Source organism: Zalophus californianus, chromosome 11 (assembly GCF_009762305.2).
Source record: "Zalophus californianus isolate mZalCal1 chromosome 11, mZalCal1.pri.v2, whole genome shotgun sequence".
In the NCBI taxonomy this organism is placed as follows: Eukaryota; Metazoa; Chordata; class Mammalia; order Carnivora; family Otariidae; genus Zalophus; species Zalophus californianus.
Genome location: NC_045605.1, coordinates 104,923,857 through 105,192,552, shown reverse-complemented (window position 1 = coordinate 105,192,552; position 268,696 = coordinate 104,923,857). Strand labels below are relative to the sequence as shown.

General features: G+C 43.9%; 6 protein-coding genes, 3 long non-coding RNA genes and 1 pseudogene across 21 annotated transcripts in view; 7 read left to right on the top strand and 3 right to left on the bottom strand.

Annotated features, from left to right (window-relative positions):
• Positions 1-7,992, bottom strand: part of SPINDOC (spindlin interactor and repressor of chromatin binding) — an 11,309-nt gene extending 3,317 nt beyond the window's left edge. Inside the window, exons 1-6 of one of the 3 annotated variants that reach the window (XM_027581468.2) lie at positions 7,849-7,992; positions 7,606-7,746; positions 3,939-4,268; positions 3,689-3,838; positions 3,421-3,558; positions 3,052-3,252 (exon numbers count right to left, since the gene is read on the bottom strand). In XM_027581468.2, the coding sequence (XP_027437269.1) occupies positions 3,052-3,252; positions 3,421-3,558; positions 3,689-3,838; positions 3,939-4,268; positions 7,606-7,732 (946 nt within the window). In that variant the 5' untranslated portion in view covers positions 7,733-7,746; positions 7,849-7,992. Of the gene's footprint in view, positions 1-3,051; positions 3,253-3,420; positions 3,559-3,688; positions 3,839-3,938; positions 4,269-7,605 lie in introns of all 3 variants that reach the window. The other 2 variants (XR_003517668.2, XM_027581467.2) reach the window with 2 other exon arrangements.
• An 83-nt stretch (positions 7,993-8,075) lies between these two features.
• LOC113915469 lies at positions 8,076-10,496 on the top strand. 2 transcript variants are annotated; one of them, XR_003517669.1, is made up of 3 exons: positions 8,076-8,211; positions 8,402-8,639; positions 10,314-10,496. It is a non-coding gene; the product is annotated as an uncharacterized LOC113915469 (long non-coding RNA). The 2 variants fall into 2 exon arrangements; XR_003517670.1 differs by lacking the exon at positions 10,314-10,496 and adding an exon at positions 9,887-10,006.
• A 46,775-nt stretch (positions 10,497-57,271) lies between these two features.
• On the top strand, positions 57,272-62,635 carry C11H11orf95 (chromosome 11 C11orf95 homolog). The gene is given in 6 exon segments (XM_027581277.2): positions 57,272-57,410; positions 59,613-60,110; positions 60,668-61,054; positions 61,290-61,853; positions 62,093-62,196; positions 62,198-62,635. Coding segments are annotated over 6 exon segments (2,049 nt in total). The 3' UTR covers positions 62,555-62,635.
• A 4,423-nt stretch (positions 62,636-67,058) lies between these two features.
• On the bottom strand, positions 67,059-128,541 carry RTN3 (reticulon 3). Of its 3 annotated transcripts, XM_027581279.2 has the most exons (9): positions 128,224-128,536; positions 113,869-113,925; positions 102,438-104,789; positions 74,942-75,149; positions 72,497-72,635; positions 71,968-72,037; positions 71,126-71,172; positions 69,594-69,652; positions 67,059-68,104 (listed from the first exon to the last, which is right to left on the bottom strand). In XM_027581279.2, the coding sequence occupies exons 1-9, from the start codon at positions 128,360-128,362 to the stop codon at positions 68,059-68,061; spliced, it is 3,117 nt and encodes a 1,038-aa protein (XP_027437080.1). In that variant the 5' UTR covers positions 128,363-128,536; the 3' UTR covers positions 67,059-68,058. The 3 variants fall into 3 exon arrangements, with proteins under 3 accessions (XP_027437080.1, XP_027437082.1, XP_027437081.1); XM_027581280.1 differs by lacking the exon at positions 102,438-104,789 and having other exon boundaries at positions 67,224-68,104; positions 128,224-128,533; XM_027581281.1 differs by lacking the exons at positions 102,438-104,789; positions 113,869-113,925 and having other exon boundaries at positions 128,224-128,541.
• Positions 109,019-126,475, top strand: LOC118356110. The gene is made up of 3 exons (XR_004819442.1): positions 109,019-109,412; positions 121,696-121,767; positions 126,421-126,475. It is a non-coding gene; the product is annotated as an uncharacterized LOC118356110 (long non-coding RNA).
• Positions 126,534-130,314, top strand: LOC113915393. Of its 4 annotated transcripts, none has more exons than XR_004819441.1 (5): positions 126,534-126,633; positions 128,904-129,053; positions 129,208-129,308; positions 129,593-129,763; positions 130,004-130,314. It is a non-coding gene; the product is annotated as an uncharacterized LOC113915393 (long non-coding RNA). The 4 variants fall into 4 exon arrangements; XR_003517644.1 differs by lacking the exon at positions 126,534-126,633 and adding an exon at positions 128,650-128,788 and having other exon boundaries at positions 128,875-129,053; positions 130,004-130,313; XR_003517642.1 differs by lacking the exon at positions 126,534-126,633 and adding an exon at positions 128,704-128,788 and having other exon boundaries at positions 130,004-130,312.
• Positions 130,315-135,330: 5,016 nt separating this feature from the next.
• ATL3 (atlastin GTPase 3) lies at positions 135,331-193,634 on the top strand. 2 transcript variants are annotated; one of them, XM_027578741.2, is made up of 13 exons: positions 135,331-135,654; positions 148,656-148,870; positions 149,011-149,154; positions 165,289-165,393; positions 165,880-165,930; positions 173,634-173,690; positions 175,530-175,622; positions 176,532-176,670; positions 185,134-185,261; positions 185,880-185,936; positions 187,668-187,739; positions 188,091-188,522; positions 189,277-193,634. In XM_027578741.2, the coding sequence occupies exons 1-13, from the start codon at positions 135,609-135,611 to the stop codon at positions 189,361-189,363; spliced, it is 1,626 nt and encodes a 541-aa protein (XP_027434542.1). In that variant the 5' UTR covers positions 135,331-135,608; the 3' UTR covers positions 189,364-193,634. The 2 variants fall into 2 exon arrangements, with proteins under 2 accessions (XP_027434542.1, XP_027434543.1); XM_027578742.2 differs by lacking the exon at positions 135,331-135,654 and adding an exon at positions 136,032-136,154.
• Positions 193,635-197,044: 3,410 nt separating this feature from the next.
• On the top strand, positions 197,045-228,840 carry PLAAT3 (phospholipase A and acyltransferase 3). Of its 4 annotated transcripts, none has more exons than XM_035722669.1 (6): positions 197,045-197,166; positions 197,619-197,696; positions 204,210-204,251; positions 216,098-216,200; positions 222,655-222,923; positions 228,178-228,840. In XM_035722669.1, the coding sequence occupies exons 2-6, from the start codon at positions 197,682-197,684 to the stop codon at positions 228,277-228,279; spliced, it is 531 nt and encodes a 176-aa protein (XP_035578562.1). In that variant the 5' UTR covers positions 197,045-197,166; positions 197,619-197,681; the 3' UTR covers positions 228,280-228,840. The 4 variants fall into 4 exon arrangements, with proteins under 4 accessions (XP_035578562.1, XP_035578564.1, XP_035578561.1 ...); XM_035722668.1 differs by lacking the exon at positions 197,045-197,166 and adding an exon at positions 197,180-197,400; XM_035722671.1 differs by lacking the exon at positions 204,210-204,251.
• A 20,795-nt stretch (positions 228,841-249,635) lies between these two features.
• LOC113913759 (phospholipase A and acyltransferase 3-like) lies at positions 249,636-253,587 on the top strand. Its single transcript, XM_035723107.1, has 4 exons — positions 249,636-249,775; positions 250,661-250,769; positions 251,533-251,801; positions 252,925-253,587. The coding sequence occupies exons 1-4, from the start codon at positions 249,680-249,682 to the stop codon at positions 253,024-253,026; spliced, it is 576 nt and encodes a 191-aa protein (XP_035579000.1). The 5' UTR covers positions 249,636-249,679; the 3' UTR covers positions 253,027-253,587.
• A 9,981-nt stretch (positions 253,588-263,568) lies between these two features.
• On the bottom strand, positions 263,569-265,644 carry LOC113914455 (annotated as a pseudogene).
• Between the last annotated feature and the right edge of the window lie 3,052 nt (positions 265,645-268,696).

Sequence of the window (268,696 nt, the reverse complement as noted above, 5' to 3'; positions counted from 1 at the left end):
GACTTCGGGACTGCTCAAAGCAACAGAATGACGTACCAACTGTTTCCGGGAGTACGGAGGGCGGAGGTGAGGGTAGGTGCGGGAGCATCAGGACAGTGAAGCCTGACATGTGAGGCCCTTCCAGAAAGCAGGCGTGGTCACAGCCCCAGGGCCGTGAAAGAGCAGGCCAGGAGGATTTATCAGTCTGGGGACAAGCTGAGCCCCTTCTGCACTCCAAACCCAGGGCTGGCCCCCTCCCTCCTGGGAAGCCCAAGCCCCTCTGCTTCCCCAGCTCCATTCCCCCTTCCTCTACATCTGTGTATGTGTGTACAAGCACACACCTCCAGAGAGTGGGCCCGAGTCTTTTTCTCTTCTCATTAAGGCTTGTTTCTGATTGGCGACTGAAAATGTCACCACCATGTGACAAGTGAAGGTAGCCACTATCCACCCTTCTTTCAGTAAATCTTTACGGAGGGCTTTCTTTGTGGCAGGCATGGTACCGGGTGCTGAGGATACAGCAGTCCACAAAACAAAGACCCTGTCCCTTGCGAAGCTCACACATGCACACACACACACGTTTTCCTTGGTCCAGCCTGGAAACATACTGAGCCTGGCTGAGGTATCCTAAGAGCCGGCTCTCTAGGTCTCACTCAAATTAAATAGTAGCAAGACCAAGAGCCTCTCTGTCTCATGATTTGTGAATGGGGTCCTCAAGGCTCACCTCTCCTGGCTTGGACACCTCCCCACCCTCGTTCTGCAAGGCCCTTGGAAAGTTCCAGAAAGTCTTCTCTGCTTCCCACTCATATCCATCAACTCAGCTGACTTCACCACAGTGACCTTTTCCAACTTCCAAATCCTTGACTTTTAAACTTTTTTAAAGGATAGAATCTTTACTCAAAATCTTCCAAGAACCTCAATACATAAAGCAACCCAACATGAAGACATTCTGGTTGAAGCCTCACAGGGTCTTGAGAAATCTGTCCAAACTCTGGGATCCTGAAACAGTCTGCGACCACGCTCCGGAGCCTTTGCCCTGCACAGAACTCGGGTGGCTGCGTCACTGCCCCCGACCTGTACCCCCCCAAACAGACAGTAAATTTCTTGGGGACAAAGAAACTCTACTTTGTCCTCACTCATGTCATTTTCCAGAGTGCTTCCCTCGGGGCTGAGCCACTGTGGGTTCCAGCCACCTCCTAGCTCCCTAGATCCTGCCCCTGCTGAGAAAAACCCTCTCATGTCAATCAGACTGGTGAACCCTAAGGCCTCAGACTTTGCCCATGCACCCCAAAGAGACCCGAGATCTCAGGGACTTCCTTCTCAGCTACTCACCACTCCAGATAGGTGGAATTTGGGCACAGGGTATCCCAGGACTCAAAATGAAGGCTCCCTTTCGAGAATGAAACCAGAAGACCCATTAAACAGTGGAAGCAGTTAGCCATTTAGAGCAGTAAGACGCCGAAGACAACGAGGAAGCTTGGGGAATGCTCAAGTCCAAGCAGAGCGCACTGTTCTCGGAGAGGCAGGACTGGAATGTGGCTCAAGGTGAAACTTGAGACAGTTAAAACCGGTGATCTACGTGAAGGGCTGACGCCTGCCTCAAGAGGAGAAAAAGCGGAGCCCGTTTTGGTAAAATATGATTAAGCGAAAGTGCACGTGTGCACATACACACGCACACACCGAGCTTTGCAGAAGGTCTCAAGGATACAAACTGAACTATTAACAGCGCTCACCACTGGTGGAGGGGGGCAGGAGATGGCGCACATTTGCTTTTTTCTTTATGCAAAAAGCCTACCTCCTTTTTGAGAGCCCTGCTCTGGGGAGCCCCTGGTACCTCCCGCGCTATCTGTCCCTGGGCTCTAACTCCGAACGCACATTTCAGACAGGCCGGGACAAGGTGCCGTGTGTCACTCGGTTACTCCTTCAAGAGCCATTTCCCGAGCCCGAGATGCCTGGCATGGAGAGATGAAGAGGAACCAGGCTCAGCCTCTGCCCTCCCAGAATGCATTCTGGTCTAATCTGAATTCTGCCACTGCTTGGCTATGTGACTGTGTTGCCTAAAGATGTCCATACCCTCATCCCCAGGATCTGTGACTGTGGTTATGTTATATGACAAGGAAGAATTAAGGGTACAGATAGAATTAATGTTGCTGATTAATCAGCTGACTTCAAACTAAAAAGATTGTCCTGGATGATCTGGGTGGGCTCCATGTAATCCCAAGGGTCCCAGTGGGGAAGAGGGAGGCAGAAGAGTCAGGCCAAAGATAGCATCCTCAGAAGGACTCTCCTGGAGGCTGCCGGCTTTGAAGATGGAAGGAGACCAAAACCCAAGGAATGCGCGCAGCTTCTAAGAAGCTGGCAGGACAAGAAAATGGACACCCCTCACCCCTGCCCCCAAAGCCTTCAGAAAGGAACATGACCCTGCCCACATCCAGATTTTAGCTCAGTGAGGCCCATTCCTGACCTCTGACCTCTGGAACTGAGAAGGAATAAAGCGTGTTCTTGTAAGCCACTAACTTGTTATAGCAGCCACAGGAAACGAATACAAGGATCAAGGGAAGGAGTACTCAGCTCTGAGACTCAACCTTCCCACTTCCTTCTCCCCTGCAGAAAACAGACTTTTCTAAAGGCCGGATGAACCATGTATAGAAGTTTCTGGAAATCAGTTAAACACAATACAAACGCAAGCGCTTACTGCTATCATTAGACAAGTCACTGGACTGCTTTCTCCACGGAGGTGCCTGTCGAGTTCACCACGGGTCTGTTAAGGCCCTTGCTCCAAAAGGGTGAGCTGGGCACCTCAGGTATCAGGTGGACTCAGCCTTAAGTGTGGTGCTGGGTGTCTGGTTTTGGGGAGCACTGGTCTAGCCCAACCTAACGACCAATTCGTTAGCAGCTCAGCTTTCTGGCCAGTCCCTGTCATTCAAGTCTGCCTGTCCTTGGCCCCGTCTCTCAGGGGACCCGAGTGCTAACCACCTCTACCCTGGGCTCTGCTGCAGAGCAGCCTCAGGGAGGCCAGACCCCAGGGATGCAGCCTGCCTGACGCTCCCTTGTCGTCCCCTCTCAGGAGCTCACCTGGAGAGGGGCTTTCCGGCTGGGGAAGGCCTCCTTCTGCAGCTCTCCCCTCTCTGGGTGAGTCCTTGCTGTCTGAGGCCCTGAGCTGGGTGTGGGAGAAGAGCTGGAGGACGAAGCCCGGCGGGAAGCTGCCGTCAGTGAAGTGTCGGACCTCAGCAGGAGCAGCAAAAGTCTCCGTGGGTGAGCCGGGCGACGGGGGGTCTGGAAGGAAGGACAAGATGGACCTGTGAGTCTGGGAGGCTGAGCTGTCTATCCTCCCTGAAGCCAGAATCCAAGGGCCTGGACCAACCCCCCTCCCCTGCTTGGCTTTCCTCTAGGAGCACTGCGGCCGGAGCCCATGCCCACAACCTGCATGGGCCTCCCTCTCACCTGGGTCGGGGTCTGGGTCCAGGTCCAAGTTTTTGGTCATGGGTCTGCCTCTTTTCTTTCTGACCGGCTCTTCCCCAGGGGGCTCCTTCCATCTCTGACCACGGGGCTTCCTATTTCCTGGCTCTGAGGCAGGAGCAGCTGCAGAATGAGAAGACCCCAGACCTTTTAAAGGGGCCACGCCTGAGCCCCACAGCCTCTCTCCACACAGAACACAGCGCGCACGTTCGCCTCTCCCCAGCTCAGTCTCAAGGGCTTCCAGAAGACTGACCAGGAAGCTCGAGGGGGCGGAGCCCTCTGGGCCGGCTCCTTTTCGGGAGAGATGGGTTGTCCTCAGAGTCGAGGAGAACGACAATCTCTGCTGGCATCTTGGCAGGGTCTGGGTCGGAGTCCGGGTCAGCTTCGACGTCCTGGCCTGAGTCTGAAGACGGCAAACACCCAGTGAGCTCCAAGTCCTCTGAGAGGCCGACTTTTCCCTCCACCCTCCACCCCTACCGCCCCCCCTCCCCCGCCATCCCTACCTGAGGTGGGTGAAGAAGGCTGCTCAGCTCTGATGTCTTGCAAGAGGGCCACCCCCTCACTCCAGGCCTCCAGGATATTGCTTTTCTCTGAAGGGCTCAGGTCCAGGGTGTGAGGATGCTGTTCCAGGATGTGCATGCGCGCTGTGTCCGCAGAGGGGGACCGGATTTCGGCCCCACACACCATGCACAGTGCCCGCCCACTGCCTCCTGGGCTGTTTCCCACCAGGAACTCCTGCTCCCAAGACACCTGCTGCTTGGGCTCCTCACAGCCATCGCCACCCGCCTCCAGCAGGTTGGGCCTCGGCGGTGGGGTCTTCTCCTGTTGGGCCACTACAGAGGGAGAGGTGCAGGACGTGTTAGCCGTAAAGGTGCCCACGACCTAGAATACTTACAACTTGATTCCCCAAACTGGGTGGAGTGCTGGGGGGGCGGAGGGAGGAACATTGCCGCCGAAAGTCTTTCTCTCCCTTCCCCTGCAGCCCATGAGACGCTGTGTGCCTGGGCATCCCACTATCTCCCTATCTCCTCTCAATCTGGGCTCGGACCACAGGTCCACATGCTTTTCTGACAAGCTGTGTTTTTGCAGGTCTTCAGTCTTGGCATGTCCGTCCAGACCATCCTGATCAGTCCGATAAATTCCTATACTTCCTTCATGGCTCCGCTCACATCGTCACTCCTGGGAAGCCTTTCTGATCTCCCACCCCTGGCGGGGGATTATAACCCCATCTGACTTCCAGGCCACACTGCATACTTTCTTGAGAATAAGAATGGTACGTGTGATCATCTATCGTCCCCACAGGGCCTGGCACGCAGGAGATGCTCAGTGAGCCTTCAGTCAGCGAATGACGGGCATGTCTGTTTCTCCATCCGGCGAGGCCCCTTTAACAGGCCACCACACCCCGACACAATCTGTTTCCCATCTCCCAGAGAAACTGCAGGTGTGATCTCATGCCCAAGGGTCTGCCTGGCATCTGCTTTGTGCGCCTGGACCACAAACTCTGGCAGGGCAGGAACCCTTTCCAACTCGACAAAGAAGGCAGGCTGAGACCCACACAGCCTGGCAGCTCAGTGTTTCTGCGGAGTCTCTCTGATCTCTCATGGCCACCCCTCTCTCCCACCTGAGAAGATGAAATAAAATATGGGGGGGGGCCTAATGCCTAGGAACTGATGGGGAGGTGGCATTTAAAATGAGCCTGAGAATTGGTCAGGACTCAGAAGATCCAGGTCCCAGGCTGGGCTATACCTATCTCTCACGTGACCGGACCCTTGACCTCTTGGTTGCCGTCAGACTTTCTTTCCCACCATTCCTCCAAAACAGCTCTCGCCAGGGTCACCGATGTCAAACCCGGTGGTCAGTTCTTAAACTTCATCATTTGACTCATCACTTCTTCCATCTTGATTTTTGTCGCTCGGCTTCTAGGCACCATCTCCCATTGGTTCGTCTCTTACTTCCCTGGGGCTCTCTTGGGGTCACGCGTGCTGGTTCCTCTCATCTATTCTCAAAGCTCTCTCACTTCTTTCAGGGCGTAGCTGAAGAACCATCTTCTTGCAACGGCTTTCTCTGCCCCCCCCTGCAGAAAGCGGGGCACCCCATTCCCCGTCCCCCCTCGTATCCTCCTTAGCTCACACCGCCACCAGGCCTAACATGGTGTCACTTGTGCCCCGTGTCTCCCCGCTGCATGGCAGGCTCTGGCACAGCATGACTTTTCATCGTCCACACCTCGACCCCCAGCCTCAAGAACAGCGCCTGGCAGGTAGCGGCATTCAGAAATCTCTGATGAGGGACCGACTCCATCTCCAACCTGCAGTCACCGGAGAGGGTTCCACAGCTCCGTTCTTAGACCTCTTCTGTCTGCCTCCTTCCTCTGACGGTCTCCTCCCGTTGCCTGCCTGCTGACGACTCCCGTATTTCTACCTCCAGCCAGACTCTCCCCTGCATCTAAACACACGTGTCTGATGCCTATCTGGTCATGGCACTTGAATGTGTCACAGGCATGTCAAACTCACCCCGTTCAAACCCTAACTCCCGACCTGCACACGCCTGCACCCTAGCCCTCTTGTCTGTTTCGTGGGAGGCCTGTCCTTCTGGATGCCCAGGCCAAAGAATTTATCAAGAATATATCAAGAATTTATCCTTTCCCCACTTACCCCAAATCTTTCAAAAAGCTTCTGCTTCAAGACATTTATACTTGCTATTCTCTCTGCCTAAAATGCTTTCCCTCCCATTACCCACAAGTTCCATTCTCTCGTGTCCTTTGGGTCTGTGCTCAAAATCCACATTAGAGAAGTCTTTCCTGACCACCTGATATTCCAAATAAAACAACCCCCCTTCTCCTCCCTTTGCTCTGGTGTTCTCTGAACCACATATCGGCACCTGACACCCTATGCATTTGATCATATTTGTCTTTGGTCATTCATTTATACACATATATTCCAGAAGGGATGTTTCACCTGTTTATAGCCATTAGCACGCCCAGCCTAAAACTGCCTGGCTTACAGTAGGTGCCTAATGAAGACCTGTTGAATGAATTAACTTCTCTGGACTTCTGTTTCCTCATCCCTAATGGGGAATAGGGCCTCTCTTGCAGGGTTGTTGAGAGGATTAACTGAGACAGCCTGGCATCCAGCACTCAGTAAATACTAGCACAAGTAGGGAAAGAACCTCTGTCGGATGCAAAGCTCTGAGAAGGGTAGCAGCCTTTATTTCCCTAACTTGTTTTATAGCTCTCCAAATTCCAAAGAGGATGAGAGGCAGTGCAGGGAGATAGCGCGTGCTGCTGAGGTTAAATAAATGGCCTTGCTCTCAACCTCTTTGGGGTACAATCCCCCCTACGGGAAGAGGTATTTGAGAATAAAAAGATATTTGCATTTCCGTGAAAAATTTTCTGGCATTTTCATGAGTATTAAGTTTTCCACTAAGAAGGCCCTTTGTTTTCTAATGGTCTGCAAGGTCCTGCGGACTCAAGAAATTGGTAAAGGGGGAGGGGAAGACAAATGTTCCCAGATTGTTCCTCGAATCCCTTCCAAAGGCCCATCTCCTTCCAGCGTGGCAGAGGATACCCCTAGCAAACACTTCTCTTCCGAAACGGAGTATGCTGTATGCCATCCCATTCACCCCCGAAGCGCTAGAATCTGACACCTGTGGCTTACGCAAGTGGAAGGCCGGGGATGCAAGGGGAGCTGGGGGGCAGGAAAGGTTTCTGCGTAGAGGGCCCTGAAAATCCTCCTCTTGGCGGGCGGCATTCTCCGATCTCTCCGGACACCAGGCTGCCGCGCCCAGAGGCCTTGCTGCCCCTCGGCCTAAAACACAGCTTGGCCCCTGCGCCAGCCTCCGTCTCCGCGGGGCGGGAGACCGCGGCCGCCGGTGCGGGGCCCGGGAGAGGGGACGCTCGGGCACCGGAAGATCCGGAGCGCGCCGGGTGTGGATCGAAGGCTCCAGACCCCAGACGGGGGCGGGGGAGAGGGAATTCGGGGAGGCCCCAGATTCCAAACCCTGGAAGGGGCGGAGCGAGAGCGCGCCCGGGCCCCAGGCCGGAGGGGGAGGGGGAGGGGGCGCCCGGGTCCCAGGCCGGAGGGGGAGGGGACGCTGGAGCCCCTGACTGCGGAGGGGGAGGGGGCGCCCGGGCCCGGACCGTGACGCGGAAGTGGGGTCCCCTTCCATCCTCACCTCTGAGCATCGGCTCGGGCCGCGGAATTACGGCCACCACCATGGCCTCCTCCTCGTCCTCCCCTTCCTCGCATTTGAGCGTCACCTCGAAGCAGTCGAGCGCGGCGCCCTCGGCCTTTAGGGCCATGGTGCGGCCGGTGTCTATGGGGGGGGTATCGCGGTGACCCGACGCTGGGGGCCGGGCGCGCAGCCAGGGGCCGCCTCCCGCCCTGCACAGCCCCCTCCCCGCCGCCCGCCGCTCACCGCCCGGCCTGCGACGGGCGCGTCCGGGCCTCCCCGAGACCGAGCGCGTCGGGACCCCGGGCGGGGAGGGCTCAATCCGGGGCCCCAAGCCCCCGCCGCTCCCTTTTATGGAGGCTCATTGTCGGCGCCCGCCCGGCCGGCCCGCCGCGGGCCCGCCCCCGACCTCGCGCGGCCAATCGCGCGTGGCCCCGCCCCGGGCACGCGGCTCCGTTAGCCTCCCGGGGACCCGCAGGGCGGCGGGGAGGGCCGCGGGCTCCCGGCCGGCCTCCGGCGCGGAGGCGGGCCTTGCCGGCCGGCGGAGAAGCCCCCAGGCCCGGCGGGCTGCCGATCGGGCCCGTTGGCGGGCGTCGAGAGCGCTACCAGGTGCCCTGGGGTTTTGCTGGGGGTCGCCTTTGCCTTTCCTGAACGAGCCTTCCTCCGCCAGGAGATGCCCCGGGCGGGAACAGAACTCGCTGGGCAGCGAGAAGGGCCTTGGCGTGGGAAGGGGGGGAGACGGAATTCCTTCTGATATTTCGCAGCTCTTTGACCTTGGGCACGTTATCTGTTTTCTTAGACGACCTCATCCTTTCTCAGAAAACACTGTGGAGCCTTCTGGATAAGGGGATGCGAAGATGGAAGAGCCAAGTGGAATGTGGCACAGGCAAACCACCCCCGATGGTTTTGATTTCCATGTTTTTTTTTTAAACGTGAGTCTAGAGATTTTGAGCCTCCCCAGGGGCACACAAATCCTTGAAAGCCCCAAGACCAGAGTCCAGTTACCATGACACTGCTACATCCTAATCCTGCTCCAGGTGAGCTTTTACCTCCATGACATAGAATGGGCATCTCCCCCTGCTGTAGAAGCTTTCCTGAGGTTTCTGTTGAGAAAATGTCTGACACTGGAAATCCATCTCAAAATGCTACCCTATCAGACCAGACACAGGAGTAATTCAGAATAATGCCTGTAGTGGGTTCGGGGCTGGAGAGCAGATGGGAACTCTCCAGGCCCCAACTAGTGGGTTGGGGGCTGGAGAGCAGAAAGACCTATGGTATCTGGATTGTCGTAGGTCTTTAAGTGAATAATTTTGTTACTTTCAAGTGTATCCAGTACTTTAAAGGTTTTACAGATAAAGGAATTACCAAGCTGGTTTCAATCATTTCTATCTCAGGATCACCCGGTAACCTTTGCAGGGATCCCTTCCTTGACCTTCTGCTCTCGCTCTACTGCCCTGCACGGTGCAGATCCTTAGGCTCCTAGGACTGGGGCCCTCAGGTCTGGGTTTGGCCAATGGGAGACAGTGGCAGGAGACTGGAAGATAGGAGAAAGGATAAAGCCAGTGTGTTTCTTCTCTTTCTCTCGCTTGTTCGGGCTTGGGCAGGTCTCCAGCCATAGATAAAGCTCCTCTTTGGTTCCAGCTCTTGCTGGGTAGGCTGCCTCGGTTCCAACTTCTGGGGGATGATCCTCACTTCCAGGCTACATTAATTCCATCTCCTCCATTTGTCCCTCCGGTTTAGGAGTGGTAGGGAGTGTCCTGCGTTTGCTAATCTCTGGGTTGCCTCTCTGTCCCCTGTTGGGACTACTCAGCCCTTCCTCACCCTTGTCGCCAGCGTCACCAATACCTTGCATTAAATTCTTTGTTTTACATACTTAGAATGGTTCCTATTTCCCCCCTTGGACTCTGAGTGATACACCCAATATTATACCAGGCACTGTGTCCTCATAAGTCTTAATGTGGTAGACTGTATTGTTCCCATTTTATAGAGCAGGAAGTTGAGGCTTAAAGGGGTAAATTACTTGCCCAAGGTAATACAGCAAGAATCCTATTTCATCAAATCCAAGATGAGTGTTTTCTCTACATTTTAACATCCTTGGAATGGGGATACTTTAGCGGACATCACTGTGAACTTTTAGGAATATCAAGAGTGTTCAGGATCGCCCTTCTGATATTCAGACCATGACGTTACCAGCAGAAATAAATCACGCTCAGAATGAGACATAGGTGAGGCCCCTTGGTGACCACAAAAATGACTCTGAGTGGTTGCTGCTTCCTTACCATAGGTAACTCCAGCCCTGCTTGCATCCTCCTGCCTCCTAGATGAACGTTATAAAGATACCCAGTCTCGGGGCACCTGGGTGGGGCTCAGTTGTAAATTGTCTGCCTTCAGCTCAGGTCGTGATCCCAGGGTCCTGGGATCGAGCCCTGCATCGTGCTCCCTCTCCCACTCCGCCCACTCCTCTCGCTGTGTCTCTCTCTGTCAAAAAAATAAATAAAATCTTTAAAAAAAAAAAAAAGATACCCAGTCTCTAAGTTGCCCCTGCTTTTTGACAACATTCAATCCAGAACTGGTTCCCCACTTCCCTAATCCCTCCACAGAACCATGGAATGCAAGCCCGAATTTAAAGAGACTCACATGAGGGTTTTCCCTAGGGTACGTTTTTCCTTTACGGAAGCAAGTTAAATAAACCTAACTTTTTTTGACAACAGCAGTGTTCCTGGTGGTCTTCGGTCAGAGGGCTTTGACAACCTTAGCCAATTTACTTTGCATACATTTCATCTTTATGTATATGAAGAGTGATATACAGGAATAGACATTTTTCCAAAGAAGACATCCAGATGGCCGACAGACACATGAAGAGACGTTCACCATCCTCATCATCAGGGAAATACAAATCAAAACTGTGATGAGATAGCACCTCACACCTGTCAGAATGGCTAAAATCAACAACACAGGAAACAACAGATGTTGGGGAGGATGCAGAGAAAGGGGAACCCTCCTACACTGTTGGTGGGAATGCAAACTGGTGCAGCCACCCTGGAAAACAGGATGGAGATTCCTCAAAAAGTTAAAAATAGACTACCCTACAACCCAGCGATTGCAATTCTAGGTATTTACCAAAAGGGTATAAAAATCCAGGTTCAAAGGAGCACATGAACGCCAATGTTTATAAGCAGCATTATCAACAATAGTCAGATTATGTAAAGAGGCCAAATGTCCATTGACTGATGAATGGATAAAGATGTGGTATGGGGCGCCTGGGTGGCTCAGTCATTAAACTTCTGCCTTTGACTCAGGTCATGGTCCCAGGGTCCTGGGATCGAGTCCCACATCGGGCTCCCTGCTCAGCGGGGACCCTGCTTCTTCCTCTTCCACTCCCCTGCTTGTGTTCCCTCTCTCGCTGTGTCTCTCTCAAATAAAATCTTTAAAAAAAAAGATGTGGTATGTGTGTATATGTGTATGTACGTGTGTGTGTATATATATATATATAATATATATATATATAATGGAATATTAGCCATCAAAAAGAATGAAATCTTACCACTTGCAACAACGTGGATAGAGCTAGAGTGTATTATGCTAAGTGAAATAAGTCAGTCAGAGAAAGACAAATACCATATGATTTCACTCATATGTGGAATTTAAGGAACAAAACAGATGAACATCGGGGAAGGGGAAAAAAAAGAAGGAAGCAAACCATAAGAGACTCTTAACTACAGGAAAACAAACTGAGGGTTGAGGGAGGGGAGTGGGGGATGGGCTAAATGGGTGATGGGCATTAAGGAAGGCACTTGTTATGATGAGCACTGGGTGTTCTATGTAAGTGATGAATCACTAAATTCTACTCCTGAAACCAATATAGCACTATATGCTAACTAACTAGAATTTAATAAAAATTTGAAAAAAATAAAAAAATTAAAAATTCAATTTTGAATTAGAAAAAAAAAGAGTGATATAATAAAGTCTATGTCAAGGGGCGCCTGGGTGGCTCAGTCGGTTAAGCGTCTGCCTTTGGCTCGGATCATGATTCCAGGGTCCTGGGATCAAGCCCCACATTGGGCTTCCTGCTTAACAGGGAGCCTGCTTCTCCCTCTCCCTCTGCTGCTCCCTCTGCTTATGCGTGCTCTCTCTCTCTCTCAAATAAGTAAATAAAATCTTTAAAAAAATAAAAAATAAGTCTGTCAAAATATCAGTAAGTCTGGAAGAGATCTTTAACTATAAAATACAATGCAAAGAGATAAGAAATTGTGTCAGAATTTGGCAGTTTTTTTTTTTTAATAGGCTCCACACCCAATGTGGGCTTGAACTCATGACCCTGAGATCAAGAGTCACATACTCTGCTGACTCTGCGTCAGGCAGGTGCCCCTTGGCAGTGCTGTTTCTTAAGGGTACATAAGATGATGGCTTCTCTTGCAATCTGTGATATTTCAGATTTAATGAAATATGGTTAGTTGCAAAAGCAAGACTCTGCTCTGGCTCTGCGTGTCCCCTGTCCTTGCTCTTTCCATTACAGTTCTGCTCTGCTTCTCCATGAACTCGAAGTCCTCATTAAATGCACGAAAGGGTAGATACTATTAGCTCCAATATATACATGAAGAAATCCAATCTGAGAGAAATCAGTCCTCGGAAATCGAACAACTTGCAAGTCACAGAACAATTCTGTCTCGCTGCAAAACCTGGGCTCTTTCCCATCACGCTGGCTGCTGAGCCAGCCCTCTCTGCCCCGAGGACCTGAGGGGGAGCTCCAGACCATCTTAGGTGGAGTTCCCACCCACTGGCTACATACATAGCGTGTTGCTGAAGGAATGGAATCTTTTTTCTTTTTCTTTTTCTTTTCTTTCTTTCTTTCTTTTTTTTTTTTTAAGATTTATTTCCTTGAGAGAGAGAGAGAAGGGGCAGCGGTAGGGGCAGAGGGAGAGGGAGAAATGAACTCCGGGCAGAGCACGGAGCCGGACGTGGGGCTCGATCCCGGGACTCCAGGATCATGACCTGAGCAGAAGGCAGACGCTTAACCGACTGAGCCACCTGGGCGCCTAGAAGGAAGTGGAATCTTAATTGTCGAGCTAGCGCCCTGTGGAGGAGAGAGGGTAGGTTTCCTAGACAAGTACATCTGTAACTCGTCTTTTGACTTTGTAAATTTGGCTTTGGAGTATGAGATTCCTAAAACGGGAAGGACAGCCTGGAGATGAGAGAGATGGCAACGGATGGCCCGTTCCAGCAATCAGCTGCTCCAGGCCACTCTCCATAGTGTCCCCTGGGCTGGAGGCCCAAGCTGGGATGAAGCATTTCCTCTTAGTACAGCTTCTACTATTGACGTTTTAGGGCCTCAGCGATGACGCAGACAGTGAGCAGAATGCTGCAGGAAATAAAGCTGTCTGAAGCTCTAAATGTGGAGAGGGCTGTTGAAGGCTAAGTAAGAGGGTGGATGCATGGCTTCACTTCTAACTTGCTTGGCATTTTGTAGTGATCTTCAGCAAAAGCCATAATAAATACCTGTCCATGCTCTTTGGCTCGATAATCCTATTGCCAACAGGGCACCTGGGTGGCTCAGTCAGTTAAGTGTCCGACTCTTGATCTCAGCTCAGGTTTTGATCTCAGGGTCGTGAGGTCAAACCCTATATTGGGCTCCCAGCGTGGAGCCTGCTTAAAAAAAAAAAAGTTACCCTGAAGTCACCCAAAAGAAGAAAAATAATGACCCAACACAGATATCATAGCAGTGTTTGCCCCTTAAACTACTCATTCCCTGACACTTAGTATACTCTCACTCCTAGGTGCTGGGTGAAATGTTACTCAGTTCTTGCATGTAGTCAGAGGTCCCCTTCTCTTGGCTCTTGGTGGGTTGGGACAGCTCTCCTATGAAACCGGGCATAGCACACTGATGATTTGTTTGCATGTCACAGTCCCCTGTGGTCTCCGGGCTCCTGGAAGGCAGGTCCATTTTCCTGTCCATCTTTCTAGTTCCAGCACTGGCCCAGGGGCTGGGGTGTTAGCTCTGGCTTGGTGCCTGCACTTCAGGGCTCTCGTTGCAAAAATGTCAACTCAAAGTAGCTCAGACAAAATGGGTGATTTGTTGACTTGTGGATTTCAAGGAAGTGCTAAGCACCCAATCCTGGGAAGGGCAGGGACACAGGCAGGCTTTGGGAATAACGGGACCCAGGACATGAATGTTACGAGGACATTCTTTTCATATCTGGTCTCTGCCTCTTTCTGCAGAGAAGCCTTATTTTCTCCATGTCCATGGGCTTTTCCCACATAGCAGGCGGCGTGGCCGCTCTTTCCCTGGACTAGCTTCTAGCTCCGTACATTTCAAACCTCGTTTCTCCTCCACTGCCCGAGTGAGCTTCCGGGGCTGGGCTCTATATGACACACTCCTGACCTCTGGCCCTGTGCTTTGGTGCCAGAAAATGAGCCGAATCAGCTTAGTGGGCAGTGGGAGAATCTCTGGAAACCATTCCTACTGAGGACAACTATCACCCACTGTGTAGGAAAGTGGCTCCAAACTATGTAAATCTAGGGCAGCGAACTTCTCTTACTGACCTGCTAAACTACTACTGAACTCAACAGTTGGAAAATGCCAGAAACTGGCCCACCTCCGCCCCATAGGAAGGGAAGAATGGTGGAAAAGAAGGCAAAACCAGAAAATAATCATAACCCCAGCCAATCAATGCCATAAAAATTTATGGGATGAATGAATATAACAGTAAAATACTAGCAATAACCACAATGTCTAACAACAGGAACTGGCTGACAGATGATTGTGTGTTAGCACCAAAAAGAATATCCAGACCGTAACAACATGGAAAAGCCTTCATGAAATAATGTTAAGTGTGCAACTCCACAAACACGTACGCGATGATTATGTTGAAGCAAAAAATGGAATAACATTGCTACAGATCGAAAGTAAACATGAGAAATGGAAATAAATGTGTCATGATAGCAGAATTATTGATGGAAAGTGTTTATAAACACATGAAAGATGTGGTAACTACCATTAAGATTCATACGAACATGAGAAATAATGATCTAGGGCGCCTGGGTGGCTCAGTTGGTTAAGCGCCCAACTTTTGATTTCAACTCAGGTCATGATATCAGGGTCATGGGATAGAGCCCCACGTTGGGCTCTGTCCTGGGCGTGGAGCCTGCTTAAGATTCTCTCTCTCCCTCTCCCTCTGCCCTTCTCCACCCCTGGTCGCTTGCTCTCTCTCTCTACAAAAATAATAATGATGATGATTTATTGATTTATTGGTTTTTAAGATTTTATTTATTTGACAGAGAGAGGCACGGCGAGAGAGGGAACACAAGCAGGGGGAGTGGGAGAGGGAGAAGCTGGCTTCCCGCCGAGCAGGGAGCGTGATGCGGGGCTTGATCCCAGGACCCTGAGATCAGGACCTGAGCTGAAGGCAGATGCTTAACGACTGAGCCACCCAGGTGCCCCATGATCTATGTTTTTGTATAGAAAGGTATTCTTGAAATTTTAACTGACAATGGAGATTACAAAACTATATATATATATATATCATGATCCTGATTATGTTAAACATAGCATCAGTGTGATATATATATATATATATATATGTAAGAAATTATATAAGAATGAACACGAAGCTATTAACATTGTCTAACCCTGAATGGTGGGATTTTGGCTAATTTTTACATTTGAACATTCTCTGTATTGTCTGATATTTTTACTTTTATAATCATAATTTTATTTTATTTTTAAGATTTTATTTATTTATTTGACAGAGAGAGACACAGCGAGAGAGGGAACACAAGCAGGGGGAATGGGGGAGGAAGAAGCAGGCTTCCCGCAGAGCAGGGAGCCCGATGCGGGGCTTGATCTCAGGACCCTGAGATCATGACCTGAGCTGAAGGCAGACGCCTAACGACTGAGCCACCCAGGCATCCAATCATAATTTTAAGTATAGTGATTTCTATTAAAGAAAAAAAGATCCCCATGCAGCAGACATTAGACAAATGTCTCATAAGGCAGGAATGACAAGTATGTGGTCCAGTAGTTGTGGTAGATTGGCTTGTTTTCAACTATTCCACTCCCCCTGTAATAAGATTACACGCCCAGCCCCATTACCTTGAGAATTTTCAGTGCCTCTTACTAGGCAGTGAATATTTTCCCATCCCACTGACTTTGGGCTTGGCAACGTGGCTTGTCTTGGCCAATAGAGCGTGAGCAGGCGTGAAGTAAGCTATATCCTGGCTGAGGCTTTATGGATATCTGCATGGTGTAGGTTGGCCTCTCTTAGAGTGCCGTCCACCACGAGAAGAGCGTGCCCCAGGGTGATGCTGCTCCTGCAGCCTGGGTCCTCCGATGGGAGACACCCAAGTCCGCCTGAGCCCAGCTGGCCCGCAAGAGGCTCAGTTCACCCACAGATCTGTGAGCGAGGAATAAAGGTTTGCCTTTGTACACAGCATTACCACAACAAGTTTATACTCCAGGCCCTGCGTTCTCTCCCCAACCTCCTTGTTATTATTTTTTATAATGTTATATGGCTGCGGGTGGCACGAGGGGGATCAACCCTCCTGGTTTGCCCGAGTGACCAAGGGGTTTCCTGGGACACAGGACTTTAAGGTTATTTATTTATTTATTTTTAATTTTATTTTTATTTTTTATATTTATTTATTTTTTTAAGATTTATTTATTAGGGGAGCCAGACCTGGGCCTGATCCCAGGACCCCGGGATCATGACCCCAGCCAAAATCAGGAGTCCGTTGCTCAACCGACTGAGCCGCTTAGGCGCCCTAGCCTTTCAGGTTATTAAAAAAAATAGCTTTATTGAGGGGCGCCTGGGTGGCTCAGTCGGTTGAGCAACGGACTCCTGATTTTGGCTGGGGTCATGATCTCAGGGTCGTGACATCGAGGCCCCCTGTTGGGCTCCATGCTGGGCATGAATTCTGCTTAAGATTCTCTCTCTTCCTCTGCCACCCCCAACCTCTCTCTCAAAAACAAATAAATAAATAAAAATAGCTTTATTGAGATCGAATTTACATTCCATACAATTCACTCATCTAAAGCGTACAGTTCCATGTACAACCAATATCACTACAATGTGATTTTAGAACATTATCATTCCTCCTAAAAGAAACTCTCTACCCATTAGCAGTCACTACTCATTGTCCCCAGCACCACTCCCATCCCATAGCAACCGCTCACCCATCTACATTCTGTCTCTATACATTTGCATATTCTAGGCATTTCATATAAATGGAATCATACAATATGGCCTTTTGTGATTGGCTTTTAATTAGCATAATGTCTCCCAAGTTCACTCATGTAACATGTATCAGTACTTCATTTCTTTTTATTGCTGGACAATAGTCAATTGTACACACACACCGCATTTTATTTATCCATTCATCAGTGACGGACATTCAAGTCATGTCCATCTTTCGGTTATTGTGAATAGCGCTGCTGTGAACATATATATACAGGTCTTTGCTTAGACACCTGTTTTCAGTTCTTCGGGGTATATGCCTAGGAGTGGATTTGCTGGGTCTTAGGCTAGTTCTATGTTCAACTTTTTGAGGAATTGCCAAAATGGTTTTCCGCAGTGGCCGCACCCTGCGTTCCCAGCAGCAAAGCGGGAGGGGTCCTCTTTCTCCACAACCTTGCCCACACTGGTATTGTCCATCGTTTCTATTACAACCATCCTACTAGATGCTCAGTGGTCTAGCAATCACACAGCTTATTCCATGAATCCTCTTGTAATGGATTGGACTTAATGGAGTGGACCTGAGAGTTCAGGAAGCAGACTGTCCAGGAGCTCTCTGTGGGTTACTTCAAATCCTCTCAACCATGTCTCTTTTTCAGGATTTTTAAAAAAATTTATTTTTATTTTTTAAATTTATTATTATTATTATTATTTTCTTTTTCGAGTTCTGTGCGGGCTTTGTCAACTTCGTGTTAGTACAACCTGATGGCCCCTCTTCCACACCTTGTACCTTTCACACCTTGTACCTTTCGCTTTTTGCTCTGGGGTTTCTCCGACAGCGCAGCACGGGCTGCTTGTGGGAACCTACTCAGCACGAACACACGTGCATCCTAAAAGTGGGGGGACTGTGGAGCCATCATGGACCAGTAGGGACCAGAGTTAACCAACGAATAAATGTGTTTCCCCAAAGGATACCAAAAGACAGGGTGAAGGATGCTGAACAGGCATAAACAACAGCTTCCACTCTTTCTACAAAATCAGAATCTATAGAAGGATTCCAGGAATCTGTATTTGTAACAAGCCCTATAGGTGATTCCTGCACATGCTAAAAAATTTGCAAGACACTAAATTAGGCCGGTTTCAGAAGGAAGTTACATGATAAAAGGAGCAATGATTATAATTCTGGCTCCCTTGCACATTCCCTTGTATCACGCAGAAAAGCACCATAGGACTTGAGACTTCTTTCCATCTTCATCCTCATGGATGCTTTTCTTCTGATTGCTTTCTGGTCCTTAGGCTCACCCTGCACATGTACGTGAACTTCCTTCTTGGTCTCTAAATAAGACAACTGCTCTCTTCCTAAGGAAGACTCCACCCCTTTCCACAGGAGAGTTTTGCCTCTGTTCCTTCCTGCATCCTGTTGTCTAGAGTGGATCTTGGGCTTCAGCTGGAAGGTCACTGATGCTCACTTCCTGCTGGGCCAGCAAGCTCTGGGTGATGAATGGCCTCCAGCACCCAGAGTAAGGATGAGCATGGTGAACCCACCAATTTTAACTCAGTTGAAAGAGTCAAAGCTGCAGAGCCTGTTGGTTCCCTTATTAGGTTTCTTCTTACATAAGCATATCTTTCAACCCCCGCCCCCAAAGTTTCTGGAAGCAATAAGTATGTATCTAAAAAGACATTCCCCTGCCCATTTGCATGGCTCTCAACTTATATTTTCAGATAATATTCCTTTCTGCACTGCCTGGGTCTTGGGGTGTTATAAATCCATACATGCTTTTTTTTTTTTTTTAAAAGATTTATTTATTTATTTATTTGACATACACAGAGAGAGAGAGAGAGAGCGAGAGAGCACACAAGCAGGGGGAGCAGGAAAGGGAGAAGTAGGCTCCCTGCAGGGCAGGGAGTCTGATATGGGACTGGATCCCAGGACCCTGAGATCATGACCTGAGCTGAAGGCAGACGCTTAACCGACTGAGCCACCCAGGCTCCCCTCCATACATTTTAATGGCAGATTGGTTTATTACCCAAGGGGTGGTACCAACACTCATTAAGGTCTTTTGATTTAGATTCTACCTCTGATAAAGTTGATAGTGGTGGGATTTGGGATTTGCGGACCAGTATAATGGAGTGGATCTGGCTTTGGCCTGGGGCAGAGGGATGGGCTCTATAATTTCTATAACAGGGACCATGTTTTTCCCCTGCTTAAAACCCCTCCATGGTTCCCAGTTACCCCAGTATAAAGTCCAAACTTAGCCTCACATTCCAGTCTTACATGATCTGACCGCTCCTTGTTTCCTATATCGCTTATGACTCTTCCATTGCAGACGATAGAAACCAAATGCCAACTAGGTCAAGTGAAAAAGAGAGAGTACTGGCCCATGGATCAGAAAGCCCTGAACTACATTGACTTCAGACACTGCTGGATTCAGGAGCACATATGATCGTTTCAAGAATGTCCTTTCTCTCCATCTCCAGGCTCGGTCTTCTGCAGTGGGTTTGTTTTCAGGCAAAATCCACTATGTGGTGGCAAAGATGAACACCATAGCTGATGTGGAGAGCAAAGGCAAAAGAAAAAAATTAAACTTCCTTACAACTTGTAGCCCACTGACAAGTACTTAAGACAGGCAGAGTGACCTTCCTCAAGGAGCTTAGCAGCCTAGGGGCGCCTGGGTGTCTCAGTCAGTTAAATTTTTGACTTTTTTTTTTTAAGATTTTATTTATTTATTTGTGAGAGAGAGAGAGAGAGCACAAGCAGTGGGGGGGCAGGCAGAGGGAGAAGCAGGCTGCCTTCTGAGCAAGGAGCCCAACGCAGGAATGGAACCCAAGACCCTGGGATCACGACCTGAGCCGAAGGCTGATGCTTAACTGACTGAGCCACCCAGTCATCCCAAGCTTTTGATTCTTGATCTCAGGGGCCCGAGTTCAGTCCCCACACTGAGCTTTATGCTAGGTATGGAGCCTACTTAAAAACAAAAAGGAGTTTAGCTGCCTCAATAGTAATACTTTGAGAGAGGCAAAAGGCAACCTTAGCTTGATATTAGCCCGACCTCCAGGATCCTCTAAAAAAAATCCCTTTGGAAACTTCCTTTATCTCTACACTACCCCCCGCCCCGCCCCGCCAAGGTACATGTTAGCGATCATCATCATCCTCTAAACATATGGTCCACTGATATACATCTGTAGGGTCTCATGATTAAGGTTTTACTAGACAGGAGTACATGACCTTTTCCTAACAATGGCTAGCCCCATAAAGTGCTGGAAACCTTGAAACCTCCCTTCTAAATTCCTTAGAGACTTACGCTATCCCTAACTCCCTCCCAATTTGAAAGTATATAATCAGTCACTCCTCACAGCCCCAGTGCAGCTTTTCCTGCCCACGGGTCCCGTCCCTGTGCTTTAATGAAAACCACCCTTTTCGCACTGAAGACGTCTCAAGAATTTTTTTTCTTTTTCTTTCTTTCTTTCTTTCTTTCTTTCTTTCTTTCTTTCTTTCTTTCTTTCTTTCTTTCTTTCTTTCTTTCTTTCTTTCTTTCTTTCTTTCTTTCTTTCTTTCTTCTTTCCTTCCTTCCTTCCTTCCTTTCCTTCTTTTTTTTTTTAAGATTTTATTTATTTGACAGAGAGAGAGACACAGCGAGAGAGGGTACACAAGCAGGGGGAGCGGGAGAGGGAGAAGCAGGCTTCCCGCGGAGCAGGGAGCCCGATGCAGGGCTCGATCCCAGGACCCTGGGATCATGACCTGAGCCGAAGGCAGACGCTTAATGACTGAGCCACCCAGGTGCCCCTCAAGAATTCTTTCCTGACTGTTCGTTCCAGACCCCAACATTTCACATCAATAGCCATCTCAAGTTTACAATCTGGTACTTTAGTAAGCTCAACAGATAGTAAATGCATCTTGTCCAGGAAATTCCAGAAAAGTTCAGAGGATACCTCTTATGAGTGAGACTAGGTCATATGCCCATCCTTGAACCATCACTGTGACTCTTGGGGTCGTCCCCCTGAGGCTTGGGGGGTAGGGTCATCCCATTTGAACTACTTTTTTGAGAGTGATGTGTGGGAGTTTCCAAAGTATCTGTGGGATGGTGTTACTATAGAAGAAAGACGTGGCATACACCACCACCTGTGCTAATAAAGTCCAAATTCTATTCAGTAGCAACATGCTAAGGGAAGGAAAGCCCTTTGCTCAGCCTCAGATAAACAGTAATTGGTCTAACCCAGGCACCAGAATTCCATTTCTTTTGTAGCTTCTGGTATATGTGATGAGGCTCTAGCCAATGAGATTCAAAGGGACAGTCTGCTGGAGGGCTCTTGGAAGGGTTTTCTTCCCTAAGAAAAGGATATTGTCATGAGAGGATGGGAAACTTTAAAGCTGTGGCAGCCATCCTGAAACCATGAAGAGGAAACAGAGATCCCCGGAAAAGCTAACTTGTCAATTTGCCTTTGTTGAGAAGCTGAATTATCCAACCTTAGAACTTCCTTTCAAAAAAAAAAAGTGCTGAAATACACATAACATTAAAGTCACCATTTAAACCATTTTAAAGCCTATAATTCAGTGGTATTCAGTCCATCCACAATGTATGAAACCATCAGCATAAGCTAGTCCCAGAATATTTTTATCACCCCAAGAGGAAGCCCTCGTGCCCATCAAGCAGTCACTCCCAATTCTCCTTGCCCCGGCCTCTGGCAACCACTCTATTTTCTATCTCTCTGCATTTGACTATTGTGACTATTTCATATAAATGGATTCATGCATATAATACGTGGCCTTTTCTGTCTGGCTTCTCTCATTCGACATAATGTTTTCAAGATTCATCCATGTTGTAGCATATATATCAGTACTTCTTCCTTTCTCTCTTTTATTTGTTTATTTTTTTAAATGGAAGTGTTTTTTTTTAAGATTTTATTTATTTATTTGACAGAGAGAGACACAGCGAGAGAGGGAACACAAGTAGGGGGAGTGGGAGAGGGAGAAGCAGGCTTCCCGCGGAGCAGGGAGCCCGACGCGGGGCTCGATCCCAGGACCCTGGGATCATGACCCGAGCCGAAGGCAGACGCTTAACGGCTGAGCCACCCAGGCGCCCAATTTGTTTATTTTTTTAAGTAGGCTGCACACCCAGGGCAGAGACCAAAGTGGAGCCCCATGCGGGGCTTGAACTCACGACCCTGAGATCAAGACCTGAGCCGAGATCAAGAGCCGGTCTCTTAACTGACTGAACCACCCAGGCACCCCAGTACTTCATTCTTTTTTAAGGCTGAACAATTTTACATTGTATGGACATACCCTCATTTTATTTATCTATTCATCAGTGATGGATTTTTAGGTTGTTTCTACCTTTTGACTATTATGAATAGTGCTTCTATGAACATTCATATACATGTTTTTTTTTTTAACACTTTCACTTCTGAGGATATGCCTAGGAGTGGAATTGCCAGGTGATGTGGTACTACCATATTTAATTATTGAGGAATTGCCAAACTGTTTTCCACAGTGGCCACACCATTCTGTATTCCCACCAGCATTGTAGGAGCGTTCTAATTTCTCCACATCCCCACCAACATTTGGCTATTTTCTGTTTTTGTGATTATAGCCATTCTAGTGGGTATGAAGTAGTTCATTATGGTTTTTATTTTTATTCACCTAATGACACCGAGCCTCATTTCATGTGTTGTTTGGCCATTTGTATATATTCTTTGGAGAAACGTCTGTTCAACTCCTTTGTCCATTTCTTTTTAAAGATTTTATTTTATTTTACTATTTTAATTTAATTTTTATTTATTTTTATTTTATTTATATTTTAAAGCCCAGCATGGAGCCCAATGTGGGGCTTGAACTAACAGCCCTGAGATCAAGAGTTGGACATTCAACTGACTGAGCCACACAGGCACCCCTAAAGATTTTAAGTAATCTCTACACCCATTGTGAGGCTTGAACTTGCAACCCTGAGATCAAGAGTCTCATGCTCTGGGCGCCTGGGTGGCTCAGTTGGTTAAGCGACTGCCTTCGGCTCAGGTCATGATCCTGGAGTCCCGGGATCGAGTCCCACATCAGGCTCCCTGCTCGGCAGGGAGTCTGCTTCTCCCTCTGACCCTCTTCCCTCTCGTGCTCCCTATCATTCTCTCTCTCTCAAATAAATAAATAAAATCTTAAAAAAAAAAGAGTCTCATGCTCTACCGACTGAGCTAGCCAGGTGCCCCATGCCCATTTTTAATTTATTTTTATTTTTAAAAAAAATTTAAAAAGTTTTTATTTATTTATTTGAGAGAGAGTGAGCATGAGTGGGGGGAGGGGAAGAGAGAGAGGGAGAAGCAGACTCCCTGCTCAGCAGGGGGCCTGATGGGGCTTAATCCCAGGACCCTGGGATCATGACCTGAGCTGAAGGCAGATGTTTAACTGGCTGAGCCACCCGGGCGCCTCCTCTATGCCCTTTTTTTAATTGGGTATCTTCTTTTTGTGGTTGAGTTGTAAGAATTCTTTATACATTATGGATACAGACTCATCAGATACATGATTTGCACATATTTTCTCCTACCCTATTGTCTTCCCACCTTCTTGAGAATGTTTTTTGAGTTTTTAAAAATTTTGATGAAGTCTGATTTGTCTATTTTTTCTTTTGTTGCTTGTGTCTTTGGTGTCAGATCTAAGAAAACATTGCCAAATGAAAGGTCATGCTGATTACCTGTATGTTTTATTCCAAGAGTTTTATAGTTTTAACTATTTATTATATATTTATATATAGTTTTAGCTTATATTTAGGTAACTGATCCATTTTGAGTTACTTTGTGCATATGGTGTGAGGAAAAGTCCAACTTCATTGTTTTGCTTGTAGAAATCCATTTGTCCCATCACCATTTGTTGAAGAAACTATTCTTTCCCCATTGAATATTCTTGGCATCCTTGTCAAGAATCCACTGACCTAGATACCTAGGTTCCTTTCTGGACTCTCAATTCTATTCCATTGATCTAGCTGTCTTTCCATATGCCAATACCATACTGTTTTGATTACTATCATTTTATAGTAAGCTTTGAAGTTGGAAAGTATGAGTTCTACAACTTTGTTCTTCTTTTTCAATATTGTTTTGGCTATTTGGAACCCCTTGAGATCCTACATGAATTTTAGGGTGTGTGTAAGTATCTGTGGTTAGACTCCTGATGTTGAGCGTGACCCACTCCCCTTCTCTTCTGCTGCAGTTCACAGTAGGTATGACAGCTGGTGTCCTAGGAGTGGCCTGGCTGTTGCAGCCCTCACCAGGAGCCAGAAGGAAGCGGAAAAAGCAGTAAGTCCAAGGAATTGTCCTGATAGCAACCACTTAGTGTGGAGAAATCTTGCTTAGCCAGCTGGTATGGAATTCAGTTTATTGATTTCACTCTGTTTTGTGGTCACTTAGGCTTATTTTAAGGGAGCTATGTAAAAGCACAGAAAGATTTTATTTGGGGAAATGCAGAGTAATGTGGATTCTATATTAGTTGGGCTCTGTTATGAACTGAGTATGTCCCTCCCCAGAAATTCATGCTGAAACCCTAACTCCCAATGTGATGGGACTTGGAGGTGATGCCTTTGAGAGGTAAATAGGAATAGATGAGGTGAGAATGGGGCTCCCATGATGGGATAGTGTCCTTATAAGAAGAATAAGAAAGACAAGAGTTCTCTTCCCCTCACCTCCTTGCAAAAACGCGGTAAGAAGGCAGCTGTCTGCAAGCCAGGAAGAGGGTCTTCACCAGGAACTATATCAGCTGACACCTTGATCTTGAACTTCCAGCCTCCAGAACAGTGAGAAGATAAATTTCTGTTGTTTAAGCCACCCAGTCTGTGGCATTTTTTATGGCAGCCCTAGCTGACTAAGACACCCCTGATTTCCAGGGGAGTAATTCTAATATTTCTCCTTTTAGGATGAGGTTTTCATTTAATTTAATTTTTAAAATTGAGGTTAAATTTACATACAATGAAGTGTATACCTTGATAAATTTTTACATATCTATACACCTGTGTAAACAAATCAGATCAAGACATAGAACATTTCAAATACTCTAGAAGGTGCCATCATGTACCCTCCCAGTCAATACCCATTATTCTTTAAAATTTTTTTTAATTTAAATTAAATTTAGTTAACATATAGTATATTATTAGTTTCAGGGGTAGAATTTAGTGATTCACCAGTTGCATATAACACCCAGTGTTCATACATCATGTGCCCTCCTTAATGCCCATCACCCAATTACCCCATCCCCCCACTGACCTCCCCTCCAGCAACCCTCAGTTTTTTCTCTATCATAAAGAGTCTCTTGGGTGCCTGGGTGGTTCAGTCATTCAGTGTCTGCCTTTGGCTAGGGTCATGATCTCAGGGTCCTGGAATCAAGCCCCACGTCAGGCTCCCTGCTCATGGGGAAGGCTGCTTCTCCCTCTCCCACTCCCCCTGCTTGTACTCTCTCTCTCTCTCTCTCTGTTAAATAAATACATGAAATCACTATTTTGGTATCTTTTGGATAAATACATAGTAGTGTAATTGCTGGGTCACAGGGTAGTTCTATTTTTAACTTTTTGAGAAAATTCCATATACTGTTTTCCAGAGTGGCTGCACCAGTTTGCATGTATAAGAGGGTTCCCCTTTCTCTGCATCTTCACCAACATCTATTGTTTCCTGAATTGTTAATTTTAGCCATTCTGACCTGTGTGAGGTGGTACAATACCCATTATTCTGACCTCTATTCCATAGGTTATTTTTGTTTGTTTTTAAATGTAGTATCTGTGAAATAAGCAAAAATAAAAGATGATAAAAACTACTCTTTGCATCTGACCTTTTTAAAAGGTTTATTTATTTTATTTTTATTATTTTTTAAACATTTTATTTATTTATTTGACAGAGAGAGACACAGTGAGAGAGGGAACACAAGCAGGGGGAGTGGGAGAGGGAGAAGCAGGCTTCCTGCGGAGCAGGGAGCTCGATGCGGGGCTTGATCCCAAGACCCTGGGATCATGACCTGAGCCTAAGGCAGATGCTTAATGACTGAGCCATCCAGGCGCCCCTATTTATTTATTTTAGAGAGAGAAAGAAAAAGCATGTGAGTGGGAGCGGGGGCAGAGGGAGAGGGAAAGAAAGAGGGACAGAAGCAGACTCCCCACTGAGAGGGGAGCCCTACATAGGGCTCGATCCCACCACCCCAAGTTCATCACCTGAGCTGAAATCAAGAGTTATATGCTCAACTGACTGAGCCACCCAGGTGCCCCACATCTGACTTTTTTTTACTTGACATGATGTGTATAAAGTTCTTCCCCAGGTATGGACCAAAATTTCAGTAAGCTGTGAATAACAAAGTATGATTAATGCAATGTGGTGATCTGGGTTTTAAAAAAGAAAGAAAAAGAAAAAAAGATGTGTGTGTATGTGTGTGTTTCTTTTTTTTTTTTTTTTTATGTGTGTGTTTCTGAAATGAGTAGTGCTTCTTCAGAGAAACTTGGATTTGTAATTTTATTACAAGAGAATTCTACAGAAGCAATCTCATAATTAAGAAATAAATATATAATATCAGTGTTACGTGATTGTGGGCAAAATATTACCTTCCAATTGCTTCACTTAATAAAAATGTCTTTTTTTTTTAAAGATTTTATTTATTTATTTGACAGAGAGTGAGCACAAGCAGGGGGAGTGGCAGAGGGAGAGGGAGAAGCAGGCCTCCCACTGAGCAGGGAGCCCCATGTGGGACTTGATCCCAGGGGGGGAGAGAATGTGATCAGGCAGGAGACTAGAACAAAGCCAGATCATGACCCGGATCATGACCTAAGCAGAAGGCAGACGCTAAACCGACTGAGCCACCCAGGGGCCTAGAAGGAAGTGGAATCTTAATTATTGAAATCCTAATCCCCGATGTGATGGCATTAGAAGGTGAGGCCTTTGGGATATGCTTAAGTCATAAGAACAGAGCCCTCATGAATCTGACCATGCTTGCACCTTTATCTTAGACTCCCAGTCTCCAGAACTGTTGAGAAATAAATTTGTTGTTTATAAGCCACCCACTCTATTGTATTCTGTTATAGCAGCCCAAATGGACTAAGATAGGCCCATATTTTAATCAGGTTGTTTGTTTTCTTTAAAAAGATTTTATTTATTTATTTGACAGAGAGAGACACAGTGAGAGAGGGAACACAAGCGGGGGAGTGGGAGAGGGAGAAGCAGGCTTCCTGCCAAGCATGGAGCCCAATGCGGGGCTCAATCCCAGGACCCTGGGACCATGACCCGAGCCGAAGGCAGATGCTTAACGACTGAGCCACCCAGATGCCCCTCAGGTTGTTGTTTTCTTATTGTTGAGTTTTAAGAGTTCTTTGTGTATGCTGGGTAACAGTCCTATATTAAATATTATTTTGCAAATATTTTTTCCCAGTTTGTGGCTTGTCTTTTCAGAGAGAAGAAATTTTTAGTTTTTTTCTTTCAGAGGAGAAGAAATTTTTAGTTTTTTTCTTTCGGGGAGCCTGGGTAGCTCAGTTGGTTAGGTGTCTGCCTTCAGCTGGGGTCATGATCCTGGGGTTCTGGGATCGACCCCACATTGGGCTCTCTGCTCAGTGGAGGGGCCTTCTTCTCCCTCTCTTCCCCACTCATGCTCTCTCTTGCTACCCCTCTCTCTCTCAAATAAATAAATAAAATCTTAAGAAAAATAAAGATTTTCTTTTCTTTTTTAAAGTAATCTCTACCCCCAATGAGAACTTTTTAATTTTAATGACATCCAGCTTTTCAATTCTTTCTTTCTTTTTCTTTCTTTCAATATTTTATTTATTTATTTATTTGACAGAGCGAGACACAGTGACAAATGGAACACAAGCGGCGGGGGGGGGTTGTGAGAGGGAGAATCAGGTTTCCCACTGAGCAGGGAGCCCGACGCAGGGCTCGATCTGAGGACCCTGGGATCATGACCTGAGCCAAAGGAACACGCTTAAAGACTGAACCACTCAGGTGCCCCTCAATTCTTTCTTTCATGGATTGTGCCTTTGGTGATATGTCTAAAAAATCATTGCCAAACTAAAGGCCATCTAGTTTTTCTCCTATGTTATCTTCTAGGAGTTTCATAGTTTTGCATTTTACATTGAGATCTGTGATCCATTTTGAGTTAATTTTTGTGAAGAGTGTAAGGTCTGTGTCTAGATTTATTTTTTGTTTTGTGGATGGTCAGTTGTTCCAGCACCATTTGTTGGTAAGATTATCTTCTATCCATTGTATTGCCTTTGCCTCTTTGTCAAAGATGAGTTGACTACATTTATGTAGGTTTATTTCTGGGCTCTCTATTTCATTCTATTGATCTAGTTGTCTACTTTTTCATCAATGGTACACTGTCTTGTTTAGTGTAGCCGTATAGTAAGTCTTGAAGTTGGGTAGTGTCAGTTCTCCAACTTTATTCTCTTTCAATATTGCATTGGCTATTTTGGGTATATTGCCTTCCCATATAAACTTTAGAATTAGTTTGTTGATATGCATAAAGTAACTTGCTGGGATTTTGACTGGGATTGCATTGAATCTATAGATCAAATTGGGAAAAAACTAACATCTTGACAATATTCATTCTTCCTATCCATGAACATGGACTATCTCTCCATTTATTTAGTTCTTTGATTTCTTCCATCAGTTTATAGTTCTCCTCCTATAGATTTTTTCAATTATTTTATTGTGGTAAAACACATATAACTTAAAATTTATCACCTTTTTTATCATCTTTTTTTTTTCATCTTAACTATTTTTAAGTGTACAGTTCAGGGGTATTAAATACATTCATCATAATATTGTGTAGCCATCAACACCATTCATCCCTATAACCCTTTTCACCTTGTAAAACGGAAACTCCATACCTATTAAACAATAACTACCTATTTTCCCATCCCCCCAGTCCTTGGCAACCACCATTCTACTTTCTGTCTCTATAAATTTGACTACCCTAAGTACCTCATATAAGTGGAATCATACAGTATTTGTCTTTTTCTGACTGGTTTATTTTGTAGCATATGTCAGGATTTCCTTCCTTTTAAACACTGAATAGATGTTATTTAGACCTATTGTGGTGATCATTTCTCAATGCATACAAATAACAAATCATGCTGTACACCTGAAACTAATACATTATATGTTAATTATACCTCAATTAAAAACATTTTTTAAAAAGACTAAACAAGGGGTGCCTGGGTGGCTCAGTAGTTAAGCGTCTGCCTTCGGCTCGGGTCGCGGTCCCAGGGTCCTGGGATCGAGCCCCACATCGGGCTCCCTGCTCCATGGGAAGCCTGCTTCTCCCTCTCCCACTCCCCCTTCTTGTGTTCCCTCTCTCGCTGTGTCTCTCTCTGTCAAATAAATAAATAAAATCTTAAAAAAAAAAGACTAAACAATATCCCATTGTACGTATATACCATATTTTGTTATCCATTCACCTGTTAATGGACACTTGGGTTGCTTCCACACTTTAGCTATTGTGGATGATATGGCTATGAACATGGGTGTGCAAATTTCTCATCAAGACCCTGCTTTCAATTCTTTTGGGTATATACACAGACATGCAATTGCTGAGTCATATAATAATTCTATATTTAACTTTTTGAGGAAATGCCATACTGTTTTCTACCACCACTGTACCATTTACATTCCCACCAATAGTTCCAATTTCTCCACATCCTTGCCAACAATTGACTATATGATTGATTACATTAATTTGATGTGATAGATTACATTGATTTTTGAATATTGAGCCAGTCTTGCATACCTGGGATAAATCCCATTTGGTGGTGGTATATAATTCTTTTTGTACATTGTTTGACTTGACTTACTAATAATTTGTTGAGGATTTTTGCATCATATTCCTGAGAGATATTGGCCTGTAGTTTTCTTTTCCTGCAATGTCTTTGGTTTTGGTACTATGATAATGAATGAGTTAGGAAGTATTCCCTCCGTTTCTGTCCTCTGAAAGAGATTGTAGAGAATTGGCATCATTTTTTCCTTTAATATTTGTTAGAATTCACCAGTGAACCCATCTGGGCTTGCTGCTTTCTGTTTTGGAAGGTTATTAACTACTGATTCAATATCTTTAATAGATAAGTGCTTTTTGGATTATCTATTTCTTCTTGTGTGAGTTTTCGGGCATTGTGTCTTTCAAGGAATTGGCCCATTTTCTATAAGTTATCAAATTTGTAGCCATAGAGGTGGCTATAGCATTCCTTTATTTTTCTTTTAATGTCCATAGGATCTGTAGTGATGTCTCCTCTTTCATTTCTGATATTACTAATTTGTATCCTAACCTTTTTTTTCTTACCTAGCCTGGCTAAAGGCTTATCAATTTCATTGATCTTTTCAGAAAATCAGCTTTTAGTTTCATTGGTTTTTCTCTATTGATTCCTGATTTCAACTTCATTGATTTCTGCTCTAATTTTTATTGTTTTGTTCGTCTGTTTACTTTGGATTTAATTTGCCCTTCTTTTCTAATTTCTTTTTTTTCCTTTAAATTTTTATTGTTATGTTAATCACATACATTACATCATTAGTTTTTGATGTAATGTTCCATGATTCATTGTTTGTGCATAACACCCAGTGCTCCACGCAGAACATGCCCTCTTTAATACCCATCACCAGGCTAACCCATCCCCCCACCCCCCTCCCCTCTAGAACCCTCAGTTTGTTTTTCAGAGTCCATCGGTTCTCATGGTTCGTCTCCCCCTCCGATTTGCCCCCCTTTTGGAGGTACAGATCTGTGATTCAACAGTCTTGCACAATTCACAGCGCTTACCATAGCACATACCCTCCCCAATGTCTATCACCCAGCCACCCCATCCCTCCCACCCCACCCCCACTCCAGCAACCCTCAGTTTGTTTCCTGAGATTAAGTATTCCTCATATCAGTGAGGTCACATGATACCTGTCTTTCTCTGATTGACTTATTTCACTCAGCATAACACCCTCCAGTTCCATCCACGTCGTTGCAAACGGCAAGATCTCATTCCTTTTGATGGCTGCATAATATTCCATTGTGTATATATACCACATCTGCTTTATCCATTCATCTGTCGATGGACATCTTGGCTCTTTCCACAGTTTGGCTATTGTGGACATTGCTGCTATAAACATCGGGGTGCACATACCCCTTCGGATCCCTACATTTGTATCTTTGGGGTAAATACCCAGTAGTGCAATTGCTGGATTGTATGGTAGCTCTATTTTCAACTTTTTGAGGAACCTCCATACTGTTTTCAAGAGTGGTTGCACCAGCTTGCATCCCCACCAACAGTGTAGGAGGGTTCGCCTTTCTCCGCATCCCTGCCAACATCTGTCGTTTCCTGACTTGTTAATTTTAGCCATTCTGACTGGTGTGAGGTGATATCTCATTGAGGTTTTGATTTGGATTTCCCTGATGCCGAGCGATGTTGAGCACTTTTTCATGTGTCTGTTGGCCATTTGGATGTCTTCTTTGGAAAAATGTCTGTTCATGTCTTCTGCCCATTTCTTGGTTGGATTATTTGTTCTTTGGGAGTTGAGTTTGATAAGTTCTTTATAGATTTTGGATATAGCCCTTTATCTGATATGTCATTTGCAAATATCTTCTCCCATTCTGTCGGTTGTCTTTTGGTTTTGTTGACTGTTTCTTTGGCTGTGCAAAAGCTTTTTATCTTGAGGAAATCCCAATAGTTCATTTTTGTCCTTGCTTCCCTTGCCTTTGGCAATGTTTCTAGGAAGAAGTTGCTGCAGCTGAGGTCAAAGAGGTTGCTGCCTTTGTTCTCCTTTAGAATTTTGATGGACTCCTGTCTCACATTTAGGTCTTTCAACCAATTTGAGTCTATTTTTGTGTGTCGTGTCAGGAAATGGTCCAGTTTCATTCTTCTGCATGTGGCTGTCCAATTTTCCCAACACCATTTGTTGAAGAGACTGTCTTTTTTCCATTGGACATTCTTTCCTGCTTTGTCAAAGATGAGTTGACCATAGAGTTGAGGGTCCATTTCTGGGCTTTCTATTCTGTTCCATTGATATAATGTGTCTGTTTTTGTGCCAGTACCATACTGTCTTGATGATTACAGCTTTGTAATAGAACTGGAAGTCCAGAATTGTGATGCCGCCAGCTTTGCTTTTCTTTTTCAACATTCCTCTGGCTATTCGGGATCTTTTCTGCTTCCATACAAATTTTAGGATTATTTGTTCCATTTCTTTGAAAAAAGTGGATGGTATTTTGATGGGGATTGCATTGAATGTGTAGATTGCTCTAGGTAGCATTGACATCTTCATGATATTTGTTCTTCCAATCCATGAGCATGGAACGTTTTTCCTTTTCTTTGTATCTTCCTCAATTTCTTTCATGAGTATTTTATACTTTTCTGAGTACAGATCCTTTGCCTCTTTGGTTAGATTTATTCCTAGGTATCTTACGGTTTGGGGTGCATTTGTAAATGGGATTGACTCCTTAATTTCTCTTTCTTCTGTCTTGTTGTTGGTGTATAGGAATGCCACTGATTTCTGTGCATTGATTTTATATCCTGTCACTTTACTGAATTCCTGTATGAGTTCAAGCAGTTTTGGGGTGGAGTCTTTGGGTTTTCCACATAAAGTATCATATCATCTGCAAACAGTGAGAGTTTGACTTCCTCTTTGCTGATTTGGATGCCTTTGATTTCTTTTTGTTGTCTGATTGCTGTGGCTAGGACTTCTAATACTATGTTGAATAGCAGTAGTGATAGTGGACATCCCTGCCGAGTTCCTGACCTTAGGGGGAAAGCTCTCAGTTTTTCCCCATTTAGAATGATATTTGCTGTAGGTTTTTCATAGATGTCTTTTATGATACTAAGGTATGTACCCTCTATCCCTATATTCTGAAGAATTTTGATCAAGAAAGGATGTTGTACGTTGTCACATGCTTTTTCTGCATCTATTGAGAGGATCATATGATTCTTGTTCTTTCTTTTGTTAATGTATTGTATCACGTTGATTGATTTGTGGATGTTGAACCAACCTTGCAGCCCAGGGATAAATTCCACTTGGTCGTGGTGAATAATCCTTTTAATGTACTGTTGGATCCTATTGGCTAGTATTTTGGTGAGAATTTTTGCATCCATATTTATCAAGGATATTGGTCTGTAATTCTTTTGGATGGGGTCTTTGTCTGGTTTGGGGATCAAGGTAATGGTGGTCTCATAAAATGAGTTTGGAAGTTTTCCTTCCATTTCTATTTTTTGGAAGTTTCAGAAGAATAGGTATTAATTCTTCTTTTAATGTTTGGTAGAATTCCCCTGGGAAGCCATCTGGCCCTGGGCTTTTGTTTTTTGGGAGATTTTTGATGACTGTTTCATTTTCCTTAGTGGTTATGGGTCTGTTCAGGTTTTCTATTTCTTCCTGGTTCAGTTTTGGTAGTTGATACATCTCTAGGAATGCACCAATTTCTTCCAGGTTATCTAATTTGCTGGCATAGAGTTGCTCATAATATGTTCTTATAATTGTATTTCTTTGGTGTTGGTTGTGATCTCTCCTTTTTCATTCATGATTTTATTGATTTGGGTCATTTCTCTTTTCTTTTTGATAAGTCTGGCCAGGGGTTTATCAATCTTGTTAATTCTTTCAAAGAACCAGCTCCTAGTTTTGTTGCTCTGTTCTACTGTTCGTTTGGTTTCTAGTTCATTGATTTCTGCTCTGATCTTTATTATTTCTCTTCTCCTGCTGGGTTTAGGCTTTATTTGCTGTTTTTTCACTATCTCCTTTAGGTGTAGGGTTAGGTTGTGTATTTGAGACCTTTCTTGTTTCTTGAGAAAGGCTTGTATTGCTATATAGTTTCCTCTTAGGACTGCCTTTGCTGCATCCCAAAGATTTTGAACAGTTGTGTTTTCATTTTCATCGGTTTCCATGAATTTTTTAAATTCTTCTTTAATTTCCTGGTTGACCCATTCATTCTTTAGTAGGATGCTCTTTAGCCTCCATGTATTTGAGTTCTTTCCAACTTTCCTCTTGTGATCCACTTCTAGTTTCAAACATTGTGGTCTGAACATATGCAGGGTATAATCCCAATCTTTTGGTACCGGTTGAGACCTGATTTGTGACCTAGGATGTGATCTATTCTGGAGAATATTCCATGGGCACTAGAGAAGAATGTGTATTCAGTTGCTTTGGGATGGAATGTTCTGAATATGTCTGTGAAGTCCATTTGGTCCAGTGTGTCATTTAAAGTCTTTATTTCCTTGTTGATCTTTTGCTTAGATGATCTGTCCATTTCAGTCAGGGGGTGTTAAAGTCCCCGAATATTATTGTATTGTTGTCAATATGTTTCTTTGCTTTTGTTATTAATTGCCTTATATAATTGGCTGCTTCCATGTTAGGGGCATAGATATTTACAATTGTTAGATCTTCTTGTTGGATAGACCCTTTAAATAGGCTATAGTGTCCTTCCTCATCTCTTATTACAGTCTCTGGTTTAAAATCTAATTTGTCTGATATAAGGATTGCCACCCCAGCTTTCTTTTGGTGTCCATTAGCATGGTAAATGGTTTTCCACCCCCTCACTTTCAATCTGGGGGTGTCTTTGGGTCTAAAATGAGTCTCTTGCAGACAGCATATTGATGGGTCTTGTTTTTTTTTATCCAATCTGATAGCCTGTGTCTTTTGATTGGGGCATTTAGCCCATTCACATTCAGGGTAACTATTGAAAGATAGGAATTTAGTGCCATTGTATTGCCTGTAAGGTGACTTTTACTGTATATTGTCTCTGTTCCTTTCTGGTCTGTGATGCTTTTAGGCTCTCTCTTTGCTTAGAGGACCCCTTTTAATATTTCTTGTAGGGTTGGTTTCGTGTTTGCAAATTCTTTTAGTTTCTGTTTGTCCTGGAAGCTTTTTATCTCTCCTTCTATTTTCAATGACAGCCTAGCTGGATATAGTATTCTTGGCCGCATATTTTTCTCATTTAGTGCTCTGAATATATCATGCCAGTCCTTTCTGGCCTGCCAGGTCTCTGTGGATAGGTCTGTTGCCAATCTAATGTTTCTACCATTATAGGTTACATATCTCTTCTCCCGAGCTGCTTTCAGGATTTTCTTTTTGTCTCTGAGACTCGTAAGTTTTACTATTAGATGTCAAGGTGTTGACTTATTTTTATTGATTTTGAGAGGGGTTCTCTGTGCCTCCTGGATTTTGATGCCTGTTTCCTTCCCCACATTAGGGAAGTTCTCTGTTATAATTTGCTCCAATATACCTTCTGCCCCTCTCTCTCTTTCTTCTTCTTCTGGGATCCCAATTATTCTAATGTTTCATCTTGTGGTATCACTTATCTCTCGAATTCTGCCCTCTTGATCCAGTAGTTGTTTATCTCTCTTTTTCTCAGGTTCTTTATTTTCCATCATTTGGCCTTCTATATCGCTGATTCTCTCTTCTGCCTCATTTATCCTAGCAGTTAGTGCCCCCATTTTTTATTACACCTCATTAATAGCCTTTTTGATTTCGACTTGGTTAGATTTTCGTTCTTTTATTTCTCCAGAAAGGGTTTCTCTAATAACTTCCATGCTTTTTTCAAGCCCAACTAGTATCTTTAAAATCATCATTCTGAACTCTAGGTCTGACATCGTACTAATATCCGTATTGAGTAAGTCCCTGGCAGTCAGTAGTACCTCTTGCTCTTTTTGTTGAGGTGATTTTTTTCCGTCTTGTCATTTTCTCCAGAGGAGAATAGATGAATGAGAGAACAAAATGCTAACAGGGTAACAACGTCCCCAGAAAATATTCTCTAAACAAATCAGAAAAGACCTGAAACCAGGGGAAAAGAAAGGGAAAGAAAGAAAAAAGAAAGGGGGGAAGAAAAAGAAAAAGAAAAAGATAAAAACAAACAAAAACAGAACAAAACAAAAAAAAACCCAGAATATGATCAAGTATGATCAGGCTGGTGCATAGATCAGTGCCACACGCTAGATTTTGGATGTATTTTCGTCTGTTAGAAGAAAGTGCCTCCCAAAATTTTAAAGAAAGAAAAACTTATATATATACAAAAATAAGGGTTGATACGATGAAGGGATGGGATATGACTGTAAAGATGAAAATTATAAAAAATTTTATAAAAGGAATTGATAAGAAGTTGTTTGAAAAAAGAAAGAAGAGGATTTAAAAAAAAAAGAAAGAAAGAAAGAAAAGGGGGAGAGAATGTGATCAGGCAGGAGACTAGAACAAAGCCATACACTAGAGATTTAGGATATATTTTGATCTGTTAGAAGAAACTGTATCTCAAAATTTTAAAGACAGAACAACTTATATATATATGCCAAAAATAAGGGTAACTACTATGAAGGGATAGAATATGACTCTAAAAATGAAAAATAAAAAAATTTTTTAAAAAGGGATTGATAAGTTGTTGGTTGAAAAAGGGAAAAAGAAAAATTCAAAAAAAAAAGACAGTTAAAAAAATAAGTTTGAAAGACTAAAGAATCATGGTAAGAAAGCCATGAATTCTATGTGCAGTATTCCCCTAGCGCTGGAGTTCTGCCGTTCTCAGTGATCGGTAAACTTGGTCTTGGCTGGCTGTTCTTGCTGATCTTCTCGGGGAGGGGCCTGTTGCTGTGGTTCCCAAATGTCTTTGCCGGAGGCGGAATTGCCCCGCCCTTGCCGGTCCGGGCTAAGTAATCTGCTCGGGTTTACTCTCGGGAGCTTTTGTTCCCTGCAAACTCTCGGTACAGCTTTGGAGGACGACAGTGAAAATGGCAGCCTCCCAATCTCCGCCCAGAGGAGCCGAGAACTCAGGGCCCCGCTCCTCAGTGCGCCCCCAGAGAAAAGCAGCCAGTCACTCCCATGTCCCCGGTCTCCGGCCGCACTCCGTGCTCACCCGGCCTGTGACCGAGCATTGCTATCTCTGGCACCCGACCCCGTGTGGAGTCTCCAAACCCAGCAGATCCCTGCGGTGCGCTCCCGCGCCGCTCCTCCCGGGGGAGGGAGGGGAGTCTCCCCGGCTCTGCCGCTTGTTGGGTCCCTGCTGCAGGAGCAGTGGCCCGACTGGGCCGCGGATCACAGTTTATGGCAACCCCGAGCTGAGAGCCCGCGCCTCGGCTCCGTCTCTGCAGCCGGCTTTCCCGCTCCGATACCTGGGAGCTCTGCCGCACTCAGGCACCCCGGTCTTTCTGTGACCCCGAGGGTCCTGAGACCACACTGTCCCGCGAGGGTTCCACCCCCCGCTTAGCCACTGGAGCGACGTCCCTCAGCGGAGCCGACTTCTAACAGTTCCGATTTTGTGCTCTGCAGCTCTATCACTTGCCAGAAGCGGCCCCCGCCATCTATCCTCCCAAATATCGCCTCGGATTCACTTCTCTGCACGTCCTACCTTCCAGAAAGTGGTCGCTTTTCTGTTCAGAGAGTTGTTGCTACTCTTTTCTTCAATCGCCTATTGAGGTCGTAGGTGTTCAGAATGGTTTGATCCCTATCCAGCTGAATTCCTGGGACCAGACGAAATTCAGGTCTCCTACTCCTCCGCCATCTTGCTCCGCCTCCCCCTTTTCTAATTTCTTAAAATGGAAACTTCGATTACTGCTTTTAAATCTTTTTTCTTTTCTAATATATGCATTCAATGTTCTGAATTTCCCACTAAGTATTATTTTTGCTATACTCCACAAATTTTGATAAGTTGTGCTTTCATTTTCATTTAGATCAAAATATTTTTTAATTTCTGAGATTTCTTCTTTGACTGATGTGTTATTTAGAAATGTGTTGTTTAATCTCCATGTATTTTGCAAGTTTTCCAGTTACTTTCTGTTACTAGCTTAATTTAATTGTGGTCTCAGAGTAGACATCATGATTTGTACTCTTTTTTTTTTTAAGATTTTTTTGTTTATTTGGGGGGGAGGAGGGCAAGCACACACACGTGCAAGCAGGGGGGAAGGTCAAAGGGAGAGGGAAAGGGAGAGAATCCCAAGCAGACTCCATGCTAAGCATGGAGCCCAACACAGGGCTCCATCCACTACACTGAGATCATGACCTGAGTTGAAATCAAGAGTCAGATGTTTAACCGACTGAGCCACTTGGGTGCCCTTATGTAGATTCAAATTTTTGACCTATATTTTTTTTTTCTTTCTGAAGAACTACTTTGTCAGCATTTCTTAAAAGAAATGGCAGGTCTACTGGCAAAAAATTCTCTCAATTTTTGTTTGAGGAAGTCTTTATTTCTCCTTCACTTTTGAAGGATAATTTCACAGGGTACAGAATTCAAGGTTGGTTGTTTTTTTTTTCCTGTCAATGCTTTAAATATCTCATTCTACTCTCCTCTCTTGCTTGTATGGTTTTCTGAGAAGTTGGATGTAATTCTTCCCTTGTTCCTCTATAAGTAAGGAGGTTTTTTTTTTCCCTCCTCCAGCTTATTTCAGAATTTTTAATTTATTTTTACTTTTTTGTAGCATAAATGTGATATGCCAGGGTATAGGTTTTTGTTTTTGCATTTATCCTGCTTGGTGTTCTCTGAACTTCATGGATCTGTGGTTTGGTATCTCTGTTTTCATCTGTTTCTCCAGTTTGTGAGGCAGCAGTTTGCTGCCCTCACTTCTGGGACTCACTGCACATGTCCTTATCACTCTGAGACCTTTTATCACTTGCTGTGACCTCACTTCTCTTACAAATCTAAGAATTGTTGATTTTTCAGGTTGTGCACCTTTTTACTTGTTATCACAGAGAGGTAACTTCCAAGCTTTGTACATAATGGACCCAAAGAACCATTGTCTTTTATACAGATGATTTTATCTCCCACCAGAGAATGTTCTACTTGTACTCTTTTAGGCTCATGCACTAAGAAACTGATCACATCCATCCAGTAAGGGATGGAGCTGGACTGGGGATGAGATCCAGTTTTACCAAGACTCTACCATTGTTCCATCCTCATTCTCCAGGCATGGTCCTTCCTCAGGTCTGGAAGCTCTTTCTCAGCCTGTGGGCTGTGGGAGATTTTATTCTGAGTATTGGAGGTTTTGAGTTTAACTCTCCTGCCTCCTGCCCCACATATCTTCAAAATCTGGCAAATATCCTTTGTTTCAGGCAGGCTCTTTCCCGAATTGGACTTTGTCTTCTCAACACCATGAGACTGCTGAAGATTTCACTTTTTTATTTAGGAGCTTGCAGGAACCTGTAGCTCCTCACGGCCATCAAAATCTCCACTGATTTCTCTTTCTCCCAGTAGAGTCCCTTTGCCTGAGCTAAACTTTTTGTGCCCAGAATTGGCAATTGCCCCAGGGAAGAAGATTTGGGCAGTGATCCTCAGTTCATTCAAGGAGGAAAGCCTCTTCACTCTCTGAAATTTTAGTTCATCTCATTCATTCATAGCATTGCATTTATATTGCATTTATATATATATTGCTCTCTGCTATCTTTAAAAAGATGATTCTTGCAATTTTTCTGTTTTTTTTTTCTTTTTCCCTTCTAATTCTTGCAGTGGGAGCACTGACCTGCTGAAAACTCTGTATCTTCGTTGGAAACAGAGCCTTAAAAAAAAAAAACTTATTTAAATTCTAGTTAGTTAACATACAGTGCAATATTGGTTTCAGGAGTAGAATTCAGTGTTTCATCACTTACATACAACACCCTGTGCTCATTAGATCAATGCCCTCCTTAATGCCCATCACTCATCTAGCCTATCTCCCACCTCTCTCCATCAACCCTCAGTTTGTTCTCTATCATTAAGAGTCTCTTATGGTTTGTTTCCCCCTCTCTTTCCCCCCATTCCCATATGTTCATCTGTTTCTTTTCTTTTCTTTTTTTTTTTATTAAAGATTTTATTTATTTGACAGAGAGAGACACAGTGAGAGAGGGAACACAAGCAGGGGGAGTGGGAGAGGGAGAAGCAGGCTTCCTGCTGAGCAGGGAGCCTGATGTGGGGCTCGACCCCAGGACCCTGGGACCATGACCTGAGCCGAAGGCAGATGCTTAACGACTGAGCCACCCAGGCACCCCCATCTGTTTTGTTTCTTAAATCTCACATATGAGTGAAACCATATGATATTTGTCTTTCTCTGACTGACTTATTTCACTTAGCATAATACAGTCTAGCTCCATCCACATTGTTGCAAGTGGCAAGATTTCATTCTTTTTGTTGGCTGAGTAATATTCCATTGTGTGTGTGTGTGTGTGTGTGTGTGTGTGTGTGTGTAGTGGGATTGAGCCCTCTGTTGGGCTCATCGGCAGGGAGTCTACTTGGGATTCTTTCTCTCCCCCTCCCTTTGCCCCTCCCCCCACTTGCACACTCTCTCAAATAAAAATAAATAAATAAAATCTTAAAGAAAAAGAACTTCTGGTTTTAATGGGCTACTAAAGAATAATCAGACTGCTATATTCATTCATATGTTTATTGAATCCTTACCTTGTGCCGGGTTCGGCTGTAGGAGTGAGGAATTTAATCACCATCTATAAAAGGAGGATTGCCAATTTAAGCCTCCAGCTCAGACCCATATGGGCAACAGCCTACTTGACATCAGAGGAATCTCAAACTCAACACATACAAAATTGAATCAGGGATCTTCCTCTAATCAGGATTCTCTTGGAGGTGAGTGGCAGAATTCCAGGTCAAACTGGTTCAAGCCATAAAGGAAAGTTATTGGCTCAGTTAACTGAGAAGTTCAGGGTAACTTCAGGCCTGGCTGATAGTAGGGGCTCACATGATACTGACCAGACTCAGTATCCATCTTTCTATCTCTTGCTTCTGCTGGCTTCGCTTTCAGGTCTATGTTCCTCACATGGTCGCCAGCAGCCCCAGGCTTACATTCTTCCAGCTCAAGCAACACCAGAACACAGAGATCTCTCTTCCCGATAATTCCATCATTAGCCCCATGCTTGATGCTTGCTGACTTTGCTTGGGTTTTGTGTCCAGCTATGAATCAAGCATTGTAATTTGAAGGAATATTCAGATGGGCCAGATATGAGTCTTGAGCACACTCCTGCAGCTGGTGTTATTTTCTGCTACCCTTGCAAACTGGTGAAAGCCTCTTTTCTGAGAGCTCCATCGAATGTCCAAAGGAGAGCCATCATCAGCCTGGCTTAGGACTCATGGCCTTTTCCAAACCAACCTCTGTGTCCTCTTAGTAGGCCTGGGTCTAGAGCTGCCAGATGTAGTAAATAAAAATAGAAGACATTCAGTTACATTTTAATTTCAGATAAACAATGAATAAAGTTTGAAGATCAGTATGTCCCAAGTATGCTTCCTGTACTTTATTTGGCAACCATACCTGACTTACACTGACTCTTCGATGTGGGGGCTGAGACCAGTCACACCCAAATCACTTGGTTGGAGTGTGAGAAGAGGAAGAATTTCAAAAGGGAAAATGGCAGTGCTGTTTCCAGAAAGAAGCATGGATGTGGGCTGCACAAATATTTGTCCTTGCTCCTCCATGTACGTCTAGCTCATAGCAACATTTTAGCCCTTCCCCAGCTCCTTTACCCCGGAACCTCCCTCTCCTTCCCCAGTCCATCCCCTTGTTTTGTTGAACTTCCTCCTGCAGGAACTCTGGAATCTGCCTCCTTTCTGCATTTCCTCCCACCAGCACTGTATTCCCGGTGGCTACTCATTTCTGTCCTGGTCCAATTCCATAGACCTCTATCCAGTCTTCCTGCCTCTACTTTTTGTTCTTCTGCAATGTATTTCCACAGTTATCTTTTCAAATTATAAATCTGATAATCACACACGCAGTGCTTAAAAACCCTTCAGTTACCTCCCCTTGCACTTAGAAAAAAGATCGAAATCCTTAACAGAGCCTTTAAAACCCTGCATGTTTGGCCCTGCCTCACACCATACCTCATCCATGCTACTTTACTTTTGTTTTGTTTTTAAAGATTTTATTTTGACGCAATCTCTACACCTAACATGGGGCTCAAACTCACAACCCTAAGATCAAGAGTTGCATGCTTTACTGACTGAGCCAGCCAGGTACCTCAGTACTTTCTTCTCCTTTTTTTTTTTTTTAAGATTTTATTTATTTATTTGAGAGAGAGAGCATGAATGGGGGGGTAGGGTTGGGGAGATATGGGAGGGGCAGAGGGAGAGGAAAAGGGAGAAGCAGACTCCCCGCCGAGCAGGGAGCCCACCACAGGGCTCGACCCCAGGACCCTGGGATCATGACCTGAGCCTAAAGCAGATGCTTAACCTACTGAACCACCCAGGTGCCCCAGTACTTCCTTCTTAATTGGAGTCTGTTCCCTTTGCACATGCTAGAATGCCTGGAATGATCTTCCTCACCTGCACTCACCTGATCCTCTCCTGCCCTGCCTTTAGATCTCTCCATTACTCTGACTTTCTCAGGTGAGTCTTTTTCTGACCACCTAGACCCATGGCTGGACCCACTTTTTCAGAGCTCAACAAACTTCTCCTTGAGTACAATCCCCAGAGACCTTCCCCAAGGCTTCCAAGATCTCTGAAGTGTCCATAGGCATCTTTTCCCTGCCTCCTCTGGAATCCTGTCAGAACTGCCTTCAACTCCTGAGATCCTTCCCTTCTGGAACAATCCTGCTACTCTGCTTCTATTAACCCAAGCTTTCAAACTCAGTGGCCTGCTAATTCTCCCACAGCACTGAGAACAAAAAACAATACACCCTCTCTCCCTGAAAAAATGTTGTTAAAATCAGTTTGAGGGGCGCCTGGGTGGCTCAGTCGTTAAGCGTCTGCCTTCGGCTCGGGTCATGGTCCCAGGGCCCTGGGATCGAGCCCCGCCTCGGGCTCCCTGCTCCGCGGGAAGCCTGCTTCTCCCTCTCCCACTCCCCCTGCTTGTGATCCCTCTCTCGCTGTGTCTCTCTCTGTCAAATAAATAAAATCTTAAATAAATAAATAAATTAATTAATTAAAAAAAATAAAATCAGTTTGAGTTGGGTTTTCTGTCATTTACCACAGAAGTATTCTGACTCATACTAAGAGCTAGGATTAATGAAGCATTAAGCAACCATCGGCATGCTCTGCGTCAGGTGACAGGTTAGAGAAAAGGGACAGAAGAATCCCAAATGGCCAGTTTTGACATATTTAAAGAGGGTCAGGAATGAAGTCCTTGCTAGTCAATTACCCCTTGTTCTCCATTTCTGCTTGTGGCCAAATCAAGGAGTTGGACCATTGTGGGACTTGTCCTGAGTAGGGTGGAGAAGCACTGGGAAGACGAATATCCTCAAATGTTTATGTCAGATGAGGAAGAGTAGGACACTGGGACCATCTTGGAGACATCCCTGCAACCAGGAGCAGGGGACCCAACAGCAGGCCAGCATCTGAGGCTCGTTCTGAGGACCTTTGAATGCATCCATCCAGGCTTTCTGCACTGGTGGGAGCCCAGGTCACTTGAGCCCTGGCTCTTAGGATTATCTTTCCCTTGGATAGGGGCATGTAGGTTATCCTGTATTTTCTCAATGATCATGTTGCCCCAATTAATTGTATAGTGTGCTTCATTGGACCAGGTCCTCTGGTAGCTTAATCAGAAACCGGAGAGCCAGAGCTAGGGTTTTTATCTGTGAGTCAACCTCGGTGGCAATATCTGTAACAGATGTTCAAGAAACAAGAGTTACATGAAAGAGTAAAAGAAAAAATGAACGTGTTTGAGAATAAACCGTATGGTGTGGGGGACGTGCAAGAAATTTGGAAAGTTCCAGGATTAACACTATAGAGGGATACCATTTATTTAAACCTTACAAACATGAAAGTCATTGATTTATGTTTTTTTTTAAAGATTTTATTTATTTATTTGAGAAAGAGAATGAGAGAGAGAGAGAGAGCATGAGAGGGGGGAGGGTCAGAGGGAGAAGCAGGCTCCCTGTTGAGCAGGGAGCCCGACGTGGGACTCGATCCCAGGACTCCAGGATCATGACCTGAGCCGAAGGCAGTCGCTTAACCAACTGAGCCACCCAGGCGCCCCTGATTTATGTTGTTGATGGATACCTGGGCAGTGACAGTATTCGAGTGGTATGGGAATGACAAGCAGATCATAGGATGGGTTCACTTGGGGAGGAGGGAGAGAGGGTAAGGGAGCAGGAAGGCTTGCGGAGGAGCTCAACTGTCTCCGTAATATTTCTTTTCTTAGCAAATCTTATGCAGCAAATTTGTCAAAATGTTTAGGGGCACCTGGGTGGCTCAGTTGGTTAAGCGTCTGCCTTTGGCTCGGGTCAGGATCCCAGGGTCCTGGGATCGAGCCCCACATTGGGCTCTCTGCTCAGCAGGGAGCCTGCTTCTCCTTCTTCCTCTGCCTCTCCCTGCTCATGCTATCTCCGTATCTCTCTCTCACTCTCTATCTCAAATAAATGAATAAAATCTTTAAAAAACAAAAACTTCCTTTAGGAACATTTTCCAGCTCCTCTGTTCCAGTTATCAGCCAGGCTCTTCCTTCAATGGGACTGCCCAAGGAGGACCTGAGGCACTGGGAATGGATGGCTCCAATGTGCCCTGAGTGACCCTGGCCCTTGCAGGCTGGGACCAGACATCCCAAAAGGAGCCTGTGCTGACTGGAGACACAACACGGTGGACGAAGGATCCGAGTCAGAGAATCAAAGGGAAGAGACAAGGTGCAATAAACGAGGGGTTCTGGATTTGATAGAGGCTCCAAAGTTTCCAGCTTGTGACCTGTTCACTGAATTAAACATGATGGCCGTAGACGGAGATGGCTCTATTAGAGCGGCACCTGCATAAGCAAACCTAAACCCAAGCCTATAAGTCCCTCAAGGTTATGAAAGCAAAACCTAAGAACCGCCACTCAATAGCCAACTAGGATGTAAGCTATAGCCAATCAATAATTTCCTCCCTTTGCTTCTACCTCTTCCCCATAAATAAAGTTTCTCCCATCTCCCCCTGACGGAGTGCTTCTAACTCATGTGGAGAACAAAGGTAAAAGAAATACAGAAAAAAATTAAACTTCCTTACAACTGACAGCCCAGGGCGCCTGGGTGGCTCAGCTGGTTAAGCGACTGCCTTCGGCTCAGGTCATGATCCTGGAGTCCCAGGATCGAGTCCCACATCGGGCTCCCTGCTCAGCAGAGAGTCTGCTTCTCCCTCTGACCCTCTTCCCTCTCGTGCTCTCTAACTCTCATTCTCTCTCTCTCAAATAAATAAATAAAATCTTTAAAAAAAAAACTTTTAAAAAAATAAAAAAGAAAAATAAACAACTGACAGCCCATTGGCAAGTATCTGGGGCAGGAAGAGTGACCTAGTGACCTTCCTCCAGGGACTCAACTGCCTCTATGTTAACACTTGGCTAGAGGCAAAGGCAACCTTAGCTTGACATTAGCCCGACCTCCAGGATCCTTGAAGTCTCCTTTAACATATGAAAATCCCTTTGGAAAGGTCCTTCATCTCTACCCACCCCCACAAGATACATGTTAGCAATCATCCTCCAAGCATATGGGCCACTGAACTCCATCTGAAGGGTCTCATGACTAAGGTCTTATTAGAAAGTAGTAAATGACACCTCAAGGTCCTGGAAACCTTAGAGACTTACACTCTCCCTAACCCCCTCCCAACTTGCAAGTCACTCCTCACAGCCCCCGTGCAGCTCTCTCTGCCCACAGGTCCTGTCCCTGTGCCTTAATAAAACCACCTTTTTTTTGCATCGAAGACGTCTCAAGAATTCTTTCTCAATTGTTTGCTCCCCGACCCCAACGTTTCACATCATTACCACTTTCACTTCAGTGATACCCAATTCGAATTGATTTTTGCTCAAATAAACACCTAAAATTGTAATATGCCTCAGTTTATCCTTTCACCCTTGTGGTCAGCAGGGGGATCCGAAGGAGACCCCCAAAGGCCCAGGAGCAGCGAGCAGCCAGCCGCATGGGCTCATTGAGCTCATTGCTTTCTCCCTGGCTCTGGAGGGGGTGGGGTCCCTCTCTGATTTGACCTCCTTGGGTTTTTGCATTTAAAAAATCTCTCTGAATTTCTTCATGTTTCTTTCTCCAGGCTGGGTCCGGGGTCAGCTAATGTAAAACAAACTGGACTGAGTCCAGGATCAGACTAGGTCCAACTTAGAAACTGGACTGGGTCCAAGGTCGGACCAGGTCTGAATTAAGCTGGATTGGGTCCAGTGCAAGGCCTCGGGTAACAAGGGGGAAAAAAAGAGAGAAAAAATTATGTTCCTCTGAATCCAAACAATCTGGGCCTCCTCCATCTGGGACCCCGGCTAAATAGAGGTATAAAAATTATGGGCCCAGAACCTGTGTTTTTTTGAACCAGTGGACTAACCTTACTAAAGATAATCTGGAAATTCCTCTAGAGAAAAAGGATCTCAAATTTTCCCCAAAACAATGGGACACATTTTTTTTTTTTTTTATGGGTATGAAGAAGCTGCTAAGAAACTAGGTGAATAAGGGCGCCTGGGTGGCTCAGTTGGTTAAGCGTCTGCCTTCAACTCAGGTCATGATCTCAGGGTCCTGGGATCGAGCCCCACATTGGGCTCCGTGCTCAGTGGGGAATCTACTTGTCCCTCCCCCTCTGCCTCTTCCCTCCCTGTGCTCACACCCTCTCTCTCTCAAATAAATAAATAAAATCTTAAAAAAAAAAAAGAAGCTAGGTGAGTAAAAAACTGCATCTTTAAAAGATTCTTTACAAAAGCCAAATGAAAACCTTAAGCAACAAGCTGATGGTGAATCTATGGTCCACACTGACTAACTTGTCTGAGAGCTCCTTCCCTTTACCTCCTCTCTCTAAATATTCTGAACCTACGAATCCCTTTACTCAGTTGCCTTTTCATTCAGAAGATGGCTAGAGGTTTTTTTTTAATCTATTTATTATTTTTTAAGATTTTATTTATTTGAGAAAGAGACAGACAGAAAGCACGTACTGGAGAGAGCACAAGCAGGGCAGAGGGGCACGGGGAGAGGGAGAAGCAGACTCCCCGCTGAGCAGGAAGCCTGATGCGGGACTCGACCCCAGGATCCTGAGATCATGACCTGAGCCTAAGGCAGATGCTTAACTGACTGAGCCGCCCAGGTCCCCCCGCCATCTACTTATTTTGGAAGTAAACTCTATCCCCAATGTGGGGCTCAAACTCATGACCCCAAGATCATGACCCTACATGATCTGCTGTCAGCCAGGTGCCCCAGGAATTTAGAATTCTAATTGGAGCTTACCATCTGGGGCTCCCGGATCTCTGCCAATTTATTAATATGACATTAAGACCTGGTGTCACCCAAAAATGGATGCCTGAAGCCAAATGGGAAGACACTGAGAGCGATATTAAAGACCCACATAGTACTCGCTCTGCTGAGGATGGGCCAAAACACACTAGAAAAATAGCCCAAGACCTATTTGAGAGGATTGATAAAGTATTTCCTCAAAAGACTGATGGTTCTATCATCCGATCTTGCAAACAAAGGAAAGATGAACCAGTCTCAGACTATAAGACAAGATTGGAAACACTTTTTGTGAAACACTCTAGGCTTTATGACACACAGGCACAGAAAATGCTCTGGCTTCCTTATTCATTAGCAGGCTCGGGTCCAAACTCAGTGGCCTGATAAAGGGACAGAAGCTGGGCTGCAAAGCCACCCTTCTCGCTGAGCATTTTGAAAAAACCTCAAAGCCAGATATAATGCAAAAGCCAATATACTTATGGCCCTGAAGATACATAACAGCTCCAAGGGCGGAAGAACCTCCATGCACACATGTCAGGTCAGAACCTAGAGGTCCCCCACACAGGAATACTGCACCCCTAAATGTCTGCCTACCTGCCTTGTAAACGACCAGGGGCATGGTTGTTAACACCCCCTGTCGAACCCATCTTCTCATAGACCTTCATCTATGAATCCAGATTGTTTCTCCACTGGGGGAAGTCTTGCAAAATTAGATCACCAAAATAATCATAAGCATTGATGGGGCTCCGAGGGCTCCTCAGGTAAATTGCTCCCCGCAATGCCTCTAAATGAGCAAGGGGATGCTACAGTAAACATTCACGGAGGAGCCTGTTTAAAACCGGTGGAGTCCAGAGCCACTTTATCTATGCAAGACCCTGCTTTCATAAAGGGGCAAACCCCTCGGAGTAAAGAGAGGATTTCTGTCGTGGGGATTTCTTTTTTTTTTTTTAAGATTTTTTTTTAATTTATTCATTCGAGACACAGAGATACAGAGAGAGAACATGAGCAGGGGGAGAAGCAGAGGGAGGGGGAGAAGCAGGCCCCCCGCTGAGCAGGGAGCCCAATGTGGGGCTCGATCCCAGGACCCTGGGATCATGACCTGAGCCGAAGGCAGATGCTTTACGGACTGAGCCACCCAGGAGCCCCTGTAGTGGGGATTTCTAAGCAAATTCAAAGTGTGCCTGTATCTAAACCAGTCCAGATGACATTAGGACCATTTTTGGGGACCCATACGCTCCTCCTTTGTGGCCCTGTCCCAGTAAAACTGTGAGGACGAGATCTGCTTTCTAAATTGAGGAGTCCTAGAAAATTTAACTCAGAAGGAGAAATGACCTTCGGGGAGCCCGGGTGGCGCAGTCGGTTAGGTGTCCAGCTGTTGATCTCAGCTCAGGTCCTGATCTCAGGGTCGTGAGATCGAGCCCTGTGTGGCATTCACCACTCAGAGTAGAGTCTGCTTGGGATTCTCTCTCTCCCTCTGCCTCTGCCCCTCCCGCTGCTCTCGTTCTAAATTAATTAATTAATTAATTAAATCTTAAAAAATAAGAAGAATTTAAAAAATAAAATAAAAAAGAAAGCATAAGAGCCCTGATCTCTCAAAAGTGCCTGAATGCCTATGGGCTTTTTCTTCAACCAACAAAGGCAAAATTAAGAGAGCTGAACCCGTACAAATATTCCAAACCCCTGCCTCAATTGACTTAATATCCACTAAAACCAGAAGGCATATAAGGGCTCTCACCAATTGGAGAAGACTAAATGAAGCAAGGACTGGCTCTTGCAACACTCCCATCTTACCCGTTAAAAAAAATCAAACAGGGGCGCCTGGGTGGCTCAGTCAGCTCAGGTCATGATCCCAGGGCTCTGGGATCCAGCCCGGCATTGGGCTCCCTGCTCAACAGGGGAGTCTGCTTCTCCCTCTCCCTCTGCCTCTGCTCGTGTGCTCTCGCTCACTCTCTCTTTCAAATAAATAAATACAATCTTTAAAAAAAAAATCAAATGAACGAAGTTGGAGTTTTGTCCAGGAGCTGGGTGTAGTCAGTAAAATTGTGACTCCAGGGTTCCCTGGAGTTCCAAATGCCCAACACCTTGCTGTCTAATGTAACTAGAGACTTAAAAAATGGTTCGCAGTGGTGGATCTCAGTTCTGCTTTCTGTAGTAGCCCAGTTGACAAGAAGAATCAATATTTATCCACCTTCACTTGGAAAAACCAGCAATATACCTGGATTGCTGAAGGCCCTTCCTTATTTTTCACAGGTTTTATTTACATCAGGTCTTGGCAAACTTACAGCTCCCTAACAACTCTACAGTCACTTGACATGTAGATGACCTACTGGTACGTTCCCTGCCTAGGAGGGAGGCCTAAGAAATAAATTTGATTTATCTATTATGGCAATTAGCTTGCAAAGACCATAGGCTTCCAAGGAAAAACTGCGGTTCCCAAAAGGCAAGGCCCACAACGTTAGGACATGATTTGACTGCAAAAGGCAGTCTCTCTCTCACCTGAAAGAATAAAGACTATCCAAGACTTCCCCAGACTCACAACTAAGTGGCAATTAAGGAGTTTCCTTGGACTTGCAGGATATCGTGGATCTTGGGTTCCAAAATTTTCTCTGATCACGACTCCCCTGTATGAGCTTACAAGGATCCCAATTCCAGAGCCCTTACCCTGGGAAGATAATCGTGCCAACTAACATTAGTCCTGCAACAAATTCTCGCCCTAGGGCTCCTAAATTATACTAAATCTTTTATCTCATTTGTCCACAGCATGATCAGCAGGCTCTAGGAATTCTAACAGAGCAGCATGGAAGAAAACATAGACCAATCGCTTACTATAGCTTACAGTTAGACCCAGTAGCCAGACCATATCCAAACTGTTGGAAAGCACTAGCTATAACCGCCAGACTGGCGGAACTGGTATTAGGACATGACTTATACTTACAAGTACCCCATGCTCTCTGATCAGGTTCATTGTTTCTCAGCAGGCAGACTTATATCTTATGAGAACCTTCTCCTCTCACCTTCTAACCTCCATCTTAAGCGGTTGGCAACTTGTTCAGCCAGCTCTGCTACTCTACTTCCCCTGCTTGACAACTGTACGGACCACCATACCTGGGTGGGCGTGAGGTCGTGGCTCGCACTGACTCACAGGACACACTGGAAAACCCAGATGTGATATTCTTGGTCGATGCGTCCCATGCTAAGAATTCACTAGGGAAATACCGAGCGCGATATGCTGCAACACCTCAATATAAACTATTGGAAAGGGGGGTGCCTGGGTGGCTCAGTTGCTTATCAGGTCATGACCCTGGGGTCCTGGGATCGAGTCCCGCATTGGGGGGGGTCCCTGCTCAGCAGGGAGCCTGCTTCTCCCTCTCCCTCTGCAGCTCCCCCTGTTTGTGCTCTCACTCTCTCTCTGTGTGCGTCAAATAAATAAATAAAATCTTAAACTGTTGGAAAGGGAAATCTTCCCCAACTTAAGTCAGTGCGATGAAGCAAAACCACATGCCCTCCCTCAGGCTTGTCAGCTATCCAAAGTAAAATCAGTAAGCATTTATACTGATAGCAGATATATCTTTGGGATGGTCCATGACTTGGGCATGTTATGGAAACAGAGAGGGTTCCTCACTTCTAACAGAACCCCCATCAAAAGTGGGCCCCAAGTAGTAAATGAACCACTCCCTGCTATTCTATTCCCTAGCAATTTGCAATGATTAACACTAAAGTTCATACTAGAAAAACAGAAGCTGAGTATCAGGGAAGTACTCTAGCAGACTTCTGTGCTACATCGGCCAGCACTAAAATTATTCCAATGGGCAACTTGAATGAACGAGGGTGCAAATGTAATACTAGATGAGGACTCAGAGGGCTGAGGGCCCAGAGGGCTGCCAGGTTCTTTTTGAATGCCATCACCAAAAGCCCTACATTCTGCAACTCATCGTGGGACAGATAAAATGATCCAAATTATGAAAAAGTAGGGGTGGGGTAACTGCTCCGATGTCGCATAATTGGTTTACCAATTTTGGTTACCAAATTGGTCAGCCAGTTTCTGAGCTGATTTGTCCAACCCATAATCCTGGAAAGACTGTTAAGGTAGTAGATGGAGCATTCCCACCACCTACTGGGCCATGTGAAGATTTACAAATGGATTTCATTCAATTGCTCCCTGCAATGGGTTATCAATATGTTCTTGTGATTGTATGTTCTTGGGATGTATTAAAACCTTCCCACGCAGAAGGGCTGACACCACAACCATGACTAAGAAACTTTTAGAAAATGTATTTCCTTATGGAAATATGGGTTATTCCATATTTGGATATGGGGTATCCAAAGAGAGATCTCCAGTGACAGGGGAACCCATTTCACTGGGTAAATAAGTAAAGAATTAAATAAGGCTCTGCTGACACAATGGCATTACCATCGTCCTTACCACCCTCAGTCATCTGGTAAAGTTGAACGGACAAGTGGTTACTTAAAACTAAAGCTACCTAAATTAACAAAACCAACTGGATTGCCACAGCCAAAAGTTCTACCATTGGCTTTGATGGCAATTAGATCAACACCTATGGGAAAGCATAAAGTAATGCCTTATAAAAGAAAAGTAACAGGAAGACCCATGCCGTTGGCTGATAGAAACCCATGTGTTTCCTGTACTCACAAATTCTGATATGACTCAGTATTGTAAAGTTTTAATTTCATTATGCCAAAGTGTATTTCCACCAGGTAAAGGAAGCTTTCTGTGATCCTCCTACAGAGAGTCAAAACTTCCACAACTTAGAACCTGGAGAGTGGGTCTTCTGGAAACAACACCTAGAAAGATTGCCCTTGAACCTCGTTGGAAGGGGCCACACCAGGTTCTCCTCACTACCCAGGTGGCAGCCAAACTTCAGGGACTTGAAACTTGGGTCCACATCTCCCAATTGAAAAGGGCTCCTCCAGACTCTTGGGACTGCGTTCCAGCAAGAGATGTAAAATTAAAACAGACTGGGGAGATTCCTCCCCAGAAGCAGTCAACATCTTAAGGCGGACAGCTCTCCCGAGATCACTGATCAAGATCTTCATCTCCAATATGAAATCTTTATCCCTTTTGTCTATTTGCTATTGGCTTTTCTATTAATGCATGGGAAGACAGCACTATAATTAGAATTTCACAAATACTACTACTGCAGGAAACTTCGCTAACTGCTGGGTTTGCCATGCCATGCCACCATCAGGACGTAAAGGGAGAAACCCCCTTAATTCACCCTATAAATAACTTCATTGACATCCCACATGCCACTGTATGCCTAAACTTCCCACAAGCCCCTTTTATAAAGTTAAAATGCTAAATCCACAGACCCTCAGTCTTTGCCTCAATTTAACCTAACCCTGGGATGGGAAAATGAGATCTGTTGGAGAGGAAAAAAAAGAACAAAAATATATATGACATTGCAGAACAGTCAGTGTTAATCAGACCGTTTTTAGACTTGCTTTCAGGCCCATATATTTCAGTGGTCTTTCAATATGCGATAATACAGTATTTAAATCTTGGTTGAATGATGCTAACACCTCTATACCAACCAATGGGTCCACACATGCTAATACTTATGAGGGAGCCCTAGGTACACCCTCTGGTGTTCTGTTGACCCTTCATCATATCTCAGAAACTCAACATTGGTCCACTCCTTTGAATTTATACTATTGACCAAAAAGAAGTTTACCAGCAGATGTATCCCTCTGGATAGGTGTCATTTGGACGGTCCCTTCTTCCTTCACCTGAAATTAGTACAAACAAATATGTGATTAAAAACTTATCCTTAACCTTGACAACCATCGCCGAATCTACTGCTAAGGCCATGGTTGGACAACAGACGTCCCTACACTCTCTTGTTAATGGGGTTTTAGATAACAGAATTGCTTTCGATTACTTGCTGGCTGAAAAAGGAGATGTCTGTGCCACAGTAAAAACCTTCTACTGCGCCTGGATCAACACTTCTGGTTTTGTAGAAATTCGAATAGGAGAAATTAATGAACAAGCTACCTAGCTAGAACAGGTTGATACCTCATCAGGTACAAGCTTTGACTTAGGTGGTTCCAATTGAATTGGCTCATGGGGGCCCTGGCTAAGAGCAGACTTCAGCCTCTCATCCTACTCATAGTCAGCATTTATCATCTCTCTGGTGCACTGAGTTCTCTCCGAGATTGTCCACGAATGTTTGCAGCCATCAGCACATCAGACAGTCTCCCCACGCTTGGAGAAACAAGAAACAAGACTCACAACAGGGGTGCCTGGGTGGCTCAGTCGGTTAAGCATCTTCCTTTGGTTCAGGTCATGATCCCAGGGTCCTGGGATTGAGCCTGCTCAGCGGGGAGCCTGCTTCTCCCTCTCCTCCACGCTCGTGCTCTCTCTCATTATTGCTGTTGCTATCTCTGTCTCTCTCGCTCTCAAATAGAAAAACAAACAAAACAAAACAAAACAAAAAAACAAAAAACGCACAACAGACGAACGGCCAAAGCAATTCTTCAATGGATTTGACATCATAACCACGAGTTTCACGATAAGGTAAGAACAATTTAACTCTGATGATGACTGAGAGTGGTACCAATACCGAATTTGTGGTCAATCTATTACCATGCAAGGATGACCAAATGGAAACAATTGTTAAATTAATTCAACAAGGAGGCCATTAGACTGAGGTGGCTCTCACCCCCTGGCGCCTATGTAAGCAAATCCAAATCTAAGCCTGTAAATACCTCAAGGTGACTAAAATGAGACCAAAGGACAATGGATTGCCGACAGCCACCTAGGGTTCAAGCTATAGCCAATCAATACCTTCCTTATTTTGCTTCCGCCTCTTCTCTATTAAAGTTTTTCCCCAGCTCCCGTTGATGGAGTGCGTCTAACCACTTCTGGTTTGGCGCTGCCCCACTTGAACTGATTTTGCGCAAATAAATTCCTAAAATGTTAATATGCCTCAGTTTATCGTTTACCAGACCTCGTTCTGTCTCCGCCTTCCAAATCTGTTTCCTTTTATATCTCTGTCCCCCTGCTCCCAAGGCTTGGAGTTAGCCTGGGCCTTTCTCTGATCAGCACGGTGAGCCCTGCACCAGGCCCTGTGGATTCTACCCTCTTGTTGGCTCAATCAAGGACAGCAGCTAGCCTCTAAGGGGGCCTTTGTTAAAAATTAGTGAAAAGGGCCCCCCTTGTGGCTAGTGAATTCCCTCTGAGCAGAAGCAGCTTTCAGGTGCTTGCCTAACACATTGCTCCTTGGTGAGAAGAGGTATCCTCTCTTCCTGGCAGACACTGAGGTGCATGACTCAGCTGGGGGCACAGGGGCCCCTTGTGTGCTGGGAAGATTGCACGCACATACCGTGGCCCCGCTTGAACCTTTTGCCTCCCCTCCATTTGCCCTGCAGCAGCTGCCTCAATGTTATTCGTACCGCAGGCGTGGACTGCTTGCCAGGGTCCCCAACTTTCTCTCCTCACTCCCTCCCTCGTGGGGGGGATGTGAATCCTGTGAATCCACAGGACGAGCAGGGCTGCCTCCAGAATGCCTTGCGCACTGGCTCCAGGCACTCCTCATGCTTTCAGGACAAATGCAGACTCTTAGCCCGGCACCCAAGGCCCTGGCCCTGCTCATTCCTGTTTCCTTTTCTGCCTCTCCCACTGGAAATCCTCCATCACTCGGCACTTCCCTGGCCTTGGCTAGGAAAGCGCTAGCTCCTTTCTCCTCTTGGCAACCCGTCCTGACCTTTCAAGACTTGTCTCAGTATCTTCCCTCGAAGTCTTCTCAGATTGGGTGGCCTGTCTCTTGGCTCTTAACACCCTATGTTGCAACTAAGCCTGGCTAACCATTAGGCACCGAGGACATAGCGCCTAGAACCCATGAGATCTATAGGGGCCCATGGAAACAATTGAATTTACTTTAAAATCAGAAGAGAAAGGTGACATTCAAGGGTCAGAGAAGAGGCATTAATTTTTCTCACATCAGAGAAAATAAAGAAGTTTGTAGGGCCCACAAAAATCTATTAAATCTTTTTTTTTTTTTTTTTAAACAGAGGAAGATACCCATGGAGGCAAAAGTCCCTAGGTCCCATGGAAAGCCCCAGGGTGGTCCTGGTTACCACTGTTTCCCCATCCCGCAGTAGACCCGGTAAAGGCAAAATCTGCTAGGAAGGGTGGATGAAACATTCCCCCCCCCTTCCCGGCCGTGTTAGGTAATTTTTTCAGTGATGAGAGTGAAGCTTCATCTTCATAGGGTAGCTGTGAGGATCACTTGGTGAGAATGCTTCAGGACTACAGAGCTGGGAGCTGTTTCTGGAGCCGTGCGGGATGCGCGCAAGGAGAGAAGCACCACACATTAAAAAATGGCTCCAGGTGGCTTTGATACCTTTCTTTTGGTAACAAATAAAATGATCCTACTTAAGGGCGCCTGGCTGGCTCATGGATAGAGCGACTCTTGATCTGGAGGTTGTAAGATCGAGCCCCACGTTGGATGTAGAGATTACTTAAAAATAAAGTCTTAAAAAAATTATCCTATTTATACCGGTAGAGGAAGATCTGGCAGGACATATAACCAAAGTGTCTCACAGTGGCCAGCCCTGATCGTGGGTTCCCTTTGTGATTTTTTTTTTAAACCCATACTTAGGAGCATTTGAAGGTCAGGTCTGTATCTCATTTTCCCTTTGTGGCCCTGGGCTCGGCACAAGTGAAGGACATAATGAACCTCCCGGCAAGCATCAGCACCAGGGCCCCGAGTCCTGAGAGGCTGAAAGGAGTGCAGCTCTTCCTTGAAAGCAAGGCCAGCGGTGCAGAGAACAGAGCTGTAGGGCCGAGACTCAGTTTACCCAAGGTGATATCTCTCGCGGGTCATCGTGGGGACAACAGCTCCAAGTGGTGACAGACACCTGCAGGCACTTAAGAAATTTTGGTTCTGGGCCGCTCTTCGCGAACACTTAAGGGATAGGCTTCCTGTGTTCCAAGTAATTTAATCTATCCCATGGCTCCCGAAGGGCTGGAATTGTTTCATTTTTATAAGCGGTCGCTGCCTGTTAAGTCATAAACAGTATCAGTCTTGTCTGTCTCGTTCACAGCCCAGCGCCTACAAGCGTGTTCGCACACAGTAGGTGCTGGGTGGGTGAACGAGTCTGTCCAGGGTTACTTCTTTAACGGATCGCTGGGTACCTCCCCAGCGAAAAGCATAAAACCCACCTCTAGATAATAAGACCCTGCATGGCCTCCGCACCCTGTAATTTGGATCTCTAGGAATCGCCTTTGTTGTGGGCGACCAACCCCAGGCAAAGCAAGCACCTGCTCCTCCAGCCGGTCCTCGCGGAAAGACCCCAGGCTGCCGCGCCCCTGGCTGCTTCTCCGGGTCCCTTCTCTCCGCTTCCTGGGAGCTGGGGCCCCCGAGGCACCCCGGGGCTTGCGGCCAGGGTGCGCCCCAGCGCTTCGCAGCCGTGGGGGCGCGCGTCCCGAGGTGCCCGACACCCCGCCCGGGGTCAGCGTTCTTCGCCTCCTCGGGCCGGGCGGGGGTTCTGGGGCTGCGTCAAGGGTCTCTTCTGGCACCCCGCAGGCCTCCGGGGGCCGGAGCCTGAGTCACCGCGGCGCACGCCCTCTCCTCCCGGCTCTCAGTCTGGGGCCCCCTCCGTCCCGCAGCGTCGGGCCCCGGCACAGCCGGCTTTCCCCGAATCTACTGCGAGCCCCCTCTTCCCAGCCCGAGTCTCTGCGGCCGCGGCCCCCGCTCCCGGCCGGCTCTCGGGGAGCTCCGCGCGTCCGCCCCTCCAATGGAGGAGCCCGAACTCCCGGCGCTCCGGGGCGGCTCCCGCGGGAGGGGGCGCGGCCGCCCCCGCGGCTCCACCCTCTCGGCGGGGCCGCGGCCATCTGGGGCCCCTGCCAGTCGCGTCCGCTCTGGGGCCCGCGCCGAGCTCGCGCGGGAGGAGGCACCCCGGCTGGGACCTGGGCCTCCCACCAGGCGGTCCCCAGCCGGCGCCGGTGAGGGGAGCCAGGCGCTGAGATGCCCCGAGGGGGCAGTGGCTGCGAGCTGAGCCCGGGTGGAAGCGCGTCGCAGCGGACGCGGGCGCCCCTCGCCACTTCGGTGACCCTTCAGGAGCCGGGACCGGAGCCCCGGAGGCGGCGGCGCGGGCCCGCGAGGGCGGCGAGGTCTGTGCTCCTAACGTCCGGGGCGGGCGCCGACTGCGGAGCCTCGGGCCAGCTCGTCGCCTCCCGCCTCTCCCCCCCAGCCCCCCGCGAGCTGGCAGGAGGAAATAGCGCGCGGCCCCTTTAAATTTACCCAGGAGCCCTTAAAGGAGCCCCAGGGGCCCCAGACAGGAGTCCCCACCCCGGTCCAGCCCGCGCCGCCGAGCGAGCAGCCAGCCGTCCGTGCGGCCAGCCGCCCCGTGCATGCGCCCCGCGCCCCGGGGCCCCGAGCACCGAGCGCCCCGCGCGGGCCGCCGCCGGCCCCGCGGCCCCGCGCCCCGCCGCCCCGGGGCCCCGCTCCGCAGCGCAGCGCATGGAGCCCGGCGGGGACCACCGGAGCCGGAGCGGCGGCGGCAGGGGCGGCCCCGGGCCAGCAGCGGCCTCGGCACGGGGCCGACGGCTGCCGCCCGCCGGATCGAGCGGCGGCGCGGAACCCGAGGAGGACGACGGCGGTAAGAGCTGGGGCCGGCGGCTCGGGCGGGGGCCCCGGCATGGGGGGAGGGGAGGGCTGCGGCTCCGGGCTCCGGGCCCCTCTCCGCCGCCGAACAAAGGGGGGGACGCGGGCAGGGCGGCCGGGGGCGCCACCTGGCGGGCGCGGATCGCGGCTGCAGGGCCAGCGGGGGAGCCCCCCGCCCAGCTCCCGGGGTCCGCCCGCGGGGCTCGGGCGGATTCCCTCCCCCTTAAAGGGCCTCGCGGCCCCCGCCTTAGAGGCCAGGCCGGAGGGTCCCCAAAGGGCCTGGCCCGGCGCCACGGGGCGCGCGCTGTGAGCTGTTGGACTTGCGCCCCCGCCCCTTTCTCTTTCAGACTCCCAGGTGGTCTCCCTTATCCGGCTGTCTCTTAAAAGTCTGCCCAGACTGGGGGGGTCCCTTTCGGGGGGCTTCCCCCCCAGAGGAGCTGAGCTGGGAACTCCGCTGCTTTAAGTCGTGCTGCTCCTCCCCTCCCGTGGCCTTGCTTACAGACAGGAAACCTTTCTCTCCCCCCCCCCCCCGCCCCCCGGCACGTTCTTTCTAGGAAAGCGCATGGCTTGCGCCTCGGGGGCCCACCACTACCTTAACCCACCGCGGGTAGTTTTTAAAGGGATGGGCTCGCTCACAAAGGCAGATACCCTCTCCTGTCCGCGCGTTATCGCCTCCCTTCTTTTCAGAAATTTTTGCCACAATTTGTCAGCTATAGTAGGACCAGCCCGTCCCCCCGTTCGCTCTCAGAGGACGCTGTTTCCTCATTCCCCTGCTGCAGGGTCACCGCCTTAAGACCCGTGACGGTTCTGTCCGGGCTAGGGAGACTGCCCTGATCTCGGAGCTCCCCTCCCAGAAACTCCCCATCCCCTTTTGTTTTTAAAGAATCTCAGCTCCTCCCCTTTTTTTGGGCTCTTAAAGGGCCAATCCACCTTAGACTAGCTTAGATCCGGCGCTGGAAGGATGCTTAGAGACCAGCTAGCTATCCAGTGCCTTTTCAGACAAAGAGTCTGAGGCCCAGAGAGCCACATGACTTATCAGAGATCACAGAGCAAGTCACCAGTGAAACCATACTGGAACCGAGGTCTCTGACTTTGAAGTCAGTGCTTTTTGCTTTGGATCTACTTAAATCAAAACAAACAAAAAACCACAATGGTGACAGGAGTCCTCTCTGGTCCTGTCTTTTGTTTCTCTGACCCTGAGATTCTCCAGTGGGAGCACGACCACACTTGTCCATTCAGCTTACGTGGCCAGGAAACCCTTTTCTAAATAAAATAGGGTCCAAACTGCAGGGAAGGTGGGGGACTGCTTGGGGTGTCAGCCTGTTTGGCAAAAGGGCACAGCGCTGGGTTAGTGTGCTGTGCTTGGGCCTCTCCATGCCTGCCCCTTGATTGCTGGGCAGTGGCCGGCTCTCTGCCAGAGCAAAAAATAAACCCCCAGAAAGACTTAATGGGCTCCAGTGGGTGGTGGCCACTCCCTTCCTCAGAATCTTCAGTAGCCACTCCGGTGGCCCTCCTGCCATCCCCTTGCAGGGTCATCGGCTCTCCCAGACTCTAGGGAAGTCAGGGTCCTAGAAACTCCTTTCCCTGGAGGTGTTGACAGCTTTGTCATGGGGATCCCTCCCATGGGTGCCTGTATTTGGGGAACTGACCATGCTTAGCACTGGACTCTCAGAAGGCTGCCTTTGAGGCATTATTGGAAAAAGGGAGAAGATGTTTGGGTGGGGCCCTCCTGGCTGGGGCCTCAGACGGGTGGGTCCCGTGTGCAGCCCTGGATGCAGACAGATGCCCCCTTTGTTCTGCCACTGCCAGCTCTGCTCTGGCCGTAAGGGCCCGGCCTGCTGCTCTCCTGGCTTTCCCCTCACAGCCCGCCGCCAGAAAGGGGGCTGAACAGAGCTGGCTGCTGCCTTGGCCTTCACCTTATTTTTTTAAAAAGTCAGAGCTAGTCCCTCAGCAGTGCTCTGCATCCTTTTGTTCTTGGTCCTCTCTTAAAGGGTCCTCACTCTCTGTAAAGGGCCAGTGTTTTGACTCCAGGCTCTCCCACATCCCTTTTATTGCTGTTGTCATCCCTTTCCTCCCCCTCAACCCCCTGCCGAACGACCCCTCCCCCACCTCCCTTTCTCTGCAAAATCCAAGCCCTGGGTTTATTTCCTGGCTATCGGGCATTGAAAACTGTCTCCCCTTTTCCCCCCCTCTTCAGGGCAAGATCTTCAGCTGGAAGGGGGTGCCTTGGGGTCCTGGGGGAGTGCCCCCCTGCCCTCCTCCAGGGCCAGGGGCCCAGCACCTTCAGGCAGGAAATACTCAGACCACTGTGAGGCCCGGGCCTCGAGGCCCGGAAAGAGCCGCATCCCCGGCCGTGACCACCGACGCTACTACCACGACCACTGGCGGCTGGAGTACCTGATGGACTTCAACCCTGCCCGCCACGGCATGGTGTGCATGGTGTGCGGCAGCTCGCTGGCCACGCTCAAGCTCAGCACCATCAAACGGCACATCCGCCAAAAGCACCCCTACTCCCTGCACTGGAGTCCCCGGGAGAAGGAAGTCATCAGCAACAGCTGGGATGCCCACTTGGGGCTGGGGGCCTGTGGAGAGTCCGAGGGCCTGGGGGCCCAGGGGGCTGAGGAGGAGGAGGAGGAGGAAGAGGAAGAGGAGGAGGACGGGGCCAGCCTGCAAGCTTGCCCGCCTAAGGGCCCAGGTAACACAGGACACAGAGAGGCAGGGGCCTGGGTGGCGGGTGGGGCCCGGTGGGGCCAGCCCTGGCTTCTCAGCCAACAGCCTCATTTTCTGGAGCGAGTCACTGCTCTGTGTGGGGTGGGGTCTACTTATTGCCCTTACTGTACAATATCGGGGGGGGGGGGACAGTGAGAGGAAGGGGTCTGCAACCTCTCTTGATATTGTTGGCCTTCCGTGGTTTTAGAAGCATCCAGGAGAGTGGAAGTGAGGGGGTTGGGGGGGAAAGGCTGGGAGTAGAGGGTGCTGGAAAGGTATGGCTTGACAGTGAAGTCCAGGGAAGGGGCTAGAATCTGGGTGTCAGGGAGGAGTGGGCAGAGCTTCAGGTTTGTGTGCAGGACGGCCGGGAGGTGGAGGAGTTCAGGCCTGAGGAGAGAGGAAGAACAGGGCAAAGGTTAGGCTGGGAGCTCAGAGTCAAGAGTGAGGGAGAGGCTTGTGGAGGACCTGGCTGTGGCGGGGTGGGGGGCGGTGCTCCCTGGAGGGCCAGCATCTCAGTTCCTTCCCTCCCTCCAACCCTTTCAGGCAAAGCCCCAGCTGGTGAGGGCAGCCGATGCCAGCGGCGAGGGGGCCCAGTGGCACCCCGGGCTCGGTGTCGGCGCCTCTCAGCCTCCCGGAGGGCCGGGGGCAGCAGGGGGCTGGGGGCCCGGCGGCTGGAGCGGAGGCTGAAGGAGTCCCTGCAGAACTGGTTCCGAGCAGAGTGTCTCATGGACTATGACCCTCGGGGGAACCGGCTGGTGTGCATGGCCTGTGGCCGGGCACTGCCCAGCCTGCACCTGGACGACATCCGTGCCCACGTGCTGGAGGTGCACCCCAGCTCCTTGGGGCTCAGCGGCCCCCAGCGCAGCGCCCTGCTGCAAGCCTGGGGTGGCCAGCCCAAGACACTGTCTGAGCTCACTCGGTCCCCACCAGGTGCGAGGCCCCTCCCAGGGCCGAGACCCACCCCCCATATTAGGGCTGCAACGCGGGGTCTGTGGCCAAAACCGGGAGGGACGCCTCTCTACACCCACCCACGCAGAGACACACACCACACACCCCCACACCGGCTGGGGCCTCTAGATTGGGGCTGGGGTGAGGACCCCTCTGCGTGGGTAAGGGCAGCCCTGCCACCAGGCTGAGCCCGTCTCCCTCACCCCTTCCCCAACAGACGATGACCTCGTCCCCCAGGACCTGACCAGAAAGAGCCGGGACCCCGCCCCCACTGCTGGAGCCCTGTCCTCTCAGGATCTCAGTCCCCCAGACGTAAAAAAGGAAGAGGCTGGCTGGCTCCCTGAGAGGCCCGGGCCCGCAGAGGAGGAGGAGGAGGAGGAGGAGGAGGAGGAGGGCGAGAGGGTGGGGGTTTCGGGCCGGTCGCCGCGGGGCCGTGACCGCCGCCGCCGCTATCAGGAGCGCTGGCGGCCGGAGTACCTCATGGAGCTGGACGGCGGCCGGCGCGGCCTGGTGTGCATGGTGTGCGGGGGCGCACTGGCCTCGCTCAAGATGAGCACCATCAAGCGGCACATCCGCCAGCGCCACCCGGGCTCCACGCGCCTCAGCGGGCCTGTCAAGGCCCTCATCGCCCAGGAGTGGAGCGAGAAGGCCGCTCACCTGCTGGCCCTGGGGCTGCCCAGCCCCGAGTCCCCCGGGGACCCTGCCGCCCCCGGCACAGCCGCAGCCTCCGAGGAGGGGGGAGGGGAAGAGGAGGAGGAGCCAGAGGAGGAGGAGTGGTGGGGTGAGCTGGCGCAGGGCCAGAGCAGGTGGCGCGGGAGAGTGGGGGCAGGGACCCGGGCCAGGCAAGGGGCAGAGGGCTGGGAGTGCTTGGGTGGAAGCGGGTGGGGAGAGTCGAAGGTTGAAGGGGAGATAGGGGAGGACGGGGCAGGAGGGCCAAGGTGGGCGGCTGTGGAGCTGAGGCGCGAGACGCGGGCGGCTTGCCCTCTGCCGGCTCCAATGCGGTCCTTTGTCCCTTCCTAGGCGATGTCCCGCTTTCCCCAGGGGAGCCGTCGGAACGGCCCGCCGAGGACGACGAGGACGAGGAGGACGGCCAAGAGCCCGGGGGACTCGCCTTCCCGCCGCTGCCCCCCCCCCCCGCCGCCGCCGCCGCCGCCCCCGCCCCGCAGCCGAGAGCAGCGGCGGAACTACCAGCCGCGCTGGCGGGGCGAGTACCTGATGGACTACGACGGCAGCCGGCGCGGCCTGGTGTGCATGGTGTGCGGGGGCGCGCTGGCCACGCTCAAGGTCAGCACCATCAAGCGGCACATCCTGCAGGTGCACCCCTTCTCCATGGACTTCACGCCCGAGGAGCGTCAGACCATCCTGGAGGCCTACGAGGAGGCGGCGCTGCGCTGCTACGGCCACGAGGGCTTCGGGCCGCCGGCCCCCGCGCCGCGCGACGGCGGCGCGGACCTCAAAGCGGGCGCCGTCTGTCGGGCTTAGCGGGCTCGCGGGGCGGGCGGGGCGGCCCCGCCCTGTGCTCCGCCGGCCCTCGGGCCCGGACACCCTGCTTCCCGCGGCCCTGGCCGCCGCCGCCGCTGTCCCCCGCCCCGCTGGCCGGGCCGGGCGGAGATAGGAATTGGGTGGGGTCGCCGGCTTCCGCTCGGAGCCCCGGAGCCCCCCGGGCTGGTCGGTGCGCTGCGGGGAGCGCGCGCTCCCCTCGGATGCGGAGCCCTGGCCCTCCCCGCGCTGGGCCCCACGTTTCCCGAGAGGCCACCGCGGCCTCCAAGCGTGTGTGCACCTAGGGCCTCCAGCCCCCGCCCGCGCCGGGCCCGGGTGGGGGTTGCCGACAGTCAGTATTAGGGCCCCAGGGGCTGGGGGAGGGCAGGAGGGCCGCGCCGGCCCGGGCCTCAGGCCGGGGCCCAGGTCCCTGCGGCGCTGCACGCCGGCAGGCACGGCCCCCGGGTCGGGGGCGGCTGCTGCTGGGTCCTCATTGGTATTCGCGGCCGCTCGGAGGCCTGGACTGCGGACGAGGGCCTCCAGCGGAGGGCGGGGCGGCGGGGCTCGGGAGCCCGCCGGGGCAGGGAGGACGCTTGGACTGCGGGCGGGCAGCCCGGAGGCGGGGGCGGAGCTGGGCGGGGGCCCCCTCCCCCGGCAGCTGCGCCAGCCTCCCAGGCGGGCTCTGGGGACAGCGCGCCCCGCGGCCCCTTCCGCCTCCCCCGCTCCTGCCGCGCCTTCCCGGACCCCGATCTTGTAAAGGGATTAGCACTTTTCTCCTTTGCTCCTCTCCTGCTCCGAAGACCTCCGTTTTCCCCTAGACCCAGGCAGGCACTCCTGCTCTATCGTCCCCGTCGGTCCGAGCCCGGGGCACTGGAGGTCCCGGCAGTTGGCGTTCTATTCCCGTCCCCTCCCTGTCCCCCTTCGTACACGTTGGACGTGCCACCCATTCTCAGTCCCCAAGGGCCTGGGGCCGGGCCTCGGCCTTCTTTTCTCTTCCCCGCGGCAGCGCCAGGCCCGGTGGGGCCGGGAAGGGGCCCCGCGATCTCCCAGGCAGGTCCGAGTGGGATGTGTAGATTCATTCTCCTGTGGAGAACAGGTGGCCCCGAGATCAGGCCCTTTTTGCTCTTTGTATTTTATTTTGAAACTGTATTTAATGCTTTTATATGAAAGGGGGAGGGGCGGGGAGAGAGCTGTCCCAGTCACCCTTATGTGCAAATGTCTTATTTATTATACGTGTATCAGAGATAAGCTGTGAGGTGGTGGAGGAAAAGGAGGGAGGAGTGAGTACAGAGGTGGGGATGGGGCGCCCCAAACATCCCACACTAATGTGTGACTCTCCAGGCCTCTCTGGGCCCCCGTGTCTGTTCTTCACATGGCCAGGCCGGTTCCTGTGGTCTTACAGCCTGAGAGTGGGGAGGTGGGACTTGAGGGCGAGGCCAGGAGGCAGAGGGGCCCTGGCACCTGGGGCCAGGGGCTGCCTCTGTGGGCGGGAAAACAGCAAAAAGGAAGCCCTTCCTCATCCCAGCACCCCCAGGCCAGAGCCCACGGTTCAAGTGCCTCAGGCCCAGTCCCCTTCACTCTTCCTGATTGGGAATTGGATTTTATACCATGGATTTTATAGCATTTTTATATAACTCAAGATTGTCAAGAGTTGGAATGACCTTGGAGATCAACCAGACCCCGCCCCCTCGACCCCTTCGACAGACAGGTAGGGAAGTTCGGAAACGATCACACACAGCCAGGTAGGAGCAGTATAGAACTAGAATAAAAAGCTCAACTCCCGACTCAGTGTTGTTTGCACTACACCACACTGCCTCCCAATCTCTGGTCAATTATTAAAGATTTCTTTTTCCCATGGGGCTTGCCGAAGGATGGCACGCTCTGGGTGCCACAGTCCGTTAGAGCACAGTGACGCTCCGGGGGATGGCAAAGACCTGCACGCCTCCCTGGGATCAGTGTCGTCCAGGGCAGCTCTGGCTGCCACGGGCTACAGCTCCAGGGTTCCGGCAGCAGCCTCCTCCCTCAGAAGTCCAGGAGCAGGGCTGACGGCCACCCATCCCATGACCTCTCCAGGAGGCCAAGGGCTCTGGCATTATGTTTTCTGTTGTAGGTGCCACCAGGGACAGCATTCCCTGAGTAGTGAATTCCATGTTTGAACCTCCAGGGGTTTTGAGTATTAAGTTTGAGAACAGGGATTATGGATGGCACCTGGCTGGGCACTGCCATTCTTTTATTTTCCTTCATGCATGTTATTTTCAGATCCAGAATGAGTCTTTTATCACTTTTTGCTACTTGCCTGTTCAAAAACAGGAGGCAGATTGGGGTGACCTATTCTGGTCACCCAAGCCCACTGCCAAAGTTCAGGTAAGCCAGGACAGAGAGCTGGTTAGGAATGGCTTTTCCTTTTGACAGACAGGGATGGAGGCCTTGGGAAGACAGGAATGAATGTCTTCATTGAGAGGCAGCCCCAAGCACTCCAGAGGGTTCTCAAAGTGTGGCCATTGGACCAATAGCATCACATTCGGAAACTACTAGAAACACAAATCCTTGGGCCCCATCTCGATGAATCAGAAATTGGGGTGGCACCCAGCAATCCTTTCTGATAAGCCCTCCAATGATCACAAAGCTGAAGATCTGAGCAGGAGTGGGCTCAGTGACACTGCAGTGATTCCTGCTTTGACTGCCCCTACAGCCTCTTGGGTTGGGGGGTCAGGTGGTCCTCCTCTCTCTGTGCCTCCTCCTTGCCTTGGGAGTCTGACATCAACAGGTGAAGTTTCTTCATGAGTTTTTTGTTAATGGTATGCTTGCTATTATGGCCAATATGTAAATGTTACTCTGAATCCATATTTATATGCCACGTTAGAGACATTACTCGAACATTTGTATGTGTATTTGTGAAGTTGTTTGCTTCAGTTATTTTTAAAAAACTTCAGCCTAAGTTTTCTAAGAGGTATGTTGAATAAATTTTTTAAAATCCAGCTTAAGGGTCATGGCAGCCTTAGTTTGGGGGAAGAATAAATCTGAAGGGATAAAGTTCTGATGTATGTGGTCTCCACTTTCCACGGTGACTGATGTATAGGCTGCTTCCCGCTGCAGGCAGGTGACCCTCCGAGGTTGGGGTGTGGCTGAACTGGGACAGCAGACCCTCTGGCCCCTTCCACTCCTCATCATCTTTCTCCTGAGGTCACCTCTTAAGAGGGTCTCTGTGATCTTTCAGAAACCAAACACACAGCTTTGCTCTCCTACGGAAATTCTGCAATCTCGGGAATCATTACCTATTCTCAACTATTAAGTTGCTTTTTAAAGCCTCAAAAGTGGAGTGGGGATGGGGGCCGGTGGAAGCCTGGTTCTTACTTTACCCAAACTGTATGTATAAAGAATAAAGTTAGCAGAATGACACCACAGTCACTGTGTTTTTTTTTTTTTTAATTTTAATTAATACCACATCAGTTTGCAGTTTTACAGGAACCAAGATTCAAGTTCCTTAGGTGCTACTGTATCTTTATGTTGCACGCAGTACACGCACACAGTTTCATTAGTAATAGTTCATCTATAGGTTTTTCTTAAAAAAACAAAAACAAAAACTCCTGTGTGGCACAAAGATCTGTCCAATTACCTAAACACAGCAGTAACAAAACAAAAGAGCTAGGTGTGGAGGCTTCCAGCGCAGAAAAGGGTCCTTTGGAGGGGAAGCCCAAAAAGTCGATCAGTGCACTGACTACTTGGGAGGGCATAAGATAGGATGGACAATGTGAAATCAGCTTAAACGTTAAAAAGGAAAGGGAGCTAAGTAAATAGGAAAATGGAGTAAGGCAAGGGTACCTTTTACCTATCTAAATGGCTGAAGTAACTTTTCCAAAACAGTAGAAAGAAAACTTCCACTACCTTCTACAGAGTTGCAGTGCTTTGGGACCGTCAAAGACTGTAGCCCTTACTTTAAAGTCACCAGCACACATTCCCTCTGGATTACCATGACACCAAGTTTTACAACCTGAAGGAACTCACAGATGACTTCTTTCAAGTTGACTGAATTTTCATGTTGGAAAGGGAGAAAGACACTTGTCTCAACAGGAATCAGATTCCCGACCCCCCCTCCAACTGATGTCTGTCTGGGTTGTTCCTGTTTATCTTTTAATTGCACACGGAGCCCATCCACACAATCTGGTCCTGCCTGGTCGCCCTCACCTAACACTTCTTGGAAAACACTCAAAAGGAGCACCCTGGGCCAGGACAGAGGTGCTGAGACATTTAATGTGCCTGAGGATGAAAGGAACCCTCAAAACATAACACACACCCGTAAGCTAGCCTCAAAGTTAAAACTCCGTATGAACCACAGAACATACTTTCTTACACTAATTTGTGGTCTCTTAACCACAAACACACACAAAATCTCCTCTCAAGCCAGCTTGGCTTTGGTCCTTAGGATACAATGATGAGCATAAGTTGAAGATGTAGCATGTGAAGGAGGAAGCTGCGGAGAAAAGATAAAAGCAAAAAAGGCCTTTTATGTTTCTGTATTCACCTCTTGAGAATGTTCCCCCCACCATGGACTGAGACAGGATTACAATAACTCAACAACTGAGGAGCCCACATGCAAATTATTTTTTTCTCTAACAAGTTTACAGCAGTGTACAGCAGTTACAGACATTTATTTCATAATAAGAAAAGTACAACCATATTTATTAAACTCGAGGTGAGGTGGGCAGGGAAGAGGGAGGAAAGCACATTCAGGAATGAGTTCTCAAACTAAAGCTCAGAACTGGTGCCTATGAGAATAGACGCAGGCGCCACCCTCCCAAATGGCAGAGACTTTCCTTTCTTAGGGGTGAGCAGGAGGGGAGGGTCGTCCCAGCCCCACCTTCCATTTCCATTCTTGGTTCCCAGATGGCATTCTGGGAATCAGGAACTTATCACCTACGGGTTATTCATAGAGTTGGAAGTTATAGCATTACGTGAAGAAGAGGAAGATTAGGAGTAGCTGCTCACATTGTGGGGCAGGAAGATGGGATCAGAGGGCTGCCAGAAACCCCATGGGAAGGAATCCCACTCTTGTCCCCAGATAATTTCCTCATAAGTTAATCATTATTTAACTTAAAAATAAGGGTAAAACTCTGATGGGAAGCTGTGTAAGACTAGTCCTTGAGAACTGGATAGCAGAGTCCAAGAGCAGTGCTTTATCTTTCATTTTCTCCTTGACCTCCAATCTCTCCCCTTTTCAAGCTACAAGTAAAAGCTCCACCACCATTAAGGTACTGATTTATCCTATTAATTTGACTCTCTCTGTATTCTTTTGGGTCCTAAGATATCAGTTCTTTTTTTAGTCCAACAATTCTTGTGCTTGATACTGAGGGTAAAGGGAAAGGAGGGGAGAAAACACCAAATTAAGAAAAAGAAGCTTGGAATGCAGGCTCGAGCTGACACTGAGCACTTCCTTCATAGTACAAGTAATAACGTTATAACTATTAAGTGGTGTTTTAGTAACTGTTGCATTTCTGGTTCCCATGTACTTATTCTGCCTTCTTTTTTGCGATTCCAGGGAGTTTTGCTTGTATCCTATTGAAGAAAAAAAAAATAAGAAAAAGGTGAAAACAGACATTAGTTGTAGGTTTTTACTTTAACAGTGACACTGAAAGACAGCCTTGGGCTTGCCGGAGCAACGTGACAAATAATCTCCCATTTCCACAGGGCTTATTCTGGATGAAAAGAGGCAGGGGCTGAGTGTGGTCTGGGATGAGCCCAGGGGTCCGCAAAGACCCCTCCCCTCTCCCGGCCACCGTGCCTGCGGCCTGTCCTCTTTCACTGCCTGCACCTCTTGCGTCCCTCACGGGGGGCTCCAGGGAAGAATAAGGGCTATGTGGGCATAACGTCTGCGGTGTTCCACACACTGGCAGTGTAAGAGTCCATTTCTCTGGGAATGCTAGTGACCCACCAGGGCCACAAAAGGAACCAGAAGTCAAGGGTCAAGGTGACAGATAAAAAGACTACAGGAGCTGGCAACAGTTTCCGGCCCCTCACAGGACACCAAAGCTACCCTTCATTTGGTGCATTAAGGTTACCCATCGCTAAGGTCATTCACATACCTCTCAGCCAATGTCAAAGCCACTCCTCACAAATCCTAGATCCCACAGCAGGGTCTGACCAAGACATTAGTTTTAAAGCTAAGCTATGTCCATATTTCACAATCAGGAGTAAACAGCAACCAGATACGTATTTGTGCTAACTGTCCTTGCCTGGTTTTAGCTCTAATGTATACCTGAAAAAGCAAAAGAGCAAGTAAAGACCCTGTCATCAAGCCAGAGCAGTGGGCGTATATTCATAGTTTCCACTTATCAAAACTGGAAAAAGCACTAAAATCGGACGTGTGAAAGGGACTGGGGCGGGGGCGGCAGGTGTGTGTGTGCGTGCGCACGCACAAAAGAGATTTAGCTGCTTGTGGTTTATTTTTTAAATATCTGAATATGAAAAAATGTTAACATCTCAAAAAGAACTGTGGGTTCCTTAGTATCTGCCATAATTAAAAAAAAAACCAAGCAAAAAAACAAACAAACCCAAAAAACACAAAAACACCAAACAAAAAACCCCAAATGGTTCCTTGGTAGACAGAGTCATAAAAATGTCTACCAATATTTTATTACTTGATTTTAATATTAAATTGTTTCAAGAAAAAAGAGAAAACAGGGATTTGATAGTTTCAGGAAAGGTAGCATTGTGCCTTGAGTCATTTATTTAGTAAAAGTCTGATTTCTGAAAAGGGAAGGAAGAGTTTGCCTTAAAATTGATGCATGCAGGCAGGCAGCTGCATACACTTACAAGGCCAATTCAGAAAGGCAAAGCTTCTAATTCCATCAACCTTAAGACACAAAGGATGTTTTTTAAAGAAACAGGATGAAATAATTTGTAGTAAAATCAAACTAGTAACCATCATTTTTCTTCAGGATGAAAATTCCTTTCTTTGAATCAGTATTTTATAGAGGAGGCTAAAAATAATTGGGGAAGAAAAGCAACACGTTCTGATAAAATGTGGAACCTAAAGCATACTTACTTTTCAACAATCGACTTGGTCTGATCGCGGGCGATGCCAACATAGTGATCAATCTGGGTCTTTAAGGAAGGGAAGAGACTTAGTTATGGCAACACAAAGATTAACAATTTTCCTGAAGGTAATGTTCTGTTTCCTAGTGTCAACCATTTTTTAAAAACACTATTGCATATTCTGGGAAATGAAAATAATGCCAGTTTTTAAAATTTATTATTATTTTTTATTTTAAGTAGGCTCGACACCCAGCACAGGGCTTGAACTCACGACCCTGAGATCAAGAGTCGCATGCTCTACTGAGATTGAGCCCGCCAGCTGCCCCCATAATGCCCAGTTTTTATGAGTATTTTAAAAAACTTCAGGTATTGGGGCGCCTGGGTGGCTCAGTAAATCAAGCCCCAACACATCAGGCTCACTGATCAGTGGGAAGCCCGATTCTCTCTCTACCCCCTGCTTGTGCTCTCTTGCTCTCTCTCTCAAATAAAATCTTAAAAACAAACAAACAAAAACCCAAAAACTTCAGGTATTAGGGGTACCTGGGTGGCTCACTCAACTCCTGATCTCAGCTCAGGTCTTGAGTTCAAGCCCCACGCTGGGCTCCACGCTGGGCTCCACGCCGGGCGTGAAGCCCACATAAACAAAACAAAACCCAAAAAGACCTTCGGGTTTCAGACTTTAAATTATGCCATAAACACCTTATAATACTCTGCTGAAGTAAAAATCACTCATTTCTTTTGCTAAGGTCTTACTTGTTAGGTATTTCCTTTATAGATACTGGAGTAAAGCATTTTGTGAATACTAAAAACGGTCTATCTAATCTATATTCTGTAATCACAAATGTGTTTTGGCTCCTAGGTAAGACTAATTCATTTAATACCAAAAGGCAAAATTAAGCCTGTTGACTAATGACTTAATCTGTAAAGAATAACCTCATAGCATCTAGCAAGGCTTTGCATTCACCATTCCACAATGCAAACATCTCTTCACATAGATGGATTCCCGTAATAATAGCCTTGATAGTTTAAATTTCTTTTCAGACACCAGCTTTTATTTAAGCATTTTTTCAATTTATTTTTTGAACGGATAATGCATCCACATGAAATACTTAAAAGACCCACAACAAGGCATAAAAATATACCTTCCTACCCTTCTCTGTCCTAAACATTCAGTTTCTTTTGGTGCAGGAAACCACTATTTCTTACAGACTCCTGACTTACAAACTTAGACTGCAGACATGGTTACAAAGTGATTGCTCACGGGGCCCCTGGCGGCTCAGTCAGTGAAGTGTCCAACTCTCGGTTTCAGCTCAGGTCCTGATCTCAAGAGTCGTGAGATCAAGCTGGGCGTGGAGCCTGCTTGAGAGTCTCTCCCCTCCTCCCTCTGCCCCTCCCACTTGTGCACTCTCTCTCTCAAATAAGTAAATAAATCCTTAAAAAAAAAAAGAAAATGATCACTCCAAAACTTCAATGCCTAAAAAATAAACTAAAGCTAGTCATACATCAACAGGCCTATCTGATTCGAAACAGACAAGCGCTCACCTTGTACTTCTCATAGACAATGGGGACACTGAAAATGAGCAGTTCGGCTGTAAGAGAATCACAGGACACGGCAAGTGTAAATGTGAGATAGTCAAAAAGACCCAAGACTCAAGTAACACACACATTTTTCCTCATGAAATATAGGGAAGCACAGATCTTCAATATGAGAAATCCTACCTAGGGCTCTCATTTAAGGATAGTTAGCTATAGGTACACAGGCTTTCTTTGTATCACAAATAATTTCCAAATTATGAAAATGATTTCTATAAGATCCCCATATTTAAACCAAATGTAGACAACTCTCCTTTATTTCTGGGTATTTTGATATTTCTTTATAGAATTAGGACCTTTCAAAAAACCTAAGGCCACAAACACAGGTTCTTCCAACATCTAATTCAAGGTTTATGGATGTTAAAGGCTGGGCCACATGGAAGGAGTGGAGACATGCTGGGCATTCTCTTGGCTCCTACTTTTACCAATTACAGATGACCCCTGAACATCGTGAGGATTAGGGGCACGGATACCCCATGCAGTCAAAAATCTGCATATAACTTTTGACTCCCCCCACCAAACTTTACTAACAGCCTACTGTTGGCCAGAAGCGTTACCAAGAACAGTCAATTAACACATATTTTGTACGTTATATGTATTATACATTGTATTCTTATAATAAAGTAAGCTAGAGAAAAGAAAATGTTAGTCAGAAAATCCTAAGAGAAAATACATTTACAATACTGTACTGTAAAAAATCTGTGTATAAGTGGACCCCACAGTTCAAACCTGAGTTGTTCAAGGCTAGTTGTACTTCAAAGAGCATGGAGACATTTTCCTTGTCACCTTACCAAGAATCAGAAGGGTGATTCCATTGAAAACGGCACCAACATAGGTCATAAGCCACATGAAGACAGCCAGCTGTGAAGGCCGACATCAGAGGGTTAAGCAGGAACAATCATAATGCAAAATTTAGGTTAACTGATACCATTCTCCTCTTGCCAATTAAGTCTGCATAAATTTAGTGATGTATGCCATACATAATTATAATTTCACAATGAAGGTTACACCTCGTCTGCACCATACATTGGCAGTGCGCATCAGAGAATTCTGTAGTCCTCTCAAGCTCAAAGACAGACTGTGATTGCATTTCTGTCAATGACGTTGCCCTTGTTGGGAGGGCACTTAGTTCTACAGGTGTAGGAGAGGTCTTCTCTACTGACTCCTATCCCCATTTTTCACAGGTTGATTGAGATAAGCATACATTTGTTTTTATGCAAAATACATTTGCATACATTTATTTACTGTTTTTCCTCTGAATTATAACCTAGTCCCTGGTTTTCCTCAGCCTCACCACCAAAAGCTGTAGAAGCAACTAACCTTCAAGGAGTCAACCAAATCTTCCACCAGAAAGAGACGAATAATGAGTTTCAGGGCTCTGTTGATGTGCACCATGGCAGCATTTACATAATTATGGAAAGCTTCTGAGGACAGAGTAATGTCTACATCCAGGTAGGCTCTTCCAGAAGAAAAAAACAACAGTCATACATTTGACAAGGAAGAAGATCTCTTTCTGTTAGTTGAGCAGTTATTTAGAGTGTGAAATTCCCCTAAGGGCACATTTTAGAAATCTGTAAGGGCATTTTTTGCTTTCATGGGCTGGGGAGAGGGCGCCACTGTCTTTCAGTGGGCAGAAGCAAAGATGCTAGATGTCTGCAAAGTGTGGGACATCTTTCCTTTCCTATGTATTAAGAAAATATTTACTACCAAATACAAAAGTTATAAAAATTAGATGCTGTAATTCATACAACTTGACAAAACACATTTTATAATCCATAACAGTGTCCTGCAGAAGAGGAAAAACGCTAAGACATCTGAGCTTGTAGCTAAAGTCACATTTATTCACTCAGTGAACAATAAAGAATTGTTCTATGCCCTGCATAACTTTTACTGCCTCACAGGATATTCATGAAGGTGAACTAACTCACTTACAATTATCAAAAGCCCAGAACATATAAAAACAAGGTATTTTCCCCAGTTTTAACATATCCTGAATTTTCTAAAAAAACTGTATTTTGTTTATGCTAAACTTTACTAAGCTATTTCACACTACTCTGGAAAATCACATCTGTACTGGAGATTATACATCTAAGTACAAGGATCTAATGTCTCTATTGTTTTGTGTGTGTGTGTAGTCATATCTAAGCAGTTAAATATTGACAGGAATATATATTATTTTACTATAAATGACTTTCTATCTTATTCCTTTATATTACAATTACAGTCTATTTTTGAAATTTTGTTAATAGAGATCTATGAATTCCATTTCAAAATGATAAAAGAGGCATTATAAAATTTTTGTTAACAAAAGAAAAAGGAGGGTGGAGATACTGAGTTTGATAGGGTGGACAACTATAGAAAAAGACAGAAAGACTTGGGTTCTGTTTGCAGATGCACTACAGAATTGAGATACAACCACGTGCTCATAACTTGTTCATTCACTCAGTACTTACTGAGTGCCTACTGAGTATCACACCCTCTGCTATGCACTGGCATATCAGGAAACAGAAGACTGCTTTTGCCTTAAAGAGCCTATAAGTCTTGTGGAAAAAACAGAAAAGGAACAGGCATGCTTTCCTATCCTATTAAGAAAATATTTACTACAAAATACAAAAGTTATGAAAATTAGATGCTGTAATTCATACAACTTGACAAAACACATTTTATAATCCATAACAGTGTCCTGCAGAAAAGGAAAAACGCTGCTAAGACATCTGAGCTTGTAGCAAAAGTCACATAATTTATTCACTCAGGGAACAGCTACTGATTTGTTAAAATTAATTCGCGGTAACTTTTTAAATGCCACATATAGTTTAAATTGTCTTCTATTTTCACCAAGACAAAATAAAAGGACCAGAGCTGCAGCCAGACACCTATTCCGTCATAGTCTTGAGAAGTCACAGAAGAGTTTCTTTCCCTATGAGGAAAAGGTTTTGAAAAAAGTCATTTGTGAATATTAAAATTGTTTATGGGCTAAGATTTCCAAGAGGAAAAGTGTGAGGAAAACATTTGTTAAAGTTACAGCACAGAAAGCTAGCAAGTGGATTCTAGAAATGCATGACCTACTGACCTCAAGACTTGCTCCTGGTATTAAGAAAACTAAAGGGGAAAAAAAAAAAAGAAAACTAAAGGAGAGATAAGAAGGAAATCAGTAATAAAACTAAGAGCAAACATATCAAATTTTGATATTGCCAAGAGCACAGCCTCAATACTGAGATTTCAAAGTTGTTTTAAGGTTTAACTGTATGGGAGGAGGTGGGTGGGGGGGATGGGGTAACTGGAGGTTGGATATTAAAGAGGGCACGTGATGTATGAGCACTGGGTGTTATATATGACTGATGAATCACTGAACTCTACCTCTGAAACTAATAATACACTATGTTAATTAACTGAATTTAAATAAAAAAAAAGTTTAAAAAATCAAAATCAAAACCAAACCAAAACAAAAAGATTTAACTATAATAGGGAACTTAAGCATGTCCTTGGGACCCCATCTAACCGGGTGCTGTCCTGGAGGCCCTGCTCAGGAATTCAGACAGTCTTCTTTGATCTTAAAGTGTGAGCCCCTAGTTTGTCAAAAAGTTCTTGGCTCCTAACTTGGTCACTTTTGAAGTGGCAAGGTTTCTAGTTGACGGTTCATGCAAGGGATCAGCTGCATTAGGCTCTACAATTCTTCACTTAGTCAGGTCTGATTGGTAGACCTGCCCAGCCTCGGCAAACCCCTTCTCTAAACTGTCGAGTGTTACTTGTGATACTTCCACTCACTTGAACGGATGGCCCTCTTCTGATTTCTGTACAGCTTGGATGACAGACTTGTAGACCCTGAAGCTGATGGTGACAGAGAGAAGAGCCAGGATGAGGTAAGAAACCACACTGATGACACTGAAAGCTGCCAGGGAGAGCAGCATGATCAGTGTGGTGCCAAAGACAAACCCAGTCTTCTTCACATCTCGCCAGAAAATCAGATCGTGCACTGCCAAAAGAAAAGGGAACACAGGTTACATGTGGCCACGTGGGCAGGACTGCTCTTTGGCTGTGTCCTGCATACCTGAGAAGCATTACACTAGCACGCAATTACAAGCGCACCCCTCCTTAAGAGAATCTGATAAGTGAAAATCAAATTGTATGTCAGGAGTGAGGACTCATACTGTAAAAGGTTGTGGTTTCTGGACAGGTTCACAAAAACTTAGAAATTTATTTTTTTAGAGATGGCTACTGAAGTACAATGGGATAAAGTGTCAATTTCGTGAAATGTTTTAGCAGAAAGGATGTAAAATTAGTGTGATAAAATCTTGTTAATTGTTGACTAAATTAAGCAAACCATGCTGATAAATTCATTTGGTCACTATAAAACCAAAGTTAATGTATGTATAAATTGGGTGGAGGCAGAAGAGAGTGGTGGATAAAAACAAACCAAACTCAGGGCGCCTGGGTGGCTCGGTTGGTTGGGCGACTGCCTTTGGCTCGGGTCGTGATCCCAGGCTCCTGGGATCGAGTCCCGCATCGGGCTCCCTGCTTGGCGGGGAGTCTGCTTCTCCCTCTGACCCTACCCCCTCTCATGCTATCTCATTCATTCTCTCAAATAAATAAATAAAATCTAAAACAAAAAAAACAAAAAAAACACAACAAACCAAACTCTATTAGCGTTAGCTACAACGAAACACCAGTCTCTATGTTAATCTGAAGGGAACTCTCAGGAAGGATGATGGGTAGGGGACCACATCATTACCTAAACCGCTATACCTCTGAAAATGAATGGGGACACTATAACTAACTGTTAGGAAACAGGTATAAACCGAAACTGTCTCAGGGAAGTAGGTCTTATGATGTGGGACAGTCAAACTGGAAAAATTTAAGTTATTCTACTTAAAGACACCTCAAGAACTGTGTGTAAAAGTTTCTAGTAATCACCTTCAATCTAGCAATGACACTATGTTTGAATTTTCAATCTGTGAAGGTTAACTTCGACACTAATGGTCCTATCGCAGGTTTTTTCTGTTCCTAAAGAAGGGCAAGGGCTTTGGAGTTGGAGAGACAGATTTGAGTCCTGGTAATTTTTAGCCATATTGTCTTAAATGACCTTTCTAAACCTTTGTTTTTTCTTTTGTAAAATAAAGAAAGTAACATCTATTTCCTAGAGTTGTTTTTATAGGAGGCCAATGCAATAAAATGCTTAGCATTCTAAATGACATGCAGTAAACACTCAAATTTTAACTACAACTAAAATATGATAGGTCTGCAAGACTGTGATCGAGGGTAAAATGAACTTGAATCTGTTCAAGTGGACCCCCTGGCATATATCTTCCCCATATTCCAGCTACAATACTCAACTCTGAAGCCTAACCTTGCTGGAGCCAATGGAACCTAACTTGAAACTTTCACACTAAAGGTATGCTGATTGTAGAGAAGAAATAATCACTGGTTCAGAGATTCCAGGAAAGGGATGTGACACTAGGAGAAGTAAGAGGCATTATGATTCCTGATGGGAAGCTGAGAGTCCTAGATAGTGACAGTGCAAAGAAGAGAGAACTGGGAGTCAAGTCAGGCTCACCTGGTTGGACAGGAAAGCCGAACAGAGTGCTGCCCTCTTATGGAGCAAATACTAAGCAGGATTCCTACAGTCAGAGTCCTAGTATATAGATGTCACTGTTCCTAAGACCACAAGCACAGTTTCAACACAGAATGCTTCGGAATGGAACAGATACCATGTGCCTCTTGGTGTAATGCATGGAGGACACAACATCACTTCTGTGGTATTCTTGCCAAAAACATAAAACCTAGATCTAATAAGAAAACACCAGACAAACCCAGACAGAAATTTACAACAACATGGATGGACTTAGAGGGTACAACACTAAGTGAAATAAGTCAGAGACAAATGTCGTATGATTTTGTTCATATGCGGAATTTAATAAACAAAACAAATGAACAAAGAAAAAAGACAAAAAAACAGACTCTTAACTACAGGGAACAAACTGGTGGTTGCCAGAGGGGAGGTGGGTGGGGGTGGGTGAAATAGCTGAAGGGGGTTTAGAGTAAGTACACTTACTGTGATGAGCACTGAGTAATGTACAGAACTGCTGAATCATTACATTGTACATCTGAAGTTAATGTAACATTGTACTTATTCTTCAATAAAAAAATAGCAAAAATAAAGGAGATAAGATTTGACAACACTTAAATGCCAAGTGTGATGATTATAGACTGAACACTGGATAAAGGGGTAAAAACGGCTCTAAAGGGGCGCCTGGGTGGCTCAGTTGGTTAAGCATCTGCCTTCGGCTCAGGTCATGATCCCAGGGTTCTGGGATCAAGCCCCGCGTTGGGCTCCCTGCTCGGCGGGAAGCCTGCTTCTCCCTCTCCCACTCCCCCTGCTTGTGTTCCCTCTCTCGCTGTGTCTCTGTCAAATAAATAAAATCTTAAAAAAAAAAAAATGGCTCTAAAGGACACCACTGGGACAACAGACAAAATTTGAACGTGGACTATATAACTGATAAAAGTACAGGTGATCCTTGAGCAACACGTGTTTGAACTGCATGGGTCATTTTCGTGGATTTTTTTCTGAAACAGTATAGTACTTGTAAATGTATTTTTTCTTCCTTTTGACTTTAATAACATTTTCTTTTCTCTGGCTTACTCTAATACAGTACACAATGCATATAACATACAAAATGTGTGTTAGCTGACTGTTAGCGGTAAGGCTTCTGGTTAATAGCATGCCATTACTAGTTAAGTTTTTCGAGAATCAAGAGTTCTGTGGGAATTTTCAAACTACATGGCGCTCAGTGCCCCTTACCGTGATGTTCAAGGGTCAGCTATGCTGTATCAATATTAAATTTCCTAAATATAAGTGTACTGTGGCTATGTAAATTCTTGAATAAAATTCTTGTTCAAAAACGAAGACAAAAGGGTGTAAAGAGGCAGGATGTTTGCAATGAGCTCTTTTTTTAAAAATTATTTATTTATTTATTTGAGAGAGAGAATGAGAGACAGAGAGCACGAGAGGGAAGAGGGTCAGAGGGAGAAGCAGACCCCCCGCTGAGGAGGGAGCCCGATGTGGGACTCGATCCCGGGACTCCAGGATCATAACCTGAGCTGAAGGCAGTCGCTTAACCAACTGAGCCACCCAGGCGTCCTGCAATCATCTCTTACATAGTTCAGGAAAAAACATACATTGGGGCCTGGGTGGCTCAGTCAGTTAAGCATCAACCTTCAAAAAAAAAAAAAAAAAAAAAAAAAGCATCTGCCTTCAGCTCAGGTCATGATCTCAGGGTCCTGGGATAGAGCCCCGTATCAGCCTCCCTGCTCAGCCAGAAGTCTGCCTGTCCCTCTCCCTCTGCCCAGCTCATGCTCTCTTCCCTCTCTCTCAAATAAATAAAATCTTAAAAAAAAAAAAGAAAAAAGAAAAAACATGGATCTATGGAGAGGGGAAGGGAGAGATAAAGCAAAAGTAGGCAAATGTTAACAACTGTTGAACTAGAGTGAAGGTTATATGGGAGTTTTTTTGTACTATAATTGCAATTGTTTAAGTTTGAAGTATTTGAAAGAAAGAAAGAGAAGAAAGAAAAAAGCTTACAGGGTAAGATTGGGGCCCAGAGAGAAAAAGACTTGAATGTATCAAAGAGGGGTAATGACACTAGCCTATGTGTAAATCTAGATTAGCAAAAGCCACCCTGTCCTCATGAATCTTGCTGCCATCTGCTGGAAAACTGTCATAAGAAATAGTCAAACCTACAATGAGTACACATGTGAATGGTGTCCCCTAGAGGTGTGCAGTACACAAACTGCACAACAGTATTAAGGCCCTAGGCTGGGTCTTAAAAAAATCAATGGTAGAATTATGGTTTGGTCTAGAAAAGGGACACACTGATTAAAGGGGGGGCGGATAACAGAGGGAAAGGAAAAGCTGGTTAATCCCTCAAACCTCTGTCTGGGATGCTCTTCCTCCACAAAAGTCACATGACTTGCCCCTTCACCTCATTTGGGTCCTCGTTCATGGGCTACTTCCCTCAGACTGCCCACCCCACCTAACATCCCCATCCTTTGATCACACTCCATCTCCTTATTCTGCTTTATTTTTCTTTAAATCTGTTCATAAGTGCTTAAAACATGGGCTAATATCCACAGTTTGCATTTGTTTCCTGACGATCTCTCTCAATCTATGAGAGGCCAAGTTTCTGCACCTGGAGCCTATCAAGTACAGCGGACCAAGGATTCTGAGCATACATTACCAAAGAAAGGAACTTGGCACAGTTTGGAAATGCTGTCCTCTGATCGTGGAGGAAGAGTTAGGAGGACCAACCACATGAAGAAAAAGGCAAGGGGGCACCTGAGTGGCTCACTCGGTTAAGCGTCTGCCTTCGGCTCAGGTCATGATCCCAGGGTCCTAGGATCAAGACCCGCACTGGGCTCCCTGCTCAGTGGGAGCCAATGCTTCTCCCTCTCCCTCTGCCACTCTCTCGCTCAAAAAATAAATAAAATCTTTTTTTTTTTTAAGATTTTATTTATTTGACAGAGAGAGACACAGCAAGAGAGGGAGTGGGATCCCAAGACCCTGGGATCATGACCTGAGCCGAAGGCAGACACCCAACAACTGAGCCACCCAGGTGCCCCAAATAAATAAATAAAATCTTAAGAAAAAGAAAAAGGCAAGAAATGAGGCAGCTGCTGGAAGTTTAAAATGATGTAGCCTCTAGACTTGGTTTTAGTGTTTGCTTCACAACCAGGAAAACACCAAGAGGATGCAATGGTTTGGTTCCACACAATGTTTTTTCTTCTACTTTTCATTCATCTGCTCCTACTACTTCAGTAGAGAACTTTTTTAAAACAGGAAATTCCTTATTTTTATTTTTTGAGAGAGTGTGTGTGTGTGTGTGCGGGGCGGAGGGGGGGTGGTGGGCAAAGGGAGAGGGAGAGAGAGAGAATCTTAAGCAGGCTCCACACTGAGCACAGAGCCTGATGCAGGGTACAATCCCATGATTCTGAGATCATGACCTGGGCTGAAATTAAGAGCTGAATGCTCAGCAAGCTTTAATTAAGTGCCTACTGTGTACCAGGCAAGTACTAGGAACTGGGAATATAATATAACAGTGAGCAAGGCAAATAAGATCCTTACTTTCTGGGGGGGAAGAGAGGCATGAATAACAAACAAGCTAAGTGTTGCCTCTACCAGAGGCTCGTAAGATATGAATCCATTGTGCCACGATGAGAATAAGGTGTGTGTACACAGGCATGACCGAAGCTAGCGGTCAGGAAAAGCCTCTTGGAGGACTGACATGAAAGGTGAGATATGAAAAATGAGGAGCTGGCCATGCAAAAGGCCAGAAGGGTGTGACAAGGCTGGAGACTGGCAGGAGCCAGATCATGGAGTACTTTCACAGAGCAAGGTAAGGAGCTTGGATTTTAACTTCAGGTGAAATGGGAAGCCACTAAAGGTCAAGCAGGGGAATAACATGGTATTTTGTATTTTAAAAAGAGGTACACCTTCACTGCATAGAAAATGGATTGGGGTGGGGTAAAAGTACAGGCAGAGAGACTTTGTAGGAGGCTAAAATGGAGATTCAAGTGTGAGACGATGGTCATTTAGATTAAGATGGGGGCAGTCAGGATGGAGAAGAGTGGACAGATGTGAGCTATATTTTGGAGCAGAACAGGGAGAACCTGGTGGTGGACGAGAGGTGGGAGATGATCGACAGGAAGAAATATGGATGAACCATAGGTTTGGGGCCTGAACAAATGAATGGCTGTGGTGTTATTTAATGAGGTGAGGTAAGGAATAGCAGAGCACAAAGCATATTAGTTTGGGGATGGATGTTAGAGATGGCCACCAGTGTACAGCACACAGGCCAAGTCTGAGCAGGAGATACACATTTGGAAGTCACAAGCACACAAACAATATTTAAAAGTCATAAAAATGGATGAGGTTACCTAGGACTGATAGGGAAGCAGGCCTAGGCCTTAATTCAATGGCACTCTAATATTTAGTAACTGAATAAAACTAGAGGAGCTAGCGGAAGTGAATGGAAACAGTAACCAGGGAGGGAGGGGAGAACTAAGAGAGTATGGTATCACAGAAGTGGAGAGAGAAGTACTTTGAGGAGAAGGTGTGGAAACTGACGAATTCTGCTGAGCTTGAATAAGGAAAAAGGTAATCATGAACTTGGCAACATGGAGAGAGTTGGTGATCTGATTAAAACTATTCAATGGAGGGGGAGCCTGGGTGGCTCAGTCGGTTAAGCGTCCGCCTTCGGCTCAGGCTCACGATCTCACGGTCTGGGATCAAGCCCCACATCGGGCTCCCTGCTCTGCGGGGAGCCTGCTTCTCCTCCCTCTCCCCTGCTTGTGTTCCCTCTCTTGCCGTGCCTCTGTCAAATAAATAAATAAAATCTTAAAAAAAAAAGATTAAGTTGTTGACATATTAAAAAAAAACAAAAAAAAACTATTCAGTGGAGAGGCACCTGAATGGCTCAGTTAGCTGGGTGCCCGGCTCTTGATTTAGGTTCTGGTCATGATCTCAGTCAGGGTCGTGGGACTGGGATTCTCTCTCCCTCTGCCCCTCCTCATTCATGCTCTCTTTCTCTCAAAATAAAATAAAATCTTAAAAAAAAAAGCTGTTCAGTGGAGTGATGCAAACACAAGTAATTGAAGGGAGCGGAAGAGGAATTAGTGATGAGATGTGGAAGCAGTGGGAGAGGAAATGCCTATGAAGTCTAGCTGTGAGGGGGAGTAGGGACATTTGGGGCCAAGGGACAGTTTTTTTTAAAAGGTGGGAAACACTAAAGCATGCTTATATGCTGACACAAGCAGAAAGAGCTGAAGGGGGCAGAAGTAGTTCAGGAGAAGGGAGGGATAGAGACCCAGAGCCCAGATGAAGTGGCTGACAGTTGTTAGAGCAACACAGTGAAGAAGATGAGGAGGGACAGGCCCATTCATAGAGCTGAAGACTGCAAGAAGAGGGATTTCTTTCTGAATGCTTCTAGTTTCTCAACAAAGTGTTGAGGTCGTCAGCTGAGGTGGGGGCAAGGTGGTGAAGAAGGTTTACAGAGAAAGAAAAAGATAAATGGTTGTTTCAGAAAAGTGAGAAACTGTCTTAAAACTCTTAGAAGAAAAGAGGAATTAAATAGTTGACAGAAATGAAGGAGTGCACTTGCAATGAGCATCAGGTGATGTACAGAACTGCTGAATCACTCTATTGCACACCTGAAACTAATATAACACTGTATGTACTGTATGTTAACTAACGAATTAAAATAAAAACTTAAAAAAAAGAAAGAAAACAGGAGTAAATCTTTGTGACCTTGAGGTAGGCAATGATTTCTCAACCAAAAGCACAAGTGACAAAGATACAACAGATAAATGGTACTACATCAAAATTACAAACCTTTATGCTGTAAATGGTACCAAGAAAATGACAAAAGTTACAAAATGAGAGAATATATTTGCAAATTATATATCTGATAAGGTATTTGTGTCCAAAATATAATAATATATAAAGAATTGTAAAACTCAGTAATTAAAAAATAGCCCAACTGAAAAATAAACAAGGGATATGAATAGACATTTCTCCAAAGATTACAAATGCCCAATAAGCACATAAAAAGATGCTCCACATCATTAGTCATTAGGGAAGTACAAATCAAAACCACAATGAACCCACTAGGATAGCTATCATAAAGAATACAGTTACAAATATTGGCAAGGACGTGGAAAAATTGGAACCCTCTAACATTCCTAGTGGGAATGAAGAATGGAGCAGCCACTTGGGAAAACAGTTTGGCAGTTCCTCAAAAAGCTAAACTTAGACTTATTATATGACCCAGGAATTCCACTCTTAGGCAAATGATCGAGAAATAAAAACATACAACACAAAAATGTGTGTACACCAATATTTATCAGAAACATTATTCATAATAGCCAAAAAGTGGAAACAATCCAAATGTCCATCAACTGATGAGTAGATGAATAACACGTAGTATATATCCATACAATGTAATTATTATAGAGCAATAAAAAGGAGTGAGGTTCTAATGCTACTTGCTATGACATGGCTAAAACTTGAAAACATCAGGCTAAGTGAAAGAAGCCAATTTTAAGAGACCACATATTGCATGACTCCACCTATATAAAACATCCAATATAAGCAAATCTATAGGGACAGACAATATATTAGTTGTTGTTTAGGGCTGTGGTGGTGGTGGGAAATGAAGAGTGAATGCTAATGAGTATGGGGTTTCTTTTCTGTAGGGGGACTAAAATGTTCTAAAACTGGACAGTGATGATAAAATACATTTAGCTGCACACTTAAATGGATGACCTGTATAGTGTATGTGAATTGTACCCCAATAAAGGTGAAATATATATATAGTTAGGGATTTCAACATCTCTCTCTCTCAATAATTGGTAGACTAAGTAGACAGAAAAATCAATAAAAATATAGAAGACTTTACCAGCCAATATGACCTTCTTGATATTTATAGAACACTACACAAAAAAACAGCAGAATATACATTCTTTTCAAGTACATGTGGAACATTCACTGAAATAAACCAAATCCTGGGCCATGAAATAGTCCGATACATTTTAAGATTAGTTATTTATTTTGAGAGAGAAAGAGTGCACACGTGCAAGGAGGGGGAGAGGCAGAGGCAGAGGGAGAGAGAGAATCTCAAGCAGATTTCACGCCGAGCGTGGAGCCTGACATGGGACTTGATCTCACATCCCTGAGATCATGACCTGAGCCAAAATCAAGAGCCGGATGCTTAGCCTACTAAGCCACCAGATGCCCCCCAATACATTTTATTTTATTTTATTTAAAGATTTATTTGACAGAGAGAGCACAAGCAGAGGGAGAGAGAGGGAGAAGCAGGCTTCTTGCTCAGCAAGGAACCGGATGTGGGACTTGATCCCAGGATCCCAGGATCCCAGGATCATGACCCGGGCCAAAGGCAGCCACTTAACTGACTGAGCCACCCAGGCATCTCCCCCCCACCGAATACATTTTAAATGATTCAAGTCACTTTTATGTTTTCTGACTACAAGGTAATTATATTAGAAACAATAACAAAAGATACTGGGAAACAAAGATATTGGGGAAACCTTCAATATCTGTAAACTAAACACACTTCTAAATGAATCAAAGAAGAAATCATCAGGGAAATTAGGAAGTATTTTGAACTGAAAGAAAATAAAAACTTGTGGGATCTAAAGAAAACCCACTACCACCACTACCAACAACAACAAACAAAAAGTGTGGGATCTAACTAAAGTAATACATTGTATGAAAGTGCCTATGTTAGAAAAGATGACAAATCAGTGATCTCAGCTGCAACCCTAAAAAACTAGAAAAAGAACGTGAATCCCAAGTAAACAGAAGAAAGTAAATAATAAAAGAGCAGACATCGGGGCATTGGAGTGGCTCAGTCAGCTGAGTGACTTCAGCTCAGGTCATGATCTCAGTGTCCTGGGATCAAGCCCCATGTTGGGCTCCCCGCTCAGCAGGGAGTCTGCTTCTCCCTCTGCCTGCCCCTCCCCCCTGCTCATGCTCTCTCTCTCAAATAAATAAATAAATAAAATCTTTAAAAAAAATCAGAGCAGACATAAATGAAATAGGTAACAGAAAAATAAGAGAAAATTAATGAAGCCAAAGTTCTTTGACAGTATCAATAAAATAGATAAAACTCTAACTAGATTAATCGAGAAAAGGTGAAAGAGTAGAAAAACTGCCAGTACCAAGAATGAGAGAGGTGACATCACTACAGATTCTACAGACATTAAAAGGATAATAAAGGAGTATTATGAACAACAATATGCCAATAAATTAGATAATTTAGATAAAATGGACAAATTTTTCGAAAGACACAAACTACCAAAGTTCATTCAAAAAATAAACTGACTAGTCCTGTATCTATTAAAGAAGTAAAACATAAATAAAATGCTTCCCACTCAGAAAATTCCAGGCCTAGATGGCATCACTGGGGAATTCTGCCAAACATTAATAAGTAATACTGATTCTACACAAATTCTTCCAATAAAATGAGAAGGTAATGTCTTTTTAGAAGGCCAGTATTACCTGGACTCCAAAACTATACAAAGACATTACAAGAAAACTACCAAGGAATATTGCTCATGAGCAAAGATGCAAAAATTTCTTTTTTCTTTAAGATTTTATTTTCTTTAAGATCTTGCAGGTGCAAGAGAGCATGAGCAGAGGAAGGGAGAGGGGCAGAGGGAGAAGCAGACTCCCCGCTGAGCAGGGAGCCCAATGTGGGGCTCAGTCCTTAGGACCCTGGGATCATGACCCAAACTGAACGCAGACGCTTAACCAACTGAGCCACTCAGGCACCCCAGATACAAAAATTTCTTTTATTTTTAAGATTTTATTTATTTATTTATTTGACAGGGGTAGGGGTAGAGCACAAGCAGGGGGAGTGGCAGGCAGAGGGAGAGGGAGAAGCAGGCTCCTGGCTGAACAGGGAGCCCAATGTGGGGCTCAGTCCCAGGACCCTTGGGATCAAGACCTGAGCTGAAGACAGATGCTTAACGACTGAGCCACCCAGGTGCCTCCCAGATGCAAAAATCCCTTAACACAATTTTAGCCAATCAAACCCAACAACATATAAAAAGAATACACTATGACCCAAGTGGGGTTTTTCACAAACATGCAAGATTGGTTTAACATTCATAATCATTTAATTCAGCATATTGATAAACTAAAACTAAAAAAAAAAAAATACCATACGACTGATCATCTCAAAAGATACAGAAAAGGCATTTAAGAAAATCTAATATCCCTTCTGATAAAACCTTTCAACAAGGTTTCAACAACTTTTTAAATAGTAGCAAACTACTAGGTTATAGAATTTCCTCAACTTGATAAAGGGAATCTACAAGAAACCTAGGGCTAACATCATATTTAATGAAAAGAGGCAAGGATGTTCTAGCCAGTGTAATAAGTCAAGAAAAAGAAATAAAAGCATTCAAATTGGAAAAGAAGTAAAACTATTATTCCCAGATGGCACAATTGCCTATTTAGAAAATTTGATGCAATCTACAAAAAAAGCTGCTAGAATAAGTGAGTTTAGCAAAGTTGCAAGGGTCAATATACAAAATCATTTATATTTCCATATATTAGTATTAACCAGAAATTGAGCTGAGAATACCATTTAAAATAGCATGAAAATATAAGATACTTAAGCATAAATTCAACAAAAGATGCAGCCAAAATGTTCTACCACTAAGCTATAGCCCCTGACAAATCTGACATAATCTGTATATTGAACTATATAAGAGAGCTGAGAGAAACTAATGAAGACCTAAATTAATGGAAAGCTATACTGTTTTTATGGGTTCAAAGACTCAAAATTGCTAGTGTTAATTGTCCCCAAGTTTATCTATAATTTGATATAATTCCAATCAAAATTCCTAAGTATTTCTGTAGAAATGGACAAAGTGATTCTAAATTTCCTAAGGAAATTCAAAGGACCTAGAAAAGCCAAATTGACTTGGAAAAAGAACAAAGCTGGAAGACTAACACTATGTAATTTCAAGACTCTATAAAGCTGTCATTATCAAGATGGTATAGTGATGGCTTATTGAGAGATGAGAGCAATGGAACGGTATATAAAGTCTAGAAATAGACCCATGCATATATGAACAAATTATTTTTTCACAAAGTTGCAAAATCAATTCAGTGGAGAAAGAAATCTTTTCAACAAATGGTGTCTGACCTGGATACCCATACGCAAAAAAACCCTGAACTCTGATCTGTACCTCATATGATATGCAAAAATGAACACAAAAGGATCAGAGACTTAAATGTAAAATCCAGAACTACTAGAAGAAAATAAACATCTGATATATCATAGAAAAAACTGATAAATTGTACTTTATCAAAATTAAAAATCTGTTTTTTTTTTAAGTTTTTATTTATTTGACAGAGAGAGACACAGCGAGAGAAGGAACACAAGCAGGGGAGTGGGAGAGGGAGAAGCAGGCCTCCGCAGGGCTTGATCCCCGGACCCCGGGACCATGACCTGAGCCGAAGGCAGATGCCCAATGACTGAGCCACCCAGGCACCCCAAATTTCTGTCCTTTTTGAAAGACACTGTTAAAGAATAAAAAGATAAGCCAGAGACTGGAGAAAGTATTTGCAAAGAATGTATTTGACTTGTGTCTAAATGACTTTTTATATATATATGGTGTACATATATATATATACATATATATATATAATGGAATACTACTCAGCATCAAAAAAGTGAAATCTTGCCATTTGCAATGATATGAATGGAACTAGAAAGTATTATGCTAAGCGAAATAAGTCATTCAGAGAAAGATAATTATCATATGATCTCACTCATATATGGAATTTAAGAAACAAAACAGAACATCATGGGGAAGAGAGGAAAAAATAAAACAAGACGAAATCAGAGAGGGAGACACACCATAAGAGACTCTTTAATCATACGAAACAAACTGAAGGTTGCTGCAGGGAAGGGGGGTGAGGGGACGGTGTAACTGGGTGATGGACATTAAGGAGGGCATACGATGTAATGAGCACTGGGTGTTCTATGCAACTGATGAATCACTTAACTCTATCTGAAATAATACATTATGTTAATTAATTGAATTTAAATTTAAAAAAATTTTTAAATGTTTATCTCTTGACCACATTAAGGAAGCCACCTGCAGTACCCTCCTTATGCCAAAAGAGGGCACTAACACATCCAATGGCGAGCTCAAGGCTAAGAAAAAAGAAACTGGTACCTGTCCATCCAAGTGAGAACATCAGCAAATCTTGTTGAGTCCCTACCTGATTTTTATTACTAAATTTGGGGAAAGGTCCCGGTTTGACTCTAACTTCAGCCCTTCCCCAAAGTCAACTGACTGTACTCTCCAAAGTATACACCTCAAAGGAAGAAAAGAAAGGCTGTTGAAATGCTTATTCTGAAAAGGAATAAATAAGAAATTTTAGGTTTTAGCAGTTAATCAACTTTAACTTCAAATTTAAGAATAAATCTCCCAACTCAGGGTGCCTGGGTGGCTCAGTCGGTTAAGCGTCTGCCTTTGGTTCAGGTCATGATTCCGGGGTCCTGGGATCAAGTTCAGCAGGGAGTCTGCTTCTCCCTCTCCCTCTGCCCCTCCCCACCACTTGTGTTCTCTCTTGCTCTCTCTCAAATAAATAAATAAAATCTTAAAAAAAAAAAGAATATAGCTACAACTCAAGAGTCTATACAACTTGTTCTATATTCATTAGTTTTTCAAAATTTATAATATACATCTCTAAGAAAATTTAAATGTGAAATAACTAAAGGAAAAAAAAGCCAGGCTTCACGACAAAAGGGAAACTGTTCATTAATAAAGAGGAAACAGGCAGTTAAGTTTTTTTTTGAACATTTACGTAAAGAAAAATATGTAGGTATTTTCACACTGATTATTTTCTTTGATTACTTTTACATTAATAGCTCATAACAAATAAAGCCACTTTTTGAGTTTTAAAAAATACTGGATAATGTGTTTATATATTCAGATCCAAATTTTGTTACTGCTGAAATGGGTTAATAGTCTGCTCTGCTACAGATTTACCCTTAACCGAAGACATTCCCTTCGAAAAGGCACAGGATCACTACAGAACACAGAGCTGTTACTGTCAAAGACAGATGCACATGCCTTCGGCCATGAACGCACCTGGCAGCGGGCCAAAGAAATTTGTAGGAATCCCTTTCAAACTAGCACTCCTCAGACTGTCAAGAAAAAATAGTTTTTCGTTCATTAAAATAACCTAAAATTCCCTTTGCCCTTGATTTCAGATTTATAAAACACACAAAACAGCATTGATTACCTCTCCATACACATAGCTAGGTGGATCTGAAAATGTCAACTTCTGAACTTAGTTACCTAGAGAATATAATCAAAGATAATAAATGCAGTGCTGAATCATGATGGAATAGACACAAAACTCTGATTTTAGTTTTCTATTCTTTTTTTCCCTTCTAGATCTGGCTGATTCTTTGCACATGTTAGACAACTACTAAATTCTCCAATTAGGAAAAGTCTGGGGCGCCTGGGTGGCTCAGTCATTAAGCATCTGCCTTCGGCACAGGTCATGATGCTAAGGTCCTGGGATTGAGCCCCCATCTGGTTCCCCGCTCAGCGGGAAGCCTGCTTCTCCCTCTCCCACTCTCCCTGCTTGTGTTTGCTCTCCCACTCTCTCTCTGTCAAATAAATAAATAAAATCTTAAAAAAAAAAGTCTGAACTAAGTCTGCAGAAGACATCAGACCCAATCTAAAATTGAACAAAGCACTAGTTAATTGCTAATAATGGTAAAAGCCAAACCAAATTTAAAAAGTAATTTTATGCCTTTTGCACGCATTTATTTCTAATTCTACCTTCCATGCTAATCAGGTTATGGCACACTATTTCTGCCATAGTTATTGATATACTTGGACTTGGAGCTTCTTTGATGATCTGGTAAGCAATACAGGTAAGTGCTGTGGCTTCAGACTTGAACAGTACATGACATAAAATTCTCTTCTTCTAAAAAAGCTGACAATCTCTAAAATCTCTGTCAGTAATAAGTAAAAGAAATTTTAAAAATAAAATAAAGTGTTAGGTCATGCACATACTCTTGACTTTTGAGATCTTATTCTCTCCATTTCCCTAGCAGCTCTATTGTTTCCCCGGCGGAAATAATACGAATCTATTGTGTAACTGGAACAGCTTGTCTCCCCCCCTGCTTTATTTCCCCCCAACATATTGTAAAGCTGAAGAGTTCAGAGTGAATACCCATATAAATACTACCTACAATTTTACTGTCTTACTTTTATTTTTTATCATGGTAAAATACACATAAAATTTACCATCTTAGCCATTTGTAAGTATTCAATTTGGTGATGTTAAGCACATTCGCATTACTGTACGACCATCACCACTATCTACTGATGTTTTACTATACAGGTATCCCCTGCTTTCCGAAGGTTCACATTAAGCCACTTTGCTTTTACAAAAAAAACCTACATTAGTGTGGTCGTGGCTTTTTTCATAAAAGCAAAAATCCTCTTTGGATTTCTTTCAGGTGGAAACTGGTACTAACGTAGGTCTTTCGTAAAAGCAAAGTGGCTTAATGTGAACTTTTGGAAAGGGGGGGATACTTTCCATTTTGGTTCATCGAAGTTTTATAGGAATGCTCTAATTTGGATAGTAGGGGAAATCTGTACAAAAATACATACTATCCCTCATATCTGTCCATTAGTCCATTTCACTCTTTTAAAATGTATTTCAAAGTAAATCACAAATAGGAAATCTACTTCAGCTTCAGCTGAAGTGCGATATTTACTGTTTTTCTTTTGATGTAAAATCTATATACATGAAAATACATAATACATTCACTGATTCTGGAGACATGCATACACCTATGTAACTCCATCAAAACACAGAATATTACCTTCACCTCAGAAAGTTTCCTCATGTTTCTATCTAGCCAACATCCCAAGAAGTAACAACTGCTTTGATTTTTTTTCCTACATAGATCAGTTTGCTTGTTCTAATTTCACCTAAATGGAATCATGCAGTACGAATTTTTTGTATTGCTTCTTTCACTTGACATAATTTGAGAATCATCCATATTGCTGCAAGTATCAAAAGGTAACTAGCTATATCACAGGTTATCTACTCCCTTGTTGATGGACAACTTCACTATTTCCAGTTTTCAGCTATGATGATTAAAACTGCTATGAACATAACAACTTAACAACAGTTATACAAACTTTTCATTTCTCCATAGTGGAGTTACAAAGTCACAGGGTAGCTGCAGGTTTAGTTTGGTAAGAAACTGATCAACCTTTCTCCAGAGTATTTGTACATTCTTACCAATAATTTATTAGCATTTAAGTTGTTCCACAACCTCGCCAACATTATGTGTTGTCAGTCTTTAATTTCAGCCATTTGGGTGGATGTGCAGTGATATGTTTTGATTTTAATTCTGGGAAGACTCCATTGCTGAACACATTTTTACTGGATTATTGGTCATTTGTACATCTTCTTTTGTGAAATGTCAGAATCTTTTCTGCTCAGTTTATTGTTTGTCCTTTTATTGTTGAAATATAGTTTTTAATATTTCATAGATGCTAGTCCCTCATCAGACATGTTTTGTAAATACTTTCTCCCAGTCAATGCTTTGCCTATTATTAGCATCTTTTAATGAGCAGATTTTAATTTTGATGAGGTCTAATTTATCGAGTTTTTATGGCTAGTGCATTCTATGGTGTAAAAAACTTTTGCCTAAGCCCCCAATTCATGAAAATATTCTGTGCTTTCTTCTAAGTTTTATAGTTTTAGTTTTTATATTCAGGTCTCTGATCCATTTTAAATTAATTTTTTGCATATCGTGTGAAGTAGGGACTGTGTAAGGCAGAATGCTAAGATGACTGCCAAGACTCTTGCTGACTGGTTAGAGGTCCTATATAATACTTCCTCCTGCCCCAATGTGAGCAGAACCTGTGAATATGATGGGACAGTAGTCATTCTTGTGTTTGTATCTGTTATGTGACATCTGGTAGTGGACCGGAGAGAAATTCTCCTGATAGCTTTGAAGAAGTAAGCTACCACGCTAGGAGAGGGCTATGAGACTATGAGCGGAGTATGATCCTCAGCCCACAGCCAGCAAGAAAATGGGGATCTGGTCCTAGAATGTCCAGGAATTGAACTCTGCCAGCAATCCATGAAGAGAACCCTGAGTCTGAGATAAGATCACAATCCTGCTCACACCTGCTATTTCCAGGGTACACTTTACTTCAGCTAACCTGTGCCCAGACTTCTGATCCATGACAACTATGAGATAACTAAAGCGTTGATTTAAGTACCTAAATTTGTGGTAAGTTTTTCTGAATTCTCTGTATCTTAGATCTATTTGTTGACTCCCTTGCAAGTGCCACAACGTCTTTATTACTGGAGTTTTATGTCTTGAAGTGAGTATTCCAAGTCCTCCAACTTTGTTCTTTTTCAAAATTGCTTTGGATTTTCTAGGTTGTGTGTATTTCCATAGACATTTTAGAATAAGCCTGTCAATTTCTATAGAAAAAAATCCTTCTGGGATTTTGAATTGAATCCACGGATGAATCTGGGTAGGACTGACATCTTAACAATAATGAGGCTTCCAATCCATGAACACAGCATAGCTTTTCTCTCAGACCATTCGTAAGCTTCTCTTTGCAGTTTTGAGTATAGACGACTTATCTGCACATTATTTTGTTAAATTCATTCCTATCTTATGCTTTTGATGCTGTGTTTTAAAGTTTTGTTTTCTGGTCTCCCTTAGCTCTAGCACCATCTTCTTGGAAACCTCTGCACCATGAGAACCAAGTGGAGGAAGAAGCAAATGTGCAGGCTGAGGCTTCGGAAAAGAAAACCACAAGTAAACCACTAGCATGTGCACCCATGGAAGTCACAGGAGCAGAAATAAGGAAAGCCAGAGGTCAGGGATTCTGGTACAATTTGTTGGACTGCATGCCTACTTTCTAGAGCATGATTCAATGGATCTAGAACATCCCTCACCATCCATGATCAGTCATCTGATCATGATGACCTATGAGAGACCCACCTTGCTCACACAAAACAGTCCCTTTTGGTCCTTTGCCCAGGACTTGTGACTTTCGGGACTAACTGTTTTCATTTGTGGCTGAATGTAACAGGTGTACAATAAATCATCTCTTCTGCTATCTTAGCTGAGGAAAAGAAATTTTAAAAATATTTCATTTTCTGATGATTTGCTGCCAGTACATAACAAATCGAGTTTGGTGTATTAACCTAGTATCCTATAACCTTGCTAAATCCACTTATTAGTCCTAGTGATTGTTTTATAAATTCCTTAGAATTTTCTGTTTAAACAATCATGTCAACTGCAAATGAAGACAGTTTTAACAACTTCTTTTCCAATCTTTATTCCTTTTATTTCTATTTCTTGTCATAATTCAATGGTAGCACCTCCACAGTGATCTTGAATACAAATGGTGAGAATGAGCATTCCTGCCTTACCCCTAATCTCAAGGGGAAGGCTTTCAATATTTTGGCATTAAGTATGTCAGCTTAGTTTTCAATAAATGTCATGTATTAGGACTGAGATTACCTTCTATTCCTAGTTTGTTGAAAATTTTATCAGAAAAAGGATGTTAAGAGTTTTCAAATGCCTTCTCTGTATTGACTAAAATAATCACAGTTTTTCTATTGTATTAATGTGGTGAATTACGCTGATGGATTTTGCAGTCTTAAAACATGCTTGTATTCCTGGGACAAACTGTACTTAGACATGGAGCATTAACCTTTAGATACATGGCTGAATTTGATTTGCTAATATTTTGTGAAGGATTTCTCATCTTATTATGCTCATGAGGGGTATTAGTTTATAATTTTCTTTGCAAGGTCTTTGTCCAGTTTCAGTATTACTACAGACTTGTCTAAGAGTTGGAGAGTGTTCTCTCCTTTTTCCTTAAATGCTTGAAAGAGTGCCAGTAAAACTCTGGACTTGAACGTTTTTGTGTGAGAGATTTTTGATAATGAATTTAACAGAAATTGTGTTAGTTTCAGTAAGTTGTATTTTTCAAGGAGTTTGTTCATCTAAGTTGATAAATTTACTGGCATAAACGTGCTCATAATATTCTATTATCCTTTTAATATCCATAGGATCTGAAGTGGTAACCCCTTTTTCATGTTTGATATTGGTATTCTGGTTCTCTTCTTTTCTTGATCAGTCAAGAAATCAATTTTGTTGATCTTTTCTAGGAATCAAATTTTGGCCTTGTTAATTTTTTTATTCCATTGATTTCTGCTCTTATTTAATATCTCCTTCTTCTACTTACTCTGGTGCTCTTCTTTTTCTAGATTTGTTTGAAAAGAGTCTATTATTTTTTTAAAAGACCCGACATGGAACTCCAACTTACAACCCTGAGATCAAGAGCTGCATGCTCTACCAACTGAGCCAGCCAGCTGCCCTTTTTTCTAAGTTCTTAAGTTGAAACCTTAGATCACTGAATACAGATATTTTTCTTTTCTAATACAAGCATTCAGAGCTATGAATTTCCCTTTTAGCACTGCATTCCAAAAGATTGATATACTGTATTTCCACATTCAGTTTAAAACAATAAAATTTTTTTCCTGTGATTTCTTCTTTGAGCTATGCATTATGTGAAAGTAGCCTGCTTAATTTCCAAATACTTAGGAATTTTCTTAGGTATCTTATTTTTATTGTTTAAAAATCTAATTTCATTATGGTCTTAGAACAGATTTTATATGTTTTTAATCTTTCAAATTTACTGTTTTTTTTTAATGGTCTAGCATATGGTAAATGTATTTCTTGTCTAATTGCAAAAGAGTGTGTATCCTGCCATTGTAGGATAGTGCTCTATAAATATTATCTAGGTCAGAGTGATTGATTGTGGTGCTCAGTGTGTGTATGCATATGTGTGGGTGGGTCGATCAATTGCGGAGAAAGAGGTATTAAAATCTCCAATTATGACTTTAGAATTGCCTGTTTCTTTCCTTAATTCTGTCAAATTTTGCTTCATGTATTTTGCAGCTGTTACTAGGCACATACACATTTATGACTATGAAGATTTCTTGAGACCTTTTATCATGACAGCACATCATTTTTCACTTCTGGTAACACCCTTTGTTGTCTTATGCTTAACTTTTGCATGGTATTCATTTATATATTTTTTGGTATATATTTTCCCATCTGTTTAATTTTTACCTCTCAGTGTCTTTAACGTGCACCTTTTATAGTGAGGATATAGTTGGGTCTAGCAGTTTATGTAGTCTGCCGCTCTACTGACTGTAGTGTTTAGTTCACTAACATTGATAGAGTTCACTTAAGTCTCCCCTGCCCCCATTTTTTAAGAGAGTGAGTGTGTGCGTGAGCAGGGATGGGGACAAGGGGAAGAGGGAGACAATCTTAAGCAGGCTCCATGCTCAGTGTGGAGCCCGATGTGGGCGGGGCTCAAACTCATGACCCTGAGATCATGACCTGAGTGGAAACCAGGAGTCAGGAGCTTAACCCACTGAGTCACCCAGCACGCACCACCCCAAGTAAGCTCTACACCCAATGTGGGCTTGAACTCACAACCCCAAGATCAAGAGTCATATATTCTAAGGACTGAGCCAGCCAGGCACCCTGAATAAATAAATCTTTAATATTGTTTCAGATATTTAGCATTTCTAATGCTCTTCCTCCCGGAAGGTCTGAGTTTCTATCTGGTATCAATTCCCTTTAATCTTTAGAACTTCCTTTAGTGTTTCTTATAGTGCAGATCTTCTGGTGACAAACTCTTAATTTTCTTACATCTAATAATGTCTTTATTTTGCCTTCATTCTTGCAGGGTATTTTTGTCCAACAAAGAAATCTGGGTCAATGACTTTTTTCCCTGTTTGGCACTTTATGTTATTTCACTGTCTTCTGGCATTTGTCGTTTCCGGTAAGAAGCTAGCTCTAATTATAATGGTCATTCCCTTTTACGTGTCATTGTTCTCTAGCTACTTTTAATATTTTCTCCTTATCGTTGACTTCAGTAATTTAACTACAATACCGTGTAGGAAAGGGTTAACTCAATAGGCCTTAAAATGCTCAAACCCTGCACAGGCCAAAAAAAGGTCTGTCTTTAGGACTGGCCCTTGGCTGGCTCCTGGGAGATGTGAACTCTGAGACCTTGAAATACTCTGGCTGATAAGTGTTTTTGCATGCCTGAGGACTTGAGCCATGCTGTACCAGTGTGACCAGGTAAGCTTGCCCTAACAATGTGATTTATGACAAACATCTGTTTTTGCTCTGGGGGGGTCTGAGTAGCTGAGATCAGTCATGTGGGCACTGCGTGGCGTTCTGACACCAAACACTGAGCGAGCTTCCCTTGTTGGCAACACTGCACATGTTGTCACATCACTGATGGGAAAATTAAGGGCATCCCTGTGTGACTCCACTGGACACCTGGAAGCTTGGACCTGGTTTCTCCTGGACTTTATCCCATGTGCCTTTCCCCTTTGCCAATTCTAATGTGTCCTTTTGTTGCAATAAACTGGTAACTCTAAGTATAACAGTTTCTGAATCCTGTGAGTCCTTCTAGCAAATCATTGAGCCTGAAGGTGGTCTTGGGGACCACTGACACATGTACCAAGGTATGTTTTTTTCTTTGTCCTTATCCTAATAGGGGTTGCTAAGCTTCTTTAGTTGGCAAATGTATTTTTATAAAATCTGAGAAATTTTACTATTTTATCTTCAAATACATTCTTCTCTCATTTTCCTCTCCTTCTGAAACTTCCAATTACATGACTCTGATCTTATAATAATGTCCCAAAGGTCCCTGAGGTTCAGTAATATATTTTTCTTTCTGTTCTTCAGGTTGGATAATTTTCTGTTCATCTATCAACAAGTTCAGTGACTCTTCCCTTTGTGATCTCCATTTTGCTATTAAGTCCACTTGGTGAATTTTAATTTCAGCTGCTGTATTTTACAGTTCTAGAATTTCCATTTGGCTCTTTTTTGTTGCTATTTCTCAATTGAGATTTCCTTTCTTTTCATTCAAGTGTATTTTCCTTTATTTCATTATAAAGCTGCCTTAAAACCCGTTTCCCAATTCTAACAAATGATTGTCTTTTTTCTTCAGTTTGGGTCATATCTTCCTGGTTTTTAAAATGTGCAGTTTTGCATATCTTGGACATTGTGAATATTATGTTGTACATAATGGACTCTGGACTCCATTATATTCCTCTGGAGAGTGCTAATAAATATTTGTTTCAGTATGCAGTTAAATTTGGCTGGATCCAAACTGCAAACTCTTGTCTCTTGGGCAACATCTCAGTTCACTTCTTTTCTCTTTAGCTGAGCTGCTTGTAGTCTTCCATGCACATGTGTAGTTCAAGGATTAAACAGAGGTGTACATAGAGTATGTACACAGAATTTTAGGTTCTCATTCTCTGGATTTCTCCCTTCCAGGATTCCTCCAACCCTTTCCAGTGGTTGAATCGGCTGTGGCTGACCCAAATTCTGTCCTCTTACAAGTTTTCCATGAAAGTTTTAGCCAACCTGCCAAGTGCCAACTTCAGCCTGTCATCTGGCTAAAAGCAGTTAAAATGGAGAACACATTCCATGCTATCTCTTCTAAAAGTGTCAGCTCCTTTTCAGAATCTGCCTAATTGTTCATTTTCCAGTATGTTCAGTTCTTTTTTCTTCCAGTTTTGTCCAGAATATATAGTTATATGCAAGAAAGGTCAGTTCCAGCAAAGCTCACTTGACCATACTGCAAGAAAAACCATTGTGATGTTATTTTTTTAAATTTACTTCAGCTTCACTGTGTATGGACATATAGATATATCAAAAAAAATTTTTTTTTCAAGTTTTATTTATTTACATAATCTCTACACCCAACATGGGCCTCAAACTCATGACCCCAAGATCAAAAGTCACATGCTCTTCTGACTAAGCCAGCCAGGCACCCCAGTATAGGTTCACTTTTCTTTTTTAAAAAAAGAGAGGGGGCGCCTGGGTGGCTCAGTCGGTTAAGTGTCTGCCTCTGGCCCAGTCATGATCCCAGGGTCCCAGGATTGAGCCCCGCGTTGGGCTCCCTGCTCAGCGGAGAGCCTGCTTCTCCCTCTCCCTCTGCCAGCTGCTTCCCCTGCTTGTGCTTGCTCTCTCTCTCTGTCAAATAAATAAATAAAATCTTAAAAAAAAAAAAAGAAAGCATGAGTGGGGGAAGGGGCAGAGATTGAGGAAGACAGAAATCTTAAGCAGATTCCATGCTCAGCGTGGAGCCGGACATGGGGTTGAATATCATGACCCTGAAATCGTGACCTGAACTGAAACCAAGAGTCAGATGCTCAATCAACTGACTGAGCCATCCAGATGCCCCTAGATTCACTTTTAATAATTATTCTGAATACTTTCTTTTCTAACTTGTGTTTTCCTACTGTAATCATTCATCATATAACAAAAGCTCTGCTGGGGGGTTCAATAATATAGTTTTTATTAATAAATTATGAACATCTGGCTGGCTCAGTCGTACAATGTATAACTCTTGATCCTGGAGTTGTAAGTTCAAGCCCCACATTGGGTGTAGAGATTATTTAAAAAAAAAAAAGAATTGTGAACATTTTCACATAATAGCAGGAACTCCAACTTTGACAGCAAATTGACAATAACTAGAAAAATAATGCACATTCCTAGAAGTTAAATTGATAAGCAGTGGCACTTATGACCCTAGAGAAATATCTGTATATGTGTAAAACCAGACAAGTACAAGGATGTTAACTCCAGCACTGTCTGTAAGCATAAAAAATGGAAAATAATCCACATCCTAATCAAAAGGGAAGTAACATAGATAAAATGGATTACTGTATGTATAGCTGCTAAAATGAATAAATTGTTCACTTAATTCAAATTTTATATATTTCAATGTGGAAAGAGTTAAAAAAAAAAACCCTAATGTTGAATGAAACAAGTTGCATAACAAAGATGGTAATATTAATAAAGGTCTGAAAACACAAAACAATACTACATACACATACATTTAAAACAAGCTGCAAGGATTTATCAGGTCCATGATGGTGGTTACCTCTGGGGAAGGGAAGAAGGGAGTTAAGTGGGTCAGGTGGTAATCAAAGGGTTCTTTAGTTTGGAAGCAAATATGACCATTAATGTTAATTCACAGAAGTTAATTCTACATAAAGAAATACGAGGGCGCCTGGGTGGCTCAGATGGTTAAGCGTCTGCCTTCGGCTCAGGTCATGATCCCAGGGTCCTGGGATCGAGTCCCGCATCGGGCTCCCCGCTCAGCGGGAAGCCTGCTTCTCCCTCTGCCTCTCTCTCTCTCTCTGTCTCTCATGAATAAATAATCTTTAAAAAAAAAAAAAGAAATACGAGTATGTATCTTTTTGTACTTTTCTATATTTTTCCATTTCTTAAAAAAAACCAAACAAGCTGTAACAGCTCCAATGGCTGCATTAAATTCGATTGCACAGATAGGTAGTAAGACATGGAGATACCTGCCAATATTTTAGACAGCACTACAAAAAACATCTTTGTAGGGGCACCTGAGTGGCTCAGTTGGTTAAGCATCTGACTCTTGATTTTGGCTCAGGTTGTGATCTCGGGGTCGTGTGAGCCCCGAACCTGGCTTCGTGCTGGGCATGGAGCCTGCTTAAGATTCTCTTTCTCCCTCTCTCTCTGCTAGAGCTCTCTAAATAAAATCTTTAAAAAACAAAACAAAAAACCCCCATCTTTGTAGTTGTTTTTGCACATAATTTTTTTTCCTTAGAATAAATTTCTAGAAACAAAACTGCTAGATTAATTCTAGGACTCTTGCTACATACTGCCAAAATGCCTTCCAGAAAAGTTGTAAAAACTTACATCTACCTATCACCAAAATATATACCTGCCTATTTCCTTGCATTCTTGCCAATCTGGATACTAAAATCCAAAAACCTGTCTTCACCCAATTAGCTATATATGAGCAGGATCTAAATTTTCCCCAAACAATTAGTTATACCATAGATCATACCATAATTATTGAACTATAGTATCATCATAAAGGAAATGAAAACTTATGCTTCATTACAAACTTGTATAGAATATACCGTAAGACAGCAAAAGAAAAAATACCATTAATATTTTTCATTGTTTCTTTTGCCTATTTTCCCCAACAATTTTAGGCAGAACCTAATTACAGAACTGGTTTTACTTTAAAGGGAAGACTATTCAGATGTACTACTTAGAACTAGAGACTGACGTATTTTGCTGAAGTAGTTATATTTTAAAACATTTATTCATAAAGTAAGACAATTTAAAAAGGTTTTCTATTTTGAAGCCTGCAAAGGAAGACCTTTTAGCTTCTTGGTCTCATTATACTGGTCTTTAATTAGCATCTAAAAATGTCTACTAATGATAGAATTTGGCCAGTGACAAACATCCTAAATTTCCATAGCCCATTTCACCTCTCACAACAGATTAAATAACTCAGTTAAGAATTACTAATAATTAGTATTTACACAGTACTTTGTTTACTACAACACTATAAAGCAGGACAAAATAATTATTACCATATTAACAAAGGAAGATGCCAAACCAGTTAGGTGAGTTATCTGAGGTCACACTAAAGCAGGAATTTGCCAAAATTAGACACTGAAGTTCTCGTAGCCTAATTCCTATATGCCTTATCATTCAAAAGAACAACCTGCAACAATTATGACAACAACTCACAAAGAAACCTAGAATATACCAGAGTCAGAGAATCGTATTATTAAAATGATATTGAAGATCATCTCCTTCAACATCCTCACTTTACAGATAAGGAAACTGAGGCCCCAAAAGGTGACATAACTTAATTGTTCAAAGCCTTCTAGATGCTGTAAAGCAACAATGAAAATTCAGCACTCCTCAATCCAAGCTCAGCAATCTTCAATTACTAGAGTGTAACAGCTATCCTTAACTGCCACTTCAAATTTTTTAGTTTATAAAACAGTCTCAATGTTTTCACTGATACTGAACAATTCATTCACTTAACAATGAATAATTATCCAGTACCTACTACATGCCAGGTCCTGTACTTTGTGCTAAATGAGTATTTATTATATGCTAAGCACTGCATTACCTGCATGTCCACATTTGATCCCCGTAATATTATTAGAAGGTAAGCACAATTATCTCTATTTTATTTTATTTTTTTAAGATTTTATTTATTTATTCATGAGAGAGAGAGAGAGAGAGAGAGAGAGAGAAGCAGAGGGAGAAGCAGGCTCCCAAGGAGCAGGGAGCCTGATGCAGGACTCGATCCCAGGACCCTGGGATCACGACCTGAGCCGAAGGCAGACGCTCAACCATCTGAGCCACTCAGGCGCCCAATTATCTCTATTTTAAAGATTAAAATTTAGAAAGACTAAGTAATCTGCATGTGGTCTTCAGTAAGGAAATAAAAAGTAAAGGGTGCCCTTCTGCCGCAGCTGAAGAGCTGCAGCCACGGCTCTGCAGACCCCATGGTCATGGACCTCAACAAGGGCCACAAGGTGACCAAGAACGTGAACAAGCCAAGGCACTGCTGCGAGCATGAGCACCTAACTGAGCACCTAACTAAGCATATCTCATCAGTGCAGGACAAGATCCGAGAGGTGTGCGGTTTCACTCCTTTTGAGAGGCACTGCAGCAGGAGGAGCTGAGCAGCGTTCTGGCTGCCACCAGGATAGAAAAGTGGCTGCTAAGGGCTGGACCTCCTCCCCATTCTGTGCATAATAAAATGTTTATAGAAAAAAAAAAAAGGAAATGGTATAATCAATTTTATAAGTTTATCCTAACAAAAAAATCTTATTTTTATTTTAAATATTGTAACTCTGTATATGATTTCATTTGAAAAAAGGGATCTACTGTCAAAGAAGCCTGGAAAACCATAGACCCCTACATAGCACTTAAGAGTGACCGTATAGTGAGTGCAGATCTTAGAGATTGCGGGTCCCTTTTGGAAGCCTTTAAATGTCCTTTTTTTCTTACCCCTTCCAAGATCCCAGAACAGACAGCATTTGCAGTAATTTAACTGAAGGCTGATTTCAAGAAAAGTAATCATTCAAATAAAGAGAAGACAAAGGAAAAGGCTTCTAGTATAATAGGCATAATAAATTTGGCCTGAAGAGTATTCAGTAGGGTCCAAAGTGGAAGAATGCATGATTTCTCTTAAGCAATACTCACAAAACAGTACTACAATACAATACTGGTTACCTACTTTCAGAGCATAAAATCTCTGTAGTATAAGATCAAAATTAATTAAAAGTTTCATTTGCTGTCATTCCCAGCAGGAATTCCTTTATCTTTGATTGCTAAATAGATTTCACAAGGCCCAAAGCAAAAAACCCAAGTGCTAAGCAGTGCTACTATTATGGAGATTTAAAAGTAAGCTTTGTGAATAAATAAATGCCTGATGATATTCTTAACGCAGCAACTGCTCTAGGGCCAACCTGTAAGGAAAGGAAAACCTTGAGAAAAAAAAAAACCAAAAACCAGAAACCTGAAGCATAAAAAATGTTTTAAGGAGAAAATTTTAACAAGTGGTCTATATTTGTATAAGAAAAACAAATCAGGCAACCACGAAAAAAAATTCTACCTTTCCCCATTATGCAGTGTTGTTTTTATTCTAGCCATAATTTTGGTGATATAAAATCAGAGACTTAGAAAAATGACACTCTGATAAGTAATCAATCACAGCAGAATTAATCACATGTAGTATTTCTAATGTAAATGATTACCTGAGAAGTTTGTGAGAAGTCTTGCTAGGACTTGCTTGTTTACCACTTCAGTCTTACTAAGGCTCGAAATAGTATCTACCCTAGGAGTTTCTTTGCTAAATGTGGGCTTCCTGGAAATCCCAAGATCAGATCCAGTATTAACTTCTGTGTGTTCTAGGACATCATACGATCTCTGAAGCCAAGAAGATTCTGGATCACATGTGAAAGTCTGCTTGAGTATTTTTTCAGGAGGAGATTCTACATTATCCAGTACAGAAGCTGACTTCTCAACCTTCCTTTCACTCAGTTCCTTAAGGGCTTTGATTGTGAGCTGTTCCTGTTCTAAGTCAAGAGATGCTGCTGGAGTACCTTGGGCAGGGAAAACATCTAGAACCATACTTTCATTAGTTTCTTTGCTTTGTTCAGTGCGTTTGCTTTTTCTGTCTTTAATTTCAGAACCACCTGATTCATTTTCATGCAAGACTTCCACAGCAAGAGTTGTTTTAAAGTCCGCAGTCTTCTCTGATGTTGCCTGAAAGGCATTTCCTGCACCTTTATCTACAATTCCTTCCACTCTGGTTTCTGTAAAGGCTGCTATCAGGTCCTCTGGGGAAGAATCATCTGCATCTTTAACACTTTTTTCATGTAATGACTCCAAATAGGCAGAGGCTGTCACATTTAGTGAGAATTCTGTCTCCATAAGAACACTTGGAGACAAAGCTGAAGAAAGTTTGCGATTCTCGGTTGCAACAGGCTTTTCAACTTCACTCATTCTACCCGACTGCTCCACCTCTTCTGACATGCCATTCAGATCAGGTACTTGTGAACATGCTGCCTCACCAGCTGGACTCCTTTCAAGAATATCAGGCTGAACTTGCGCTGCCTCAGAGCCACTGACTGGCCCTTCAAAGTTTTCAGATGTTTTATTTTCCCTATCGCAATTGAAAATCTCTTTGATTTCTCTTTCATCTCTTTTTACAATAGCACTTGGAATGGAAACAGGTTTTTCAGCCTGAATTTTGTTACTTTCAAATGAAATACTGGTTGTAATGTCCTCTATTACTGTGTCATCAGACTCACCAGAACTATCAGCCTCTGTGGCTTCTCCTAACACAGAGCTCTGCCAATTCATTTCACCTTTCACGTGGCCATCAGGTAAGACCACTTTCCCAGTGGCCACTTCAGAACCTAAAGAGACACTTTTCTCAAAAGGAGATCCAGGTAACTCTGAAAGTGTGTTATCTTGTTTCTGCACACTGCCTCCCACACCTTTGATATTGATTTCCTTTGTGGAATGGAGACAGTCTGGCATAGGTTTTTCAGTGACAGCATTTTCTTGTGGGAGAGATGCCTGTGCCCAATCAACTGCTGATTTAATGATGGGAGTGCTCCCATTAATAGAACATACAGAAAATTTCTGGTGAGCATTAGTTTTAAGATTTACAATTGGGATTTCTGAATTATATTCACTCATATCAAGTCCTGTAGTTTTTGTGTAGTCAGATTTATTGCTCTCTTCTTTCACTTGGGGAACCAAATCCCAAGTCAATATTTCATTAGTAAAGTTATGCATATCATTCACACATCTAGACACTTCTTCCAATGCTGCAGTTGTGTGCGAAAACTGTCTAGTGAGCAACGCAGAGGTTGGGTAACGCCCTGCCTCTTTACTTCTCAGTGGAAATAATTTGTCATTAGACTCCAAAATGTCTGCAGATGATTCTCTATCAATGTGCACTGCCCAGCTACCAAAATCATTTGTGCTCTCCTTACACGCATCTTTAAATTCTTTGTCAAATGCTTCTTTGTCAATAATTACTTCAAATGGTGACTCAGGGGAATCCTTTTCAATAATACCACCTCCTGAAACTTCAAATGGGGATAAGGAATATGTACAAATGCCTTCTGCCTTAGGCTGCTGGGTGAGTGGTTTCTGGGCTGTTAGCAAAGTGAACTTGTCATCAACATCCAAGTCAGTTTTATCATCCGTACCTGGTACCTCATTTGGGCTCTTGGACTCCTGATTTTTATTTATTTGCTGTTCCATTAGACCAACTTCCTTTGAGAGAAAAGCAGGACGATCAGGGAAACTGACCGGAATGGAAGGACGGTTACACTGAACTCCTTCTCCAACAGAAACTGGGGAGTATGCTATGTCTTTACTAGTCCCTTGAGGCTTTTCCATCTTTTTCACATCTAGGAGATCCAAATAGTCTTTTCCTTCTTTGGCTAAAATAGGCTGGCTGCCTAACACTTTGCTTTTTTCTCCAGGTAGTACTGTAAGGTCAGTGTTATGCATTTCAGAAGACGAAAAAAGGGAGGAAGTCATAATTTCTGAAGGTGGCTCATCAGAGCAAAGAGACCTCAATCCCTCTATGGTCAGAATTTGAAAGAAAAAAGTTTGTTTACCAGGTACAATCACACATTAGCTAGTCAGGCCAAGCAGCATGCTTTTCATTTTTCAAGTTACATATATATATAGACACACACACACACACACACACACACACACGATGTATATATACATACACACACGTAAATATGTAACAAAACAATGATCAACAATTAACCTATAAAACATGCATAAAAGTGCCAAGAGTGAAACAGAAAAGCTGTATCATGCCACAAATTGCAGATGACAAAAAATTTTCATGACAAATAGTTTTCAGTCTACTTTTTCCATTGTAAAAGTAGAGCATAAAGAAGTATAATGAGATTGGGAAAACTGGGGAAATTTTTTTTCTCCCCCCGCCCCCCGGTAGAGCTATTCAATGTAATCCATATATAACAACTCAATATTATGAAGTACTGATATGTTCTCATCTGTAAGCTGCATAATTCAGTACACAGAGTTTCTACAAATCCACTGTTATAGTCTGACAGTTTGAGAAGGAAAAAAAAAGTGACCACAGTGCTTTTGATTCTTAGGAGATACAGTGGATCCCTCCTGAGCCTAAGAATCAGACTAGAATTATTCTATTCTATCCACAGGGAAGACTGGTCTCAGGTACAGACGGCCTCATTTTAAACTAAAGAGTATGAAATGGTTGGCCTGCTCCAAAATCTCTTGCACCAACTTGCCAATTTAACCAACACTGAACTGTGCAAACTGGTAAGGTCTGTTCTGTGGTTAAGAAGAGTTAACGCCAGAAATCCTTTTAAAAGAGAAAATATCCTTCTAAAAGTAATACATTAATTAAATCTTATCAGTTATTAATACTACAGCAGCCAGTGATTTATCATATAGTTTTCCAACTTTCCAATCTAGCAAGTTTTTCCAGAAGAAAAGATCAAAACTGTCCCAAGGTAAGTGCTGTCTCTCTTGCACATTGTTGTTATCTCTGGAGTTAGAACAAAGTCAGTCTTAAATAAATAGTTCCAAATGAGTGAATCAAAGACTGTTTGGTCAGGTGAGACCTAAGCAGGCTCAGGACAGCACTGCCTTGAGTGTGAATGAGTAACTGTGAATTTATGAAAGAGAAAAACCTTTGGGATTACTTTTATTCAGCTTATATTCTTTTTCATGTGAGAAGCTGAATAACAGAAGCAAATCTGTGACTTTATTCAAAATCATTTCATAAGACTGAAAAGAAATAAAAACTAAATATCTTACTCCAAAAAATAAAATTTAACTATTACAAAAATGCTTCTAAATGCCAGATAAAGTTCCTCTATTTCAACACATCACTGAAATTTCATGTAATAGAATATGACCTTTAGAACAGTTTAACTGTTATCTGGGTATTGGGGGAAAAAGGTTTTGTAAATTGAGGAAAAACAGTTGGGTAGTACAAACTGTACTAGTGGGACAGAAAATATTTGAAGCAAGCTGTAATTCACATTTACTGACTTTTTTTTTTTTAAAGATTGTATCCATTTATGTGAGAGAGAAAGAGACAGCAAGAGAGGGAACGCAAGCAGGGGGAGTGGGAGAGGGAGAAGCAGGCTTCCCGCTGAGCTGGGAGCCCAACGCAGGGCTTGATCCCAGGACTGCGGGATCATGACCTGAGCAGAAGATAGACACTTAACGACTGAGCCACCCAGGCGCCCCAATTCACATTTACTTCTAACGTAGTAAAGATGGTTTGCATCTATCATTATATAGTATGATACAGTATCGTTATTTAGTATTCAGCAAGACCAGATTAAGGAGACAATATAAATGAAGCTCAGCAATATAGATTAAAAGGTTCAAAAACCCTGAAATTTAAAGAACTACATTTTTAGTAGTTCATTTGTAGGCTACATTTAAATCAGAAATATTCCATGATCTGAGATATGTATTATTACTGAACCTATTGGTTACTGTTTCTATCATGAAACATTCAATGGATTAAATCTGGATTAAGGTAAAACTGGGAATCCTTCCCTTCAAACATGAATGGAACTCTAACATGATCAAAAGTGACTCCACCTTACAGGGAATGCTTGGCTTATATATTTTATAGAGACTGAGATATCAGGTAATTCAGACCAGTCATCTTATAGACAAAAGTGGACAAAATGAATTAGTAGTAATTCCACAAATATTAATCGAGTGCCTATCATGTGCCAGACACTGCCTTAGAAACTAGATTAAAAGCGGTGAACAAAACAAAAGATCCTTGAGTTTGTGGTGCTGTAAGAGTACCTGCACCCAGGGCAGGAGACAGACAATAAGCAAAATCAGTAAGTAAAATGATGATGTGGTGGTGGTGGTGGGCCTGAAGAAATGAAAAAGAAAGCAACAGGGGCGCCTGGGTGGCTCAGTTGGTTAAGCATCTGCCTTCAGCTCAGGTCATGATCCTGGGGTCCTAGGACAGAGCCCCGCATCGGGCTCCCTGCTCAGCAGAGAGCCTGCTTCTCCCTCTCCCTCTCCCTGCTGCTCTGCCTACTTGTGCCCTCTCTCTGTCAAATAAATAATATCTTAAAAAAAAAAAAAAAAAAAGGAAAAGAAAAAGAAGGCAACCTACCCTGAATGCTAATAGAAGAATGTGCACATTACTGGGGGAAAATGCATGGTGGAACCATTCTAACATGATTTGTCAGGACACAAACTTGTCAGTTTTCCAAGCCTTGTTTCTCTCCTTTCTTCTCTGAACTCTTAATACTCCAAAAGTTTTAAGTTAGGTATATAATAATCTGAGGTAAAACTAGAAGATTAGGTTAGAAATCTTATTCTCAGGATACCAGCAAGTCCTGCAATAAATAAAACTTAGAACATTCTTTAATTAAGACTCTTTAATATGTCACTATTATGCACACACAAATAACTTTAGTCATATTCCTAATAATGATTTTTGTGACAATATATGGAGTGGATAGTGCTTTCTGGGGGGTTAGCCTAGGGCACAAACAGAGCTCAATGCTGCATTAATTTCTCTGAGACTGTGAGATACAGGCGCTAGCTCTCACCATTGTCAATCAAGTTTTCCCACATGTAGCAAAATTAGTTAGCATCCTCATCTGTGCTTCAATTTTAATTATCATGTTTAGAATTTCAGCAAATGAAAGGAAGTTTCTTTGGCTAGCTGAAACCCTAACAAACTTGGACAGAGCTGACTTGTACCGAGACAATGGAAAAAACTGGGCTGGAAGTAAAAAGTTTATAAAGGCATGAAAACATTAAATAGAACGGGACCAGAATCTACTAAGCCTTTTTTAGAACAGCTCCCATAAGCAAAGACTCTTCCAATTAGTGAGTATGGCACTTAATAGTCACTGGTGTTGTCCAAGTCTGCAAAACAGCAGAAAACGCCAGGGAGTTTGAAGGTTGTTAGTTTTTAAAATACCATACACTGTAAAACTGCCTGATAGAGTAACTCTGGATCATCTTACATCTCAGAAAAATGTCCATTCCCTTTCCCTTTTCAAAAGATCCAACTGTTCACATGCACTACAAGAGACTTTCAACATTACTCAAAACCAATGTCTGTCAAAAAATGCCCTCATTGTATTTTCTAGTTATTTGCTGTAATAGGATTTAATGTGCATCTTCATTTTCAAGAATTCTAATTACTTAAAAATATGGTATGGCTCTATACACCTAATAAATTTGTTAAAAAAGGGAATTATATATGGTAGAGGTGAAAAATGTCATAACCCCAAAATAATCATGAGAATGTTCCCAAATTTAAGTGGTTGCTTACCCACATCTTCCTAAGGTCTAAATACCTGTAAGTCTCCACTTAAGTGAAGTACACTATCTGAAATAAGACGAGGAAATTAAGTTGGCAGTCTAAATTTCTAGACCGCTCCCAGACCTCAAATTCCTATTAAAAGATGCAAAATCATTTGATCACACTTACTATTCGTGTGGCCTTGACAAGTTGATTAATCTCATCTAAAAAATGGTGATACTAAAGCACCTAACTTGAGAATTGCTGTGAGGATTAAATGAGTTAATACATGAAAAGTTCTTAGAGCACTATCTGGCACTTAGTAAATCCTCAGTAAATGTCCCCAGACACCACCTTCTCAAAAAAAAAAAAAAAAAAAAAATTCTCCTGACATAGAGACTCCAGATCATACGCTTTTTTGATAGGGGAGAGTACATAAATCCTCATTCAGAGTTTTAGACACTTTTCCCTCCTACCATTCTCAAATAAGAGGAAGTAGTTTAAAGAGGTTTTATCTATTTCAAAAATTTGGGTGATGCAACTTCTGAATTAGTTATTACAAAACAAATGCCTATGGCATTCCAAGAATCATGCTGGATTCTATGTAGGCAAAGATATTTAAGACAGCCCAACACATAAAAAAATTGAAGGCAATGTTAAAAGAAAAAAGAACTTTTTCTGAACAAAATGTTTCATTTTACCACCATCAAGGCCAAAGTATATTTTAGTTCAATGTACAACTAGCTGAACAATATAACAACCTGGCACAAAAAGTCTTGGATGCCGTCTTTTACACTCCCTTTCAAACTTAAGAACTACCAGTACGTCATATATTATCTCTGCCTTACTGACTCAGAATTCCCTGAAATGGATGGAATCTGCATTACAAGTTTCCCAGGTAAGGAACCTGGTTTGAAAACCACAGCTTTACTGCACTTTATGAATTTTAGAAAGGTAGAAAAATTGAGCTGTACTTCAGAACTCTAGTCTCGTAAAAATCCCACAGGAGAGGAGCCTGACGCTTTTCACTCTCACTCTTGCCCCTGTCCTTGTCCAGAAGCACAGCTTACAGTTTAGTAGGGCATGGGTGGTCCTTTTGTGCCTACTTCAAATACTTCTATCTACTAACTTTAAAGTATAGTAACTCGAAATTTTGATTGGAATAAGGCAAAAGCTCCATTTGATTGGAGAATAAGGTGTGGGAATTCAGGAAGAATTTTCCCTCTTCTATGCCTGCAGTATTTTATCTCTCAGAACAAGGTGGGGAGTTAAAAATGACATGATAAAAAATCAATTTCCAAGTGAATACTGTGTTCACATCAAGTAAATACAACTCTAATTGAAAAAAACCTCTTCATATACTGTTTATCCTTCAAAATAGTTTCTCTTTACTTTGTTTCTTGTCCCCCAAACTACCTTTTCAAAAAAGACTTAGTATTTTTATTCAGGTGTTGGTAATTTAATTACTGAAAACAATGTGATCTAGAAATAAGTAATTAATAATGAATATCATATCCTATTATCAGAGTACTTCCTAAAAAGAGTGAATAGCTTAGAATCCTGTTTTAGATACCATTTGATTACTTTCCAACCCTCCTCACTAAGGAAATTCATTACTTTTGATTAAAAGAATAGCTGTAACATGGAAAAACCATACACATCAGCAAAGAAATACTATGCATATTCATACAAGGGAGGCTTGAAATATTCAGGTATAGGTTTTCCTACACTTGAATTTTCTTATGTTCACAAAACAGGAAGGAAAGACAAATTCTCGTGCAAAACAGTATCAGCAACTTTCAGCCACAGCATCAAAATAGGAAGTTAGCCAGCAGACACTTTGCAGCCAAGCTAGATCCGAAACAAAAAGTCTCTTCTGTACAAAGAAAAATGTTTTGCTTTTGTTAAAAAAAAGGCTGTAACTGGCAAATTTTTTCCCTCAAATGCCTGCCCCAAAGTTCAGTGTTTAACTAACTTCCTATTCCAAATGCCTACTGCATTACTCAAATTGAATGCAAATGTTCATTACTGCAAAGATGCTTCCAGTTCTTCACGTTCCTCTCTTTCCCATCTTATTTTTACCTACTTTTCTTCCATGTTTTCTAAAGAAAATCAGCGTATTTTTCAGCCTCCACTCTTATCAAAGGTTTCAAAAGTAGAAACCAAATTTCAGTTTGATTTTGTGCTCATGGAGGGAGCAGAGCCCCCTGATACTAAATTTACATCACTAACAGCAGTAATATGGTTAAAATAGAATTTCTGCCTCTTCCCCTGCTCTTATGATTGTAACATTAACCCTCAAAATGACATCTCTAAAAACATCTGCAAACACTAAAATACAACTAATATACTTTATCATAGGCAGTGTTTATGAGCATGGACTTTGGAGTCCTACATGTGTCACTTATTCACTCTGTGATCTTGAGCAAGTTACTGCACCATTTTAAACCCGTCAACTGGTAAATGAGCCAGTACCTTTCCTCCATAAAACTGGCTGTGCGTATTGAAACAATTCACATAAAGTACTGAACACAGTAAAAGCTCAATAAAAACGAGCCACATCCTACATGTATACCTCTGTTAATATCTTTATTTTACATTACAGGAAAACACCATTAAAATTTATTCCCCTATTTTGAAACACTTAGTGATTAGGCTGAAATTAAATTCTGCTTGATAAGAAAGAAGGAATCAATAAGAAAAGACTACAAAGGACCTACTCAGGAATACAACTTATTTAAAAAGAAACTGATTATTCTATTAATATTGTCATTACAAATATATTTAATAGCTGTCAAAAAGTTTGCTTTGCTAACTTAAATAGCTGTCTACTTCAAAGTAGTACAATTCAATAAATATTACATAATTTTCTTTTGAAAAATTTAACCTCCCTTCCTTTATTCAGTCCAAATTAATGGCAGTTTTTTGTATATTCATCTCCCTGAAGGCCAATAATAACTATTTCAGGATTGAAGAGGTCATTCTCAAATATGAAAATGTCCTATTTAATAATTGCTATATATTGCTTAATATGGCTTAGATATATACAAGTAAGGCATAATTCTCCAAGGCTAAATAAGTGGCTAAGAGTTATGAAAGCCAGAGACAGAGGAGTTAGTTGGGTTAATGCCAGTGATGGACTCAAGGTTCTTCTTGGTGGCAGCACTCTGAAAGCCCTGCATTGGGCCAGACTGGTCCCAGCAATTCTCCCCAAGGGATTAATCCAGTTAAACAAGGACACCAACATCCTCTTTCCTTATTTTTATAAGGCATACGAGAAGCTACCATTCTTGGCTACTCTAGAATGCACCTCATCACTTGCCAAGGTGTTTCCTCAAACAGGCTGATCTCTAGACCTGCCAATGAAGTGGAGCACCAACTGGGTTACTTTTCCATTATGTGTTTTTTTGCAGGAGAAAAATGGTAGTAGTAATAGAGGCTAGACTGGAACACCTTCAAGGATATGGCTTTTTTAACTGCCTCTTTATAATACTCTTTTAACAATAACATTATCCTGAATCTGCACTGCCCTAAATAACTCTTTTTAAGCAAAAGGGAAAAATGGCAAATCTGTTTTCTTTTACAAACTTTCATACTCACTGTGACACTGAAGCCTACTTAAACGTTGGTTTTTAATTAGCAAAATCCTTCTTATTTACCTCTATTCTCTTTGAATGTGTGATTTTTCCCAACAGGAACGAAACAGTTTTTTAAGCTATAACAGTTATCTTGTCAACATTCCATACATTAGTTATGTTGTATTTGGCTTGCATTGTTACACTATTTAGGATATCGATTATCCCCCTTCTGTATGAAAAAAGTGGGTGAAAGTTCTAACCATGAAGAATTGTATTTTAAAAGATCTAAAATATTTACAAGAGAAAATGTAATGATTTGTTCCATCTACATTATGCTACTTTTACCAGTTTATCTTCCAGGGTAGATGACATGTAATACCTACTTGCCTAAATTATTAAATTCCTCATAAGGAAAAAAACTCTTTAAAAAATCAATCTGGTTGGATTTCAGATGTCGAGTCACTTTATAGGTTTGAGTTATTTTTCTAATATTCACAAAATATCTATCTTTTAATGTAAACACTTAATTTCAAAGGTCATGATGTGACCCACAAGTTACCCAAATTCACACGAGACACATTACAAAGGGGCTGGGGGACCTAATATTATCAGTCTGATTTAAAAGCAACAAATTATCTACCATGTTTCATAAAAAATATGCTACATTCATTTTATCCCATTATGTTTTTATTCTTATAAGATCAAAGTCTTGGGGCCCCTGGGTGGCTCAGTCGTTAAACGTCTGCCTCCAGCTCAGGTCATGATCCCAGGGTCCTGGGATCGAGCCCCGCATTGGGCTCCCTGCTCAGCGGGAAGCATGCTTCTCCCTCTCCCACTCCCCCTGCTTGTGTTCCTGCTCTATCTCTCTGTCAAATAAATAAATAAAATCTTGAAAAAAAAATAAGGTCAAAGTCTTCCTTCCAAACCAGCATCCAGACTTTGCATCTAGAGAATTCCAGCTGGGACAGTAATCTGTTTGCACAGGGCTTCTCAGACCTATCTAGTGAGTTTAATTACCTTTTTTTAAAATAAGGGTTTTCCACTGACCTATATTTTAGATTGAGTACACCAGACAAATGAAACTGTGCTTATTATTAGTGTGATTCGACAGAGCACATAGTGCTCTCTCTTGCAGATTCTTGATAGTGCTACCCCCCACAAACATATAGCTATCACACTCGATTCCCTTCTTCATTGGCTGGCAGATTAAACAAACAAACAACCCCACAAAGCCACAGCTTAATCTCTAGGAAAACAAGCCTTGCTTGCCAAAAAGTCAACTGACTTGTTCAGTGTTCCTAGGCATTTTGGAACCAGCCTCGCTCTTGGGACAAATCTCAGATAAATTCACACTAAAGTACTCTAGCTAAGTTAGTGTATTAGTAGTTCAGTGGAAGCACACATTTATACTGTTTTTTCCAAATCTACTTTCTCTCCAAACCAGTGACATAACTGCAAATCAGTAGGTTAAATGCATCCTGCACTGGGTTGTTTTATGAGCCACAACTGTCTGCTCTAAATTCTAATTTTTAAGAAATGCTCAAAACTGCACCTAAAGCTTATGTGCTGTTAAAGGGTTCACTTACCTAGTCTTACCCTATTTTATTAACCTTTACAGGAAATCCAATGCAAACTACTAAATATGAAGGACTGGCTTGTAGTTTTTATTTCAAGGGGTTTGGGAGCAATAGAAAACTTGCACCTCATATCCCCAGTTACAGCCTCTTTCTCAACATTTTTCTTTTATTAATGCACACAAAAAAATGACAGACTTGCCTTGTGAGGTCGAAAATAGAGATACAGGCTGAGAGGAAGAGGAAGAAACAAAGGAATCTGAAAGAAAATATACAGCATGAGAATTTGACAACCTCACACAGGAATTTTAACTTTAACTCTTCAATTCTCCTTTTTTTTTGGCCAAGCATCATAATTTCATTGGGTTTAAACAAGAGGGGAAAACTCCACTCACCTGGCAGCAAAATCTTATTTCATTTTCAAGATGCATTTCTAAAAGTTAATCAATTCAATTTTTTTGGTCAAATATTCTCACCTTCAAAGAAAAGAGGAACCTCTAGCATCTTTAAACAAGTATAACCTCAAGAAAGAGGATACTCCCCTGCAATTCTTTGTGGGAAAGAAAAAATAGGTACCTGAGTACTAACTGATACTTGCTTTTAACCATTACCAACTGCCTTTTGAAGAGCTGGTCACTAACACAAGCATTTGAAGTTATAAACTTGGCAAATATGCAAAGCTGACCCTGAACACTTGAAAAAAAAAATCACAAATAATCCATTAGGAAAATAGGACCGCACAAGACATCTTCCACCTTCTAAAATTATAGTCCTCTAAATTTGGCAACATTTATCAAAATTGTAAATGCATGTACTGTCCCCACCAGTAATAGTTATTCTTTTAATTTGGCCAGTTATGCCTCGAGTAATTTAACCTACAATATTAGCATAGAGTACAAACCTGTGTATATGAGAATATTCATCAGAGCACTGGTTATGAATATTAGGAATACTCTAAGTGACCATCAACAGGAAACTAAATAGTTACATCCAAACAATGGAATACTTGCTGCTATGAAAACAGGAAAGTGCAGCTATGTATGTTGATACAGTCGATAAATTAAAAAAGCAAAGTGCAGAAGTATATACTTGTGCCCCCCTTTGTTGCTAGCAAAAGGAACTCTGAGGTCTGAAATGGGGGAGATTTGCTTTTCACCACCTTTGGCTCTTAAAAAAAATACAAACCAAGCATATAATTCACTAAAAATGGAAAAAATTAATAAAAACAGAATGTGAAAAGCAGGCCCCCCCCAAAGTGCCCCTAAATATACTGGCCTTAACTCTTTTCCTTGCAACTATAAAAATGTTTTCACAAATATTAAAAATATACTTAAAATAGGGAGATTGATTGCTTTAAAGGACTGGGCTATAGCTTGTATCGATAAATACAAATTTATTTAGTCAATAGACATGAAGCACATTAACAGCAACAGAGTTTAGTAGGCCACAGGCACAGTTCAGTAACTCAGGACCAGAATTTAAAAATCCACTACTTCTTAATTATCTTAAGATGAAACATCACATTTACTACTACAAACGAAAAACCATTCTTTTTTGGTTGTTTTTGTTTTGTTTTTAGTAATCTCTACCCCCAACTTGGGGCTTGAACTCTCCACCCTGAGATCAAGAGTCACACACTCCAACTGAGACAGCCAGGTGCCCCATCTCCTTTCCTTTTTTAAAGCAAGCATTTCTGCTTCTTTAACGTTTCCAGATGGGTTCATCCCTATATTTACCTTCAACATTAAATCTCTGCCAGATGATGAGTTTAAATCTGAATAAACCTGAAAAACCAAATGTTAATAAGTTCAGCCCAACACCAGAAAGGATCCTATGAACTTGACTATCCACCTCCACCTAACACCCCCTCATAATGGAAAATTTCAACATACAAATTCTAATACATAGCATCTATTCTGATACAAAACACAGATAACAAGTAACACTTTCCAACAATATTGCATGAGATCTTCTAACTCACAAAACCACACTGTATTCATATTCCATACTTATGCCACAGGAAACTAAACTCAAGAATGGTGATCTTAGGGCGCCTGGGTGGCTCAGTTGGTTGACTGCCTGCCTTCGGCTCAGGTCATGATCCTGGAGTCCCTGGATCTAGTCCCGCATCGGGCATCGGGCTCCCTGCTCGGCGGGGAGTCTGCTTCTCCCTCTGACCCTCCCCCCTCTCATGTGCTTTCTCTCTCATTCTCTCTCTCAAATAAAGGAATAAAATCTTTAAAAAAAAAAAAGAATGGTGATCTTAATTCTCAAATGCTATTAATTAAATCAAATTATCATTAAGTAATAACAGTAATCATTAGCTAGGTCCAGGCACTGTATCAGCACTGGAATACAGAGATGACAACTATGCCCACATAACTGAAGGAGAAATACAAGCCAGTAAAACTGCATGAGTTGTGGGAAGGCAGCAGGGGCAGGTCAGTAGGGTACATTGCAGAAGAGATGGTAAACTTAGTCTTAATGGTCAAGTCACCACGGCAGGGGAAGCCATTCTGGAGAGAAGGAATAACTTGCCACATTCCAAACGACTTTAAATGTCATGTAATGAAATTTGGATTATATCCTACATGTGATGAGGAATCACTGAAAATTTTAAGGTAAGGGACAGACAATATCACATGTGTTTTAAAAAGAACTATGGCAGCAGGTAGAGCATAGACTTAACTGAAAAGCTACTGCATAATCTTGGCATCAGTTTTTTTATTTGGTTAGTAAACTTAGCAAAGATCTATTAGAGACTGGTTAAATAAGTTTCCATATATCCATACAATGGTATACTATTCATTAAAAATTGTGCTGTGGATAGGAATTTACTGACACTAAAAGATGTTGATAGGACAGGGTGCCTGGGTGGCTCAGTCGTTAAGCGTCTGCCTTCAGCTCAGGTCATGGTCCCAGGGTCCTGGGATCAAGTCCCACATCGGGCTCCCTGCTCAGCAGGAAGCCTGCTTCTCCCTCTCCCACTCCCCCTGCTTGTGTTCCCTCTCTCACTGTCTCTCTGTCAAATAAATAAATAAAATCTTAAAAAAAAATGTTGATAGGACACTGAATAAAAAAGAACAGTATAAAAAAACTTAAACAACATGACCCCATTTTGGTAAAAAATACAAATTCACATAAGATGAAAAAGGGATGATATTTATTGAGTAGAGCGATTATGAAAATTAAAAAAATATTTTTTCTGTGTTTTGAGATTTTGAAAATAATGAACTTGTATTCTTATTTCAAAAAAGCTTATCATTTTGTTACAAATGAAAGGATATATATGAAAATGTTAACTTGGTGGTTGTACTTGCTGATTTTTAATTTTCTTTGTACTTTCATTTTCCTAAATTTTGTTATGGACGTACATTTTTCAAGAATTTTAAATTCCTGGGATGCCTGGGTGGCTCAGTCAGTTAAGCATCTGCTTTTAGCTCAGGTCATGATCCCAGCGTCCTGGGATCAAGTCCCGCATCGGGCTCCTTGCTCAGCAGGGAACCTGCTTCTCCTCCTGCTCCCCCTGCTTGTGCTTGATCTCTCTCTGTCAAATAAATAAATAAATAAAATCTTTAAAAAAAATAGAATTATAAATTCCCAACACATACCTATTCCCCTCTTCTACAGGGAACAGGTTAGCAACCTTTGAAGAGAAAAAGGACACCTAAAATGGGATCTCTTACCAGGTCTTTCAATAAAACTTGAGTGAATAATCTTTTTAGTCTTTACACCACTAGACTTTCAATACTTGTAAGACTCTCATCTGCAAGAAACTGTCAAAACTATGCCCCCTCCCCGGGCCAAAAATCCTGCCTTTTTGAAAACAGGTCCTTCCATTTACTGAGTCCTGAATATCTGTGATAGACACTGAGCTAAATATTTATGTACATATTAAATGAAATCCTTACAAAACTCATTTAAGATTTAAAAAACCCCACGAAAACGTGAAGCTTTTATCAGTACTTAAATCTGCACTTTTCGGGGCACCTGGGTGGCTCAGTCATTGTGTCTGCCTTCGGCTCAAGTCATGGTCCCAGGGTCCTGGGATCGAGCCCTGCATCGGGCTCCCTGCTCGGCGGGGAGCCTGCGTCTCCCTCTCCCACTTCCCCTGCTTGTGTTCCCTCTCTCGCCATGTCTCTGTCAAATAAATCTTTAAAAAAAAAAAATCTGCACTTTTCTTGAAAGTCTGTGCCTTTCTTTTTCATTCTACCAGTCATATCACCTGTCCTTATATTGCTGATCTGAAATGTGTATGCTACTTACCTAAAAATTTTCTAGTCAGGTCTACATTTTAAAAGTCAGTAAGTTTGGGCGCCTGGGTGGCTCAGTTGGTTGGATGACTGCCTTTGGCTCAGGTCATGATCCTGGAGTCCCGGGATCGAGTCCCGCATCGGGCTCCCTGCTCAGAGGGGAGTCTGCTTCTCCCTCTGACCTTCCTCCCTCTCATGCTCTCTCTCTACCATTCTCTCTCTCTCTCAATAAATAAAAATCTTAAAAAAAAAACAAAACCTCAGTAAGTTTTACTCAGACCAGTAAGATCTTGTCTCCTTACCTCTTCACCCTTCTCTCCAGCTGCATTTTGAGTGGGTGAGAAGTGGAAAAACAGGAGGAAAAAGACCAAATGGTCCACTACTGTAGGTTTTCAAATTTGTGTCAAGCCTCTGCTAGGTACTGTTGGGGGTAGAGGGGAGAGGAAGAGAGGTGCACTGGATTGGACAGGAGACTCAAGTTTTGATTGAGATGGGGGGAAAATAAACCAAATAAATGTTTGAATTTTCTAACCCCCAGTGAATATACTTTTCCAATGAACTGTTCATTTTAGTGATAACTGTCCTTCAACACCAGCAGAATACAAACTATATACATATATATTTTAAGATTTTATTTATTTATTTGATGGGGGGTGGAACAGAAGCAGGGGGAGTGAGAGAGGGAGAAGCAGGCTCCCAGCTGAGCAAGGAGCCCGATGCAGAGGGGTGTGGGGGGGTGGGGGTGTCGATCCCAGGACCCTGGGACCATGACCTGAGCCAAAGGCAGACGCTTAACAACTGAGCCACCCAGGCGCCCCTACAAACTCTATTTTTTAGAAAAGCAGCAAAGTTACTTTTAGGAACAACTTTGTACAATGAATGACCTCTACATTGAACCTCAAAATGTCTGCCTTTTTGTTAGTTTCTATAGATTAAAGCATCTTCCAATACATAAGGAAAAGGAGTGTTTGAAATTTTATCTAAAATTAATATAATGAAGATTAGAAATTCATTAGCTCTTTCAAACATCTTTTCTTTCTACTGTTAAAAGAAAAGATTTTTGAAACGGGGCGGCTGGGTGGCTTAGTCAGTTAAGCAACTGCCTTCGACTCGGGTCACGGTCCTGGGGTCCTGGGATGGAGCCCCACGTAACTCCCTGCTCAGCAGGCATCTGCCTTCTTCTTCTCCCTCTATCCCTCCCCGCCACTTGTGCTCTTGCTTGCTCTCAAAAATAAAACAAACAAAAAAACCAAAAAACTAAAAGATTCTTGTCACTTACAGTTTTCCTTTTGGCCTATAAAGCTAGGCTCTCCGAAAAGGGTTTTTCCACTCTTTCCCATGACCACAATTCCCGATGGCAACTCATATCATTTCCGTAGAAGCTCCTACACTGAGCCAATACCCACTGTCCTATTAGAATTCCAGGGATAGGCAGACCAATTTCCCCCCCAGCAAACTCTATGTCATTTTTTCCCTTATATTTTTGTTAGGACCTCCACTGTATTACTGAATATTAGTGGTGAAAGTGGACCTCCTTACCTTGTCCAAAGCAGTTCTGATTTCATGATTAAGGCTTTTTTTAAAAAACAAAGAAACTTTTTATTTTAGAATAATTTTAGATTTACAGAAAAGGCCCAAAGGTAGTAGAGTGTTGCTTTATATCCAGCACTCAGTTTCTCCCATTGTTAACAAGTTACATTAATATAGTAGTACATTTGTCACATTTAATGAACACTGACACATTACTAATAAGTAAACTCCATACTTCATTCAGATTCCATTAATTTTTCCCTAGTGCCTTTTTTTCTGTCCCAAAATCCCATTCAGGACACCGTATCACATTTTGTCATCATGTCTCCTTAGCCTCTTTTGGACTATGACAATTTCTCAGTCTCTCCTCCTTGCTTTTAATGATCTTGATAGTTTTGAGGAGTATTGGTCAGATATATGAGGAATATTGGTCAAAATGTCCCTCAATCTGAGTTTGTCTCATGGTTAGAATGGAGTTTTGGGGAAGATTACCACTTAGGTAAAGGGCCATCCTTGTCATAACATATCAAGGGTACGTGGTATCAATATGACTTATCACTGAAGATAGTAACCTCGATCCCCTGGCTGAGATGGTTTGCCTGGTTTCTCCAGGTAGTATTTTTCTCCCATCCTTCCACACAGTACTCTCTGGAAGCAAGTCCCTAAGCACTTCCCACTGTAACTCTTCTGAACCCTAAAAGAGTTGGAAGGCTTTTTTTGTACATTTATGGAGTAAATGTATATGCAGTCTGAGAGGAAGAACAAGCAGAATTCTTGTTGCAAAAGAAACACAATTAGTAAGTCTAACAGAAAGAAATAAAATGGACTGTGTAAATAGGAAATTGGTTACAAATATTTTAATGACTCAACTTTTTTTAAATATTTTATTTATTTTATTTGAGAGAGAGAGAGAGAGAGATAGCGACAGAGAGCACAAGTGGGGTGGAGAAGGAGAAGCAGGCTCCCCGCTGAGCAGGGAGTGCTACATGGGGCTCAATCCTAGGCCCCTGGCATCATGGACATCACGACCTGAGCTGAAGGCAGACTGCTTAACTGAATGAGCCACCCAGGCTCCCCTTAATGACCCAACTTCTAAAATAGTGCATATACTTTTAGAAATGTCTTACCCTTTTCCAAATAATGTTCAAGATCAATGTACTGAATCAAAACCTCAGATTTTGTTAGGAATAAGATGGAAATTAAACTTATTTTAACATATTTAAAAATCCTGACACATCAGACTAGCCTACCACTGAGTCCTTATTAGAAATGGAGTCTCTTTGTAACATACCAAAACGTGGCATTCAAGTGATTAAAAAAAGAAACTTTTTTGGATTAAAGCCATTCGTGGAAAATACCATGAGTCCAGAAGTAAACAGAATAGTAAAAGAAACCAATCTTACACATAAGATATATATATCACAGATACAGTTTTATGGGCTTACATAAAAACTCTCGTGGCTGTCAATTTCCATAGGGGTTAACTTTTTGCAAAACTTGTAATTCAATTTTCAAAAACCAAACATTCTTAATCGGCAGTCTATGAACAATTTTGTAGTTCATGCACTATGGACTTTGTGAAAGCGTATGCAATACTTTGTTTATACGCATGTTTTTCTGGAAATAGAATTTCTCCATTCATTCCATAAATATTTACTGAACACCTATTATGAACCAAGGACTAGTTTTAGTTGCTGAATAAAAATGATTAGTTGCTCATTCAAAAATATCTGAGAGCCTGCTTTGCACCAGGTCCTGCTCAGACATTAGAAATAGAGCAGTGAATAAAACAGCAAAAACCCCTACTCTGGTGGAACTTATATCTAGTGTGGAAGACAGACAATAAACAAAGTAAGTCAGATTACATACCATATACATGTAAAGATAGGAAGATTATGACAGATGGTAAGAAAAATAAAGCAGGGGATACCTATAAGGTATTTTTTTCTTGTGCAATTTAGATAAGGTAAGTCAAAGACCTAACAAAGATGAGAGAGAGAAAAGCTGCAAAGATAAATGGGGAAGAGCATTCTAAGCAGAGAGAACAGCAAATAAGACTCTGAGGTGTGAAGAACAACAAGGGAGCCAGTGTGGCTAAAGCTGAGTGAGTAAGAGGGAGGTTGAGGCCAGATATCATAAGGCTTCAAAAGCCCTCTAAGGACTTTGGCATTGACTCTGATGAGTGTGATCGGAAGCTACTGGAACATTTGCCCATGAGTGACATGATCTGACTTATTTTTTCACAGGCTTACACCAGCTGTTGTATGGAAAACAGAATGAAAAGAGGCAAGGGATAAAGTTTTAAGACCAGTTAGCAGGTAAGTGCAATAATCCAGGAGAGCTACAACAGCAACCTGGGCTAGGGTGGTAACAACGGAAGTGGAGAAAAATGGTTAGACACTGGATAGATTCTGAAGATAGAATCAATAGGATTTGCTGATGGTTGTATGAAGGAAAGAGAGGAGTCAAGGGTACTCCAAGATTTTTGATTTGGGCAAGAGATGGATGACGAATGACCATTTATTGAGATGCAGAAAGTGTGTGAAGAATAGATTTAAAGGAAAGATCAGGAGTTCAGGTTTAGACACAGTTAAGTTTGAAATGCCCATTAGACATGAAGACTAAAGATAAAGATTTGGAAGTCACCAATTTATAGATGGTATTTCAAACCACAAGATGGATATCATAAATGAGACCAATGCAAAGAGAAAAGTTCTGAGAAGTGTGTCCTGGAGTACTCTACATTTTAGAAGTTGGGAAGACAAAAAGAATTATAGCAATATGAAATACCAATATGAAGGAAATCCACAGAGTCAGAAGGATTAGTGGTTGCCAAGGAATGGAGGGAGGGAGGAATGGAGAGTGATCACAGGTACAGAGTGTCTTTTTTGGGGGGGTGAAAATGTTCTGGAACTAGACAGACTTTAAAATGGTGCCTTTTATGTTATGTGAACTCTTAAATTAAAAGAAAAGAAGAAGAACTAGCAAAGGACACAGGGGGAGCAGCCAGTGAGAGTACGTGGTGGTGTGGAAGACAAACGAGAAAGGTATTTCAATGAGGAAGCAAGTGATCAATTTTACCAGAAGCTGCTGACAAGGCATTTAAGATGAGGTCTGAGAAGTAGCCACCAGACTTAACAATGTGGAAAACAGCTAATGAATGTGACAAAAAAGTTTCTGTAGAAAAGTGGAGCAAAAAGGCACCTGGCTTAGGAAGCATGGGACCAGAAATTAAAATTTTTAACTTCAACCAGTAACTGCGGTGAAGAGGGTGACTGAATGATTTTTATCACATGCTGTTTCAAATTTTAAAGACAGGCAGTATATATATTTGGAAGAGACCTGAATTGGGCCCTCAATCCCTTAGTTTTATCCTACCCTCAATGTTACAGCAACAAACCTTTAGGCATGTCAATCTCTCTGAGCCTGATTTCTCATCTGTAAAATGAGGCTTATATCACTACCTATGTCACAGATAAACATAACATAAGGCTTTCTCCTATTAAATACAGCCTCCAGAGATCTAGATGATCTGTTTTGTTTTCCTATTTTCCAAAGAGCTTTACTGTATGCTCAAACATTTGTTAAATTAAGTTAATGGATAGGCAAAACTTAAACCATAAAGCAATACACAAATATAAGACATAAAAATCAAATATTTCTACCTCCTAATTAAAATGAAGACACTTCTTTCTCACTGTTGAAATGCTTTCAGGTAACAGGACAAAAGGGCCTCTATCAGTTTTGCTTAAAAAATTTTCCCCAAATACCCTTCAATATAACCTAAGGGCGAGCGGCCAATGAGGAACATGTCAGAAAGCTCACACTTCTCCTGGTTAGGTTATGATGATGTGCTTACAGGGAGAAATAAAACAGTTGATTGGAGAAAAGAGAGAAGTACATTTCTCTGAAATTTAAAAAAAAATCATGAGTGGGCTACCTACTGACAATTACACCCTTTCCTAACAAAATAAAAAAACAAATCCTATACAGTATTTAAAGGGATTCTCTCTGAGAATTGCAGTTTCACAGAGAAACATGTCTTACATACATCACGGAAATACAGCAAAAGACTTCAATAATGCAATCACAAGCAATACTGATTATAGCTAAAATTACTTGGCATACACAATTTTTCAAAACATCTTTAGCATACCCAATGACCAAAAATAATTCTAGAATTAACAGCTGTTATAAATGAACTGAATAAAAGGTAAGTCAGTTTCCTGGGCAACTTCTGAATGAGATAATTATATGAACATAATGCCAACTTGATAATTTTTACCTAAAAAGTTTTATTATGAAATTTATATATTTTTCACAAGTTTATACAGTTTAGGAGGCAGTTATAAATTCACCATTAACAATAAAGTCAAACACACAAACTATAAGCTAATTACATCAACAAATATGCATAGTTATTCATTTATTTGGAGACTTTATAATTCCACTTGGAATTACAAAAACGGTAAGTTCCAGGATTACTACTAACGAGTAGTGCTTTCTATACAACAAACAACCTCAAAACTGGAAAATTTAACTTTCCCTAAACTTCAATGACATGTCACCAATTCCTTTACTACCAAACTTCATTTACAAGTGCTTGAAACATGAACAGGATTAAACAGGTGAGTCGTTCCCCCCCACCCCAAAACAAAAACAGTGAGTCCTGTATCAGGACAAATATATAATTTCCTTACCACAGAATACAATAAAAGCAATGATATTCATTTTGTTTTGTTTTCAGACCATCTCTAAAATCATAAAAATTAAAAACAATGCACTTACCAGCAATTTAATAAACAATCCTCTAGAGATTTCTTTTTTCTTTTTTTAAAGATTTTATTTATTTTTATATGACACAGAGACAAAGATAGAGAGCATAAGCAGGGGAAGCGGCAGGCAGGCAGAGGGAGAGGGAGAAGCTGGCTTCCCACCGAGCAGGGAGCCCGATGTGGGGCTCGATCCCAGGACCCTGGGATCCCGACCTGAGCCGAAGGCAGCCACCCAACCGACTGAGCCACCCAGGCGCCCTCCTCTAGAGATTTCAATTTAAGGTTAAGGTATACCTGTCAAATGTATGAGACTGGTTTGTTCGATCAGAATGGTTAAATTATTTGTGAATGTGACTCTAAGAGGAAAAAAGCATTAAAAGAAACCTTTTATTCTGGGGGAACAAAAAAACCCAACTCAACAGGCAAATGTAAAACATACTGACACGACCATTCTTGCTGTCTCCTGTACTCTTGCTTCCAGTGACAGTAGGTTCTTAGTGCATCAGAACTACACTTATGGTTAGAATGCTGTAGACAATACTTAAGCATACCTTTTTTAAACATTTATTTACTTAAGTAATCTCTACACCCCACGTGGTGTTCAAATTCACCACCCCAAGATCAAGAGTCCCATGCTTTTTCCACTGAGTCAGCCTGGCACTCCAATATTTAAGCATATTGGTGTCATGTCAAGCTATCTACAAAACACTTTGGCTACCCCCCACCTCCCTTCTAATAGACTAGCTGAATGAAAGGGCTGGTAGCTTTGAGACATTAATGGGAAAGGTCAACAGCTGAAATAGATTCACTTTTAAAAAGAAGAAGTCCTACCAGATCTTACTTCATCTTGAGGAAGATTATGATTTCTCACTTGTAATTCAATTGCTATTTTGTATGTATGTGCAAAGTTTATAAACTGCGAACACATGTATCAAATATTAGATATTTTTACTCAATGAGAGTTCGGATTTTAGGGCACAAAGCAAATTTGCCTAGGTCATATTGCTGAGGCTCACGATATGCACAAGGTCATACAATTAAGAGAATTAGGCTTGAAATCTTTGTGCCTCTGGAGCTCAAATCTGTGTGTTTATCACCATGTTATATTGCCACTGACAATCTGACATGAATATAATAATGTCAGTGCTGAACAAATAGATTTCTAAGGGTTAAGATGAAAAATGCAAATTACATACTCACATTTGATTGACATAATAGGACAAAGTGTGAAATGGTGCCATAAAAACTACACAGGACAAGTTTCATGAGTAAGGAAAATAAGTATTTAAAGCAAAAACTTTTTTTTTAATTGTGCAAGCTGTTTTTGCTTTGAGTTAATTTCCATGAACAGATAAAAGAAATGCAGCTTTATTCTGGCATCATGATTTTCATAGCAATCATAAAGAACAGTTTCTGGCAAGTTACAGAATTTCAAATGCTATAAAAACAGTAAACTTTTAAAGTTCAGACAACAGACATGTACCTATACTTGATGCCTAATAAAGGCAATTCTCTTCCTGAAAAGAACACCAAATATTTAAGTTTCTCTTACCTTAATCTCAATTTTCTGCCTTTGAGATCTTTGATTTTCTTCAAAGGCAGAAATCTGGAAAGCCAATTCTGGCACTTGACCTCCTTCTCCAAGCATATTACAATGCTGGCTGCACCAGTACCCAAGGCACTAGACCAGGGAGTGCGGACACTCATTCTCTACCTTTAGTAGGAACTAATATTTCTCAAAGCTGTTACTGGATAGGTCAATCGAGACAAAACTTTTTCCTGCAGGACATCAAGCAACCACTTCTTTTACTTTTTGAAAGTCTCTAAAACCAAGCTGAGTTTGGTGAAAGAATGTGAAGCTGAAGGTTGATGTCAACACTTGTAGTTTTTTTAAGCAATCAAGATAGATTTTTAAATATCCATTTTAAATAGGTTAAATTGTGGAGTAACAAACTTCACCTTATTTTCATAGTGCAGAAGCCTAGGACATTTCCTCTGAGGTATGGAGAAAATATTCTGCAAGGGGAAGAGCTTCTCCAATGGAATGATAACTACACATTGCAGTATCTTAAGCTAAACTTTTCAAGTAGTGACCTGACAAATGAGGCCCACCAAAACTGTATTAATGCTTTTTTAGATAATATTAATACACATCTACAATAGATAAGAATTTAAGACAAAGTATCTATTTTTCAGGTGAATCAAAAATTTAAAATCAAGAAGTATCAAAAGCTACATACAAAAAGGCCAACAACCAAAAGTATCAAAAGCTACATACAAAAAGGCCAACAACCAAACGGAGAAGTGATTAAATCCAAAACACGAAGTTGCTAAGTTAGAGGGAAGCTGCTGTTCATCTGGACCTTTGCCCAGAACACAAAAATTTGGAGGAGAAACGCTGGTTTAAAGGTAACAAGAGTTCTAAATTTGCGACCTCATTCCTCTATCTGGACAGCTAATCTTGACCTTGCAGAAGCTTCCTTTGATACTGTTTCTACTGAAATGGCCAAAATCACAGTGGAAAATCCAAAAGGGTACCAAAGCTCTTATGTGGAAATCCACTGTTCAAAAAACACCTACAGAAAAAGGGGCACCTGGCTGGCTCAGTTGGTGAAGCATCCAACTCTTGATCTCGGGGTTGTGAGTTTGAGCCCCACCTTGGGTGTAGAGATTAATTAAAACAAAAACCAAAACCCAACACCTAAAGAATGTATTTAAAGTGAAGATCAGAAATTCTACATTCCTTACATCAACCTAAGCTTCTGGCAAAGGAGACAGTGAAGTATTTTAAAACCCCTCAAAATCCTTTAAGGTAACTAAATAAAGGGCAAAATTATCTGTACTCTCCCGGGCTTATGGCCCACTTATTTTGACAAAAAGGTTTTCTTCTTTTCTTCAAAGACTGAGTTCCTTTAAGAACCACCACCTGCTCAGGGTGCATTTTTTTTTTCCCCCTCAAGAAGGCATCTGCACTGCAGATCTCTGCATGAGGGGAGCTTGAGCTTGCCAGCCAGCTCCCACCAGCAGGCAAACGCGTATACAATGGAAACTAAAAGCGGCCTGCAGCTTCCCTCCTAGTCTTTCACAGAGATAGGAGAATGGGGTTCAACCAGCTCCTGCTTTGTCTAATTTTTCTCCCCTCCCCCTTTCTGCGCTAAACATCCCCTTTTGTTACAATGGGATCAATAACAGCCCACAGAGAGCATGAAATCAAAATGTGTTGATGGCTTGGCATGACATTACTGTCTTCTAGAATATAAGCAACTGATTGCTTGTCCCCACCCCCACGCCGCGCCAGTGAAGAGCAAGCGGTGCTGCAGATGCAGCCACGGATCCATCTTGGACCATCAGCTGCTCCCTCCCAAATCTTCCTGAGCTATTCTCATCACGCCTCCTCTTACCTCAGAGCCTAAGAAAAGCGGGCATTTAGAGAGTCTAGCCACACACACACACACACACACACACACACACACACACACAAGCAAATAAAAAGGGTATAGAAAACGGCTACCATGTTTCCATGAAACTTCCTGATCCTCCCCACGGGAAACCAAAAAAAAATTTTTTTGCAAGACTACCATGAATTTGATTATGTCAACATCTGTCCGCAAACCTGCAATGCAACCCTTTCACCATTAACCCCTCAAAATCGTAACTAGTTCTTTCTCCTACAACCAATCTGCCCCAATCCTCTCGATCTCTCTAATCCTCCACTAAACCCCCGTTCAGCGGACGACTCCCCCAAACTGCTGTTTTTCCCCACCTACCCTGCCTCGGCGTTAACGCCCACTCCCTAGAATATCTCCCCGCCCCCAACCTGTTTGCCTCACACCCCGTTATTTCCTCACCGCCTGCACCACCTTACGCTCCCCTCCCCCTTAGCCCATTTTCCAGACGCTCGTTCCCGGGGGCTGAAGCCTCCAGTAGGCGAGGGTGATTTGCCTTCCCCGACCCCAAAAACAAGCCCCTCGAAGGCGGGGTTCCCCCGGCGCGCCTCACCCGCACAGGAGGAGCCGCAGCTCTTCGCCCCCAGGGCGGGGCAGGATCCAGGGCTCCCGCCGCCGGGCGCTGAGGGTTCGGCCCCGGAGGACGACGAGGAAACGGACGGGGACTGAGTGGCCGCCGACGGTTCCGCCATGGCTGCGCGAGCAAGGGCAGGAAAGGGGTGAAGAGAGATGTGGGGCGGGAGAGAGGGAGGGGAAAGAAAATTATCGAGCAGCAAGCTCTCAGAAGCCCCTTCGCTCCTCCGGCTCCGAGGACAGACTCCGACAGACTGACTGACTCAGCCGAGCGCAGCGAGAGGGCGGGAGCGCGAGCGCGCAGGCGCACAAAAAGCTCTCGGGCGGGCGTCGGTCGCGCCTAGGTGCCCAGCGAGGCAGGGCGCAAGCGCAAGAACTGTCCCTCCGCGCTCCTGCGGGGAAGGAGGGGCAAAACTGGCTTCACGCTGCGTCCGCGCGGGAGGCCGGGGTGGGCCGCGCCCCTCCGGGAAACCAGACGCAAGGGGGCGTGGCCAAGCACCAAGCTCCGCCCACCACTGCGGCCGAAGTGGGAGGGGGCCCTGCAGGTTAGTGTCTCTTTACAACTCTTGTGAATGCTTTAGGGGCGGCGGATTATGTGTTTTAACGATATTAGTTTTTTTGCTTCCATTAGCTGGAGTATGTCTTTCCCATAAATTCCAGAGCGGATGTCTATTGTCTGATGCGTTTCTGCCTGTGACTCCAATGAAAAGTGAAAACCACGATGTGGATAGGCCCACAAGGTGCTTTATGAATTTTTCTGGATGTGTCGTAATATCACCATGAGGCAGAGATGGCACTGTCTCCCGTTCGGTAGGTGGAGCGAGATGCTAGACAGAATGAAAAGCTATTATTCATTCCAGTCACATTGCAATGCAGCTGTAGAACCTGCTTCATATTCTTATGTTGTTTCTGTTCCAAAGAGGGGTCCACCTTGGGTCTTAAGGTTGTCCTTTCCTCCAAATAGGCTATCAGGTAAAGAAGACATATTTTGAAGAAAAAATAGCTGAGCTAAGGAGGAAAAAGAAGAGCCAGGAGATAACATCCTGGCTGCGGTCATGAAGGAGGGTAAGATGCGGTATTAAAAATTGAGAATAGGGCACAAAATACACATAACTGAATTTTATTAATAGCCTAAATGGAGTCCTTTTCAGAGAATTTACTTGAAACCAGATATCTAGCTTATACTGAATTTTTTTTTTTTTTTGTCTTCTCTTTGGTTGGATTGTGAAATAGAAAGCCTTCTCCATAGGCCTGGTTAAAATATTTGAAATGTGCATAATTCTTTTAAAAAGGGGAACGTAAACTGGCAATGACCATGATCAAAACTGTTGCCCTTGTTATTGCTAAAGCAGCAATCGATGACCTGAAGGGCAACTGCAAGATCAGCAGATCCTGTAGAGATGCAGCCTCATGAAGGGGGAGGTAGTAAGCCAGGCAGCAACACAGAGGAAAAGCGATCTGAGCAGTGGAAATCTTCTAGAACAGGAAGTGGACGACATCTGCCCTTGACAGTTTTTAAGGTCAGGTAAAGCTCAAACAGGAAAAAAACTGGCCATTGCAACCTTCTGGAAAAAAGGCACAGAAAATATTTCCCAAAATAACTTCGTGGCAAATATCTTACTCTGACACTTACAGCATCACTTGATAATGCAGCAATCTGTCCTTTAGATGACAAAGGGAAATACAAGCCAATCTGATAACCAAGCCAGTTATCTACTCATTCTAATAAATGCATAAACTTTAAAAATGTATGTTATTAGGAGCTGGATAAGGAAATGAACGATGCTGGTCCCTAGCCCTGACAGCGATTGCTAGGATCTGAAGACCCTGCTTGGAAAGGAAGCCTGTCTTCATGGTAACTAGAAGCAGAGAAAAGAAGCTAAAAATCAAGATACTGATGTTGTCTTGGTGGTCCTTTCATACTCTTAAGGTTTCTTACATCAGAGGCCTTGTGCCAGGTCCAATTCCTGAAGCTGCCTTTCCTTCCTGCTCCCTCTTGCTGTACCAGTAAATTCCCTGAGACTGACTCTTGCTTGAGATGTTATTTGTATATAAGGTTTGTTCCACAAATGTTTACTGATCACCTGCTGAGAGAATGACAGTCTCCTGGGAAATTTGAAGGAATCCAAAAAATGTTTGTCCTGTCTTCAATGAGCTTACAAGCTAGTTGGGGCTTAAAACATACTCATAAAGATAAAAATTAAATAGCAACCGAAACAACCCCCAGCAACACAAAGCTATAGTGTTCTGCTTAGATGGCAAGTGAATTATATGGATTTAAAGGGAGAGGGAGTCACTATGGAGTTGTAGTGGCTTGCGGAGGTTTTTTGAAGAAGCGTGAAGTCAGATGGGAGTTTGGATGGTAAGGAGGTCATTAAAGGCAGAGGAGAATGGTATGGGGCAAATGCCAGGGGCTGCTTTTGTGCACGTGTACAATAAGACTTCCTTCTGGGCAGACAAGTCACAGAAGAGCACCCCTTCCTCCCAGCCCAACCCATGATGCACTTCAATGCAGGCTTGTTTAGCAGAACTTGGCCTAGATTTGATCCTCTCTTGCCCCTCCCCTCCACAGCTGCCTTAGACCTACACATAGAAAGCACAGCCATCTGTGGTGGCTAGAGGTTCCGAGTGTGACCCTGGGTAAGGTGTTTTGGGTGTGGTTAGCCCAGGTTGGCTAGAGCCAAGGGCTAACAAGATGGAGATAAAATGGGGAAGATGTGTTGGGGCCAGAGTGTGGAGAAGAGGTAATATAGCACTAAGGAACCAAGGCTTCCTTTTAAGGCGAATGGGGATTCAGTGAATGTTTGCAGGCAGGGAAGGGCTCAGATGGGATTTTTAAATGCTCACCGGAGCATAGCCACTTCTCAGTTCTGTGGAGCAATTTTTACTGCTGAGGCACTGAGCTGGGCCTCTTCCTTGGCCCTGTCCTTGTACGACTGGTATTTACACTGGTATTTACAGTCCTTATAGGACTGCTAATTTCCCCACTCAGCTTCTGGGCCATCTCATTATCCCATCTTTTTCTTGACTATCAGAAAAAAGTATTTTTTAATTAAGAAATCTCTTCGAATATATTTGTATGTCATATATATATATGTTCACATATATATGAGTGTATATATACCTTAAAGTTTTCTTCTGTTATTAACCCCTCTCCAGCTCCTAGTCTCCCCCTCTACATACACATAGGTAAATACCGTTAGGAGCTTTTTGTGGCAAATGCAAAGGTGAATATAAGCAAATCTTTATCCTCATTTGCTCTTTTTTTTAAATATATATTTTGAGATTTTACTTATTTGAGAGAGAAAGAGCATGAGCAGGGGGGAGGGGCAGAGGGAGAAGCTGACTCCCCCAACCGAGCAGTGAGCCCAACTTGGGGCTCCATCCCAGGACCCTGGGATCATGACCTGAGCCAAAGGCAGACATTTAACTGACTGAGCCACCCAGGTGCCCCTTCGTTTACTCTTTTTTTTTTTTTAACACAAATGATAGCATGCTATACAAAGGTATGTTGCTTCCTTTCCTTAATTGTAAATTCTAGTGATCCTTTCTAGTATCCTTTTGAAGAGACAGAGAGCCATACTGTTAATAGAATAATAATGAAGCAGCTGGTAGGTCTTGAGCTCTTAGAGTATTACCACCATGTTGAGGGCCTGATATCCAACTTTATAACAGTCTGTGAGTTGGGGTTGACTATTTTTTCTTTTCTTTTTTTTTCAGAGAGAGAGGCAGGGGAGGGGGAGAGGGAGAGAGAGACTCTTGAGGAGGCTCCATGCCCAGCGCAGAACCTGACTCAACTTGGGACTTAGTCTCACAGAGTCTTGGACCCCAAGACACCAGGTGCCCAGCTGGGCATCATTTAAATATTTGTATATTAAGTACTTAAATATTTGCTCTGTGTATAGAATGAGCTATTGACTTGGTGTCATAGTTTATAAAAAGAAAATAGTCGGGGCGCCTGGATGGCTCAGTCAGTTAAGCATCCAACTCTTGATTTTGGCTTAGATCATGATCCCAGGGTCCTGGGATCTCAAGGTCCCATGTGGGTCTCCCCGCTCAGCAGGGAGTCTGTTTGAGGATTCTCTCTTCCTCTTCTTCTGCCCCTCCCCACCTAAAATAAATAAATAAATTTTTTTTTTAATGATGCCCAGGGATGCCAGTGGTCCAGTCTGTCCCTTCTGAGGCCCCAGACTGTTGCTTAAACATGGATCCTATGAGTAGGTGCTAAGAGAAAAGGCTGAACTGAGGCCCAGCACAGTCACAGGGAGTGATAATTATTTACTTGGCTGTTTATCCCACAAGACTGTGAGTCTCTGGAGGACAGGTATATGTGTTATGCGTATGTCAGCAATACTGCCTAGCACTATGCCTGGCACATAACAATTTTGGAAAGCTATTCTTGGAAAGCTTTGAAACCTGAGTCACAGTGGATGTCACTGCAGAAAACAATTTTATTATTACTGTGCTTCATAAAATACTTGATTATCTTGAATATTTATGACTTTGTTTTGGCTTTCCAGAATGAATATGATTACCAGTTTTTGAACACTAACTATGCATCAGTCATAATTGCCAAATACTTAGATCTATTTTAACCCACAACAACTCAAATCATTTGGCAACAGACAATGAAATAAGTTCAAAGAGGTTAAGTAAGTCACCCAAGTTTGCACAGCTAGTAGCATCGAAGCCAGAATTCAAAGCCAGGTGAGTCTGATCCCAAACCCTGTGGTCTTAACCACTCAAACATGTCTACATGTCTACATGTCACCTGCTTCTGGAAAACCACAAAGAAAGCTCAGCCTCTGGTCATACCACATGACTCAATTCAGAGTGAGATGGCTGAAGGCAGACTGTAATCAGTATTATCAATATTTAGCGTTTTGAATATCCACTGTTTTGATGACCCTGGTTATTTGAGAAGGAAACAACACTAACAACAAAACGTATTTCTCATTTACAGGAGTAGCTTTCTAGGCTGTGACTAATCCTAAAGTCTACCTATAATTTGTACTGTGTTGTTCTGAATTCCAAAAACTTCTACAAGGTATGGGGAAGGCTGATGTGCTGACACTGACTTTGATGCAATTAATTGAGACAGATGTAATGTCAGTGTTTGCTGGTCACTTCTTGACAGGATGGATTTCAGTGGATCTCTATTGGGAGCCCTTAAAATAGAACAGTGTATTTTGTTCGAAAGCAAAAGTTAGGGACTTAATATTAAGGGAGCAAGAAAGTGAGTGAGCAGTGTTAGGTGTCTCATATCCCTTCTTTATCCAACCGTTCAATGAATATTAGAGTTTCTACTATCTGCCTGGCATTGTCTGAAGCACTGTGGATATAGCAGTAAACAAAAACAGACAAAAATTCCTATTCTAGTGGGAAGAGAAACAAAAAGATTATGTTTTACTTAAAATGTAAGTCAGGGGCGCCTGGGTGGCTCAGTCAGGTAAGAGTCTGCCTTCAGCTGAGGTCATGATCCCACGGTCCTGAGATCAAGCCCAGCGTCTGGCTCCCCGCTCAGCGGGGAGTCTGCTCCCTCTGCCCCTCACCCCACTCGTGCTCTCTCTCTCTCTCAAATAAATAAATAAAAATAAAACATAAGTCAAATGGTAAGAAGTCTAATGAAGTTGGACGAGGAAGGGGACTAGAGAATTCTGGGATGTGTGTGCAATTTTAAAATTCTTACACTGTGTGTTGCAATTGTGTCAAGTCATTGGCCTTTGGCCCCTGTCTCTCTCTGAGCATGCCACATGATGGCCTGGACTTGTGTCACATCCTGTAGGTCTTGCCTTCTGCACACCTAGTGTGAAACTCCAATAACCACTTGCCCTGATGTTCATGGCTGGTTTCTTGCTGGCCTGAGTGGACTAGATGTAATCTATAGACTCTTAAATCTAAAGCCTAGAGGAGGGTATTCAAGTAATCTTGAGAATTTGGGGAGAATAAGAAGGCAGAGGTAAAGAAATCAAAACAGGATTTCTTTAGATAAGATTAGGCAAAATTCTCTCTCTCTTCATCTCTGTCCTAATCACTCAGGAAGTAAGAAAAAAACAAAACAGCTCAAAGGCTTGGCAGGGCCAGGAGGTGGCTGGAAGGAGGTTCTGGGTAGATTATAATAGTTAAGGCAGAGGCAGAAGTGGGGTGCCTTGCTGGCTCAGTCAGAAAAAGTTAGAGGTAGAAGAAAGTATAATAATTTGTCTAATGAATGAGGGAATGATGATGCCAAGACGTGGTGGTGATGGGATGGATGGATGCTTTAGCCTCCCATAAGCTCCATCAGCTACTTATCTCCAATAACCGCCCTTACCCCCAACAAATCCAAACTAACAAGATTCTTCACAACTGACATTTTCTTAATCACACGTGAAGTGTGAATAAAAGCATTTTCGGAGAACCTTATTTTGTATTGACCTAATACACAGTTTAAGTAGGGTGTGCTTGCAAAAGTAGCTTCAAAGCAAGCCCTATAAACCCGATATTTACAAAACATGGCCATGGCTTAGGCTGGACAGAGCCTGTGGAAGGAGTTTCCCTGGAAGTTCTTAGCTGTTAAGAGTGGTGGTGATGGTCCACCACCAGGCTTGGCCAGGCATGCGATTGTGGGGTGAAACTGATGATCGTGGTGATGAAGTCACGTCCTCATCTCCTTGTGAAGTCAAAATCGTTAAAAATCCAGTGACGCTCACGTCATCCAGGTTTGAGGCCTCCCTTTGGTCCTTTGGTCCTTAAGCCTGAAACTGCCAAACGCGGCAGAGAGGGGCTAGAGGCGGGTTATACCAAGTCCTCCGCCCCGGGGCCGGTCTCAAGACTAAGATCTCGGCGGGGCCGGCTGGCTGGCCCCGGCCTGAGCCGGCCCGCCCCTCCCTTCCCCGCATGGCCTGCTGGGAGTAGTAGTTCAGTCGTCGAAGAGACGCGCCAAGCCCCTTCCCTCTCTTCCGTTTCCTCTCCGCCCCGGAGGAGTGCGCAGAATAGGGACCGCAGGCGGGGGGGGGGGGGGGGGGGGGGGGGGACCCAGAGAGTTTGGGACTACAATTCCCAGCGGACCGCCTTCCCTAGTGCGCAGTCCCAGGTAGCCGGCGGCTCGCTTGCGCGCAGGAGCACACGCGTGGGGCGGTGGCGGGATTTGGCCGCGTACTCCTTCCCGCCCCTGCCCGCCCAGCGCCCGCCGCGAGTAGCGCGGTCCGTCCGGCCTCGCAGACCCGCCCTGTGTTGGTTCCCTCCAAGCTCTGCGAGCCCCTCCTCCTACCCAGTTTCTTCTAGAGCCCAGGCCCCGCCCGTTTCCCACCTCCTGGGCCCGGTTCGTTCCCGACTCAGCCCGTCCCTCTCTGCGCCCCTGCTGCTTCTGCTGAAGGCGGAGGCTCCATGTTGTCCCCTCAGCGAGCGGTAGCGGCTGCCTCGGGAGGAGCAGGTGAGGCGCCCAATTTTCCCCGGGCCCGCTCCGTGGCCCCTCCGCCGCCCTCCCGACTATAGCCCCGAGGAGAACGCCCGCACCGCCGCCCGTTCCTCGTCCCAGGGCTGGGACCCTGCGCCCCTCGCCTGGGTACCCTCGGCCCGCGAATTCGGGGCCGGGGTCTCTTAGTGAGGCCTGGCCGGTCGGGCGCGGGCGGCGCTTCCCTCCGTTCCCGGTGGGAGCGGCAGCCGTCGGCGGCCGGGCCCTGCGCCCGCGGGAGGCCGGCGGTGTATTAGAACGCGGGACGGGCGGCGTGCCGGCCCCGCCCTGACCGAGCTGCGCGCTCCGGGGCTGCGGCTCCCTCCTTGCCTGGCGCTTCGCAGGGTCGCGGGCCGGGAACTGGGAACTTAGATGCTTTACTTTCGGTTTTTGACAAAGCGCTGGACGGCTGCGAAGTGTTTCGGAGTTGGAAGCTTAATTTTTTATCCTAACGACCTCGAGGCGCTGACAAGCATTAGGAAAGTTGATTATAAGCCCACACTTCTTTCCATAAACGAGATAAAAGAATGTGGCTCAAATTGCTTTTTTAGGAAGTTCTTTTAGTACGTTTGGCATCGTACGTTGTTCTCTTGCTTCCTTGAAGACAAAAAATGGTAAAAGAATTAACTAAGTAGAGAGTCATCAAAAATTGAAGGATACTTCATCTGTCATTTTACTTGGCTTTATTCTTGCTTAATGTGTGTGCTCTTGAAATCGCCAAAAGTTTCACTTGCGAAATTTAAAGGCAAAAAAAGAACATTGAAGAATCTTAAGAGATAAATCCCAGCCCTCAAATTTGAATACGAAGTTGGGTGGAATGTTTTGTGAAAGGGAGAAAACTAACGGACGAAAAACGCAGTTTCGCATTTTGGCTTGCCTTTGGAGAAGCAAAACCTACGTGGTTTTAATCCATGTCAAGTGTTCAGTATTGCAGGGAACTGAAATTCAAATTAGTGCTTTTCTTTTTCCACTTTCCACAGAAACTAGCTTGTAGTCTAGAAATCCCTGTTTCTGCTTTACCACCTGTAAAGAAAAGACTTGGATGAAAAGAATCTCTATATAATGAAAAATTAACATTGGTACAGCACATTGTTTTATTAGCTACCATTTACTATCTCATTGGAGTAATCATGAAATTAGGAAAAATGACAACAAAGGATAAATATGTGTACTAGCATACTTTTTGTAGTTTTCACTCAATAGTTTAGAATAGGCTTTTTGAAATTGGTGTTCTATGGTGGAGCAGGTGTGTTTTTCATTTTTATGATTTCTAAATCTTAGAATAAAGGATAGATGCACACTAATTTAAAATGAGATAATAGAGAATTGTAAGAAGCAAGAAATTAATATAAAGTTTTCTCTACCTCCCCCAACCCCTGGTGCTAGGTCACTTAACAGTTTGGCTACATAATAAGATTCCAATGAAATAGGGAACCCCAGGTTGTGTGAACTTGTTGAGAACTAGAATTTGCCTATAATGACTAGGCATGCCTGTTAAAGTGTCTATGGCCTTGTGAACTGAGAAATTGTTCAAATAACACAGCTGCATTTTAAAGTTAATATGAATTTTAAAACATTTTCCCAAGTTATCTTGAGGTTTTGGGAGAATATTCTTTAAAGAAGCATCAAGGGGAAAAAGTGAGGAGAAAGCTTTTATTTAAAGGAAAAAAAACCCCTCTATTTGGGCTGTGGATCTCCATTCTGCTGCCTGATTAGAACAACCTGCGGTATTTTAAACCTGACAATGCATGGGACCCACAGATCCTGATTTAATTCGCTGAGGGACCAGGCAACAGTTAAAAAAAGAACACTGAATAATTCTGATTTGCATACTAATATAAAATTTCCCTATAGGTGGTTGCTTACATTTGAATTGATTTGCTACTTAATAGGAAGTATAATTTATAATATCAATGTATTGAGAAGTTGATGCTCTTCGCAAATTTGTAAAGAATGCTTTTTATTAGCATGTATTTTGATAGAACTTGTTGATATATTTCACAGCTAAAGTATATTACAAGTTAGGAAATAGACTTTACTGGTATAGTCGGTGAAAAAACAAAGTAGATGAACTGTATTTATGTCTTGAAATCATAAGGAATCCAAGTCATATTGCCAATTAACTGCGTTCGCGCTTTCCCCTGGTTTTTTAAAAAAAAGAAGAAAGCCTGTTCATCTGGAGCACAAAACCTTCAGGTAACCAAATTGATTTTGGTGATTTTTTTTTAAAGATTTTATTTATTTGACAGAGAGAGACAGTGAGAGAAGGAACATAAGCAGGGGGAGTGGGCGAGGGAGAAGCACGCTTCCCGCTGAGCAGGGAGCCCGATGCGGGGCTCGATCCCAGGACCCTGGGATCAGGACCTGATCCGAAGGCAGCTGCTTAACCGACTGAGCCACCCAGGCGCCCTGATTTTGGTGATTTTTTATTTTTAGGGCTGAGTCAAATAAGATGAATATTGAACTCATTCTATTAAAAATAATTTTTTTTCTATAGCATAGCCTGGCATCATTTTTAGATTCAACCTAGTCTCTGCGTTTCTGAATCTTAAGTACTGTTTAGTTATAATTGGTCTTTATAAAACTATAAAGCACTACAAAATTGACAAAATATGGTTTTGTTCAGCATTCTGTGCTAAAGTATGAAGATTTCTTTTTTTTTTTTTAAGATTTTATTTATTTATTCATGAGAGACAGAGGAGGAGAGAAAGAGGGAGAGAGAGAGAGAGAGAGAGAAGCAGAGGGAGAAGCAGTCTCCCAAGGAGCAGGGAGCCTGATGCGGGACTCGATCCCAGGACCCTGGGATCATGACCTGAGCCAAAGGCAGACGCTTAACCATCTGAGCCACCCAGGCGCCCAAGTATGAAGATTTCTTATGACAGATGAATTGAGAAAAAGTTTCCTCTTAAACCCTTTAATTGATTCTAATGTAAATTTCCCCCAATATTCTCTTCTCTTGGGCATAAGTAGTATTTTTATTGAAACAACTTTAAAAATGTCTGTGTATCTACCAGTATATTTACTGCCTTAAGACAATAATAGACTGTATAAAAGCACTCCCCCCATCAGTGGCATGGAACCACACCCAGCTGTTTGAGTTGGCTGAGGGCTTACCATCATATATGATGATGTGTTTTCTCTGGCCTTGCCTGAATTAGGAACTTTGAAGACTGCTAGCGAGAACAAGGCATGAAATGGTATGCTTCTGTTTTTGGGTGTGTTGTTCTTGCCCTTTAGTGAATGTGTTTCAAAAGGAAAGTGGAAAACTCAGGTCATAACTTTATCCTGAGTCATTCACTGTACTCAGTGAAATGTTTCTGAAACTGTAGTTTATTTGCTTTTTGGAACTCTGAATAGTAAAGATGAGCACTGGGTCTGGCTCTGCCATAGTGGTTCTTAACCCAGGGTGATTTTGCTGCGGTGGGACATTTAGCAATATCTGCAGACATTTTTGGGTCTTACAACCAGGAGGTAGCACTACTGGTATCTAGTGGGTAGAGGCCAGAGTCGCTGCTAAATATCCAACAATGAATAGCCTAGCTCCCCACAACAAAGAGTTATCCAGCCCAAAATACCAGTAGTGCCGAGGTTGAGAAACCCTGGTCTGCACTGTTCATCAATTAAATTCTGTATGAATATTCTGAAATAGCATTTGTAACTGCTTCCAGTTAACTAGTTTCATTGAATTTATCACTGTTCAGATGGTCTTTTCAAATATTTGAGGGGAATTTAAGCTTTTTTTCCCCATAATGTTTTTTGATAGAATTTATTTCTTAGAATGTATGTTTTCCATAGGACTGAAAAGGCCAATTATGATTAAGTAGTCTCACGGACTTTTATTTAGCCTATGCAGCTACTTTTGAATTTTTAAAAGACTTTTTTTTTTTTAAGATTTTATTCATTTATTTGAGAGAGAGACAGCATGAGTGGGAAGGGCAGAGGGAGAGCGAATCTCAAGCAGACTCCACACCGAGTGCGGAGCCCAATGTGGGCCTCAATCCCAGCACCCTGAGATTGCAACCTGAGCCGAAACCAAGAGTTGGATGCTCAACCAACTGCACCACGCAGGTGCCCCTAAAAGACTTTTTTAAAAGTAGCTGCAGGGGCTCTCGGGAGGCGCAGTCAGTTGAGTGTCTGATTCTTGGTTTCAGCTTAGGTTGTGACTTCGGGCTCATGAGGTGGAGCCCCGTTGGGCTCCTCAGTCAGTTCAGGGTATGCTTGAGATTCTTACATCCTCTCCCTCTGCCCCTCCTGCTCGTGCGTTCTCTCTCTCTCTCTCAAATAAATAAAAAATCTTTAAGACAAAAATTCAGCGTTAGGTCATTCTAAAAGAGTTAATGCTGTAATTTGCTCAGATCTCTACAGTTTTCCCTATGATAATTAGTTTCACCTCTTAGTCTCAACGTCTTTCTACTTGGGTTGTCTGTTTTTGTCGTTTTAGTGCAGAGCCAGTCTATTGAATGCAGTTATTACAGAGATTATTTGAGCAGGCATATTTAAACCTATTGGTTAGTCTGGGTTAAGGTGTATTGTGCCAAAAGTAAAGGCTAATCAGTACTTTAAAAGTAATTAGAGGGGCTCCTGGGTGGCTCAGTTGGTTGGGTGTTGGGATGAGTCCCGAGTCGGGCTCTCTGCTTGGTGGGGAGCCTGCTTCTCCCTTTCCCTCTGTTCCCCCTACCCCACACATGCTCTCTCTCAAATAAATAAAATCTCTAAAAAAGTAAAAGTAATTAGAAAAAAGGTTGTAGCTTCCACATAAACTGTTGAAAGGCTTTTTAATTATCCAAATATTTTCAGCACTTCCTACATAACTGAAATGAAGGCTGATTCGGTGTTACCATTTGCTATTTACACCAATAATCAGAATTGGCAGTATGATACAGTATTTGTTCTACTCATCTTTTTTTAAAAAAAAAAAAAACAAAAGGTTTTAAGTTCACTTATGTGGATATGGATGACAGATGTGACTATTGTCAGGCCATATCTTTGTGTACCAAAATGTCTCATCTGTTATTCATATAAATGAACATAGTACAGCATTAACTCTTCATCTAAATAAGCATTAACTGTTCATATAAATGAGCATTACTGTTGTCTCAGAGTAGATATCTAGATCTTGGGAAATAATTGCTTCACTAAAGGGAGAAGCATGTCAGATTGTCACCTAAAGTTTTTTTAATACCATTCCTGGAGGTTAGATCTCTAGAGTTAAAATTCCTGAGGAATGGAAGTAATTTCAGTGCAATTAAGAGAAACCCCTCCCCCCTCCCCCTAAAACCCTCAAAACAAAACCCCAAACCTCAAAAGCTTTTGTGTGAGTCCTTACTGAGCAAGTTGCTTTAATGTTTTTATCATTATAAATTTTGATCTATTCTTTAGCCAGGCCTATAAAATTTAAATTAAGCCAAGGGATGCATAGGTTACCTAGCCAGTTTGGCCAATTTAGACATCTAGGAAATTTTCAATTGTTAAAGAGTCATTGAATCTTAGAGCTAGAAAATAGCTTTACCTAACTGCCTGGTTTTGTTGAGGAAACTGAGACCCAGAGAAGTAAAATGATTTACTCATATGGTTGTACAGTCATTGTACAGCTGGGCCCTGAGTGTTCGGGAAGGCCTTTCTCCTGTACATTCTGCCTCACTAGAGAGTAACAACTTTTGCCAAAACAAGCTTAAGTCATAGAAGGAGGAAATGAGAGGTGCTTGGGTGGTGCAGTTGGTTAAGCGTCCAACTCTTGGTTTCAGCTCGGGTTGTGGTCTCAGGATCATGGGATGGAGCCCCGAGTCAGGCTCCACACTCAATGCGAGCTCTGCTTAAGATCCTCTCTCCCTCTCCCTCTGCCCCTCTACCCCTGTGCTCGCTCATTCTCTCTCTTTCAAATCTAAAAAAAAAAAAAAATAGGAAATGACTGGATTTGGAGGTATATAGGGAGATAGAGTCAGGGAAGATGTGGAGGCTGAGAGGTGGAGATTTGAGAGAAGTGGAGTATCTGAGAGGATTCAATGTGATGCTACCACAAATAGACATAGAAAGTGTTAGTACTGGAGGGCTTCTAGAAGTTAAATCTTGACTCATTTCACTCTTGAGCCTGAAGACTAGACATGCCCAGAATCCCATAGGCTGTCAGTGGTAGAACTGGAACAGGAACTCGTCTCTTGACTCTTACACCCATATATTTCTACATATTACTCCTGAGAAGGAGGTGATAGTGGAATATCCAGGTGCATCTGTCCCTGAGGCAGTTGTATGTTTGGACCTGAATGCAGGTTAGAAATTAATGAAGTTGCATCACCAAAAGAGGGTATAGTGAAATTATAATAATAAAGAGCCCATTGAGGGAGTGAGAGAACTGCAAGACTGAAGCAGAGCGCTGGTGGAGCTCGCAGGAGGCTGAGGAGAAAAAGAAGCAGTGGAAAGAGCTGGTGAAGAGGCTGGGAGGGAGCTAGGAATGGGTACTGTCACTGAGACCAAAGGTTTTCAGGAGTTTTAGAAGCAGGTGGCAGTTGTGTTTTGTCTTACAGAGAGGGTTGAATGAGGATCAAGAAAGGGCCATTGGATTTGGCAAGAGAGGTCATTGATAAACTAGTGAATAGTTTCAATAAGAAGATTGAGAGGAAAATCAGGTTGCAAGGCAATGAGAAGGGAATGGGTAGGTAGGTGGATGAAGACATACCTTCAAGGAGTTTGGCCGAGAAAGAAAGGAGACTGCAAGTGGGAAGGGAAGAAACTGGTTTTTATTGAGGTGCTTAACAAGTATTACTGGTTTTAGTTTTCACAATACTAGGAAACTGTTATTCTTCCTTTTATTTTTATTTAATTTTATTTTATGTTCAGTTAGCCACTGTGTAGTACATCATTAGTTTTTGATGTAGTGTTCAGTGATTCTTTAGTTACGTATAACAGCCAGTGCTCATCACAGCACGTGCCCTCCTCAATACCCATCACCCTGTTACCCCCTCTCCCCATACCCCTCCCCTCTAAAACCCTCAGTTTGTTTCCCCGGGGTCCATAGTCTCTCACGGTTTGCCTCCCTCTCTGATTTCTCCCCCTTCAGATTTCCCTCCCTCCCCCTATGGTCCTCTGTGCTATTGCTTATGTTCCACATATGAGTGAAACCATATGATAATTGTCTTTCTCTGCTTGACTTACTTCACTTAGCATAATCCCCTCCAGTCCCATCCATGTCGATGCAAATGGTGGGTATTCATCCTTTCTGATTGCTGAATGATATTCCATTGTATATATGGACCACATCTTCTTTATCCATTCATCTGTTGAAAGGCATCTTGGCTCCTTCCACACTTTGGCTATTGTGGACATTGTTGCTATGAACATTGGGGTTCATGTGACCCTTCTTTTCACTACATCTGTATCTTTGGAGTAAATACCTAGTAGTGCAATTGCTGGGTCATAGGGTAGCTCTATTTTTAACATCTTGGGGAACCTCCATACTGTTTTCCAGAGTGGCTGTACCAGCTTGCATTCCCACCAGCAGTGTAAGAGGGTTCCCCTTTCTCTACATCCTCTCCAACATTTGTTGTTTCCTGTTTTGTTAATTTTTGCCATTCTAACTGGTGTAAGGTGGTATCCCATTGTGGTTTTGATTGTATTTCCCTGATGGCTAGTGATGTTGAGCATTTTTTCATGTGTCTTTAGCTATTTTTATGTCTTCTTTGGAGAAGTGTCTGTTCATGTCTTCTACCGCATTTTTTGACTTGATTATTTGTGTTTTGAATGTTGAGTTTGAGAAGTTTTTTTGTAGATCTTGGATATCAGCCCTTTATCCGTAATGTCATTTGCGGATATCTTCTCCCATTCCATGGGCTGCCTCTTAGTTTTGTTGACTGTTTCCTTTGTTGTGCAGAAGGTTTTTATCTTGATGAAGTCCCAGCAGTTCATTTTTGCTTTTGTTTCACTTGCCTCTGGAGACGTGTCTTGAAGTTACTCTGGCCGATGTCGAAGAGGTTACTGCCTATGTTCTCCTCTAGGATTTTGATGGATTCCTGTTTCACATTGAGGTCTTTCATCCATTTTGAGTTTATCTTTATTCTTCCTTTTAGATGCTGGGGCTGAACGTGATAGTTTCCCTACTCCCCAGAAGTTCTCAGTTGGGTGGTAAATCATGATTACAAATGAGAATATTATAATGGGTGGGATAATAGAGTATGTATGAGGTTTTAGTGGAAATAGGAAAGTGGGACCACTTTATTGAGTTCCTAATATGTGTTAGACTCTGGGCTTTGAGAGGAGTATTCAATTACTAAATGAACCTACAAGTGGTTAGGATTTTATCCATAATCACATTGAGACTAAGTGGTGGAGTTTATTCAGTTATTCCACAAATATTTATTGGATATCTATTATGTGTGGGCACTGTTCTGGGATCTTGGGGGATATAGCATTGAAGAGAAGAGACAAAAATTCTTGCCCTCATGGGGGCGCCTGGGTGGCTCAGTCATTGGGCATCTGCCTTCAGCTCAGGTCATGATCCCAGGGTCCTGGGATCAAGTCCTGCATCAGGCTCCCTGCTTGGCGGGAAGCCTGCTTCTCCCTCTCCCACTCCCCCTGCTTGTGTTCCCTCTCTCGCTGTGTCTCTCTCTGTCAAATAAATAAAATCTTAAAAAAAAAAATCTTGCCCTCATGGAGCTTACATTTTAGAGGGGAGAAGGTAAGCATTCAAGCCCTGCTGTATCTTGATTCCAGAACCTGTTTTCTTTTTAGTATACCATGTAAAGTGATAGGCAGAGGATGGGGACAGAGGGAGGGTAAGGTGGGTGTTGAAGGGTCAGTGTTTGGCCTGGAGTTGGGGGGTGGGGAATGTGCATTTCATGCCATGGGAACAAGTGGCTGAATAAGTTGTACGTTTGAAATTTTGGAATCAAGGCAGGACAGGACCCGAATCCTAAGTTTCTTCAGTAGAAAGACCAGTGAAAGTAAATCTTCCTGAGAGGATGAGGGGGATAAGGAAGAAGAGGAACCAAGGCAGTGGGGAGAATGGTGAAAGGCTTTGACTTAGAGGATGGAGATTTAGCTTTGAGCCCTTGATCCATAAAGTGTTTTTGCTGCTAGCCCTTATGTAGTTGCTGTCGTGATGTATTTATGTACTATAATGAAGGAGGTCAGCCCAAAAGGATGAGGTCGCATCATTAAAGCAACCCTTGGGGATGGTTCCTAATGGGTGTGAAAGATTGGGAGGTGGTAAGGCCTGAGGGAGAAGGTCCTGAGGTTTTGATTAAGGGATTGGGGAGCCTGAGATATGGGGATAAATCAGCAAAGGACATTTATTTTTTATTAAATTTTTTTGTTTTATTTATTTAAGTAATTTCTACACCCCGTGTGGGCTCGAACTCATGACCTCAAGGTCAGGAGTTGCATACTCTTCCAACTGTGCCAGCCAGGTGCCCCTTTTAGCAATTTTTTTAAAGAGCAAAGGGCAATTATATGACATCTGGAAAGGGGTGAGTAGAAATAAAGTTTTTGCTTGGAAGATCAGTGATACCATTGGGGGCAGCTGGCTGGCTCAGTCAGTTGAGTGTCCGACTCTTGGATTTGGCTCCTGTCAAGATCTCAGGGTTGTGAGATTGAGCCCTGCATCAGGCTCCATGCTCAATGTGGTGTCTGCTGGAGATTCTCTCCCTCTCCTTCTGCCCCTCCCCCTGCTCGCTCGCTCTCTCAAAATAATATATCTTTTAGAAAGAAAAGATACTGTCTTGTCTTAGGAAATGAGAGAGAAAGATGATATGTTGAAAAGTGAGCAACTCAGTTTAAATTGAATTATTGGTGATGTGTGCAGTTCACAATGATTTTTCCCTTAAGTGGACGGAAACCAAAGGAATAAGATCTTTTTAAATCCAGTGTGCCCAATAAACTGTTTGAAGAGAAATGCAAGATCATCCCAGCTCCTCCAACTAAACGTAGCCTGGTTCTCTCTTCCTTTTCACTGTGCTGTAGGCAGAAAGAGGGCCTTATCACCTTTTTCCCCCCAACTGTCCTCAGTGGTCTTCATCTTCTCTTGAAGTACAGTTCATTGTGCACAACTGCATACATTCTTGTCATTGGATTATCCCATCTTGTCAGTAGCCCAGGTAACCTTATCTTTTGTGCCTTTTGCTCTGGCAAAACCACCTGCATCCTCAAGGTTGTGGCCTTCAACTATATTACAGTACATATGATTCATTCTTTTTATGATTGTTTATTGTGTGCCTGCTATGTGTCAGTACATTGACCTGCTCAGTAAACTTTAATGGTTTAATAGATGAAATGGAAAGAGCCAGTATCATGAACTTAATGGTGAAGTCCTGGGGGACTGTTGTACTGGTTACTGGGTTTGGCCGTACCTGATAGAGCCTTCAAATTAGTTATCTAAACAAGGTAGACATTTATTTATGTATTTCACATAAAAGTGAGCCAGCAGGGCAATTCTGCTACATGAAGTCCTAGGCCCTACCTCTTGTTGCTCCACTATTTCTGGGGCGTTGCCCTCGTGTGCCTGGTGCAGGATGACTCCCTCCCGTGAATACATCTAGCTAGCAGGAAAGGGAAAAATGCGTGCCCCAGAAGTTGCTATATCATTTCCAGAGTTAGAACTTAGTCACACAGTGATACCCCTGCTACAAGGTTGGGTTGAAAATGGGTTTCTTTGGGGCAGGTTTTATGCCCAGCTAAAAATCAGTTGCCATAGCAGGAGGGGAAAATGAATAGTGTGGGAGCAACCAGCCATCTCAGGGTCTTTGGAATTGCTCTTGAGTCTTGCACAGTACTTGACTCTGTGGCTTATCCATAAGATCGTTTGTTCTTTTATATGAAAGATTGAAGGTCTTTAGGTCCTGGATTCACCTGCTTTTGTGGCAATAAAGAACTGTTAAGAGATTATTCACAGAAATATTTCCTTTTTATCCGGGCAGTAATGGGAAAGAAAAATAGTAATATACATTTATTACAATGATACTGTGACAGTTAATGTATACTTATAACTTGTTTTCCACTAGTTTGATAAAAATATAAAAGTGGCAAGAACCCTTTGTTGCTTTCTGGTATAAAAAGTGAGCAGCAATTCCCATAGCTTAATGGGTAGAGTCTGGCAATCAAGCTGTTTTGTTGACTTTGTCTACTATGATCATGCAGCCTTCAGTGTTTCCCAGACAGAAGTAATTTGGGGACCGTATTTGTGGTTTTTGCCATATCTGCTTACCTTACTGTGCTTTACATAGGATTTGTTTTTCAATTTACTTTGAATTGATTCACCTTTTAAACTTAGCATCCTTCCAAGTAATAATCCATTAAAACATGGTTTTGTTTCCTTGTATACATTAAAATACATAATTATTAAAATAAATGTCCTTTTAGTACATGAAAACATCTTTAATACCAGTGGTACATACACTTAGGGAAATAGTGCTTTGCTTCTAGGCTTTACTAGGCTACACTGGTAGTTTTTCGTAAACTTTCCATAAATCCATAGCTACTGAGTGGCTCTGTGAATTTCAAAGAATTGATACCTTTCTGCTTTCAACTCTGGTAGGGAAACTATTAGTTAGTGCTTTATTTTGAGCTAAAGAATTAATTGCCCCTAAAGTGTTGACTAGGTTATTAGGAATGATCTGCAAGTCCTAGCCACCTAAAGATCCTTTCAAGCTTTTCTCCAGAACCGGTTGGATAAGATGTTTAACTTTTGTAAGCCCTAGTTTCCTTATTTTTAAAAATGAGGCAGTATTATTTACCACATGGGGTGGTTCTGAGGATTAAACAAAATGTATGTAAAAGGCTTAGCAGTGGCAGGCACCCTCTCTACTGCTGATAGACATTTGGATTGTTTCTAGTTTGGACTATTTTGAATAAAGTTGATGTGAACTTTTTTTTTTTTTAAGATTTTATTTATTGGGGTGTCTGAGTGGCTCAGTTGGTAAAGTATCTCCCTTTGGTTCAGGTCATGATCTCAGGGTCCTGGGATGGAGCCCAGCCTGGGACTTTCTGCTCATCTTTATTTATTTGAGAGAGAGAGAGCATGAGCAGGGAGGAGGGCCAGAGGGAGAGGGAGAAGCAGACTCCCCGCTGAGCAGGGAAGCCCCATGTGGGGCTCCATCCCAGGACCCTGAGATCATCATGACCTGAGCTGAAGACAGCTGCTTAACTGACGAGCCACCCAAGCGTCCCTGATGTGAACATTCTTGTATTTATGTCTTTCGGTGGGCATAAGCACTTATTTCTCTAAGTTATATACCTAAGAGTAGAATTGCTAGATTATAGGTATGTTTAGTTTTAGTAGCTACTGCCAAGCAGTTTTCCAAAGTGGTTATATTCCTGTTAGAATGTGTGACAGTTCCAGCTGTACCACAGCTTCTCTCACAGTTGATATTGTCAGTCATTTCAATTTTAGCCCCATTCTGATGGGACAGGTAGTGGTATCTCAATATGGTTTTATTTCTATTTCTTTGGTAAGTAATGGTATGGAAGCACCTCTTCATAGGATTATTGACCATTTGGGTATCCTTTTTTTAATGAAGTGCCTTTTGCTTATTACTATTTTGAAAAATTTGAATATTTGTCCTTTTCTTATGGATTTCCTATTGATTCTGGGTGTGAGTCTTTTGGATATAGGTATTGTGAATATTTTTTCCTGGTCTGTGGCTTTTATTTTACTTTCTTTTGATGGTGTCTTTTAAAATTTAAATTCAATTAACATATAATGTATTACTGGTTTCAGAGGTAGAGGTCACTGTTTCATCAATCTTATGTAACACCCAGTGCTCGTTACATCACATGCCCTCCTTAATGTCTATCACCCAGTTACCCCATCCCCCCATTAATGATGTCTTTTAATAAACAAAAACTCTTAATTTTAATGGAGTCTAATTTGTCATTTTTTCTTTTATGGTTAGTGTTTTTGTGCCATTTAAGAAGTTTTTGCTTTTCCCATGTTCAAAAATACAAATTTAAAAAAGATTTGAAAGTGATTTTTTTTTTTCTCTGCAACAATCTAGGTGATGCCATGGAGAGTGGAAAGCCTGGCCCAGTGCAGGTTGTTTTGGTTCAGAAAGACCAGCATTCCTTTGAGTTAGAAGAGAAAGCCTTGGCCAGCATTCTCTTGCAGGACCACATCCGAGACCTTGATGTGGTGGTGGTGTCGGTGGCTGGTGCTTTCCGAAAGGGCAAGTCCTTCTTCCTGGACTTCATGCTACGATACTTATATTTCCAGGTAAGCTTGGATTATTTCATTTCAAATTGGAAAATGAGACTTCTGTGTCCAAAAGAGCAAAATAAGCTTGTGGATTATCCTTGATAGGTAAAATTACTCAAAATTTAAGATTTAATGGAAATTTCTTATTTTTCCTATAGAAGGAAGGTGGCCGTTCAAATTGGTTGGGTGACTCAGAAGAACCATTAACAGGGTTTTCATGGAGAGGGGGCTCTGACCCAGAAACAACGGGGATTCAGATCTGGAGTGAAGTTTTCACTGTGGAGAAGCCGGGTGGGAAGAAGGTAAGGAAGAAAAGACTTGTAAATTAACAAAAACAACAACAGAACGAGAACTTTAATGTGTATTCTGATAATTCAATTAAAAATAATTTTTATCAAAATGATGTAAGTGCATGGTTTAAAAATAACATGAGTATATTTTAAATGGTCAAGTAATAAGATTTCTTTTTTTAATTTAATTTAAAAAATTTTTTAAAAAAGATTTTATTTATTTGAGAGAGAAAAAACGCATGAGCAGGGGGAGGAGCAGAGGGGGAAGCAGGCTCCCCGCTGAGCAGGGAACCCCACGTGGAGCTCCATCCCAGGACCCTGGGATCATGACTTGAGCGAAGGCAGATGCTTAACCGACTGAGCCACCCAGGCACCCCAGTAACATAAGGTTTCTAACAAAAAATAGCTATCAAAACCAAAAAGTAGCTATCAAGTGCCCTGTTCTTCCCTCTGCTTGTTTTCACTTCCCGGGTGTTAATGATCTCAACTGTTTCAGATGTTACTTCTGTTCTTTACTTTCTTACTCCTGTGAGGGTGACATAGACTTGGCTGCCAGTCTTCTGGGAGCTGAGCAGATACAGGACACTAGGGCATCTCACATGCAGAAGGTGAGCATCCTCCGCCTGCCGCTGGGGCAGTCATCAGTAGATCTCTTACCCCATCTCTTCCGTGCCTAGTAAGCTACAGTCCTACAGCCTCCCCTACATTTTTTTGTCAAAGGTGAGTCATGTGTCTTCTCAAAGTGGCAGAGAGGATTTGGGGGTATCATTGTTTCTTAAACAGATTTTAACCCAGTCCTTCTGTTTTTAGTTCCATCCTAAAGCATGCTTTCACAGCTGTTGGTGCCTCTCATTCTCGAGTCTTTCTAGGGCTTAAGGTTTCAGGTCCCCACTTCAGATTGTTCGGTTTCAACCTTTTCTTAAATGCTACGCTATTCGATATTTTTGGGAGCTGGAGAGTTGATGCACAAGTCTTGATTGCTGTTTCCACATCTTTTATTCTTTTTCCTTATAAATTTCCTCATTAAATCTTTCATAATTTTCTTTCTCTTTCTCTTTTAGTGAGATTCCAGGAGAAAGGTATATTGGAAAACCCTCTAATTTTTGGGAGGGGATTTTATTTATTTATTTGACAGAGAGCAGGAGAGAGAATGAGAGAAAGCACAAGCAGGGGGAGCAGCAGAGGGAGAGGGAGAAGCAGGTTCCCCACTGAACAGGGAGCCCGATGTGGGGCTTGATCCCAGGACCCTGGGATCATGACCTGAGCTGAAGGCGGACACTTAACTGACTGATCCACTCAGGTGCCCCTTTAATTTTTTTTAATGCATAGATGCACATATAAAAAATATGTGGCAAAATGAAGAGGTTATCACATATTTTTTAAAGAAAGAGAATCTAGGAGAATAAGAAGTTGTAACATTGAAATACTACATTATAAACTTTTTCTTTGGAGGGTCTACCTTTAATTATTTAACCACTTTATTGAGATATAATTGACATTCCATTTCTCCCTTCCTACCTTTTGGGCTATTGTCACATAGTTTACTTTAATAACATTGTATTTATTTTTTTGTTTAAACAATTCCTGTTAAAACATTCAGTTATCTTTTAAAGATATTTAAATAATAAGAAAGAAGCCAGGGACACCTGGGTGGCTCAGTTGGTTAAGCATCTGTCTTCAGCTCTGGTCACGATCCCAGACTCCTGGGATTGAGGCCTGTATTGGGCCCCTCCTCAGCAGAGTCTGCTTCTCCCTCTGCCCCCCGCCCCATCAAGCTCACACACTCTCTCTCTGTCTCTCTCTCTTTCTCTCAAACAAATGAATAAAATCTTTGAAAAAAGGAAAGAAGCCATATATTTACCCATGTAGTTATCATTAACTGTGCTCTTCATTTTTGGGTGTCCATATTTCTATTTTTGTGTCCATTTTTCCTTCTGCTTAAAGGACTTCCTTTAATATTTCTTGTAGTGCTATTCTGCTGGTGCTGACTTCTTTTAGTTTTCATATATCTGCAAAGTGTTCATTTTGCCTTTTTTGGGAAAATATGCTGGGTATGGAATTCTAGGCTGGCAGTTTTTTCTTTCTGTGCTTTTTTTTTTTTTAAAGATTTTTATTTATTTATTTGAGAGAGAGAATGAGATATAGAGAGAGAGCATGAGAGGGGGGAGGGTCAGAGGGAGAAGCAGACTCCCCGCTGAGCAGGGAGCCCGATGCGGGACTCGATCTCGGGACCCCAGGATCATGACCTGAGCCAAAGGCAGTCGCTTAACCAACTGAGCCACCCAGGCGCCCCTCTTTCTGTGCTTTAAGATGTCAGTTCTTTGCCCTTTTCCTGATTGTTTCTGATGACAGATCTTTTATCCTTATCTTTGCTCTTGTGTGTGCTTCGCATGTGGTTTTTTTTTTTTTCCTGGTTGCTTTTAACAGTTCAGCATTTTTTTGTTTTTTGAGCAGTTTGGTTATGATGTGCCTTAGTGTAGTTCTCTTCATGTTTCTTGTGTTTGGATTTTGTTGAGCCTCTTGAATTTACAAGTTCATAATTTTTATCAAATTTGTGCATTTTTTGGCCATTATTTCTTCAAATTTTTTCTCCCTTATTCCTTTTGGGGCCTCCTATTACACATACGTCAGGCTGTCCCATAGCTCATTGAAGCACTGTTCATTTTTTTAATTTGCTTTTCTCTCTGTTTCCTTTTGGGCAGTTTCCATTGCTAGGCCTTCAAGTTCCCCAGTCTTTATAATCCAGTCTACTTTTCATTGCAGAAATGTGATTTTCGTCCCTGGAAGTTCAGGTTAGGTCTTTTTTATGTCTTTCATGTCACTACGTAACTTTTTGAATATATGGAATATAGTTATACAGAATGCTGTTTTAGAGTCTCATTTTCTGTTAATTTTAACGTCTGTATCTATTCTGGGTTTTTTTTTTTTCCCTTAAGTAGTCTCCACGACCAGTGTGGAGCCCAAAGTGGGGCTTGAACTCACAACCCTGAGATCAAGCTCTGAGCTGAGATTAAGAGTCCAACGCTTAAGTCCAAGTGAGCCACCCAGGTGCCCCTGTTCTGGGTTAATTTTAATTGATTTTTGATTGAATTTTCTCCTCATTGGGTTGTACTTTCTTGTGTTCCCTGATTTCCCCCATTTCCCATATTTTCCTTGACCTTATTCTATTTTTTAAAAAATATTTTTATTTATTTATTTGACAGAGACACAGCGAGAGAGGGAACACAAGCAGGGGGAGTGGGAGAGGGAGAAGCAGCCTTCCCGCGGAGCAGGGAGCCCGATGCGGGACTTGATCCTGGGGCCCTGGGACCATGACCTGAGCTGAAGGTAGACGCTAATGACTGAGCCACCCAGGCGCCCCTCCCTGACTTTATTCTAGGATGCAGTTAAGAAATTTGGAAACAGTTGGACCCTTTTTGTTCTGGCTTTTAAGTTTTCTTAAACGGCACCAGAGCAGTATTTAATATAGAGCTATTTATTCCTCACTACTGAGGCAAGTACTCTTCTGAGTACTCTAGAATTATGGGATTTTTTCAGTCTGGTTGGAGGGAACAGGCCTGTTCTTGGCCCTCTGTGAGCACCAGGTACTGCTCCCTCTAAACCTTTTGATTGGTTGTCTCTAGCCTCAGGTAGTGTCCTCATGTGCATGCGCTTGTCAGTACTCAGCTGAACTCTTGATGGGGATCCTCTGCAGATCCCTGGGGTTCTTTGTCTTTGTATCTCTCTCCTCTCAGACGCTCTGCCTGAGAATTCCAGTGTCCTTGGTCTCCCTGACTCTCAGCTGTGTCTCCTCAACTCAGGGAATCCGTTGAGTTCTGCCTGGTTTCCCCTCCCCACGCCTTAGTCAGTAAGCTGGGACAACAGAAGGGCTCACCTCATCTGTTCCTTTCCCTCAAGGATCGTTATCCTTTGTTACCTGATGTCCAGTGTCGTGAACTGTTGTTTCATGTGTTCTGTCTGTTATTTTTTGGTTTTAGGTGGGAAGGTAAGTTCAGTCTCTGTTACACCATTTTGACTGGAAGTGGAAGTCTAGTCTTTTCATTTTGGAGATGTTTGGCATCTCTAAACTGCTGTATTACCCATAGCAGTTAAGGCCTGCTGTGGGTAATACAGCTGCTCTTAGATCTGGCATTACAACAGGCCCTACAATTTTCATTTCAGTCCTGTTTTGTATCATTGCTCTCTTCTATTTCTCTGGTAGTGTGTGGTAGATGCTTTCATAATTTTCTTTTTAGGAATAAATAATTATTTTTGACTAGATGATCCCTTTGTATAGAACTGGTAGACCTGATTTTTATTTTTTGGGGCAATTGATATATTTTCATAATAGTTTAGGAAATCTCTACAGTCTTAGTAAGCAAGCTTTGCTTTTAGTTATCTAACATTTGTAGTGCCGTCATTTTTTTTATCTTGTTGAATTGACTCCTCTATAAAGCTCAATTTTTTTTTTTTTATGATTTTATTTATTTATTTGACAGAGGCACAGCGAGAGAGGGAACACAAGCAGGGGGAGTGGGAGAGGGAGAAGCAGGCTTCCCGCCAAGCAGGGAGCCCAATGTGGGGCTGGATCCCAGGACTCTGGGATAAGCTCAATGTTTTTTGACATCATTTTGGTTTCCTGACCTTTAAAAAAATTGATAGACTTTATTTTTTAGGACAATGTTAGGTTTATAGGAAAATTGATTGGGAAGTGCAGAGTTCTCACATGCCCCTCCCCCTGCCAGTTTCTCCCTACTATTTATATCTTATATCAGTGTGATGCATTTGTTATAATTAATGAACCAATACTGATATATTGTTATTAGCTAAAGCCCATGGTTTACATCAGGGTTCCCTCTTTGTGTTATATGTTCTATGGGTTTTGGTAAGTGTGTCATGATATGCAGCTGCCATTGCTGTCTCCGACAGAATAGGTACACTGCCCTAAAAACCCTCTGTGCTCCACTTATTTGTTCCTGCCTCCTTCTCCTGCCTTCTCCCTGAACTGGCAACCACTGATCTTCATACTGTCTCCATAGACCTGCCTTTCTAGAACGTCATGTAGTTGGAATCATACAGTATGTAGCCTTTTCTATTGGCTTCTTTCACTTAGCAGTGTACTTTCATGGATCCTCACATTTTTTTGCCTTGATAGCTTATTTCTTTTTATTGCTGAATAATATTCCATTGTCTGTATGTACCACAGTGTATCCGTTCACCTACGGAAAGACATCTTGTTTGCTTCCAGTTTTGACAATTATGGATAAAGCTGCTGTGTAAGCATTTGTGGGCAGGTTTTTGTGTGGACATAAGTTTCAACTCATTTGGGTAAATACCAAGGAGCATGATTGTTGGATTGTATGGCAAGGTGATGTTTAGTTTAGTTTTTTTTTTTTTTTTAAGATTTTATTTATTTATTTGAGAGAGAGAGAATGAGAGATAGAGAGCACGAGAGGGAAGAGGGTCAGAGGGAGAAGCAGACTCCCTGCTGAGCAGGGAGCCCGATGTGGGACTCGATCCCGGGACTCCAGGATCATGACCTGAGCCGAAGGCAGTCGCTTAACCAACTGCGCCACCCAGGTGCCCGGTGATGTTTAGTTTTGTAAGAAACTGCCAAACTGTCTTCCAAAGTACCTGTATAATTTTGCATTTTTTCCAGTAATGAATGTGAAAGTTCCTGTTGTTCCACATCTTTGTCAGCATTTGGTCATTCCAGTAGACGTGTAGGGATATCTCGTTGTGTTTCCTATCCTTTTTTTTATTTAAGATTTTATTTATTTATTTGACAGAGAGAGAAAGACAGAGAGAGAGGGAACATAAGCAGGGGGAGTGGGAGAGGGAGAAGCAGGCTTTCTGCTGAGCAGGGAGCCTGACGCGGGGCTTGATCCCAGGACCCTGGGACCATGACCCAGGCCGAAGGCAGACGCTTAACCGACTGAGCCACCCAGGCCCCTGTTTCCTACCCTTTTAAGAAATACTATGTTCAGGCATTCAGCGGGATCAGGAGTGCTTTAAAAAATCAATATAATATTGGATAAATGCCATACTAATAAGCAGTTCTTTAGAAGTTACCCAAATGAAAGTTTCACATGATTGTTTTGTTATTTTTATTTTTAATTTTTTAAAAGATTTTATTTATTTGAGAGAGAGAGAGCAGGAACACAAGCAGGGGGAGTTGGAGAGGAAGAAGCAGGCTTCTCGCCTGAGCAGGGAGCCCGATGTGGGGCTCGATCCCAGGACCCTGGGATCATGACCTGAGCTGAAGGCAGACACTTAACGACTGAGCCACCCAGGTGCATTGATTGTCTTGTTTTTTTTTTTTTTTAATGTTTTATTTATTTATTTGAGAGAGGGAATGAGATAGAGCATGAGAGGGGGGAGGGTCAGAGGGAGAAGCAGACTCCCTGCCGAGCAGGGAGCCAGACGCGGGACTCAATCCTGGAACTCCAGGATCATGACCTGAGCCGAAGGCAGTCGCCCAACCAACTGAGCCACCCAGGCGCCCCTGATTGTCTTGTTTGTAATATACCTGGTGATATTTTAGCTTAGAATATATCTGGCTAAAACAGTAGGTAATTTGGGGGGGGGGGCACCTGGGTGGCTCAGTTGGTTAAGCATCTGACTCTTGATTTTGGCTCAGGTCATGATCTCAGGATCATCAAGTCAAGCCTCTGCTTGTCCCTCTCCCTCCCCCTGCTTGCACATTCTCTCTCTCTCTCTCTCAAATAAATAAATAAATAACATCTTTTTAAAAAAGTAGATAATGTATTTGTTTTTACTTTTTTTAATAAAGATTTTTATTTATTTATTGAGAGAGAGAGAATGGTAGAGAGAGAGCATGAGAGGGAGGAAGGTCAGAGGGAGAAGCAGACTCCCCGCCGAGCAGGGAGCCCGATGCGGGACTCGATCCAGGGACTCCAGGATCATGACCTGAGCCGAATGCAGTCGCTTAACCAACTGAGCCACCCAGGCGCCCCTTGTTTTTACTTTTTAATTGAAAAACTACAGTCTTAAATATGTGGCTCCAGTTTATTCTTTTTAACTGTTATGTGGTAATCATTATATGAATATTCTTATTTTATTTTGCCCATTTACCGACTGGTGGGCATGTGGATTGTTTCCTTTTTAATTTTTTTTAATTTTTATAATCCTTCCTACAGTGAACAATCTGGTAAATGTCTCCTTGGGGAATTGTGCAAGCGTGACTCCAGGCCACAGTTTTTTGAACTCTGTCCATGACCCATTAAAGGTAGAGAAATCAACTTATTGGCTCATGACCAATATTTAAAAAGAAAGAACTAGAACAGTGTAGAAAGTGTCAGACTGCAGTATGCAAATTTAGTTTCAGCTTTATATATGTGTGTATTTAGTTAGGATGTTAAGTATATTTCTTTCTCTGCGTTCTGGAGTCCAACAAAACGTTAGAAAGCCACTTGGAAGTGGAATTGCCAGGTCTGAGAATGCCCATTTCCCCTTTTTCTAGCTCCTGCCCAGTTGTTCTTGATAGTGTTGATGGCAGTTTATCATTTCACTATGTGATAGGAGAACACCATTTCCCCCAAATACCCAGCACTTCATCTGAGTGTATGTATGACTCCTATTCCTCAAGAGCTTATTTCCCTGATACAGCCTCATTTTTCTAGTTAGTAAATATATGCTAGGATGAGCTCTTTTTCATTGAGAGCGAATTCACATATCATAAAATTTATGCTTTAAAAGTATATAATTCAGCAGTTTTTAGTATAGTCACAAGGCTGTGCAAGTAACACCACCGTCTAATTCCAGAACATTTTCATCATCCCAGAAAGAAACTCACTACTCATTAGCAGTCATTCCCCATTTCCCTCCTATCCCAGCCCCTGGCTACTATTGATCTACTTTCCTTTTTTTTTTTTTTTAATGATTTTATTTATTTGTTTGTTAGAGAGAGCAGACAAGCAGGGGGAGCGGCGGGCAGAGGGAGAAGTAGGCAGAAGCAGAAGCAGTCTCCCTGCTGACCAAGGAGCCTGATGTGGAACTCGATCCCAGGACCATGGGATCATGACCTGAGCTGAAGGCAGACGCTTAATCGACTGAGCCATCCAAGCGTCCCTGATCTGCTTTCCTTCTCTACGCATCTATTTGTCTATTCTGGACATTTCATACAAATGGAGTCATATAATCTGTGGTCTTTGCGTCTGGCCTCCCCCACCCCCCTACCCTCCCAGCCCATTGCCCTCCAGATCCATCCATGTCGAAGAATGCATCAGCACTTCATTTCTTTTTGTGGCTGCATAATACTGTGTTGTGTGGATGCGTCACACTTTATCTTTTCATCATTTGAAGGACATTTGGGTTATTTTTACTTTGTGGTTATTACGAATCATGCTACCATGAACATTCACATACAAGTGTTTGTGTGAACATATCCTTTCTTTTTCCCTGTTTTTACTGTGGTAAGAGCACTTAACATGAGATCTACTCTCTTAATAAAATTTCAAGTGCACAGTATAGTATTGTCAGCTGTAGGCACTATGCTGTGTAGTGGATTTTGAAAACTCATCCATCTTGCATAACTGAAACTTTATACCCACTAAACAAGTCCCGTTTCCTCTTCTCCCCTGCCAACCACCATTCTACTCTCTGTTTCCCTGAGTTTGACTATTTTAGATACCTCACATAAGTGGAATCAAGCAGTGTTTGTCCTTCTGTGACTGTCTTATCTCACTTAATATCCTCCTGATTCATTTATATTGTCACATATGACAGGATTGCCTTCCTTTTTAAGGCTCAGTTGTATTCCATTGTAGGTAGATACCACATTTTCTCTATCCATTCATCAGTTGACGGGCATTTAGGTTGTTTCTATATCTGGGCTGTTGTGAATCTTGGCGCAGTAAACATGGGAATGGAGATATCTTGAGATACTGGTCTGAATTCTTTTGGGTATATACCCAGAAGAGGAATTGCTGGATTATAAGGTAGTTCTATTTTTAATTTTTTGAGGAATCTCCATACTATTTTCCATAGCAGCTGTATGATTTTGTATTCCCAACAGTGTACAAGGGCTCTGATTTCTCTATATCCTCGCCAACACTTATTATTTCTTTTTTTCAAAATAATCTCTGCGCCCAACATGGGGCTTGAACTCCTGACCCTGAAATCAAGAGTCACATGCTCTACCGGTTGAGCCAGACAGGTGCCCCTATTTCTCTTGTGTGTGTGTGGTTTTTTTTTTTTTTTTTGATAATACCCATTTTAATAGGTGTGAGGTGGTGTCTCATTGTGGTTTTGATTTGTATTTTCCTGTTGATGAGTGATAGTACCTTTCCACATACCTGTTGGCCATTTATGTTGTCTTTGGAGAAATGTCTGTTCAAGTCCTTTGCCTATTTATTTAATCAGATTATTTCCTCCCTCCCACCCTCCCTCCCTTCTTGTTGAGTTATAGGATTAAGCATGTTTTCAGTACTTCTGGGTATATACCTGGGAGTGGAGTTTCTGGGTCATATGGCAACTCCATATCTAACCTTTCGAAAAACTGCAAAAATGCTTCCCAAAGCAGCTGGCGCACCCTACATTCTCACTGGAAATGCAGGAGGCTCCCATTGCCATATGTTTGCCACCCCGATCTTATGTGTCTTCTTGATTATAGCCAGCCTAGGTGTGAAGTAGTATCTCATTGTGGTTTTATTTTTCTAATTTAAAAAAAATTTTTAAATTATTTTTTAATTCTTGAGGTATAATTGGCATAGATATTACATAACTGTTACATTAGTTTCAACATCCTTTTTTAAAATTTAAAAAAATTTTTTTATTTTTAAAGATTTTGTTTAGTTATTTGACAGAGAGACACAGCGAGAAAGGGAACACAAGCAAGGGCAGAGGGAGAGGGAGAAGCAGGCCTCCCGCGGAGCAGGGAGCCCGATGCGGGGCTCGATCCCGGGACCCTGGGATCATGACCTGAGCTGAATGAAGGCAGACGCCCAATGACTGAGCCACCCAGGCGCCCCTAGTTTCAACATCTTGATTTGATAGTTCTATACATTATTCATTGCTCACTGTGATAAGTGTAGTCCCCATCTGTTGCCATATAATGTTATTACAGGATCGTTGATTATATTCCCTATGCTGTACTTTTCATCTTCTTGACTTACTTATTTTATTACTGGAAGTTTGTACTTCTTAGTCTCCTTCACTTATTTTATCCATCCTCCCATCCACCTCCCTCTGGCAACCACTAGTTCTCTATATTTAAGAGTATTTTTCTTTTGTTTTTTAGATTCTACGTATAAGTGAAATTACATTTGTCTTTCTAAGTCTGACTTATTTCACTTAGCTTAATAGTAACTGGGTCCATCCATGTTGTTGCAAATTGCAAGATCTCGCTCTCTTTTTTTTATGGCTGAATAGTAGTCAAAGATGTATACCACATCTTTATCCAGTTTACCTACTGGTGGACACTTGGGCTGCTTCCACATATTGGCTCTTATAAATATGTCCCAATAAACACAGGGGTCCATGTATCTTTTCAAATTAGCGTTTTTGTTTTCTTTGGGTAAATACCCAGTAGTGGAATTATTGGATCATATGGTGTTTCTATTTTTAATTTTTGAGGGGCCTCCATACTGTTTTCCAAAGTGGCTGCACCAGTTTATATTCCCACTGACAGTGCATGAGCGTACTTTTTTCTCCACATCCTCATCAGTACTTGTTATTTCTTATTTTTAATTTCTTTTTTTAAAGATTTTATTTATTTATTTGACAGAGAGAGACACAGCAAGAGAGGCAACACAGGCGGGGGAGTGGGAGAGGGAGAAGCAGGCTTCCCGCTGAGCAGGGAGCCCGATGCGGGGTTCGATCCCAGGACCCTGGGACCATGACCTGAGCTGAAGGCAGACACTTAATGACTAAGCCACCCAGGCGCCCCTTATTTTTAATTTTTTGAGGAAATTCCATACTGTTTTCCACAGTGGTTACACCAATTTACATTTCCACCAACAGTGCATGAGGGTTGTTTTCTTCACATTGTCACCAACACTTGTTATTTCTTTTCTTTTTTCTTTCTTTTTCTTTTTTTTTTTTTTAAAGTAATCTCTACACCCAATATGGGGCTCGAACTCATGACCCCGAGATCAAGAGTTACATGCTCTACCAACTGAGCCAGCCAGGTGCCCCTTGTTATTTCTTTTTGATACTAGCCATTCTGACTGATCCTCATTGTAGTTTTGATTTGTATTTCCCTGATGATTATTGAATGAGGTTAAGCATCTTTTCATGTGTCTGTTGGCCATCTGTATGTCTTCTTTGGAAAAACGTCTATTCAGATCCTCTGCCGACTTTTTAATCAGATTATTTCCTTTTTGGTGTTAAATTGTATAAGTTCTTTTTATATTTAGCTATTAACCCCTTACTGGATATATCATTTGCACATATCCTATTCAATAGTGCCTTTTTGTTGTGTTGATGGTTTCCTTTGCTGTGTAAAAGCTTTTTTTTTTTAATTTAAGATTTTTAAATTTTGTTCAAAAGCTTTTTATTTTGATTCTTTGTGGCTTTGATTTGCATTTGCATTTCCTCAACGACTAATAATGTTGAGAATATTTTTATGTACTTATTAGCCATTTGTATATTTTCTTGGGAGAAGTATCTGTTCAAATCAAATTCATTTTTTTAAATAATTTTTTATTGTTATGTTAATCACCATACATTACATCATTAGTTTTTGATGTAGTGTTCCATGATTCATTGTTTGTGCATAACAGCCAGTGTTCCATGCAGAATGTGCCCTCTTTAATACCCATCACCAGGCTAACCCATCCCCCCACCCCCCTCCCCTCTAGAACCCTCAGTTTGTTTTTCAGAGTCCATCGTCTCTCATGGTTCATCTCCCCATCCGACTTACTCCCCTTCATTCTTCCCCTTCTGCTATCTTCTTCTTTTTTTTTTCTTAACATATATTGCATTATTTGTTTCAGAAGTACAGATCCGTGATTCATCAGTCTTGTACAATTCACAGTGCTCACCATAGCACATACCCTCCCCAATGTCTATCACCCAGCCACCCCATCCCTCCCACCCCCCACCACTCCAGCAACCCTCAGTTTGTTTCCTGAGATTAAGAATTCCTCATATCAGTGAGGTCATATGGTACATGTCTTTCTCTGATTGACTTATTTCACTCAGCATAACCCCCTCCAGTTCCATCCACGTCGTTGCAGATGGCAAGATCTCATTCCTTTTGATGGCTGCATAATACTCCATTGTGTATATATACCACATCTTCTTTATCCATTCATCTGTTGATGGACATCTTGGCTCTTTCCACAGTTTGGCTATTGTGGACATTGCTGCTGTAAACATTGGGGTACACGTACCCCTTTGGATCCCTACATTTGTATCTTTGTGGTAAATACCCAGTAGTGCAATTGCTGGATCATATGGTAGCTCTATTTGCAACTGTTTGAGGAACCTCCATACTGTTTTCCAGAGGGGTTGCACCAGCTTGCATTCCCACCAACAGTGTAGGAGGGTTCCCCTTTCTCCACATCCCCGCCAACATCTGTCGTTTCCTGACTTGTTAATTTTAGCCATTCTGACGGGTGTGAGGTGGTATCTCATTGAGGTTTTGATTTGGATTTCCCTGATGCCGAGCGATGTTAAGCACTTTTTCATGTGTCTGTTGGCCATTTGGATGTCTTCTTTGGAAAAATGTCTGTTCATGTCTTCTGCCCATTTCTTGATTGGATTATTTGTTCTTTGGGTGTTGAGTTTGATAAGTTCTTTATAGATTTTGGATACTAGCCCTTTATCTGATACGTCATTTGCAAATATTTTCTCCCATTCTGTCGGTTGTCTTTTGGTTTTGTGGACTGTTTCTTTTGCTGTGCAAAAGCTTTTTATCTTGATGAAATCCCAATAGTTCATTTTTGCCCTGGCTTCCCTTGCCTTTGGTGATGTTTCTAGGAAGAAGTTGCTGCGGCTGAGGTCGAAGAGGTTGCTGCCTGTGTTCTCCTTTAGGATTTTGATGGACTCCTGTCTCACATTTAGGTCTTTCAACCATTTGGAGTCTATTTTTGTGTGTGGTGTAAGGAAATGGTCCAGTTTCATTCTTCTGCATGTGGCTGTCCAATTTTCCCAACACCATTTGTTGAAGAGACTGTCTTTTTTCCATTGGACATTCTTTCCTCCTTTGTCAAAGATGAGTTGACCATAGAGTTGAGGGTCCATTTCTGGGCTCTCGATTCTGTTCCATTGATCTATGTGTCTGTTTTTGTGCCAGTACCATACTGTCTTGATGATGACAGCTTTGTAATAGAGCTGGAAGTCCGGAATTGTGATGCCGCCAGCTTTGCTTTTCTTTTTCAACATTCCTCTGGCTATTCAGGGTCTCTTCTGGTTCCATACAAATTTTAGGATTATTTGTTCCATTTCTTTGAAAAAAGTGGATGGTATTTTGATGGGGATTGCATTGAATGTGTAGATTGCTCTAGGTAGCACTGACATCTTCACAATGTTTGTTCTTCCAATCCATGAGCATGGAACGTTTTTCCATTTCTTTGTGTCTTCTTCAGTTTCTTTCATGAGTATTTTATAGTTTTCTGAGTACAGATCCTTTGCCTCTTTGGTTAAATTTATTCCTAGGTATCTTATGGTTTTGGGTGCAGTTGTAAATGGGATTGACTCCTTGATTTGTCTCTCTTCTGTCTTGTTGTTGGTGTATAGGAATGCCACTGATTTCTGTGCATTGATTTTATATCCTGCTACTTTACTGAATTCCTGTATGAGTTCTAGCAGTTTTGGGGTGGAGTCTTTTGGGTTTTCCACATACAGTATCATATCATCTGCAAAGAGTGAGAGTTTGACTTCCTCTTTGCCGATTTGGATGCCTTTGATTTCTTTTTGTTGTCTGATTGCTGTGGCTAGGACTTCTAATACTGTGTTGAATAGCAGTGGTGAGAGTGGACATCCCTGCCGCGTTCCTGACCTTAGGGGAAAAGCTCTCAGCTTTTCCCCATTGAGAATGATATTCGCTGTAGGTTTTTCATAGATGGCTTTTATGATGTTGAGGTATGTACCCTCTATCCCTATACTCTGAAGAGTTTTGATCAAGAAAGGATGCTGTACTTTGTCAAATGCTTTTTCTGCATCTGTTGAGAGGATCATATGATTCTTGTTCTTTCTTTTGTTAATGTATTGTATCACGTTGATTGATTTGCGGATGTTGAACCAGCTTGCAGCCCAGGGATAAATCCACTTGGTCATGGTGAATAATCCTTTTAATGTACTGTTGGACCCTATTGGCTAGTATTTTGGTGAGAATTTTTGCATCCATGTTCATCAAGGATATTGGTCTGTAATTCTCCTTTTGGATGGGGTCTTTGTCTGGTTTTGGGATCAAGGTAATGGTGGCCTCATAAAATGAGTTTGGAAGTTTTCCTTCCATTTCTATTTTTTGGAACAGTTTCAGGAGAATAGGTATTAATTCTTCTTTAAATGGCTGATAGAATTCCCCTGGGAAGCCATCTGGCCCTGGGCTTTTGTTTCTTGGGAGATTTTTGATGACTGCTTCAATTTCCTTAGTGGTTATAGATCTGTTCAGGTTTTCTATTTCTTCCTGGTTCAATTTTGGTAATTGATACATCTCTAGGAATGCACCCATTTCTTCCAGGTTATCTAATTTGCTGGCATAGAGTTGCTCATAATATGTTCTTATAGTTGTTTGTATTTCTTTGGTGTTGGTTGTGATCTCTCCTCTTTCATTCATGATTTTGTTGATTTGGGTCATTTCTCTTTTCTTTTTGATAAGTCTGGCCAGGGGTTTATCAATCTTGTTAATTCTTTGAAAGAACCAGCTCCTAGTTCCGTTGATCTGTTCTACTGTTCTTTTGGTTTCTATTGCATTGATTTCTGCTCTGATCTTTATTATTTCTCTTCTCCTGCTGGGTTCAAATTCATTTTTTAGTTGGATCATTTGTCTTTTTATTGTTGAATTGTTCTTTATATATTCTGGTACTAGACTGTTGTCCAGATAGATAATTTGCAATTATTTTCTTTCATTCTCTAGGTTGTCTTTTTATTTTCTTGATAGTGTCTTTTGATGTGCAAAAGTTTTAAATTTTGTTGAAGCCAGTTTGTGTATTTTTTCTTTGGTTGCTTGTGCTTTATGTGTCATATTAAAGAAACTATTGTCTAGGGTGCCTGGGTGGCTCAGTTGGTTAAGCATCTGCCTTCAGCTCAGGTCATGATCCCTGGGGGTTTGGGGATCCAGCTCTGCTTTGGGCTCCCTCTTCAGTGGGGAGTCAGCTTCTCCCTCTGCTGCTCCTCTCCCCTTGCATATGCGCTTGTGCGTGCTCTCTCAAATAAATATAATCTTAAAAACCACAACAACAACAGCAAAACCATTGCCTCATCCAAGGTCCTAAAGATTTATACTTCTGTTTCCTTCTAGGGTTTTATGGTTTTAGCTCTGACATTTAGGTTTTTGATCCATTTTGAGTTAATTTGATCCATTTTGTATATGATCTGAGGTAGAGATCCAATACTATTCTCTTGTGTCTCAGCCATGATTGGTGCTGATTACTTGTTTAGTTTGATGGTATCCTCTTCACAAAATGGATAAAGTGTGGAAAGGATAAAGCCTTCATGTCTGTCATTAGGTTTCAGTGTATTGAGATTGGCTAGAAACTTTATTTGGTTTGATTTTATCTTTTCTGCTTAATACTTTCTTTTGTGTGGATTTATATCATATCTCTTCTACCACAGTAGTGGATTGGGGGTATGAAAATAAACTCAAAAATGTAGTATGTGATTAATGGGACTTGATATGTAAGTTACATAAAAGTGATAATCATATTATTACTTCTGTGAATAAAAATATCCGAATGACGGGCTTGGTAAGTGAGCTAATTGGTCCCATCATTTAATTGGTGAGGCACTTTCCCCATCTATGCATATTGCTCTGCGGGTTTCTGTTTCATACATCTCATCAGGTCAGAGCAGATAATCTCCTACAGGAAACTTCTCTGATCAAGACAAGGCATTTCAATAACTACTTTTCTGTAGAACTACAAACAGGTGCCAAAACCTCATTTAATTGTTACCTGTACTGTACTTCTCGACTTCTTTTCTACATTTTTCCCCTTCTCACTCTTAACATATTTTTGTTGGTATTTGTCTTTCCTTTAGGTTGCAGTTGTTCTGATGGATACCCAGGGGGCATTCGACAGCCAGTCCACTGTGAAAGATTGTGCCACCATCTTCGCTCTCAGCACCATGACTAGTTCTGTTCAGGTATCACCATTTGATTAAGATAAAAGTTTGCAGAGGAAATGAGATAAAGGGAGTACAGCTGTTTTCATTGTTCTGTTATCAGAATTCCTAGGTGATGTGTAAATGTTCTTTTTAGGCTATAGATATAAGTTAAGCTCAAGAAGGAGCTTTAACTATTTTTCCACTTTGGTCATAAGTATGTATAAAATACTTCAAGAAAAGTCTGAAAAGTGGAAATTGAAATTACATTAATTACATCACACAGGAAATGGAGATTTGGTGAGAACTCAGGAAAACTGATTTTAAGCTATGAAGGAAGAATTAGGTGATTTCAACATTATATGCATAGTTTTCCAAAAGACAGCTGATACTACTATTTGAACAGACCTCATGTTCTTATATGTAAACCTTTAGTTGTACACAGCTTCTCTTCAATGCTTTAGGCTTATTTGGGACTCCTTTGAAGTGAAGCTAGAGTGATTGTCAATCTGGATTTTTGTTTTCTAGATTTATAATTTGTCCCAGAACATTCAGGAAGATGATCTTCAACAGTTACAGGTATATATTCATCATAAAAAGTTTAATGTCATAATATATCATTTAAAAGTTTTAAGCCTAAGAGAAATTTTATAGCTGAATAGGTTTAGCAGTAGATTGAACTATAGGGGATGGTTTTTGGCTCACAGCAGTTCTGTACCCTGTTCCTGCGGGGTAATCAGGGAAGGCCTTACTGAATTGAGCACAGAACCCAAGAAAGTGGGTAAGTCCTGCAGTATATCTGGGGGAGAAGTAGTATAGGAGAGGGGGCAGCAAGAAGAAAGACCTGAACTGGAGGGTGCTTGGCAGAATTGAGGAACAGCAAGGAGGCTAGTGGTTAGGACTAGGAAGTATGACAGGAGGAGGCTTTTTTTTTTTTAAGATTTTATTTATTTATTTGACAGAGAGAGACACAGCGAGAGAGGGAACACAAGCAGGGGGAGTGGGAGAGGGAGAAGCAGGCTTCCTGCTGAGCAGGGAGCCCGATGCGGGGCTCGATCCCAGGACCCTGGGATCATGACCTGAGCCGAAGGCAGACGCTTAACGACTGAGCCACCCAGGCGCCCCCCCCCTTTTTTTTAAGAGAGTGTGTACACGATGGGGAGGGGCAAAGGGAGAGAAAGAATCTTTTTTTTTTTTTGAGAGAGAGAGAAGGAGAGATAGAGAGTACAAGCAGGGAGGAGAGGGAGAAGTAGGCTCCCTGCAGAGCAAGGAGCCCGATGCGGGGCTCCATCCCAGAACCCTGGGATCATGACCCAAGCCGAAGGCAGACGCTTAACCCACTGAGCCACCCAGGTGCCCCAGAGAGCGAGAATCTTAAGCAGATTCCCGCTGAGTGTGGAGCCCGACATGGGCCTCAATCTCACAACCCTGAGATCATGACCTGAGCCAAAATCAAGAGTCAGATTCTCAACCACTGAGCCACCCAGGTGCCCTGTGACAGGAGGAGGCTTAGTGATAAAGTCAGAGAGGCATTTAGGTCCTGTTGATGCTTGGCCTTTGCCAAGGGCTCAGGCTTTTCCTCTGGGGAATGGATATAGGAGCCATGTTTTGAGCATAGGAGGGACGTTATTTGAGCAGAGGATCACTCTGGCTGTTTAGAATAGATCTTTTAGGGACAGGTGTGCATTCAGTGAGACTGGTTGTGAAGCTGTTGCAAAAATCCAGGTGAGGGTAAATAAATCAGTATTTATAAAATGCGTAGCATTATGTGCCTAGAAAAGAATATAAGCTTAATACCTGTGAGCCATTATTTAGTATTACTATTACTACTACTGCTATTAGTCATTGTCTTCTGTTCTCCATGCAGCTGTTCTTACGTGTTATTCCTGTAAAATACTCTTCCATGGGTATTCCAGAGTTGAATGCAATTCTTGACATGCCTTTGTGATTGCACTTGTCCTGTTGACATTCAAGAAAACAGATCAGTGTGCAAAGGAATGAGCATGTCCTTTATTATGGGGATTACTTTGAGTTAGTTCTAATTTCTATTCCTTTAAAAAGCAAGGAAAATAATTCCTCAACTTTGGCTCTTCATGTTACTGTTGGCAATAACTTGTACTCTCTGACTGGTGGTTCTGCTCTGGTGTTATGACTCCGGAGTTGGGAGCTGTTGTTCCTGAAACATTTAAATCAAAACTAAAGTTTGACACCTTTTCACCTGAAAATTATTCTTTTTTAGGGTCTTTCCTTTCACACATTTTTTTGAACACCTAGCTTGTGTGAGGCAGTGGACTCTGTGCTGTGGACACACTCATGTTTGAAGTAGACCTAATTCCTTATGGATCGTGCCATCAGTCAGTGAAAGGTCATCACGAGTAGACCCGGGTGATGTGTGAGGGCGGCTGTAACCAAGTACCACGGACGAGGGGGCTTCGGACAACAAAAACTTACAGTCTCACGGTTCTGGGGTCTGATAGTCAGAACTCAGGCTGTCCACAGGGCCACACCCTCTCTGAGCCTGTGGGGAAGAATCCCTGCTTGCCCCTTCCTCATTCCTGCTGGTTTGCTGGCCGTCCTTGACGTTCCTTGGCATTAGCTGTAGGCCTTCAGTCTCTGCTTCTGTCTTCCCTGTGTCTCTTTGTCTTCACGTTGCACTCTTCTCCCTGCGTCTGTGTTGCTTTTTCTTATAAGGACGCCAGTCACGTTGGCTTAGGGCTCACCCTGATGGCCTCATCTTGACGTGATTACCTCCGTGAAGACCCTGCTTCCAGTAACGTTTCCTGGTGGGAGATCCCCCTCCACTCTATGCCTTCTTCATAGAGGCTGAATTTAGCTCTCTCAATTAGTAATATGACATCTGTCACTCTAGTCATTTCTGTATTTTTAAAAGTTAATAGCATAATCATTATGAAATTAGAAATGATGTTGTTCTTGCAAAAAACTGGGACACCTTGGATAAAACTGAAGTCCCCCTTCCCGGTCCCCAGAGGTAACCACATATCGGGTTTGAATATATGTTTTCTGTTCTCTTTGTAAACAGATAGATATCCCTATAGGAAATAGATAACATGTGACAGCAAGCCTTACTCCAACCCTTTGAGACTACGTGTATTTTGGGATTTGAAATTTTTTGGATTTTAGATGGACGATATCAAAAGTGCGTGTAAGCATGAGGTCGAGGACAGGAATGGGCGTTCAGGTAACATCTCCTGATGAAACACGCTACTGTTTCTGCAGGTAAAGGCATGACCGATTCATGAAATGGGATAAATAAAGCTTATAAAAAGCCTCATATCCGTTCAAGGCAGGTTTTCCTTCAAAGGAGTTTGCCACCTAACTTGGGTTTTTAGAGCTTTTTGGATTTCAGAATTACAAAGAGAGACATCATGGGTTTTGTACAGTTTTGTATGTGTGTTTTGTTTATATACAGTATTTTATATGTGTTTCTTTTTCTTAAGCATCATTTTATTTTAACAAAGTAACATACACATACACACATACACACAGTATAAAAGTCAGTAATATTGCAGTGTTCATAATAAAAAAGAACATCCTTTCAACCTCCTACATGCTTTCTCCAGAGGCAGTCACTTGTCCTTTGGGCTGTATCTTCTGCTATTTGCTTCATAATTTTTCAAGAAGATGGTTATGCTGTTTCTTCTGGATTTTTATATTTGAAATAGTAATAATTTCTTTTACAAAGTTAGGGTTTAGCATCTTTACCACTCTCCCACCCTCACCCGCAGCTTCCTTTCCCTCATCCTTCAACAGTTAGATCACAGTTTTTGACTAAAAAAGTATTCGTAGTTGCCTTATTATATGGGTATATTTATATGTTCTTCCTTACTGAGGTTTCTTGTGAATTATGATTGCATTTCTTGTAATGAATTACCTGTATCATGTTTTTTGGTAGTTTTAGTGTTCACTAATGTATCTCAGGGGATAGACTCGTAAAACCTCTCAGTATGGTCTTCATACTTCAGGTTTTTTTTTTTTTTTTTTCCTTGGGAGCATCACTCCTGGGCATTGTGTTCTCCTTTACCCTGCACTGCTTCCTTTAGTCCTGGTGCACAGCTGTCTCACTGGCAATTTCTTTCTTTAAAAAAAAAATATATTTTTTCCCTTGTGATGAAAACATTTAAAGATCTACTGTCTTTGCAACTTTTAAGTATTATTAACTATAATCACCATGTTGTATCCCCACGACTTATGTATTTTATAGCTGGAAGTTTGTACTTTTTTTTTTAAGATTTTATTTTTAAGTAATCTACATCCAATGTGGGGCTTGAACTCACAACCCTGAGATCAAGAGTCCTATGCTCTTCTGACTGAGCCAGCCAGGAAACCCTGGAAGTTTGTACTTTAACCCCTTCACTTTTTTTCCTCTACCCCCCACTCCACCTCTGTATCCATATGCTTGTTTGTTTTTTAAGCGTTTAAGTTTTTTTTTTTTTTCCAGATTCTACATATAATTGAGATCATACGGTGTTTGCCTTTCTGCCCCTCGCTTAGTAACACTTGGTACGTTGCCCTCAAGGTCCGTCCATATTGTTGGAGATGGCAAGATTGCCGCCTTTTTTATGGCACATAATATTCCACTGAATATATGCACCATGTTTTTTGTACGCATCCACCGATGGACACGAAGTTGCTTTCGTATCTTGGCATTTGTAAATAAAGCTGCATTGACCACGGGGGTGAATATGTCTTTTTGAGTTGCTGTTTTCGTTTTCTTCAAGTAATTACTTGGAAGTGGAATTGCTGGATCGTCTAGTGGTTTCATTTTTAATTTTTTGAGGACCTTCCATACTGTTTTTCTTAATAGTTGCACCAGTTAAATTTCTGCCAGCAGTGGACAACGGTTCCCTTTTTGCCACATTCTCACCAACACTTAATGTTTCTTTTCTTTTTGATAAATATTCATTCTAATAGGTGTGAGGAGGTATCTCATTATGGTTTTTATTTTCATTTCCCTGATATTATTGATGGTGAGCATCTTTTCACGTACCCATTGGCCATGAAATGCCAAATGGATATATCTTCCTTACAAAGTGTCTATTTAGATCCTCTGCCCATTTTTTAATTGGATTGTGGGTTCTTTTCCCCCTGTTGAGTTGTATGAATTCTTTATATACTGTGGCTGTTAACCTTATCTGATAAATGATTTTTAAATATTTTCTCTCACTTGGTAGGTTGCTTTTTCATTTTGTTAGTGGTTTTCTTTGCTGTGAAGCTTTTTAGTTTGATGTTGTTCTGCTTGTTTATTGTGGCTTTTGCTCCCTTTGTTTTTGTTTCCAAATCCCAAACAGTTGTTGAGACTGACATGAAGGAGCTTACTGCCTATGTTTTCTTCTAAGAGTGTTAGGGTTTCAGGTTTTATGTTCAAGTCTTTGATCCATTTTGAGTTAATTTTTATGTGTGGTGTAAGGAAGTGGTCCAGTTTCATTCTTTTGCACGTAGCTTTCCAGTTTTCCCAGCACCACTTATTGACGAGACTGTCCTTTCCTCATTGTATATTCTTGGTTTCTTTGTCTTAAAGTCAATCGCTCATATATGCAGGGGTTTATTTCTGGGAGAATAAAAAGCTATTCTATTCCATTGATCTGTGTGTCTGTTTTTGTGCCAATATCATACTGTTTTGATTACTATAGCTTTGTAAGATAGCTTGAAATCAGGGCCTGGGAATTTCTTTTCAGTTCCTTTTGCAGTTGGATCCATTTTAATCTTTTATTTATTCTCTCTCTCTCTCGGTTTTTTTTTTTTTTTTTTTTTGGTTTATTCTCTTAATTCTAAACATTCTACATTAGCTTTCTGAGAAAGGATAGAATGGATGTATAGCAGATAACTTTTTTGAGTTCTTGTAAGTCTGAGAATATTTTAATTTTATCCTAGAATTACAGGATAGAAACAATTTTCTTTTAGAATTGAGGGCATTGCTTCATTGCCTTCCAGCTTCCAGTGTTGCTGCTGAAGTCCCACACCATCTGATTCCTGATCCTTTGTATGTGACCTTTTTCTCTCTGAAGCTTTTAAGATCTTCTTATTCTTGGCATGAATTTTCATGGTAATGTACCTTAGTGTGGGCTTTTTCTTCATTCTTTGTAAATGCATATGGTCAGAAAGATAATATGTTGCAGCTGTTGCAACCAGGAAAAAACAGGATGCTGTTAAAAAGCAACATTCAGAAAACAAAAGCTTGGAAATGAACACTGTGTCAGTAAAATTGGAAACTTCAGTAGAGAAGGAGGTGGAAGCTAAATTGGAGAAAATCTCCCTGGTGGGCTGAATGAAAGGGCAGAGCAGAAGTCAGACCAGAGGGAGGGAATGAAGCAGAGAGAGAAGAGCGGGGCGTGGGGGGAGAGAAGTGGGAAAAAGGGAAGAGAGGAGCGGGAGAGGTGGAGGAGAGGGAGAATGGGGGGACACAGCCAACAAGGAAAATTTGAGCGTCAGTTTAGGAGAGGTTACACCTGTTAATAATGAGAGGTGTTTTAGTAAAACATAACAGAGAAAATGGAGGGAAAGAAACTATAAAAGGAATAATATAAGATGATGTTCTGGAATTGAAGGACACAAGTGTTTTTCTTTCCTGCTAGTAGCTTCTCTCAAAGGTCTGGTGTCCTTGGCCATGTGTATTTAAGAGTGAGCTGTTAAAAATCTGACGGGGACCTTTGGTAAGAGGGTGGGCCTGGTGTACTGCTTTGGATCACAGTGAGGTGACGGGACAAGTATTTGGGTATTTTGTTGCAACCCCTGAATGTCTATTTGCAGCCTGTTCTTGGGCTGTCATTTTCCCCAGAGAAGAATTCTTTAAACTCCTGCCTGGGTGGGTAGAAGCTTGCTGTGTCTCCAGCAGAATGGGAGGCCAAGGAGTCTCACTATTCAGTATGTAGACCTTGATCTAAGTGCCCATTTCCAGTAAAGTAGGGGACTTACCTTACTCCTCTTGGCTGGGTTTGGTATCAAAGTATAAGTTCTTTCTGGTTTATCTCCAGACAGTACACTTTCCATCTTCTGTGGGGGCAGGAAGAGAATTTGGAGCACAGTGAGGGAGCAGGATCTGGGAGTGTAGGTGCTCTCTCCGAAGACTTGCAATCGTTTCTTTAGTTGTTAGCCCCGCTCCCTCACCCCCTCCTTCATGGTGATGGGTGCTTCTAATTTCTGAGCCTTTCAGGGATTCTGCTGGGAGAATCTGCTTGTTTCTTGTTGGCCTGTCACAGATAAGGCAGAGAAAGCCAAAACCTAAGATAGTTTTCATTTCTGTTTTCCTTCCAGAGTGTTTTTGACAACTCTTCTTTGTTGCCATATCATTTCTCATCCCCTTTGACCTGTGAGTTTATAACTTTTAAACTTCATTTTGCTATATTTTTAGTGAGAGGCTTCATGAGGACATAGAGATGAATGTCTGTGTAAACCCTGACCTTAGAGAATGTGGTCATTTGGTCGTTTGTGTGGTGTACACGCTCTTGGCCCAGTGCTCCTCCTGCTGCCAGAGATGCAGTAGTGCAGGGAACAGACAAACACCCTTGCCCTCCTGGAGCGTAAATTGTAGTAGAGAAGACAGGCACTAATCAAAATAAGTAAAGGTATAGTATGTTAGATAATGAGACGGGTTAAGGAAGGATATTTAAAAGAGATGTGGGAGTAAGAAGAATTGTGGGGGAACTTGTAATCTTTTGAGGCAGATGGTTGGGAAGGCTTCTTTGAGAAGGAGCCATTTGAGTGAAGACCACAAAAAGTGAGGGAGCGGATTGTGCCGTTATTTGGGGGGAGGACCTTACAGGCAGAAGGAGGAGTCAGAACAAAGGCCCTAAGGTAGCAGTGTGCACAGCATGCTTGAGGAAGAGCGAGGAGGGCCACGGTGGCCAGATCTCCCTGGAAGGGGCCGACTTTTCTACTATGAGGTTGGAGGGTTTTAAGCAGAGGCATGATGTGGTCTAAGTACTCTTGTAGCAGAGCCATCGTGGCTACTGCCCTGGGAATAGTCTGGGGGCGCAGCAAGGGCCGAGGCAGGGAGCCCAGTTAGGAAGATGTTGTAATACTGCAAGCTACGTGGAGGCTGTGAGTGGTTGGATTCTGGGTTTACTAATGATTTGGAATATGGATGTGAGACAGAGGAACAACAGATTATTTTAAGGTTCATGGCTCTCCAGGCTTTTGAAACTGTAGAACTTGGGCCTCATAAGTAGCATTGAGTCTGTTAAATGAATTCTTTGCTAAATAATAGCCATAGAAATACTTTAAATAATTTTGCCTAACAAACCATTAACTCTTCTTTTTTAAAGCTCTTCACAGAATATGGTCGTCTGGCAATGGATGAAATTTTCCAAAAACCCTTCCAGGTAGAATGCTAACTGTAAATGTAATTCATGTCTTTGTTCTGTTTTTTTTTTTAAAGATTTATTTATTTATTTATTTTAGAGGGCGCACATTCAAGTTCGGGGAGGGCAGAGGGAGAGAGAGAATCTCAAGCAGACTCCCTGCTGAGTGCAGAGCCCCACATGGGGCTTGGTCTCACAACCCTGAGATCATGACCTGAGCCAAAACCAAGAGTTGGATGCTTAACCGACTGAGCCACCCAGGTGCCCCTCATGTCTTTGTTTTAGTTCAGAGATCAGCAAACTGCAGCCCGCAGGCCAAATCAGGCTAGCTGCCTGATTTTATATGACCTGTGAGTTAGGAATGGCTTTTATATTTTTGAATGGTTGCAATAAAAAAAGCAACACTATTTCATGACGTGTAAATTAGCCGTGGACACAGACATTTATTTATTTATTTATTTATTTATTATTATTTATTTTTATTTTTTATTTTTATTTTTTTTTAAAGATTTTATTCATTTATTTGACAGAGATACAGAGAGAGATACAGCAAGAGAGGGAACACAAGCATGGGAAGTGGGAGAGGGAGAAGCAGGCCTCCCGCCAAGCAGGGAGCCCGATGCGGGGCTCGATCCCAGGACCCTGGGATCATGACCCGAGCCGAAGGCAGACGCCTAACGACTGAGCCACCCAGGCGCCCCTATTTATTTATTTTTTAAAGGATTTTATTTATTTGACAGAGAGAGACAGCGAGAAAAGGAACACAAGCAGGGGGAGTGGGAGAGGGAGAAGCAGGCTTCCTTCTGAGCAGGGAGCCCGATGTGGGGCTCGATCCCAGAGTCCTGGGATCATGACCTGAGCCGAAGGCAGATGCTTAATGACTGAGCCACCCAGGCGCCCCGACACTGACATTTAAATTGCAGTTTTATTGGAACACAGCTACACTCATTTGTTCATAGCTGCTGCTTTTTTTTTTTTAAGTATTTATTTATTTGAGAGAGAGAGTGCGTGCACAAGCAGGGGCAGAGGGAGAAGTGGACGCCCTGCTGAGCAGGGAGCCAGATGCGGGGTTCGATCCCAGGGCTCTGAGATCATGACCTGAGCCAAAGGCAGACGCTTTTTTTTTTAAAAGATTAAAAAAAAATATTTTTTTTTATTAGAGAGAGAGAGAGAGTATAAGCAGGGGGAGCAGCAGGGAGAGGGAGAGGGAGAAGCAGGCTCCCCTCTCAGCAGGGAGCCCGACGTGGGGCTCGATCCCAGGACCCTGGAATCATGACCTGGGCCGAAGGCAGCCGTTTAACCGACTGAGCCACCCAGGGGCCCTCCATAGCTGCTTCTTGTTATGACAGTCTAAGATACTTACTCTTAGGTCCTTTATGAAAAAGTTTTCTGGCCCCTGCTTTAGCTAGTTGCTTCATAAGGATGAGAATGTATAGTAACCTCAGTAAGATTAGAGGAGTTTTAAGTATTATTATTTAATTTAGTTTTCCTTTCTAACATTAAAAGTAGATCTGATTTCAGGATTAGCTGGTACCATGTTGTTTTCTTGTCCTTTACCACATTCCTTGTGCTTGCCTTTAGAGCATAGCCCTGAATTTAACATCTCCTCAATCTCTTCCTTCTGCTCTTACCAACCCATGGGAACAAAAATAGCCGATAGGATATATTCACCTCACATTTGACTTAATACATGTCCTTCTAGTATTTATAAGGTTTCTAAAACTTTACAGAAGAAATAAATCCTTCACAATTTCTTACCCACTTTGAAGAAGTTGGCACTATGCAAAGAAGTGTTTCAGTTGTTATTTTGAAAATGAATTTGTGCAACCTTATAATACGTTCTATTCTTTTCCTAAATAGACACTGATGTTTTTGGTTCGAGACTGGAGTTTCCCTTATGAATACAGCTATGGACTACAGGGAGGAATGTCCTTTTTGGATAAGCGTCTACAGGTAAGAAGAAATAGAATCTTCTGAAGAATTACCTACAAGGAAAGTAGTGGTAACTTCCTCATTTGCCTTTAGCTGTAGTAGTTAAAGCAGATTATGGAAAATTCTATCAAGTGTGTTAAATACTTATGAATATTAGCGCACTAATGGTATTCACATAGGAGTGAAGAGCCTGGGTATGGAGTGCACAGGGATTGCAGAGGACTCTGGCTTTGAAGGACTTCTGAAGGACTCTTGACTCTGGCCCAAGCTTTGATTGTGGTTTCCGTTTCACATTTTGCACCAGGTTCTATATGTGCCTTTAGAATGTCATATTCAGAATTTTAGTTCTGTTCTTCTTCTTCAGAATTCTTACTTGTTTTGGGGTGGATATAAACAGGCTTAGCCTGTTGTCCAAAATTAAAATATGGGAGTCCTTTGTCAATCACTACTAACTAGTTAGATCCTCCTTCATGACCACAAACCTTCCCTTGTTCTTCTAAAGTACTGTGTGATACTTTTTTTTTTTTAAAGATTTTATTTATTTATTTGACAGAGGAACATAAGCAGGGGGAGTGGGAGAGGGAGAAGCAGGCTTCCTGCTGAGCAGGGAGCCCCATGTGGGGCTCGATCCCAGGACCCTGGGATCATGACCTGAGCCGAAGGCAGTCGCTTAATGACTGAGCCACCCAGGCGCCCCTGCAATACTGTTTTTTAAGAAACTCTTTAGTCCCTGTTCTTTGGTTGCTATGGGAATCAAACCATGGTTAATCAAATGTATGCATTTATTGTTTCTAGGGTTCCGAGTTTTCTCAGTGGACACAACGTAGGTTGCTATGATCCATCAGAGTTGGGAAGTCTTTGTCCTATACTAGTGGTTCCTAGTGAAGAAAAACAAATGGTCTTTTGTAAATTGTTGGTCTTCATTGGCAGGTAAAAGAACATCAACACGAGGAAATTCAGAACGTCCGAAACCACATTCACTCCTGCTTCTCCAACGTCACCTGTTTTCTCCTACCACACCCAGGACTCCAGGTGGCCACAAGCCCTGACTTTGATGGGAAATTGAAAGGTGTGTTACAAATGATGTTATTTTAGACTGGTGATTTGATCTTTGGAATTAAATAGTGATCAGAAAATGTCAATTATGGATCCAGTGAATGCTGAAGAGGAACGGCGGCGTGTTCTCTTAGAAAGAATAGTATTTAGAGTCCACTTCATTTTTTTGCTTCTGCCTTTCTGTGACCATTAGAGTTCACCTTAATTTTTCCATCTGAAATGGTAGTGGTCATATTCATCAGTGATCTTTCTAAGAGGCATGTTTTGATTACTGGTTTACAAGAGATAAAAGCACTAAATAAAGGAACACTAAACATTGGTCAGCTGATAATTATCAAGTACAATTAAATTCTCAGAGGAAGGTAACATGATGCATGGCATGGCTGTGTGTTGTGATTAGCGCAGAGCCTGGCGCTGGGTCATGTGTGAGTATTAGGAAGTGTTGACTAGGTGTAAGCTTAGAGTAATTATGAGTCGGGAGTCTTGGATTCCATTATCTTATTTTTGTTCCTTATTCATTAAGACCTTGTGTCATGTAATGCCTAGCCTTCAGTTTATACATGTGTTAAACTAGCATGTTTGTTTATAAACTTACCTGAGCTTCTCAGGTTCCCAGTAAAGTAGGAATAAAAATAGCTGCCCATTTCTCCAGGCTCTGCTGTATTTCCCATTGCTCATCTCTTTGGGCTGCTATAACAAAATGCCATACATTTGGGTGGCTTATCAACAACAGAAATCTATTTCTCATGGTTCTGGAGGCTGGAAGTCCAAGGTCAGGGTGCCAGCATGGTCAGGTAACGTCTGTCTTCCTGTTCTCAGACTTCTGGTTGTACCCTCATGCATGGAAGGGCTAGGAAGCTCTGTGGGGTCTCTTTTATAAGCGCCCTAGTGCTGTTCACAGGGCTTCTGCCCTCATGACCAAATCACCCCTCAAAGGCCCCACCTAATACCATCACCTGTAGGGGTTAGGAGTTCCACATACAAATTTGGTGGGGACACAAACATTCAGACCATAGCACCAACACTGCTAGTTTACTTTCCTACTTCATGCTCCTGGTGCTTCCATAAGCTGATACTGTCTCTTTTATCCCACAGATGAAGAAACTGAGTTAGGAAAGTTAAGGAACTTGCTCAAAGTACTCCGCTAGTAAGTCGGGGGGCGGTGGGGGGGGCAGAGATTTACATCTAGGTTCTTTTTGCCCCAAAGTCACATTGGGCTAAAATAGAAGTTCTTCTGTTATTTTGGGGAAATAATTTAGAGGGTATACCATGTTTAGTTTACAGAAGAACTTGCCTTTTGAAGTGGGAGTTTTTCATAGCCTTGTAATAAACATAAAATATATCATTTTCAATTTATTTGACTTACTTGATCCAAGAACATTAATGTACTTGTTCAGTGTAAGATTTACATCCCACCTGGTCCTCATGGTACAGAAGAAGTACATAATAGTACAGAAGGTCGTCATGGTGCAGAAGGAACTGAGTTTGAAAGACTTCTTACCTTTACCTTCTGTTTGTCACTGTGTGCTATTTTCATGTGGTTGGCAGCTTTCCTGAGCAGGAGACTTCAAGAGCCTGTTAGATGGCTATTCAGAAATCCAAGTTTGGGGTCTGGCTTTGGAGAGAAATCTGCTCAGGCAACATTGGAGCTAGAACCTTTTATTTCAAAAGCAGTTGCAAGTGACTTTTCTGAGTGGAGTTTATAGAGGAAGTTGAGTGTGTAGGTGATGTGTTCCTTTGGGGTTTTCACACTCTTATTAGACATACCTTTACCAAACCTAAACTTGGGTTTGTTCATCACTGGGAGGGGAGGTATCCAGGGCATTCCTAAATGAGACTGCTGAGGAGGGGGTGAGTTCAGGGACTTCCTCACGCACTTGACCCAGCAAGCATGTTCTCAGGTTATTAGGTATAAACACAGAAAAAGGCATTCCGCTGTATTTTCAAGCATTTTAATGTTTCAAAACATTGTTTTAAAATTCACTTTTATTATGTTATTCCGGGAAATAGGAAAAGCTTTTTAAGGTTTTCTAACCCCAGCTTTTGAAATTTTGTATCACTGTTGGGTGTGCACATTGTATCTGTTTCCTAGGACTGCTGTAACAAAGTACCACAAACTGGAAGGCTTAGGACCACGGAAATTTACTACCTAACAGTTCAGGAGACCAGAATTCTGAAATCATGGTGTCGGCATCGATTCCTTCTGGCGGCTCTGGGGGAGAATCTGCTCCCTCTCTGTCTCCTAGCTTCTGGGGTTTGCTGGCGGGCCTTGGTGTCCTTTGGCTTGGAGCTGCATGCATCACTCCGGTCTCTGTCATCACATGGCTGCCTTCTTTCTGTGTCTCTGTGTTCTCTCCTCTTACAAGCACACCGCTGTTTGGATTTAGGTTGCCCCCTGATCAATATGATCTCAACTAGTTACATCTGTAATTTACAAGTAAGGTGATGTCTTGAGATTCCAGGAGGACATGCATTTTGGGGGGATACTGTTCAACCCTCTACGTATTTAAAACTAATGAACAGCTTCTCACTAAATCTTCGTTGTCCTAATTTTCCTATTATAGTTATAAAGTAGGGAACAAATTCTGTATAAGCTGTTAGTATCATAATTATGTACTATTTGCTTCCCTCATCCATCATTGAACTTTAAAACACACTTATGGGGTTAAAATCTTAACTCTCTTACATGAAAAGGCAAGTCCCAAAGGAAGAAGTACAAATGGTGAGTATATACTCATGAAAATACATGTAGCATCACAATAATTGAGAAAGTGCAAATGTATTGGTACAAATTCGTAGTCTTTATGGGTCAGTATCAAAATTTAAAATGTTTACATCCTTTGATCCAGTATTTCACTTTTAGGAAAGTATTTTAAAGAACTATCCAAGTAAGTACATAAAAATATATGGACAAGGATATGTATTACTATACCATTATTATAATAGGGAATAATTAGAAACAACTTAAATGGGTATTTTTGAGGAATTGGTTAAATTATGGTACATTTGCACTTTTAAAAGTTTACTTTAAAACTTATTTAAAGTCTTTTTTTTTTTTTTAAGAGAGCAGAGAGGAATGGCAGAGGGAGAGAGAGAGAATCTTAAGCAGGCTTCACGCTTAGTGCGGAGCCTGACATGGGGCTCCATCTCATGACCCTGAGATCATGACCTGAGCTGAAATCAAGAGTCAGATGCTTAACTGATTGAGCCACCCATTTAAAGGTGCCCCTATTTCAAATCCTTTAAAAGGTTAAGGTAGATAGATGGATCTGTGTTTACATAGATGTCTATGACATATAATTAAATGTAAAAAGGTTGTGTAGTAGCATATGTTGTATGATCCTATTTATTTAAAAATGTATATTTATAATTATGTTTTTAAAAGGAAAGATTTAAAAAATAAAAATTTTCTTTTTTGCTTTACTTTAAAAATATATTTATAGTCTGCCTTGTGTGTCTGTTTCAGGAACTATAGTCATTAGGAGGATTGCTCATAAAGAATTCTTATTAGCTCTGCAAAGGTTTGTGTACTTTTAGGGGCTTTGCAGATGGATATTTTGTAATTTTAGGCAACTTTCTAACAGGATAGTGAAGGGTTTTGAGTGAAGTGTAAATTGGACGATAAATTGCAAATAATTGGTGGCTTGGAGTACTTGGCAAGGGCTTGATTGAGAACCACATAAATTTTATTGTGGGGGACCTGTAAATAGAGCTGATGTATTTTTCAGAGTTAAAGAAAATGCCTCCATGTTGTTTTTTCTCAAGTATATACTTGTGTGATGACTTGGCTGAGGTCCTGCGAGCCGCATTCCATATAACCCGGAAAAGACAACAGTAGCTTGAGAATGGTTAGGGTTAATCCACAGAAGGACCTTAATGTAATTACTGTAGAACATTTAAATTTAGTAAGTTACATTTTCTGCAAATGTTTTCCTAAATACTTCAGGGATAATTTTAGTGGTTTTATTTGCTGTATTTTTTTTTTTTTTTTAAAGAGTGACCATTTATCCAGAGATGAACACTTGCCAAACACAGTTAGTCTTGGTATAATCGCTGCTCAGCTGCTGCTTCCTCTTAGCTCGATTAGCTCACTTTTGAGAACCCTTTCATCAGACACAGATGTCTCTGCCATTGACATAAAGAAAACTGTCATCTTCGTATTTTCTAGAGCAGAGAGACCTAATGCAGTAACCCCTGAGCTGTTTAGCTAGAAATTAAACGGAAGAATTTGTAGGGCACAATCTTCTTTGACACCATGAGATTTGGAGATTGTCAGGAGATAGTTCTTGTCTGTTCTGAGTCTAAAACTAGTGTTTTGGTATAGCCTTTATAGAAGAATTACTAGCTGAGGGTCTGTTAAATCTGGGTAAAGTCAAATATAGGAACAATCTGTGGTGTCTATATTGTGCTAGTTTCTTGAGTGAAATATTTTTGAAGTTCTTAGTCTTTCAGTATGATAAAAGTTGAAACCATAAAGAAAGGGTGGTTGTTTTTTTTTTGGAATAGGTAATACATTTACATGTTTAAAATCCCAAAAAGGATTAAAAAGTATTCAGGGAAAAGTCTTCTCCACTTTTTTAGGCTTCCAGAGTTTCTTTAGTATGTGCAAGCAAATATGAATATAAACAGAATAACATAGCATGTACACTATTTTATGGTTTTCCACTCCAAGTTATAAAGAATTTGTCCCACTTTTTTTCTTGAAATTTTGTAGTTTTATTTTTCACGTTACAATTTATGATCCAGTTTAGATCCATCTTATTTTCTGAATGGCTACCCATTTGTCCCAAAAGTATTTATTGAATAGTCCAACTTCCCCCACTGGTTGAAATGTCACCTTTATCATACATTAAGCCACTAATCAATGTGTAATATGGGGATTAATCCCTTTTTAAAAATTGGTAAAGGCCATACTTTGGCGCCATCCTGAGGAGACTATAGAATTAAGAGTATTTGGATGGGAGATTGGTACCCATTTATTTAGGTGGGATAGATTAGAAAACCAAAAAATTTTTTTGATGCCATGAGATCTTATAATTGATCGGTTATTTAAGATGTGATGGGAATCGGTAGAGATGAGAGGTACATGTTACTATTTAGAGAGAAATGTCATGTAGATTTTAATTTATGAGGCATAAATAAATTCTAGGTAGATTACAGAGGTAAATTATAAAAATTAAAGCATGCGGAAAATTTAATTTTATTAGATCTCTGGAATTGGGGAAGGACTCTTTAAAATTAGGAGGTATAAAGGAAATTGCCAAGGAAAAATGGTATAGGTTTGAATACCTAATAATTTTATGCATATTAAAAAGGCAAAGAAACTGAAGAAAATATTTCAGTGATTATAGTATACATAAGGATAGAGGATAGCATATTTGTTTACTTTGTGAAGAATGACTATATTCTAAGATACAGGAACCAATATGGGAGAAAGCTTGGTCTAACTAGCAACAAAAGAAATGAAAGCAAATTAAAATAATGAGCTACCATTAAATTTTAAAATGTATTATTAGGTATACAAAAGAATACAAAAGTTTTACATATATAAAAGGATACATAGAACTTATATATGTAAGATATAAAACCTTATATAATGAACATCATGAACCTATTACCCAACTTAATATCTAGAACCAGAATTGGCAAATTTTTTCTGTAATGGACCAGATAGTAAATATTTTAAGTTTTGTGGGCCATACAGTTACTCATTGTTGCTATTGTAACAAGAAAGCAGCCATAGACAATGCATAAATGAAGACATAATTGTGTTTCAACAAAATTTTACTGACAGTTACAGTTAGCAGGCCATATTTAGCCCAAGGGCTGTAGTTTGCCAGTCTGTCATCTAGAACATTACCAGTACTATTTCCTATACCTGTGTGCTTTTTTCCTATCTCTTCTCCCTCCCTCCCCACAGAAATAACCGCTATTCTAAATTTTGCTTATTTCACCCTTGAATTTTTAAAAAAATCGTTGTGTTTGAATCACTTAGTCTGTTGCTAAGTTTCTTTAATTTTGAACTTACAGAAAATAGTATGTGGCCAACTTGTATTTTCATTGAGTGTTTTTCTTTTTTTTTTTTTTTAATTAAAAAATTTTAGGGGCACCTGGGTGGCCCAGGTCCTTCGGCTCAGGTCATGATCCCAGGGTGCTGGCATCGAGTCCCACATTGGGCTCCCTGCTCAGTGGGGAGTCTGCTTCTCCCTGTCCCTCTGCCCTTCCCCTCTGCTCATGCTTTCTCTCTCTCTCATGCTTTCTCAAATAATAAAATCTTTTTTTTAAGATTTTTTTTTTTTTTTATTGAGAGAGGTAATGATAGCGAGAGAGCATGAGAGGAGGGGGAGTCAGAGGGAGAAGCAGACTCCCTGCCGAGCAGGGAGCCCAATGCGGGACTCGATCCTGGGACTCCAGGATCATGACCTCAGCCGAAGGCAGTCGCTTAACCAACTGAGCCACCCAGGCGCCCCCATTTTCTATTTTTCTATAGATACCAATACTTTGACATCATTTATTGAATACTCTGTCTTCCCATTATTTATAATTTCTGTTACATTTTTTAAAAACGCTTTTCCTTGGGGTGCCTGGGTGGCTCAGTCGGTTAAGCATCTGCCTTCGGCTCAGGGCATGATCCAGGGTCCTGGGATTGAGTCCCGCATCGGGCTCCCTGCTCAGTTTGAGCCTCAAAGTAGTGATTGTTTAAAAATAAAATCTTTTTTTTTTTAAGATTTTATTTATTCATGAGAGACAGAGAGATTGGCAGAGGCAGAGGGAGAAGCAGGCTCCCCATGGAGCAGGGAGCCCGATGTGGGACTCGACCCCAGGACCCTGGGATCATGACCTGAGCCAAAGGCCAGACGCTTAACAACTTAGCCACCCAGGCGCCCCGGAAGGGAATACTTTAAATGTTAATCATCGTTATCTGGCTTTATGATTTTTTTTAATTCATTTTGAATGCCTTCCAGGAGTGTGTACATTGTCATTATATTATCTAGTAATTGCTTTTAGAGGACCATATGTTCCAAGGAAAGAATCTAAGGAAATAAAGTAACTCAGATTTTTCTACAGAGATTCTTAGTTTGTAATTGGAAAAATTTAGAAGCTGCTTTTGTTCTGTTCACTGCTCTGCCTCCAACTCTTACAACAATGTCTGTCTCAAAAAAGGTTCTCAAAAACTGTTGAATGAATAAAATTTGAAATCGGAATGTCTCAGTTTTATACATTAGAGTTCTGGAGTGTTGAAGAGTTTCTACCTTGATGTGGGTTCCTACCCACTTTCTTTTCAGCTGATGTTTGAATTAGTTGGGAACCTAAGAAGATTCCTTGTATTTTTTTTTAAATTTTTTTATTGTTATGTTAATCACCATATATTACATAATTTGTTTTGGTAGATTCCTTGTATTTTAATTCTCTTGTGTCTTCAGAGTTGGACCAGCTAGTTCTCACTTTGAGGAAAGAGCTCTTAATTAATGGCTCTCCTGCACCCTCAGTGGGAATTTTGTAGAAGCTGTCATCTTTCCTGAGATAGTAGCCTTTTCCTTTTGGGATGGCCCAGAGGGTCTTGAGGAGATAATAGAAAATAAATACCATGCAGTACAGGTGCTTCTACTTGTTTTAACATTAAAAAATGAACAACAGAAAAGCAAGTGGATGATGAGTAGTGATTTCTAATGGATCCAAGGGGGAGTGTGAAGGTATGGTAAGGAAGAGAGGACTAGAGGGGTTGATAATTGATTTTTTGGAAATTCTTTAAAAAGTGAGATTTCTTGAAAGGCTGGGAAGTAGAGTAAATCCTCCAGAATGAAAACCAGGGGAAGGATATTCTGCATATTCTGTTCTAGACTAGGCAGCCCTTAATTCCCAGAAGGGAAGGAAGGAGACAGTAAAGGTACATGCTAGACAGAGGTCCATCAGCAACCTGGTCATGGGCAGAAAGTGTCAGACACAGTTGGGACTCCCTCCCCTCACTTTTCTTCTTTTTAAGATTTTATTTATGAGAGGGGCACCTGGGTGGCTCAGTCATTAAGTGTCTGCCTTCGGCTCAGGTCATAATCCCAGGGTCCTGGGATCAAGCCCCGCATCGGGCTCCCTGCTCAGCGGGGAGTCTGTTTCTCCCTCTCCCACTCTCCCTGCTTGTGTTCTTTCTCTCGCTGTCAAATAAAGTCTTTAAAAAAAAAAAAAGATTTTATTTATGAGAGAGAGATCGAGCATGAGCAGGGAGAGGGGCAGAGGGAGAAGCAGACTCCCCGTTGAGCAGGGAGCCCAATGTGGGGCTTGATCCCAGGACCCTGGGATCATGACCTGAGCCGAAGGCAGACGCTTAACTGACTGAACCACCCAGGCATCCCTCCTTCCCCTCACTTTCAACTAGCAAATGTTAAAACAGTTGGATAGACTGAAGATTGCATTTTATGCTCAGCTTGGTTGAATAAACCCGTTTGGCTTACTGTTTTCTTCCTCACGGTCTCGTGAACAGATATTGCCAGTGAATTCAAAGAGCAGTTACAGACCCTGATTCCATTTGTATTAAACCCAGCTAATTTAATGGAAAAGGAGATCAATGGCTCAAAAGTCACCTGTCGGGGGCTATTGGAGTATTTTAAGGTAAATATGGGTTTTAATAATCAAAATATTTGACTTTTGGTAAAACTGATCTAGGTTGTAAACTAACTTAATTTTACTATTTTAAAGCTTAGGGGCAAATTTCATGGGGGAGATGGTGAGAGGCATTTTCAGAGCCTCCAGTGTCCTTCCAGGAGTGGGCCACTGGGTGGCAGTATCGGTCTAAGAACCAAATGGATGTTCTTTGCACTTTCTTAGAGGAGTAATTACTGTGGCTAAAGGAAGATTGTTCCTCAAGGAAGATGGTGTGGACAGGAGGTGGTTAGGAGGTTGCCGTGAGTAGGAGGAGATGGCATCTAGATGTGACATGGCTACTTCAAGGCGGACGGTCACTGTGCCCACAGGTAGTGGTGAGGCCAGTGTGCATGGGGAATCTGGTGGGACTCCTAGCCTTGCTAGGCTCGTGCTGCTTGAGAACAGTTTTAGTTAACTAAAAATGCTAACATGCACTCAAAGGTGTGTTGTGTTTTTGCTAATTCCTGGGTGTTGATCTAGGTCTTTAGGAAAATGCAGTTGTATGGTCATTTTCTAAAAATTAAAGTATGATTAAATGTGACAGGATCACATTTTTCACAATTGTTTTTACGTTTATATCCTAAGGCATATATTAAAATTTACCAAGGAGAAGATCTGCCTCATCCCAAATCCATGCTTCAGGTAAGCAATTCTTTGACATCCGAAATGATACTGTTTAATTCCTTGTTGACTCATACACAAGAAGCCCCGTCCTTTAAGAAGAGATTGTGGGGCGCCTGGGTGGCTCAGGTGGTTAGGCGTCTGACTCTTGATTTCAGTTCAGGTCATGATCTCAGGGTCCTGGGACAGAGCCCCACATAGGGCTCTGTGCTCCGTGGGGTAGTCTGCTTGAAAATTCCCTCTCTCTCCCTCTCCCTTTGCCCCTTCCCCCACTTGTGCACATCTCTCTCTCTCTAAAATAAATAAGACTTTAAAAAAAAGAGAGAATGCTTTTGCTCTCCTTGCCTGTTATGCTGAAGTATGTGAATTTTTAGCATATTCTTCAGCATTGTGACTGCCCTCTGGGTTGTTTTTTTTTTTTTTTTTAAGATTTTATTTATTTATTTGACAGAGAGGGAGGGAGCACAAGCAGGAGGAGGGACAGAGAAGAGGGAGAAGCAGGCTCCCCACTGAGCAGAGACCCTCGCATGGGGCTCAATCCCAGGACTTTGGGATCATGACTGAGCTGAAGGCAGATGCTTAATTTACTGAGCCACCTAGGCACCCCTGCCCCCTGGGTTTTTTGTGCGTATTTGTGGGGGTACAGTTAAAGCAGAACGGCCCCTCAGTGGGCCTGGTCTTCCCACCAAATGCACTGTGGAGAGCACTGTTTTATTACACCCAGGTAGAACAGGCACAGTCATCTTAGACAAATTATTGTCCTGTTTTCTCTTGTCTACTTTAGTAGAACATGTCCTGACATACCTATTTACTACTTACTGGTCAGGTTTTTTATTTTTGGGGACTTTTATTTTCAACATCTTGCTATTTTCAAGATGTCATTTTGTTAACACATAGTCTCTGACTTTCATAAAGTTTACTGCCAAATGTTTATTTCTTTAGTAGCAAAACAGTTTTACAAAGGAAGCTAGAATTTGGAATTCATGTAAAGATAAATTTTTTCCCTTCTTTTTTGACCCATGTCTATTTCTTAACACTTATTTTTTTTTAAGATTTTATTTTATCTATTTTTTAAGATTTTATTTATTTATTTGACAGAGAGAGAGAGAGAGAGAGAGAGAGAGAGAGACAGCGAGAGAGGGAACACAAGCAGGGGGAGTGGGAGAGGGAGAAGCAGGCTTCCCTCTGAGCAGGGAGCCCGGATGCTGGACTCGATCCCAGGACCCTGGGATCATGACTGAGCCGAAGGCAGATGCTTTAACCACTGAGCCACGCAGGTGCCCCAAAGATTTTATTTATTCATTTGAGACACAGAGATAGGGAGAGAGAGAGCATGAGCTGGAGGAGAGGCAGAGCAAGAGAGAGAAGCAGGCTCCCTGCTGAGTCAGGAGCCCATTATGGGGCTTGATCCTAGGACCCTGGGATCATGACCTGAGCCGAAGGCAGACATTTAACCATCTGAGCCACCCAGGCACCCCTGTTTCTTAACACTTAAAATGGAAGCAAAGGGAATGATATTTCCAGAGGTTTAATTGATGGTAAAACCCCTTTGTATAAGAATGTTTTTTGGCAGAAAATTTGGTAGAAAAGTAGTATTTTATTTCATAAATTGGGCTGTATGGAAACAAAAAATGGCAGAAGGATCCTAAAAATGGAAGAATGGGGACAGGGTGAGATGACGTTGGCACTTGGTTATTTGTGGAAGAATGTTAAAAGAGGGGATTCAGAGCTTATGCTTTCCTTTCTTAAAAGGCCACCGCTGAAGCCAACAATTTAGCAGCTGCAGCCTCCGCCAAAGACATGTATTACAACAACATGGAAGAGGTATGTTGGGCACGTGTCTTATTCTGACGTATCTATCACCTGGCCCTGTTGCTGACTTCAGAAGCCCAAACTGATCCTGTTTAATGTATCTGAAGATGATGAGACAACAAAGCTGTGTTCAGGTCCCCCTGGGGGGGGACCTGAAAGCAAGACTTTCTTTTGGTGCAGTTAATGTCACCTTGCTTATTTCAGTGTGCTTTTCAGAGGAAGTGAACCCAGACTTTTATTGGTCTTGGTCAAATTGATTTCTAATATCTTAAAATGTTCTGACTTTTTCAGTGTTTTCACTTGTTTTATTGGGCACTTGTTTTCAAAGGGATCTTCAACACGTTATGTCTTTATTCTTTTTAGGTTTGTGGGGGAGAGAAACCTTATTTGTCTCCAGACATTCTGGAGGAGAAGCACTGTGAATTCAGGCAGCTTGCTCTGGACCATTTTAGGAAGACCAAGAAGATGGGTGGGAAGGATTTTAGCCTTCGTTACCAGCAGGAGCTGGAGGAGGAGATCAAGGAGCTCTATGAGAACTTCTGCAAACACAATGGCAGCAAGAATGTCTTTAGCACCTTCCGAACCCCCGCGGTGCTTTTCACGGGCATTGTGATTTTGTACATCGCCTCAGGCCTCACTGGCTTTGTTGGCCTTGAGGTTGTGGCCCAGCTGTTCAACTGTATGGTTGGACTGCTGTTAATAGCACTTCTTACTTGGGGATACATCAGGTATTCTGGTCAATATCGTGAGCTGGGCGGAGCAATTGATTCTGGTGCAGCATATGTACTAGAGCAGGTGAGTGATACCAGCTGATGAGGCTACGGGTTGATAATGGACAGATGTTTGTGCTTTTATTGTAAAGTATTTCCATTTGGAAGAGTTTCACAGTGAAAGAAGGCATGAGAAACTTCCCCTGCCATTTTTTGTTTTTTGATAGGCATTATGTTGTATCATCCTTCTTTAGGATATTAATATTTATTCCTAATATTTCGTTTCCACGCCTAAAAACTGCCCTCTAATGCAAGAAAGTGCTAACTTAGACATACTGTGTTACTCATGGGGAGCTTCTCATCACATGCTCTTTAGACGCAATTCCTGTGTGATTCTCCCCCATCCGAGGTTAATTTGCTTTACTGAAAATCAGGAGCTTTGAAATTTTTCTGTTTTGAGTTCTAATGGATGGCATCTCTTTCGCTTAAAATCTTTAAAAAAGCCAGTGGCTTTTGACATTGACGTGATCTCCAGGTGTACAGATCCCTGAGACTCGGATTTCTTTTTCCGAGTACCAGGAGCAGATCTGTTGAGTCAGAAGCTTGTGAGGAGCCAAGGTGGCTTCCCAGCCCACCACGATAATGGAGCAGAGGCTTCAATGACTCTGGGGAGCCAGCTGCCGCCACAGGTTCCCCTGACACCTGCATTTTCATTTCCCAGTTTTCTGGTAACCTACCCGTGATGTAGACAGAGATTTCTGAAAGTTTATCTCTCAAGTCTCTCTCGATGCTGTGTTGTATTTTATTAACTTACGTGTTGAATAAATGGACTCTTGCAGGCTGCTTCTCATATGGGTAATTCTACTCAGGCCGCTGTGAGGGATGCAGTTGTTGGGAGGCCACCTGTGGATAAAAAAGCTCAATAGCATCTTGACGAGAGGAGCCAACGAGAACGCGGCCAGCCCCTCCTGATTTCTGGGTTTCTGCCACGGCCACAAGTCCAGGTCCAGAGGAACGCAGATCTGGGATCACCCGGGAAGAGCTGAAACTCAGCAATAATAAATTAATGGACCTTTCCCGTGGCTTCAAATTCTTAAACATACTTCCATTTCTGTTGGAAGCATTTTTTTCCTTGCTGATATAGATCCATGCCTGCGTCTATTTTCTTATTACTCTCTGCTTTGTGCACTTTATGGGGAGAAAGCTAAAGGAAAAACTGCAAATGTGGTTTTAAATCCTGTATGTGCCACTTAGTGCCTTTTAAGATTGAATCCAGGCTTTTGAGGACATGATAGGGAATCAAGAATAACCTCGTGAAAGATGCTGTTTTGTGGTGAAACCTATCTGTTCTTCTATACCTTACTATTTTAAAATGTTTACAAAACTTGCAAAAGCTTCAGAACAAAAGACTGAAAAGGATGCCATTACACTTTTAAAATCTTATAAAGAATCCTGCTTGCCACATAGTGTGGAAAATCCATATCCTATTTAAATCCACCATACACTGAAATTTATGGTCTTTTACTGACAGGCTGACGGTTTTGTTGGAGCATACTTTTATTTTATTTTTGCCTTCATTCCTCTAGCTTCTTTTTAGAAAAGAGGGAAACATGCCTTGAAGAGCCACAGTGGCTCATAATGAAAGGAGTGAGCTCGATGCTTTAAACAAAAAAGCTTGAGTTTAAATGAACCATGTGACCTCTGATGAGTCACTTGAACTTGTGCCTTGCTCACATTCACTGTTTGCAGGTTTATATACATATCTGTATTATATATAACTCATGGCTGTCATTTGAGAGGTCTTGTTTTCAAGAGTTCTACTTAAGAACAGAACTTTATTAAGGATTAGAGGAAAGACATTACCAAACATTACTGCCTTCAGTTGTCCTGTTGCATTGTGGCCTAGCAGTAAATCAGGTCTTTATCCAAAACATTTACTTGCGTTCTCCTAGGCACTGTCTAATATTTTTAACAATAAAGCTAAAATTGTCAGTTTTGTTTAGTGAGTCTTCCTTTCTTTAACCTCACTTGACTAGTCTGGTAGCTTTAAAATAGCTTTGGCTTAGTGAGGACCGAAGCCCCACCTAAATATGGACAGTATCCAGAAGTATCTAAGAAATCTTTTTTATTTACCTTGATTGGGTGGTAAAAAACATTTTCTCTATGAGTTGCCTTTTCCTTTGATTTATAATATAATGGTGAATTATTGTGGATTTTTAAACTTCATAAAACTTGCCTTTAAGTATTTATATAAACATTCAGGTATGAGAGCCTTAATTAAGATAGTTTTTGTTGTGGGAGGGAGATAGGAAGGCTTAGGCGAAACCCAAGTGTAGATTCTACATATGTGAAGAAGTCTGAACGGAAGGCAGAAGAAAGAAGCATGTAATCTCTATTAAAGAATTTTTACTACATTAACACTTCACCACTGAAGTATTTTTATGAGTCTGAATTAATTCCAAGCATTTTATATTTTTTTCCTATCTACATACCATCTTTCCCCTAAGTTCTTGCTAGTTTATTCAATTGCCATTAAATTTTAGGAAAATTCCAGCTTGTTCTAAAAACTGTTTATTTGCCTGTCAGTGCTGCTTAGTGTTGACTGTTAAATTGAAAGCTTCTCTTTGAAATTTTGGTGCATTTTCAGGTGGCCTCTCATCTTCCTGAAGGTTCATATTTATTCACTAAAGGCTTTACAGATGTTGAGATACTTGGCTTTTAATGCATTGTAGAGGCACATTTATAGATTTCAGAGTAATTGTCTAGAGTGATGCTTTTAATGGTGAGAAAAGGATGATGTATCTAAAACTTATTTTAATACTAAAGTATTAGAATTTTTAAAGTAAAACAATATGTGATAATGTATGACTAAATGAAATCTTAGGATTTAGTTACTGTTCAGATTCACCATTTCTGTTTTGATCTTAAATAATTTGGTTTAATTCCCTGGGGAAGCCTTATTATTTTTGTCTTTATTAGTTAATTTATTCTAGCTCTGGGAAGTACTGATAAAGTTTTCTCAGTGAAGATCCTTAATGAGTTTTCTTTGGTCTCTTTTCTCTTATTTTTACAGTGAATTGGTGGTTTTATATCACCTTTTTCAATAAAAGATGCATTCTCATTGCTGGCTTTAAATAATCCGGGGAGATTTATGACCAGGTTGAAAAGAATATCTTGTACCTCTTAACTTCCCTCAGCCTTTAGTTTGTGGGTCAGAGACATTGCTTAGGTGTTCACACTGCAAGTGTTTGCATGGTGTATGTAGTTCTGCCACTCCTGACCAGCCTTTTCACACAAGCATTTATGGTTTGCACGTTTCTAACGGTTATATGGGGGCATAGCCCTATTAACGTGCAAAAGGAGGTTTTCAGAATTTCTATGAAAAGTATTCATTTCAGGAAAAAAAATTTTTTTAAATCCAATTAGCTTTTTATAGTAAAAATAATAGAATCAAAATTTCAATTCTTTCTAGATTGGTTTGTAGATACAATGGGGGCAAATGATCATGTATGATGATCAACATCTTCAGAGCCATGCCCTATTTTAGCAATATACCAAGAAGTCTGTTCCGTGGAGGTTTATGTGTTAACGCCTTCTTTATACTTGGTAGAATTGCCTGTGAATATTGTTTTGCTTTATCTGCTCTTTCTTTTTTCTCTTAACATGAAGTGAAAGGGTTTAGGCACATAAACAGACAAACAAACTGCCTTGTTACTGGCAGGGTGTTCCCTTAGCAGGTCATAGCCAGTGTTTTACCTACGTTATAAAAGTAGTGTCTTGGATAGGGTGAGTGTCGATGGGTATTTATGCATTATGGATGAGTTACAGAGAAGTAGGTTGACGTAAGCCCAGGCAAAAGTGATAAAAAAACAAAACTAAATAGTTGATTTTTTCCTAGCGTTTTTATATGGAAGTCTTCATAGGCCTTTTTTCCCCCTCATAGAATATTGAAATGTAATTTAGGATGATTTTAGGATGGCTGCTATCCAAGGTAGCCAGTGTGGGCTACATCTTTCTGGCTTACGTTGAGACCTGACAAAATTTTAGTCAAGGAATAGGGCATAATGAAGACAAACTTGAGTCATAAAAGTACAAACTATTTGTGTAAGTGATTTTTTCAAATGACAATGACCATTTGCTGCGATAGGATAGTTTTCCTTATGTCCTGTTGTAGTTGTGTTTTGGGTAGTGGCTCTCATCTATGTTAGAGTGCCCAAGACGTACTTGGGAGTCTTGTTTAAAACCATTCTGGTCCCTAGCTTTATGTTAGGGGTTGCCTCAGAGGGTCTGGGTTGTGGCCCTGGAATCACCCCTTCGATAGTATTGCAGGTGGCTCAGAGACCAGTGAGAGAGATGCTCCGTGGGATGGGAAGGTGCAATCAGTATTGTTTGGAGCCGAGGGGACGGTCAGCTTCTACCTGTGCTCAGAATAGGTGCTCTGCTGCCAGTACTGTGACTGAGGGTTCACCGTGTTCCGAGTAATAAGGGCGATGTCTTTCATCTAGAGGATTAACTAAGCTCGTTAAAGCTGTTTTTCTAAATTAAGGTATCATAGTGCCTTCTCTGAAAAATGAATGTACAAGTGTCCTATTTACTAACAAGTGTAATTAGGATTAAAAAAAACTTTTTGAAAGTAGTGTTTCTTTTAAAAAGCAAAATTCACTGTGACTTGAACCCCTCATCTTTCATGCACAGAAAACCTTAAGCCATAAATAAAAATAATAAAAAGGAAGGAGAAAATAATTTTGAAAATTAGTGACAAAAGTACCCCTATAACAGGAACTTTTCAAAACAGGTCTAGGAGCAGAAAGATTTCAAAAGAAAATGTTCTTCCTTGGAAGGAGTTTTCATGTGCCAGAACTAAAATTTAAATGTAGTGCTCTTCTGACCAAGGAAAGGTTACATTTGATTGGCGAAGCTTTCTAATTTAGATGGCTAAATCCTGCCATGCACTTAAGCCTTAAAGGGGTTCGTATTAATCCTGAGCATGTACAAGTTTTCTTTTTCTTTTCTTTAAAAAATGATTTGTTGAAAATACTTTCTCCTAGACCCTTGCCTTTGAACGGCTTTAAAATTTAATATACTTTTTAAAAAGTGCAATGGGATGAGATTATGCTATTAGTTTATTAAAAGCATATTTTCTGTTTCTTAATTGTAAGGTCATTTAATTGAATAAAGCTCATAGCACCATGTCTGTGATTTGTTTCTTTCTCTGTTCTTTAATATGGGAAGGTCTGTGAAATAGATTTGGGCTTGTCAAAGTGAATAGGATATCTAAGGGGAGGGATAACCCCATGTCAAAGGAGGTAGTGGAAATGCGGTTCGGGTGCATCACCTTTCTCTGTCCTGCAAAACCATACCTCACAGTCTTGCTAGCATAGTGCTGGAGAAGGGCATGGACTTGGACTTAAAATTGAACACAAGTTTTATTTACAGTAACGGGGACTTGTGAGGACCCTTGAACTTGTAGCACTTTCATTTGGTTGCCCTATTTGGTTAGATGGTTCCTCTTTGGGAGTGAGTGAAGCTCTTTCAAGAGCTTTCCCTTTTAACTGGTGACCTTGGAGCCAGTGGAGAGGTTGCATTCAACTTCCCAAATATTGGCTAATTGCTAGACGTAGCCCATTTGGCCCTGCAGTAAGATTTCTAGTATGTTTGTAGATTGAAACATACACTTGGTGTGGTCAGTTGCCATCCCTCCCTCCCTCCCTCCCTGTCTCCCTCTCTCTCCCTGATGGTGGTCATATGTTCGGTGCCAGGCTAGCTGTTGCATTCATGCTCATCAGTATAGTTAGGGAGGGTGCAAACTCACCGATTGTTAGGGTAGGAAGAGTATGGTGAAAACCCGGGACTACCATCAGAGTGGTGATACCCCAATAGCATAAGCTGGGGAGAAAGACGGGTGGGGAAAGACGGATGGATGGGGAGAAGTTGAGCTAACTTTTGTCTTTGGTGCATTGACATTCTTGCCTTTGATTACCATATATCAGTTTGCAAAGATGAGTTCAGCTCTAGCTGAATCAAAGGAAAAATGGTAACTGGATGTCTAGGAGCAAAACACATCAGGCACTGGAAGAACTCGAATGTCAACAAGGCTATTATCTCAAGCACGTGGCAGCTGTATTATCTGCTTTTGCAGATGGATTTCTTCCATGCTGCAGGGGAGGTAAGGCACAGATGGTTCCATGCTTACATCATACCACTTTAATGTTTCCAGGGGAAAGAGCCTTTTATTTATTTTTTTAACCCATTGCCTATTTAGAAATGTGTGTGTATATAGAGAAGGCTTCTGATTGGTCTGGCTTGGGTCATATGTTCCTTCAGGGTCAATTGCAATAGCCTGGGGGCTGGGGCCTGATAGCTGGACCAAGGTCACATGTGTCTCTAGTCAGGGTGATGTACCGTGATTAGGCAGGTCCACTAGAACCACACAGTCACCAAGTGAAAGACTGCTGGACAAACAAAAACAAATGTTTATTTTGGACTGTTGCTCCATTTAACGGGAATAAGAAACGTGGAACATTTCAGGAATGTTCTTTCAAAGGGAAGTATGGTGGTTATGCTGCACATTAATGCAGGGGAAGCTCTTCAGAGCCTCTCAATAGGGATTTGTTCTCTTTAGTAGGACTTGAGGGGTCAGAAATGGGATTCAGAAGGAAGTTACATTTCACCTTTTCTTTCATAAAAACCTGATTTTTCTGGTCAAACTGTCAGAAGTGGCATATTCACAAAGCTGCACCAGAGTAGCCTGGATAAACATTAAAAAGCCTGTATTCAGGGGTGCCTGACTGGCTCAGTTAGCGGTGACTCTTGATCTCAGGGTCTTGAGTTCAAGCCCCACGTTGGGCACAGAGCCTACTTAAAAAAAAAAAAAAAAAGGCAAGCTTGTATTCAGTTTTGACATTGATGGACTTCTTCCCAGAAGAGTGTTCAGGTTTTGAGAGTTAATGTCAAGCAACAGAAACCCTCATGTTCGCACAAAATGCTCCTAATGGATTCTGCTCCTTTAAATGTGGCTTGCCGGCCCTCTCTCTCCTTCCCCACTCTCCCCTTCCCCCTTTCCTTCTCCTGCCCTGGCCTTGTTGCCCTCCTACCCCACCCACTCAGAATCCCCACAAGGTCTCATGCTTCAGCATAAGCCTGAGCCCTTTTCTCCTACTTTCAGAGACCGCAAAACACTGGATTCTCCTGGAGAATCGTCCTCCTTAGAAGACAGAAAATGGAGACTGCAAATAATGACAATTACCCCTCCCCACCACAAGAAGAACAGGGCTCTGTGACTGTGGTTGCAGAAAAGACCAGAGACTTTGGAGTCAGCTCTTGGTTTGATCCTGGCATGGCTTCCCATTCAAACAGCGGTAGTGGACTTGGAGGGCGGGGGGGGGGGCGCCTAGGGACAGTCTTGCTGGTGGCGGTACCAACATTGTGTGGTATAGCTTCTTGGCCTGGGGTCTGTCTTACCGAGCTCCTCTTGAGCCCTGTGTGGAAGGCGAAAATCACTTTCCTGACATCCTTGTCCCTCAGGATGCTTTCTGTTTTGTTTTCCCTCGCACAGCACAGGGGGAAATAAATAAGGGAGGTGACATCTGGGCAGTTCTGAAAGCAGAGAGTAAGGAGAAACAGAAGTCAATCTGGTGTTCTCAAACCCCAACCCCTCCGCCTTGGGTTTGGGCTGCTTTACTAGTCACTTGCTTAATACGAAAAACAATTTGTTGGGTGAGTAGCAATGCCCATAAAGCTCTGGTATGTATTTGCGTTGCCTCTGACTCTCCCGTTGGGAAGCTGGTGAATGACGGGTGATGTGTTGAGCACGTGCTTTTCCTTGTGTTAACAGCCAACATGTCCTGATGAGGATTTACCATGTGCCACACATCAGGCTCAGTACTTTATAAGCATCATTTCATTTGTGGCTCTCCCTTCGGGGAATGTATTTTTACATGTGATCTTATATGTTGCCCAGTATTATCATCACTCCTTTTAAGAGATGAATAGACTGAGGCTGAGAGAGTGAAGGGTGTCCTGGACCCTATAGCCAGCAAGTGAGCAGGCCAGGATGTGGCCCAAGCATCTAGACTGCAAGGCGCAGGGCTGGCTGGGAGTGGGGAGAAGAGAGATGAACGGGAGCTGGTTCCACTCTTAAGGAGCCACAGTCCAGCCAGAGCCGGGTGCCAGGAAGGGCCTGTGTCTGGTCATTCATTCATGGAATTTGTGCTGTGGACCCAGTTTGGGGGATATCTGATGGCTTAAGACCCAATAGTTAAAAGTGCTTCCTTTTTGCTGGACCTCTGAAAGCCTTCACCTGGCTTTCAACTTTAATATAGTTTCAAACTATAAGCCCACTCCGATGGAGGAGATAAGTCAGTTGATTACAGTCCAGAGTGGTGTGTATACAGATGGAGTCTAATACAAGATGGGTCTTCAATATTGGGCGGCCCCAAGCGCGTGTGTGGAATTGGTGAGGACGAGGTGGCAGTGGAACTGGGTTCAGGGGGCGCCTCTAGGTGGAGGAGGGCGTGGGGAGCGGGGGGGGGGGGGGGGGTGAGTGGGAGGTCTCCTGGCCCTCTGACCCAGAGGCGGGAGCAGGCTGTCCCTGTCGCCTGGCTGGGAGCTCTGCGAGGCTCTCATTTGTCAGCTGCGCGGGGAGGAGCCGGGTGACCTTACGCTGGCTGGAGCCTCTGCGGCCATTAAACCCGGTCTCTTGGCTGCGCCCTGCCTCCCAAGTTCGAGAGGTGGGTGGAGCGGTCCTTTCCCGAACTTAAGGAAGGGTGAAGTGCTTGGGGTGGCTCTCCAGGTCCCGGATGGTCGAGTGGGAGACGGAGAAGTTGGGGGGAGGCGGGCGTAAACAAGTTAGGGGGCAGCCCGCCAGCAGCCGCGCCCCTGGCACCCGCGGGCGGGGAGCACCACCATGAGCAGGAGACATTGATCGTCCTTTCCCGGCTGCGCCGCCGCCTCTCAGGTGTCGGGTGAGCCTTCCCTGACCCTTCAAGGGATTCATGAGTTCACGGCCAAGTTCAGGGGCAGGGAAGGGGTAGCGAGGACCTCGAAGAGTGAGCTGGTGGCCCTGGGAAGGGTCAGAGGAGAACCGCGCAAGGTCTCCTTGCTAGAAGCCACGGTACCCTGGGGTTCGGCGAACGCTGTTCCCTATTAATGTCATAATGAATCCCTGCTCCCCCTGCCTCAGGGCTTTACGCAGCAGATACACCGAACTCCAGCCTGAAATTGAGGGTCCACAGGACGAGAAAAGATGCGCGCGTCCATCGTAAGTGTGGGGCCGGTGTGGGCTGGGGTGGGGGCTGTGTTTTAGTGGGGACTCATTGTCCGGGAGCCTGAGTTATTACTGGAGAGTGAGGATCCTGGAGGATGTGGGACCACACCTCCTGCAGCTGGTGGGCATCAGGTGTCCGATGTGGGTTAGCCTGCTCCTGGTCCACCTGTCTCAGTACTCACTCTTGTGTGGGTACCTGCCTGAAATTAATGCCAGGGCAGGCAGGACCTACAGGAGGAGGGAGGCAGCAAGGGGCGACTTGCTCCCCGAGGGCCCTGCCCTGTGTCCCCCAGTCAGACCAGAACATCCCAGCCTGGCTCCTGGGGCCAGATGTCTGGGGCTGGACCTGCTGCCCCAGCCCCTGCTTGGGTCTGACCTTTTCTCTGGGCTTTTTTTGTCTCCACTGACTCGCCCCATGACCAGCCCTAACAGCGATTTCTAAGCTTTCACTTTTACTTTTTCTAGTCTGTGATGTGGTTCAGAAATCATAAAGGGGCTTAGCAAATGCTTCCTTTCAACCTAGCAGAACCTGCAACAGAGAGATTCAGGGCACCGGCTGCTGATGTAGACCCGCCTGGGGTTGTGTTCCTACACAGCACTTGGTTGGGGCACAAGCCTGCAGGGTGCTGTTCTGAGCACTTCCTGTCTGAAATCCACTCCGTTCCCCAGAATGAAGATTATAGGACTTAATACATGGGAAGTGCTCAGAGTAGTGCTTCCCACACATAGTAAGTGCTCAACTGCAATTCACTCTTACTATTATTTCAATCCACAAAAAGATGCCACAGGGACTGGCATCAGGCAAGCAGGACCCTGGCATATATGATGCCTCGAGTGGTCATTTTAAACATCCCTCTCCTTTATCTGACAACACTGTTTTCAATAATAATCATGAAATGGATAGTAATAATATCCGGAAAAGAAACAGTGAAAATTTTCTTTTATTGAGGTTTGTATATGAAATCATGCCAGTGCAAAAGGAAAAAAAAAAAAAAAAAAGAAAGAAAAGAAAAAGAAGGTAAATGTTATGGAGAAAAATAGGAAAAAGTAATGGATTAGGAGTTTTTAATTCGGGGCACCTGGCTGGCTCAGTGAGCGGAGTCTGTGACTCTTGATCTCAGGGATGTGGGTTTGAGCCCCATGTTGTAGAGATTGCTTAAAAATCTTTTTAAAAAAGTTTTTAATTGCATGAATGTAGTTTTGAAAGAAAGCTTACTCTTGCATGTAGGTTGGTCATAGTCACGAATAATAGCAACATGACAGTTTCTGTTTTGGAACTTTTACTTCTGGAAAGTTGTCCGTGACTTTGTCAAGATTGATCTTTGCATATTCATGTTTTGTATTCAGCTGAGCTCCATTTGTCCATCCGTCTTTGTTCACAGCTGACTGAAGAGTGCTTTTTATTAATTTTAATTTCAAAAGCTCCTCTACATGAGACCACAGATATACAACTAGGGAAAGTCTTAGACATTAGGAGAGTTTTGTCATAGATTCATAAAAATCACATTTCAGAATAAATTCCAGAAATTGCAATACTGTGTCTTAAAAAAAAAATCAATCTAGTGCCTTTTAAATATCTCCACATGTGAAACATTTTCACTAAAACATCATCACCAGAAAATTAATCATAAGTTTTTATCTTATTTGGTGAAATTCGCCCAAGTTTTCCTTCTTCTGAAAAAATCAGAGAAAATGGTTGAGTGAAAGTGGGCACTGATATTTATTTATTCCATTGCTTTAGAATGAGTCTAGTTCTCGGTGATAGGGAGGCCACTTCTCTTTTAGTTACTCTGGCATGGGGAGAGCTGACTCTTCTGTCTTCTATGTTGAAACACAGGAAAATGTAGGACCTTGAGAGTCAGCATATGAACCGTGCCCCGTGTGAGCTCGAACCCCTCTGAGCTACTTGGACTTTCTGTTGGAACGGTAGCTAAGTCTGTATCCACAGACTATAGAACTGGGTGTTCTCTGATCGAACTTCCATGTAGAAGACAGTTTTATTTTGTTTTTTTTTTAAGACACAGCGAGAGAGGGAACACAAGCAGGGGGAGTGGGAGAGGGAGAAGCAGGCTTCCCACTGAGCAGGGAGTTCGATGCGGGGCTCCATCCCAGGACCCTGAGATCATGACCTGACCTGACGCTTACCCGACTGAGACACCCAGGCACCCCAAGGTGTGTTCTTATTGTTTTAAAAATTTCTATGGACAACTTATTCCTTTTTTTTTTTTTAAAGATTTTATTTATTTATTTGACAGAGAGAGTGAAAGAGTACAACAAGGGGGAGCAGCAGAGGCAGAGGAAGAAGCAGGCCCCCTTCTAAGCAAGGAGCCTGATGTGGGACTCGATCGCAGGACCCTGGGATCATGACCTGAGCCGAAGGCAGATGGTTAACCATCTGAGCCACCCAGGAGCCCCAGACAACTTATTCCTATTTGCACCCAAGGAATACAGCTCCCACCTCCCCAGTCTTTTGAGTGTGTGGCTGCCTGCCTTTTAGAGTTTGGCAAATGTCATTTCTTATTAGAGCAGCTGCGTGGACCTCCCTGGGATGGAGAGCCTGCCTGTCTACTGTCCAGCCCATGTTTCTCTGAGTCCTTTATTTTTATTTAAATTCAATTAATTAACATAATGTATTATTAGTTTGAGAGGTAGAGGTCAGTGATTCATCAGTTGTGTATAACACCTAGTGCTTATTACACCACATGCCCTCCTTAATGCCCATCACCCCGTGACCCCATTCCCCCACCCAGCTCCCCTCCAGCAACCCTGTTTGTTTCCTGAGATTGAGTCTCTTCATCTTGTTTTATTTTTTCCTCTCTTCCCCTGTGATTCTGTATCTTGTTTCTCAAATTCCTCATATCAGTGAGACCATATGATAATTGTCTTTCTCTAATTGACTTATTTAGTTTAGCATAATACCCTCTAGTTCCATCCACGTTGTTGTAAATGGCAAGATCTCATTTTTTTTTTGATGGCTGCATAATATTCCGTTGTATACGTATCCCACATTTTTTATCCATTCATCTGTCGATGGACATCTGGGCTCTTTTCATAGTTTGGCTATTGTGGACATTGCTGCGATAAACATCGGGGTGCAGGAGCCCCTTCACTACCTTTGTGTCTTTGGGGTAAATACCCAGTAGTGCAATTGCTGGGTCGTAGTAGGGTAGCTCTATTTTCAACTTTTTGAGGAACCTCCATACTGTTTTCCAGAGTGGCCGCACCAGCTCACATTCCCACCAACAGTGTACGAGGGCTCCCCTTTTCTCTGAGCCCTTTAGTCAAGCCTGTGACTCCTGGTCAGTGCCAGAGCTGACCATTCTCTCCTCTTCATGTTCCACATTTGCTTAGAACAAGCGGGCCAGGAGCCTTTGCCTCTCCTTCTCCAGCCTTGCCGTCCTTAAATCTGTGGCTAGCTGCTGGGGAAGTGAATATCCAGAGTGAAACTGAGGCTCCAGAATATCGGTACTGAACTGGACCCTTGGGTTCTCTAAACAATAGAAATCAGTAAGAGGCCAACCAGGAGCTCCAGGCAAGGCTTTACTGGGGTTTGTGCTCAAGCCCAAGGGAGGCAGTACAAGGAAAGAATCCCCTGACTCCCCGGAGGAGAGGTCAGGGAGGGTTTTTTAAAAGAAACGTAGGTGGGGAAAGGGTGCCGTGGAAGCACATAGTGGAGGATTTATTCACACCTGTGCACTTAAAGGTCATGCTTCTTCCTGCGTCCCATGTCTAATCAGCATGTTAAGTCCCCATCCCCTGGGCCTGATTTTTGAGTATTATAGTGAGAAGTCAAGTCTGTGAGAGTTCAGCCCTGGGATCTGCCCACCTTGGTGCAGACTGGTTTGGTCCGGTCTTGGCCAGTCTTTGTAGTAAACATCCTCCCTTCAGTAAGCGCCTTCCCTCTGAATTCCTGCAAGGTGGGCTCCTCAAGAGGCACAGAGTTTTAGCTTTTTTTTTTTTTTTCCCCGTACGAAGGCCCCCAAGGAGTTCTGGATTTCACAGTCAGGGTTGAAGGGACGTGAGTCCAGTCCCTGCTCTGTCTCAATATGAAGACGTTGATGGGCCTACTCTGATCTCTGACTCTGGACTCCCTTGTGACAACTTTGTGAGCCTCTCAGTTTGCCTGATGTTCCGACAGATCTCTGCAGTGTTTGTTAAGGTGCTAAGGGGAAGGGACGAGAAGAGGACCTTCTCAAGTAGCAGAGCTCCAGGCCCTGCAGGGAGTCATCCACATTCCAGAGGGGTCCTATCGGGGCTGGGCTTCAGAAGGAAGCAGTGCATCCTTGGAGGCTGCAAACCTCTGGTGAGAACACTATGTGCCAGGCTGGTTGCTGGGTGTGGCTGGTGGGCTGGGCATGGAGCCTGGTCACTGTTCCCGTGGGCTCAGCTCAACAATTATAGTCCCCTGAGGGCGCCTGGGTGGCTCAGCGTTTACGCGTCTGCCTTCGGCTCAGGTCATGATCCCAGGGTGCTAGGATTGAACCCCACATCGGGCTCCCCGCTCGGCGGGAGGCTTGCTTCTCCCTCTCCCTCTCCCCCTGCTTGTGTTCCCTCTCTCGCTGTGTCTCTCTCTGTCAAATAAATAAATAAAATCTTAAAAAAAAATTATACTACCCGAGAAAATCGGGCGTGGCCGGTGGAAGCAGCAGCAACACTGTTTGCTGGAGTGTCCTCTTGAGGGATCGGTAGGACTTTGCCAGTGAATAGCCAAGGGCATTTCTGGCCTAGAGAAGCATGATGTAGAGGCAAAGCTCACCCTGCGGGTTGTTACCGGAAGTCAGGACCTTCGTGTGAACTTCTGGGTATAGTGGAAAGAATTTGGCCCTTGGATTCAGGAAGACCTACAGTGGAATCCTGGCCCAGCTTCTTGGGGAGCTCTGAGAACTTGGGCAAGTTACTTCCCATCTCTGCGCTGTTTCCTGACTTGTAAAAAATAGGGCAGCTGTGAAGAATTCCAGATAACTCGTGTGCACGGCGGTGGCCGTGGTGGTTTCCAGATGAGTTGGGAGGCAGTCCTCATTCATGTGGAGTGAGGCTGGACTCATACATCGCACCAGCCTCGGGCCTGGAGGTCAGGAACCTGGGAGGCCCCATAAGTTTTGCCTCCTTTTTCTAGGCTACTTTTGGGGCCACAGGGGCTGGACCTGCTACCCACTGGAGCTGCCCCTGTTCCTCTCCCAGCAACTGGCAAGGGAAGAGGCGATACATAAGCCCAGTCCCTCCTCTACCTTCTCTCTGGGGCTGAGGCTGGAGGGTGTGGGCAATCAGACCTCTGGTCATACTTCCTTCATGTACCCAGCCCGGGGCACAGGGTCTCAACCCTCTCCCAGGTACTTTGTTTTACAGCTTTTGTCCCATGATCGCATTTATTCCTCACATAGACTCTGCTGGATGGATCTGCATGGCCCCATTGTACCAGAGAAGCTCAGAGAGGTTCAGGGACTCCTGAAGGTCACACAGCAGTAGAGCAGAGAGGGGCTGAATCTTGGGTGGACATGGGCTGTGCTTCTGAAAACGCAGCCTTGGATAGACAGGATTGATGCCCAGACCCTCACAGGTTTCTTCTCTTCCTCGAACCTTGGTACTGAACTCCCAGCTCTTTGCTGGAAAGTCCCCTCTTGGCATCCACACTGGACCTTCGGTCCTTGTAATTTTCCAGGAGTTTCCCCAGAGCATCAGGAAGGAAGGGGCTGAGACTGGAATTTCCACACTCCCCACAGCATGTGGTTTCGGGAACAAGGAGAACCTGCTCTCAGGCTGGGTTTCACAATCTCCATGGCATCTCCGGCTGGTCCTGGAACTGAGAACTTCCCAAACCAAACATACTGAAAACACACCCAAGGACAGTGGCAGCAAAAACTGCCGTGTACAGAAGTCTTCCTTTGTGCCAGGTGGTATTTGCTGAGCGTTTTGTAGGTATTAACCTATTTGTTCCTCAGGACAACCCCATGAGTTATTCCATTTTACAGCTGGGGAAACCGAGGCTGGGAGAAGTTGGGTAACTTGTCCAAGACTGTGCAGTTAGGAAGTGGCAGAGCCCAAATTTGAACCGAGGCTGTCTGGCTCTGGAGCCCCAAAATTGTAGTCAGTATGCTTTTTTCTGAAAACGAAAGCCATCTGGATTTAGACATGCTCATGAGTCATGCTCAGTAGCCTACTGAGCATGTATTTTTTTGTACATCTGAAATATTTCATTAAAAAAAAAAACAAAATTGCAAAGCTCTGACCGATGAGGCTAAATGGGGCCGGATGTGTGTGAGTTGGAGCACTTCCATAGTGGCCTTGAATTAAAGAAAAAGATGCTTTTTTAAAACATCTATTTTCTTTATTTTTATTAAGTAGGCTCCCCTCACAACATGGGGCTCGAACTCACGACCCCAGAGTCGCACACTCCACTGACTGAGCCAGCCAGGCTCCCCGAGAAACACATTCTTTTTGTTTTGTTTCACCGCTTGGGTTGAAAATTCTTCCGCAAATGCTGTTGCTGCGCTCTCTGGTCCTGTCCAGTGCCCACAGCTGAGGATCTCAAACTGGATCGGAGCCGCAGGGGTGAGTGTGGATGACTATGTAGGGGCTGCAGACGGAGTTGTCTGCTGGAGGGCTTGGCTGTCTCCTTTCTCCCTGCGGTGGGGAAGAGGCTGGGGCTGCAGCTGCCCCATTGCCACTTTCAGGCTGACTCTGCGTAAGCGACCTCATCTCCCTTAGCCTCAGTTTCCCCGCCTGCAAAATGATGTATGTCTGCTCATCTCAGCCTGACGTTCAAGGTCACGGCTCTCTCCCCTCAGATACTCTCTCCTCTGGTTCTCACTCCGGGCTGCACCGTAGAACCACCTGGAAGCTTTAAAAAAAATGCTCCCACGGGCACCGGGAGATCCCCTCACAGCTGTGCTTCTGCTTCAGTCTGCCCCGCACCCCTGCTTCCCTGTCTCCATCATCCCCCTTAAGGCCCCTCCCTCCTCATCACCTTCTCTAATTGCCGGAGGATGTGAGGGTTGAGTATAGGATTCAGATTTGCATTCTATCTATAGCACATACACGGTCCCTCTCGCCTTTCAGGACTTCAACCAAAATCTCAGGTGCTGCCTTTTCTATCATTTGCGGCTCCTCTCCCCCTCCTCCCTTACGCCCATTCAGCCAGACTTTGGTGTCCAACTCTGGTTGGAGCTGCACTCACAAAGGCCACCAGTGACCCTCACCCTAGAGCGCACTCCTGACCTCCAGAAGCCCGTTTTCAGCTGCCTCCCTGGCCTCTCCACTTGGCTCCCTGGAGCCCGGTTCACCCCAGCGCCCCAAGCAGGAGCACCCACTCCTCCCTAGCCTGCTCTGTCTGCAGCCTGCTCATCCTGCCTCCCACTTGCTCTGGCCAGAAACCCTGGGGTGATCTTTGACTCCACTTTCCTTCACGCCCCACCTCATTCCATCAGCAAATCCTGTGGGTTTGACCTTCATAGAAATCCAGAATCTATTACTTGTCATCCTCACTGCCCTGCCTCGTCTGAGACAGACAGGATTGATGATAGGCATCATCCACACCACTCTCCATCCTGCATCCTCTCCTCCTTCGCCCCCCCCCCCCCCCACTCCAGCCACACTGGCCTCTGGGCTGCTCCTCAAACACGCTCCCACCTGGGGCCATTGCTCAGGCTGTTCCCTCTGCCTGGGTGTTCCAGATCTCTGCAGGGCCCACTGTCTGCCTTCCCCAACCCCTCATTTAATATTGCAGTCTCTGCCCCCACCCTGCCCCTCCAGATCCTTTAACACCGCTCTACATTTTCTTTCTTTTTTGTTTTTATTTGGTATCTCTTCCAATGTTCTGGATGATTTGCTTATTTACTAAGGCTTAAAATAAACTAAAAAAATTTCTGTCTCTCTCCCTGGTACTGAGCAAAAGCTCATGAAGGCAGGGATCTTTATTTTGATCATAGACACAGTGCAGGTGCCTAGGTTGGTGCCTGGCATCTAGCTCTGTGAGCATCTGTTGGGTGAAGGAGCAAATGAATGAGTTCCTTGACCCTCCCAGGCAGAGGTGGGCATCTCCAAGGTGAAGGGATTCTCAAGGGGTGGCCACTTACACCACTGCCCTAGGGCGGGGCAGAGTATTTGTTAAAAGTGTACGGTGATTCTGCAAGCAGCAAGCAAGCCCCTCTCCTCTAATTTGTGCGCAGGCTTGTGTCCAAGAACCACAGCTGGGGATAAAGGTTGCAGGCTCGGAGTCAGGAACCCAGTGGATTCTAGAGCAGAGTTAGAGCACATCGCACACCATTATTGCCGTTGTCATTGTCCTGGACTCCCTCTGCTTTTCCCAGAACGCCGGTCATTAAACTCTTCTTTTTAACTCAAAAGATACTCGGCTGGTGGAATGAGCAGATGGGCATATTTGTGATAAAGCAAATGCAGTAACCTAAGAGTAGCATCTAAGTGGTTGGGTATACAGATATTCACTAAACAACGCATTCAGTTTTGAATGCTTGAGACTTTAAATTGTATGTTTGAAAATGTTTCTTAATAAACTGTCGGGAAGCATGCTATGAACTTAAAAACACTCATTGCGGGAAAGCTGGAAAATACAGATAAAGAGAAGGAAGCAAAATAATTCCAGTAACCATCCCTTAGCCCCAGCACCCAGAGAGATTCTCTGTGAAGAAGTTGGTGTATATCTTTCTAGTCTTTTTGTCATGTGTATTTATTTTGTTACAGAGTAGTAATGGTATAGATTACCCCAAATTGAACACACTGATGTTTGTCAGGTTTTGTGTGTGTGTGTGTGTGTGTGTGTGTGTGTGTGTGTGTGATTCTAAAATGAATATACGTGTATTTAAACATTTTCGAGGGTGCCTGGGTGGCTCAGTTGGTTAAGCGACTGCCTTAGGCTCAGGTCATGATCATGGAGTCCTGAGATCAAGTCCCGCATCAGACTCCCTGCTCAGCGGAAAGTCTGCTTCTCTCTCTGCTGCTCCCCCTGCTTGTGTGTGCGTGCTCTCTCTTTCTGACAAATAAATAAAATCTTTAAAAAAAAATAAACATTTTGGAAAACTAGAAAAAAATTAAAAAGAAAATTAATACCCCAGATGTCACCAACTGGTAATAAACAGTTTACATTTTGGTGTATTTCCACAGCTTTTCTTTATGTGTTTTCTTTTTTAAACAAGTTTAAAAAATATACTGTTTTGTATAAAGCTTTTTCATTAACCATTATGTAATGGGCATTTATTGTCATTAAGTATTCTTTTAAAATAAAACTTTAAAACATAACATATAGTATCCTAGTATATAAATATGGCAAGAATAAAATAATCTTTTTACATAGGATTTTTAGGTATCAATGTTTTGCCATTGGATGTCACTTTTTGATGGACAACTTTTGTGGGCATTTCAGATTATTTCCTTAAGATCTGGTCTATAAATAGAAATTGGGTCAAAGAGTATGAATATTTTTAAGGTTAGTGAGACAAATTGCCAAATTGCCTTTCAGAAAAGTTATACTGATTTTTATTCGCATCAGCAATGAATGATGGTATGTGTTTATCTTTTCTTATATTTAATATTGGTATTTTAATTCCCCCAAAACCAGTTTTTAATTTGCATTTACTTGATTACTAGTGAGGTAGAATATGTTTACTTATATTAGTGGTAATATATATTTCTCCTTTTTAAATTACTTATCATGCCCTTTGTCCACTTTTTTCTATTTTGATATTTACATCTTTTTTATTGGTTCGTAAAAACTCTTTATATATTAAAGATATTGACTGTTTTTCCGTCATTTTCTTCCAGCTGATCATGGTAGTTTGTGGTGTTTTATTTTGTTTTTTTCCAGTGCATAGAATGTCTGGCTCATTTGGCTATAAGTAACAAGCAACCCACTTAAGCTAGCTCAAGTAAAGAAATTTTAGTTTTAGTTTTAGTTTAGTTTTAGTTTAAGGACACATGTGGAGGTTCATAGGATGAGACCTGCTTGCCTTCTTCAGGTCCAGCTGGCTGAGGTGGGAGGCGTTGGTCACAGGGTATGAAATATGGTGCCTGCCTAGGCAACTGGGACTGCAGGCACTCGTTTTCCCTTAAAAGGGAGCATGAACATAACAGGCAATGATAGAAACTGCTAATCATAAGACCTTTAACAATTTTTTAAATTGTAAAACCTTTTACCCTTTTTCTTTGGCTTTTATCCTTTGAGTGTCTTTATTCTAAGATCTGATATATATGCATCTATATTATTTTAAAATTTATTTATGGTTTTAGTCAACAAAACAAAGAGGCAACCCACGGAATGGGAGAAGATATTTGCTAATGACACTACAGACAAAGGGCTGGTATCCACGATCTATAAAGAACTTATCAAACTCAACACCCAAAAAACAAATAATCAAGTCAAAAAATGGGCAGAAGACATGAACAGACACTTCTCCAAAGAAGTAATACGAATGTCTAACAGACACATGAAAAAATGTTCATCATCATTAACCATCAGGGAAATTCAAATCAAAACCACATTGAGATACCACCTTACACCAGTTAGAATGGCAAGAATTGACAGGGCAAGAAACAGCAAATATTGGAGAGGTTGTGGAGAAAGGGGAACCCTCTTGCACTCTTGGTGGGAATGCAAGTTGGTACAGCTACTGTGTAAAACAGTATGGAGGTTCCTCAGAAAATTAAAAATAGAGCTACCCTATGACCCAGCAATTGCACTCCTGGGTATTTACCTCAGAGACACAGATGTAGTGAAAAGAAGGGCCATATGCTCCCCAATGTTCATAGCAGCAATGTCCACAATAGTGAAACTGTGGAAGGAGCCAAGATGCCCTTCAACAGATGAATGGATAAAGAAGATGTGGTCCATACATACAATGGAATATTACTCAGCCATCGGAAAGGATGAATACCCAACTTTTACATCAACATGGATGGGACTGGAGGGGATTATGCTAAGTGAAATAAGTCAAGGAGAGAAAGTCAATTATCTTATATATGGTTTCACTTATTTGTAGAACATAAGGAACAGCATGGAGGACATCAGGAGAAAGAAGGGAAAAATGAAAGGGGTGGAATCGGGGGGAGACGAACCATGAGAGACGATGGACTCTGAGAAACAAACTGAGGGTTTCAGAGGGGAGGGGGGTGGGGGATGGGTTCGCCTGGTGATGGGGATTAAGGAGGGCATGTACTGCATGGAGCACTGGGTGTTACACGCCAACAATGAATCATGGAACACTACATCAAAAACTAATGATGTACTGTATGGTGACATAACATAAAAAAAGAAAAAAAAGAAAATTTATTTATGGTTATATATATATATATATATATATATAAATGTGACTGGTTTTTAAGCATCATTAACATGGTCATATTTACAGGTTCCAGGTGGGAAATGGTTTCAAGAGTTTTTGGTGACAGATAATATACACCTTTTCCAATTAAAGAACTTCAAGCTTGGGGTGCCTGGGTGGCTTAATCGGTAAAGCAACTGGCTCTTGGTTTCGGCTTAGGTCATGATCTCAGGATCTTGAGATTGAGCCCCGTGTCGGGCTCTGCGCTCAGCAAGGAGTCTGCTTGAGATTCTCTTTCTCTCTCCCTCTGCCCCTCTCCCCCAGCCCCATGCTCTCTCTCACTCTCACTTTAAAATAAATAAATAAATCCTTAAAAGTATTTTAAAAAAATAAACAAGATAAAAAACTTCAAGCTCATCAACACGAGGGACTTTTTTTCTCCATCTAAAAATCTTAAAAAATTTTTATTATAGAAGTAACTCATATTAGTAAAAAAAAGAAATAAGATAAAATGTAAAAGTCTGAATCCCAAACCCCCACTGTATATAATATACAACAAGTTTGGTGTATTTTCCTCAGATCATGCATAGTGTATAGTACATTTTGCTTATAAATGTATAAAAAATGTATTTTATTTTATTTTAATTTTTTAAAATGTATTTTAAGCAAAAACGGGATAGTAATGTTTTTCAACGTGCTTTTTTCAACCAGTTCCACGTCTGCTCACATAAATCCACCTTGTTTTCTCTAATGGCTCTATGTATATATGTACATATGGATGCAGGATAATTTATTTAATTGGTTCTTATAAATGGTTATTTAGGTTGTTTATCTGATAATTTTGGAGGCCAGAAATTGTTCCTCAGTTTGCTTGCTAAGGAAAATGGTTGTTATGCAGTTCTTTGTAACCCTGCTTTTGTGGAAAGGATAAAGGCCTTTTGTTCTGAAATCCCATGGGCACAGAGTCTCAGCTTTGCCATTGTTAGCGCCTGCGTTCCAAGTTGCGTAGTTGAGGCCTGGTTACTGTGCACGCGGGGGATCCCCTGAGCCCTGACCTGGAGAGGGAACTCTCTTCCTGGAGCCTCCTGCTGGCCCCCTTCTTCCTAGAGGAAGAACCACCTGGCAATGAATCCCTGGGACTGTGGATCAAGCTGAGTAAGGGAGGCATCACAGTCCATCTTTTTATAGCAGGACCTGGCAAGCTTTTTCTGTAAAGGGCCAGATAGTGGAAGATTTTAGGGTTTGCAGGTCACACGGTCTCCGTTACAACTCCTCAACTCATCTGCTGTAGAGAGAAAGCAACCCAGCACAAGATGTAAATGAATGGGGTGTGGCCGTGTGCCAGTAAAGCTTTGTGGACGCTGAAGTTTGAATTTCATAAAATTTCATGTGTCACAGATCATCCTTCCTCTTTTGATTTCCCCCAACCATTTTCAAAATGTAAAAACCGTTCTTAGCTTGCATACAAAAATAAGCAGAGGCACCAGTTTGGCTCCTGGGCTGTAGTTCTCATACTTCTAATTTTATAACCTGGTTCCTTGAGTTCTTCACTTTGATTCAGCTGAGTTGGCTCATGTGTATCATTAAGTTATTGTTTCTCTAGTTGGATTTTATGATAGAGGGTGATGTCATTCATATTCTCAGTTCATGACACCCTGTCCTCACTGATTCCTACAAGACCTCCTCTCTTACGGGTTTTTGTTTTTGTTTTTTGTTTTTGGTTCCTCTGTATCATCATGCCTTCCTCCATCTTCCCAGCGGCCAGCATCCTGATGTGTTTAATGTGTGTTCTTTAGTCCATATGCTTCTGTTCTTGTTCTTGTTGGTTTTTTAAAATGATGTTTTCAGGTATGGTTCTTATAAGATGTGTATCATTGGTTTGCGTGTGTGTATCTTTAATTGATATAAGTGGTGTTGCATTGCAGAGCTCATTCTCATTTTTCCACTTAGCTCCGTCTCTAAAAGATTATCCCTGTTGCCATGTGAAAATCGAGTCCTTGCACTAGTTAGAAACTCGTGGGCAGATCATCTCCCCAGATGAGTCTACCACCTTTCACTTCATTTTTTAAAAAATTTTATTTATTCATTTGAAAGAGACAGAGAGAGAGAGCACGAGCAGCGGGGGAGAAGCAGCAGGAGGGGCAGAGACAGACTCCCTGCTGAGCTGGAAGCCAAACGTTGGCTGGATCCCAGGACCTGGAGATCATGACCTGAGCTGAAGGCAAACGCTTAACCATCTGAGCCACCCAGGCGCCCCTTTTCATTTCATTTTAAAAAAGTGTCCTTGAGTGGTATTATGTTTTGACCTTGTGCGTATTTGGAAATAGGTACCTTTGCCCTTACAAGGGGCAGGCAATTTGATTGTGTATTTTAAAAATCAAAACTTTTTTCCTTTCTGGAACTAGAGGGTATTATGCTAAGTGAAATAAGTCAATCAGAGAAAGACATGTATCATATGATCTCACTGATCTGAGGAATTCTTTTTTTTTTTTTTTAAGATTTTATTTATTTGACAGAGAGAGACACACAGAGAGAGGGAACACAAACAGGGAGAGTTGGAGAGGGAGAAGCAGGCTTCCCACCGAGCAGGAAGCCTCATGCAGGGCTGGATCCCAGGACCCTGGGATCATGACCTGAGCCGAAGGCAGACGCTTAACAGCTGAGCCACCCAGGTGCCCCGATATGAGGAATTTTTAATCTCAGGAAACAAACTGAGGGTTGCTGGAGTGGAGGGGGGTGGGAGGGATGGGGTGGCTGGGTGATAGACATTGGGGAGGGTATGTGCTATGGTGAGCACTGTGAATTGTAAGACTGATGAATCACAGACCTGTACCTCTGAAACAATACATTATATGTTAAAAAAAAAAGATAATAAGAAGGGAAAAATGAAGGGGGGGACATCAGAGGGGGAGATGAACCATGAGAGACTGTGGACTGTGAGAAACAAACTGAGGGTTCTAGAGGGGAGGGTGTGGGGGGAAGGGTTAGCCTGGTGATGGGTATTAAGGAGGGCACGTTATTACATGGAGCACTGGGTGTTATACGCAAACAGTGTATCATGGAACACTACATCAAAAAAAAAAAGTAAAAAAAAAACCTTTTCCTTTCAAACAATAGATATCCATTAAGATAAAAAAAATTTTAAGGGCGACTGGGTGGCTCAGTCGTTAAGTGTCTGCCTTGGGCTCAGGTCATGATCCCAGGGTCCTGGGATCGAGCCCCACATCGGGCTCCCCGCTGAGCGGGGAGCCTGCTTCTCCCTCTCGCCCTGCTTTTGCTCTCACTCTCTCGCTCTCAAATATTTTTAAAGATTTTATTTATTTATTTGAGAGCGAGAGCGAGAGCGAGAGAGAGAGAGAGTGCATGAGCAGTGGGAAGAGAGACAGAGGGAGAGAGAGAAGCAGGCTCCTTGCCGAGCAGGGAGTCTCACGGCAGCGACAGGGTAGATCCCAAGACCCTGAGATCATGACCCGACTTGAAGGCAGACACTTAACCGACTGAGCCACCCAGGCGCCCCAAAATTAAAAAAAATTTAAATACATTAAAAAAAATGTGTTTAAAAAAACTGAGGTCTAAAATTCCTTTTAGTGTTCTTTTCTAAAACATAATTTAATTTTTTAAAAAGTTTATATTTGTTTTAGCAGTCTCTACACCCAGCATGGGGCTTGAACTCATGACCCTGAAATCAAGAGTCAGTCACTCCACCGACTGAGCCAGCCAGGCACCCCGTTAGTGTTTGTTCCTATGAGTTTTCATCAACACATACAATTGCATAACTCACCACCGTCAGACACAGAACAGTAGGGAAAGTTTAGTTGCCTCCCAATTCCCTCCTGCCCCTTTGTTGTCAGCCCCCCTCCTCATTCCCAGCCCCTGGCAATCACTGATCACTTTCTGTCCTACAGTGATGCCTTTTCTGGGATGGGACATGAATGGATTACTATAATTGCGTTGCTTTTTGGGTATGACTTCTACTCAGTAACATGCATTCGCTGCTCCATTATCTTGTGGGGTTTATGGTGATAAGGTTTGAATTTCTTTGTAGATATTTTTGTCATCTTTTCAGGCATCTTTCTTTTAATTTAATTTAAAAAAATTTTTTTATTGTTATGTTAATCACCATACATTACATCATTAGTTTTTGATGTAGTGTTCCATGATTCATTGTTTGTGCATAACAGCCAGTGCTCCACGCAGAATGTGCCCTCTTTAATACCCATCACCAGGCTAACCCATCCCCCTACCCCCTTCCCCTCCAGAACCCTCAGTTTGTTTTTCAGAGTCCTAATTTAATTTTTTTTAAACATTTTTTTTTTAAGATTTTATTTGACAGAGAGAGACACAGCGAGAGAGGGAACACAAGCAGGGGCAAAGGGAGAGGAAGAAGCAGGCTTCCTGCTGCTCAGGGAGCCCCAAGCGGGGCTCAATCCCAGGACCCTGGGACCATGACCTGAGCCGAAGGGAGACGCTTAACGACTGAGCCACCCAGGCGCCCCTTCAGGCATCTTTCTATGTGTAGGCCACCTTTCCTTGCTATTGGTCTGGAACACAGTGAGCTCCTCGGGTCTGTGTACCCACTGACTGCTCATTACTTGATATCGTATTACTGATATTCACACGGTCTCCTGTTTAATCGGTAGCCTTCCCGAGGGCTGGATCCCTGCCCCATCTTTATGTCCTTGCTTATTCATGGAAAACGCCCCCTCCCCGCCCCCCCCAAGTTAAATTCCCTTTTGGGGGATTTCTCAAGGCCTCCTAATTCTTACCAAACAATATATATTTTTTTCTTTTATTCTGGAAAACAAGTGGGATTCATAAATTGCAACCATTGTCCACTGTTCTGAAATAGGTTCTCAGTAAGGTCTGGGTGCCTTGTTTTTGGCAGACTAAAAATGCATAAGAGAACATGATTTATCCATAACATTTTTGTGAAAAGATATTTTTCCTGCCATATGTAATATGTATTTGCAGTTTTAATGTTTGTATAAATAGAAATGAACTACCATTGACCTTGCTTCATAGGCCTCCTGGAGTTTGTGATTGGCTCTTCCTAATGTCCTTTGTTTTTATCCCAAGGGAGGCCACGCAGGGGTGAGTCCTCCCCATCGCCTCCTTGATGGAATCTCTCAGTCAGGTCCACGGGGCTTGGCAGTGGGATGTGGGCAAATCCCTACAGGTCTGCCCATGAGAGGCACAGGTCAGAGCCCCCTCCCTAGAGTCTTCACTCCCTGAAGACTCAGCCAAAGGACAGAGGGGATCCTTCTCTAGGTGCTCTAAAGGGTTAGTTTCCTCGCTCATTAAAAAGAGATTTAAGATTGGCTTGGACCAGAGAAGCTTGTCACCCCTGATTCTGGTCCAATGCCCCCGTCCCCAGCACTTAGCACAGTGTTTGGTATCGGCGCAGCAATGCTGAATGGAAGTGATCTTGAACCTCTCGAAGTTTTCTCCAGCTCTGCTCCACTCTCCCTGTTCCCCAGCAGGGTAGGGCTCTGACCCGCTTCCCCCCACTTCCCCGCACACACATAGACACTCACCCCTACGCACACTCCTTGTGAGGCAATAAGAAATACAGTTTTTTTATTATGTTATGTTAGTCATCATACATTACATCATTAGTTTTTGATGTAGTGTTCCATGATTCATTGTTTGTGTATAACACCCAGTGCTCCATGCTGAACGTGCCCTCCTTAATACCCATCACCAGGCTAACCCATCCCCCCTCCCCTCTAGAACCCTGTTTGTTTTTCAGAGTCCATAGTCTCTCATGGTTCGTCTCCCCTTCCGATTTCCCCCCTTCATTCTTCCCCTCCTGCTATCTTCTTTTCCTTTTTTTTTTTTTTTAACATATAATGTATAATTTGTTTCAGAGGTACAGGTCTGTGATTCAACAGTCTTGCACAATTCACAGCACTCACCATAGCACATACCCTCCCCAATGTCTATCACCCAGCCACCCCATCCCTCCCACCCCCCACCACTCCAGCACCCCTCAGTTTGTTTCCTGAGATTAAGAATTCCTCATAGCAGTGAGGTCATATGATGCATGTCTTTCTCTGATTGACTTATTTCGCTCAGCATAATTATGCTGAAGAAATACAGTTTTCGTCTTTGTTCCCAATTCCCTGCACTGGGCTTCTACAACCCTTGTAAGGTCCTGAGTGATGGGAGAGACGAGTCTTTTGTTATTCATCATAAGCCCCTTTCATCCCCACCTGAGTTTATGCTAATGAGGTGATGAGGAACCCACCTGATTAGAGGGCTGGAAATTTCAGCCCCGCCTCCAACCTCCTGGGCGGGGAGAGAGGCTGGAGGGTGAGTTAATCATTAGGACCAATGATTTAATCGGTCCTGCCTGTGGAAGGGAACCTCGGTAAAAACTGAAAGGGGTTGGGGAGCTTCTGGGCAGAACACACGGAGGTGCTGGGACACTGGCCTCTGGAGAGGGCGTGGCAGCTCTGCCTCTCCCCCGCTGGTCTGCCATCTGGCTGTTCCTGAGTTGAATTCTTTATAACAAACTGGTAATCTAATAAGTAAACTGTTTTCCTGAGTTCTGTGAGCCATTCTAGCAAATTATAGAACCTGAGGAGGGGGTTGTGGAAACCCCCAGTTTATAGCTAGTGGAGTCAGAAGCACAGGGGACAATCTGAACGTGTGGCTGGCCGCTGGGGGTGAATTTGGGGGGGGCAGTCTGGTGGGACTGAGCCCTTCACCCCTGGGGTCTGCGTTAGCTCCAGGCAGTTAGTGTCAGAATTGAGATAAACTGCAGGATACCCAGTCCATTTCCACTAAGGACTGGATTGCTTGGTGTGGAAAAACCACATATCTGGTGTCAGAAGTGTAGGTGTGAGTATAGTTTACAGGAGAAAGAATTTTCCTTTATTCACATACTCACACTTAGACATACACACACACACACACACAGCCACTCATCATCAGGATGAGCAGCCAGGAGGACATTATGGCCAGAGACATGCCAATTCTTGGTCAGGCCCTAGGCCAGGTTGGGGAATGTCTGGGAGACACCCTCCCAGTTTGACAGCCTTTGGCAAGGGACCCCAGCCTCTGCCACCTGGTTCCAAGGTCTCACTTGCACCACCTCTAACAGCCTTGTTCTTGGTTTTGCAGCCAGAGCCCAAAGTTGGAGACCTGATTGAGATTTTCCGCCCTTTCTACAGACACTGGGCCATCTACGTTGGCGATGGATACGTGGTCCACCTGGCCCCCCCAAGTAAGGGCGCCGAGGGCTGTGCTGGGGCTGGGAGGAGAGGGAGATGGGGCAGCTGTGAGTGACAGGGGAGCCCAGCTCTCTCATTGATCCCTGACCGGTGGTTGGTTCCTCAGGCAGGTTGGTGTGGGGCAATGGTCTTCAAACTCTACTCCTTGGAACCCTAGGGGTTCCCTACAGGGGTTGAGGTGGGCTTCCAAGGGGATGGCTCTGTTTTTATGGTTTTAAATACTGTGGGTGTTTATAAAACACATTCACCTCTTCAATGTAAAACTCCCTGAGAGAGCATGGGCTTTGGGGCAGCAGGCTTGGTGACGAATCTAGTTTCTACTCTCTAGTCTTGGTTTCCATTATCTGTAAAACTGAGGCTAAGAGTGCTGCATTAGGAGGATTGTTGTGAGACTTCCCCCATCCCTTTTCTGAAACTCGTTACTTAAACTGAGGTATAACATAAATATGGTAAAGTGCACAACTGTAGTAAAGTGTATAGTCAGGGAATTAAAAAAAAAGTCTCCATGTGACAGTGACCCACATCAAGATCTAGAACATTTCCACCACTCTGCCAGGCCCCCTCAGGTCTCTTCAGCCTCCTCTCCTCTTCCCTAGAGACAACTACTCTTCTAGCTTCTCTTGCTGTAAATTAGTTTTGCCTGTTCTAGACCTTCGTGTGGGAGGAGCCACACAGTCTGGGCTTTTTTTGTGTCTGGCTTCTTCCCTTGCCCGTGAGAGCCATCGGTTTGTGAGCGGTAGGAGGAGTTCTTTTTCATTCTGTGTGTTTTCTGTTACATGAAAATGCCTCAGCTTGTTATCCATGCTTCTACTGATGGACGTTGGATTGGTTCCCGTGTTTGGCTGCTGAGAATACAGTAGGTGTGGACATTCTTGGACACGTCCTTTGCCCACCCCTTCACCTCTAACTAATGGCCTCACCCTGTACTTATGGAGGAATCAGAAGGAACCAGAGTATATGGCACCTTCCCCAGCCCTGATGAACCAAACCACCAACATCTGCACCCACCTAGTCTGCCTTTTCTTCAGTTAAGATTCAAAACATGCCCTGTCCTTGTTTAAAAAGCCAGCCTCTGTGTGTGGGTCCTAGACCCCCACTCTTAATTTCGTGAGCACTTTGCTCCTCAAATTCCTCACCTCCTGTATTATCATGGTCCCCCTCTCTGCTAGATTATTCTGACTGGCATAGAAAACACTGTAATACCTCCTGTTGATAGAATGAACGAACACTCCCTTGACCTCACATCTTCTCTAGCTAATTCCCTGTAGAGCGGAATCTTCGATCGTCCACCATGGCCCTCAGCGCTTCCTCTTGCCATTCTGTCTTCGGTTCCCTCCACCAGGCTCTCTTTTTCAGCCCCCTCCCAAAGGAGTGCTTATCAAGGCTACTGAAAGTACTTCCACATTTCTTTTCTTTTTTTTCAAAGATTTTATTTATTTATTTGACAGAGAGAGACACAGCAAGAGAGGGAACACAAGCAGGGGGAGTGGGAGAGGGAGAAGTAGGCTTCCCACAGAGCAGGGAGCCTGATGCGGGGCTCGATCCCAGGACTCTGGGATCATGACCTGAGTCGAGGGCAGACACTTAATGACTGAACCACCTAGGCTCCCCTAGACCTTCCACATCTTGACAAAGCCAGTGGTTAATTTTCTGGTCAAGGCTTACTTGGCTTCTCTGTAGCATTTGACACGAGTGACCTCTCTCTGATCTTCATCTGGCACCTGTCTTTCTTCCTCTTTCACTGGGCCTTTCCTTCTTGGTCTCCTGTGTGGGCTCCTCTTCCTCCTCACCCATACCCCTCATCCTTACTCTCCCCAGGTGACTTCATTGGGCCTCTGGCTTCCAATATTTTCCATTGGTGGATGTTTCCCAAGCCCCCCTCAGCATAGACCTCCCCACTCAGCTTCAGACTTGATTAACCTCTTGACTACTTGGCATCTCCATGTGGGTGTCCAGTTGGCACATTGAACCTGACATGCTCTGAAAGAAAGGCTCCAGTGGATGACACTATCCAGCTGCTGGAGGCAAAAATCTAGGTATCATTCTCAATCCTTTTCACCCCATATCTAATGCAACGGGAAATCTGGTTGCCTCTCTCTCCAGGAGAGACTCCAGGTCTGGTCACTTCTCACTGTCTGCACTTCCATGCCCATCTGAAGCTCCTGCAGCTTGCGGCTGGTCTCTCTGCCTCTTGCCCACTTGTGGTCAGTCCCTCCTTTCCTGGGCAGCCAGCATGATCATTCTAAAGTATGAATCGGATTATGTTACTTCTCTCCCTAAAATTCTTTTTTTTCCCCCCTCAGTTCAAGTTTAATAGAGACCACAAAAGATCAAAAGTGATGTCCCACTACTGGCCACATCAGCTGACCTGCCCCATAGCACGGTTCAGGCAATTCTCTCCAGAGGAAGAAAGGTTGGCCTCCCCAGCCCCTGCAAGAGAGGCCTGTCCTGTCCCATACCACATCTGCACTGAATCTAAAGTCTTGTGTTTTCAGCATGACAGTAGTATAAAATAAATTGTTTTCATGGCCGCCCACTGCAGCCTGGCCCTACAATGGCCCAGCACTCACTTCTGCTTAGAGAAGTATTCTTTGCTCTTCTGCACAGCAGGCTTGATAGTATCATTGCCAGCCTTCCAGCCAGCGGGGGGCACTTCCCCATGCTTGTCAGTAAACTAGAAGGCCTGAAGTAGTCTCAGAGTCTCACCCACAGAGTGGCCGACCGGGGGTGGGGGTCATCCTTTGTCATCTGCCAAAGGAAACCTGTATCATCAATAATAAAGAAACCCCTGAACGGGATGCCTTCATCAGCCTTTAAGACTCCATAGTCCTGAGCGATGTACACATGGGGTCTGATACCAGGGGAATGTTCATGGGTCCCAGTCCTCCTTGTTTCTTGGGTGTGTTGATCCATGCCAGGTGACAGAAATGAGAATCCACAGAAGCACCAGCCACTTGGCAGTTGAGTTCCTTAAATTCTTCTGTCTGTCACTGAAAGCAATGATCTCCATGGGGCACACAAAGGAGAAGTTAAGAGGGTAGAAGAAAAACACAATGTATTTTCCTTTGTAGTCAGGGAGGCTGATGCCTTTGAACTGGCCATCTGGCATAACGGCCGTGGCTTTGAAGTTGGGGTCAAGGTACCCAGTTTTGGCATTTCTTGAAGACATCTTGCTGTTGGCACCTAAGCACTCTTGAGTGCCAGACCTTGCCCAGGCACCTCCCCATCACAGCACCCCAAGTTGAGTAGGGCAGGTCCCTGGGGGGATGAGGAAAAGGCAGTGACCAGGATGTGGGGGTGCTTCCCACCAGCTTTGAGACAGAACTCACCAAAGACCAGTCAGGAAGAAGACGTCCCTTAAAATTCTTTTTTTTTTAAGGATTTTATTTATTTATTTGACAGAGAGAGAGACACAGCAAGAGAGGGAACATAAGCAGGGGGAATGGGAGAGGGAGAATCGGGCTTCCCTCTGAGCAGGGAGCCCGATGTGGGGCTCGATCCCAGGACCCTGGGATCACAACCTGAGCCGAAGGCAGACGCCTAACGACTGAGCCACCCAGGTGCCCTGTCCCTTAAATTCTTGACTGGGTTTTCTATCACACATAGAATGAGGTTCCAAGTCTGTACTGTGGCCCGTGGGGCCTGGTGTGGTCTGGTCTCTGCCTGCCTCTCTGACCCGGATCTTTCTCTCCCGTCCTCCTGGGTCTCTTGACGTCAGCCACATTGGCTTTCCTACAGCTCTGAAGCATGCCATGCTCTTCCTTTCTGAGGCCCTTGCTCTTGCCCTTCCTTCTGCATGTGATGCTCTTCCCTGGATCTCAGCACGGCTACCTCCTTTCCATCATTCCAGACTCCTCTCAACTCCCATTCCCTGGGGTGGCCCTTCCCATGCCGGGCCTCCCCGAGTCACCCCTTCTGTAATATTTCACTCAATCTAATCCGTAGCACTTTCACTAGCCGGAAGTACCTGATTTTGTCTATTTGTTCATTGTTGGGGGGGGGTCCTCTCACTGGAATGTGAGCTACCTGAGGGCAGGTGCCCTGTCTAGTTCATGCTGCTGCCTCCAGCACCTTGGACAAGGCCCCACACAGCCGGGCCGCAGCGTTGACTGACTGCACTGAGGATGTGCCTGGTGGACAGGAGGCAGGGGAGAGCATGACAGGAATCCTGGGGACAGCTGTGCCACAGTCTTTGGGCAGGGAATGCTCCTTAAAGGGGAAAGATGCTTCCACACGCATCTTCTCACTAGAGCTTCGTGGGAGCCTTTCCAGATAGGTCAGGACTGACCTCATGCTACTCAGAAAATGGTAGAGATTAGAGTTGGAAAGAAGCTTGGGGAACAACTCTGATGATGAGAGCTGACACTTGCTGGGCACTCGCCCTGTGCCAGGTACCAGAGAAGCCACCTTACGTGGCCAGCTTCGGTGATCCTTGCAGCCCCTCCCCCTGTCATGGTGCTGTAGGGACAGGTAGGGCTGTTATTGTCCCTGCTTTACAAGGAATTGGGGATTCACAGAAGTGAATCCTTGCCCAAAGTCACAGGGCAGGTAAGCAGTGGAGGTGGGACTCGAACTCTGGCTGTCTCTTGACTCTGTGCCTTTTCCCATGATGCTACACTGCCTAGTCTGACATTTCCCAAAACTCACTTATGAAATGTGTACCCTGTCCACATGCCCTTTCTCTGATTGTTGAACTAATATTTTCTTTAATGGACTAACTTTAAAAATGGAAAAAAATTTTTAAAAGGAGCTTTAAATGACTATTGATACATGTTTGTGTATCAATTTTGGTGTGTATTTGGGGACTTGCACAGTGTTGGCCCAGCAAGGTTAAGTGGTGTGTCAGGACCACTCAGTGATGCAGCCAGAATCCAAACCCAAAGTTTCTGATTGTCAGCCCTATTGTACCACCCACCAGAGTGGCACCCACAGCGCAAAACTTAAGGAAGCCTCACTTTTACGGGTTGACTCTGTACATGCCTGGCCCTGCGAGTTGGAGCCTCCTTAAGTTTTGTGCTGTAGGCACCCTGCTTACCTCAACCCCGTCTCAGCCCTGCCACCCTCCCTGCCTGGGGACTGAAACTCACCTGGTCCCATTCCCATGCTGACCCTCTCCACAAACTAAGAGCTCCGTATGGTACCCTCTCTTTTCTTTAGTCCAATGGCTCCCTCAAACATCTCCTGCCCCATTGGTAGCAAGTCTGAACTCCCCTGGTCTTCTAAAAATCTCAGGAATCTATCTACTCAGGGCAAAGGGAGTTAGTCCTCTTTGGAAAGACCTGGAATCTGATCAGCCCCTCCTGCCATTGCTTGTTGCTGTCACATGGTGTCATGTGGAAGACTGTCCCTGGCCCGCCTAACAGGATGCCTCCCCTGCGGGGAAGGGCCTTGGAGATCCCATCCCAGCAGGGCCACCGAGGCTCTCTGAGGGATAGTGGGTCTCTCTGGGGCCCACCTCATTGGTGCGCACCCACTTTTTCGGCCATCATCCCCAACCGTGTAGGTTGGCTGCCTTGGGGAGCTGCCCAGGCTTGTGCTGACATCAGCCTCCCCTGCCCACCATCCTGGTCCTTGTATTGACTCCCTTTCTTTGAGTTTTCTATTTATCATCGTGACTTATTCATGCTGTAACTGGGAGCCTGTTCCTCGCCCTCCCCTTCACCCATTTTGCCCATCTCCCCTCTCCTTCCCCTCTGGCGACCACCCGTTCATTCTCTGTCTTACAGGCCTGTTTCTGCTCTTTGTTTATTTCTTTAGTCATCTGTTCTGTTTTTGAGATTCCACATACCAGTGAAATCATATGGTATTTGTCTTTCTCTGTCTTATTTCGCTCAGCATCACACCCTGTAGGTCCGTCCATGTTGTTGCAAAAGGCAAGATCTTCTTTTATGGCCGAGTAATATCCCATAGGCAGTTTAATTTCTGGAGCTTTGTTGCTCCTTCCAGCCCCTCATCTCAGCCAGGGCTGTGCTGGTGTACCTACTGGGTCTCCCTCGCAATGCATCTCGAGAAGTTGCTCTGGGGTTTTGGTCCCTTTGCTCCAAGCGTAGAAACTACCCATCCATCCACCCTTTCTGCAGTAATCTGCTTTGTATTTGTCAAGGGAGTGTAGCCTTGATGGAATCACAGAAGGTTCATAATCTGCTCCGCCAGGGAGAAGGGTGAGCTCAGGGCCCATATTTGCATAACCAAGAGGGCCACTGGGGAGCCACAGGTGTAGAAGGCCAGCTTCTCTAGAAACCTCACCAGTCCTCCTTTCAGATAAGGAAGCCAGGGCCCAGAGACCACAAGCACCTTCTCCAAAGCCACACAGCATGTGTCTGACCCTGCTCCCTTTTCCCTTCCCTTCTGCTCATGCTCTTGTGGGTGGTTGCCCAGGGCCTGTGGATGGACCCTGATGGGCCTGCCCAGGACCAATCCCTCTGTTTCCTCTTTGTGACTCCTTAGGCGAAGTTGCGGGAGCTGGTGTGGCCAGCATCATGTCCACCCTGACTGAGAAGGCCATAGTGAAGAAGGAACTGCTGTATGATGTGGTGGGGAGAGACAAGTACCAGGTCAATAACAAACATGATGACAAGTACTCACCGCTGCCTCCCAGCAAAATCGTCCAACGGGCGGAGGGGCTGGTGGGGCAGGAGTTGCCCTATTCGTTGCCCTCTGAGAACTGTGAGCACTTTGTGAATGAGCTGCGCTATGGAGTCGCCCGCAGTGACCAGGTGCGTCCTCAGCCTGTGTCCCTGTCCACTGGCGGTGGCTGGGCATCAGGCCCCTAGAAGACAAACGGATGTCACACTCGGGGTGGGGACAAGGGTGTGGAGACGGGCAAGTCGGCGCCGTCGTGGACCAGCACGGTTGTGCACCGTGGCCCGCGATGTGGGTCACTGCCAGGGAAGAATCCTGTGTTTTGAATAACCATTGGTCTTTTACCGACTTAAACATTGCTCAAGGTGAAGAAACCACACGAGAAGTTTCCTTTTCCTGGAAACAGTTCTGAGGCTTTAACGCTGTGTAGCATAGACAGCTCATTTTCTGTGGTCTCATAGAATTTCTGTTTGTCCACGTTAAAAAAAAAAAAAAAGGCAGCTTTCTTAGCATTTCTAATGAGGGACAGTTTTTCTCTTTCATGATCTTCTGCTTTAAGACCTGTGCCGCATACCAGGGGCCCTTTCTGTGATCAGACCTCCTGTAATTCAGCGCCAAGGCTGGGCTCACCCAGCAGCCCTGCCACCAGGAAATCAGCCACGGTGATGTCTGAACGTAGTGCTGACTCTGGGGCGGGTTGCGCTCCCCTCCCCCGCCCCCCGTAAAATGTGCACTCTCAGGACTAACCAGGGCCCCCTGTCTTGTATTCGATTATGCTCTTTGCCTCTGTACCGAGTGAGGCAATTGTTTATTTCCTTGACAAAGTACGTTTTGTATGAAGCTGCTGCCTCATGTGTTCTCACTCTATGAGGTTCTGTAAAGAACTGGGGCCACATTGTTCCTCCTCCATTATCTGCAGACTGTTCCTCCCACCCTGACTGATCGTTTAGCAGGGAAAACGCTGGGGACAAGAGCTTTCGTGCCGGTTCCCCCCAGAACCACTGCTGCCACAAAGCCACGCCTGATGACCTCTAACAGGAAGGTTAAAGACTCACTCTCGCAGTCAAACCTCAGGTCTGTAGCTTCATCCAAACCTTGTCATCATGGCTTCTGGCTGCTAGGAATCTCAGTTCTGGGTACTGTGTGCTGTAAGTGACACCGGCATGTTTCCTGACACTGCACACAGCCATGTAGGGCACAGTTATGGGCAGCGCCAAGATGTTTACATTTTTAACCATTGAAGACCTCCAAATTCTTCTCTATAATGGTCATTAGGGGTTTTGGCAGCCACAAGCTCTGTGCTTAGGGGAGCAAAGGCAATGCCGACCGTGTCAGGTAAGGGTGTTAGTTTTGGGTACAAAGTTCATATTTTCATCCTTTTTATTCCTGGGATTTGGGGTCCATGGTCTTCACTGGATTTCTTGGCATAAAATGATGATTAAAAATCTTTTTCTTTGCTTGTTCTTGCTTAATGCCTGGCTTGGTTCGTAGGGGAGATTTCTTGATCCCTCTTCATTATACTCTTTCATGCCCTCATGTGGGGAAAAGTACAGTTTTGCTGATTTGGGGCATCGTGCCTTCATTGGGGACAGTGGCTATGAGAGCCAACTCTCCCTTTGCCTTGTCACAGGGGCTGGGGAAGAGGCAGAGGGAGAGGGAGAAGCAGACTCCTCTATGAGCAGGGAGCTTGATGCGAGGCTCCATCCCAGGACCCTGAGATCATGACCTGAGCTGAAGGCAGATGCTTAACCATCTGAGCCACCCAGGCGCCCCTCCCTCTTCCATCTTTTAAGGAAATTTGTGATGACACTGGGGCCACCTAGATAATCCAGGATTATTTCCCCCTTTTTAAGGTAACTTGATTAGCAATCTAATTCCATCTACAACCTTAGTTCTCCCTTAACCATGTAGCACAATATACTTAGAGGCTCTTGGAATTAGGACATGGACATCTTCAGGGGGCCCATATGTCTACTTACCAGTTACTGTCTACAGTTGGTACTAAGTTGTTGCCCCAGAGTCTCCCCTCCCCATCACGCTCGAAATATACCCTTCCATCCTCCCTTGCCCTGGAGTACCCCTCTTCTGTAGCTCACATCTTCTTTTTGGGTTCACTCCCTTGTTCTGGTGGAAACCTCCTTCAGCAGCTTCTTGAAAAATGATGTATGTGGGCACCTGGGTGGCTCAAATGGTTGAGCATCTGACTTCAGCTCAGGTCATGGGGTTCTGGAATTGAGCCCTGTGTTGGGCTCCCTGCTCCATGGGGAGCCTGCTTCTCCCTCTCCCATTCCCCCTGCTTGTGCTCTTTCTCTCTCTCTCTCTGTCAAATAAATAAATAAAGTTTAAAAAAAAAAGAAAAAAGGATGTATAGAAGATACATTTTTAAAAACCTGTATTTCTGACTTATTTTTTATTTTACCCTTCCACTTGTTTTGATAGTTTGGGTAGAGAACTAGGGTTAGAAATTGCTTTACTTTAGACTTTTGGAGGCTATGTTCCATTGTCTTCTTGCTTCCAGCATTGCTTTGGAGAAATCTGAAGTCATCCCAATTCCTGGTCTTTCCTCTGCTTCTGTTTTTCTCCCCTGCTCTAGCAGTTGCAGTATCTTTTCTTTACCCAGTTTTCTAGAATTTCACAGGAATGTGCCTTGTTGCAGATCTACGTTTATCCATTAAGAGGGGCCTCAGAGCACCATTTCAATCTGAAAACATATGTCCTTTAGTCCTGTTAATTTTCATGAATTATTTCACTCTTGATTCTCCTTTGAGTTTCCTGTATTATCTCTTTCTGGAATTACTATTACTCAGATGTCAGACTGCCTGGATTATTCCCTATTTTTTAACCTTTGGCTTCTGTTTTCTGTGTTTTTATCTTTTTGCTATTTTTTTTTTTCTGAGAGATTTCCTCAACTTTACCTTTCAAACTTTTTATTGAGTCTGTCATTTCCATTGTATTTCCTAGGAATTGTTTGTATTCTCTCAATATTCTATTATTTTGTATAGTACCATGTTCTTTTTTTAACTTTAATTTTAATTTTTTTTAAGATTTTATTTATTTGACAGAGAGAGACACAGCAAGAGAGGGAAAACCAGCAGGGGGAGTGGGAGAGGGAGAAGCAGGCTCCCCGCTGAGCAGGGAGCCTGATGTGGGGCTCCATCCCAGGACCCTGAGATCATGACCTGAGCCCAAGGCAGACGCTCAATGACTGAGCCACCCAGGTGCCCCCATGTTATTTTTTAAAATATTTTATTTATTTTTTTGAGAGAGAGACAGAAAGCAGAAGCAGGGGGTGGGGGCGGCAGAAGGAGAGGGAGAAGCAGACTCTCTGCTGAGCAGGGAGCCCGATGTGGGGCTCGATCCCATGACCCTGAAGGCAGATGCTTAGCTGACTGAGCCACCCAGGCACCCTATAGCACCATGTTCTTATTTATTGGATGTAATATGTTCTTTTATTCTCTGCTGATAATTTTTTTAAAGATTTTATTTATTTATTTGAGAGAGAGAGAATGAGAGATAGAAAGCACGAGAGGGAAGAGGGTCAGAGAGAGAAGCAGACTCCCTGCTGAGCAGGAAGCCCGATGTGGGACTCGATCCTGGGACTCCAGGATCATGACCTGAGCTGAAGGCAGTTGCTTAACCAACTGAGCCACCCAGGCGCCCCTCTGCTGATAATTTTTAAAAAGATGTTTTCTAGATATGATTTCTGTTTCTTCTGATTGTTTTTTGTTTGTTTTGCTGTATTCTGTTTTATTTATTTATTTTTAAAGATTTTATTTATTTATTTGACAGAGAGAGACACAGCGAGAGAGGGAACACAAGCAGGGGGAGTAGAGGAGGGAGAGCAGGCTTCCCGCAGACCAGGGAGCCTGATGCGTGGCTTGATCCCAGGACCCTGGGATCATGACCTGAGCTGAAGGCAGACGCTTAATGACTGAGCCACCCAGGCACCCGTCTGTCTCTGTTTTGGAGGTCTTCCTCAGATGTCTGGCATCTTGGTCATATGCTCATGATCAAGGGTGGGGGGTTTGCTGCTGAATGGAAGCTTTGAGTGAACTGGGAAGGGACGAGTGGCTTGTTGACTTTGAGTTTCACTTCTGGGTGATATAGGTGGATAGTTTGGGAATCCTTAGTATTGGTATCTTTTCTTTCTTTCTTTTTTAAAGTTTTATTTATTTATTTAAGTAATCTCTATACCCAATGAGGGGCTTGAACTCATGACCCTGAGATCAAGAATCACACACTCCTCCGACTGAGCCAGCCAGGTGCCCCAAGTACCTTTTGTTTCCACTTGGGCTGGTCAGATTCCCCAGGAAAGTTTTTCTGACTCTTGTGTGGTAGGTAGTGTTCTGGGAGTAGAGACGGGTAGGAGGGCCAAGAGTCTCACAGTTAGCCTGTTTTTGGTCTCTCAGTCCCTTGTTGTTGGCATGATATCCGCATCCTCACACGTTTCTCAAATCCCAGGCCCCCAAGTCTTCTGTTTCACCCTCTGCAGAGAATAAACTTTCAGACTTCTGTTGTCGTTGTGGGGAGAGGGGTTTCCAGGGACCTAGCTGAAGCTCTTTCTCTGTCCTGTTTCCAGAGCTATTTGGTGTTGCCAATAGCTGACCTTTCCCGAGGATCCTGTTGTATAATTCGGATTGATCCTCAACTTTTCCCACTGCTGCCTTGGAATTTAGAGTTCTGTGGGTCCTTGTGAAATTACGCCTAAAACAAATGCCTTACTTTACTCTTGGCTAAGTTTCAGGGGGGAGTGAAATTTGACACGGGTTCACTTTTTGCCCTGATCTACTTTTATTTCTGCAGCACTTCTTTTTTCTAGTATGAGCCATATAAGTCAGAAATACTAATAATTTAAAGTAGAGCATCACTACTACTCCAAGTTGGGTCATTTCTTTAAGGACTTGTAAAGAGCACCCCTGTGCCTGGCAGAACTGGGTGGGGGATGCAGCGAGGAGCAAGACAAGTGACACACGTGAGGTCCTTGCTCTCCTGGGGGCCACAGGTGTGACATGGTCAGCATTCGAGAGCCGTTCCTGCGCCGCCTCACACTGGCTGCAAGGGCTCCCTGATGGCCGCCAGGATCTCAGCCCTCCTGCCTTCATCTTCTTGTCCTTTCCACAATCGCCCTCTGGGGATTTAGGTGCTTTAAATACCCACAGAGTGGATCGAGTTGCCCTGGAGCCCATGTACAGCCCTGGCCGGCTGGCTCCATCCAGCGGCTCCTTCCCCATCTAGTCCTTTTCTCCCCATTTCCCGGCCAATATTTGTTGACTCCTGAGTTTGTCAAGTGGGCCAAGGGGCACGTGAGTCTCCTTGAGCTGAATGTTCTTGAACATACAGCCCGTCCTCGGATTCCTGACGGACTGTGACCTCCCCTGTCTCCTGCAGGTCCGGGATGCCATTGTGGTGGCTGGCATCGCAGGAGCCGGCTTGGCAGCCATGGGCCTCATTGGAGTCATGTTCTCAAGAAACAAGCGGCAGAAGCAATGAGTTGAAGGGCCCGTCCCATCAGCAGTGACTTTGTCCATTTAGGGGATCTCGTTGCCCCAGAGGTTTTGAGGTTTGGTCTGTGGATTTCATTCTGTTTGAGAATAAGGCTTATTTTTACAGAGTAAAATAAAACCCAACAAGGGAGCACTTTACTGGAGGAGACGCAGCAAGAACTGGCTGGTGTGAAGTGTGTGGAGGCGCAGCTGGGCTCTGGACCTGGCCACGCACGGTGGCGCCCTGGGCTTCGGCCCTTCTCTCTCCCTTTGGGTCTGTGGCTGTGTTCTTTGTCCTGCAGGAGCCAGTCCGGCTCCAGCTATTTCAAGTCACGGGTGTTTCTGGTTGTGGGGAGACAGGGGAACGGCAAGGGAGACACGCGGGCCTGGCCGATGGGCAAGAGCAGGACCCATCAGACAACTCGGACCGTCGGCCTGGGACTAGAGCCGACACGGCTTCTCGGACTCCGCAGCTGCAGTCTGTGGCTGTTCGGTGGAGTCCACACCAAACCAAAGCAAACGTCTGCCATGAGGAAAGTCAGTAAAGGCTCTTGCCCATCTCGTGAAATCCTCTCTTATCTCCCTCTGCTCTCCACGCCTTTCCTTGGCCTCGTCGCTCCACCCCCAGCCCACCTGCTTCCTCTGCACGTGGGCTAGCTTGTGGACCCCCAAGTCTCGGACCCCGCACCCCTCCTGTGGCCCCTCAGCTCCCTGCTCCCCATGGCCAGTCAGCACTGCCCGGGTTACCTCAGACCCTCCCGCGTGTGGCTGCCCCCATGACTGGGGTGTGTGTGGGGGGTTGGGGATGAGGCAAGCCCTTTCGTGGCTGGTCCCTTGAGTTCTGCTGCTATGGCTTGCTGGATGCGGCAGATGTGCAAAGCGGCCATTTCTCTGAGGAGGCTTTCATGGCTTCCTCAGAAATACTCTGCTGGGGCCAGGTGGCCTTCCCTCCACAGGGCAGGGCTTCTCCCTCGGCTTGCAAATGTTTCCTCTGTTGTCCCTGGTTGTCTGGAGACCTGTTGGAAGCCCAGACAGGACTTACACATGACTCCGTGCCACCTCCCTCCTGCTTGGCCCCAATCTGGCCCAGGGTAAACACATGCCCATGCACGTCCCAAGGTTGATAGAAGAATAGTTTTCTCCCAGTGCAGTTTTCTTCCTTTTTGTCTCAGCTCTGTTGATATAACATCTCCTGCCAGTCCTCAAGCTCCCAAGAGCAGGGGACACAGGCCAAACTCAAAGGGTGGGTCTCGTGAAGGCCCCTGTTTCACATGGCAGGAGGGGATAGGAAAGGGCATGTGGAGTGGAAACCTCCAAGCTAATTATAGAGCAAAAAGGAATGAGGAAAAATAAACACAAGAAAACAAAACAAAGATACCCAGTTCAGCTGAAAAATAAAAATTACATACAAAAACGTGGGACATGTGGAAATAACCAAATAAGACAGAAGAACGAATTCCAAATATATTGGTTGGTAATCACCATATATATAAATGGACCAAATTTGCCAAGTGAGAAACACTTCACTGGGTTAGAAAACTGATTTAAAGAATGCAGTTTATAGCAGATACACTTAAAATAGAAGAATAAAAAGATGAAAATCCAGGGGTGCCTGGCTGGCTCAGTCAGCAGAGCATGTGACTCTTGATCTTGGGGTTGTGAGTTCAATCCCCACGTTGGGTGGAGAGATTACTTAAAAATAAAAAATAAAAAAAAACCTTTATAAAAGTTAAAATTCAAAGGATGAATATTTTACATGACAACTAGTCTGATGTCTTAAAGAAAAGTCATGCTATGAAGGAGAAATACAGGGTGTATGAAGGCTGTCTAGATTGAAAGGCATGTTGGGGACAAACAACTAAATGTGAAAAACAACTGTGAAAGCAGTTTGAGGCAATTGGGAAAATTCGAGTGTGGACTGGGTATTAAAGAATATTAAAGAATTATTAATTTTATTAAGTGATTTGGTATTAGGCTTATGTAAACACATGACCGAATTTAAAAAATAGATGCAGATGAAGCAAATATGACAAAACAGTAAAGTTTTTAATCTAGGCGGTGGGTATGTAGGTGGTCATTGTACCAGTCTTTCTAGTACTTTTTTTTTTCTTTTAAGATTTTTATTTGACAGAGAGAGAGACAACGAGAAAGGGAACACAAGCAGGGGGAGTGGGAGAGGGAGAAGCCGGCTTCCCGTTGAGCAGGGAGCCTGATGCAGGGCTCGATTCCAGGACCCTGGGATCGTGACCTGAGCCGAAGGCAGATGCTTAACGACTGAGCCACCCAGGCGCCCCTCTAGTACTTTCCATATGTTAAGAAGTTTACATAGTAAACCTTTAAAACATATCTGAAATTTGAACTTGGAAATTTAAATAAAATAAGACTTTTGGATCTATTTCAATGAATTATATAATAATTTTTAAAAACTAAAAAAGATATGCTAGGTAAATACTAAGAACACATACTAACTAAAAGCTGGTATAACTGTATTGATATCAAAAATATAGGCTTTAAGGCAAAAATTATTACTAGCCACAAAGGTCATTAAAAAGTATGGCATAAGAAGAAATATATTTGGTCTTTTCCTTGGTTCCTAGCCTGAGCTCCCTTGGAATTTCCTGAGTATCTCGTTTTACTCATAATGAGTCCCCTTTGATCACACCTGAGTGTGTGCTAATGAGCTGACCTAAGGTGGGGGCGCTAGAGAGCCTTACAGCGGGGCGGGTCACTGGAAAGACCAAGTGATTAGAGGATTGGAACTTTAAGCATGCCTCTCAAGCCCCACTGATCTCTGGGAGAGGGAGTGAGGTTGAAGATGAAGCCCCATAAGAACTCTTGAACAAAGAGACTGGAGCTGCTGGGTTGGTAAACACATGAGGTGTAGGGAGAGTGCTGTGCCTGAGGAGGGCATGAAGGCGCCTTGCATCTCTCTGCCCCCATATCTTGCCCTATGCATCTCTCCCACTTGGTTGTTCCTGGGTTATACCCATTATAATAAACTGCTAAACATAAGCAAAGTGCCTTCCTAAGTTCTGTCAGCTGTTCTAGCAAGTCACTGAACCTAATAGGGGTCATGGGAACTCCCGATTTATAACCCATGGTCAGAAGTATGGGTGGCCTGGGACTTGTGAATGACATCTGAAAGTGAGAGTGGGGGGTGCAGTCTTGTGGGACTGAGCCTTTACTGTGGGGTCTGTGCTAACTCCCAGGTGTCAGTGTCAAAATTGAAACGAATTGTTGAACAGCCAGTTGGTGTCTGGAGAATCACAGGATTGGTTGTTGGTGTAGGAAAACACTCCAAGACGTTCCGTGAAAGTCTCAACTCACTAGGAAGATATAATAATTCTCTATTTGTTTGCATCTAATACAAATCTCAAAATAGATACTGTGAATGTTGGCCCATTGCAAGGAGAAATTGGTAAATTTCTCCGTTACAGTGGGAAATCTAAATACACCTCCTCCATCAGGAATCGATAAATCAAGGAGACAGAAGAATCAGTAAAGATATAGAATATTTCAAAAACTTAGCAACAAGCTGATTTAATATATGTGGCACAATATATGTACTGTGTACTATCTAGTACATAGTCTAATTGTGGCCTACAGATACTTTTTGACCACGCACAAAGGAACATTTATAAAAACTGGCCATATCCAGGGCCTTAAAGCAAGTCTCAGCAAATTTCAAGGGACTGATGACATAGACATTATCTTCTCTAATCATAATGCAATTAAATTAGAAATCAATAACAAAGCGATAGCTAGAAAACCCCTCTACTTTGAGCAATTTTAGAGCACATCGTTAGATAAATTATGAGACAAAGACGAAAACATAATGGAAATTAGATAATATTCAGAACTGATGGTAACAAAAATATTAGATATCGATCTTCGGGCCTTGCAACTAAAGGGATGCTTAGAAAAAAATTATAGCACGAATCCTTACATTAGGAAAGAGAAAAGTATCAGTTAACAAGTTAATCATTCAATTTAAGAAGATAGAAGACATACCGATGGCCAACATGAAAAAACCCTCGACATCACGAATCATCAGGGACATGCAAATCAAAGCCACAATGACATACCACACCCCACCTGTTAGAATTGCTGCTGTCAAAAAGAAAAGAAATAGCAAGTGGTGAGGATGTGGAGAAAAGGAAATCCTTGCACACTGTTGGTGGGAATGCACATTGGTGTGGCTACTACAGAAAACAGTATGAAGATTCACCAAAAAATTGAGAATAGAACTACCATCTCCAGCAATTCCACTTTTGGGCATTTAGCCAAAGAAAACAAAAACACTAACTCAAAAAGATATATGCACCCCTGTGTTCATTGCAGCATTATTTACAATAGCCAAGGTATGGAAGTAAACTAAGCGTTCAGCAATGGATGAATGGATAAAGAAGATGTGCTATATATATTCAATGGAATATTAGCCATAAAAAGAAAGAAATCTTGCTATTTCCAACAACCTGGGTAGACCTTGAGGGTATTACGCTAAGTGAAATAAGTCAGAGAAAGACAAATACTGTATGACCTCACTTATATGTGGAATCTAAAACCAAACCAAACCTCAAATAAACAAACAAAAAACCAAGGTGATGGATACAGAGAATAAATACTTGGTTGCCAGAGGTAGTGTGGAGCAGGCTAAATGGGTAAAGGGGGTTAAAAAGTACAAACTTTTAGCTATAAAATAAGTAAGTCATGGGGATGTAATGTACAGCATGCTGATTATAGTTAAAATATGATATTGTATATTTGAAAATTGCTAGAAGAGCAGGTCTTGAAAGTTTACATCAAGGGGAAAAGGGGGGACAAAAAGAAATTGCCAGGAGAACAGTTGTGCACCAGGCTTAGAAGAGGCAGTCCAGAGGAGACGAGGAGAGTGCAGTGCCCAGGAGTGATGCTTCCCCAGGGAGAAATAAAACAGAGCCTGAAGTGTGAAGACCTTACTGAGAGGTGTTGGGAGCCCCTTCCTTGTGGATACATTAGTGATGAGCACACAGAACATGAAAGTAACAAAGAAGATGATACAGGTAATTCATTACAAGAAATGCAATCATAATTCACAAGAAACCTGAGTGAGGAAGAATGTATAAATATACCCATATAATAAGGCAACTACAAATACTTTTTTTTTAGCCAAAAATTGTAATCTAACTGTTGGAAGGATGAGGGGAAGGAAGCTGTGGGTGAGGGTGGGAGAGTGGTAAAACCCTAATTTTATACAAGAAGTTATTACTATTTCAATTGTAAAAATCCAGAAGGAGTTGCATAAGCATGTCATTGAAAAATTTAGAAGCAAATAGAAGACATAGCCCAAAGGACAAGTGATTGCCTCTGGAGAAAGGAAGTAGAAGGTCGAAAGGATGTTCTTTTTATTATGAACATTGCAATACTACTGACTTTTAATTTTATTTATTTATTTATTTTAAAGATTTTATTTATTTATTTATTTGACACAGAGAGACACAGTGAGAGAGGGAACACAAGCAGGGGGAGTGGGAGAGGGAGAAGCAGGCTTCCCGCTGAGCAGGGAGCCTGATGCGGGGCTCGATCCCAGGACCCTGGGATCATGACCTGAGCCGAAGGCAGACGCTTAATGACTGAGCCACCCAAGCGCCCCAATACTACTGACTTTTAAATTGTGTGTGTGTGTGTATATATATATATATATTACATTGTTAAAACAATAAAAGGATGCTTAAGAAAAGGAAAGTACCTAATGCATATAAAATACTATATATAAACAAAACAAAACACACATACAAACCTGTACAAAACCCATTATCTCTCTCTCTAATTCTGAAACCCAAAAAGCTCTAAAAACCCAAGTTAGGTGGCAAACTCCTTTGAAGGAAAATCTGCCTTGAACGGATATGAGGCTTTTTATAAGCTTTATTTATCTCATTTCATGAATCAGTCATGCCTTTACCTGCAGAAACAGTAGCGTGTTTCATCAGGAGATGTTACCTGAACGCCCATTCCTGTCCTCGACCTCATGCTTACACGCACTTTTGATATCGTCCATCTAAAATCCAAAAAATTTCAAATCCCAAAATACACGTAGTCTCAAAGGGTTGGAGTAAGGCTTGCTGTCACATGTTATCTATTTCCTATAGGGATATCTATCTGTTTACAAAGAGAACAGAAAACATATATTCAAACCCGATATGTGGTTACCTCTGGGGACCGGGAAGGGGGACTTCAGTTTTATCCAAGGTGTCCCAGTTTTTTTGCAAGAACAACATCATTTCTAATTTCATAATGATTATGCTATTAACTTTTAAAAATACAGAAATGACTAGAGTGACAGATGTCATATTACTAATTGAGAGAGCTAAATTCAGCCTCTATGAAGAAGGCATAGAGTGGAGGGGGATCTCCCACCAGGAAACGTTACTGGAAGCAGGGTCTTCACGGAGGTAATCACGTCAAGATGAGGCCATCAGGGTGAGCCCTAAGCCAACGTGACTGGCGTCCTTATAAGAAAAAGCAACACAGACGCAGGGAGAAGAGTGCAACGTGAAGACAAAGAGACACAGGGAAGACAGAAGCAGAGACTGAAGGCCTACAGCTAATGCCAAGGAACGTCAAGGACGGCCAGCAAACCAGCAGGAATGAGGAAGGGGCAAGCAGGGATTCTTCCCCACAGGCTCAGAGAGGGTGTGGCCCTGTGGACAGCCTGAGTTCTGACTATCAGACCCCAGAACCGTGAGACTGTAAGTTTTTGTTGTCCGAAGCCCCCTCGTCCGTGGTACTTGGTTACAGCCGCCCTCACACATCACCCGGGTCTACTCGTGATGACCTTTCACTGACTGATGGCACGATCCATAAGGAATTAGGTCTACTTCAAACATGAGTGTGTCCACAGCACAGAGTCCACTGCCTCACACAAGCTAGGTGTTCAAAAAAATGTGTGAAAGGAAAGACCCTAAAAAAGAATAATTTTCAGGTGAAAAGGTGTCAAACTTTAGTTTTGATTTAAATGTTTCAGGAACAACAGCTCCCAAGTCCGGAGTCATAACACCAGAGCAGAACCACCAGTTAGAGAGTACAAGTTATTGCCAACAGTAACATGAAGAGCCAAAGTTGAGGAATTATTTTCCTTGCTTTTTAAAGGAATAGAAATTAGAACTAACTCAAAGTAATCCCCTTAATAAAGGACGCGCTCGTTCCCTTGCACGCTGATCTGTTTTCTTGAATGTCAGTGGGACAGGTGGGATTAGAAAGCCATGTCAAGACTGGGGAGACATTAAGATGGCAGAGAAGGAGGGGACCCTAAGTTCATCTGGTCCCTGGAATTCAGCTAGATAGTTATCAAATCATTCTGAACACCTGCAAAATCAGTTGAAGATCTGAAAAGAAATGCTGCAATCCTACAAATAGAAAAGTGACCACTTTTTGCAAGGTAGGAGGTGCGGAGACTTAAATCTGGGTGATATATAGGAGGATGGGGGAGGGGAGGTAGCCTGCTTAAAGAGGCTACCACAAAGTCTTATAAGCAGTGGAGCAAAAATTGGAATGTTCAGATGTCTGTTCTGGTAGGGATGTCCCTGGCTGGAAAGCACTCAGGTGGCGAAGCAGGGCAGAATCCCAGGTGGGACAGTGTGGTCTCAGGATCCCCAGGGTCACAGAAAGAACAGGGCTGCCTGAGTGTGGCCTGAGTTCCTAAGCATTAGAGCAGAGAAGCTGGCTGCAAACAGTGATCCCGGTGCTGGCTTTATCCTCCAGGTGGCTAGAAGTCAGGAACAGGGTCAGGCGACTGCTCTCCCGGCAGGGGCCCAGAAACCTGCAGAAGCATGGGGAGACCCCCCCATCCCTTTCCCTGGAGGAGTCGGGGGTGGGTGCGCACCGCAACAGTCCTGAAAGTTTGGAGACTTCAAGAGGGTTGGCGGGCCCGAGATAAAAACGCTGAGTCAGATGCTGGGTGAACACAGCGTGAGGAGGGCAACCATGGAGACAAGAGTGGTTGCTTGTCTGTGAGGGTGCACTGAAGAGTCGGGGGTGGAGCTTTCAGCTCTGGGGCTAGAGATCCGGGCTCTGCCATTTTCATCCCCCATTGGTGCTGAAAGCCTAAAGGGAGCAAAGGAGAGGCACCCAGTGGAGTCTGGAGCCATGTACACTGAGCCCAGCCCCCTGGCAAGGGAGAGCAAATCCCACTTGGGAAGGACACCTGAGAATCAGCACAACAGGGGCCTCCCCCAGAGACCAGCAGGAACATCACTCAAACACCAAGTTTACACATCGTAGGGAACTGCAAAGCTTTGGCTCTTGGGGAAAACAGTATATGGCATTTGCGGTTTTTTTTTTTTTTTAATTTTTTAGTCTTCAGTATTATTTTTTCAGATATTTTCTATTTTTTCAATTCTTTTTTATTCTTCTTAAATTTTTATAATATATATACATCCTATATATTATTTTTGGTTTCCTTTCATTGTATTTTATTTATTTATGGATATATGTAAGTTTTGCTTTCTTTCCTATTTCAAGATCTAGTTTGCTGTAACAAGCAGACCAAAACACACCCAATATCTAGTTTTTTGTTTTGGTTCTTGTTTGATTTTTTTCTTCTTTTGTTTTGTGTCTGTTTTTTTCTGTTGTTTTTATTTTCGTTGTCTTTTCTCTTTGTTTCTTCTATTCTTTTCTGGACAAAATGATGAGACAGAGACATTCACCCTAAAAGACAGAACAGGATGTAGTACTCACTGCCAGGGATTTAATCAATATGGATATAAGTTAGATGGCTGAAGTAGAATTTAAAACAATGATTATAGAGATACTAGCTGGGCTTGAAAAAGCATAGAAGACACTAGAAAATCCCTTCTTGTAGAATTCAGAGAACTAAAATCTAGTCAGGCCCAAATTAAAAATGCTATTGCAGAGATGCAGTCCCAAATGGAGGCTCCAAAAAGTGAGGATAAGTGAGGCAGAAGAGAGAGTCAGTCAGTGACATAGAAGATAAAATGATGGAAAACAAGGAAGCTGAAAAGAAGAGAAAAAGACCACTGCTGAATCTCGAAGGGAGATGTCAAGAACTCAGTAATTCCATAAGTGAAATAATATCTGGATAATAAAGGTCCCAGAGGAGGAAGAGAAGGAGAGAGGGGCAGAAGGTTTCTTTGAACAAGTTATAGCTGAGAACTTCCCTAATTGGAGAACAGAAAAAGGCATTCAAGCCCAGGGGGCCAGAGAACCCCCCTCAAAATCAATAAAAATAGGTCAACACCTCAACATATGCCAGTGAAGCTTGCAAATTTCAAAGATAAAGAGAAAATCCTGGAAGCAGTTTGGGACAAGAGGTCCTTAACCTACCAGTGTAGAAACATAAAGCTGGCAGCAGACCTATCCACACAGACCTGGCAGGCTAGAAAGGACTGGCAGGATATATTCAGGGTGTTAAATGGGAAAAACATGCAGCCAAGAATACTCTGTCCAGCAAGGCTGTCATTCAGAATAGAATTTGATATAGAGTTTCCAGGACAAACAAAAACTAAAGGAACTTGTGAACACTAAACCAGCCCTGCAAGGAATATTAAAGGGGATCATTTGAGCAAAGAGAGAGCCCAAAAGTAACATAGACCAGAAAGGAGTTGAGACAATCTACATGAACTGCCACTTTACAGGTAATACAATGACACCAAATACATTTCTTTCAATAATTACTCTGAATGTAAATGGACTAAATGCTCTAGTCAAAAGACACAGGGTATCAGGTTGGATAAAAAAACAAGATCCATTGGTATGCTGTTTATAAGAGACTCATTTTAGACCCAAAGACACCTTCAGATTCAAAGTGAGGGGGTGGAGAACCATTTATCATGCTAATGGACATCAAAAGAAAGCTGGAGTAGCAATCCTCATATCAGACAAGTTAGATTTTAAACCAAAGACTGTAATAAGAGATGAGGAGGGAAACTATATCATAATAAAAGGGTCTATCCAACAAGAAGATCCAACAATTGTAAACATTATGCCCCTTACTTGGGAGCAGACAATTATATAAACCAATAAATAACAAAATTAAAGAAACTTATTGATAATAATAAAATAATAGTAGGGGACTTTAACACCCCACTCACAGCGATGGACAGATCATCTAAGCAGAAGATCCACAAGGAAACAAGGGCTTTGAATGACACATGGACCAGATGAACTTCACGGATATATTCAGAGCAGTTCGCCCTAAAGCAGCAGAATGCACATTCTTCTCGAGTGCACATGGAACATTCTCCAGAATAGATCACATATTGGGTCACAAATCAGGTATCATCTTATACAAAAAGACTGAGAGGATACCATGCATAATTTTAGACACAATGCTTTAAAATGTGAAGACAACCACAAGAAAAAAATTGGAAGGAACATAAATACATGGTGGTTAAAGAGCATCCTATTAAGGAATGAATAGGTCAATTAGGAAATTAAAGAAGAATTAAAGAGAATAAAGGGAAGCAAATGGAAATGAAAACACAATGCTTTAGAATCTTTGGGATGCAGGAAAGGTGGTCCTAGGAGGGAAGTATATAACAATACAGGACTTTCTCAAGAAGCACAAAAAGTCTCAAATACACAACCTCATTTTACACCTAAAGGTGTTGGAAAAAGAACAGCAAATAAAGCCTAAACCCAACAGGAGAAGAGAAATCATAAAGATTAGAGCAGAAATCAATGATACAGAAATTAAAAAACAATGGTGAAACAGATAAAGGAAACTAGGAGCTGGTTCTTTGAAAGAATTAGTAAGATCAATAAACCCTTAGCCAGACTTCTCAAAAAGAAAAGAGAAAGGACCCAAATAAATAAAATCATGAATGAAAGAGGAGAGAACAGGAGATAGGTCCAAGATGGCAGGGGAGTAGGAGACCTTAGCTTCATCTTGTCCCAGGAATTCAGCTAGATAGCTATCAAATCATTCTGAACACCTGTGAACTCAACCAGAGAGTGAAGAAAATAGGTGCAACTCTACAAATAGAAAAGCGACCACCCTCTGCAAGGTAGGAGGTGTGGAGAAGTGAATCTGAAGCAATATATAGGAAGATAATCCACGGGGGTGGAAGTGTCGTTAAGCTAGGTACCAGAAAGTGATATAGCAGTGGAGCACAAAATCGGAACTTTTAAGAAGTCTGCTCTGGTGAGGGACGTTGCTCAGGTGGCTAAGCAGGGGTGAGAACCCTTGCTGGGACAGTGTGGTCTCAGGATCCCTGATGTCACAGGAAGACCGGGGATGCCTAAGTGTGGCAGAGCTCCCAGGCTTCAGAGCAGGGAAGCCGGCAGCAATCAGCCAGCCCAGGAGTGGGCTCTCAGCTCAGAGCTGCCATAAACCAGGAACCATGGCCCAGTCCGGTGACTGCTCTCTGAGCAGGGGCCCAGGAAGCTGCAGAACTGGGAGACTCCCCTTCTTCTTCCAGGAGGAGCGGCTTGTGAGCCGATGGCAGGAGTCTGCTGGGTTTGGAGACTCGAAGCAGGGTCGTGCCTGAGATAGAAACACTCGGTCACAGGCTGGGTGAGCACCGAGTGGGGCAGGAGATCAGGGAGACAGGAGTGATTGACTGCTTTTCTCTGAGGGACCACAGAAGAGAGGGGCTCTGAGCTTTTGGCTCTGGGGCTGGAGATTGGGAGGCCCCCATTTTCATTCTCATTCTCTAAAGCTGCCCCGAAAGCCTTCAAGGAACAAAAGCCACAGTAAACAGTAGCAGATTATGTAGCCTTGGCCCCCTGGCAAGGGCAGTGCAATTCCCCAGGGGGCAAAGACACTTGAGAATCAACACAACATGTCCCTCCTCCAGGAGATCAGCAAGAACAACCAGCCAAGACCAAGTGTACCCGTCAGTGAGAACTGCAAAACTCTAGCGTTAGGGGAAGACAGCACAGAGAATTCTTGGTTTTTTTTCCCCATGATTCTTTAGTCTTTGATTTTACTTTTTAAAATTTTTTTCTCTTTCCTTTTTCAACCAATTTCTTATTTTATCAACTTTTTAAAATTCTTTTTAAATTTTCATTTTTAGAGTTACATTCTATCCCTTCAATGTATTTAATTTTATTTTTGTGTATACACACACACACACACACACACACACACACACACACACACACACACATATGGTTTTCTTTCTTTACAATTTTGAGATGCAGTTTCTTCTAACAGACCAAAATACCCCAGAATCTAGTATACGGCTCTGTTCTATACACCCGTCTGATCATACTCTTTTTTTTTCTTTTTTTCTTCCTTTTTTGTTTTTGTTTTGTTTTGTTTTGTTAAAGTCTTTTTTAATTTTCATCTTTACAGTTATGGTCTACCTTTTCAATGTATTTGATTTTATTTTGAGATATATATATATATATATAGAGAGAGAGAGAGAGAGAGAGAGAGAGAAAGAGAGAGTTTTTCTTTCTTTACCACTTTGAGATACAGTTTCTTCTAACAAACTGACCAAAATACACTCAGGATATAGAGTATGGCTCTGTTCTGTTCACTTGTCTGTTTATATCCCTTCCTTTTTGTTGTTGGGTTTCTTTTCTCTTTTGTTTTTCTTGTCTTTTAATTTTCATTTTAGTGTTACATTCTATCCTTTCATCGTATTTAATTTTGTATTTGTACAGATATAAGGTTTCTTTCTTTACAATTTTGGAAACTAACTTTCTAACAACAGACCAAAATGCACACAGGAGACATGGTATTATTCTATTCTGTTCACCTGATTATATTCTCTCTTTTTTTTTAATGAATATTGATGATGTTTATTAAAGTTGGATCAAAGTTTGTAACATGTCTTATTTCTTTCCACTCTGAGCCTGAATTTAATTTCCAAGTGTTTGGAGATTCTCCTGTTGTCTTCCTATTATTGATTTTTAGTTCAATTTTGTTATGGTTGAAGGACATACTCTGCATAATTTCAAGTCTTAGAATTTTAAGATTTGGTTTATATCACAGGATATGGTCATTCTAGAAGAATGTTTGATGAGTTCTTAGCAAGGGTGCTAGGTAAATATCAGTTAGATCTTGTTAGTTGATGTTGTTGTTCCAGTCTTTATTTCAACAACAGATGTGGATTTTTCTGTTTTTCCTTTCAGTTTTCACTGCATGTATTCTGAAGCTCTGTTTGGTGCTTACATGTACATTTAAGATCCCTCTGTCATCTTCATGGAGAAATTGTTTTACCATTTAGTTGTTTTGTTCCTTGTATATTTGTTTGCTCTGAAATCTCCTTAATCTTAATAAAGCCACTCATGATTTTTCAAATTAATGTTTGCATGATATATTTTTCCATCCTTTTACTTTCAACCTACCTATATTATATTTGAGACAAGTTTCTTACAGAGTACATAAAGTCGGGTTGTGCTTTCTTAAAAATCTACTTGGTCAGTCTCTTTTAATTGGCCTATTTAGACCATTTATATATATATTTTTTTATTTTATTATGTTATGTTAGTCACCATGCAATACATCATTAGTTTTTGATGTAGTGATCCACGATCCATTGTTTTCGTATAACACTCAGTGCTTTCTTTCTTTCTTTTTTAATTTGTTTGTTTGTTTGTTTTGTTTGTTTCAGGACTCTTCTGATTTGTTTAGTGTATATTTCTCTGGGGTCATTGTTGCCATTTTAATATTTTGTTCTCTCATTCATCTATTTTTTTTTTTGACAGAATGACAAGACAGAAAACCCCACCTCAAAAAAGAGAATTAGAGGTAGTACCGACTGCCAGGGACCTATTTAATACAGACATTAGTACAGTAAGATGTCGGAGCTAGAGTGCAGAATGACGATTATAAAGATACTAGCTGGGATTGAAAAAAGCCTAGAAGACACTAGAGAATCCCTTTCTGGAGAAATAAAAGAACTAAAATCAAACCAGGTCGAGATGCAACCAAAAATGGAGGCTCTAATTGCTAGGATAAATGAAGCAGAAGAGAGAATTAGTGATATTGAAGACAAAATGAGATAGAGAAATGAAGCTGAGAGGAAGAGAGATAAACAGCTACTGGATCATGAGGGGAGAATTGAGAGATAAGTGATGCCATAAAGTGAAATGATATTAGAATAACTGGGATCCCAGGAGAAGAGGAAAGAGAAAGGGGAGCAGAAGGTATATTTGAGCAAATTATAGTGGAAAACTTCCCTAATCTGGAGAGATAAACAGGCATTGAAGTCCAGGAGGCACAGAGAAATCCCATCAAAGTCAATATAAATAGGTCAACACCCAACATATAATAGTGAAACTTGCAAATCTCAGAGACAAAGAGAAAACCCTGAAGCAGCTCGGGATGAGAGATCTGTAAAATACAAGGGTAGAAACATTACACTGGCAGTAGACTTATCCACGGAGAGCTGGCAGGCCAGAAAGGACTGACATGATATATTCAGGGCAGGGTGCTAAATGAGAAAAATATGCAACCAAGAATACTTTATCCAGCTGGGATATCATTCAAAATAGAAAGAGTGATAAAAAGCTGCCAGGACAAGCAGAAACTAAAAGAATTTGGGATCACCAAACCAGCCCTACAAGAAATATTAAAAGGGATCCTTTAAGCAAAGAGTGATCCCCAAAAGTAACATAGACCAGAAAGGAATAGAGATAATATACAGAAACAGTCACTTTACAAGTAATACAATGGCACTAAATTCATATCTTTCAGTAGTTACTCTGAATGTAAATGGGCTAAATGCCCCAAGCAAAAGACACAACATAACAAATTGGATAAAAAAGCAAAGCCATAGATATGCTGTCTGCAGGAGACTCATTTTAGACCTAAAGACACCTCCAGATGGAAAGTGAGGGGGTGGAAAACCATTTATCGAGTTAATGGATCAAAAGAAAGCTGTGATGGCAAAGCTTATACCAGACAAACTAGATTTCAAACCAAAGACTGTAATAAGGAATGAGGAAGGACACTATATCATAATTAAAAGGTCTATCCAACAAGAAGATCTAACAATTATAAATATCTATGCCCCTTACTTGGGAGCAGGCAATTATATAAGCCAATTAGTAACAAAACCAAAGAACCAGATCGATAATAGCACAATAATAGGAGGGAACTCTAACACCTCACTCACAGCAATGGACAGGTCATCTAAGCAGAAGATGAACAAGGAAACCAGGGCTTTCACTGACACACTGGACCGGATGGACTTCACAGGATATTCAGAACATTCCATCCCAAAGCAACAGAATACACATGCTTCTTGTGTGCACATAAAACATTCTCCAGAATAGACCAGATACTGGGACACAAATCAGGTCTCAACCAGTACCAAAAGACTGGGATCATTCCCTGCCTATTTTCGGACGATAGTGCTTTGAAACTGGAACTCAAGCACAAGAGGAAATTTAGAAAGAACTCAAATGCATGAAGGCTAAAGAGCATCCTACTGAAGAATGAATGGGTCAACCAGGAAATTAAAGAAGAATTTTAAAAATTCATGGAAAGAAATGAAAATGGAAATGAAAACACAGCTGTTCAAAATCTTTGGGATGCAGCAAAGGTGGTCCTAAAAGGGAAGCAATATAAGCCTTTCTCAAGAAAGAAGAAGGGTCTCAAATACACATCCTAAGCTTACAGCTAAAGAAGCTGGAGAAAGAACAGCAAATAAAGCCTAAACCCAGCAAGAGAAGAGAAATAATAAAGATCAGAGCAGAAATCAGTGAAATAGAAACCAAAAGAATAGTAGAACAGATCAACAAAACTAGGAGCTGGTTCTTTGAAAGAATAAGATCAATAAAACCCTACCAGACTTCTCAAAAAGAAAAGAGAAAGGACTGAAATAAATAAAATCATGAATGAAAGAGGAGAGATCACAACCCACACCAAAGAAATGCAAACAATTATAGGAACATATTATGAGCAAATATGCCTACAAATTAGGCAATCTGGAAGAAATGGATGCATTCCTAGAGACTATAAACTACCAAAACTGAACCAGGAAGAAATAGAAAAACTGAACAGACCCATAACCAGCAAGAAATTGAAGCAGTCATCAAAATCTCCCAACAAACAAGAGCCCAGGGCCAAATGGCCTCCTAGTGTAAATCTACCAAACATTTAAAGAAGAATTAATATCTAATCTTCCAAAGTTCTTTCAAAAACTAGAAATGGAAGGAAAACTTCCAAATTCTTTCTAGGAGGCCAGCATTACCTTGATCCCCAAACCAGACAAAGACCCCACCAAAAAGAATTACAGATCAATATCCCTGATGAACAAGGATGCAAAAATTCTCACCAAAATCCTAGCCAATTGGATCCAACAGTACATTAAAAGCCTTATTCACCATGACCAAGTGGGATTTATCCCTGGGCTGCAAGGGTAGTTCAACATCTGCAAATCTATCAAAGTGATACACCACATTAATAGAAAAGAGAAGAACCATGTATTCCTCTCAAGAGATGGAGAAAAACATTTGACAAAATACCATCTTTTCTTGATAAGAACGCTCTGCAGTGGAGGGACAGAGGGAGTATACTGCAATATCATAAAAGCTATATTAAAAAACCCACAGTCCCCCTAGAGTCAGGAACACGACAGGGATGTCCACTCTCACCATGGCCATTCAACACAGTATTGGAAGTCCTAGCCTCAGCAATCGACAACAAAAAGAAATAGAGGCATCCATATCGGCAAAGGAGAAGTCAAACTTTCACTCTTTTCAGAGGACATGATACTCTATGTAGAAAACCCAAAGACCCCAACAAAAAATTGCTAGAACTGATACAGGAATTCAGCAAAGTCGCAGGATACGAAATCGATGCACAGAGAAGTCCGTTGCATTTCTATACACTAACAAGGAGGCAGAAGAAAGAGAAATCAAGGAATCAATCCCATTTACACCTGCACCAAAACCCATAAGATACCTAGGAATAAACCTAACCAAAGAAGTAAAAGATCTGTACTCTGAAAACTATAGAACACTTATGAATGAAATTCAGGAAGACATACGGAAATGGAAAACATTCCATGCTCATGGATTGGAAGAACAAATACTGTTAAAATGTTCGGACGCCCCAAGCAGTCCCCAGATTTAATGCAATCCCTACCAAAATACCAACAGCATTTCATTTTTCCCAGAGCTAGAACAAACAATCCCAAAATTTGTAAGGAACCATAAAAGACCAAAATAGCTTAAGCCATCCTGAAAAAGAAAACCAGGAGGTATGACAATTACAGATTTCAAGTTATGCTACAAAGCGATGGGTATCAAACCAGCATGGTGCTGGCACAAAAATAGACACATAGCTCAAAAGAACAGGATAGAAAGCCCAGAAACAAATCCACCCTTATATCATCAATGAAATTTTGACAAGACAGGCAAGATATGCAATGGGAAACATAAAATCTCTTCAGAAATGGTTTGGGAAAACTGGTCAGCTACATGCAAAAGAATGAAAATCAACCATGTTCTTACACCATAGACAACAACGAACTCAACGGATTATAGACCTAAATGAGAGAAATCAATGCCTGTTGTTTAAGCTCCCTTGCTGAGTGGTATGTCCTCATAGCAGCCCGAGCAGGCTAATCCAGGCTCCAGCTACACTGAGGTGCACTCCAGCCATTCATGGGTTTTCACCTGTTTCTGCTGGGAGGCCGGTATGTTTTTGTTTTTTGAGAGACAGAGAGAGACAGAGCAAACCCACACGGGGCGGGGGGGGGGGGGGAAGCGGATGAAGGAGAAAGAATCCTAAGCAGGCTCCACACCCAGCCCAGAGACCAAATGGGGCCTCGGCCGTCTGGATCTCACACTCTTTGAGATCATGACCTGAGCCAAAACCAAGAGCGGGAGCCTAACCCCCTGGGCCACCACCCAGGTGCCCCTGGAGGCCTGCATTCTTCTTCGCGGTGTGAGGATACACGAGGGGAGGGGAGACACACCTGGGATGCATTAGAACAGGAACCGTGGGCCTGCCAGGGCCTGGGGTGTCAGCGGCTGAAACGGTGTAGGAGACTCTGGGCCATGAACGTGAGGCCGCCACCAGTGAGGGAAGGAGACCCATCGTCCCGTTACCCCTGCTCTTCTCCCTTCCAGGAACAGTTACTTTCTCTCTCTCCCTGTTCTCCACGTCCTTGCCCTCTGTCTGCTCGCTTCGGTGCCCACGGCTCCTGCTTCCTCCCCCCTTGGGATTGCCCGGACCCCCAAGTCTCTGATCCCGCACCCCTCCTGCGGCCCCGCTTCTCGGATCAGCTCAGCCCCACCTCTCCGCGCTGGGGGCCACTCTCAGTCCCCCGTGTCCAGGTCCCAAGAGTCTGGTTGGCTCAGCACTGCACCCGGCTGAGCCTTCCAATTGGCTGCCGTGGGTCAGGTGCTCTCATTGGGCCAATCAGCTCTGCCCCAGGGGGCGGGGTCACCTGGCTCAAACCCGGCCCCAGAGTAAGTTTCACCAGGAGGCAACTGCGGGTGAGCGAGGCAGGGTCGGCACCCCCTGGTGACCGGGCCGCCCGGGGAGGGGGTGGACCAGCACGCATCTTGGCCCCTCGAGAGCTGCTGGGAGCCTGGGTCTTGACTCAGGAAATATTCCTTGACTGGAATTCCAGGCTGGAGCTCCCATCTCTCGTGAGATCTGATTCCCTTACCTATCGCTGCTATTTGGAAAAGAAAAGATTGGATTCCAACCCTCGTATTTATTTTTCTCATGTCTGGAATGTCCATTTCGTTCGAAGGCATCAGGAGCAGTGAGGGGGAAGCAAGAGGGCTCTGTCCCTCCACCCCCACCCCTTACCTGGCCAGACCCCCTGTCTGTGTTGAGGGCCCACCCTGTAGGGGAGAGGAAGGGGGCCGGCACCTGCGAAGGGGCCTGCTGTGGCCCCAGGACCATCTCTGTGAGCCAGAGCCTGGCCCCCACTGTGGCAAATCAGCTGAGCTGTCACCTTCCTGTGCACTTCTTGGGTTTCAATTGGAACCTAATGGTAACCATGGAAATGTCTGCATGTCTTCGTGTGAGTCTCCTCCCCAGGCCTCACCCTCAGCTGATAATGAAGCAAACCTCAGACTGATTTCATCACACCACGGCGTTTATGAAACATGTGTTCGCCAAGGAGGCACAGAGCCCCTCATCCAGCCTACTCTGCTGCTGGAGGAAGGAGCCCCTGGACGCTCACCTGCGTGGCTCACTCTTACATGTGTGACTCTTGACCTCAGATCAGGTCTGACGTCAGGGTTGGCGTTTGAGCCCCGCTTTGGGACCCATGCTGGGTGTGGAGTCTACTTTCAAAAGGAAAGTTCCCTATGTAGTAGTAATTAAAGAGTGTCTAAAGGAAAGTGAAAGCAAAACTGTCACCATTGGTATAAAAGTCCGTGCACACGCAGGAGAACGGCAGACTCCACCATGGCTGAGGTAAGCCCCCGGGAACTTTCTATTTGCAGTTCTCCAGCAGTAGGCCACCCCCCTCTCATAAAAGCCTCAGTGTGGGTTCCTGGTGTTGGGCACTCTGAACTGCAGAGTTTGGAAAGGCTGTAGAAGGATGTTATGGAAAAGTCTTGGTTGTTTCAAAGTCCCTTTTCCTGCAGGAGAGTGTGGGCTTTGTGTTTAGTGAGCCTCCCCTGTCCTCTGGCTCAGCTCAGGGCCCAGGGGCTCCCGGGGAAGGAGCTGGGTTGGGGTGGGATCCTTGCCCCCCAGAGTTGGGAAGCATCTGGTGTGTGGGCCGGGGGAGTGTCCCAGGATTTGGGAAGTGAGGGGATCCCCAATGTGTCTGTCTCCCTCGCTGGGGCAGGAGTTCAGTGCCGGCTCAGCTCTCTCCTCTTCCCTCCTTGGCATCTGTCCTGCCTTGGTAAGTATGCTTCCATTCCAGCCTTCTGACTCTGATTTCCCTTCCTGTCAGCCCTGATGTGCAGATTCACACGGTCCAGGCGGGGGCAGGCTGGCCCTGTGGTTGCTGTGCACTGAAGGGGAACTAAGTGAACTCAGACAATTCGAGGAAGTGAGGCCATTCTTGGAAGGAGCGGCCTACTCTGCACCCACCTGATCCCCTGGGGTGGGCCGAGGGCCTGATTGCTGAAAAAAAAAAAAACAAACCCGCCCTTTGTTTCCTAGGCAGCCTCTCCTTCTCCAGGTGGGGCCAGGCGTCACATTTTATTGCCACCAGCTACTGTGCAGGGTGTCTGGGCCTGATCTTAGTTAGACATTGAACCTCAGAGTGAAAAATCCCCTTTTGATTCCAAAGTGGAGATCATCCCTGGGCGTGCTGTGCCCTGGCTGAGGGAGGAGAGTTGCTGGGCCCTGGGTTGTGGCCCCACTGACCCTCCAGCCCCTCTTCCATGTGGATTTCCTCCGCCCCCATTCCAGGCCAGGCCCTTCACTGGATCCTGCGGAGGAAGGAGCCGGGCAGCACACAGGATCCTGCCCCAGTGGAGCTCAGAGCCCACAGGGAGGCGCAGACAGACAAGAGGAATCCCAGCAGGACAGGATCCATGCAGGGGGAGGTGGCAGCTGAGCCAGGCTGGGCCCTGAGAGCAGCTGCTCAGAGAGGGATGTCTGTGTAGGGGAGAAGAAGAAAGGAGGGGTGGGGACGGTGACTGTGACCGAGACAGCCAGATGTGCAGAGGATCAGAGGCAGGGGCCAGCTCTGTGGTGAGGAGAAGGGCAAGCCAGTCAGCCTGGGGCCGGAGGGCAGGGACGGTGAGGAGGGCTGAGGAAGGGCTGGCTGGAGAGCCTTTGAGCTGCCCAAGGTGCATGCCCCGTGCCCTGAGTCCAGGGGAAGGTCATGGCCAGATGTGCCCTTTGGGAAGGCCACAGTGGGTCTTGGGGAGACTGGGTGTGGGGTAGCATGCACACATGGCCTGGTGGGAGTGGGGGCGAATGTCTAGAAGATGTAGGGCCCCGGCACCTGTCCGGCTAAGTCACAAGAGCATGCAACTGTTGAACGCAGGGTTGTGAGTCAAGCCCCATGTTGGGTGTGGAGATTATCGAACATATCAAAAAAAAAAAAAAAAAAAGGCTGTGAGATCTCAGGGGCAGGCCCGGAGACTGCCCTAATGAATTCAGAGGGTGGGAAGTGGACCAGGTGACGAATTCAGGATAAACTCCTGGGGTCAGCATTGGCTGTTGGATATTGGCATGACAAAGAGGGCTAAGGAAAGCTGACCCCAAGTCTCTGATTAGGTGGCCTGCAATGAGAGATATAGGTTTGTGGTTTCCGGAGAGCAGGCACAGAAAGGGAGAGAAATTGAAACATTCTCAAATCAGATGCTGGGCCCCAGGGGTTAGGGTGGTGGCACTGAAGAGCAGGAAATGGGTGTGGAGGGGGGAGGCAGGGCCAAATCAGGGGGAGAAGAGGCAGCTCAGCATTGCCCAGCTGAGTGTTCTTGGCCAAGCCCCTCTCTCTCTGATCCTCAGTTGCCCCCTGAAAATAGGGTGATGCTTCCTTCCCCTGCGGCTTCTGGAAAAGTGCCCACAGAGGCCTGCCATGTGCATGCTGGGAGCAAGCCCCCTCAGGGTCAAAAGCTGCCAGCCCTCCAGAGCCTCAGGTCCCCGGGGGATGCCGTCACCCAATGTCTCTCAGGTTGGCATCTCCAAGGGCGGGTGTCCTTGGGCTGGAGGGGACAGAATCTGAGGAGGAGTAGGTACCTGGTGTGGCCATGGACAGTGAGGGTCAAGAGGTGTGAGGAGGACCTGTGAAGGGTGGAGAAGCTGGTGACTTTCCTCCCCAATTGCTGGGGAGGGTCTGGGGCTCCCAGGCTCAGTAAAGGGGTTTTCATGCAGGTGGTCATGTCCGCAGGCTCTGGAGCAGGTGTACAGAGCACCTGCACATGCATGCTCACAGCCTCGGTGTGCACATGAGTACGGCCAACACACACATGCAAACCCAACATAAACACATCCACTGATGTGCCCATGAGTACACCCAACACACACATGCAAACCCAACATATACACACACACTAATGTGTGCATAACAATGCCCAACACATACGCGAAATCCCCATACAGGACACAACACAACAGATGTGCACATGAGTATATCCGACAACCACATGCAAACCCAACATACACAGCACATGCTGATGTGCATTTTCAGGGAACACAACACACAGACACACATGCACCACATGTACATATACACGCATGTGCTCCCTCACACACATCCCATACAACGTGAGCGTGCGCACATACATATACAATAATATGCACACACTGAACAAATCTCCACTCTCCCATCCCACAAGGACCTTTTCTCCAGGCTCCCAGCCCCTGGTTGTGCAGAACCTCTGAAAGTGACAGCAGGATGAGGGCCCCACAGGGGCCAGGAGTTCCCTCCCACTGCAGGCTCTCACCAGGTGATGAAAAGCACCCAGTGGGGTCCCCAGGCCAAGCTTCAGGGCCCCAGCTGGGCACTCTACTGTTGCCTAGAAGGCTTCCTACACCATCTTGGGCTTTTGTGTTGCAGTTTTGTGAAGAACCCAAACCTGGAGACCTGATTCAGATTTTCCGCATTGGCTACGAGCACTGGGCCATCTATGTGGGAGACGGTTATGTGATCCATCTGACTTCTCCAGGTAAGCACTGTTGGAAATATTATTTTCAAAATATTTGTTACCATCATGAGAACAATTAGAGGAAAGGGCTGAGCAAGGGAATCCTGAGTTGGTTACTCCCTGAGCTTGCTTGAGCAGACCATACATCCACATCCCATTGAGTAATCGAGTGGAGTCCCATAGGTCTGGAGGCACGGAAGGCAAGTAGAATGCACATTCCAAGGGTGGGATGAGATGAGGAGCCTCTGATTGCTGGGGGCGACCTCATGGTCACTGGTGGTCACATTTTCTAGATGACCTCCCCAACACCAATATTTGGATTATCAAATGGAGATAATATTTACCTCCAAAGTTAAAGACGATGAAGTAATATATGGAAAGTAAACAGTGTGTGATCAAATAAATTTGATCTGTTTCTGAAATGTCTGAGTGCACAAAATTGAGCAAATACTAAATACTTGACTACCACTGTTTAAAATGGCAAAATCTTTGAACAACCAACATGTTCAATAATAGGGCTTGGTCAGATAGATGATCTATATCCATGTGATGGAATACAATGACTGCATACGCAATCATGACATTCACTGACTTAAAAAAATTCACAGCTCGTTCAGTAAAAAGAACAAAATCTATGAATGCCCCAATCACATTTGTGAAAAGACAAACCGCAAGCCCACAATAGTGTACTCCCTTGGTTCTCTTTCTCGTCCTGCCCCTTCTCCCTCCCTGTCTCGCCTTCCCCTGCAGCTCCCGATGACCATGGTGGTGTCTTTGATTCCAGGTGAGTTCCCGTGGGCTAGATGCAGCAGCATGTTCTGTGCTCTGAGCAACAAAGGAGTAGTAAAACGGGAGCTCCTGCGGGACGTGGTGGCGGGCTGCCGCTATAAGGTCAACAACCTTTTGGACAACAAGTATAAACCAAAACCTGTGAACCAGATCATTTACTCTGCGAAGCAGAAGGTTGGTCAGGAGATGGAATACAATCTTCTGCACAGGAACTGTGAGCACTTTGCCACTAGCCTGAGATATGGTAAACCGGAGAGCAGGCAGGTAAGGCTCTGTTTGAGACGATCCCTCTTCCTCCTGGAGGTCCCCTTGGGGTGGTGGTGACCAAGCTGTGCAGCCAGAGGGGAGAATCACCATGACCCAGTGGCTGGGAGTCAGGAAGTCTAAACTCAAATCTTCAATCAGCTTCTGAACCACTTGGGGTCTGTGGACAGGTCACTCCTTCCCTGGGCCTCAGTTTCCCCATGTGCAGGAGGAGGAGTTGGACGGAGGAACTCTGCAGGCCTTCTAGGATCCTTCACCTCTAGGATTCACCCTAAGGGTCGCTCTTGATGCCCGCAGAGATGTCAGGAAGAGTGTGGGCCAAGCCAGCACCAGGACAGGTGTCCTAAGGCCCCAGAGAGCACTTAGGCAAGGGATACTCAAGGTCCACAGGCTTATGTATGAGCTGAAGGATTCATTTATGGAAGATCTGGGGCACAGCTTCCATGCCCACCCCTTCTGGCTTCCACGTTTGTTGTCCCCAAAACACACAGCTAACAAGTGGCAGAGGCAGGATTCCAACCCCAGCTGTCCTTCTCTAGAGTCTCTGCTCCATACACCGAACCGCAGAACCTGCAGGGCTAATCATTTCAAGTAGAACATCACTACAACTTCAAGTTGGGTCATTTCTTTAAGGACTCGTAAAGAGCACCCCTGTGCCTGGCAGAACTGGGTGGGGGATGCAGCGAGGAGCAAGACAAGTGACACACGTGAGGTCCTTGCTCTCCCGGGGGCCACAGGTGTGACATGGTCAGCATTCGAGAGCCGTTCCTGCGCTGCCTCACACTGGCTGCAAGGGCTCCCTGATGGCCGCCAGGATCTCAGCCCTCCTGCCTTCATCTTCTTGTCCTTTCCACAATCGCCCTCTGGGGATTTAGGTGCTTTAAATACCCACAGAGTGGATCGAGTTGCCCTGGAGCCCATGTACAGCCCTGGCCGGCTGGCTCCATCCAGCGGCTCCTTCCCCATCTAGTCCTTTTCTCCCCATTTCCCGGCCAATATTTGTTGACTCCTGAGTTTGTCAAGTGGGCCAAGGGGCACGTGAGTCTCCTTGAGCTGAATGTTCTTGAACATACAGCCCGTCCTCGGATTCCTGACGGAGTGTGACCTCCCCTGTCTCCTACAGGTCCAGGATGCCCTTGTGGTGACTGGCATCACAGGAGCCGGCTTGGCAACCATGAGCCTCATTGGAGTCATGTTCTCAAGAAACAGGCGGCAGCAGCAATGAGTTGAAGAGCCCGTCCCGTCAGCAGTGACTTTGTCCATTTAGGGGATCTCGTTGCCCCGGAGGTTTTGAGGTTTGGTCTGTGGATTTCATTCTGTTTGACAATAAGGCTTATTTTTACAGAGTAAAATAAAACCCAACAAGGGAGCACTTTACTGGAGGAGACGCAGCAAGAACTGGCTGGTGTGAAGTGTGTGGAGGCGCAGCTGGGCTCTGGACCTGGCCACGCACGGTGGCGCCCTGGGCTTCGGCCCTTCTCTCTCCCTTTGGGTCTGTGGCTGTGTTCTTTGTCCTGCAGGAGCCAGTCCGGCTCCAGCTGTTTCAAGTCACGGGTGTTTCTGGTTGTGGGGAGACAGGGGAACGGCAAGGGAGACACGCGGGCCTGGCCGATGGGCAAGAGCAGGACCCATCAGACAACTCGGACCGTCGGCCTGGGACTAGAGCCGACACGGCTTCTCGGACTCCGCAGCTGCAGTCTGTGGCTGTTCGGTGGAGTCCACACCAAACCAAAGCAAACGTCTGCCATGAGGAAAGTCAGTAAAGGCTCTTGCCCATCTCGTGAAATCCTCTCTTATCTCCCTCTGCTCTCCACGCCTTTCCTTGGCCTTGAAGCTGGGGTTATATATAGGAGGACAGGGCAAGAGGAGGTAGCCTGCTTCAAGAGGCTACCACAAAGTCTTATAAGAAGTAGAGCACATAATCAGAACTTTCAGAAGTCTGCTCTGGTAGGGATGTCCCTGGCTAAAGGCACTCAGGTGGCAAAGTGGGGCAGAATCCCAGGTGGTCTCGGGATCCCCGAGGTCACAGAAAGAACGGGGGCACCTGAGTGCTGCAGGGTTCCCAAACATCAGAGCGGAGAAGCCGGCTGCAGACAGTGATCCCAGTGCCAGCTTTCTCCCCCGGGTTGCTAGAAATCAGGAACGGGGTCAGGCGACTGCTCTCCCAGCAGGGGCCCAGCAAGCTGCAGAAGCATGAGGAGACCCCTATTCCTCCCGCTGGAGGAGTCGGGGAGGTGCGCACCACAACAGTCCTGAAAGTTTGGAGCCTTCAAGAGGGTTGGTGGGCCCGAGATAAAAACGCTGAGTCAGATGCTGGGTGAACACAGAGTGAGGAGGGCAACCATGGAGACAAGAGTGGTTGCTTGTCTGTGAGGGTGCACTGTAGAGTCGGGGGTGAAGCTTTCAGCTCTGGGGCTAAAGATCCGGGCTCTGCCATTTTCATCCCCCATTGGTGCTGAAAGCCTAAAGGGAGCAAAGGAGAGGCACCCAGTGGAGTCTGGAGTCACGTACACTGAGCCCAGCCTGCTGGCAAGGGAGAGCAAATCCCACTTGGGAAGGACACCTGAGAATCAGCACAACAGGGGCCTCCCACACAGACCAGCAGGAACATCACTCAAACACCAAGTTTACACGTCATAGAGAACTGCAAAGCTTTGGCTCTTGGGGAAAACAGTATATAGCATTCGTGGGGTTTTTTATTATTATTATTATTCTTTAGTCCTTTAGTATTATTTTTTCAACTATTTTCTTATTCTTTCAATTCTTTTTTACTTTCTTAAATTTCTATTATATATATACATTCTCTATATATTATTTTTGGTTTCTTTTCATTGTATTTTATTTTATTTTATTTATGGATATATGTAAGTTTTGCTTTCTTTCCTATTTCAAGATCAGTTTCCTGTAACAAGCAGACCAAAACACACCGAGTATCTAGTTTTTTGTTTTGGTTCTTGTTTGATTTTTTTCTTCTTTTGTTTTGTGTCTGTTTTTTTCTGTTGTTTTTATTATTGTTGTCTTTTCACTTTCTTTCTTCTCTTCTTTCTGGACAAAATGATGAGACAGAGACATTCACCCTAAAAGACAGAATAGGAGGTAGTACTCCTGGCCAGGGATTTAATCAATATGCATATAAGTAAGATGTTTCAAGTAGGATTTAAAACAATGATTATAAGGGCAATAGCTGGGCTTGAAAAAGCAGAGAAGACACTAGAGAATCCCTTCCCTTGGAATTCAAAGAACTAAAATCTAGTCAGGCCAAAATTAAAAATGCTATTACAGAGATGCTGTCCTAAATGGAGGCTCCAAAAGTGAGATAAGTGAGGCGAGACAGAGTCAGCGATATAGAAGATAAAATGATGGAAAACAAGGAAGCTCAAAGAAGAGAAGAAGACCACTAGTGAATCTTGAAGGGAGACGCTGAGATCTCATAATTCCGTAAGTGACATAATATCCAGATAATAGGGGTCCCAGAAGATGAAGAGAAGGAGAGAGGGGCAGAAGGTTTCTTTGAAGAAATTACAGCTGCGAACTTCCCTAATGGGAGAACAGAAAGAGACATCAAGTCCAGGAGGCCAGAGAACCCCGCTCAAAATCAATAAAAATAGGTCAACACCTCGCCATACACTAGTGAAGCTTGCAAATTCAAAGATTAAGAGAAAATCATGAAAGCAGTTTGGGACAGGAGGTGGCAGAAGACCTATCTACACAGACCTGGCAGGATGTAGTCAGGGTGCTAAATGGGAAAAACATGCAGCCAAGAATACTCTGTCCAGCAAGGCCGTAATTCAGAAAAGAAGGAGAGAGAGAGTTTCCAGGACAAACAAAAACTAAAGGAACTTGTGAACACTAAACCAGCCCTGCAAGGAATATTGAAGGGGATTCCTTGAGCAAAGAGAGAGCCCAAAAGTAACAAACACCAGAAAGGAGTTGAGACAATCTATAGGAACCAGAACTTTACAGTTAATACAATGACACCAAATTCATATCTTTCAATAGTTACTCTGAATGTAAATGGGCTAAATGCCCCAAGCAAAAGACACAACGTAACAGATTGGATAAAAAAGCAAACCCATAGATATGCTGTCTGCAAGAGACTTCTTTTATACCCAAAGACAACTCCAGATGGAACGTGAGGGAGTGAAAAACCATTTATCATGTTAATAGATCAAAAGAAAGCTGTGATGGCAAAGCTTATACCAGACAAACTAGATGTCAAACCAAAGACTGTAATAAGGAATGAAGAAGGACACTATTATCATAATTAAAAGGTCTATCCAGCAAGAAGATCTAACAATTGTAAATATCTATGCCTCTTACTTGGGAGCAGCCAATTATATAAGCCAACTAGTAACAGAACCAAAGAACCAGATCGATAATAACACAATAATAGGAGGGAACTCTAACACCCCACTCAGAGCAATGGACAGGTCATCTAAGCAGAAGATGAACAAGGAAACCAGGGCTTTCACTGACACACTGGACCAGGTGGACTTCACAGTACATTCAGAACAGTCCATCCCAAAGCAGCAGAATACACGTACTTCTCGTGTGCACATAAAACATTCTCCAGAATAGACCAGATACTGGGACACAAATCAGGTCTCAACCAGTACCAAAAGACTGGGATCATTCCCTGCCTATTTTCGGACGATAGTGCTTTGAAACTGGAACTCAAGCACAAGAGGAAATTTGGAGAGAACTCAAATGCATGAAGGCTAAAGGGCATCCTACTGAAGAATGAATGGGTCAACCAGGAAATTAAAGAAGAATTTTAAAAAGTCGTGGAAAGAAATGAAAATGGAGATGAAAACACAGCTGTTCAAAATCTTTGGGATGCAGCAAAGGTGGTCCTAAGAGGGAAGTATTTAACAATACAAGCCTTTCTCAAGAAAGAAGAAAGGTCTCAAATACACATCCTAAGCTTACAGCTAAAGAAGCTGGAGAAAGAACAGCAAATAAAGCCTAAACCCAGCAAGAGAAGACAAATAATAAAGATCAGAGCAGAAATCAGTGAAATAGAAACCAAAAGAATAGTAGAACAGATCAACAAAACTAGGAGCTGGTTCTTTGAAAGAATTAATAAGACTAATAAGCCCTAGCCAGACTTCTCAAAAAGAAGAGAAAGGACCGAAATAAATAAAATCATGAATGAAAGAGGAGAGACCACAACTCACACCATAGAAATACAAACAATTATAAGAGAATATTATGAGCAGCTATATGCCTACAAATTAGGCAATCTGGAAGAAATGGATGCATTCCTAGAGACTATCAACTACCAAAACTGAACCAGGAAGAAATAGAAAACCTGAACAGACCCATAACCAGCAAGGAAATTGAAGCAGTCATCAAAATCTCCCAACAAACAAGAGCCCAGGGCAAATGGCTTCCCAAGGGAATTCGACCAAACATTTAAAGAAGATTAATACCTATTCTTTTGAAGCTCTTTCAAAAAATGGAAATGGAAGGAAAACTTCCAAACTCTTTCTAGGAGGCCAGCATTACCTTGATCCCCAAACCAGGCAAAGACCCCACCAAAAAGAATTACGGACCAGTATCCCTGATGAACAAGGACGCAAAAATTCTCACCAAAATCCTAGCCAATTGGATCCAACAGTACATTAAAAGGTATTCACCATGACCAAGTGCGATTTATCCCTAGGCTGCAAGGGTAGTTCAACTTCTACAAATCAATCCGTGTGATACACCATGTCAATAAAGGAAAGGACAAGAACCATATGATCCTTTCAATAGATGCAGAAAAAGCATTTGACAAAATACAGCATCGTTTCTTGACAAAGACCCTCTGCAGTGGAGGGATAGAGGGAGTTTACCACAACATAAAAGCTATATTAAAAAACCCACAGTGAATATCATCCTCAATGGGGAAAAACTAAGAGCTTTCCCCCTAGGGTCAGGAACACGACGGGGATGTCCTCTCTCACCATAGCCATTCAACACAGTATTGGAAGTTCTAGCCTCAGCAATCAGACAACAAAGAGAAATAGAAGCGTCCATATCGGTAAAGGAGAAGTCAAACTTTCACACTTTTCAGAGGACATGATACTCTATGTAGAAAACCCAAAGACGCCAACAAAAAATTGCTAGAACTGATACAGGAATTCAGCCAATTGTATGTTTATTTGGGGTTTTTTTTAAAGATTTTATTTATTTTTTCATGAGAGACAGAGAGAGAAGCAGAGGGAGAAGCAGGTTCCCGGCTGAGCAGGGAGCCCAATGCGGGACTCGACCCCAGGACTCTGGGATCATGACCTGAGCCGAAGGCAGACGCTTACCCATCTGAGCCACCCAGGCGCCCTATTTTTGTTTTTTGAGAGATAGATAGAGAGAGCAAACCCACACATGGAGAGGCGGGGAGCGGATGAAGGAGAAAGAATCCTAAGCAGCCTCCACACCCAGCCCAGAGACCAAATCGGGCCTCGGCCGCCTCGATCTCACGACTCTGAGATCATGACCTGAGCCAAAACCAAGAGCAGGAGCCTAACCCCCTGGGCCACCACCCAGGTGCCCCTGGAGGCCTGCATTCTTCTTCGCGGTGTGAGGATACACGAGGGGAGGGGAGACACACCTGGGATGCATTAGAACAGGAACCGTGGGCCTGCCAGGGCCTGGGGTGTCAGCGGCTGAAACGGTGTGGGAGACTCTGGGCCATGAACGTGAGGCCGCCACCAGTGAGGGAAGCAGCGCCATCGTCCCGTTACCCCCGCGCCTCTCCCTTCCAGGAATAGTTTCTCTCTCTCCCTGTTCTCCACGTCCTTGCCCTCTGTCTGCTCGCTTCGTTGCCCACGGCTCCTGCTTCCTCCCCCCTTGGGATTGCCCGGACCCCCAAGTCTCTGATCCCGCACCCCTCCTGCGGCCCCGCTTCTCGGATCAGCTCAGCCCCACCTCTCCGCGCTGGGGGCCACTCTCAGTCCCCCGCGTCCAGGTCCCAAGAGTCTGGTTGGCTCAGCACTGCACCAGGCTGAGCCTTCCGATTGGCTGCCGTGGGTCAGGTGCTCTCATTGGGCCAATCAGCTCTGCCCCAGAGGGCGGGGTCACCTGGCTCAACCCCGGCCCCAGAGTAAGTTTCACCAGGAGGCAACTGCGGGTGAGCGAGGCAGGGTCGGCACCCCCTGGTGACCGGGCCGCCGGTGGAGGGGTGGACCAGCACGCATCTTGGCCCCTCGAGAGCTGCTGGGAGCCTGGGTCTTGACTCAGGAAATATTCCTTGACTGGAATTCCAAGCTGGAGCTCCCATCTCTCGTGAGATCTGATTCCCTTACCTATCGCTGCTATTTGGAAAAGAAAAAATTGGATTCCAACTCTTGTATTTATTTTTTTCGTGTCTGGAATGTCCATTTCATTCGAAGGCATCAGGAGCAGTGAGGGGGAAGCAAGAGGGCTCTGTCCCTCCACCCCCACCCCTTACCTGGCCAGACCCCCTGTCTGTGCTGAGGGCCCACCCTGTAGGGGAGAGGAAGGGGGCCGGCACCTGCGAAGGGGCCTGCTGTGGCCCCAGGACCATCTCTGTGAGCCAGAGCCTGGCCCCCACTGTGGCAAATCAGCTGAGCTGTCACCTTCCTGCGCACTTCTTGGGTTTCAATTGGCACCTAATGGTAACCACGGAAATGTCTGAATGCCTTCGTGTGAGTCTCCTCCCCAGGCCTCACCCTCAGCTGATAATCAATAAACCTCAGACCGAATTCCATCTCACACCAAGGCATTTATGAAGCATGTGTTCACCAACGAGGCACAGAGCCCCTCATCCAGCCTTCTCTGAAAGCAGAATGAAGACACCATCCTCGCCATATTAGGTACTGTGGACCTCAGCTTGTGTGAAAGGCTTACTCAGGGCAGGGTCTAGGTGCCCCCATAGTCCGCATCAGGCAACCAAAAATCCACCCAGAGACTGGGCATGAGCAAGTTTAGGGATCAAGCTTCAGGTGCCATCCCTAAAGAAACAGGCCCTGGGCTGCTCTCTCACACTGCTCCTGTAACTGTGGGGTGGGTCAAAAGTATTTTAGCCAGTTTCTGTCTTATGAATAGCCTGGTTTCACCAATAAGAAATCATTTCTAGCCCCTGTTAGGCTGATGATCACATCCTTAATTTTTCCAAGGAAAAATTTTCAATATTCAGTGTGCTAGTTAGAAAACGGTGAAGATAGTTTACGTAGCCTCATCTTTCAGGCAGAATGTCAGCCTACTGCCCCTGGTTTGTGGTTTCCTGATTAGAAAGTTGGCCACTCCTGGGGAGTTCTTGGGAAAAAACTAGCCTCTCTCTCTTTTGTTTTTCAGGCACCAAGAGAGTGGGCATAGGGACTGAGCATGACCCTTTTCTGGAAAAGTCTCAAGGAAGGGGGGTCCACTAGAGTAGCCCAGAGAGCAAAGTAAACAGAGAGGGTGTAGAGAGAGCAGGCTGATGGTGCCAACATTTGCCCTGAGGGTCTGGCTGAGAGGAAGGGCTGAGGGGATCCTCACAACCCAGGCCTCCTGCCTCCTTTCCCGACCAGCATCCCCAAGGGTGGGCAAAGAGCCTTCTAGTCGCTTGCCTTCCCGAAGGCCCCAGAGTAGGACCGACCCTCCTGCCGTGCAGCATGTGAGGCGTTCTCAGGGAAACAGGGGAGCTTGTCTTCAAGTTCCCCACCTCCCTCTTTAGCATTCCTCCTTCCTAACTCTCTACTGCCTCCCCATCCTGACCATTTGTTTCAAAGAACACCCTCCCTCCCCCACAACCAGGGTTGTTCCAGGTTACACAACGCTCACACCAAGACTTGGCCCATCCTAAGTCCCATTTCTTCCAGGTCCTACCAGAGTACTGAAAGCCACCATGGGCTACTTTTTACTAAGATACCAATGCATTGAAAGGAGATTGAAAGCAAATGTTGTATGAAAGGCAAAGGCTAAAAACTGAATTCACTATGGCAAATTCCAGGTACCAGGATAGGAGGATAGAAACAGATGGGGATTAGGGGGACCTCCCGCTAAACCTATAGAGAGATGAGGGGACTGCCTGGTGGTGTCCTGGGCAGCTCTCTAGGTGACTCACCATAAAGAGGTGGGACAGTGGCCTTTTCCCACAGCAGAGGGACTGCTGAGGGCAGCCTGGTTCTCTGAGCACTGCTGTCACCTGGGCACGTGGCTCCCCTGAGCACCTGTCCCCTCACCTTGGGCAGCACAGGGTCATTCCCTTGGAGGATGGCTCTGTGGTACATGCAGCCAGCTGGCGGCCCCGAGAGTTCACTTGTCCTCCTATGTCTCAGTCACCCCAGGTAGCCCTGAGTTTTCAGGGGAGTCTTGTGACTAGTTAGTTCCAGCCTGGCCTCTCTTGTGCTGGGGGATTAAGGGACCCACCAGCTTTCACATGCTTGGGAAGGTACAGCCCAGGGAGGGTGACATCCCTAAGCCTCAAGCCTGACAGGGAGTGGCTGTAGTGGCCACTACGAAGGATGGCCAAATGGAGCAGCCATTTAGTAGGGTCACCGGTGGCAGAGGCTGGCTGAGCAAGCCTGAGATCACGGGGACTTGGCACTTCTGAGACCACATGGAGGGCTTGCTGTGAAGGAACAGAGGGATATTCAGAGGTGGCTAATTTTTTCAAAAGACTTTATCTCTTAGAGCCATTTTAGCTTCACAGCACGATTAGGAGGAAGGTACAGAGAGTTCCTGGACACGCCTTGCTTGCCCCACGCACAGCCTCCCCCACTATCAACATCCCTCAGCAGAGGGTCCACTGTTGTTACAATTGATGACCCCACACGGACACATCATAATGCCCCAAAGTCCACAGTTCACCTTTGGATCCACTCTCGATGTTGGATATTCTGTGGGTCTGGACAAATGTGTAATGACACATCATTAGAGCCGCATGCACAGTCTTTCAGTGCCCTAAAAGTCAAGGTGGCTAATGTTCAGCATTCAACCTAGGGGCAGCTTGAGCCCTGGCAGGTTAGGCAGGGAAAGTGTATATACTTCCATCTGGTAGTCACAGACGATGAGCACCGGACTTGGAGTTGACAAAGAAAGCTAAAAGGAGAGCTGAGCAAAGGAGGTGCTTGGGAAGACGTTGGGAACTGCGTTCGCAGAGTCAGGGGGTTCAAGCACCAGGTGGTGTGGCTACAGCGGGACAGAATTCAGCGGTTGGGTTTGGATTTTTTTTGGCATCCCAACAGTGAAATGAATGATGTGTCATGACAACAATGGTGAGTCTTGGTGGAAGGATGTAGACACTCCACGGAATACTAGCTAGGCACCAGACATCATGGGGGGGTGACTTCTCCACATGACCTTACTTAATCCTGACAACATCAGTGGAAAGTGGATCATTACCCCCAACCCAGAGAAGGTTGGGACCCAAGCTCTGAGAGTCAAGAGATTTTCCCAAGGTCACTTAGCTAGAAATTGCTGGGAAGACCCAACAGGTGCCAAATTAATGTTCCTTTCTTCCTTTCTGGTTCAGAAGTCTAGAAAACTACTTGTGGTGGAAGTCCTTCTGAAGATACACTTACTGATTCTTTGGTCTTGGTACAATTAGCCCATCCTTCAGCCAGTGAGAGAGGGAAAGGGAGAGACAGAACCTAGGTGGCCCGAGGGCGAGGGTCTCGCAGACAGCGGAGCCCTGGGGTGTCTGCACTGGTCTGTGTAGTTGCAGGATTTGGGGCTCCTTCAGGCTGTCACTGGTTTGGGGATTAGCTCTTCAAAAGAAAGTATCCAACAACACCTAGAAGGCTCATTGCCAGGGTCGCCCGTCCTCCAGTCAGGGCATATGCCACATGAAAGTGAGTAGCACATGGTCAGCATCCACAGCAAGTGCAGACAGGTTCTCCCTCCCTCCCAAGGGCCTGGGGGCTACATTCATCCTCCCTCCCGCTGAGCTGCCAGCCCAGAGTCCTCTCCTAGGAAGATGCTGGCTGGGTTACAGGGGACCTACTTCCTAGGAGACCTGTAAGTTGAGGAGGTTGAGGAGGCCTCTTAGTGGTGGGGCTTCTCCTGACAACTAGCGGGATGGGCGGATGGGATCCTTTTTTGTGAGCTAACTGGGTGACCACATTTGTTCCTGACTCAGGGTGGGAAGGGGGGAGGGGTTGTGCTTTGTTTCTGCGGTGGGGCAGAGCTCTGGGGCTGAGCCTGGGAACTGCTCTGCAGTGTGGGCTACACTACAGCCCTGGGGAGGGAGGGACTGTGGCAGAAGCTGAGGAGAAACTTCAGGAAACCATGGCCACAGGAAGCATACTCTGGGTTCACTATGCACTGTGCACTGCCTGGAAATTTCTATCTCCAGCCCCACCTCAACCCTCAACTCCAGACTCCGAGGTCCAACTGTTACTCAACATTGCCACCAGGAGCTCTAATGACCACCCATCGCCAACCACATCCAAAATCTTCATTTCCCTCCTCAAACCTGCTGCTCCCATCTTCATCCTCATCCTCATCTTATCCAGGGGCCTCCGTCCACCCAATCTCCTGGGCCTGGAGCCCTGCAGGTGCTTCAGTACGGCGGTAAGGAGCAGAGACTCTAGAGAAGGACAGCTGGGGTTGGAATCTTGCCTCTGCCACTTATTAGCTGTGTGGTTTGGGGACAACACATGTGGAAGCCAGAAGGGGTGGGTGGGGAAGCTGTGCCCCAGATCTTCCATAAATGAATCCTTGAGCTCGTACATAGGCCCATGGATCTTGAGCATCCCTTGCCTGAGTGCTCTCTGGGACCTTAGGAGATCTGTCATGGTGCTGGCTTGGCCCACACTCTTCCTGACATCATTTGGGGGCATCAAGAGCTGCCTTTAGGGTGGATCCTACGGGCGAAGGATCCTAGAAGGTCAGACTGGCAGGCCTCTAGAGGTCCTCCATCCAACTCCTCCTCCTACACATGGGGAAACTGAGGACCAGGGAGGGAGTGGCCTGTCCACAGACCCCCAGTGGATCAGAAGCTGATTGAAGATTTGAGCTCATACATCCTGACTCCCAGCCAGTGGGTCATGGTAATTCTCCCCTCTGGCTGCACAGCTTGGTCACTGCCACCCCAGGGGGACCTCTAGGAGAAAGAAGGATTGTCTCAAAGAGAGCCTTACCTGCCTGCTGTTGGGCTCACCATATCTCAGGTTGGTAACAAAGTCCTCAGAGCTCCTGCCCAGAACACTGTACTTCATCTCCTGACCAGTCTTCTCCCTCGCAGAGCAGGAGATCAGCTTCACAGGCCGTGGTCTGCACTTGTAGTCCAAGAGGTTGACCCTATGGGGGCAGCTCCCCACCACTTCCTGAAGGAGCTCCTGTCTCACCACCGCCCTGTTGCTCAGAATGGAAAAGATGATGCCAGAGCCAGCCCCCAGGTACTCACCTGGAATCAGAGACACCACCATGGTCATCGGGAGCTGCAGGAGAGGGCGAGACAGGGAGGGAGAAGGGACAGGACATTAAGAGAACCAAGGGAGTACACTATTGAGGTCTTGCTGTTTGGAGGAATCACAGATTTTGTTCTTTTTACTGCATGAGCTGTGAATATTTTTTTAAGTCAGTTAATGTCATGATTGCTTATGCCAATGTCATTGTATTCCATCCCATGGATATAGATCATCTATTTGATCAAGCCCTGTTATTGAACACTTAGGTTGTTCAAAACTTTTGCTATTATAAACAATGATAGTCATTTACTATTTGTGCAATTTTTGTGCACTTGTACATTTCAGAAAGAGATCAAATTTATTTTAGTATCCCCTAAAAGTAGACAGTGTTTCACAAACTGTCTACTTTCCATATATTACCTCATCACCTTTTAACTTTTGAGGTAAATATTATCTCTATTTTATAACCAAAATATTGCTGTTGGGGGAGGTCATCCAGAGGATGTGACTCCTAGTGATCCATGAGCTGGACGCCAGAAATCAGAGGCTCCTCATCCCCTCCTTGACCTTGGAATGTGCATTCTACTTGCCTTCCGTGCCTCCAGACCTATGGGACTCCACTCGATTACTCAGTAGGTTATGGATGTATAGTCTGCTCAAGCAAGCTCAGGGAGTAACCAACTCAGGATTCCCTTGCTCAGCACTTTCTTCTAATTGTTCTCATGATGGTAACAAATATTTTGAAAATAATATTTCCAGCAGTGCTTACTTGGAGAAGTCAGATGGATCACATAACCGTCTCCCACATAGATGGCCCAGTGTTCATAGCCAATCGGAAAATCCGGATCAGGTCTCCAGGTTTGGGTTCTTCACAAAACTGCTACACAAAAACCCAAAATGGTGTAGCCAGGCTTCTAGGCAACAGTAGAGCGCCCAGCTGGGGCCCTGAAGCTTGGCCTGGGGACCCCACTGGGTGATGTTTATCACCTGGTGAGAGCCTGCAGTGGGAGGGAACTCCTGGCCCCTGTGGGGCCCTCATCCTGCTGTCACTTTCAGAGGTTCTGCACAACCAGGGGCTGGAAGCCTGGAGAAAAGGTCCTTGTGGAATGGGAGAGCGGAGATTTGTTCAGTGTGTGCATATTATTAGGTATGTATGTGCACACGCTCACGTTGTATGGGATGTGTGTGAGGGAGCACATGTGTGTATATGTACATGGGGTGCATGTGTATTCTGTGTGTTGTGTTCCGTGTACATGCACATCTCTGTGTGTTGTATATGTTGGGTTTGCGTGTGTGTGTGTTGGGTGTACTCATGTGCACACTGAGGCTGTGAGCATGCATATGCAGGTGCTTTGTACGCCTGCTCCCAGGCCTGCGGACAGGACCACCTGCATGAAAACCCCTTCGCTGAGCCTGGGAGCCCCAGACCCTCCGCAGCAGTCAGGGAGGAGAGTCACCAGCTTCTCTACCCTTCGCCAGTCCTTATCACACCTCTTGGCCCTCATTGTCCGTGGCCGCACAAGGCACCTGATCCTCCTGAGATGCTGGCCCCTCCAGCCCCAGGACACCCGCCCTTGGAGATGCCAACGTGAGAGACACGAGCTAACAGCATCCTGCAGGGACCTGAGGCTCTGGAGGGCTGGCAACTTCTGGCCCTGAGGGGGCTTGCTCCCAGCATGCACATGGCAGGCCTCTGCGGGCACTTTTCCCACAGCCGCAGGGGAAGGAAGCATCACCCCATTGCTCAGGTGGGCAACTGAGGATCAGAGAGAGAGGGGCTTGGCCAAGAACAGTCAGCTGGGCAGCGCTGAGCTGCCTCGTCTCTACCTGATTTGGTCCTGCCTCTCTCCCCCTCCATACCTCTTTCCTGCTCCTCAGTGCCCCCCACCCCTACCCCAGGGGGCCACAACCTCTGATTTGAGAATGTTTCAATTTCTCTCCCTTTCTCTGGCTGCTCTCAGCAAACCACAAACCTCTCTCTCTCCTTGCAGGCCACCTAATCAGAGACCAAGGGTCAGCCTTCCTTAGCCTTCTTTGTCATGCCAATATCCAACATCCAACACTGATCCTGGGAGTTTGTCCTGAATTCATTCCCTTCTCATCCTCTGAATTCTTCAAGGCAGTCTCCGGGCCTGATTCTGAGACTTCACAGCCTTTTTTTTTAAATTTTATTTATTCTAGCAATCTCCAACCCAACATAGGGCTTGACTCACCACCCTGAGATCCAGAGTTGCATGCTCTTCCGAGTTAGCCAGCCAGGTCCCTAACCCTCTTGACTGCACCCCCCACTCCCACCCTGGCCTCCTGTCCCTGCTACCCCACACCCAGTCTCCCCAAGACCCACTGCGGCCTTCCCAAAGGGCACATCTGGCCATGACCTTCCCTGGCCTCAGGGCACGGGGCATGCACCTTGGGCAGCTCAAAGGCTCTCCAGCCAGCCCTTCCTCAGCCCTCCTCACCGTCCCTGCCTTCCGGCCCCAGGCTGACTGGCTTGCCCTTCTCCTCACCACAGAGCTGGCCCCTGCCTCTGATCCTCTGCACATCTGGCTGTCTCGGTCACAGTCACCGTCCCCACCCCTCCTTTCTTCTTCTCCCCTACACAGACATCCCTCTCTGAGCAGCTGCTCTCAGGGCCCCAGCCTGGCTCAGCTGCCACCTCCCCCTGCATGGATCCTGTCCTGCTGGGATTCCCCGTGTCTGTCTGCACCTCCCTGTGGGCTCTGAGCTCCACTGGGGCAGGATCCTGTGTGCTGCCCGGCTCCTTCCTCCCCAGGATCCGGTGAAGGGCCTGGCCTGGAATGGGGGCGGAGGAAATCCACATGGAAGAGGGGCTGGAGGGTCAGTGCGGCCACGACTCGGGGCCCAGCGACTCCCCTCCCTCAGCCAGAACATGGCATGCCCAGGGATGACCTCCACATTGGAATCAAGGGGATTTTTCACTCTGGAAAGCAGTATGGATGTTCCTCAAAAAGTTGAAAATAGAGCTACCCTACGACCCAGGAATTACACTACTGGGTATTTACCCCATAGATAAATGTAGGGATCTGAAGGGGCACGTGCAACCAATGTTTATAGCAGCAATGTCCACAAGAGCCAAACTATGGAAAGAGCCTAAATGTCCATGAACAGATGAATGGACAAAGAAGAAGTGGTATATATACACCATGGAATATTATGCAGCCATCAAAAAATGAAATTTTGCCATTTGCAACAACGTGGATGGAACTACAGGGTATTATGCTAAGCGAAATAAGTCAATCAGAGAAAGACAATTATCATATGATCTCACTGATACGAGGAATTTGAGAAACAAGACAGAGGATCATAGAGGAAGAGAGGGAAAAATGAAACAAGACGAAACCAGAAAGGGAGACAAACCATAAGAGACTCTTAATCTCAGCAAAAAAACTGAGGGTTGCTGGAGTGGACGGGGGTGGGAGGGATGGGGTGGCTGGGTGATGGACATTGGGGAGGGTATGTGCTATGGTGAGCAGTGTGAAATGTGTAAGACTGATGAATCACAGACCTGTACCCCTGAAACAAAGAATATATTTTATTATTTTTTTAAAAGATTTTATTTATTTATTTGACAGAAAGAGACAGCAAGAGCAGGAACACAAGCAGGGGGAGTGGGAGATGGAGAAGCAGATTTCCTGCTGAGCAGGAAGCCCGATGTGGGGCTTGATCCCAGGACCCTGGGATCATGAACTGAGGTGAAGGCAGAGGCTTAACTGACTGAGCCACCCAGGCGCCCCCAAAATAATACATTTTAGTTAATAAAAAATATATATATAAACAACAACAACAAAAAAACAAATGGGATTTTTAACTCTGAGATTCAATGTCTAACTAAGGTCAGGCCCAGACACCCTGCACAGTAGCTGGTGGCAATAAACTGTGATATCGGGCCCCACCTGGAGAAGGAGAGGCTGCCCAGGCAACAACAGGCAGATTTGTTTTGGCAGCAAGCAAGCCCTCGGCCCGTCCCAGGGGATCAGTGGTGCAGAGTGGGCCGCTCCTTCCGAGAATGGCCTCATTTCCTCGAATTGCATGATTCAACTCGTTCCCCTTCAGTGCACCCCAACCACGGAGCCGGTCTGCCCTGCCTGGACCGTGTGAATCTGCACATCAGGGCTGACAGGAAGGGAGATCAGAGTCAGAAGGCTGGAATGGAAGCATACCCACCAAGGCAGGACAGATGCCAAAGAGGGAAGAGGAGAGAGGAGGAGAGAGCTGAGCAGGCACTGAACTCCTGCCCCAGTGAGGGAGACAGGCACATTGGGGATCCCCTCACTTCCCAAGTCCTGGGACGTCCCCTCGGGCCACCCACCAGATGCTTCCCAGCTCTGGCGGGCAAAGCCCCCACCCCAACCCAGGTCCTTCCCCGGGAGCCCCTGGGCCCTGCGCTGAGCCAGAGGAGAGGGAAGGCTCACTGGACCCAAAGCCCACACTCTTCTGCAGGAAAAGGGACTTTGAAACAACCAAGACTTTTCCATAACATCCTTCTACAGCCTTTCCAAACTCTGCAGTTCAGAGTGCCCAACACCAGGAACCCAC

Bases quoted from the DNA above. Each gene is read 5' to 3' on its own strand.
- RTN3 (XM_027581279.2), bottom strand. From the start codon at position 128,362: ATGGCGGAACCGTCGGCGGCCACTCAGTCCCCGTCCGTTTCCTCGTCG. The intron at 113,926-128,223 runs GTGAGGCGCGCC...ATTTTCTTTCAG, and splicing joins CTGCGGCTCCTCCTGTGCGG to ATTCCTTTGTTTCTTCCTCT. The intron at 72,636-74,941 runs GTGAGTGGAAGT...TTCTTCTGGAAG, and splicing joins GAAGAGGGCCATCCGTTCAA to AGCCTACCTGGATGTAGACA.
- ATL3 (XM_027578741.2), top strand. From the start codon at position 135,609: ATGTTGTCCCCTCAGCGAGCGGTAGCGGCTGCCTCGGGAGGAGCAG. The intron at 149,155-165,288 runs GTAAGGAAGAAA...TCTTTCCTTTAG, and splicing joins AGAAGCCGGGTGGGAAGAAG to GTTGCAGTTGTTCTGATGGA. The intron at 185,937-187,667 runs GTAAGCAATTCT...CTTTCTTAAAAG, and splicing joins ATCCCAAATCCATGCTTCAG to GCCACCGCTGAAGCCAACAA.
- PLAAT3 (XM_035722669.1), top strand. The intron at 204,252-216,097 runs GTGAGTGTGGAT...TTGGTTTTGCAG, and splicing joins ACTGGATCGGAGCCGCAGGG to CCAGAGCCCAAAGTTGGAGA. The intron at 216,201-222,654 runs GTAAGGGCGCCG...GTGACTCCTTAG, and splicing joins GGTCCACCTGGCCCCCCCAA to GCGAAGTTGCGGGAGCTGGT.
- LOC113913759 (XM_035723107.1), top strand. From the start codon at position 249,680: ATGTGCATGCTGGGAGCAAGCCCCCTCAGGGTCAAAAGCTGCCAGCCC. The intron at 250,770-251,532 runs GTAAGCACTGTT...CTTTGATTCCAG, and splicing joins GATCCATCTGACTTCTCCAG to GTGAGTTCCCGTGGGCTAGA. The intron at 251,802-252,924 runs GTAAGGCTCTGT...TGTCTCCTACAG, and splicing joins GTAAACCGGAGAGCAGGCAG to GTCCAGGATGCCCTTGTGGT.